The following is a 259,012-nucleotide window of genomic DNA, read 5'->3' on the forward strand; positions in this document are numbered from 1 at the left end:
TGAAAAAAGTAAGAAACATATTCTGTACCTATTGTTTAGTACCTAATTTACTATGAAAACTGTTCATTATGTATGTTAGTCAGAGAACTCTTTCCCAGAAGACATTTTGACATGCCACAGTTGGAAAAAGTTAAAGTCAATTTGAATGACAGCTGGCATACAGTACTTGCACTTTGCAGCCGTCCCTGGCTTCTAGTCTCGTCAGTTAGCTTTTAAAGCTGAATGACAAGATGGGAAATGTACATCTGCTTGGGACAGGACTCTGCTTTGTCCATGACTAGAAATGGTTCCCCTGAAGCGCCCGAGTCAGCAGGACTGATCCCTATGGATAGTGTGTAAACAGTATTGACATTGCAATCTTTTAGGTCACTGTGAGTGCGTCTCTTCATAGACTTGAGTAAGTGTCCTGCATATGCATAGTTTACTTGATCAAAAATGATACAACCTAAAACTGTATTCATCTGCAAATGTGGTTGAGTGTGTTTCAGAGCACATTCCCTGTCACCTCTCTCAGGTGAATATTCGGTGAGTACCTCTTTGACGACTGGTTCAGCGTGTGCGAGCAGCAGTCGGGTGGACTGAGCTCCATGTCAATGGTGTAGCTGAGCAGAGCTAAGCAGCCACGGGCTTCAGGACTCTGTGGCCTCTCGGAGAAAGCGTGGCCTGTCAAACCAGTGGAATGCCGACATGGCTGTCATCAGGTCCACTGAGCTGTCAGCAAACGCAGCTCCTCAGCCACCACACTGTCTTGAGAAGGAACAAATCAAACTTCTGACTTCTGATCAGGTGAAAAGAAATTTGGACCATCTGACGTTTTACAACTTAAACATAAGCATACAACATGCGTGGTGGTGATGCAGAACTCCTGACAGTTGCACTCTTCAGTTTTAGCGTACCTCTAGTCACCAGTTCACTGATTTGAACTTTGCCTGTTGCTTGCTGCCTCTATTGCCATCATGCTCTGCACAAAAGATTAACCACTTCCACATAGAAAAAGGAATGTCAGGCACCACATAAATTCCCAGCAACAAAAGGTTGTGAGTATTAATATTAAAATGATTAATAACGTGATAATTGCCATGAATTCTTATAAATAAATTACACACCAAAAATTACTGAGTCACAATTCACCAGATTTGGGTCAATGTAAGAACCAATGCTGGGTAGAGACAACCCATTGAGACTGGGTAAAGTTAATGCAGTTTTGTGTCTGAGTTGTATTATATGCACAGACACATGCCTGCTATATTATATGTTATAATTCATGTAATTATTTGTATTTTACATATGATATAGCAAAATAATAAATCAATCAAACTATCCTGTTGACTGTGTTTGTTCAGTAATGTGGGCCTCACAATACGACCAACTCTCACCAGACAAGGGTCACATTGTTCCCACTTTGGCCAAGATTCAACAAAGTAGCTTACCAGATTCTCAGACTGGGATTTTACTTATAATATTTGGGGGTTTTTTATGAAAAAATAAATTAATAAAAAAAAATGTGCTTTCAATTTTTGCACAAGAAAGTAGCTTTCAGAAAGAATCCAATATGCCATTCATATTTTATGTTTGTGTCTTTTGTAAAATCTTCAGAATTAAAAAACAAAACATAATCCATACTTACTTATATGTGATGTTTGGCTCTTTAACATGCTGCAACGCCACTTCCAGCTGGGCAGGACTCACGTCTGTCCCCACCACAGAGGCAAAGTGTTTGGCCAGCAGCAAAGTGCCCTGTCCTGAGCCACAACCCACATCCACCGCCAGCTCAAAGGGACGACCTTTCTGAAAAAACATTTCAAATATTATGTTTGACAATCCTGTAAAATTATCACATCATCCAATGACAATGAGACCCAAAAGTGAATTTCAACATCTGGTAATAAATCCTTTTTTTTTTCAGTTAATAACACAGAGGTCACCATCTTTCTCTCCCTGCACTTACCTGTTTTTCCAGGAAGTCCAGCACCTGTTGTATCAGATGATCTGATGGAGAGATCCTGTACTTCCAGTAGGAAGCAGCGTGCTCCTTGCCTTCAAACAGACGGTTAAGCCATTGCTAGCTAATGCCTCTCCAAACAGATCTATCAGAAGTTTCATAAAGAGATTACAGAAATCTATCCTCTTACGTTGTTCTACTAGATAAGAGGAACAAACATCCACATTGAAAGGACTGTGTATTCTCTCTGTCAGCAGTAAGATAAACACACATACACACACACACACACACACACACACACACACACACACAACCACAAAAGAGGGGAACAGTGGGTGCCTGGGAACTGGAGGTCCCATTACTTCCACTGGTACGTGGTGTGTTTGACAATAAGGGTGTTTAAAGGGACAGCTCCAGAACTAATTTCTTACATGATGTGTCATGTCTGTTTTTACCTTTTCCTTTTTCTATTCTCTGTGCAACCTTTTTATGTACAATATTGCTAAGGAACTCAATGTAATCCAAAATAATTATAATAAATGGAAATCCAGGTCAAGCTCAAAGGTCCGTGAGCACGGGTCAGCTTATGGGTCAGGTGATGGTATGTGTTTCTGTCAGAACCAATGAAACCCCTGGGGATGATGTGGGTGAGGTAACAGTGGTACGTGTACAATTGTAGTATTGTTAAAACATCATGTGTTTAACGCTCCTGTGTCTGAATCTGTCGCTGGTTTTCTCATATTTCATAATATCGTGGTACTCTTTAACTAAGGGCTGTTTGTTATTCATTGTCACTGTTACTGTAGAAATGTGACACGTCATGAGAAACCTCTATGTGTGCTGCTCAGCAGAACTGAATTCAGTCTGTTCCCTGGTGTAAAAGGCAGTAGACACAAAGATATATCAACACTGGCTTCACTGGTCAGCTGTATGAATATAAGCTGTCACACGCTCTGATCCCAAATCTTCACACTGAAGGATTAGTCAGTTCTTATCACTTTAAAAAAGCTTTCCAAACACATTCTTGATCAAAATCAAATCAAGCCCAAACCACTTTGGATTATAACTATCAATACATCACATATGCAAATTTTTCCCTATTGCAAGTTAACCTACTTAAAGCGTGACTGTGTAACTTTTGCTAAACAGTGGAAACAAGTGGTAGTTGCAGGATAACGGCGCAGGATTGTTTTGTGTCAGTTACTTTAAAAGACATCATCAGGAGGTGACCTGAATGTGAGTGTCAACGGCAAAAAAGGAAACAAACACAAATCTCCTGATGCTGTGTTAGATACTCCCTTTACTTTTGTGATTAAAAAAAACATTGAACTGTTTGCCTGTAACATGCTAAAATGTAGTTTAACAGTACAGGACAAGTAGGAAAAGAGATCACTGTTATCAGATAGAAAGAAGAGATAGGATTTTCCTTTTCCTGCACTTAAATGAATTAGTAATAACAGAATGTTGTGCGATAAAATCAGCTCTTGCTAGTTGCTGTTGACAATCTTTAGATAGATATTGCTCTGTAAGTGACAGTGATCTCTTTCCTACTTGTCCTGTACTGTTAAACTACATTTTAGCATGTTACAGGCAAACAGTTCAATGTTTTTTTTAATCACAAAAGTAAAGGGAGTATCTAACACAGCATCAGGAGATTTGTGTTGTTTCCTTTTTGCCGTTGCACTCACATTCAGGTCACCTCCTGATGATGTCTTTTAAAGTAACTGACACAAAACAATCCTGCGCCGTTATCCTGCAACTACCACTTGTTTCCACTGTTTAGCAAAAGTTACACAGTCACGCTTTAAGTAGGTTAACTTGCAATAGGGAAAAATTTGCATATGTGATGTATTGATAGTTATAATCCAAAGTGGTTTGGGCTTGATTTGATTTTGATCAAGAATGTGTTTGGAAAGCTTTTTTAAAGTGATAAGAACTGACTAATCCTTCAGTGTGAAGATTTGGGATCAGAGCGTGTGACAGCTTATATTCATACAGCTGACCAGTGAAGCCAGTGTTGATATATCTTTGTGTCTACTGCCTTTTACACCAGGGAACAGACTGAATTCAGTTCTGCTGAGCAGCACACATAGAGGTTTCTCATGACGTGTCACATTTCTACAGTAACAGTGACAATGAATAACAAACAGCCCTTAGTTAAAGAGTACCACGATATTATGAAATATGAGAAAACCAGCCGACAGATTCAGACACAGGAGCGTTAAACACATGATGTTTTAACAATACTACAATTGTACACGTACCACTGTTACCTCACCCACATCATCCCCAGGGGGTTTCATTGGTTCTGACAGAAACACATACCATCACCTGACCCATAAGCTGACCCGTGCTCACGGACCTTTGAGCTTGACCTGGATTTCCATTTATTATAATTATTTTGGATTACATTGAGTTCCTTAGCAATATTGTACATAAAAGAAGGTTGCACAGAGAATAGAAAAAGGAAAAGGTAAAAACAGACATGACACATCATGTAAGAAATTAGTTCTGGAGCTGTCCCTTTAAACACCCTTATTGTCAAACACACCACGTACCAGTGGAAGTAATGGGACCTCCCAGTTCCCAGGCACCCCACTGTTCCCCTCTTTTGTGTGTGTGTGTGTGTGTGTGTGTGTGTGTGTGTGTGTGTGTATGTGTGTTTATCTTACTGCTGACAGAGAGAATACACAGTCCTTTCAATGTGGATGTTTGTTCCTCTTATCTAGTAGAACACGTAAGAGGATAGATTTCTGTAATCTCTTTATGAAACTTCTGATAGATCTGTTTGGAGAGGCATTAGCTAGCAATGGCTTACCGTCTGTTTGAAGGCAAGGAGCACGCTGCTTCCTACTGGAAGTACAGGATCTCTCCATCAGATCATCTGATACAACAGGTGCTGGACTTCCTGGAAAAACAGGTAAGTGCAGGGAGAGAAAGGATGGTGACCTCTGTGTTATTAACTGAAAAAAAAAAGGATTTATTACCAGATGTTGAAATTCACTTTTGGGTCTCATTGTCATTGGATGATGTGATAATTTTACAGGATTGTCAAACATAATATTTGAAATGTTTTTTCAGAAAGGTCGTCCCTTTGAGCTGGCGGTGGATGTGGGTTGTGGCTCAGGACAGGGCACTTTGCTGCTGGCCAAACACTTTGCCTCTGTGGTGGGGACAGACGTGAGTCCTGCCCAGCTGGAAGTGGCGTTGCAGCATGTTAAAGAGCCAAACATCACATATAAGTAAGTATGGATTATGTTTTGTTTTTTAATTCTGAAGATTTTACAAAAGACACAAACATAAAATATGAATGGCATATTGGATTCTTTCTGAAAGCTACTTTCTTGTGCAAAAATTGAAAGCACATTTTTTTTTATTAATTTATTTTTTCATAAAAAAACCCCCAAATATTATAAGTACAATCCCAGCTCTGAGAATCTGGTAAGCTACTTTGTTGAATCTTGGCCAAAGTGGGAACAATGTGACCCTTGTCTGGTGAGAGTTGGTCGTATTGTGAGGCCCACATTACTGAACAAACACAGTCAACAGGATAGTTTGATGCTTATTATTTTGCTATATCATATGTAAAATACAAATAATTACAGAATTATAACATATAATATAGCAGGCATGTGTCTGTGCATATAATACAACTCAGACACAAAACTGCATTAACTTTACCCAGTCTCAATGGGTTGTCTCTACCCAGCATTGGTTCTACATTGACCCAAATCTGGTGAATTGTGACTCAGTAATTTTTGGTGTGTAATTTATTTATAAGAATTCATGGCAATTTATCACGTTATTAATCATTTTAATATTAATACTCACAACCTTTTGTTGCTGGGAATTTATGTGGTGCCTGACATTCCTTTTTCTATGTGGAGTGGTTAATCTTTTGTGCAGAGCATGATGGGAATAGAGGCAGCAAGCAACAGGCAAAGTTCAAATCAGTGAACTGTGACCTAGAGGGTACGCTAAAACTGAAGAGTGCAACTGTCAGGAGTTCTGCATCACCACCACGCATGTTGTATGCTTATGTTTAAGTTGTAAAACGTCAGATGGTCCAAATTTCTTTTCACCTGATCAGAAGTCAGAAGTTTGATTTGTTCCTTCTCAAGACAGTGTGTGGCTGAGGAGCTGCCGTTTGCTGACAGCTCAGTGGACCTGATGACAGCCATGTCGGCATTCCACTGGTTTGACAGGCCACGCTTTCTCCGAGAGGCCCACAGAGTCCTGAAGCCCCGTGGCTGCTTAGCTCTGCTCAGCTACACCATTGACATGGAGCTCAGTCACCCCGACTGCTGCTCGCACACGCTGAACCAAGTCTGCAAAGAGGTACTCACCGAATATTCACCTGAGAGAGGTGACAGGGAATGTGCTCTGAAACACACTCAACCACATTTGCAGATGAATACAGTTTTAGGTTGTATCATTTTTGATCAAGTAAACTATGCATATGCAGGACACTTACTCAAGTCTATGAAGAGACGCACTCACAGTGACCTAAAAGATTGCAATGTCAATACTGTTTACACACTATCCATAGGGATCAGTCCTGCTGACTCGGGCGCTTCAGGGGAACCATTTCTAGTCATGGACAAAGCAGAGTCCTGTCCCAAGCAGATGTACATTTCCCATCTTGTCATTCAGCTTTAAAAGCTAACTGACGAGACTAGAAGCCAGGGACGGCTGCAAGTGCAAGTACTGTATGCCAGCTGTCATTCAAATTGACTTTAACTTTTTCCCACTGTGGCATGTCAAAATGTCTTCTGGGAAAGAGTTCTCTGACTAACATACATAATGAACAGTTTTCATAGTAAATTAGGTACTAAACAATAGGTAAAGAATATGTTCTTATCTTTTTCACACTGAGGAAAATAACAGTAAATTTGTTATAAAAGTTGAAAACCAAAGAAAATTTAAAAAAAATCAACTTACAAATGAATTACAAATGACAGCAGTCTCCCTTCAAAATCAGACAGGCATTTCTGAGACGAAGATATATTCCCACGTGCACCTCTCTCCTCGTGGCCTGAGGTGGAGTGTACAAGAGTATCAGCATCATCCATCTGGTCCATTCACTTAAAGGCAGACTCTCTGTTCAGTTCTGCAGGCGTAGGGGACATATATCCTCCTCCTACTCATCATCATCATCATCATCATAATCACCATCATTATCATCATCATCATCATCATCATCATCATCATCATCATCATCATCATCATCCTCACATGGACCGTAGTGGATTCCCTGTCTAGAATGAGTCATGACCTTGAATCAAAATGAACATCACCACCATCTAGTGGATGCTGGATGGACATACCTTAACTGAGTGCATAGTACAGTTCACTCACTGTAGGTTGCATATATTTTTCAGCCAGATTTTGTGAGTAAAAATGTACCATTAAAGTGTTAAAGACTACATCTCTGAATACACCGTACCAACACACAGCTACATGTTAAAACGTCTTTAAAAGTAACTGAATAAAAACGAATGCATCACTGAGTAAAACATATCTGGTTCATGTTATAAATCATGCCACAAATGAGTTGATGGAAAGAACAATCTAATGACTCCCCTTCTTATGGTTTGATCAGTTTTACGCAGCCTTACAACCATACCGCAGTCCTCATCTGGGTCCCAGCTCCATTGAGTTATACCGGGAGGCATGTGAATCCCTCCCTTACCCTGACAAGGAGTGGTGAGTGACAGCATGTTTTTGTTTGGTAGATTATCTTTTTTTTTTTTTTCTTCTAAATTTGTGATATGCAAATGCATTTTTATGTTAAGGTATTTTATTAATACCTCATAAACTCACAGATTTCTCTCATACTTGGAAACCCAGTGCTTTCCATTTGGTCTGTGCACAATGTGGTCAAATCAAAGACACAAGTCTCTGCAGATTAAAGACTTGAGAAATGACTGAAATATCAAATAAGTCACAAGTTTGGACACACTTTCCAATTCACTAAGTGTGTCCAAAATTTTGACTGGTACTGTATTTGTCTTTTCTTTTTGTCCAGTTTAGGAAAAACTCATTAGCGTGTTTGATTTGTATGTGTGTGTTTTTATGTAGGCAAGAGTGTGTGTGGGTGAGAAGGCCCATGCCTCTGTCCAGCTACATGGGGTTGGTGGAGTCTTTCTCCAGTTATCAGGCTCTGCTGAGAGATGACCCACAGAAAGCCACCGATCTCTCCCAGGACACCTGTCAAAGGTAAATGCCTTTTATGTACAGCACAGGATACACACATATGCACATCACACCATGTAACAAAGTTGTGTAAAAATGATTATAAGCATAGCAATTTGATCATTTGTATGAGTAGTAAATACACATTTACATATGAAAAGCAAGCCTATTCACCTATGTGCTGCAAACACGTGATGAAACAATGAATCCTTAAAACGGACATGTTGGAGAGGTAAAGTGTGTAACAGCAAGGCAGCATGTTGTCACAGACTCTCTGTCTCCCATGCTCGTCTCTCCAGGTTGATGACCATAATGAAGGTGACCTCGGCAGAGACAGAGGTGGTGGTGGCTGTGAAGTATTTCTACCTGCTGGCCTGCAAACCAGAGGAAGCCTGACTCTTGCCAGCACCCACAGGAACCTGAAACCCCGTGTTTTGCCTACAAATGCCATTTATGTAAAACGAATAGCTCGACATTTTGGTGCTGGAAAGTTGTACATGGAGGATGATGAACTGTTTCTTTAACAAAAGATATGCAAAGGTATTGGTTCACTCTCCAATATCTTTATCTCGCAGTCATCCTCTTTTCATGGCGCTGACACTGTGCAGATTCACAGTATATGTTTGTATTATATGACTGTGATTTGTGATTTGTTGAAGTACACAGGATATCTTTGTGTGAAGCTAAGGTGAATGTAGTACCACACTTGAACATTGTAAATGATATCTTCTGTGTAATTGTTTTTTTTTTTTTTTTTTTCAAATGACTGAATGTCTTACCCACTGTGGGCAAGGTGAACAAGTGCAGTATTTGCAAGGATTGTTTTATAAAATACCACTAGAGGGAAGCATTTGATCAAAAGTCAAAGTCTGCATATGTTCTTTATGTGACATCTATGTTGCGTGGGATCATATTCACTGACACATGCAATATAATATTCATCATATGTAGACTGGATGATGATGCCATACTGTATATAATTTTTTTTCTATGCAAGACTCCCACTTTCTAAAATTATGCTGCAGAGTCTTTGAAGGGAAGCACGAGTCCTTTGTGTTGGTGTCAGAGCTGAGACAGCTCTTTCTTCTTCCTGCTCCAAAGACAAGCCGGGCAGAGAATGTGACTCGTCATCATCCTGAGACATCTCCAGACTTTCTTTTCGGGTTTGAAGCTGAGTTCTTTGATAGTCAGTCTTAGATTTCATTTCTTTGGATTGTCCTTCTGATTCCTCTGATCTTTTTCATTTTCGCACTTCTAAGGCAACATTTACACCAGAGGTCACAGTGTTCACCTGTATCTACTCTTTATCTCCTGGTTATAGCTACTTTTAAAAGTGTTTTGTGCTCTTTTGAAGAAGTACGAGTGAGGTACAGTATACATAAGTCTAACCCACGAGCACAGACAAATCCCCATCATCAGTGACACACAGGTTCAGGTTGGTATAAGCTGAAAAGTCAGCTGCCTGTAGCTCTGTAACCTGGCGGGGGGCCAGTACCACTAACCCCACTCTCTGTTTGCTGGAAGACACTATACAGTGGAAAACATGAAGTCACTCTCCAAATAACTTTCAATGACCTCCAATGATCTCTGTACGAAGAGCAAATTTGCAATGGATGACTCATGTCTCCTATCGGATTTATTTCCACTGATGACACTGGCCCAAATATGAAATAAGTATCTGAAAATATCAGATACCATGTGCTTTTTTTTCCTGGTTACATTATTATAGATGTGTACCACATGAGAGAGCAAAGAACTGAATTACATCTCTTTTACTAAGAGGTGTAAACGAAACCCAGGCTTTATAATTGCTCTGAATGCCTGCATATTAAAGCCCTCAGAATCTTTGTTTTAAAAGCATATCGCAGCATTTCTTGCTTGCTGACAACTTTGTAGTGAGACTATTTCACATTTCATTTGCTGCCATTTTTTTTTTCCTTTTTCAGAAACCCATCTCTATCAATAACTTTATTATAATTATGTCATTTTAGCACCTATACTCAATATTTGTATAATAACAATGTATGAAATGACATAAAATGTTAGAACAGTGTGACAATAAATATGAAAAAGGTCGGTTGTATCACATTTAAACCGTGTTTGGCCAAATGATTCTCTACAGAGTTTGTAGTTGTAGTTGTTTTAACACATAGTGCCCAAACTAAAATTAATTGGACACTTGGCCACATAATGTTTATGTTGTCTGTGGCTCAGAGTTGAAAGTTACCATTTCGATTGAGGTAGAGTTGTCTCCAAATATGAGGAGTAAAGAATTGACTGTGCATAATAATGAATCTCAAAAATCTCAAAGGTAGCGGGTTTGCCAAAATCAATAGTTGGCTATGCTCAGCTGCGATCAGAAAAACTAGAAAATGTCAAATGATCTCATAGACAGAGGGGCACAAGTCTTGTGGATGAATGGAAAATCATTTGCATGGTGAAGAAAAACCCATTTATGACTGAACAGCAAGTCAAGAATGCCAGTCAATGGACTTGGCACTCTGGCATTTAATGACGATTTCAGATGCAACAGGGTGAATGCAGAGATATACAGGAGCATTGTGTGTTCGTTCTGTGGAGAACCATCCTAAACATACAACCAAAGCAACTTTGGCTGTACCTCTTCAACCTGAACTCTTCGTTTAATGATGATTCATTGCGAATGAGAAGGGAAGCTGAAAGCAACAGCTCCAAGCTCCTTTAGGATACTATGACCTGGACAAATGAGAATATGCACAGGCTGACTCCAAGTTTTCGCTTGAAAAAAAAAAAACAAAAAACATTGGCACCGTCTGATGCAAATCTGAGCCTTTCTTTTCTGTCTGTTGCTGCAGCTGTAGCTTTGAGCTTCATCTTCAGGTTACATCTCCCGCAAACATGGTGCTATTGTCTGATGATTATTGATGGAAAACATTAGCTTTCCATCCTGTGACACCAGATCTCTCCTCTTAAAAATGTTCACAAAACTCAGTAAACACTCAGCTTCTAGTGATTTATTTTTATTGATCTGTTTTTGAAATATGTCTTGTCACAACAGGATACTCCCTATCAGTGTGTCTAATCTTTTCATCTTTATAGACTGTCGCAGACGTGCAGAAACATTTCTTTTGAAAATCAATATGGAAAATATGAATAATTCAGGAATCACACACAACCCAAATCCACCACAAAGGATTATCAAACACACTTATTTACAGCACTGTATTTGAATATACTCATATGAGTAGGACTCATTTGCGTACTCATTTGTATTAGTCACGAGAAACATCTTTCACCCTCCTACCACATTCAACTGAAGGAAGATTACATTGTTTTAACAGAAGCAGCAAGAACAGGATATTTAGGTGTGAAGTGTTTGTCTGGGGGCATGTGTACTTTGTAACAGAAGAAAATGGACAAACTCTTTACATCAGTGATGCCAAGCTCAGATAGCACCTGACACTTTGAGTGTGCTCTCTCGATTCTTTTCAAATAGTGCAGAAAGAGTTGGACCAACTTCAAACCGAGTAAGTTCTTCTATCAAACAGTGAGCTGATGTCTGGCCTGTCTGCAGCACAGATGTTTCCATCTCCTCAGTGAAAGTGGAGTGTGTAACATCGATCAGAGTATCTGCGCTACAGCTAAAAGCCCGTCCTGGTTACTGGAGACATGTTCAAAATAATTCATATTTTAACAGAATATTCCATAAGAATGTTTCATCCATGTCATATAATGTTTGCATTACATAGACTGTATATTTTAGAAATTTATGATCATATGTTTTCACAAAGTTTTATTTCTTTTTGGAGTGTAGTCCATAACAAGTTGGAAGGAAGAGCAGACATTCCTCCCATAAGTCAATGCATGAGTCACCTGGTGATATAAGCTTCTGATGAGCCTGTGACTCCTGCTGCTTGCAAACATTGCACATTACACCAACTTCCCACATGCCTGAGGACAGCGTGACAAAATATTGCTGCCAACTTTGCTTCTGTGCCCATTTATTGTAAACAGATATCTGAGCAGCATCTTGGAGATTTACACTAAATCTAATGTGAATTTGATGGAGAACGGATGTTTGGAGTCACACCGCTGTCCTGTGATGCCTCAGTAGTAACTCTATGTCTTTTTCTGACAAGACAAATGGGTGTCTGGTAGATGTTAACCTCCAGCGCTAAACTAAGAGACTTATTGTGCACATGAGTTATTCATTTTTTTTCAGTTTATTTCAAATGGACCTCAGCTCTTCTTGATTTTCTAAACACCCTCAATGGTTGTAGCAACAGCAAAGCAGCAGTAAAGCGAACGTGCAGTACAAAACAGGATTTGCATTGTTATGACATGTGCATTAGTCATGTTCTGCAGAGAAGTTTTTTCTCTTAAATTGAGTAGACACTACACACACATCTGGGTCATGTGGTCCAGCAGGGAGAGCAAAGCCCTCGATGTAAGTCTTTGTGTCTACATGATTAAGATTAGAGCCACTGGGGCTGCTGTCACTGCTGCTGCAGTCACAGTCTGATCTGAATTGACAGCCAGATGTGACTCTAATGTACTTACACTGTAATTGGTAGTCCACCTATTATTTAAGAAAATACATTTAGGAAGAGGTGAAAGATTACCATGGTATTACAAATCTTTGTGAAAGAAAAGGACCCAAATCCTTTGGTCCACATTAAAATAAAACTTTTTGCATGTCTCCAATGAATTCGGTCATCCTTTGACTTTTAATCTAAAACCATCATCAGGTCAAAAATTTGAATTTTTTCCATTACGTTATGACCAAATACCAGCAAAGCTAATGACAATCCAATCAACTTCAGCTGTACTTTGTATTGGGTGCTAATTAGCAGATGATCACCATGCTAACTCACTAAACTAACATGGTGAACATGGTAAACATTACAATCTGATATACATCACATGTTAGCGTGCTGATGATAGTATTTAGCTCAAAGCAAGGCAAAGCAAGTTTATTTGCATTGCACCTTTCACCTACAATACAGAATGCTTTACATTGGCAGAAAGGGATAAAAGAAACACACAGGCATATAAAAGACAATATAAAAAGACGAATAAATGGGATTTGAAAAGGAGCAAAACAAGATGAAAAAGAATAATAAATTCAACATTAGAAATTTTGCCACAAGCAGCAATTATCATGGTCCAAGCAGCTCATGAGCACATATGCATTAATTGCTATTGAATTAAGCTGTTGAAAAGCTGCTTTTTCAAGGACTTTATTTAAAAATGGGAGGTTTAATATTGGCCTGTAATTGTTCATTAGTGAGTCATCTAGATTATTCTTTTCTATGAGAGGTTTAAGAACTGCACTTTTCAGGGCCTGAGGGAATTACCCTGAGAAGTGTTGAGTATTTGCCAAACATCTGATGACATGCAGTTAAAGACATTTTTGAAAAAGCCGATAGGCAGAATAAAGGCAGCAGGAGGAGGATTTCAGATGTTGCACAATTTCCTCCAAGGTCATATGGTTGATAGGATCAGTCTGGGTCATACTACTTAAACTGGATGCAAGGACAATACAGACCTTATATCTGATACGGCTTTTCTAATTTCCTGAATTTTATCAGTAGAAGAATGAGGCAAATTCATTCCATGACTTAGTAGAATAAAGCTGGGAGGTTGCTGACACAGAAGGCTTTGTCAGCCTGTCAACCATAGCAAATAATGCCTGTACATTAGTATTGGTTTTGGCAATGATGTCAGAGAAGAATGACCTTGTATTTCTCAATTCTAGATCAAGAATAGAAAGTCTCTTTATAGATGGGTATTCACTTTTACATTTTTAGTGTGGCATTTCTCAATGGTCCTTTTTTTTTGAGTGAGTGTAATGATATTGAAAAGATTCAGATTTTAGAAATGAAATTAGCTACAAGATCATTGACTAAGACCAAAACAAGGTTATTTAGGCCAAGAGAAGGAAATTCAATTTAAGAGCAACATGTAAAAAAAAAAAAGAAACAAATTTTCCAAAAGCCGTCCGTTTTGTTATTTGCAGCATTAGCCAGTGCTTTCGGTTTATCAGCGAATCCCAGACAGGCTGTGGCAAGAGGAGGAGAGAGTGAGGGGAGGAGAGGTTAGGAGGCTGTTCCATGAGCTGGTTATCAACAACCCTGGCACTGAGGCTGGCGGAAGCCGCTGTGTTTCATGGTGCATCATCTTAGGCCTGGCCAACCAAAAATGGCCCATCAGCACTTTCATTCCAGATCTGCTTGGGTGGAGGCCATCTGCCCTGAAAGGATGCCTGCGCCCCCAGACTGGTGACAGCGATCATCTAATAAAAAAACTGGCCTTCCAGTTTTCACAGACAGTTAAACAGTTTAATTAAACTACTTCTGACTGCTCTATGCAAACATAATTAGCCCACACATGTAGATTAAGTCTCCTTATTTCTCTTTTAAAAACCACAGCATTTGGGAAGCGGTATGTTTTTATAGTGTCTTCCTGCTTATGTTTCTGATAACGACATCTCCCACAACCAGTTACAGGTTAAATCATCCCTTTTCAGTTTTTCTGAAAGACAGTTTTCTACCCCTTTGCTCCACATGAGACATCAACAGTCCTCTCCACTTTTGTCTCACTCAGATGTATTAATGGTTCAAACCTGTTTTCCAGTTGTAATGTCAGGGTTGGCTGCAGCCTGTGTTTATACCCCCTTTGGCTATCCGCCAGATGTCCGGTGAAGTTGCCTGAGCTGAATCTGAATTTTTTTTTTTCCTCAAAGGAAGCTAAAAGCAACACAGCGTTAAAGCACAGCCTCGCAAAGCTGCTGGCATGGCTGTAGACCCTTTAGTATTGTTTAAAGGAGCTATTTGTAAGTTTTTCTTATGCTACATAGCCATCTTTAGCATTAACAGCTACCAGTCTGGAAGAAACAGAGAAAACTTACAAATAGCCCCTTTAAATAATGTACTTTACTGCCTGGAGAATCATCATTAGGTTGTTAGCAATAAAGTAAATGTGTTATTTCCAAACAAGTGATGAAAAAGACTTTTCAGCTGATATGCATGTGTTTCAACCTCTAGAGCAAAAAGGAAGAATGTCAGAAAAACATGCAGGAGGACACTATCTTGTTTTTTTTATTCATGTCAATAAGTTGTTATAATGAATGTGCCTCAGAGGAGAGAGGTGAGTTCACAGAATAGCATATGCATTGTCAGAAGTGTTCACAAAACAGCTTCAAGATGACTTCGTCCCCCAGTGAAATAAGCAGAGTGACTGAATCCCAGTCATGGAAGGGAGAGGAAGATGACAGTGGGTAGACAGGTTTAAAGCTTCCAAGACAGCCCAGACTCTGGATTGTACATAACATAGCAGCAGGAGACAGACCCTAATATTTTTGTATCCAGCACACAGACAGCAGATGTTTTTAGACTTTAGCTGAATGTTTTCCAAGTCACTGTTAGGCTGCACATATCAAAGTTGACAGAAGCTAATTAAACATTTCTTTTTTTTTGTAAGGTTTCTGAAAAGATAAACATAAGTCTGAAATTCCTTGAGGTGCAACTTCTGTCTGTCCCTTTTGGGTAGGTAAGCTAAACAAACTTTTTTTTTTAATCCCTTCCCTCGATGCTGTTGTTGAGCCTGAAGACCCAGAAGTGACAGAAATATTTTATTTCAAAGTGAATGTCTTCATATTCAGTACTGGATTTTCTCTTTTATGAGTCATTTCAGTTGAAGATGGAAAGTTTTATTTGTTGACTTCTTTTTCAGTATGTTCACAAAATTGTCCTCCCAGTCTTGAATTCTTGATCCCATCTGGATTTCTGACCTACTGTTCTTTATCTCTTCCTTTCAACAAGAATCAGTTCATGCTGATGTTTATCTTTTCATTGTTTGGATCTTATTCTACAAAATATTTTTCAATCTTCAGATGATCAAATTTTAGTTAAGAGTTTATTCAGGTGTTCTCTTCCATTTTGTTACAACTCTACAAGCACTCAACTAAATACAGATGTACATTTTGTCCTCACTTGACATCTACTGAAAAAAAAGCAATGTGTGAAGCACACCATGTGAAGAGGAGCGAATGAACAGAACATTGTCACGGGGGCACATCCTTTGGCGTGTGAGCATCACTGAAAGCCTGATGGCCAACACCTGTCTAAACAGATGTAGATGAAAAACAATATAATAACCCGCTCCAAGATTAATACTCTCCTCTTTTTTTAAAACCTTCATCTAACTGGGCAGGTCAATCAAGAGCAAGTTTTTGTTTACAGTGACAGCCCTTGTGCCCCATGGTCCATAACAACTGGCTGAGTGAATCACAGTTTAGTCCAAATACTTCAGGGTGAATTGGGTTCGCTCCAAGAAGTGAGTGAGCTATTTTGTCAAACAGTGAGTCTCGGATTTCTGTTTTGCAGATGGTGCCCTTTTCAAGTGTGTGTGTGTTTGTGTGTGTGTGTGTGTGTGTGTGTGTGTGTGTGTGTGTGTGTATATTTCTTCCTGAGCATTATATTATTATTATTATTATTGTTATTATTATTATATTATTGTTTATTTTATTTCATTTAACTTTTTTAAACAGAACTGAAACTGATGGTGAATCTTGGAAGGCTAAATGAATAAATGAATGAATGAATACATATATAAGCCTGGAAAATTAAAGGAAGTGACTAGGAACAGAAGAGCACAAATACTGTTCTGAATGTTCTCTCATCTCATATGACTTAGGGGAATGGAAGAATGTTTTCTGAGCTTGCTTACTAATTAAGTATCAGTGAGGGTTTTTCGACGTGTAAGTCACAGTAAGTCACAGTTGGTAATAACTGAAAATAAAAAACATTAAAAGTTAAATTAATGTATACTAGAAAACGAAAATGAAACATATATACCCATAAAAAGCACTTGACTGTAATGTTAAGTTCAACATGCTAGACCTAGGCGGAATTCGGGTACTACTCTGAGGAACTGTTTATCCGCTACCATGTCTACACGGACAACAATAACCAACGGCATTCGCTGCACTTCCGTTGCCCATGACGCCGGAGCGAAGTTCTGACAGCTGATTCTCCAGTCAGTTTAAATCCATTCTGAGCCTCCAAACCCTCTGTTTTTGAAGTGATTCGCAGTCGTACGTGCCTGCTACAGTCTCCGGTTGGAGTTGCAGACGACGCCTTGAACAGAGGAGGGCAGGTTGATTATGGTGTAGCACGGAGCGCTAGCTCTTAAGACAGCAGGTAAAAACACAACGCTCAGAGAACACTCGAGCTAGCACTGGCTAGAACAGAGACTTTATAAATAACTTAGACCCGTCATTTCACCCTTCAAAACAGTGACATTTCGTCGTACGCTCATCCAAATGTCCGAGGAATAAACACTGAGCTGAGACTGGTTTTAAGCTTGGACATTGTGTCTAGCTAGCTGTGATTAGCGGTGTTAGCGGTTTGTTATTACGGGGAGTTCACGAGCCGACTAGTGCAGTGACTAGGCTCTAACTCATAAAAGTATATACATTAGCATTAATCCTACGTCCGTGTAACTCGCTTTCAATACCACAAGACGTCTTGCCGTGTGGGTTACGCACTTGCTTGTGTTTTTGTGAGTTAGTTTTAATCAGTGTGAGTTACAAGGGACATTTGCTGAGCAGCTGAACTTATCCCATATGTTATGGTAAATAAGCCTGATACATTGCACTGAGACTTGCGCATATGAGTTAGACCAGTTTTAGTGTTAGTGCTCATTAAGGTCGTGTGTTTATTGGTTGGGTAAGACGTTTATGATCCTGTGTGTTTGTATTTTCTCTGCCACCTCTGTTGTCTGTCTGTGCTGCACGGCCCTGTCCCTGCAGCTATTTGACAAACATTCAGGTAATCTGTGTCAGTGAGCAACGCCAGGCTGTAGTGAGTGACAGCTGAGGCAGGTGGGCGTTGAGTCAGACTGAGTGAGGCACATTTTACTGTTACCTGATACCTTCACTCTCTGCTTTTGCTGCCCCCAAAATCAGCTCACACACTTCTGGATAGACAGGATAGCCTGGGCATACAGTGCCAGTTAAGTGCTCACATGGAGACTGGTACATGACCTCTTGTTATGTTGATGTTTTTTTGTTTTTTATTGGTGTGTATGGTGTTTATTGCACATTGAGTTTACTTGTCATGAAATGTGCTATACAAATAAAAACAGTAAAAGAATGACACTGGGCTTGAGTAGAATACTAGGTGAAGCTGAACATTTTCAGAATAGCAGAAGTTACTGTGATTAGCAACACTGGATTTATTTACATTAACTGAGTGATTCAAGTAGTGTGTCTAGGTTAGATGTTGTGGTACAGATACTGGTGCATCAACCCAAGCTGGTCTGGGTGAGGTGAATATAGATGTTTTAAACAACTGAAATTCCCTGAAAGTTGCCATAGCAATAACTTATTGCCAATTGTAGAATACTGTATTTTGTTTATTTTTTGAATTTCACATCAGTTTTCCGAGGTACCCAGAAGGGTGGCTGGGAATCGCAATTCTAGACTTTTGGATAATTCATTATATAGAGAAACTGATCATTTATCTACACATTAATCCAATAAATTTTTTGCCAGAATTGGTGCCATCCTGTATTTTCTCATATCGTTGTCTAATTTTACAAATGCATATAGAATAAATGCCAAATTACCAACAATTACAAGGGCACAATGCACAAGAAACACTACTGTGACTGAACAAAAGCATATCTTCTCAGGCAGTTCACAGTTACAGGGCATTGATCCTTACTAGAAGACATGTTTACAAAGGGTGAAGGTATTAATCTCTGAATTTAACAATGTCATGCAATGGGTAATAGCTTCCTGCTGCACAAGCATTAAAAGGAAAGTTGGCAGGAGCATGACATTGAAATACTCTATTGTTTTCCTGCTACTTTGCCGTTGCAGGGAGTCTGTTGAATATTATTTAGCAAAAAAAAAAGCTACACAAACAGTGGACATGATGCTTTTCTCTGTGGGTTCCCCTCTTTCTGGCACACTCACTATTTCACATAATCAGAAGAGAGTGTGAGAGATAAGATGTTATTTTTAAAATCTTTTTGTTATGAACCTCTGTGTTATTTTGCCTACATAACTGAATAACTACTATTTAAAACCATATGTTAATGTATCGTTTTTCGTATCTGGATGTGAAGGCGATGCTTATGTGTCTCAATAGAAATTTTTAGAAACATGTTCTCCCTTTATTAACTCCTCTGATTTCTCTGAATGCAAACTTGAGTTCATGATTGAAAAGCAGATAGATAGATACTTTATTTATCCCCTTGGGGAAATTCATGTGTCCAGTAGCTCATTAGTCATAATAATAACAAAAGTTAATAATAAATAATAAACAGCAATAATTAAAAAACTCTACTTCCTTTGGCTGAGGTATTATATAGCCTGATGGCAGTAGGAACAAAAGATCAGAGCAGCGATGATCAGGATGCAGCTCTTTAGTTTTTACTGCAGATTGTTTCTCTGTGAATTGGCTTTTGTGTGATGGAAAGTTCCTCAATTTACTGCAGGTAATCTCATTAACAAGACTATAACTCTACACTTAGACTATTACACAATTTGTAACCCCACATGTCTTTTCTCAACAAGGAATCAATTGTAATCAATGTCAAGCACTTAAGTATTGCTGCTCCATAATTAGGTGTCATAGTAGTCAGTTTATTACTGTAGGAAGTGTGCCAAGGAGTAGACTTAAACCTCATCATCTCTCTGTGTCCCACCTATGAAACACTTGCCATTTCTGTCCTTTTTCATCTCTTTGTAGAGAGTGGGAGAACGGGAATATGTGTAGGCTAAATGTGAAAAGATCCACAGATCTTTCTTTTCTAGGCAGAACTGAGCTTGGGCCGGAGATATAATTTTTCTTGAAAGACTGTTTTTTTCTTTTCTTTTTTTTTTTCCATCCATCTGATCTTTATCGGCTTAATCAGTGTAGTGTCGCACTGAGCAAGTGGCAGCCTGGCACAGCCTGGAATTATTGCCAGTGTCTCGCATGGCTGAGACATAGACATATTCAACAATTCACATTCACACCTGCAACCAATTTTGATTTGCCAGTTGACCTTGTGTGAACATCTTTGGTCTGTGGGAGGAAACCGGAGTCATTTTTAACACAATTGTAATAAAAATAATCACATGCAGACTCCTTTTTAAAAAAATATGTCCACTGAGTAATTATTCAATATTACTGTATCTGCATTAATGAAACAATAAGATATATTGTGTGCAAGACACCTGTGATTGTTAAATGTTATAAATTTGTTTGCATGGACCGAATTTCATGTGCATTTTTCCCCCCTCTATTCTGCCGTATGATAAAACTGACTAATGTGCTCTTTGTGGTGTGTGTGATCATCAGGGTTTTGAGCAGCAGTGCAGTGCAGCGTGGGGCAGAGCGAGGCAGATCACAGCGGCGTAGCCATGCTAACCTTGGCCAGTAAGCTGAAGAGGGACGATGGAGGAAAGACGGGCCGTGCCTCTGGAGCCTCCGACTCCACCCACAGGGTCTCCATCAGGGACCGCCTCCTTACCAAAGGTATGTGGGTCAATGTTCACTTTGTCTATTTCTTCAGTTGAGCTCAAACTAGGACTGTTTCAGCAAGATTGCAGTTAGTTTCTGCCTCTATAATATAATTACATTCACGAGGCCAGTGGGGCCTCTGATTTTGGAGACTAGTGGCAACATTTAGATAAAACTGAAATAAATGTGATCAAATTTGGTGGCCACTGCCTGCGAATTCCTTTTCCTAATGTTACAGTCACAGTGCATTCGTGCTGACTTTGCGTGTTGCTTCACTGACATGGCCGTCTACACGTCTGTCTTCATTCTGCTTAGAGCTCACTTTTCTATCACCTGTATGTCAAATAAAAGTTCATTGTTGCAGTCGTCACTGTGATGTGTTGTGTTGAATTTAAAATGCAGGTGAAGATATATTTTATTTGACTTCTTTCTGACTTTGCAGCTTAAAGAAACAGAGAGCAGACAAAGCAATGTAGTCTAGTTAAGGTTAGCTGACAGTAGGCACCTAAATATTTGAAGACAGACAGTGTAGGCCAAAATACTTTTTTCCTGACTGTTGTTTTTTTAAATGTGGTTTATCTAAACACTGACCGACGGGAACTTGGAGAGATGTGTATGAATTGTGTATGAATTCTTCATGTTCCTCTTCCTCCATGGATGTTTGGACTTTTCTTTCTACTGCTGTGTCTCTCTTTCTTGCCACATTTATTTTTCTTCATCCATCTGTTTCTCTCTGTTCATGTTTTTGCCTCTGGCTCCCTGACTTTTTATTTATACGTTCCTCTTATTGCCTTGAGATGCAACTTCCACACACCTGACTCCTCTCTCCTCCTTTAAATTTCAAAGAGGTCCTTCTTACTTTTTGGTCATCTATTTCAATTTGTCTCATTCTGCCTGTCACCATTTTCCATACTGTTTTCTTCTTTCTATATTCTTTCTTTGCTGTAGTCTGTGCATTTCCTTGCACATTACCCAATTACTATGACCAGTGAAATCAAGGTAATAGTATTAGAATTATAGTGTTTCATGATTACTTTGATGTTTTATTGTGCAGGAGACAGTCTATTCTCCTAATTTGGGGTTCAGAATGTCATATTGCCTGTTAATTGTGAACAACATTATCAAGTTGGGTAATGTCATATGCAGCGAGTTTATCAGAACATTATATTGTTTATACTCAGAGTAAATTCAGCCGTGGTTTCTCCTCTGCTGGTCCACTAGTTCTGTGTGAATGTGGGTGGACAAAATCTCACAAGCACCTGTCAGTATGCCCGCCAGTACAACGTCTGAGTGACTTTCTTTCCTCTGTCTTGCATTTCTTGTGTGAGTCCTTTTTCCACAAGGCACTGGAATAGATTCACTTGGTCTGTTTGGTTTGGTGCCCACAAGGGTGATAATTACAAAGTCAAGTGAGCTGGCTTGGGAACAGCAATTTATATCGCTCAAAGTGAGGATGACAAGCTTTATTTTTGTTCTCACGCACTAATATTAGAGTTCAGTGCAGTTCATCTTGCTAAAGTAAAAAATAAGAAACCTGCTCATTAATGAGATCTTATTATTTCCCATCTTTACTGCTCTTGCCAAGGGAGTGCGGTTGTTTTATTATCTCGGTCTTTTTCACAAATCAAAGCTTTCCAACCATTAGCTTTCAGGGAACTTAAATGGCCATGTAAATTAGCAAAATGTGAAAATGTAATGCAATGTGTTGAATAAACCAGGTAGCACTTGGACAAAAGGGCAAACCTGCAGCCACAAAGGAGGAATCTATCTTAGTGTTTGGACCATAGCACACAGCTGAGAGCCACCGGAATAAATTGTACATGATCTTTAGGTAGAATTTCTCTAAATGACAATAGGGAGAGATCTGACATTTTGCACATGCTGGTCATGGAGAAGAGTATTTGCTCTGATAAAAGCCAGTTGTTGGGTCTCATTTAGCAAAACTGTAACTCCCTACTCACTCAGGGGGAGCTGTTAATTAGCTGACACTGTGCTCTGACCTCCATGTGGAAGGGGGGGGGGGGGTACTGAGTATAATTGAAGCACCCAACATCTCAAAGAATACATTTATATAAATGCCAATGGAAAGCTCTTACAACGACACTCAGATTAGATTACCTAAATAACCCAGAGAGGCACAGCATCATTTTACACTTTAGACAAGTCTTGATGAAAAGCCTAGTTTGTGCAGTTTGTGCGATTGTACCTTTTTCCCCTTGTCTTCTTTTTTTCCTCTTCTTTTGGACAGATGAGGAGATCAGAGATTTTAAACCAGCTCACACAAACCAAAAGTGAAAAGTGTGTCAGCGACGAGAAAACAAAAAACCTGAAACTTTGCCCAGGGGCAACACCAGCTAAACAACCCTCTACCCTCTCTGGTGGTTTTTAAACTTGCGTGTTAGACATGACGATGCTTTTATCTAGAGTGTGCAGGTAGCATAACAGTGCCTCATTTGAAAAGTGTGTGTCTGTGCTGCTCTGTGTTTGCCATCGTCTCTGCTCCTCTCTTACTCATTGTTCTTATTTTCTCTCAACAGAAGTTGCAGAACTTGAAGCCAATCTCCCTAGTAAGTCTGCCGAGCACCTCTATACACTGCAGAAATGGAGTTAGTTGAGTTAGACTCATTCTCTCTAATTGACTAACTTACGTTTTTATAGTGTCCTGATGTGGGTCATTTTAAACTGTATTGCTGTGCCACAAAGCGATTCGGCCAGAATCCAAATAATTATTTCACACTAAATGTGTCAGATTTTGATTCAACAGTAATGTTTAATAATGTTTTAACTGCAATTGTCTGTACACATCAAGTTATTCATTAAAGACTGGTCAGTTTAAATTATTGACTGATTCAGTTCTAAAGCCATCTCATCAAGGCTACACCTGAACAATATGCAAAAAAAATCACATTGGGATTTTTTTGGCAGATATTGTGATTCCGATATGAGTTATGGTTGCAGTTGGAATGGTTATTTTTGCATTTTATTTCACTGAAAAATTTTTTGAAGGATCATGATGTGATTTTTGCTCTGCCTTATACCAAACCAGCATGTTCCTTAACGTCTGGAGAATATGATTTGTAGGCCAGGGCGTCTCTGTAGCACCACAAAGCTTACTTAAGGTCTGTTGTGACACATTTGACCTAAATCAAAAATACTGCCGCTCCTGCAAATTGGATATTGCACTTGGCCATATTGAGATTTTGATAATATTTCATTGAAGGCCTAACGTTGTTTAGATTTCCTCTTTTAGCCTGATCACTCACCTTGACTACATGAATGTTGCTGAATGCCATGGAAATGAGCCATAGTCTTTAATGAAAACACATGCACTGTGGACCTTGATAGGTTTCATGCTTGTTATATTTCTGACCTGGGACTAATTTGTTCATACAGACTGTACCCTCAACTATTATTTCAGTATAGAGAATCTAAGAGAGGATCTAAACTACAGGTCATCATTAGTCACTTATCTGGTCATTGTTATGCTTGAGTGCAGAATTCATTATCGTTGCTTTGGCTGAACTCTGCGTGCTTGTTTTTGTTTGTGGTCTGATGTGTTTTGCCTTTGCAGCTGAGGACCATGAACGCCAGAGGAAGTGTGCGTAGCACAGAGTGTTGACTAGAAAGTAAGAAAGTGGGCTAGTTTGCACAAAAACATTTATATTTTAGAAAAGACACAGCCTAAAACAAGTAACAATCCAGCAGTGTCAGTCTGCACAATATTGGTAAAATGACTTCAGTCATGTAGGGAAGAGGTTTGACACTGCACTGACAAAGAAACTGTACAGCCAATCCTCAATTACCAACAACAATGAGGAAATATAGCCCTTTGTAAAGATTGATTTAGATTTTCATGAGGCTTCAATGCTGTGAAACATTTGGACTTGCTGTATGACATGATGGATTTTCACTAACATGAAAGAGAGCTCAGGGAAAAGGAGTAAATTACAGTGTGTAAAAAATGATATTGAACTTTTCTTTTAATTTTCTTTAAATATTTTAGCTCTCCTGAGAATTTGGCCACATACCACTATTTGTCAAACCCCACCAAACAGGCAATGTGCACTGTATGGCTATTGGTGTCTTTACAACCCCATTATTAATGCTCGGATATTTCACCATTTTTGCTGTTCGTAGAAAACTTACTACAATTTATTTGTTATGGGAGAAGAAAATGACATACTCAACATATGTTGTCGGAAACTTAGATGTCTGTCAACTCAGGTCCACTATGAGCAAAATGTGAGACTTCTATTTCCAACTTATAAAGCAGAGTCCAAAGAAAAGAAAGAAAGAAAAATGATGGTTCTGCTTCAGACTGTATTGAATGGGTAATGATCAGAAGAGGGGATGAAATGTGCAACAGCAACGACAGATATTATTTATACACAGATTATACACAGATTATCACCCTAAAAGAAAAACAGAACATACTCCAATGATGATACCCACATTATCAGAGTTCAGCTAAGCTATATGTCAGTATAGTGACATTGTGAAGCTACAAAGAATGGATATGAAAATAAGAGGCAAACTGAAGGCAAATTATACTCACAAACAAAGGATGTGTTGAAGGCAGACAGCACTTCAGGGATGTAGATTTGAAGACCAGGTGAAAGTCAGGATTCAGCAGCTAGCGGGTTACACATCAAAGCTAGTGGGTCATTTTATGAAAGGTTTTTTCCTAAGCTACAGGGAGAAGACACACACACACAGACATGGAATATAAAACATTTATACTTCCATTATCATCTTACACTTTAATTATAATTTTATTTGACATGTCTGATGATTGTTAGGGCGTGTGATGCTAAAGACATTTCTGTTGGTCTGATTGTATCTCTGCATTTGCTCATTTAATGTCTCAAACATTTCACTTCACAGTTCTCCCCAATAATTCAGTCCAAGTTGGAATAAATGATCTATGAGCTTGGTTGAGAAAGTTTTAAAAATACAAATTAACTTTCAGATATGATAAGAAGATCATCAATTATTTGTAGAGAGCTGTGTTTTACATGCAGCCCACAGTAGGTTATCTGCTCATTCTGAATAAAAAGCGTTTGTACTGTTGCTTTTGATTCAGTGTTTACTTTACATCCATAACATATTTTACAAGTCTCATAATGTGTCTTCAATTTTTTATGCAGAACGATAAAAAACCAACAAAAAAAAAACTGAAGGGTTGTTGATTGAAAAGAGCTGCTGCGATGTTTTGTTAGATGAACTCTTTGCACATGAATGAGGTCATGAAGTGCTCTCCCCCATGATGTCTTGAGTGCAGTAAATGTCCTTGGACACCAGGGGGGAATGTGGTGCCACAGGGACTCCCACAGGCCTGTTTTATGCAGACATACAGTAACTCCTGAAGTCTGTGCTGACTGTATGAACATAGTGTGACTGAGGACGGATGTAATAGGTACAAAAGCTGGCAATAGATGTAATTATAGACCTTCACACAGCTGCTTTTGGCTTTAACTTTCGACTCTACTAACTAATAATTGTTACCCCCCCCCCCATCTTTTGTTGTTCAGGTACATGCAAAGCCAGTTTCCCAGATGAGGACAAGCTGCATCATTTTCAGCTGGCAGTGTCTCCTGGTAAGAAAATAGGAGGAAACTTCTTTGTCCTTTATTCTGTTCTTACTTCAATAACAGCTGTAACACTGAATGATTACTTTGTCACACGAAATACAGAAAAACTGCTAACAGATAATGTGATTTTGTCTCCCATCCTTGCATTGCTAATATTCTTTACACTTACTGCAGAGGAGTTTTTGGTCTAATGTTGCTCTACAATTAAACCCATCTAAACTAATACATATATATACTGCAACACATTTATTAAGGATTATGTTAAACCCTTATGGAAGCCTAAGAAATGCTGGACACGAACAGTTAGAGATGCCCAAATTGCTGTGATGAGGCAGCTAAAATCATATGTCAGTGTGTATGAGAACCAGCAACAGCCCAAAAACAGAATTTTGAATCCAAAACCAGAAATCAGGACAAAAAGTCTGCATGTGTCAGAAAATGGCCAAAGCAGCCTTTCACTTCATTATACTAATATCATGTCATGTCATAATTTACAAGTGTGAAAAAAGATGTTCACTGAAAACAGCGTGCTCTGCAAAATGATTTTCTTTTAGCCATAGCCTGCAGTGAGCACACGTAACCTAATCCACTGTGTTCTCACTCTGTACCATCTTACTTCCAAACAGTATGTTGGGTTCATGTGTGTGTGTGTGTGTGTGAACATCGTGGAGACCTGCAGGTGTTGGTGTATTGTGTCTATGTTGTGTCCTATAAAGTATTCCCTTTTAAATGGCCCTCCAGTCTTCTCTGTATTTCCACATTTCTGCTGCACTGTCATTATTACCTAAGTCCTCTGTGCTGGCTCAGCAGTGTTCCAAGCTAAGTGGGCTACCTGTCCAATATTGTACAAACCAAACACACCGGTGTCGAATTACCCGAGTCTCTGGAGGCTCTCTTACCTCACACTCCCTGCTCTCTGTCTGTCATACACACACTTTCTCTCTGTCCGCGAGCCCAATGTCACCGTCTCATTTCCCTCATTTGTATAATGTGGCAATTTATCTTCATCTGTTGTTTGAGGATGCACTTCAAGGACAACTTCAGAGAGACTGAGATAAAGTTGAAACACAGCTCTGTGTGTGTGTGTGTGTGTGTGTGTGTTTAATAGAAAGGAAGGGGCAAAGGAACAAACTGGTAATTGGGTGAGGTTGAAACATGTATAGAAAAAATGTAGATGAAACCAGACGTGTTGAGAAAATTGTGCAGAATTGTAGGATAATCAAGTTTCTTAAAGGACAGTACCAGTTTATTACAACTGGGGTATTGTTTATAATATCTGTATTATTATCTGTGTTATCTCCCTGCCACCTGGATTCAGCTTGGCTTTCACAAAGGCCTTTGTCGACAAAATCTGCAGAGAAAAGCAAAGATCAGCAATTAGAGAAACGGTTTGGTGTCATGTTCTTTAAGAGGAGCTTGAGTTCTCAGAGAAAGACTTGCTCAATTATTCAAAAGCTTTGGCTCTCCCCCACTCCCCTCCCTCCCTACACACACTCCCACCCCCTCCTTTTCACTTCTACATCCTCTTCTGTCTTCTGCCATTTCTGTTTCTGTCCCTTGTTTACTTTTTTTTTTTTGTTCTCTTCTTCTCGCCTGCTCGCTCATTGTCCATTCCATTTGAAGTTGGGCAGGTGATGTCTCTTCATCACTTGTCATAGTTTGTGACCAGTACATCTGTTGGTTTAATACAAAGCCATGATACTTAATACTTTACATTATCAAAATGTGTAAGTGTATCGGTAAGCATGTGAACCTTGTGGGAGATCACATACACAGGGGAATTCTGTGAGCATCTTTTATTAAGGGCATCCATTCAATGGATGCGTTTTCTTTCTCCTGCTTTTTCTCAGCCGGTACTGAAAATTTTTTTAAAAACACAAATCAAGAATCTTCATTCCCTGATATCTTTTTCAAAAAAAGTAGTGAAAGTTGTCTCATTTTTCTGTTTTCCTCATACTGTGCTGTCAATTTCCTTTGAGAATTGCAGTGTTTTACGTAGATACTATCTACACAGACACTTCAATTTGCACCGCAGGGAAAGCAATTGTGGTCAGCCAGGAAAATGAAAAATGCAAAGGGAATTCGCCTCAGGAAGCAGGTTGTCCAATATCCCCTACACCCAAACCAGCATGTGGCAAAATCATCTTGACTTGCTGTATTGAGATTTTATAACCTAAGGCCTATGGAAGTGCTTCTTTTCTTTTCTTCTTTTTCCTCATTTCTTTTCTATTGTCTTCTGTTCTTGTTAACTTTAAAGTTAAGGCACTAAGGCACCGCAGGGCCAAGGTGCTTTTCTTAATATTTTAACAAAAGTCTGACTCAAATCGTCTCACTCACACCAGTCAAAACTAAACAGAAGAAAAACCAAATTAAAAACACACACACACACACACACACACACACACACACACACACACACACACACACACACAACAACACACACACAATTTTTTGTCAGATTGTTTGCCCAGATCTACATCACAGCAGGTGGTCTAGAGCAGATTATTTCATGTTGTGTTATTTGTTGTTCAGTTTTTGTACTCTATAGAAAGTACTCCATAGAGTGGAAAGTGGTCTCAGACTTTTGGACTCAGCTGTGTCTACTTAGCAGCATAAAGAAACCCAAAAAAACCTTTTGGCTAAGTCAGTCATCTTTCAAGTTCAAATGTGTTGGGGTTTCTCATTTAGTGTATTTTTCCCATGTAACAGCTCTGTGCTTTGAACCGCAGTGGCCCAACACCTTTGTTCGTCTGAGGAATGGGGACAGCACAGCAGCAACAGTTTGGGGTGAATGCATTCTCACATGTCATTGTTTGTATTAATAGAAATACAGTAATTAAAGAAAATTAATTGAATAACACGCTTTGTGTTTCGGATGTGTAGTTTTTCCGCTTGATTGACATGGATAATTCATGTATTGTGGTGCGCATTGCTGCAGTAAACTGCATACACAGAGGGTATAAACAAAACCCTTTATTTAAGGGGGCCCATGTTTTCGGGCCAGCAAGAGATCATAGTTTGTGTTGAACAAAGTGTATTCATAGGAAAAATAATAGTTTAGGAAGGTTTTTTTTTTTTTTTCGTTCGACACACAGTGACCGCTTGTTGACAAAATAATACCACGCTTTTACAGTTATTTATATCCTCTACCAGCACAAAGACTGTAGAGAGACCTTTTGAAGCAAAAATACATTACAGTTGTCTTTGATATGCCTGTATTAAAGTTCACCTCAGGCCGCATATTTTTATCCCGACCGAGCTTGAGAAAGTAGTAACTGGGTGACAAAGTGTTGCTACAGTGCTCAGCAACCATTGATCCCCAACATACAGTATAGTAAAACACCTGCATATAGCCAGAAGTAAATAATCTTGTCTTACATTTTTGATGAATTTGTGGGTTTCATCTTCCAAACAAACTCAATGACTTTCTCTCTTTTGTCTTTCTTTCATTTCTTCCAAGTGTGTGTGATTCTCTAACAAATGAGAATTTTTACACTCAAAACGTTTGGAGTTTAGTTAGTGTGTGTGTGTTTGTGTGTGTGCGCTAGTGTGTATTTTTTCAAGCCCAGTGTCCTGTGACAGTAAAGACTGATTGTTCCAATGTAGTGAAGACAGCCATGAATTAGTTATGACCTCTGACTGCAGCTGTTAGTCAGTAGATCTCTCTGTCTTCCGCTTTTCTCCCCCTCTTTTGATTTGTGGCTTTTTCTCCTCTTCTCATCTTGTCCCTCCTGTAATCAACCATCCTTTGGTTTTGATGCTGTAGCTGTTTTCGCTTATTCCTCCTCTTTTCTACTTGACACTTTACAAGCCATATTTACAAGCCATATCTCTCTCTCTTTCTCAAACACTGTTTCTCTCCCTCTGTCTCCGCTCATTTATAACACAGGGCAGGGTGTTTGTTCGCTCTAATTAAATTGTACCTGTCTTTGTTACGTTGAATGCAATCTGGTGAAGTTTAGATAGCTCTTATACAAAGGCCTTATCTCACATTTTTCAGTGTTTGAGCACAGAGAGAGAGTCTTACAATCAAGTTAATCCTATATTTGCGTCACAGTCACAGTAAGTCAATGTAATTTGTGTGAATATATTTTGTTTGTGTACATTTTAGTACGCGGTCCACGTCCAGTATGACTGCTGTGACAGTAGGTGCCAATCTGGCTGGAATACTGGCTGCTTAGTCAACAGAGCACATACTCCAGACATGTTCAGTAAGACTGTTACGTGGTCAGTTACCAAGTGCTCGCTTTCCTGAGTTCAGTAAGAAGAGCTCACCTGAGTGAGCTCTAATAAGCGCTACAGGCAGTCGTTTCTCTGTTCTCCAACCTCTCCTCCTCTGATCGCTGAAGACGCTGAAGCCGTTTCGTGCCTGTTCTTTTCTAACCAGGTGGACCCAGACGATCATGGCAGAAATGGGAATGTCATCTAACTAATTAAAGGCCCCCTTCAAGCAGATTCTGTCATGAACAAGCCTTTAATTTGCTTTAAAGGCTGCATGTGGGGAGAAATGGGGAGAAAGAAAGAGAGAGAGAGAGAGAGGGACTGTTAGTGATGTTTGTCACAATCTATAAGGTAGATAGATACAAAAACGGGCCAAAAACTATCACTAAAATCAACTGTGAACATTTAATTTGTGGTGTGGGCATACGAGTGAGCTTGTATGTTGCTTCTGCTTTTGTCTGCTTCCTGTGGATGTAGTGTAATACCGTATGAGTGTGTGTACGTGTTATGTTTGACCTACAGAATGTGGTTACACTGAAAGGTCACACATTATGCCTCTACCCCCTGAGGTAACTTCAGAGATTGAGATTCAATTCACCCAGTTGATCCTCTCATTTACCCTCCTGTTACAGGCTGATTGATCTTGGCTCAGCTGGTCGATGAATGGCTGACTTCTGTGTACATTGAGTTCAGATGCAACCTCCACTAGGGGATGGGCGATATGACTTCAAATCAATATCAGAATTACTTCCAAACTTTTACCCTGATTACAATTAAAGAACGAATACTTTGGAGCTTACTGGTCTCTCCTTTTTTTTTTTAAACTGTGATCTCTTCATATTCGGCAAATGGATTGTATTCCAAGTGATTAAACATGTTGGTGGTGTTACCTACCTCTTTGCATTTGACTTCTTTTTGTTCTGCTTCATCTTCACTGAAGCCAAAATGTGTCCAAACGACAGACGCAGCATTGTTTTTTTTTATAGATATAAGCTGCTTGGGTTGAAGCTCAGGGTTCGCGCTCGTGTCATCCAGCTTCACCTTGAGTGGACGCGGACCGACGCGGAAATGATAATGATGATGACTGATATTTGTCATGAAAATATTCTTGTGTAAACATTACTGAAAACCCTTTGTCCTCTGTCTTTCTTTCTCTGCTTTCCTCCAGATGAGGGTTACTACCAAAGTGGAAGGTTTCAGTTTGAAATAGACGTTCCCGAAGCCTATAACATGGTGGTGAGTTGTCTTTTATGGCTCCATTTGTGTTTCAAAAACTGAAAATGAATTTGTGCATCAGAACTTGTTTTTTCTTTTCCTCTCCCATTAATCATCTTCAATCTAGCTCCACCTCCATCAGCTACAACAGTGACATGCTGCCTCCACCCTGATGCTTCTGTATTAATAGTCTAAACATATACAGTCATTCAGAGAGTGTTCACACCCTTTCAATTTTTGTGGCTGCTAAAATAAAAAAAAATGAATTTTGTCTGTCATCAGCCTACACTCAATATTCCATAACAGCAAAGTGAAAACTGAATATTAGAATTTTTTGCAAGTTTATTAAAAAGTAAAAAAGTAAAATATCACATTCACATAAGTATTCAGACACTTTGCTATCACATTTAGAATTTACACTGCACTTGGGGATGAAAGAGTAAACGCAGCCCTAAAGTTAGTTTTTAAAACACACATTAACCGAGGCTCCAACACTTTCACAGGGGCACCAACCTGGAGATGAGATGTGACGGATCCGTTTTACTAGTTTGCACAGCGGCTAGCAGCTGGTGGCTGAGCTCCAGAGATCCTGTGTGGAGATGGGAGAAAGGTGCTACAGAGGACGACCAATTATAAGTGTTACGTCTGGTCTGGTTACACTTAGAATTGAGGCCAAACAGTTCAATCTGAGCAGAGAATCTTGTGTCTCACAGTCTGAGAGTCCTACAGGTGCTTTTTTGCAAACTTTCTCTCAGGAGAGGCTTCTGTCTTCTGGCCACTCTGCCATACAGCCCAGATCAGAAAGGTACTGCTGTGATGGTTGTCCTTTGGGAAGTTTCTCCCACCTCCACACAGGATCTCTGGAGTTCAGCCAGAGTGAACATTGGGTTTTTGGTCACCTCTCTTACCAAAGTCCTTTGGACTTATGTACTTTTACTTTAGTGGGATTTTTCATGCAGGACTTTTACTGGTAATGTAACAGACAAAACAGCATTTTAATGTAAGCACAAGGGACCTCTGTATTTGATTTTCTATTCCTCCTCCTCTTTTCTCCATTTCTGTCCTTGTGCACCTGAAGGCTTGTACCTTCTCATTACAAAATAATATGATCTAATAATATTTGAAGCGTCCCTCCAGCTGATCCAATTTAGCATTTGCCATCAGTCAGTCAGTGTTACCTCCTGGACCTGGGCAGAGTCATGCACAATTGCCTATCAAATGGTACCCATCATCCCCCACTTTCAGTGCGCAGTGTGCACAATCCAAGCGCAGTGCAGGGCAGATGAAAAATTGTAAGGAGCAGTAGCGTTTATTCCATCACGTTGTCAACTTGTCACTTGACAGTTCAGGGGGCGCAGTATGTTTAATATGATAATTAAAAGGCTGTTTTATTGATAATGTTGTCACTGTAACCATGATTAATAAAATTACGTCAGTGGCATGTCCAGCTCCTGTGGCGCTCCTCTCACACAGCGGATGGTCTTGTGTATCCTCACTCCGGAATGATTTCTATGCCAAGTGAGGATCGAGGAGCAAAGAACAACCAAGTAATGTCTTATGGCAAATTGGTTTCCAGACAAGAAGCATTTTAAAGACCCTTAGAGAGGCTGAAAAAGATTAGCTACTTAGCACAAAATGAGGCAGCTGACATCCTTAAACCAGAGGCAAGTGCTTTGTGTCTTGAGGGGGAACAGCATAAATTAACCAACATGGAGCTGGCTCATCCTTGTATTTCATCGCTTCCTTTGTTACTTACTTGCTCTTTACTTTTCTCCATCGCTGCCACAGCTTCTATGTAAATAACACAACTGAGTACCTTTTACCTCCATGATTGAAGTAATTTTTACAGCAGCCTATGTGGCTGAAGAAAAACAACAGCCACCTCTCTCTTCTCTTTCAAACCATCTCTTTTGCAAAATGCTCAGATTCACAAAAACACACATGGCTGCACAGCTGAATGATAAAAATGTGTCCACGTATTTAACTGGTCATGGCTGAAGAATCTTCAGAAAGTCAAAAACAGAAAATGCTCTATGTAATATATTTTAACCACATTACAACAAAGGAAAATGTAGCTTTTTTCCTTTTTTTGAATGGCCTTGTTGCGTTTTTATATATATATATATATATTTGTCTGCTTATGTGTGAGTCATGTGTTTCAGCTAGTAACATGTTATTTTTCAACAGCAGCAAAAGCATTGAGCAATATGCCTTTACAACTGAAGACTTGTACAGATTCTCTGACTCGTAAATATTTGTTATTGAAAGTTTTTTTGAAATTAATAAAGTAAATGTCTTTCTCTTTCTCCTTTTTTTTTTGCTTTTCTCTCTGTGTTAAACTCCAGCCTCCTAAAGTGAGATGTTTGACTAGAATATGGCATCCTAACATCACAGAGAATGGAGAGATCTGTTTGAGGTAATGCCACTTACCCTTCCTCCATGACATATTTTCACTGATATATTTTCTTATGTCTTATTTTTATTTTGTATCACATTGCTCTTCCTGCTAAGAAATTGATGAGCAAAGCAAATGAAAGCTGCAGCTTTGTAATTAAGGTATTCGTGCATTGCTACACAGCCACAAACTTCTAAATGTAGCCAGTCTCATTCATGAAAATGTTAGTTTTGTGACTGGTTTTATTAACACTGTTGTGGGAGTTAATGACCATTGTATAGAAGCCATGAGCAGCAAGTAAAAAAAAAAAAAAAATCAGGTGATCCAGTGTTTTTTAAGTCTGATCTTCTGTGTTAATGACTAAAGAACAGGTGAAAAAGTTCCAGGACTAAATTTCCTTAACTTTTTTCTATAACATTATTCATGTATTTGTACTGCACTTTATAGTATAGACATGTCTTGTTACTTTCGATGGTATATCTTACACAACAATGCAAATTGTGTTTTAGAAAATCCAATAAATAAATTTGGGAAAAAAAAAAAAAAACTGGGGTAGTGAACATCTTGTGGCTGAAGTAAGATTACAACCAACAAACAAAAATCCTCACAAAAAAAACATTTTTTATCACCTGCTCTTCAGGCATAAGGAGAGAACATTTTTTTACTTCCCCTCAGGGCTTCCGTACCTTTAGGTCTGTGTGATGGGCATAACAACAATGACTTCACAGTACATATCCAGAACCACAGTGCAATAACAAGCTATTACAAATTGTCTTAAATAACATTAAAATATTTTAAATGAATGTGTATTTTTTTTCCCCGCAGCTTATTGCGTGAACACTCTATTGACGGCACAGGCTGGGCCCCCACCAGAACATTAAAGGTATTGCATTTATTTAAGTTACCCTTTTTTTACACTGTGATGTCTTAGGGAGTTTTGGCTGTGCTCATTCTTCTCTGGAACAAGAAAATGATATATATATTATATAGCAATGTTTACTTTCACAGTGCAGGTGAAGCAGTTTTTTTTATGACACCTACAACCATTCTGCAAAAGGAACAGATCTTTGCAACATTTCATATTTCGCAAATACTTGGAAAATAAAAGTAGAAGACACTCTAACATCAAAGCACAATCCTTCACTGTTTTACTAAGTGTTTGTATTATCGTCCAAGTCAAAATACAAAAATAGCATCATGAATGCAAAAAGAAACACAAGCATAAAATTCCCCCAGCACCCACCCCAGTGTAGCAAGTCGGAAAAAAACATGCAACCAAGCAAACACAAAAACACACTCAACACACAAAAAGTACAATGACACAACCAAACTGGAGAGAGAATATCAAATATTGTATGCAAATGTTTTGATACTAGTTTGGGATAATTTAAGGACACACTGATTACTGTGACTTGTGCCAGCTTTAAACTATCACCTGTCTGGTCCGAATAAGATTTTATTTCATATGAGCAAGGTGCGCACCAGTGGAGATGATGTGCTGTCTTATTTTGCTGTGTTATTTGTATCATCACCTGCCTCATATGTTTTTCTAACACACCGCTCCATAGGTCTATATAGGTGAATAGTCTGTGAATAAGCCCCAGCCTCTGTATGGTCTTAAAGCTTTTATATACTGAATTTGCAATGAAGGAAATGTGTGACCCCTAACATTGTCAACATTAGGCTCAAATGAAGAGTTGATAGCTGTTGGATGGATGGATATTGTAAACCATGTTTTTTGTACAATGTGTAATTTAGAACACAGTAGACCTGTGTGTGATGCTCCTTGACATCAGACCTTCTCTGTGTTCATCCACTTTTTCACTACTTTAAACTGACAAAGTGCAGGTGCAGGAAATACGGCTGAGAGCTGTTGAAAACCCTGCGGCGTTCTCTCAGGACACGATGAAAAAAAAACTTTTGTGGAGTTGTGTAAGGTACACTGATGAAAGGATTTTCAGCTGCGTATAAAAGAGAGCCTTGACTACTTATATTTTACCCTTCACTCAGTTGACCACTTTGTGCGAGCTGTTCAGAAACAGTTACTGAAGTTTAAAGCAAGGACATTCTCTGCTATCCCCTTTGAAACTATATGTGGTTGCGTGGTGGAGCTCTGCCTTCCATATTAAATTTTGGCTTGAACATTCATTGGTGCTTGTCTGGAGGGACTGAAGGCGAGATCAACATTTCTCTCAATGACTGCGCTGCAATGCTCTTGTGATTATGAAAATATGCAAACGTATGCCGTTGCCCTTATAAATAGAGGGGCAGGTATTCCTGCCAAGGCTGCTCTTGAAGTTACTGTCACAATTTGTCTTATCTTTAAGACGTCCTTTCCTATTTTAAAGCTTTGATACGTTTGTGTCAATTCAGGCTGCTCTTCTCCTTTTCCCTTATTTCTGGTGTTTTCTGCACATATAAGAAGCCATTTTCTGCTCTTCTTGTACATAATCAAAAACATAGTTCACGTAATAGAAAATTGTCAAGCTAGAGAAATCCTTTTTTTATTCCGATGTCATCATGACAAGTTCAGTGTCTCCATATCACTGAACACATTATATTACGTTCTGCATGGTGTCAATCACGTGATACACCCAGGAGAAATGGAAGAGATAAAAGCTGAAAAACAAATAGTTTGTCAGTGTTGCATTGTGTCTGTGGTTACATCCAATATGTTTCTAACCAGCCAGTTACAGTGGCTGCATTTGCACACACTTGATTGATGCAGCTGAACTCTTTGCCATGTCTTCCATTGTGGTCCCCACTAATCATCTATAACTGCATTTTCAGATGTAATATTAAGCCAATAGAAAGTGATGTGGTTTGTGTGCACACATGAAAAACAGAATTGCCTGGTTGCACCTTTCATTTTAATTATTCAGTAAATGTTAGAAAGAAAATTCTAAATATATTGGTTTCTGTTTTCACTTCAAAATTAATATGTGCAGTGATGAGGTTAACAGGTTGAAAAATAATGTGCTAGTGTAAATCATTATAACTTCCGGCAACAAAGTATTGTAATGTCAGACTGGTTGATTTTACGCAACATTAACACTGCTGTAATAATTAAAACTGTGGATTAGTGGATGAACGCCTGATCACACCAGACTTTAAAAGGGCAAAATTTCACAGTACAATTAATTCATTACAATGGACTTGCCACGATCAGAGGATCTGTTTGAAGAGGCAAATTTAATCAGCGTGAATGTTCCTTATAGCAGTGGTTCTCAAAGTGGGGTCCGGGGACCCCAGGGGTCCGTCAAGGGGTTCCTGGGGATCCCCAGCAAAAAGGAGAATAGTTTCTCTTCACTATAATTCCATCCATAACACAAGGACAGAATGTGTGACTATTTTGGTCACGGGTTTCAAACACTTTCTGTACTGCAACATCTAAAAGCAAAAATCTTTTCAGGCGGTGGTCTAATTTGTGTCAGTTTAGGGGCCCTTGATGTGAAAATTTGAGAACCACTGCCTTATAGAGTTCAACTTTGGTGAACAGTGACATGCAAATTTGCTTCATAGACAAAGAGAGCACAAAATAGAGGAAGCTATAATTTCTTATTAGCTGTGTGTTGCATTCACTTCTATTTAACTCCTCTCTCAGAGTAAAAACAGTGCTTTACAGACAGGAGTCGATTTTATGCACCTTACACAGCCAATGTGGGGGATTAATGCTATCGAATCAGCTGTTCAGTTCTGTAACNTCCCAGGGGTCCGTCAAGGGGTTCCTGGGGGTCCCCAGCAAAAAGGAGAATAGTTTCTCTTCACTTACACACCTTACACAGCCAATGACGGGGATTAATGCTATCGAATCAGCTGTTCAGTTCTGTAACCAAGCTGTGATCATAATCAGTTTTTGTAGTGAGATATGGAGTGGGAAGAAGGGTGGTGTACATCAACAGAGATGCCCACACAACGTTGAATTTCATTTACCTTCTCAAGATTTCCTTCATGGACGACTGTGCTGTACGCCTGAAATAGACCTGACATTTCCTGCTGTACACAGTCTCAAGTAACCAACGTTTTCTTTTCATCACACACTGCTGTCCTTTGCTGGTATTTGCTTTCTCTTTCTTAGATCCACCACTGGAGCCTCTCCGCTACAGCAGCTACCTGAATACAGCATGAAGAAATGAAAATACTCTCGATGTTAATTCAACAGCATTTTAAAATGAAACTTAATTCATGCTGATGAGTCATTGTTTTCGAACAATACAATGCTCTGAAACCCACACAAACACAGTACTTGTGTCTTTTACAATGTACTCCCGTCTCAGTTGTGTAGTTTGTATTCTTGTTGTTTTGAATGCTTCTCTTCCCTGGCCTTGATTCTAAGAAGGCAAAGCGAGGAAAGCAGCTTTGCATACATTGTGAGTGCTTATCTTGGCGTGTGCTTGTGTTCATTATAGCAATAATAACCAGTGAGCACATAGTCAGGCTTAAGAAACACTCTCTCTGGCATTTGTGCAACGCTTCGCTGCACGCATACATGAATTAAAGCCTCTGAATCTGCTCAGTGTAAAAGCCGAGATAGGTGTCAACGTTGCACAGCTAGCTACAGAATTAGGGCTACGTCTATAGCTTCAGTGCTTGTCAAATGTACTGTATAGCTCACTTTGGAACCACAATCATATGTGATTTTGAAGCCATTCAAATGAACAAGTGTCTCAGTTTGACCAGTCAGATTTGTTTTCAAATAGTTTCTGACGTCCTTTGCAGTACATTGTTAGTGGCAGTCGCCAACTGTGACAGCACAAAATTATGGGTACATTTTAACCTCTCTGTCGCTGATTTTCTGCTGCTGCAGCACAGTTCTGTTCCTCGAACAGACGTTATGACGTGAAGCCCGCAGTTAGTTAGTAAGATTACTTAGTCAGCCATCCAGCTGTGAGTCAGTGACAAAATTCTTTTCAAAGTTAATACACAGAGACAAAATTTCAAACTAATGATCCAAAATAATTCAGATATCAGAATTAAACCAACAGTGACTTCCAGTGTTGTTTTGGCTATTTTACTTTTTTTGTGACCACCCATCTGCCTCCCCGGCTTGTGTCTGACAGCTGGTGGATGTTTTTATTTTGTGCTCCGGAGTCGAGCTGAAATGCAGTCTGTCATTGTTTACTGAAATGTAGGTGTGGACGCGGTCATAAGTGTGAGAGTGGTTGGGAGTGTGCTCCTGCGAGTGTCACTGTGAGTGCTCAAAAATATGTGAGAAAAAGTAAGTGCAAAAGCTGTGAGTCAGAGAGGATTGTGTTAGGTATGAGTGGGTGATGCTGTCCCTCTTCACTGGTCACCAGTCTTCTCTACTTCAGCCCACACACACATACACACACACACACACACACACAGAGTCTCACATGAAATACCTTCACAATAATGGCTCAGATGGAAATTTTAGCACAATGTACAGCTGCAAAAAATATAATCATGTAAAAATCACCACTTTGTTGCTCAGAGCTTCTGTTTGTTAGCAGAATCACACAGTGTATTGTGATTCTATGTTTTTTTATGTTTTCCTCACCCTCTGTTGTCTTTTCTTAGAAATATAATCCACACACTGTTTAGTAGCTCCCAGGAAATTGTAACTGCAACATTTAAGTCAGGTAGAACCCATCAGAAATGAACCACTTTTCTTCTCATGTCTTTGCTTTGGCAGAAGAAACAATCTTACTTTACTTTTTTGTGTGCATCAGAGGAATGGATAGGTGAGCCCACAGTATATTGCAAGTATATTAACCAGTTTTGGTGATCAAGTTGAAAATGTACAGAAACATTTATTTTGAAGGCAGAAAACATAAAATGCATCTTTTGAAATACTTTAAAAATGCAATCAATAAATAACACCAAAGTAATTATTTCGCAGCTTTTTATTGGATCACACAAGGCATTTGATTGCTTGTTGCACATGAGGGATGGACAGGAGAGATTTAGTGATACCCTCTCCTTCTCTGTTTCTTTTCTTGTTGCTTTAGAAATAGACCAGAGCCAGTTCTAAATAGTTTCCTTCCCTTTGTTAATATTGCTCATAATAATTAATAAAGTCAGAGCTTGTGATATATTTGTTGTGAATATGACCATTACGGATATTTGTGGGATCATTTTTTCATTCCAACTCACAAACTCTACCTCCTTTACTGTGGAAGGACGGAGCTCTTGCTGCAGTGAGGGGGCACTGTATTTGCATCATATTTAACAACATTAGAAAATAAGTCTAAAAAGTCAAAAATATTATACTGTAGCATTAATATGAAGCCTATTTAATAGCTGGTCCTTGTTTGGTTTTAGTTTAGGAATCAAGAAATATAATGTTTTATTTTTGGGTTTGGTAAACCCACACGTATCATGGTATACTGTTATTTCCTTGTTCTCTTTGATTCTCAGTAAGTGTCAATATGTGGAGGATGGAGAGGAAAGCAGTGATAGTTCTTTGTGGTTAGTTCAGCCTGGATTATTTTCATTTGCAACAGGTCTTCTGCTAGTCGTTTGCTTTTCTAAATATTCAAGATTCAAAGCTGAATCTCATTCTATAAATGGTATAAATATACAGTGGTTTCAGAAAGTATTCAGACTCTTCTCTTTTTGCACACTCTCTTGTGTTGCAGATTTAATTTTATATAAATCTGAACTCAATAAACCAAAATGACAAAGTGAAAACATGTTTTTCGAATTTTTGGTTGATTAATTAAAAATCAACAACTGAAATCTCTCATTTGCTTCAGTATTCAGACCATGTGCTGTGGCACTCGGAATTGTCATCTGATGCATCCTGTTTGCTTTAATTATCTTTGATGATTGCGTCTTGATTGAGGTGCACCTGTGGCTAACACAGTGTATATAAAGTCCCACAATTCATACTGCACGTCAGGACAAAAACCAAGCAATGAAGTCCAGGGAACTCTCTGCAGACCTCTATGATAAAATTGTGGTGATGCGTAGATCAGGGCGAGTGTATAAAACCATTTTCTAAAGCTCTGAGTGCTCCCAGGAGTACAGTGGCCTCAGTTATTGTGAAAAGTATGGAATCAGCAGGACTCTTCCTGGAGTTTGACTATCTGGCTAAACTTAGCATCATGCTGTGGGGGCTTCTCAGCAGCAGGCACAGGGAGACTGGGCAGAATTGAAGGAAGGATGAATGTAGCCAAATACAGAGAGGTCTTTGAAGAAAACCTGCTTCAGAATGACAGTGACCTGAAGCATGCAGCCAAGACAATTTTGGAGTGTCTTCAGGACAAGTCTCTGACTATCCCTCAGTGGTCCAGCCAAAGTCCAGAATTCAACCCCATAGAACATCAGAGACCTAACGATGGCAGTTCACAGATGCTTCCCATCCAATCTGACAAGTTCTGAATTAAAGGTCTGACTACTTTTGTAAACGAGAGACTTCAGTTTAGACTTTTTATAAATTAGCAAAACTATCTAAAAACATGTTTTCACTTTCAGTCATTATGGGTTATTCAGTGTAGATGGTCAAAAACGTTGCAATTGTATCAAACTATAATCAAATCTACAAAACAAAGTGTGCACAAAGTGGTGTGGTCTGAATACTGTCTGTATGTGTGTGGAATGAATGAAAGATAATTGAATGGAAGTCCTGAAAGTATGAACCCGAACTTGTCAGTAAGTGGACCAGCTGACAGTTGTTGGCAGCAGGGCACAGTGAAGTTAAGCTTGCCTTTTTAGTTGGTCCTTTGTGACATCTTTCAGTACTCTTGTTATATTCTGTCGCCATGATGCTGCTGCTGCTGCACTTAATTAGATTTCACTGAACTATTCCTGTAAGCAGATATTGGAGGATAATGAAAGTCATGAGCTTCACTGATAAAAGGTTATTCTGATGCTTCCTTTGTTTTACCATGTACTTGCGTCTTTTGTTGTACTGCTGCACTGTTGCTTTGCGCCATGGGACATGCTGAAGAAATTCAGCAGTTCTTGTGAAGCTGAGGGATCTAGTTACTGCACATAGTGGTTACCATCTTTGAGACAGAGAGTTGAAAACGCTCTCTTTTTCTTTCAGGAAATTATTTGACACTCTAGTGTAATTAAGTAAATATATAGTGCATCTTTGTGCAGTTGAACAAAATGTACATTTTGTTCGACTGCACAAAGATGTGCAGTAACCCAGATGTTTTCATTTTGTCAGAGCCATGCAGCTCTTTCATAGTTGTTATGGTGGTCAAAAGACTAAAATGAATTTAGCCAATTAAACAATAGTTAATTGACATGTGCATCCATTCCTACTGCAGACCAAATTTAAATTAGCTTCTGATGAATTGAGAGTGGAAAATTATGATTGGTGCATTGAGTTAAAGTTATATGCAGTCTTGTCAGAGATATTTGATTATGATTCAGTTTGACTATTTAATCATTAATTCTTCTATATTTGCTTTTTCTAGGACGTGGTCTGGGGATTGAACTCCTTGTTTACTGTAAGTTATGCTTTTTTTGGCTAACTAACATGACTATGTTGTTCAAAATTTAGCAGATTTTAGGAAAATTAAGGGTAAAAAGATGCCAGATGTGATCGATTGATTGATTGATTAATCGACCGAAAATGTCACCTCGGGCTTTAGGAAATTATAACAGGCATTTTCACTATTTTATACACACAAAAAAAATTTTTTAGAGAATGAGTGACACGATAACCAATGATTTAAATGACTGTTATTTGCCCTGGTAAACTTGCATTTATACACATGATTTTCCCTAAAGTCTGTAGTTTAAATAAAGAAACTCTACTGAGAGTGCTCCCTTCATTAACAGACAGTGTTGAACTACATCACAGTTCACCATTGGTTTACCTCATGAGCAAATTAATCTGCACTATTGAATTTCTTTTGCTCTCTGTATGTAGGTTACACACAATAACATTAGTCCAAACACGGATCAGATTAACATTGCCGTTGTGTATCTCTCTTTACAGCTGTAATAAGACCATCATTTTTGTCTTAGGGGAAATTATCTTTCTCATTATGAAGAGCAATTGTAGGGAAATAAAAACAAGAATATTTAATTTAAGGTAGTGTTTGTAGAAAGGTACCGCCAGCTGGACGTCCCCTGAGTTTGACAATAATCCTTTATAAATGCTTCAGAAAATGAAGAAAATTAATAATTAGTCTGATTTAGGGTGATGTTTGTGAAAAATGTACTACTACTTTTAACTACTCAGAAGCATGTTGCAATTAAAGGAGGTTAAAATGGGCTGATCCTGTGAGTATAAATACAAACATGCTTACAAACATCAAATGAATGGAGTAAAAGTTCTGAAAATAGTCAATAAAAATAATAATAAAAGGTTATTTAAACATTTTGGATGTTGAAGCAAGCAGCAAGTACGCAGCTGAAAGTAACCAGGTTATTTAGTTTAATCCAAAACATGCACATTTTGCTTGATACAAACTTGCATGAATCTATCATCGATTACATTACATTAGTATCACATTAGTATCCACACTTACCCTGAGGTCAGCAGTGTCCACAATGATAATGGTGATGATAATCTGCATTGATGCATGGTAATGCCCTAAATCTTACCCCTTAATCAGGAAACAACCTCGCAGGCCATCCTCCTTTTTATCTCTCATAACAGTCTTGTCTCACTTGTTGTTCACGACGTCTCTAAGGCAACAGTGTAATTATGCTGTTTTCTTTGCTGCAGTTCAGAATCCAGGGTGACATTGCAGTCAGTAAATACAGCTGAAGTGGGCAATAAAATGACTGAACTTTTGATATTCTGGCCAACATCCGTCGCTCGTGTTTCTTGACTCATTTCCTGTGCTTCAGCTGTTTTTACCTGTGTCCTCATGTCTCCTCTCTCTTTGCCTCTGCTGCAGGACCTGTTGAACTTTGATGACCCGCTGAACATCGATGCTGCAGAACATCATCTGAGGGACAAGGTGACTCTAACTTCATCTTTCGATTCTGTTTTATCATCAAACATAGTGTAGGTTGGGAGGAAAGAGTGACTTTAGTCATTGACATGCAGATGATTCACTCATGAAGCCTCCCCACAGCATCTCAGATGTTCTTATAGTTTGCATAATAATATTCACACCCCAGCTCCTATTGATAGCCCGCATAGAACATTTATTTGGACAAGATGTGCGGCTGCTGCAGGAACTACAATTTCTGCTGCAGCTTTCAGTGACGCTCCGTCAGTATTACTTGATTCTACTTGTGGAGTCGTGATAATCAGTTGAGAGTGCTTTTATCAAATACAGTCAGCTGAAGACAGAGAGCACAGAGCAGCTTCTCTGAGCGGAGAATGGTTATGATGTTATATTCAAGAGTTGAATGCATGGTACAGGTGTTTTTAGAAAAGGTACTGCGCAGCTGTTTAATTCAGTGCCTCTACAGTGGACAACAGGAGCTACAATTTGTAAGTCAAATCAGAGCCCTAAACCGGGTCTCAACCCTCACGACTCCCTCCCTGCTGATTGTGTACTAGTGATTATGTACAGTCGTGTCCAAAAGTCTGAGACAACAAGTGGCCTCTTATCCTGCATTTGAGTTTGTGTTTTTCTGAACTATAACTTTAGGTATGATTTATCTAGGATTTACTGATGAGGCCCAGGGTCTTACCATCCAGCCTTTCTGGCAAACACTGAGCTGGTGTGGGAGTGGTTGAATGGAAGCCTTCCTCTTACCAAAACAATTGTTGGAGGTGTCTCTAAAAGACAGGCACTCTGGCTAATTGGTTTGAAACTTACTCCCTCCGTCTCTCCCCAATTGCCCTGTTCCATTCATTTCTGCCTTGTGCATCAGCTCCCTCCCATTCAGTTATTTATCAGTACATCAGGCAGTGTCAAAGTTTTCAGAGGCTGATGTTGTTTGCTTACAGTAATTGCTTTCTCAGATTGCCAACCGAACTAATGTAACTCTGAAGGGAGCCTGCTGACCGAGGCAATCAGTGTTAGTTGAGGCGAGCTGGAAGCATTTTAAGTACAATATTTGACCTTTGGCACTTTGCACATACCCTTTCCCATGATGCATCGGTGTGGAACCAGCAATGCGTGATAATGGCTGCCATTAGATGTGAAAGAGTTTTTCTGTCTTTGTGTTTTTGTGAGAGGGAAAGAGAGGGCAACTGTGCAAGAAATGATTGCCAGGTCGTGGCAGAGGTTATGATTGTTGAAATGAGTCATTTGTCCCTGCCTTTCATACGGTAAATACAAAAAAGTCACATTTTTGTGTCTGAAAAAAAATTTAGTAGTGAGCCAAATCCCTTCAGAAAGGTATCTGAGCTCATAAGGAACAGTATGTCTTGGGTAAACAACTGCAATTGAGTTAATTTTGTGTATACATGTTATACATTATATATGTAACACATATACAACAACACGACAACAACAGCAAAACAAGCAGAAAAAAACAAAACAATTAACACGATACAATTAGTTAGAAATTGGTACTGCTCAGGCTTGCTTTTAGCCAGCACTTAACCATTGCTGTAAAAGGTTAAAGTTATTTTCGTGTAATCACAAAGCGTTGACTTTATTTCTACAATGTGATATTTCCTGCATGCACCCATTCATACATTTTTCATAGTTACCATCAGCCCATTAAATGGGTGGAAAAACAAACCAGGAGAGAGCGTTTGTTTTGGTTACCAAGAACCTCATGTGCACCTTCACCTGATGAGACCAGGTCTATCCAGGTCCTATGTTCATGCTCTTTATGCGGACTTTATTTGGACATTCATTGCACATTCATGACCTCAGAGGATCCACCACAAGATGCAAATCACTGGTTAACCTCAAAACCAGAAAGGCCAAGCTGCAGGTCACAGAAACGGATGAAACAAAAATCAACCTTGATCACAATGATCGAAAGAAGAAAGTGTGCAGAAAATAGGCAGCAGCTCGTGACCCAAAGCCACCGCCTCATCTGTCAAACATGGTGGTGGCTCTGTTATGGCTCGGGCATGTTACGCATTTATTGATGATTTCACTGCTGATGGTAGCAACGGGATGAATGCAGAGGTATACAGGAGCATTCTCTGTGTTCAGTTTCAGCCAAATGCATCACAACCCATCGGAAGATCATTTTTCAGGCTGCTGGAGCAGGATGTTAAATAGAGAAGGATTAATCTTAAGTATAAACCCACCAGCTGTGGAGAGAGAGGCAGTTCTGAGTTAACAAAATTTATATTTATATAAATTAAAGATGAATGTTTTTATTTTTGGCGTACTGCATAAAAATATTTTCTGGAAGTTTTGGGTCTGCTTCACTGTGCTGTCGCTGCTCTCTGGAGTCACAACAACTGAAAACACAGTCATCCAACCATGACCCACTCCTACTGAGTCACAGCCTCCTGTAATCAACTTCGGCAGCGAGTGGGTGGAGCTGCGGGAGTTTGTGTGTCAGCACACATGCGTGCTTATGTATACGGATGTGTGTATTTGTGTGTGTTGAGGGTTTTGAAGTAGAACTCCTCCTGTGGCTGCTCGCTGAATGCATTTGCTGGATAAAGTGGCTGAAAGGAAACATCCTCATGGGCAATTAAGTTTGTGTGTGTGTGTGTGTGTGTGTGTGTGTGTGTGTGTGTGTGTGTGTGTGTGTGTGTGTGTGTGTGTTTACAGACACCTGTGTAACAAACAGAGTTTAAGTGTGACACTAAAATAGAATATGCTGATCTGCATGTAAGAGTATAAGATCATGAGCTGTGTTTACCTGTGCATGAATATTTTGTAATACTGAACTCTGAAATATTGTAATTTTAAACTTTAAATGTCATTGACTATTTAAAGAAACCCTGAAACCTCATATTCACTTCAGGAGGAATAGAAGTAGTATAAAGTGCCTGACATTGCAGGTTGAACTTAGGGCTGCAGGACAAATCGATTGTCATTTGAATAATTTGATATCAATCCATAGAGAGATGATAGAGATCAATGGTTTTTATGCTTTTAAGCTGTAACCCTGTTAGTTTCGCGTGACCATCCTCCTTGTGTGTGCATTCAAGTTTTGGTCATGTGAGAAACAACAGCATGGCAGACGCAGTTCCACTGAAGGCAACCCAAGTCTGTAGGCAGATGTGTGGTTCAGATTTAACAACTATGAAAACAGCGAAGAGCTGGACAAAAGCAAAGCCATGTGCAAGAGGAAGCTGATAGAAGAAGCTGTGTTGGTTCACACTGTAGCCGTTGCACTAGGGTATATTAGCAACACACATCACTTAGCTATTAATTCTTGAGATGTGTGTCTAAACTGTTGGTCATGTTAAGTTAATGCACTAATTTAACCACTTTGAGGCCCATTCTTAATGTAAACATTGATATTTTTAGTAATGCACCAGCATAGATGTGCAGTTTACAGTATTAGTTCTCTGACAATCTCATTTATATCCAGGCAAAACTGGTGTTGTACCTGAAATATCTCTCTAACTGAATCAATATTGAACCAGAGACCTTGTGAATCGGAATTGAGTCGATTTGGGAAATCAGTGGCAATACCCAGCCCTAGTTAAAGTCAGAGTGCATCCTCTGACTGATGTCCAGGGATTGTTTCAAAATACCTTCTTTTTCTGTGATAACTCCCTCAGCACTGCTGATGAATACTGAGAGTCCTCAGGAGAGACATTTTATCTCTCAATAGTAAACAGGCCTCTCCATAGCATGAGAAGAATGCCTTTAAGATATTGATATTAATTCATGTTGACGAATCATGTTTTAAGAAGAGCAGCGACACCTGGGTTCCTGATTTTAATCATTTGCAGACCAGGAAGGAAGGAAGGGTGTTTGAAGCATCTTTCTTTGGTTGTGTGTGTTTCCTTTAGAATGAAAACCTCTGCTGTGTCCCATTCAATTCTACAAACTAAAAATAAGCAAGGTTTAAGAGTGTGGTATATTCACACACTGAATGTACCACAAACAGCTGTAAAACATTAAAATGTATAGCGAATTATTGTAAGACAGCTTCATGGTGATATTGGAAAATAAGCATTAATTCTTGTGAAAGGCATTTTTCTTTTAGTTCGTGGTGGTTCGTTCAAAGCAGCAGCCAAGAGTCACATTTTCACTGATGTTTGATGGTACATTTTGCATCTTGCCCATCTACCATAAAAAGGTAAAGTTCGCTGATTTCTTATGTGGTAACGACTACTAACTACTAAAAATATTATAAAAATTAAAACATTGATCTATAATGAAGTTACACAATGAGTTCTGTCAACTGTGTAATGGTGATGTGGCTCCAGCTGAAGTCTTGGTGGAGCGCTTGTCATGGTCAAATCTTTAGTTGCGTTTTTTATTTGTCATACTGTGAAGCTTGGAGCCTGATTGTTTGAACTGGGTGAACCAAAGTGCATGTTACCAGCAGCATGATGATCACCCAGCAGCATGAACACGTGCCATTATTTAAATGTCAAATGTCCATAAAGGGCTGAACTGCCAGAAAGCAGAAGAGCTCAGAGGTGTCCACAACATCACATACACCTCAGTGGTTCTACAGAAAATAAAACACTGGTGCCGGTGTATCTGAGAATCATTGCCATTTACGATAATGTGATATTGACTTCCTGTCCCACTCTGAAAGCGCTTAGACAGAATTGGACCTCAGAGGATTTGTCACTAGCTCCAGAGTACAAGTTTTCCACGGTCCCCCTCTGCATACTAAATCTCCATTTATTGATGCTCATCAATTTGACTCACAGGCTCACTCTCTTGCCTCCTCAGGTATCAAACAGTTTAGCCTCTTCAGTCAATAGGCAGTCATGTCAAATGTACACACACACAAACACACACCATTTACTGCCGCCTTATCTTGCTTCTGTTCACCTCATCAGCTTTCTGCCCATGAACAGAGACCGCTGTGACCCTGTTGGGACTCATTAGAGGACCAAAGGAAGAATTTCACATCAAGGTTGTTTGTGAGTCACACTAAACCTCACTAAACAAAAACAGCCATGTTCACTGATTGTGTTTGTAATTTCATTTTCTTATTTAGTTGTTTTTGAATTTTAGCAGCTCGAAAGCTTAATCACTCGAGCTTGCTTTTATAGTCACAGTGAATTCTTTCTATCACTTGGTGGGGTTTGAGAAGGTGTTTTTGTAAGACGTAATCAAACATGTCTCCAGTTGTAGCTGCGTCCTTACTATGGCCTTCCTAGTATATTGGAGGAATGTACTAGGTATGTACTAGGCATTATTATCACATTCCTCCTCATATTATTATCACATTCCTCATAGGAAAAGTACCAATCTGTAACAAGAAAAGACAAAATAATTCATCACATCTAGAGAGGTCAGTATATAAATCCAGTCACCTCATTACAGTGTCTACCTATTCTGTCAGTTTAGTGACAAAGTTGTGATAGCAAGGCAGTGAATGACAGTCAGGCTAACAGTGACAGTTCTTTGTCTTCACTTGCTGTTTCCCGATAAACCGGCCAATTGCATTGAGGAGTGAGTGAGCCAACCTACACCCACATACACTCATAGGTGAGGCACATCTTAACACCTTGTCACATCAACCTCCTCATATCCTCTCTCCAGCTCACTGCTGTATTTTTAAGTCAATGCAGCAGTGTTGTGTAACAAGCACACAGACTTTTCTCAAGCTTGAGGAGCCTGGTTCAAGACTCTGGTTCAGCAAGCATCCGCACAGCAGAAGTGTGCTTGAGAAAGACAGTGAATCTCTATCAGTGTCCCAGTAATTACCCTGTTCCTTCTGTGACTGCACCACACAAGTTCTATTATCTGATACTGCTGCTCTGCCTCTCATCCTGTTGCTCATATGGCTGTTGTAAGATAATGCAGCAGGCTCTGTCGCTAGTAAACATGTATCAGGGGAGATTTTATGTCTGTATTAGACCCAGCTGAGCTGCTTTTTGGCTTTACATCAGATTTTAAGTGGCTGGTCATGGCTACAGGACTGTGTGCAGTGTTTCCCCAAGGAATTTTTTCACTATGGATGCTTGCTGTTGTGTGCGTGTCCCTGACATCGTACATCACCGGCTGCATGTTTACACAAGATGGTGGAGGAATAGCTTAAAGTGACCTTAAAATTGTTGTTGACAGGGTTAGTCGTGTTCACTTTGTCATGTGTGTTAATTTACTGGCAGCTTTTGACAGTTGGAGGACTCTAAAGGGCCAGATGGCTTTAATAGTAATAAATATCGAAGAATGAAATGTCTCAACACAGAAAATTACACATCTTTTATTGAACGTAAATAGAAATAGATAATATAAACTTAATGAGCCAGTCTTTCAGATCTCATTTGAAAATTACTAACAATTATTTATACTAATTACTAACTAAGGCCCTGTTCAGACCTGGCTTTAAAATGCGTCTCCACATGCGTCTTGAGTGACCACTTGTAATTGGATCTCGCCCCATATGCAAACAAACACCTTGCATTGTTGTTTTTAGCCAATCCGACTGTGACACATGGGTCCATTGTCAATGAGAGAAAGAGAGATAGAGAGAGAGAGGGGGGGGGGGCTGAGCAAATTAATGCACTGTGCACTGCTCTACAATTAAATAGGGTTTTAGCCATTTGAAATGGTGAAATATTTTCAGTTCAATATGAAACTTGTGGGACTAATCAGACTGTGGCAGAAGACGACAGTTAAGTATGCGATCCTTCAATGTGGCCCAGGACATATTTGCGTTCACACTGCTAAAAGAAGGTGGCCGTCCTCTTGTGATTGGCTCACCCAGATCTTAAAGGGATAGTTCAGGTTTTTTGACGTGGGGTTGTGTGAGGTACTCATGAATAGTCTTCACATTACCCACAGTATATTCCGGCTGGGGAGGCCGGAGCCAATCCAAGCTGACACTGGGCAATGGCGGGATACACCCTGTGCAGGTCTCCACACAGAAAGGCCCCCGGCCCAGGGTTTGAACCCAGAACCTTCTCGCTGCGAGGCGACAGTGCTATCAGTTTATAACAGATATTGTGTGTCTAAAAGTGTCTAAAAGTGTCTAAAACACGTTTTGCAGCCTCTCCTCAGTGATCTGCCTGCCACACATGCACAGCTTTATGCTGCACTGCTAAACAGTGATATCACTGTGCCTTTGTGTGTGTATTTGGTTGTGGGTGTGTGTTAAGGACCCCTTAATTTCATGTTGGTCAGCTGCAAGCAGTGTAGAAAGCACAAGTTGCAGCGGTTACATTTCATTGTGAATATTAATTAATTAATTAATTAATTCAGCACTCATAAGGGAAACACTGGTGTGTGTGAAGGATTCTCTAGTTTGTAGTGTTGTGTAATCAACGTCAACCAAACCAAGCGAAGTGCAAGGAGCACCCACAGTGCTAAAAGACCACAGAGAATCCTAGACTCTTTCTGTAAATACTTCCCCTGTATATTCAGTTCAGTCATTCAAGTCATTCATACACATACAACAATGTAGAAACACTAAACATGACATATGACATCTGCATTAAATCTCTGTCTGTCAAACATAGTTGCTGTGTATTTGATTTGGATGACCTCAACAGTTCCTTTAGTTTCTTTGAGTAGTACTGGATGTAATTAAAAGAAGGTGATGATGTCACCTGCTTAGCCAATCACGTTATTCAACTTTATGTGATGTGTCAGGATGTTTCAACAGAATATACTGAACTCTCCAAAGATTCCTCAGTTCGCCCGTGTGAAAACACCTTCGACTGTTGTGTGTTGTCATGACCTCCACACCTCTGCATTGCCTGTCATCTCTCTTCTCTATTCCTTTCCCTCTGTTCACAGTTCACACCTCTCCTCTCCCCTTCATTTTTACTTTTGCAGTCTGTTTGCCTCACACACCCTGGGACTCTCCTTTGCTTAGTTTTCAGCTTTTAGCATATTTTAAAAGAAGCCGTTGGTACCCACAGGGATTCATTTGCATCCCTTCCCTCTGGTGGTAGTACATATTTTGAGTACCTGTCCAGATCGCTGGAGGGGAGGAGAGTTAATTGCTTTCCGCAGGTGAAACAGAGCCAAAAATAGAGTAAGCTGTTGTCTAACAAAGTTTTTAATCGACTGCACAATTTACTTGGACTGTTCAAACTAGTGCAGAGCAAAGTAATTTGCAGTGTCAGCCAGTTTTCTGCTGTAAGAGAGGAAAGGAGGGAGAAAGTAAGAAAAGAGGGAAATTTTGCCCTTTGATTTTGCAGGAGATGTCATTAATAGTTTATAGACTCATGCTTCAGATTTATGCGAGACACCTTAATTGGGTAGTATTTTTCAAAAACATATTGTTTTATTTCACTACTCGTCAAAATGTTACTGGTCTACAATTCAAATCTATGTTGGACATCTTAATTGGGGCTAGTTTCAACAGTTTTAAACTGAATTTTGTGTCAGTGTGTTTGATCTGTCCTTCAAGTTTATATGCGGTGGCTTAATTGAGGCAAGCTGGGGCTTCACATGTTTTGTTTATCTTCTCTTCCTCCGTGGTCTCTCTGCACTCTGTAAATCTTCTTCTGCCTTATTTTCGCCACTAAGCGGCCTGCATGTATGCGTGAGGTTTTGTGTTTAAGTTTTCATTTGTTTCTCCACAAAGGCTTACAGAGGCTTGTAAAAGACAGCTGGTCAGACAAGAGATGGCAGAATGACAGGCATGTGGATAAGGAGTGACAGATGGACCAATATTCCATATTTACAAGTGCTGTCAAATTTAAAGAGCAAAACCTGAGAGAGACAGATGGACAGATATTCATATTATGCTATATGGCTTTGAGGCAGACCATGTTTCAGTTGCAGTGTTGCAGTTTTTCACATATACTCATTATATGGTTTCATCCTCCTCAGCTTGGTCTAATCATGTCTTTTGTGAACATTGTGTTGTTGGAAGTGTTTGATTAGCTTTTGTGCCGTGTGTGCTTCTTTAGCCACGCTAGCAGAATGATCTTTTGGTCAGTCCATCAATTTGATCCAGACTTAAATATCCCAACAACTATTAGATTGATTGCCATGAAATTTGACGAAGACGCTCACAATCCCCAGAGGACGAATCCTAATGACCTTGGTGATCTCCTGACTTTTCCATCGAGCTTCATCGTAACTCCTGCAAAGCTGAGGAAACACTTAATTGCCCTCTAAACACAGCTGTACTTTATGTTTAGTGCTTATTAAGAAGTGTTGGCATTCTAACACGTAACACTAACATGGCGAACATAGTCAACAATTTATCTGCTTAGCATCAGCATGTTAGCATTGCCATTGTGAGAATGTTGGCATGCTGACATTAACGTGTGGCTGAAAGCACTGCTGTGCCCAAGTTCATAGCTGCTACATGGCTGCAGACTCGTCTGTGCGTGCGTGCGTGCGTGCGTGCGTGCGTGCGTGCGACAGTGTCATGGTTTTTGTATCTGATAATTCAACTGCGTTCCCCAGCTGAGCTTGCATTAGTGCGGGTCATTTTTTTCTAATTCAACCAGTTCAACAGAAATAGAGACTAGTAATGTGTTATCCAATTTATGTGATTTGTTCCTTCTTTTTAGAGATCAGAAATATGTTTGAATTTTACCTTGCTGTGTTGCACATTGCTCACAGCTCGGATTATTCACCTCCTCTCTGAGCTCAAGGTTTGAAAACATTATTGAATTATCTAAAACACTTTTCAAACTGCATCAAATCAGATTATTAGAAGCTTAACCAGGAGGAGAGCATCTCTGAGCTCCCACAGGTAGAATACTAGTCTAATTTAAAGAGGCATTGGCCATTTCCTGAGGAAGGTGTCTCTTCACTTATTAAGCCAGTGTCATAATGCTCATGCTGTGCTTGGCTCAGATGGATCAGCGCTATAAGACCAGCACTGCCAGGCTGAGTAAATGATGATTAATTACCACCCTCTGCGATCTATAATTCTCCTTCACCTGGACTTTTTTTTTTCACACAGTGCCAGGGCACCTAAATAAACTAAAATAGCAGGTTCACTTTGCAGAAACACAATCTGTGCACCCAAAACACCCCATTTGCACTTGTTGTTGGCTCTTGTACCATTAGAATAGGGTAGAGAGAGAGACAGAGACAGAAAGAGAGAGAGAGAGAGAGAGAGAGAGAGAGAGATCCCTCAGCAGAAATAGGGCTGATCCATCATCCCTCTGTGGACAGATACTCAGACTGCTGTCATCACTGCTGAAGTTTTTGTCACTGGCAGGTTTTCAGCATTCCTGTCTGTCATCCCGGTCTACACAAACACACACACACACACACACATGCACCATGTCTCTTTTTCCTGTCTCTCCTCTTATGTCTCTTCCCTCTATCTCGTGTATTCTCTCACGTTCTCCATTTCTTGCTCATACCCCAGTGGCCACACAGAAGCCCAGCAGCAATGGCGTGCGTGACTAACTGACCGCTGGAGCTGTGGCATAAATCAGTGCGCTGATGTCAATGTGGGACACTTGTATGTGAAATTTATATGTTGGACAGCAGGACCCGCGGACATGTTGGCATGTTATGGCCTAGACCCCCATGGCGACGGGTCAGTGATAGGGGGAACAAGTAAAAAACAGGACAAGAGAGTGGAGCTCAGAAGGAGGGGTGGACTGAGGAAAGTATGATATCCCCCTTGAGTACATGCAGCACATCATTGACTTAACCATAGATAAACATGTTCCATATTCCTGTGTACTTCTAGTGAAGCAAATAGTGAGGTTAGATGTACAATTAAACTTTTAAAAAGGTGTGGGTGAAGCCAAACTGCTCAAATACTTTCACTCAAATTCCATATATGTAAAAACCGTAAACCTTCATTGTTTCTCATTAAAAAGCTGAAGTGTGACTAAACTGCTATTTTGAGTCAAAGCTCCACCTCACGTTCAGAAGCTATATGAATGACTTCAGCGATCTTTGCATTGAGGCCACAGCTAATACAGTTCTCTGCATGATTATGGGTATTTTATGTGAGACACTTTACCTTGGCAGTATTTGTCAAACACATTTTGTTTTAGTTCACCCCATTTCAAAGTGTTATTGGTCTACAATTCACTTCCTCTGTGGCCTCTCTGCACTCTGTAAACCGTCTTCTCCATTATTTTCTCCACTAAGTTTCCTGTATGTATGTGTGCCTGTTTAAGTTTTTGTTTGTTGAGGCTTTTTTTCCACAAAGGCTTACAGAAGTTTGCAAAAGACATCTGGTTAGACAAGAGATGGCAGAATGACAAGCAGGTGGACCAATATTCCATGTTTACGAGTTGAATTTAAAGAGGTCAACCTGAGAGACAGATGGACAAATATGGTATTATGCTGTATGACTTTAAGGCAGTCCATTGCACTACTACTTTGAGTCAAAGCTCCAACCCATATCCAGAAGCTATATAAATAACTTCAGCAATCTTGACTGGTCACTTTAGTGACCTCTGTACAGACTTTGTCAACACGACCTCCAGGAAAGACTGTCCTCCTTACTATAATAGTGCATAATCAGTGTCCCCAGTTACAACAGTTTCTATGATTTACAATGTGGCTAACTACAGTGCAGTTTTGCTAAGCAATGCACTTTCTTGTGTGGACTGAAATCTTTTCACAAAAGAGGAAAGCTGCTGCAGCTCAAATTAATAGCAGTCTGCTCTACAGCCTTTTTAATCAAAATCCATAATATTGTGTTTTGTATTCTGCCTGATTTATCAACAAATTGTTTGAAAAATGAAGAGGATGCAGACACAGGCAAACCAAAAGAAATTGTCAAAGTGCTTCCTAAACAGCCCAAGTGGTTAAAGAGACAGAAGGCTGAAATGGTGGACACAACACAATCAGAAGAGGAAGGAGGGTGAGGTCACACTCGCAGCTCAATAAGGCCAGAGGGAACGGGTCAACGAAGCAGCAGAGGGGAGGTTACGGGACGGATGGATAGTGGGTGGGGGTGGAAAGAAGCCAAGCACAACCAGAAGGGGCATGATCAAGAAGAAGGAAAAACGTGGTAGTGGGAGGAGAGGGCATGCATGACCAGAGGAGGTATTAGCAAGGAAAGTCAACTTGAACAGATGTCGTAACATCATCAAGATGAGAAGTAGTCTCACTCTTACACTGGATATCTCCCCTGACTGATCAAAATGTAAATGTGGAAAGAATCATTAAATATATATGTAAAAACAGATGATTTTTTATTTTTTTATTTTGGATAAAGCAGATACAAATAGCACTAAGCTTTATACTTGTGTCGAGAGATGATTCTGAGTGCATGGAATAAGTTGAAGCCAGATATAATAACTAGGATCACTATGTTAACATATGAAGTGAACATGTTTGAATCGGGACAAAGTGACATGTGTCAGGCTTATAGTGTCCAACCACACCATACCATAATGTTCAACCATACCATATGACATGTCCAGTTTTCTACATTTTATGAAGTCACAAGTTATGGAAAACAACATACAAAGTAATAATAGGTCGGTTTACCAGAAGTGCAAAAATATATATACTTTCTATTTGGTTATGTGTTGATATACTTTAAATTTGTCATTTCTTACATTTCTTTCTTTCAACTGCTATAACTGTAAAATGTAATTTCTGGCTTTTCCATCTAACTCTTCTATTCTTTCTCTTTATGTTTACCTCTTTTCCATCCAGGAGGATTTCCGGAATAAGGTTCAAGATTACATCAAGCACTATGCCAGATGATAGAAGCACTTACATCAGCCTGCACCAATCAACCAAACTGCTCTACCTTGCCTCTGCTTATCATGGCCGACTCCCCGATGTGTGTGTGACTCAACAGCTGACTCTTTGACTCTTACCACTCCTCTCCTCTTGACACCACAGCCCTGCCTATGCTCTTCTCTGTTCACCCGATTGCAATAAACTTCATTTGCAGGAACGAAATGAAAAAAAATAAATAAATAAAAAATTGTACGTTTAAGAAAGGACTTGCATACAAAAGAAAAATATGCTTTAATTATCCTAAACAGTTGAGTGTTACAATGACCACAATGTCTGTTCATTGTGGCAACATCACTAAATGCCGGCGCCTCGCTGAGGTGTCCCTGAGCCAGTCGGAAACGAGCCATGGTAACTAATGGCAAGGGATCTGATGTGATGATTCATCGCCATAAAAAAAAAAAGTCACATTTAGCTGTTTTGAAATTTGATGAATCAAGAGAAAGAATATCTGTTACTATCAATTCTCTGTTCCAGTGCCTGCCATGTTTGTGTTGCTAAAGAGAAAATGCATGTGAGTTTACAAACACACACACACACACAAACACGCAAAAACACACTGTCACGTCCTGTGGTAAGAGGTGAACACATGTACACACATTTCTGTACACATGCCAGTTACACACACACACACACACAGACACTCAAACTGGAACACCCCCAGCCCCACTAGACAGCATGTGAATGACCACATTGTCGTGTTTCATTATTCTCCTTGCATGTGTACACATACACACACACACACACACACACATGCACACAGAGACCTTGTGTGTTTTCAGCCCTAGTGGGATAAAGTACTACTACTAAAACCACAGCCAAATGTATTGTACTGTTTTCAGCTTCACATGGTCTCTGCACCCCTTCTGTCCTCACTTTACTGTTTTTGTCTTTCCTCCATCTGTCTCTCTGTTTCACACAAACACAACTACGCATACCTTTTCCCATTTGAGAATACAGAGGTTTATTCAACCTTACAGTGCAGTGATACATTTTTGGTATGATAGCTCTGTACTTAAGCATATTGGGTTTAAAATGAAACAATGACTGTGAGTTTAAAGTACTGATTTAGATTTTCTATAACAAATGGACAGTGTGGGACTTATAGCTCTTTTTGTACATAGTCCACCAGGTTTAATGGACAAAATGTAATTTAACATGTAAACAAGCAGGTACAACAACTATTTTTTCTAATATCAAAGGATGAAATGACAATGTGAAAACAGTATGACAGTGTGAAAGGGGTCGGATGTACGATGTATGATTCGGGTGCTTGTACCTCCAGTCTGGTCTTCAAGTGAAGTAAGCACTCAGTTGGATTGATGTGAGGGGACTGACCACGAACGTTTGACTGTTTTGCATAATTTAATAATATAAATTCAATTTTTTGGTCGTTATGTTCAGGATCATTGTCCTAAAATTTGGTTTATTTAACTATAAAAGAACCAGTGAGTCCTACACTGTTCAGTAAATATGGACGTGAACACCACTATAACTGGAAGTCAGTGCTTTAACCTCATAGTCATTATTTCATTGTACACAATAACAAGAATTTCACTGTCCCAAGACTTTATGACTGCACTGTACATTGCCTCTTATTCTGTGTTTGGGAGCTAAGATATAGGGTATGTCTTTTAGAAAGATAATACCTCTCTGTGTGTGTGTGTATAGAGTGTATGTTTCCACTGTCTGGATGTGGTTGGAAAAGTCATCAGCATAACTTCAGAAAGACAGACAGCAAGCAAACTAACTAGCGACCAAGCTATTTACCTAAGAAACTGGCGAGTGAGCTTACTAGCTATCTAACGAGTGAGTGGTTTTCACTCAGTGCAAGTGAGGTTAGCTGACAGTTGGTTAAGATAAGCCACGGTCACAAAGCTATTTTTCATGACATCCTGTGGATTAGCTTGCTCGTGACAATGCTTGTTGGCTCACTCCTTAGCTTGTTAGCTTGATAGAAAACTTGTAAAGGCACAGCTGTGAGAGTTCGATGAGGTTTACTGCGTCGTGGGGTGGCTCTGGGGCTTCTTAGCCAACGAGATAATGTCAAACTGTCTATATAAACGTCTTTCGTTGGGGATTTTGGCCATACGGTGCATGTTCATGTTCATTGTGTGTCTGTGTGTGTGTGTGTGTGTGTGTGTGTTTGTGAGTCAGAGAGGGAGAAAGACTGTGCCACCCAGTTAGCCAGTGAGGGTGTGGTATGTGCGTGCGTGTGCACGTGCGTGTGCGTGCGTGTGTGTGTGTGTGTGTGTGTGTGTGTTCTGCTTGGCCCTGGCTAGCGTTGTGCCTCCAGTTTGAGTCGCATCTCCTATTATCGACTGTTGTCACTCCATTCAGCTTTGTCGTCACACGTCTGCATGAGGCAAAGTCTATGTAATCTGCCAGGGGTGGATTTTACTAAGGATGTCAGAAATGTAGTTGTTGAGAATTGAACTTTTATGTTGGAGGTGTGTGTAAAGATTGAAATTTTGTGTTTGTGGAGTGCGTGTGTGAGAGTGTGTGTGTGTGTGTGAGTGTATGTGTCAGTATGACGTGTTGAAACGACGTGACTTGTTAGCATGCTCTGGTTTCCTCTCGCCCCTCTTTTCTTTTTGTTATTCTGGCCCAGCGTTCAACAGCTCTAATGTTGTTGTTTTCCTCGTGAAAGTTAACAAAACAACAGACACTGTCAAAATAAAGGACCTGAGAAAATGAAAGGTCTGTTGAAAGCAGATGTGAATGTGGGCATTCCATGGCGTTTTCCTGCATGGTGAAGGCTAATGCTACTGCCTATTAATATGAAGCCATCCTGTGTAGCTGCAATGACAGTTTATTGCCTCCAGGATATGGTAGCTCAACACTCTGTACTTTATCTTAGCCTTACTAATACTCTGACGTTAGCTTCCCGTTGGACACCTTGTCGTTTGTCCTTTAGTTTGGCAGTCAGCAGTGTTTTTATTTTCCCAGGATGTTACTTGGGAATGTCTCTGCTTGGGCTAACTCCATCTTTGGGCCAGGGGAGAAGAACGACCTGTTCTTCTTCAAATCCTCAACCTTTTCTTTCTCAGATTGTATATCCATTTTTTAAGATATATTAAAGAGAATATAAATAAAACATGTCTTGTTTTATCATGTGCTTTTTTTCATTTACTTAATTCATTAAGCAGCTTTGCAAGATAAAAGCTTCAGTAAGGTATAATTATTTTAGGTCTGCCACTATGCTTATTTTATTGCTAATTAATATGCTAATTATTTTTTTATCCCATCATTTCATCTTTAAAGTTCCTGAAACCCAAAGTGATGTCTTCAAATAGCTTGTTGTGTATGACCAACAGTCCAAACTGTGTAGATGTCCTGTAGGATTATGGAGGAAGTGGGACATCATCTGTGTGTGGACAGTATGGATTCTTTCATTGACTAACACCAACTGGCAGACACTAGTCGGTTAACTCAATACCTACTTAGTATGAGCATGTAATCATGCTGAAATTAACATTTAGCTCACTGCAGTTCTTTGCCTAATCACAGCCTCACAGAGGCACTAGTGTGGCAGATGGGTCTTAATCTTCTTTCTCTGCTTTTATGTTTATTTATATCATTTAAGACACTGTGTTACAGTAATTGCTTAATTGTGATGGGAGGACTGCAATTTCCATGAATTTATAGATGAGGAAATTGAATTGAGAATCCTAAAGATATGAAGTTTGTAATTATATAAAGAAAAAGCTGAAAATTCTCACATTTGAGAAAGCACAACCAGATAATGTTCAGCATTGGGGCTTATCAATTAAATAGTGAATTGATTGTCAAATCATGAAGCATAAATCAGCTAATCATTTCAGAAATAAATATGAATTATATTATTTGCAGCATGTATTTGGAATTGTCATTTCACACACTGACATTTCCTTCAGAAAACCTTTTTCTAATTTGAAATGACCCCATTTATTGAGGAAATTACACTTTGACAAAATGTTTATCCAAGAGCGGCTTCAGATTTCCCCAGGAGCTTTTAACCGTATCTTCATCAGCTGATGGAGCATCTCAGTTATCATGTGATTATGTGTGAAGTCCATACCCGATGACAGCTGAACCATCTCCATGTGGGCAAACTCCCCCTGCTAATGGGCGCAGTGTGCTCCAGAATAAATCCAGTAAGTGGACATTTCTTTTGTCATTTAAAATGTGCTTGTATTTCCTGCCTGCTATGTTTGTAGTAAGTATTCTTCTGCTCTACACCTGCCTAGATTTGAGGTGTACATAGCCGCAAGTGAGCTTTGTGTGCATGCTCACACACTTGCACACGCATTCACGAAATGTTTAACTTCGTCCAACAACTGTCAGCCATTCATATATTTTACTTGGCTGAGGAAGACGTGCACACACACACACAGACACACAGATAATGCTGTCATCTGTCAGCCACCCACACAGCCTGTCATCATACATGTTTTTTGAGGAGACACAATCACACAGTACACTTGCCCTGTGGCTATACTACTTTATGAATGTCCTGTGTGTGTCTGTGTATCCGTGTGGTGACAGCTGACGGCCACAGCCAGGCAATGAGATGGTTGAATGCAACAAAGCATATATGTGCAATTTTCTGGACGTCCTGCTCCCAACACACCTTCCTGTAGAGCCTGTACATTCTGAGTCAAGTCCTCTTTAACCCGTCTTGATTGACTTAAAGCTCATGTTGATGAAGGGTCATTTTGTCACACAAATTGGCTGCAGCCAACAGCGCTCTAACCTGGGAGGTGTTTTTAATCAGTAATGTTGAAGCATGAATATGAACTCCTACTCTCTGATGATGTCATAGCTAGCTAACTTCACCTACAGCAGCTGTGAAATTTAAAGTATGTTTCCTGGGACTAGAGGTTGGAGAGAGGCATCTGCCTTAAAAATACAACCAGGAGAATAAATAAAGATGTAAAAGAGGAAACTTAAACTCTCATAAAAAATATCCATATTCTCTTGGCGAGACTACTGATTTACAAAAGCTGATTTAGTGGAATTAACTAGCTCAGATCAGATCTAAATGTATACACAGTACTATGCAAAAGTTTTAGGAACTTTAAATCCTTATTCCTAGGTCCAAAACTCATTCTGCAGCATGACAATGACCCAAACATACAGCTTAGACTCATAAAACACTCCAGCAACAGGAAGAACCAGGAGTCCTGCAACAGATGGTCTGGCCCCCACAGAGCCCTGATCTTAAGATCATGGAGTCAGTGTAAGATTACATGAAGAGACAGAAGTCACTGAGACAGCCTGGATCTTCTGCACAGTACTTTGTGTCTGTTTGCATTTCCATACAGACCAGTGAATAATTATAACTTTATTTATAGCACATTGAAAGGATGATGTAAACATCAGAATTAAAAGATATAAAAAATGATCCTGTTCATTCTCTATCAGAAAACTTGGTCAGCCAACATGACAACAGCTCTGGCTTTCTCTGGACTACTCTGCTTTTGTACTGCATGTTACCAAATTAACTGCCAGCCACATAAATTAAAGTAATACAACTTTTAATAGTGTTACAAACTCACAGGATGGCCGGGCCCCCTTGGTTCTGACCAGGGCATCCGAAGTTAACTTCTGTAAACTTTACTTTTACTTAACACTTTATTTACTTAAAAAATAAATGTACATATGTAGCAATAACACAATATTATCTAAGTTTATAAAAACACTTTTATAAGTTATCAGCTCAATGTAGCCTGCAGCGCATCATATTAGTACCCCTGTGGCCTGAAATACAAAAAAAAAACCCAGGAGATTCATTTAGAAGTCTGTACATGGCGTATACTGAAGGGAAAAAAACACTGGAACCTCCTGCCACTAATATAGAGTATTCCTGTTTCAAATTAAAGGCAACATAAATAGAGATTACAAACCATGATCAGCACTAATATGATTGGCTGAGTGCACATTTATAGGGTTTAATCATGGAGCAAAGGATCTTACTGTACACATATTATACCTGTAAACTGAAATCCTCAAGAGTTAAATTATATATCTTTTCAAGTTCACACAGTTTATACCTATGAAGCCAATACATAATCATATGTTTCAGCTCTTAAATATAAATGTGAAACTTTTTACTTTAAAATGTCACAAATAAATGACTTAAATTACTCCATACATCCTAAACTAAATTTTAATTTGCCCTTCTTTGAAGTGTCAATGTTATCTTGTTTGACTCGGCTACCTTGTAAATAAGCTGCACTTTTGAAGGTTTTAATGACTTGTTGCTATGACAACAGCTCCCGATAAAGGTTAAGCTGGCTATGAAGAGCTGAAAAAGCCAGACTTCTGTCATATAATTAAGTCGAGCCAACTCTTTTATCCACATATGAAGAGCGGGGACATAAATGTTTACTTTCCTTCTTCCTCCTTTTTCCTTCTTTCTTCTCATGGAAGGTCTGATTAAACTGTGCGTGCGTGCATGCGCTCGTGCATGTGTGATGTGAAGGGTTACCTCTGAGTGATTCCCTGTTTGTTTGTTTTTTAACACCACAAATTGAACAGCCTCAGCAGGATCTTCTACCTATACTCCCCCTGACACACTGATCCGGTTGTTATCTCACTACTATGGCAGCTATTATGGCAGCTCTTCCTTTACCTTCTTTTCCTTATAATAATAGTAATAATTTTAGTAACATTGTCCCTGAGTGCTTTCATTCATATTTCCTTTCTGTCATCCTCTTCTACAATTATATGTTTCCTGGCTATAGTAAAAAAAAAAAAAAAAGATCTGCAGCATACTTTATTAACATCCTCAACAGAGTAAGTGTTGTGTCTGAATATACTGTATCTACAAATGAATGGCAGGTTGATCTGTTTTTTTTTTCCATCCATCTATTCGTCCATTTCCTGCCGATGATCCAGAGCCGGGTCGTGGTGGCAGCTAGCTAAGCAGGGTATTCTAGCAGCTCTCTGTCGCCAGCAAAGTTTTCAGACCCCTCCTGGGGAATCCTGAAGCGTTCCCAGGCCAGATGGTATATGTAATCCCTCCAGCGTCTACACTAGTCTATCTCCTCTCTGTTGAACGTGCGCCGAAAACCTGCAAGGGAAGGCGCTCAGGACGCATCCTAATCAGATGACCCAACCACCTCAACTGGCTCCTTTCGATATTTAGTAATGTCAGTCAGCCCTGAAGCCACACAAGTAAGAAATGGATCAGATGTTAAAGGTTCACCTTTGATCCTTAATTCACTGTGTACTGTGTGTGTGTGTTTTTTCTCCATCTGTGTGTCTGCATGTTTGTTGTGTAGACCTGGTGGGAGTGCGGTGATGGCTGCTTCTCCTCTGCTTCTCTGTCTTTCCTCTCCCATCGCTCAGCTGTGTACACATCATCTCATCTGCCACGCTGGCTGACTCCGGCTGTTTCCAACCTGCACCTAGTCATTTCTGCAGCTTTTTACACACCTATCAGTTCTGACCAAAACATTACCACTGTGGAGCTGCAACCCAGGCAGACAATTTATGGAGAAAATGGGTTGCAGGTCAGAAATTGCAGAGGTTATACCACAGCTTCCCTCACAGGGTTGTTATGTCTAAGTGGCTGACAGCGGGTGCAGAATGCGTTTGGGATTGAGGTCCTGTAGGTTAATTGAAGAGAGAAGTCGGCTGAATATTGCTTTGAGAAATATGATACCAGCGTGAATATCAGTGATATGGTCAAATGATACTGATATCTATTGATAATACTTTTTTTTTTTCCTTATTTCATTTGTTGTCCATTTTTTCACACGCTGGCCCTTTATGTGCTTCTTTAATGGGCATACGGGCATATACACTCCACTGTCAGACAAAATCAGATGAATGATTCATCTCCCCGGGAGCGTACAGATGAGGTAGCAGTCATTTTTCCAGCACAGAGTGGTGTCTGCTGAGCTTCCTCTCAGCCTGTGTGTGAATCCAACAAGGTAAGGCAACCTGTATGAAATATCAGAGGCAAGACTCGGCTTATTGCTGCCAGTTCTTTCAGTGATGGAGTTTGAATGGTTGCTGACAGAGGGGTTAATTGGTGGTATAGATTACCAATCAGTGAAGGTAAAGTGAAATAAAAACTTACAGATTCTATATTGATTGATATGATATTGTTTTGCCCTCTTAAGGTTGAGATATTTCAATTGGCGTTCTTCCCGCCTCTGGAGACAGCGCTTCATGACTAAAGGAATGAAATTTGATGCTGAACGTTTCTTCTAGACTGGTAAGTAAACAGCTGTTAATGCTTAGATTAGCTATGTAGCGATAGCAAAACTCACAAATAGCTCTTTTAATGCAAATTTTTACTCAACAACCTGCATTCATCTGTGGAATCACACACTGTAGCTCCCGGTTAGCAAAACTATTTCCTCTGCCGGCCAAGATATCTCTCGCTCAAAAGACGATGTAGCTGCTTGGCCTGTTGAAACATCTTGCAAAGTTGTGTCTCTGTCAGTAATGATATCTGATGTTAACACTTCTCGGAAGAAATAGATTCATGGACTAAATCCATCTACAGTCCACTGAGAATTACATGAAAAGCAGCAAGAAAACAGCTGAGACGATCTACAAGAGCTATGTAGAAAAAGTAAGCTAAGGTAACTTGTTAGAAATAAAACATAAGTGTGTTTATTTTTTATTGAGGCCAGGCGCCAAAATTAACACGGCATTAAACACTTTGGTTACATATATATATATATATATATGGAAACGTGTTTATGCACCAATTTCAGTAAGATGTAAGAGTCATAAATTGAGAAAACGAGTTTTGTCTGTTTCACATGTGTTTGTTTGTGCATGTCCAGGTGTGTCTGTGTGAACACAGTGAACGAGCAGATGTATGTGGGCCTTCATGTGTCCATGCATACTCCACAGAGTGTGTGTGTGTGTGTGTCTAAGAGTAAGTGCCTCTCTCTTCCCTTTGTTCCTTTTCAAAAGCTGCCCACACACTCGTTACAGCCGTGGGAGGCATTTCATTGTGCTCTGAGATTAGCTTGGCAGGCTGCAAACAGCAATACATTTAGTCATGCCAACTTAAACAGAAGCAGAAACAATGACCGCATCACTTTAATTAAATAAAGCTCCATCTCCAGTGTTATTGCTTTGTTGAATCAGTGCAACGTCAATGTCAGATCAACATGCATATTTGAAATGATCATTTTACGGTCAGAATGCTGATCACTTACTTAAGTGCCTCACACAACAAGTCACAAAACTCATCTAGCGCAAGTTAAGTTGTTTGGCACGTTGTCACTGCTTTATATGGTGACAGAAGATTAAAACATCAAAACGGTAAATACATATGCAGATGCAGAGGAAAGCTACAGGTCTGAATAATTTTTTCAACATTCAAACATATATTTGTGCACAGAATTAGGCACATCGTACATAGTATGATGCACACCCACAACACAATTATGCACACATGAAAGAGCCCTATTGATGCCAAACAGCATTGGACACATGCAGCAGCACTATATACAATGACATCCCCACTTCTTGCTGAAAACACTGTCAGCTGTCATGTGAAATTTAAGATAATCCAAACAACACCCACATGAGGTGGACTCACATCGGAGTCCACACCAGCTCCAATGCAACGTGGATTTACGTGTAGAGTATGGCGACGCTGGCATGAGCTGTCCTCAGTCACTGATGGACACAAATATTTTTAAATCCTTTTACTGACAATTTACAATAGATTCCACAATATAAGCACATAAAGTCATCTGAAAATCAGATGTGATGGATGATGGATTGAATCTATAGTTGTCAGATCATAAAATATTTATATGAAAGATGATTTAGGTGTCTACAGTAAGACAATGCTATTATTATGTTTTCCCAAGGGGAGAACATGTCTTTACTCAAAGATAACACAAGTCTACAGCACATCATTGATTCAGCAGTGCAGGGTTATACAGCCAGGGTTGATACAAGAAAAGTATGAGCAAAAAAAAAGAAAGAAAACTCACACCAAGAAACTTGCGCACATTGTAAAACATTGCGTTTCACTTTGTGGACTATAGTTTTGCATCTAAACTTCTACAAAGACACCGGTGTACATTTTGCTGTGTGCTGCATCCTACACCCATGACCTCATAAATAATTTCTGAGGCATCAAGCATAGTTTGCTTGCTAATTAGTGTAAAAAGACAGAGTAGTCTCAATAGGTTTCTACAGAACATCCTCCTATAGTACTCATGAACCTTGCTGACGATATTGCAATTATCTCTATAACAGTAATCATAGTTATTTGTTTTTCTTACCAGGATTTCAAAACCTTATTTCAAGTGAGTTTAAACTAGTTAATTGAAAAACAAGTTATGTTTATAATGAACGCTACTCACCAAAACATATTGTCCTTGAAGCATAAAAAAATCATCATCATCATTAAAATGAATTTCAGGAGCCCACTGTTAAACACATTGCTCCATGATGTTACTAGAGCTCAAAAAGTCCATGGGGTAACTTTAATCGTTGAAAGCAGAAAAATCTGATGATATGTCAGACAATTTTTTTTTTTTTTTTACCCAACTTTTTTGATACAGATCCTTTAAATGTTTTTTTTTGTGACCAAGTTTGTGCTGAGTGAAACATTTTACAGCTGAAAATGAAAGTTGTCAGTGCTCTCTGTTGGACGGATGTGTACTGTGACACCAATATACAGAATCTGCAACTGGCCAATACAGTGGCCAGGCCGACAGATATGTTAAATATGTTGCATTTGTACTGAAGAAAAACTCGAAATATGTTGACAGTAAACAGTTTGCAGATAAATGAATTGAAGCTTAGCATTCCTCCCTCCAACCTTTTCTCTCTCGCTCTCTCTCTCTCTGTCTCTCTCTCTCTCTCCTACAGCCCCCCCCCCCTCCGTCTCTCTGGAGACAGGCCACTCTAAGGCCTCTGAGAGCAGAGCGTGAGACTGGTCGGATGAAACTGCCTAATGTGACTGAGAAGATAAATTGCATCTGACTCACACATGCAACATGGTATACACGCCTCGTAATTATTTTTTTTTTCTCATGATTTTTTTTTTTTTTTACAACATAGATGATGCTGCGATGGAAATGGTTTTAGTATTGGACTATTATGGAACAAATTGACTGATCAGATTTGAAACCACGGTGTCTGAAGCACAAGCAAGATATATTTTTTTGGTTTTATTGAGCCACAACAAAATTTAGTTAATCTACTTTTTTGGGCAGAACTTGTTAGGGTCTCATCTCCCAGGTTGACTGTTGGCAGATTGAAATGTTGCTTGAGGTTCTGTTGGGAAATTGTGAACAAGACAGAAATACACCAGAGCCACTTGGGAACAGGAGGAACTGAATACTGACACACATACAGAGCACTGAAAATAACATTTATTAATGTTAACCGCAGACATCTGTGAATGACATTATGGCGTCTGTTAGTAACCTGTGGGGACGTCAGGGGGGAGGAGAGTGGGAGCAGTCTCTGACGTCAGAGGCTGATAGTTCTCCTTCCTCTACTTCCGCCATCTTTTTCTCCCACATTCTCTTCATTTTCCTCCTCACAGCTGGTGACAGGATGAACTGCGGCTGCAGGAAACTTTTAAATCAAACGGTATCCGGATTTAGATGCAGTCATATTTATCTTCTTGTTGTCGAGGAAGGATTTTTTTTTCCCCCCTGTTGGTTCACACCAACACACATGCTTTATGGTCTGGCCTGACAGTACATGCAGTGAAAACAAGTCACTGCAGTACAATGAAAACACAGCTACAAGAACTTGATACTCAGTCAGTTAAGACCAACTTTACACTGTGTGATTTTGGGCTGTCTGAGACAAAAGTTGACAATTGTGAGAGAAACCTGGTAAAATATTTTGTTGCAGGAGGGGATTTTTTAAATTTTTTTGTTGCAATAGTGGCCACTGGGGTAAATCGGCAGCAAGGAGCTGCCATATCCAGCTCTCATATTACAGCCATGTAATGGTCACCACTATATTTCGTAGAGTGCTGCAGGAATGAGTCCTAAAACCTGGAAATTAGTTTGCATTTTAGCACTTCCATTTCTCTCATCCCAAAGTCTATGGCTTTTTTTGAATGGTTTTTAGGTTAGATGGCTAAAATAAGTCTGTGGTTTACACAAGCTCATTTTCACATTTTATTCTAACCATAAAATAAGTCAGTAAATAATACGAGTAAAATAATAAGCTTTTATGTGTCTTTAAAAGGCCAGTTGCTAACAAGTGGCTAAATGAGAATAGAGAGGTTGTCAGGGACATTGAACCTCATCCCACCAAACACAAAAACCGGTCTACTTATCAGTCTGCTTTGGCAGCCTCGTTGTGTTTATACTCGCGCTTTTGCAAACTGTGTGTAACATTGTAAGAGGAAAGGCTTTTATGGAAGAGATCGCTAAATCAAACTACAAGTTGGAAGCTTAGGAGTCGTGGCGCTGAAGTCATGCGACGGTGGTGTCAGTAGTTTATAATCTAACATTAACTTTTTACTTCAGCCGATTGTATTTAGGCACACACACACATACACACACACAAACAAGCATACACAAACCAATGTCTGATCTCATACACATCTTTCTATTTACATCGTAGGGCTGTGATTCACCCTGCATTCATCGAACAATCTGAGCTCAAATTTCCTAAAATGACAAATGATTTCCTACTCTGCACTGGTGTATGAGATCTGAGAGAGATAGAAATGTTTCTGTTGTCAGCTGCATCCTACACCAATGACCTCATGAGCAATTTCTGAGGTTTCAAGCATAGTTTGCTTGCTAATTAGTTTCAAAAGGCAGAGTAGTCTCAATTGGCTCCTGCCAACATCCTCCTCCTCCACTCATGAACCTTGTTGAGGATACTGCAATCAGCAGAGATAATGTATTTGAGAGGGAATTAAATGGGGTGGTGAAGTCACCAGCGGGAAGGCTGCGAATAATTTCTGTTGTTTACTAAACGAGCAGTTTATGCTTGATGGCGGTGTTGACAGAAAATGCAGGTGCTCACATCGTGCAGAGAAAATATGTGGAGTTTGAGATACTGGACGGTCATCCTGGCTGTGTACCACCATGCATTCAACGTAACATCACACAAACTGATATGGTAAGGTTGGACACACGCAATTGTGTTGCTCAGAGAACCAGACTGTGCGTGATTGAAACCATTTATCAGAGTAATAAGTCCCATATTGATGAAGAGTGTGTGGTATGAATGAAACCTCCAGAAAAAGCTACTAAATGGAGCTTGAGGTAAGAGTGTTGTGTCAAGTCCTATATTAATTCAATAATAAACTAAAAAAGTGCTCTCAGAGACGATAAAAACAACATACAATATTACTCACAAGATTCAAATCAGGAATGTCTTCTGATGCCAGTGTGAGTCCTCACTCACTGCAGGGGCTGGGGTTCCAGTCTGTGCTGCATGTCACCCCCCCCCTCTCCCCAACTTTACTGTCTCTATCTCACTGTGACTATAATAAAAAAAAAAACATAACTTCAAAAATAAAAAAAAAAAAGGTGAAAGACAGTGAAGGTTCATCACATCTTGACACTCTTTTGTCTTTGGGCCGCTGCCCTGTCATGAAGGTTGTATCCCTCTTCTGACTGGAGCTTCCGTTTCCTTTCTCCGTCTTGTTATAAACAAACCTGCTCTTACGCACTGCAACTGTCACTGCAACAGAGTGACTGTGAGAGGGAGAAACACATGAGGCGAGAGGTTAGAGATCTGTGGATTATACTTCAAAGATAAGACACAATCAGTCCAGATGAAAATCCCAGTGACATACGACCCTTTAGTGCGGTATCGTGGCTGAGCCAGAGCATCTGTCTGCAGTTGAATCGCTCTGCTCGGGGAGACAACAGTGAGAGGACATATGGGTCTTTATATGAGGGTGTCCTTGTTCCTATCGGGCAGTGCCATCTAATCTGCCGAGCCACAGTAAACACTTTGACCAGGTCAGTGTCACGCTCTGAGGCAGTTGCTTTTCTCTCCAGAGGGACACAGTTCTCCTGTGCTGTAGAGGTGTTAGAGAGAAAACTAGCTTGTATTTGTATTTTAAACAAGACAGCTGTAAACGTGTGTTTATATAAAATAATCCAAAACAAAAGCAGCTCTTCCTTGTAACAGGCGAGAACATTCAGCTGTAGCCCAGTCTGGCCCGTAAAGCATGAAGGTTTGGTGCTAACATTCAAATATAACCATTAAACATTAAATGTTACAATCAAGTATTAAGCACATCCAAAGTTGAAATTACCATGAAATGTGTGCATTGACAGTTTGAGTGCATACTGATAATTTTGTCCTTGTCTCTCTCCGGTCTCGATGCACTGCTCATCATCCTGCTGCATACTGTGTGATTTATCATAATTGTTTTAGATGTTATCCGTGGAAAAGCGTTTCAGAATTTGTCATGTGTGTGCATGTGATGGTAGACTAACTTATGCTTGGTGGCATCTTATAACATTACCTCTTATAGTGTCTATATGTTTGAATACATGTACGTTCATTTGAGTATAATTTGGGTCATTAAGGTATAATCGTTGCTTTAGTTTTCAGCTTAGAATGCTAGCTGCAAAAAAAGAAATACAAGGAAAGATGATACGATGCTGGTCTAGTAACAGTATGACTGACCTAGATTGACAAGGCTGATAAGATGTGTGCCTTTTTCGGGTAAAATGGGTCAACTCTGGAGATTATGCACGCTTTGAAATACATAGATTTAGCAAAATCAAAATTTCTTTCATGCAGTCATTGGATGCAAATTAATATTTGACAGGTAGGAGCTCAGATCTAATTTCAACTGAAAAAGGTACAATTTTTACCCCTGCAGTTCACCCACAGAAATGACTTTAAGGTTATCATGTGAAGAAACTCTGAATAATCCGATAATAGTGTGCAGAGATTACCTGCCTTTTCCTGATAAGGATTACCATACATCACCGCTTTTGATTCGTCTTTTCAGAAGAATTTAGGAATATGAATGTGGTGATGAAGTTTCTGTGAAAAAGCTGAAGTATAATCAGAACTGGAAGAACTGAGGATGGTGGCCGTGCACTGTGTAAAATGAATAAATAAAATGACTTATTTAAGATCAATTTTCTGATCTCTGCATGTAGTGAAGTGCTCTGCATATTCCTTTTTAACTGATACTGTTGGCTCTAGTACTTCTTTATTCATTCTCATTGTGTCACTGGGTACCACTTTCTGATAGGGTACTTGTTTATAAAATGTTATTGTGCTTTATAAGCCAATAATAAGAACAACTTCTGGGTTGCCAGGTTGTGAAAGAGCAGTTTATACATGGACTGGTCCAGATGTCCTGCAGCTGTTTTCCAGAAGATACGATTAGGTGTTTCCCTAATAAATTAAAGAGCTCATGAAAAGACAAGCAAATGCTAGAGGAGGATTTCCTACAATTTGTCAACCCTAAACTAGTTCTTATTAATAACTGAGTCATAAAGCCTTAGTGTATGATGTTTCAATCAATAATAAACCTGTTAACTACAACTTCTACAACCCTTTATACATGTTGCATTATCAGAAAGTGGTATGAAAAAACACTAACACATGTGTATATCATTTCTATTAATGAAATCTCTGTGGCTTTACAGACAAAAAGACAGTAAGACTCAGTAATATCACTTATTTAAACTTATTGATTTAAAATTTAAAATCTGAAATGTTTCAGAACCATTTCATATGAAGATTTCATGCATCTGAACCGCAAAACAAACAAAATACTTTTGGGTAAATATTTCAGACTCTCTGTGTCTTTGAGCATGACCTCTGTGACCTCAACCTACTCACTGTCCTTGGTTATCATATAATTATTAACAGCTTAGCGTATCATTGCTACTGCCACAAATTCTGCTGCCTTTGCAGTCCCGTGTGGCTTCAGCATCTGAATCTCCTCAGGTTGCCTTTCTCCTCCATAAATTATTCACCTGGGAGAATCAATGCTTTAATAAGGTGAGTTAGCGTTGGCGGAAAAGGTTAGGGCTGGCAGCAAGCCCCTGACAGTCTAAAATACACTGATTTAAGTATCTGTATTATTGTATAATTTTTTGGAGCATCATTTCTTTTGTATTAGATCCTGTAGGCTACTTGTTTTTTATTTTTGTTATTTGTGCGATGTGACTTGTAAGAAATGTCATCAAAAACTCTCTTTGTGACATGTAGAGAACTTATGTGAATTGATACATTTAGTTTTTAAATGTGATCACCTGTCCACAAGAGCCTTTGAATTATGTAAGTGTTTACTGTACGTGAACTGACTGATGACTTCACAAGCAGGTTAATCTGATGTGGTGCTGAGCAGATCTAGGATTTTTAGGAGAGCATGAATACATACAAACTATGCTAGGTGCTATGAAACATTATGTTAGTATTAGTTTTATCTCTGCAGCCTAGACGAATTAAACTGAGTTTTATTTTCAGTTTACCTTTTCTTATATCAGCTTGCTTTTGAGCATTGGCAGAGAGCAAATAGTGACAGTTTGTGCTGTTGTTCCGGCAGTGATTGAACCGTTGATCCCTGGTGACCTGAGGGCACAATACACCGTTTACCCTATGACATCAAAATAAATACAGTTATTGACAAGATTGCACAACCGATAATGAATCAGCATCAAATTGTCTTTATGAACTGCTGCCACATCTGTATTATAATCATGTAATGTATATAATCATTGGTACTTAGTGAGAAATTATGGAGCAGATGCAAATTAATATAATAAATACGAGCTTTTATAATAAATACAGGGGCAGGTAAATTAATGAGAAGCATAGAAAAATACCAAATTAGAAAGGATGACAAATACCTTTTACCTGTGGACTCACAGACGGGAGGTATGTTGGTTAAAGGCCAACATTTTATTGTATTTTCCTGATGTTTAAAGGCCCTGAAAGAAACACATAGATGTTCTAAATCATCTCGTCTGATTAGACCTTTGCCCAGTTTGAACATTGTGGAACAAGGAAAATGATAAATGTTAATTTTTCCCACCCTAATTGGTGTAGCTAAGCAGTGTAGGTTTACATTGGGAGTGCAGTACTTTAAAATGTTTCATGATGATACACTGGATTGCACCAAAGCTCTTACCCAATTATTTTTATCCTGACAGTTTTTAAGTGTGCATGAAATCTCAGCAGTTTTATAAGTAACAGAGCACAAGAAAACAAGGGCATTTAAATCTGTCACGGCAAAAGCACAGTGTTAAGCATTAAATTTCAACGCAATTTCAACGCAGCAAAGCGTTCAAAGCGACTCTCTAAAGTCCCGCTTCCTTCCAGAAGTCTAAACCGTGACGTGGACATGACTACCGTGAGACTTGACTACATAAATACTTGAATAAGTCTCGGTACTGCTGATCCCACAACAATAAACTTATTGGGACAGTTTCTGACACACCCTGCACAACCACTACCTTAAATATTTACTTATTAGGCCTGTCCACTGCAAAAATATTTAAACAGAAAAGTTAGATGTTCAAACATGGAGTCATTTCAACACTCAGAATTCAGATTTACCTGAAGATTCCACCTTAATGGACTTGACACTTAACTGGGGCTTTTCTCAAATCGCTCGACAATTGACTCGACTGGACTTTTTTTGAATGACTTGGCACTTGACCTAGAATTGTCTCAAATGACTTATGCCTTGGACACGACTCAAACGACTTTCCACTTAGCTTGCACTGGTCTTGAATGACCTGAGACTTGCACTTGTCTTGAATGTCTTGTTACCTGACTTGAATTTGTCAAAGAATCACAGACACTTCTCTCAAATGACTTGACACGTTACCTCAGGGCTCAACTTACTCACTGATTGGGATTCACACTCTCCTGTCCTCTGAGGGCACCAATACAAAGGCAAAATATAGCCCAAGATAGAACGCTGTATGCTCACTTCACTGCACCTTCATTTCTCTGCCCAGATATCGGTGCTATTCTCCAATGGTTCTATGTGAAAAGGAGAAGGTGATAATTCCTAAATTTACCCCTAACTCCCCAGGACACAAAGCGATGTGCCATATTAAAATGAGGCCTTTGTTTTATTTACACTTAACTAAATATATCTTTTACTTTCTCGTATTTTTCACACTTCAGCTAATGACACGGGGGCTTGAACCCACTGAATTCAATATGACTCAACGCTGTACACTCAGCCACGCATACATTAATGCAGGATTCATCAGTCATATTTAACAAATCGCATCTCCAGTAAGCCTTTTGTAGCATCTTCATCTCATAAGAAACATAAATAGCAATCCTGACTGTATCAGACACATTAATCAGACATTTTATTGAACTTTTCTTCATGATCATAGATTTTAAAATTCAATCATCAGAAGTCACGGCACCAAAAAACAAAACAAAAAAACAATTAGACATTTCATAGCAAATGTTGCAAATGTTCTCTTTTCCAAGCGCTTTTGGCACAAAGTACAAAGTAGGATCATGTTGGGGAAGTGTGGGTGTGTTTTAAAGTGTGTTTTGCTGACAGGCAGGTTAAAGGTCAATGAATCTATAAAGGAAAGAGAGCACTCAAAAATATCAATGAGGAAACAGTTCACACGACACACTTCACCACATGGGGAGATCATAAATCGATAGAAACCTAAGGTCTATGATACACAAACTGTGCTTTAGGCTATGGCAACATTCAGAAGTAATGTGCGTTGGCTGACTTAAGCCAGTGCTTTATGTTCTTCTCTCTCGTTTGAATTGTGGTTTTTCCACTGTGAGTTTCTTACTCTTTGTTCTCTTTTTCACTCTTTCAACATGTATCATACCCGGCTCAACTGGATGCAAATCAATATGGTAATTGTTGGTGTAGTGTCTTTCTACAACATGGATAACAGAGGAGTTTGAGGGTGAACAATTAGAAAGAAGGTAAGAATTTTTGGTTAATTAACAGTTTCTAAATGTTTAGCTATAGCCTTCAAAAGCCTTCCTTCTCAACTTGTTCCACAGTCACATGTCTTCATTTTAGTTTCCTTGGTGATGGAGGCGATAGCTGCAGAACACAACGTCATCACAGCCCATCCAAATAAGAGTCTTGACCCCTGTGCGGTGATCGTCTCCATTTGTCCGTCACCTGTACAGCACATCTGCCAGTCTGCAGTATTTTTAACATTGTTATCTCCTGCGTTTTTTTTTTTGTGAGTTTGTTTTTGGCTGGTGCAGTGTGGCATGGAAACGTACTGAATCTTCGTTTTTTCATTCAGGAGAGAGATTGAACTGCAGGTACTGCCAAGAGATGAGGCCAGGGTGTCTGGAATGAGCAGGGGAAATGAAAACTAATTTTACTCCTACTATAGCTTGACAGTGGACCTGATGATTCAAAGAATATCATTCAAATGTAGCACACATCTGTTAAAATCAGGCGTCGCTTCATTTGAATCTGAGAGAAATTAACTTAGTGTACTATGATTTGTCTTGATTGTGTTACAAAGACATTCTGACAATCTACTAGCAGAGTAATCTCAAATCGTACATACTGTGTATATTTACAGTATATTTATATACATAATCTGATATCCCTGGATTCCTTAAAAGAGGTCAGAGTAACTGTCCATTTGTATTGGTTCTGCATTTTGTTCCTGTGGAGTTTAAGCTGCTGTAGTAGGTGATGGTTTAATGGTCTCCAAAAAAAGGTGTTAAATTCTTGTATGTGTAGTAGTGTTATCGTCACATCCAAAGTTATTCGAAGCTGTTTCTCTATATTTACAATCTCTTTCCACCAGTCACTACTCTGGTCAGGATTAGATTCAGGTGAGCAGTTCAGCATGTCTTTGCTCTATGAAAAAGAAATCATTTCAATCCATGTTAGACCTGCAAAGGCTTCATATTGGTGTAGATGCGATGAAGCACTGAATTAGAATTAAATTTATCTCCAGGTCCATAATATAGAGATTCTGGTCCGATTGAAACTCTCCCTTAAACAGTAACACTCAGGAAAAGAGATCCTTTGGTCACTGAAGGTGAGAATGGTTCAACCTTAGGATAAAAAAAAAAAGTACCTCTTGCTTTGAGTCTTGTGACCCTGAGCCCCCCCTTGCTTCCCTTCACTACATGATTCCCTCGCTGCGTTTGCTCCTCCACACCACCAGGGCTGTCATGAGAAGGGTGACCAGGATGGGCACCACGATGAAGGGACCCAGGATGCGGTTGGGTGGGTCCCTGAGAAGCCGTCCAGAGAGCGAGCAGTCGCGGAAGTACTGCTTGTGGACTCTGATGAAGAACTCGTCCACCAGCCGGTTCGGCCAGAAGCACTCCATCTTCAGCGCCACCAGGTAAGTGCAGTTTGTCAGGTCACCGTAGATCCTGCATGTTGTGACACAAAAGAAAAGGAACAAGGTTACACTGTGAAGATTCACGTTTTTCCTGCTCTCTGTTGGTATGATTTTACATATTGTGTGTTGTATTGTTCTTATAAAGGCTAAATTAACATCCAGCTGAGGAAAAATAGTCAAACTGCCCATATCATGAGCTCTGGCCCGAATCTGTAAAATGGTCCTCGCATGGTGCCCTGTGGCACAATGGGCCAGTAGTGTTGCAGACCTAGTTTTCACATCTGGACAGGGACTGGGCCAGATGAGAAATGGATGTGGGTTATTTTTCTAGTTGTTCCCACGAGGCCTGCCCACATTTACTTTGATTCAGCTGACTGACCGTGAGGTCCAGTGTTCCCAGCCTGTACCCAGTGTGTGTCTGTAATGGGGCAGTAAAATGGACGCGACTGAAATGCAAATCTTCGGCTTTGGAAGTGGATTGGACCCAGAGTCATCTGCTATCTGTGTGAGGACTGGATGTGGCAATTAGCCATTTAGACTGAAAGGGTTTATTTACCAAAACAAGGAGAACCTCTAATTTATTTATGTGGTACATCTTAAAATGCACAGTATTAGTAAAATGAAAAGGGGTTTATCTTAAAAATCTAATCTTGATAAAATAAGATTTGTATGTATTATATGCTGAGGTAAGAGAAGACTCTTGTACCACGTTGTCAACAGAGCTCAAATGCAAAACACTTCTCCTTCACTGTTAGAAACCCTCCCTGAAAAAGAGACCTATCATACATGTAGTGTGTGTGTGTGTGTGTGTGTGTGTGTGTGTGTGTGTGTGTGTGTGTGTGTGTGTGTGAGTGTGTGTGTGTGTGTGTGTGTGTGTGTGTGTGTGTGTGTGTGTGTGTATATGTGTGGGTCGTCCATGGTAAATGAGGTAATGACCCATGATTATGGCTGAGCACACAACGGACTCTGCAGCTTCACAAATTAGATACATCATTACACCTATAGAAGCCAACATAAGGTCCGAGCATCAGTTCACATGTACACTGACCACACACACACACACACACACACGAATGCACACTTACACTGTGCCATTTGATTGATCCATTAATGGCATGGCCATGGCCAGATTTAAAATGATTTTCATGTGGATATTATTATTATACCCACATATTCAAAGACATCACTATTCACTACACTGCAGTTAACAGTAAGGGAAGTCTTGTATAGTGCAATCCAGAAATAGGTAAAAAAAAACTGCAAATCAGCTGATGGATATGCAAGTAAACAATAACTAAACTACAGACAGTCTGTGCTGCAGATGTTAGCTCCCAATTTTAATTCTTTATTAGAAATTTTTCTAATTGATTTTATTATTGCTGCATATTCATGGAAAATACAGGCCAGAAAAACTACAAAACAGACACTGATATAATATCATCATATACAACTGTTTTGGCTAATGTAGCAAGAAAACAGTTGCTAATTTACACATCTATGAGGTACAGAGCAACATTAGCATTTATTTGGGTCATGTTTCTTGGCCCCCAGGCTAATTTAAATCCAATATTCACTCTTCTTTTAGCTCTGTGTTTGCTCCACCAAGTCCTGAGGGAGACATATTTATCAGCTAAATGCTCCACTGTGTTCAGCAGCTAGTTGCTAACTTTTATCGCTTGCCATTTGGTGCTGTGCGATAGCATACAGTGGAGTTTTTTTTTTTTCAAGGAAAACAGCTGTCTGCTGCTGCTTGAAATTTGGTTAATGAGAGCCATGAGACTGAATCAAAACAGTGAAACCGGAACGACGCTAAAATGCTGTAAACATGAAGAGAACTGCAGAGTCTGCTGATAATTCTCTGTGGGTTTATCTCGGACCCCTTTCAAATAACAAGTAGTAAACTGACCCGATGTTTATATTTATGTATCAAGTATAAAGTTTTATGTATCAATTAACGCAGCTTTAATATCCAAACATTGTCTCTAGTGATGAGAATCTGCTGTGCTCGTTCTCTCTTGTCGGCACGGCTCAACATTTAACATGTTTGTTTAATATTCTAACGGCTTTCGATGCTGCACCCCAACACGAGGCTTGTCTTTGTGGAAGTTTCATGGATGTAAACAGCTCAGGGCTGCTTGGCATGGGACCAGTGCAGTGCTTCAGAGCTGTGTGGTTGCTTCAGGTGGCAAGTTCGCTCTGTCTTGATGTGTACCTCCTTCCTCCGCTGTTTCCTTGAAGTTTTTACAAATCACTTGTGAAAGAGTTGCGAAAAAGAGTTGTGGTCCCGCTGTTGGTCTAACGAGCACTGAGGTTTTGCTGGGGATGTTTATGAGTCACCGCCTGAAAGAAGTCGCAGCAGAGTGGAGTCATGGGTGGCGAATAGGAGGAGGCGTAGTCGGTTACCAGTTCACCTCATGTGGCTGGAGTTAGCGTCAAATCAAAGCTGACAGTGTGCAACTATGTGTCTATGTGTCTATGTAATCCCTCTTCATATCTATTTCCTTTTAGTCATCGAGCCTTATGAAACAGAGTACAGAGTGAATCAGTTTTTATTCAGCATTTATTCACCATCCTGCTTCTTTGTCCTAACCATGTACATGTGCTGTGACCAAGACATTCAGTACTGTGCTAACGTCTTTTAAACTATTCAGCTGCTATTGTATTACCCAACACTGTCTGAGGCCACAGGGCGAGCGTTTGTTTTTTTTTCTCAATTAATACAAAAGAAAGAAAAGAAAGAAAGAAAGAAAGACAGAGTTAGCGGGGAGGAATATGACGGGGAAACAAAAAATGATGCAGTCAGGAGGAGGGTGTACAGTTTAAATGGCTTAACAAGCAGGGCTTATGTATGGTTTTCTGTCACCATTTCTCCCTCTCATGTTGATGTCCAGAGCTGATCTCCTTCCACAGACAGTCAGCCTTGATTGTGTGCGTAAGGAGTGCGACTCAAGAATTAAAGCTGTTAGTGAGTACTGAGACATAGAGCTGATGGCCTATGTTGCTATTCTTCAATTACTGTACAACATAAATCTCTGACGAAACAGCTTTCATTCAGCTCAGTGTTTCATTTGACGTTCTCTCTGTTGGCATCAACAAACAGCAAGAGTGGTAGCAGGGTTGCTGTCGGCAGCTGTAGGTGCAGGGACATGCAGTGTTGCAGGGAGGGCTGATTTTTATAGGCCAACCTGGAAGTTAGCATCACCATGGTCGCCTCGACAAAAAGCCAATGGGATTTTTACATACGCCTTTTGGATTAATGCAGAAATTAAGCTCTGCGACGAACAACAGTTTATGATGATATGATATATATTATGTTCAGCATGAAGTAATAAATAAACCATTTTTATGATTTTTGAAGCCTTAATACAATTGCCAGAAGTAAAAAGCTATTGTTAGGCTATAAACGTACTACACCATGGTCACATGACTACAGCATCACCACCATAAGCTTGACTAGAAGTTAAGATTTAGCTCTTACCTCTTCTACAAAAGCCAGAAAGTTAGTGATAGTTTGCAAAAGCAAAAGTTTGAACACGACAAGGCTGTGAGGGTGATCTGGCGACCGGGTGGTTTAAATATTTGGCATGATGATGTTCACCGTCCGGACAACCTCTGTAGTCTCATTTAGCCACTCGTGAGCAAGCAGCCTTTTTTTTATGAGACGTCAAATTTGTAAAGAAATCACAACTGCAGTGTTTACAGAAGGATTTTATGTCGTAGGATAAAAGGTGAAAATGAGCTTCTGTTAACCAAAGACCTTATTTCAGTCATCTAACCAAAAACACATGACTTCAGGACGAGGGAACCAGAAATGCTAAAACGCTAACTAGTTTCCAGGATTTAGGACTCGTTCCAGCAGCGCTCTATTCCTGATGTTGGAGAAAATGATTTAAATGATTAATTCTGAAGTTTGGGTCAAAAAATGTTGGACATGCTCTGTGTTCAGTGCTCTTGTGTTAAACAACTTTCAGCAGCATTTTTGAGGCTAAAGCCTTTTGATTACATCGCTGGGCTTAACAAAGGCCAGACACCCTCAACCAAATGCACTCTGGAAACTTATGTTAGGACAAATGAAAGTTGTGATGGATCATTCTACAATTAGTTGGCTTCCTCAGATACTATTTGTTGAGTATGTCCGCCATTTGCCGTCTAAGTTTAATCCTCGGGACGGAGAAGAGAAGGTTTACAGAGACGGTTCGTCTTATTTACACAAAGCATTGGGACAGCTTCATGCAGGGTTTGCTACTCTGAGCAGCGATGCAGATTTTCTCTGACCATTATTTACAGTCACTTTAGATCTCCTGATAACCACATGCACATAGAAGACATTTCTTGTTAAAGGGTAAAGCATTCTGTAAAGTCAAAAATAGCCTGAAATGAACTTGTGAAGTTCACTGCAAGAACAGGGAGAGAGTTGTCATATTCAGTTTTGTTTTGTTGGAGAGAAGGTGTATTTCCTATTTCCCCATGTTTACACTGACAAACCAAATAACAACACTGGAGCTTTATCCAGTGGACGCTCTAGCTGTACTAGAGGGCAGAATCAACGTAGGTGAATTTAAATGAATCTATGTTAATATAGTGATTACATTTCTGTAAGACAGTATTTCAGAACACATCACATTATAATTAACATTATCATGAGCTCTGTTTGAGCACTTCACTGCTGACGTACGGTGTGTTTTTGTGAGTTCATTCAGTTTAAACTGAAGTTCTTGTTGTTCATCACTTTGTCGGATGATATATAAACAACACTAATAATGTTAGTAAGCTCGGTCAAGTCTGTGACTGTGCCCACTCTCACCTCGAGTGGTTTTTTTTTCCCCTCTATTTTAGTTTTTTAAATTGTGTGTGTGGGAGATGAAGTGTGTAATATGGGCCTGAAAAAAAGTGGCCGTTTAGCTGAAACTTTGAACTTGTGAATTGATGCTTCTGTTGTGTATTTATTACATTTCGTGTTCATGTGAAAACAAATGCGCATGATTATATCTGAACGTGTGAACATGAACGCAAAAAAATGATGGAAAAAAGATGTGTGTGCACGAAACCCTGTTGCTTGTTTGGAGTGCGTGCTTCCTCTTTAAATAAAATAGGCAGCGAGAGGCGGAAAAACAGAGCACGACACAGATATAGATGTAGAAATAAAGAGATGCAGACAGATTCATTGCCTCACTGACTATATTTATAATAAAACTAGGACAGAGGCAGTTGAATTAGGCAGGGGCATGCTGTTTAAAGTAGTTTGATCTGTTGACTGTTGAGCACAGTTTGAATAAATAAAACCTGGATAATGAATAAGTAAAAGTGACTTGGGAAATGACTCACAACTGCTCCTTAATTCCACTTAACTCGTAGAGCCGAGCGGGGAGGGTGGACAGGCATGAAGGTAGATGGATGGCGTTATTTATTCATTTGATATTGTAAAATATTTGATAGAAATAAGGATTTCATGAAGCGTGCTGTTGTCACTTCACCAAAGGCAGAAAGACAACAGTGAGTATTCACAGTAATTGGAACAAGTAAATCTGATGATCTCTGCCAAGGAAGTCATGTTGTCGGTGGAAAGTTAGGATGTGGCCAAGGAATGAGAGATGAGTTTTTTTGACTTTGGTACATTTGCCAATAATCAAAATAACAAAATTCCCATGCGCACATTACTGACAAAAGAAAACCTCCTCTCAGTCTCACAGAAGCTGGAGGTAAAGTGGTGGAGTGATACTTTAAAAAAAAAAAAAAAAAAACCTTTTACACACTTTGAAAAAATGTTTTTATTTAATATCATGCTGTCACCTTCTATTTTCTGCTGGCTTTAAATATGTCATATTTCTCTAAAAGAAAATAAACTGTCAAAGCAAAAGGATTCTTTTTCGCCTTGTATGATATTGCTCTCCTGACAATCTCTGAGTCGTATTATATTTAAGAAAAGTTTGTATTAAGTTAAACCTCTCTGTGAAATTACCATCAGGGAGGCAAACATCTTGGAGTCATGCTGTGCTGAGAAGCAGAGACTGAGGTGTTCAGACTGACTTTGTGAAAAAAAACCCCACAGCCCTCCCCTTCATTAGACTGAGGCCGGTCTGCAGCAGCACTGCAGGGGTGTTGACGCAGTTGTTGGCAAAAAAAAAAAAAAACAAAAAAAAGAAACACTTTCAGACACTACTCAGGTCATTTTCTTTGTGCCCTTTTTCTTTCTTCATTCTTTCAGTTAAGAGCAATGCATCATGGTATATCTTGCTTGATTAGTGACTAATGACTATTGGTTGTACACTCATTTTCTCATTGCACTGTGGGTATATAATAATGTGATGTGATATAATGAACTTATAAGTTCATTATATCACATCACATTATTAACAGTAGTTATAGTTACAATAATTCGTCTCATCCGGGTTCGTCACTGTTTTGCGTCCCCTGGAAACACTTGCGTTGATGTTTGTGGTACTTCCAGCGCATTTCTGCCTTTGGTTGTAGTTGTGTGTATTTGCAGTGCATGTGTTGTCAAAATGATGAAGGTGTTTTCTGAATTTGCATGTTTTTTGTGTGCGTCTGCGCCGGCGAGAGCCAGCACTCTGATGTTTTCGGGTTGTCCATCTGTCCATACGTACGTACGTCCATCTGCACCTTTCTCCTGAACACCATATCTCCATAACGCCTTGAGAGAACTTCAGTTTTTTTTGGTTATAACTCACAAATTCATCTACTAATTATGACACAAAGATAAAATGATGAAGTGACATTTTATATCCAAATGGTCAAAGGTCAACTTCACTGTGACATCATAATGTTCTGTAACTCAGGAAGGAGAAATTGTGACTATATAAATTTCCTGCAACTTGGCTGGTTGGCGGAGACATACAACTGCGAGGCGGTAATTCAAGTCTTAAGTTGCGGTGCGCTGAGCTCTCAGGGGCGCTGTAGTTTGTGCACCTAATAAACCTTCAAACTCTGATCTTAATTATCCACAGATATTGCAGAGAAGGTGAAACTCTCCTGCCACTGTGTGATGTGTCAGGTCTCATCATTCTCCCCTCGGTTATAGAAACTAATTTCCCTGATTTCAACATCCTATCAAAAACCCAAAAGGCTTCCTGTCATCGATGATCACAACAGTCAGCGACCTTTATGTGCTGCTGCTGCTTCACTAACAATAAACCATGAATACAAATATCAGGTCAGCAGTTTTTAATTGTTCATGCTCAGCCAAGGATCATCTTCCTTTTCTTCCAAGTGTCTCTGACAGCACTTCACAGAACAAGGGAAGACGGGGAAGCTAAGTAACAAAGACGCCGAAACTCTCACTGGAGATCAAACAAAAGCAGCTTTCTGGGGCAAAACGGCAAACAGTTTTGATCAACAGCGATACCGTCATTATACTTTTGTTCGTTATAACTGAGGGAACGTCTGATATGATGAGATAAGAAAAAGATTCCTTGAAGAAAGAGATTATTTTCTCCTTACACACAGATACACATCTATGCTGATTTTCTCTTGTTCTCAGTTTCTAAACATGACCAGGTCAATGACCAACCTCCTCTGTCCCGTAATGTTATACCAAGCGTCGTACCCTTAAACTGGATCTCATTAGGGCCGTCAAACAGAAGAAAAATCCTCTTCATTGCGTTTTTTGTTTCTGTCATGCTCGGAGAGATCACAGGAGAGATTTCTCTATCTGCAACCCAAGGAAGGGAAAAAAAGGGGCCAAAACTGTCACTACTGAGCACATCAGACACAATGTTCTTCTTTTTCCTTCTACTCTGTTATTCTGCTAACCTCCCGCATCCCTTTTTCTCTGGGGGACATTGAGTTTGTGAAGAAGATAAAATATTTTTGCAAAGTCTGGATGATGTACATATATTTTCCAATTGTATTTTTTGTTCTTTTCTGGCCCCCAAAATACACACACACACACACACACACACACACACACACACACCCACCCTATGGTTCTCTGTATCTGTTTCAAATCCGTCAATGCCAGGATGTGCACGGATGGGGCTTGAAGTGCGTTTTGAAGTTTGTTGACATGTGTGCTTATGTGTGTGTGTGTGTGTGTGCGTGTGCGTGTGTGTGTGCGTGTGTGTGCGTGAATGACTGCAGGTATACTTTGAGTGCTTTGTGTGTGTTTGTACTGAGGTATGGTTTTGCTTTGGGGACTCAGTGTATACAGTTTAGAGATGTTTGCGTGTGAGCAGATGAGTCAGGATTTGTGCGTGTGTCTAAATGTTTGTTCTGGCTTGATGCTGAAATATCGCTGCTATACTCAGACAGATAAACTAACTCACATATACTGTTTTATACCATTAAGCCAAAACACAGATTTAAGTCTATACAATTCCATTGGGCACAAAACCTAATCTCAGTGGCTCACAGCAAAACAATCCGGCTGAGGACTCCGGCCAAAACAGACACATACATCTTCATGACACTGATGGAGTGGGTTTATACAAGGCTTGTTCTCAAGAGGATATTTTCATAGACTCATTAGCTTTTGATAAAGGCTGCTACATTTGCACTGACCAGTAGAATATTCTGACCATTAGAAAAAATACAAATAATATAAATAAAAGAAAAAAACAATACTACAAATGTATTATCAAACACACTGCGTGTATGCATTTTTTTCCCTCGCAAAACATTAAAGTATTATGAAACCTAAATTGTAAACAGTCATGGATGACAGTGTTCCTCCTCCCCGTCTTTTGTTGCCATATTGCTGTGATTCTTGGTGCATTACAGACACCGTCACATCAGTCAGTGGAATATTCTGAAACTGGCAGCAGCAAAATGTGGTGCTGTGTGCTCAGGCATGTGTCATTGTGCCAGACAATAAGCAAATCAGTGACCCACCTACAGAAACACTGCTCCACTTTAAACATCCAGGTATATCTTTGTTTTGAATATTAATTCATTTAAAATCAATCAATCAGATTAATTAATATCAATTATTCTGTCCTCTATAATTTTGGAACTACCTTGTTTAAGTAGAATTGGGGTTAGGCAATATTACACCTGCAGGCAGAGATCTGAATATTTATTCACTGGTAATTCACTGGTGGTAATTTTTCTCAAAAACACATAGTGGAGAGAGGAGTGGTTGAGCCTCCCTAACAAGCCACTGCAATCAGATGCTCACAGCATCTATTGGGCCTTTTTAGCCTTTGAGGCAAAACTCAGGGAACAAAATGTAACAACTACAGGTAACTACTATGAATGGACCTGTCCGTTATTTCTAATCAGATCATCAGATGGCAACAAAAGAAGACATTCTTTAGAGTATGTTTAATGTGTGTGTGTTAATGTAGAATGATACAGTATGATGGTGAATGGCGGTGTAACAACACAAAGGGGCAGGGAGAGAGAGAGAGAGAGAGGAAAAGACAGGCAATGGTGCAAAACAAGAGGAGGAAAATATTCCTGGGCAAACTCATCCCAGATTCTTTTGTGCTTCAGCTGAAACCCAGTGGGACCAATGAGTCCACAAAGTGAATGTTTGCAGTATTGATGCGAAGGCTGAGAACAAGGAGACGGCTCAATTAAAGCAGGGAAACGCCTCTTGTTGTTTTCCTCTAAGGGCTCCAGTACATACATACTCAAATCAATCAGGTTTGAGGTAGGTAAAGATGGCGCTGTGTGTGAATACCAATGTACTCAAAACAAATAATATAGGAGACAGAAGATTATAAAGAATTAGGCTTCAAGCTGTTTTTACAGCAAAAAAGAAGAGAAAAAGGAAATGCAATCCATTCATATGATATGAAGATGTTTTTCCAATAGTGTTGTGGGTGCCAGGTAACTGCTGCCTGGATTATGTTCACAGGCAACATAATTTTGTTTTTTTTATTTTGGTGTGAATGAATGAAGCCCCATATTTATTAATAGCAGCAGAGTCACCACCAGGAGGTGGTTTGGGTGGGCGGTGGGTGAACAGAGCATGTGACTGTCACACACAGACTAGAGTTTGGATCCCAGACTCCTGTCTGAGGTTTACGCAACAAAGGCTCTTTGGTTATGGTTAGGGAAAGATGGTGGTTTTGGTTTAATGTAAATACACATATTGAAGTCACTGTATTCTGTATTAAACCACACCTTTACAAAGAAGGTTAATAACGCTGTAATCACAACACGTGGATATTTTGCTGTAGATATTTTGGCAGAAAACAGACCTTTGTTAACATTTTACGCACGTGTTCAGTATTGACTGGCCAAATAAACAAATTAACAACACATTCTTAGAAGTTACCGTAATAGAAAAATCTGGTCGCAATTACGTTTCCTTCAAAATGTATTTGCTGTTGCAAATTAGTTGTAAATAAATGTAATTTGTGGCTCAGGAGGCGGGAGAGCGGGTCGTTCACTAATTGTCCACTTATCAGAAGGTCAGTCGTTTGATCCTCGGCTCCGTCAGTCCACGTGTCGAAGTGTCCTTGGTGTCTTAATGTCCTAAGATACTGAACCCCAAATTGCCTCTGATGGTATGAGTGTGTAAATGGTAAAAGGGCTGCATGGATGTGTGTGTGAATGGGTGACTGTGGTTTGTAGTGTAAGGCACTTTGAGTGGTCGATAAGACTAGAAAAGTGCTGTAGAAGTGCAGTTTATTTCATAAAAAAAGCATTCACAAAACTGAATAACACTGATTTTTATGTATTCTTTATGTCTATATATGGAGAATAATAAATAAAAAAAATCAGGTCAAATGATAATTACATAATCTTATTGGAAGATGCAGTGACAGGCTGCTTTATGTCCAGCCATGACATATCATGCTAATACAAATGAAAAACCAAATATTCAAATCATTGTCCTCATGTTTTTTCACATGCATTGTATAACAGCTGTAGTTGTGGGGCAATCCAGGCACTGCTGGATGCCATCCAGTCACTGGAGCTGTAAAAACACACGTCAATCCATCTCTAATCACAGACTAATCAGCCGTTTAATCAGAGATCCACTGAAAGGGAACTTGAGCTAGCTTTCCACACTACTGAGCTGCATGGATTTTTCTGGCCCGGGTTTGCACATAACCCGATGTGAGCTCACCCACAAAAGGGTTTTTAAATTATTACAGATGGCTGACAGGCATGCATGACTGACCAACCAAAATACCCTCCAACAACCACACAAGGGGAAAAAAAGGCTCTTGTAAAACCAAGAAACGGGGCTATTTTTAAACTCGGAGCCTGCAGTATGAAAAACAGAGACAAGGTCAAACGGAGAGAATTAGATCTTAATTAGGATTAATCAGAAACACAATATTGGTCTTTGGATTTATTGGAAAACCCGTTGTACTGTATTGTGATCCTGTGTTTATGCAAGCCCAGCTGGTTGAGAACAAGCTGATTTAAAGAATTACTTGGTCACATGACAAAGTGGTTACCCTAGCAGTAAGAGCCCTGAATCAACATACATACATAGCTCACATGGAAACACAGTAAATGAGAAAAATGAGCATAGTGCACTGTAAAAGTGAGAACACAAAGACATGTAATGAGGACTCTAAAGAAATGTAGCAGGCGACAGGGATTAATAAGCAGGAGAAAAACATCTATTTTATGCCAGAAAATATTTTCTCCTCTGAGAATTCGTGTGCGATTGTTTACACATTAAATGAAAATAAAAATGAAAGAACGCTGAAGTTGTTTTTCAAGTGTTTGTCAGAGTAGTTTGTGTGTGTGTGTGTGTGTGTGCGTGCGTGCGTACGGGCGTGCCTGCGTGCATGTGTGTGTGTGTGTTAGAGGCTATGCTAAGCTACTGCCGCCAAACGCAGTAATGTAATAATGTGCCATAATTAGCCAACTAACCCAGCAGACAGAGCGGACGGATGAGCTGATACAGCCCACAGGGTCTTCTGCTGCTGAGGTTGGCAGATGGATTGACTACAGCAAAAGCATCATTAATAGACTCCATACATATTTATAAACAGCAGATTATCTCAAGTTGTTGATGTTAAAGTTTGTTTTTTTAGTGCTGTTGTGGAGCTCTTGTTTTCCATGTTTACTTTTCTTTCAGATAATAAGTAGTGTTCTTAGTTTCAGCTTGTTGTATTAATAACAAATAAGAACAAGTGTAGCTTCACAGCTTGTCAAAGTCCAAGTGATATTGATGGACACATATCTTGGGTTGCACCTCGTCCTGCAGAACGAGCTCGTAAACAAACTCTTATTCCTCCTTCTCGCTCAGCTGTCAGTCAAACACGTGGCCTCTGACTCAGAGTCTCAGAGGATAAAGGAGCATTTTTATTTATCTCAAGAACAATTAATTCAATGTACAGCACTTTGATATTAATATGGACTGCAAAGAGGAAGTGACTAATCGGTTGGACATTCAAGTTGTTCTTATGAGATATAAACAGCTATGATCAAGTTGTATTTTATAATTACTGTGGTCATTGGATTAATTTTTTTTTTGTTGTTCTTTTTTTGCTACAAGGCATTTTATGTTATAATGGCTGCAGAAAAGTTCACTGTAGAGTCTCAGACACTTGAAGCAATTAAACTGTCACTTTGTTTGTTCAGAGATGTCACTGGCACCAAGTAATTGGACGTAACAGCTGAAATCATTTTCTATTTTCCTCTCCAGCAGTTTTATAATTGCCCCATATTTGAATGTAAAAATGGTGCCAGTTATAGTTGTAGCGTAGGGGAACGAAATAGTTACTCAAAGTGTTGGGCGCCAGACAGGAGAATAATAAGAACAATCCCAATCCTGTCTTCTTTTTTTTTAAATAAACATATAATTAACTTGGCAACATAACCCAGTTGGTCTATTACCCTAACTACAAAAGTAAACAACATGAGAGAAATAAATACCATTTACCAAAGCATCTTCATCAATTAAATGCTATTGGAGCCAAAGCATGATCAAAACAATCAAAGCACTCAAATCAAAATAAGATTATAAATCTAATTCAAAGTCTTTCTTCGACACTTCCAAATCAAATCTTTTTTAGTTATTTTTTTTCTCTTTTTTTAACCAATTATATAGGTTAATCCAAACAATATATATATCCCATATCCGTATAAGAAACAGAAATAAATCACATTTAAATACAGTTCCTAAGCTAAATCTAAAAGTCCTTTAATTAGTTTCTGGTACAGTGATTGTTGTGAGTTGTGTGTTAATGAGTGTGAATGGGTTAATGGGTTTTCTTGAGATCTGAGATCCAACCCAGGCGGGGAACAGCTTCCGAACATATCCAAGGGAAGACAGACAAACCAATCACACTCCGGGGATCAGCACACTTCCTATGTCCAGGATTGTTTAGGGTGATCCAGGAAAATCAGGCCGGTTCTTTTGTACAACTGCCACTCTTGTTACTTTTATGTAGTCCCCTGTTTTTTTTAAGAGGCTCGGTAGATTGTTCAGAAACTGGATTGAGTTTCTTAAGTTATCTCCTCCTTTTAACTCTCACTCCTCTCTGCTCCCCTCCATGCTGCTTTTTGTCAGACATTTTCCGTTCCCCCGGCTCACAGGTGCGTCTCATTTATCTCCTCTCCTACCCCTCTTCCCTTTCCTTTCCTTTTGGGAGGCAAAGGCCTATGCTGCTCTTTGTTCTGTTTTTCATGCCCTTTCTGCCACACAGTGAGCACCTCTTTCTGCTTATTTTCCTCTAAATAGTTCCTTTAACATGAAACACCAACAGTACTTTCTTTGACCACACACCATCAGCTTTACAGGTGCAGAGTGAATCTCTACACATCCTCCCAGCACAGGCAGTGACCTGGGTGGCATGTGTATTATTGAGGAGACTGTGACACTCTGACCTCATGTAGCGGCTCCCAGGCCCCTGAAGCTATAAAAACTTTAGTGAGCGCTTTAACGGCTGAATGAGAAAATATCATGATGGAAATAAAAGATATAGAGTGAAATAAGGATTTATGGTTAAGACTGTGGTCAAGTGCTGGCCAGTTAGCGCTTTGTGCTGTTGGGCACGGTGTGGTGTGCTGTCAGGCTATGAATGGTCATATGATGGCCAACTGTGCTAACAGTTCAAACAGCTTGATAGCTGCTTCCTAACCACAACTCAGCTTGTTCTTGCTTCTGTTGACTAATCTGATGTAGATGGTTTGTGCAACCGGACCTCAGTTGTCATGGTTACAATAATAAACACACAGACTGTAACAACATCGCCATGTTTACTATAATAACAGTCATGGCTTGGTTAGGTTTAGGCACTCAAACTACTTGGTTAGGTTTAGGAAGAAAGATCGTGATTTGGGTTAAGATAAGTACTTCCTCAACAGATAATCTTTGTTGTCATGGTTACAGTGATAGCAACCTGGTTAACCTTGTCGGTCATGGATAATAGAAACAGCAAAAACTACTGGTTTCACATGGGAATCGATCACCAATCTCCTGTGTCTTATTCCTGTGTTTTGTTGACCCATCCATCCACTACAACCTCCTCCTGACATGAACTTTACAGCTCTTTATGCTACGTAATTTTTCTTTTGCTCCTGTCATAATTACTACGGCCACCAGATGTCGCCTAACAACAAAATGTAACTATAGGTCCTAATGAACAAATGACCTATGGACTTGTTTTTTTTACAGGAGGACAGTCTCAATAATTAACATACTGACATGTTTCCTACTTTATTTTTTATGAGTTGTAAAGTTATATGTATGAGACACAAATGTATCATATTTTATGCACCAATTTGAAGACACATGTCAGACAATGGATTAAAATGCTGAACCTGAGTGTTCAAGCAGTGCCAGCATCATGCTGGAAAATGTTCAAATTGAACTTAGATGGTGACATGTTATCATTCCCATCTCCAGCTGGATGTCCACATCTTTCCCTCTGCCTTCCATCTGCATTAGTCCACGCATCATATTTTCCATCTGCAAAGTGTCTTGTGTGTACCTGAGCGCTGGTGGAGCAAAATGATTCATTTCAACAACATTCTTCTTCTGAATTATCACACACCTAACCGCACAGATCAGATGCGCGCACCCGAAGGGTTTACTAACAAAGCCCACATGTTTTTCACAGCAGAGCCAGGACCAGAATAATTTGATTAGTCTCAATTGAAGATAGATCAGTGTCAACAGATTGACTGTGCCCTAGAAACTCCCTACAGCCACACAGTTGTGAGAGTATTAAAAATGTATTAGAGTTTCTCCCAAGCTAGGTTCCTTGTATGTATAAATATATGTCACTGTCTTTTACACTGCCAACAAGGAACTGCGGTTGTCTATTCTTTTCTGAAGTGATTGCTTTCGCTCATAATAAAACCTTTCTACTGTTGTTCAGGGTAAAATGGCTATAAATACTTTTCTAAAAGCTAGTCAGTCGTGCTGAGGTGACATTGTACCATTAGTGTTGCCGTGTCACCACCCTGGGCATTGTGGCTGGAAGTAATTAGACAAGCCTGACATTACACACTCTATTGATTCATTGAGCTGCACATTTAAACATGACTTAGTATGCACTGGGTGTATGGTAATACTGGAGTCTGTGATTGCATGTAAACAATTTTCTGCTAAGGTTCACCACCGTGGTTTTACCACAGCTGGAGTGAAATACCTAAACGCACCAGTACTTTCCACACCTTAAAAGTAATAATTTTGCATGTTTTAGTCCATTTAGTACTTTAATGTATTCTTCCTGTCTTGCGGACAGCTGTTGGTTTCCACTCCATATTAAAATCTATTGGCAGACGCTTTAAACTTGGCTGAGTGCTGTACTCCATCACCGCAAGCATCAAGTCTTTTCAATCAGCACTTAAATTGCATTAGCATGCAACATCAAGGTAAGACTTTGATGTTCACTGTGACAGATAAAACAAATGGAGAAACTTCCAAAAGTCTGTAAACTGATTATCAGACTTTTCTGAAACAAGGATGGAAGAAAGAATACATTAAAAAATCTGAAAATCTACAACATGTATTTAAAAAACTGCAGGAAAGTAAAACTTTCATAATTAGTAGTTAAGGAGATAAAAAAATTGCAAGAACACTGGTGTGGTCCTTTAAGGTTCTCTACACGCAGCACGGGGAGACATGTTGTGAAATTGATTTAGGAGGTTATATAAAGCATGTAATAAACTGAAGGATCTTTGAGTTTATCGGTGGACTTCAGCAGTTTCACTAACGATGATGGCATCATCCAACAATTTCAGATACTGTGAATATCTGACCATTATACTGTGAATGCAGACATTTTTGTTAATAGTTTCTTGTCTATATATACCTGTGAAAACATGTCAAGGTAGGAAAGCACAGGTGTAAATAGGCAAGATTTTATCTGGCACCCCCCTTGCATCGCAGTCAGTTTCACTACCAGTGTTCATACACTCACACAGAAACTGCACAGCTTTGTCTCCCAAGATTTTCTTTCCTTTTAAATAGAAAATAGCCCACAAAATAAAAACCGTATTAGAAACAAGTGACATAAAATAAATTATAAATACAATATAAATAAGGCATTGCAAAAAATAAGATATTAAAGAAACCAGTGAAGACATTAAAAATTATTGCACAAACAAAAAATATTAACTGCAAATGTAATATGCATAATGTAGCTGCATAATGTGTTCTACAGCACACATGGGCAAGTTTTGTCTGGTGCTCACAATCCGCTAGTGTCTCGCTTTCATATTGAGTCGATCCAGCCGTCTGTGTTTATGTCTGCCAAGGGGAAAGGTCTGCACAGTTTCCCTACCCAAGTGATTAGGTGATTACATGGTTACATTTTTGTCTCCATTTGGTAGGTGAATCTAGTACTGACACAGATTTACTAAACTCAGTGAAAACTGTATTCAGCTGTATTCACAGTGTGTCTATATGTATTTTATATATCAGATATGTTTGAATTTTATAATTATGTGTGTGTTTAGAACTTTTTATTTAGGGTTGGGGTGGAAAAATTTGGAGATTTCACCTAGAAATGCCTCTACTACAATCTCTCTAGTTTTGCTCTGCATCACTATATCAATATCAGTTTTGAGACATGTAATGTTCAGATGTTGTAGTATGGTATAGTAGAGGTTTTGGTCTGGCTCTGCATAATTACAAAGGGATTTTCACTCTGAAAGTGTCATTTTTGTTAGGCGAAAATAAAAGTATTCATTTATGCTGTGCGCCATCTTCATTTACTCATAGCCAGTAACATCTAGGCTGATACTTACACCTCTTGATGAATCTCACGAGTGTTACCTTTCTTTTGACAGATTAAGAAGATTGCAGATTATACATGTAGAGATCAGCCTAGATGTTACTGGCTAGGAGTAAATGAAGATGGCACGCAGCATAAATGAACAATTTCATTTCAGTTTAGTAACTGTGTGTGAAAAGCAGGGCAAACATGGCTAACCGGATGTCAATAAAAATGTATGACACAGCCAGCAGGTGAAAACAACACCTGAATAGGCATAACATTAATATTTCCAAATTTCCCTGACGAATTTAAGGTGGGAGTGGGAGGTGACGTCAACTCTAGCTATTTATTGATTAGCAAACCACGTTACTCTTGTCCAGAAGTAAGCCAACAAGTTAACACTCTGCTCCAACAACAGGTAACTACCAATGCAACAGACTATCTTAATTTCATCACGTTACTGTACCTCTGTCTTTTCCCTGTTTTTCCTCCTCTCCCTTTCTTCTTTTTCTACCCTGGGCGCCAGAGAGCTTTGGTCATCTTGGACATGATGAAAGATACAACGTCTTATCTGGGGTCATGTCAGATTATTGCCCATCCCCTTCCCACAGAGCAGGTAAAGTGTAACGAGCCTCTCCATTATTTAATAGGCTTTGGTATGTAGTCATGTTGTTGTGTGGGCTTATGTAATATTTCAAAATAATAGTTGTAAATAGTATAAGTAAATAGTAAAAGTTAAACATTTAGATTTTTTTTTTTCTTCCCTCATTTGCGGTGCCACCTATGGATGACAGCGCCCCTAGCATTCGCCTACACTGCGTATGCCACGGGCCGGAGCTATAAATAATAAGATGAATGATGTCTGAATTCCATTTAGCTGCTCCAGTTTCAGGGTCCTGGTACTGTGCATGCTGGCTCACTGTCACACTGTGATGACTTACTGGGACTCTTGAAAAGAGCAGAGCCATTGTTAATGTTTTAGTATCACTTGTACCTGTCTTATTATGACAATTCAAAATGTCTTCTGTGACAAAAAAAAAGGCTTATTCAAGTAAGGCAGGCTTTTCTCAAAAGTAGCTGTCATAGAAAATGTGTTGTTAAACTACAGAGATGTCACTGAAGTGATTCTCTGTTGATGAACTTTACAGTGACTCACTGATTAGCTCTGTCACCTGCAAGTCAGCGGGACTAATATTCATTTTCAGATTGTGTCATTCTGTCTGATTACCCATCAGCTGTGAATGGGAGTGAGAAGGCCCTGTACTGAGTGGTGAGTCACAGTGTGGTTGCCTGTCTACTGCCTACCACACACTAGAAGAGTTTGAAAAGACCTTTTTCAGACTTTTTTGCTCTTTGAAATTTTAAATCATTATCATTTTATATAAACTTTGTAACCCAACACAATAATTGTCATGGTTAGCCCCTGTTAAGCCTTTGTATTTATGATTTCCTCTTTTATTTTGAAATAATTTTCCTTGTGTCCAATTACCCATGCCGTCCTTATGTATTTCTCACAGTCTCGCCTCCATGCTCACTATCAAATGGGTTTGCTGCTTCCTGTTCGGTGCTGGAGACGTTGACAGCGTTCATGTCACTGAACGTCACTATCTGCATGAGCCAAGACTAAAAGCTATTATTAAACATGTTTGATTTTATTGTAACGTCAAGACCAATAAAAGACTGAGTTAAGACAGCTCAGACAATCACCTTCCACCAAACGAGACGTGATAATGGGAGCGTGCCATAACTCTGGCCAAACTCTCATGATTTTATCCCGGCATCGAAAATGAGTCTGTGACAGTAAAATCACTTGAAAAGTCGTTTGGTGTAAAGCTGGCATGAGGCATGCTGCTGTACCTTTCTGGTTGCATGTTGGCATTTGATATGGACACTACAACATATTGACAGCATGCCTTAACGATAACTGCTTGTGGGGTTTGGCGAGTACAGATGCATTAGACATATCACTAAATAAACATGCGATATCTTAACATGAGTACCTGAGAGACATTAGGGTATATAATACAAGAATAGGAGATGAACTAAAGCAAATAAAAAACCATGAAAGTATACAGCAGAGGGGGATTTAAGAGGAAGTGAGGGAACGAAAGATGAGGCACACGGTGGCACAGTTTCAGACAGGACAGTTGTCCCCTTTTTTGAAGAACTGTATTTAATTCAAAAATGTTTTCATGCAGAATAAAGGCAGTCGTGCACAGTCACTTCAAGCCTTTTCCTCTGTGAAAGTATAATGGGAGTAGGTACAGTGTATTCTGGTATCTGAGGGAAATACACATAAGCATTTAATAATGTATATACTGCAGTGACAATAAGCGACAGTTCAGTGTAATTGACAGGGCTTTACAGCAGCACATACAGTAGGAGGAGCGTGTACTTTGGGAACCATACGTTCATGAAAAATGTAAGCGCGCATTAAAAATGATGAGGAATGCGATCACAGGGGCATAATTCATCAATCTACTTAAGATTTGTGCTGTTTCTATTCAGTTAGAGAGATTTCATGCGTAGAGGGAGAAATTAGAACCAAGACACAGTGAAGAACAGTTGAGCTGCTGCTCGGCACAGTGTTGAGTGCTTCATGAGATGGGAGCGGCATATAAACTCAGGCTGATGTGACAGTGGTGAGTGACAGCTGAGGATAGAGGAGAGACCAGAGAGCCGAGGAAACTATAACCTCGTGGTGACAGATATACTGAGAGGTAGGAAGGCACTGTGCACAACTCTCCTGAAACACACACACACACACACACATAGAGACACGTACACAGACACCAAATGTCCTTTCAGCTAAATTAGATATCCCCAGTGGCAGCTTGGCCAGAATGCAGCTTTTCCTCAAAGGGGGAGCAACTGTCCTGATATTTGACCTTTTCTCCTCAGCTGAACCATTTTTGACATTTCAATCTTTCATTCACTAGTCTTTTCTTTTTTTTTTCTTTTCCTGCTTTTTCAGTCGTCTGTGGCGAGGTTTGACACAAACATTTGAAAATAGTTATAATGCTCTTTGCACAATTGCTGTCCAGTTACTATAGACCAAAGTCTGTGGTTTGAGAAACACTCTGCAGAAGCAAATTAGAAATCAGACAACAATATCTTTTGAATTACATTTACTGTCAGGAACCATGTTCTACCAGCTTTAACCTAAAGCAACAATATGAGGAGGAGCTTTAAAGCAATTTAGCCACCAGCTGCAGTGCTTTACTTCTGCAGTCCCTGGAGAGATAGACACAATAAAACAATACAATACAATCCATACAGAATATAATGTAATATAGAAGTGAAGTTACTCCCATGTTCAAGTTATAATGTTTCATAAAGACATCTACAAATGTAAACCTAAACATACAGGTATTTATAAAATCAAATTTAAATCTATTTTTTGAGTTCTCAGTTTATCAGGAGGAGCTTTCAATTATTTAATGGTCTGGAAAGAAAAGGCAGAACTTGACCTTTAAGCTTGGTACATTTGCTCAGAGCAGAGCTGAACAAAGCTCTTGAACAGTGGAGAAGCAGCTTGTGAGTTATTTTAAACACCAGAGAGAAATCTGATAAAAAATGAAGCTGTCAAACTTCAAGTATATAACAGTGGCAACATTGCCCTGCTTTTCTATCCAGCTTTTAGAGCCTGAATCTTAAAGAATGAGGTTGGGGCATCATTTCTCTTGATAACTGGTAACAGTCCATTCATCAAGTTAATTGCTGAGATCTGGGAAAGCTTGTTCCTGTAGAGCACTAAAGTAATACCTGTATTAGATTTTCTTTCTTAACTTAATGTAGAATTTAGATTATAGGCCGGTTTTATTTCATACTTACTGCTGTAACCAAACGTTTCCTGACAGTGTCTGACACATGAGCATAAACTAACATGTCATCTGCATATGTAAAGATCTCCAGGTAGATGGAAGATGTACACATTGAAAAACAGAGGCCTGAAAAGGCCATCTCAGGCTTCTGCTGATGAGGTCATTATTTATCCAAACACCAGCACAGTCTGTGCAGTATAATTTTATCCCCTTGAGAGTAATAATACTATTTATATTAAGACTACTTAGTTCAAAGTACAGGCTGACTGACAATCAAAGGCCTTACACAAGTCAAGAAACTATGCTCCTTTACCCAAATTAGGCTTTTCCAAACCTGGAATGACGTAGTTGGCTCAGGCCATGGATGGAATACTACAGGGGCTTAACGGGCACAGGCCCAGGGGCCGGCAGGGTCAGGGCCAGAGCATCAGTTTTAAGTAATTGGTACATTTCTTCTTGGGAAATCAATTGACTGAAAAAATAGCTTCAAAGACACATGGAACCACCACAAAGAAACACAACACAACAACTATGAGAGACAACACAACCACAAAGAGATGTCTCTTGTGTCAGTGGCTCTTGCTCTTATGCTGGAGGGATGGAGGGGCCTTTTACAAGTCTGTACCCAGATGTCCGTTATCTCATAATCTGTCCATGGCTCAGAGCCGAAGCTGTGTGAAAGTTTCAAAAGCAGCAGTTGGTGCTTCTCAGGAGCGCAGAGACAATGCTGCTCATGAGACTGGAACAACCTGCAAAGGTTGAGATTCCTCTCCAAGGTAGCTATTACTGGTGAGGAGAGTTATGAGCTCTAGCTGGTAAATGATAACCACACATTTCAGAATGAGGGTTTTATTGTTTTCAGTCAAGTAGGGGGTAGATGATTTTATGTAATTATTCAATTGTGCTAATTGATGCCAGTAGCTAACTCAAGTTGTACCGCCGATTGTGAAAACCTGTGTTGCCAGATGTCTTTTTCAGTGAGTGCAAAGATAATATTTGCGCATGAACAAGAGATCTCTGTTTATGCAAAAGTGCAGCTTTTGTTCTTGATACCGGGTCTTTGTTTCCCTCTCACCCCTCTATATTTTCTCCCTCTCTCTCTCTTTCTCTGTTGTCTCTCACTCATCACAGTCAGCTGTTGGAAGACATTATATAGACCTCCAGATAGAAACAAACAAATCTAAACTGGTCATTTGAGGCTTTTAGGGAACATATTACAATCCCATTTTAGGCATTTAATGTTCTTATCGCATTAAAACTAACAAAGAGGATGGGATTGCAATTGGAGCTAATACATGTGAATGTAAATCTGTTGGCATTTGTGTTTGGATGCCTCTCTCTCCCCCTTTGTGTGTGTGTGTGTGTGTGTGTGTGTGTGTGTGTGTGTGTGTGTGTGTGTGTGTGTGTGTGTGTGTGTGTGTGTGTGTGTGTGTGTGTATCCTACTCACTCGACTGTGTCCTCCCAGCTACACCAGTGTTTCTGATCGAGCTCTTGCATGTCCAGTTTGAATTTGGCCAGGCAGAACTCCTCGATTGCGTATTCGTAGTGGGGTCCGCATCCCAGCGCCGACACACACTGAGACGCTGCAGAGACAAGGGGGAGGAAAGAGAAAGTGAATGAGGGGCAAGAGAGGACAAGAAGAGAAGAAAGAGAAAAGGGGGAGAGAGAGGAGAGCAAAGAGCAGAGTCAGTGTCGGTGAGTAGGTTTTTCTAATCATTTTAAAATTGGTAAACAGTAGGGCAGGATATGAAAACCTGAGGACGTGCACCTTTTTTTATTTTATAGTTAAAGTTTTTGTTATTTCAAACATGGCACAGAACATGGTACAAAACAGCTAACGAAGTATAAGATGGAGAAAAATAAATCAATCAATGATTAAATCAATAAATAAATCAGATCAGACAGTGTACTGGCAAATAAGTAAAGACACAAGTTTTCCTGAACACAGGGGAATCAGTAAGTAAGTATACCAAATAAGTGCTTATATATAGTGTGTAGTGTGAAAATAAATACACCAGTTAATTTGGTCATAGCTTAGTATTGTCTCACATTAAAGCTTCTAATTATAAAGCATTAACTTATATTCACACCCACCACCATCCACCCCTTTAATGGCAGGGTTGGCTCTTATTGCTACTGCCAAAGGTTCCAAGGCTATTGTAAATAAGAGTCGGGTTCCTCTGGAAAGACTGAAAAATGAAGAGTTGACTCCATTTGTCATAACTGCAGCTTTGGGGCTGTTATACATTAGCTTAATCCATTTGACTTGCCCCATTTTTAGTTCCATTATCATCTTGCGTAAGTGTGTGTGTGTGTGTGTGTGTGTGTGTGTGTCCGTCCATGTGTGTGTGTGCATGTGCGCATGTGCGCATGTGTGCAGTACACAGCCAGTGAGTGAAGCCCACTATGAGCACAAAAAAGTACTTAGGAATGAAAGTGACCGTAAAGGTTGATGTCTCTTTTTGGGTCACTGCAAACTAAGATGTTTCCCCATCTGTTGGACATAACACTGAAACGCCATCTGCTATCACACTGTTAGCTATTTCATTACCTTACAAGATCCCCAAAACCACACACACACACACACACACACACACACTGAACAGAAGTATTTACAGTGAATTATTTTGGGATATTTTCTAGTTGTGTCTGTGAGCAGAAGAGCGCTTTAGTTGTTAAAAAGGACGCTTTGGACCATTATCTCTGGGACTGTGTGCGCTGATAATGAGACAAGGTCAAAAGACCTCCTTGTGCTTCGCCTCATTGAACAGATTTAGTTTTTACTTCAAGGTCTGCTACTGCACTGAAGCTTTAGTGATGTCCCTCACTTGTGAGTCGCTTTAGATAAAAGTAAATAAATAAAATAACAAAATGCATGTCTAATGCAGCTAACAGAGGATAAGATAAAATGACACTTTGATGTCTCATGGAGATAAAACCACAGCATTCAACTGATAATAATGTTCAATAACTACTACAGAGATTCTAGCATGCGTTCCATCTTTTCATATAACTCTCGGCAAGAGAGCAAATAAGTGTAGTTTCCAAAATGGCAAATTAAACTTTTAAATTATTACAGTCAGCAGCTTTAACCTGTTTCCAGACATCCCCATTTTTCTGCTCAAGCTCAAAAATAATGTACCCAAAAGAAAAAGGTTCCTGTTCTTCAACCCTTTTAATCACACTCATAACTCTGGTCTCAATCAGTCAAGCAATTATGAACGAAACTCAGGTTTTTGGACTTTTTCTCCACAACAACATGTCTGTTGGACTAAAATGTGGTTGCATTTTGTTCACTGGAATCTCCTGGTGAAATGTAATGTGGTAAGGAGCGACTTTTCAGTTGCATGTGCTAACCTGCTGCTAACATGTGGCAGTGATAACATGGGGATCCTGCAGTAATGTGGACATAACACATAAAACAAAGGCATAAGTTCATATCATCACAACATGCTTTTGCTGAAAGTAATTAACCAATACTGAGTTATTGTGACACAGATCTCATACTAATATACTCATCACTAGACAGTCAATCCTCTCACGCAGTCTTCCTTATCCTTCTCATCCTGATTCCCTGCAGCCTCCACTCATTTTCAACACCTTCTTTCACCTTTTATCAGGTTTATTCTTCTTTCATTCCCACAGGACTCGTCTCACTCTCGTTTTACATTGTAACCTCCTGTTTCTCCTCCCTCTTGTCTCAGAGAATCTATATATGCATCTCTATTTAGCCCCCATTTGCCAGCTTCCCCCCACCTCCCTACTCAACCTGTTTCTGCACCATGACAGTTTTGTGTGGACGGTCTAGTGTGTCTCTTTGAGTATTTCCTTCCTATTCAGAATCATTAATATCAACAGTATCATGTGATGACAAATTCCTGCATCTACGAGTATGCGTGTGTGAAATGGTGCAGAGCGAAGTTGTGATAGAAACAGAGATGCATGGGACGATCGAGTCATTGTGTCATTAAGAAGACGTGGCGGGGAAAAAAAAAATCTGAAATGGGTGATCAAAAATAAACACAAATAGCTTGTTTACATTGCTACAAAGAATCTGCCTCCTGCTGTGATCAAATCAAAGACTGAGATCAGGATCGAGTGTGTGTTTACGAGAGAGAGACACGGACATAAAGGAAGGAGCAGAAACGATAGACGGGGGGGGGGGTTTGCATATTTTTCTGCAAATCAGATTTTTGTCGTGTCCGCAGTCTCTTTTGGAACACTGAGTCTTCCAAACTAAACAACAAAACAAACAAAACATCACTTTCCAAAGTGACCCACTGGAGCGTTTTATGATCTTGGCGACCCTTTTGGCGGGTCAGCCTTGTTATTCAGTGGCTTTCAATGATCTGCCACCCCTTTGGTTTAAGTTGGGTTCAGTTTAGGCAGCCGCTTTTTAGCTAATGCTGCTTCTAACGACAGTTGTCATTATCCACATGGCCACGGGAGGTTGAATATAATGAAAACATAAACACAACCTTGCTGCTAGAAAAGAACATTAATATTGGATGATTCTGTGAAAACATTCAAAGACATTTTTAAAATCTCTTTTTCATAATATCTGCGCATGGCACCAGTACAACTAAAGGAATAGCTGGGGTTATTTGATGTGGGGTTGTGTGACGTGTGTTATACAGAGCCAGTGTATTACAGTGTGCAGCGTATGTTTGCTCATGTGTAGGAATACAGTTCACAAACTGTAGTGTCAAAGGAAAGTTAAAGATCCACCTCAACTGATATTAGCTTTTTCGGGTGGGCATTTTTTTTTTAAAGTGACTAAAAAACTTTTTTGTGCTCTTGCTGCCTGTCCAAACTGGGAGTGTGCTGATCTGAATCTACTGCAGGTAATACACTAACTATAGATAAGTACCTCACACATTCCTGTGTCACATAAGCGGAACTATCACTTTAAGGGTTAGGGTTATAAAGCTAAAACTTGGTAAAGGTTAATAAGAGAAGTTGTGACCATTGACAATAAGTTGTGTATTTGAGATTAAAATCAACACAACTCCTCTGGATACTGGGATGCGTAAATGTAAGGTACTGGAAATGTTTGAACTAACAGTTTTTCTGGTGAGGACAGTTTCATTTGTAAATATCTTTATAAGTTTATTCGTCTCAACCTGATCAGACCAGAAAATGCTTTAATGTGTCATTCAACGGCGCAGTTACACAATACAATGTATTTTCTATCTATTTCACTACTGGTTCCACCGATGAAAGTAACCGGTCAGTAGTTCTGGTTTGTGATGCTAGGTGTGTTTTTGACCCGTCTCGGTTTGAGACTGCTGCTTTGATGTTACTGTAATAGAGACGGCCACATCATCGAACCCAATCAGTCATTCCTGACAATACAACCATGTTGGAAACACACTGATGTTCTCATCTTGAACAAACCAAACTAAGCTTTTTGACTACAAATTTGCTTAAATATTAATTAGAAATGCATAAATTAGGTCTGACCACTTGCCTGCTGCTGTTTACTCTAAGATAGGAAACCACGTAACTGTTTTAGTTAGCGGTTTTTAAAATAACCTTGTAATGTTTCAATGTGCAGCAGTCGTTACAAACATTCTCTACAGTATAATGATGTTCAGAGAGTGAATGTAAAGAAAAGTAAAAAATAAAAATAACCTAAATCCCTGGTGGCTGCAGAGCCCTCAAGCTGCATGTTCACATAATAAATCCATTCAACGTGAGAGGGCTAATTGAACCGTGCTAATGATGGCTCCATTGCATGCATGTTTATTTGTCAGAAAGCCTGAAGGATGCAAGGTATTACATAATGGTGACAACAGTCACTACAATCAATGTATCAGTTCTGCACCAGGAATACAGAAGAGTGGGTGATAGTGATTTTCTTTCACCTTTTTTTTATCATTTTATCTTTCAGGCAGCAGCAGCAGCAGCATCATAGCAAAAAGCCTATCATCAGGTTGTCTACAAACAAAAATAAATTCAATAAGTGTAACAGAAAATATCTGTGGCTCCTGGTTGTGTGGCGCCTGCATTTTTTTATCTGCTCGTAGTCGAATGGAAGAACAAATTTATGTTACAAAAACACCTGTTTCCCTGATCTTTCATCCTGTAACATCACAAAATGTCACAGTGAAATATCCCCAACAGACAATGTTTTTTTTTTATCTTCAACATGAATCGCCTTGTCCCATCAATAACATGTCTCTTCTTGTCATATTAATCTTATGTTCCAGACACCAGTGAGGCCGTGAATGATGAATCCAGAGGAATGATGATGAGTGACTGAACATTTTCCCATTTTCTCCTGCAACTGTGCATCGATCTGGAGCTGAAACTAAAACTAATGCCGCGTCTCACAAGGTCTCTTCCATTTTTGTCCTTGAGTTTTTTTTTTGTTGGGAAGTTTGTCTTTGTTGTGTCGGGAACATGCTGTGCATTTCTTTAAAGCCCACTGAGACATTGTATGTGATGCTGGGCTTGTGCAATGGGCGATGAACTTGACTCATCTTGACCTGACTCGACCCATGTGTTACTGCAGCTGCTGTAAATGCAAGCAAGCTCATAGTCAACTTGTCTGGATCAATGATACATTAAATCTTACAATGTGTCCTTGCAGTCAATGTGTGCCAGGGGATGAGGAGAAGTAACAATTGAAAAAAAGTGTTCCGCGAGGAAAGGAAGATAAGGAGGCAAAGCAAAGCGTCCTCCCCATATGTCACCTCCGGACAATCAGCAAAATAGATCCACCTGTGCGCAGCTCATCCTCGTCGAGGCGCAACACCTGGAGGCAGAGAGAGAGAGCAGCACCACCAGACAACCACTCAGGTCGTAACACATACTTATTCTTGGAAGTAGTTAGTGGGTGACCTTCAACCTTGCACATGCTGCCTCCTCTCTCCTCTCTGTGGGGGCCTCTCCCAGAATGCACCGCTCCCCGTGCACGAGCCCACCCGGCAGCCAGCTTCAGGGGGCTGTGTGATTATGTATATGTGTGTGTGTGTGTTTGATGGAATTGGACTATCGATCTATTTATAGGATGTTTTGCTCTCTAATCACCATCATAAGAAACTAAACTCAGACAGGAACTAATATAAGAACCCTGCAGCAAAACAAAGGGAGCTGCGTATTAGGAGCTCATTACTGGATGAATTTCCCCATATTTGCATTTTTTTCATTTGTGCTGACAGAAAAAATAAGTCGGATGGATGAAAGAGGCAGTTACCGTGTCTTTGCATTTAGTGTCTATATGCATCCTGTGTTTGTTTATAGTGTTAGAGCTGCACAGCTGTGATGAGAATTACCTGATGCTCAGGGTCATGAAGTAGTAAACTCTAGGTGAATACAAGGTGCTTTAGAAGTTAAACTGGTCAGCTGTAGACAAAGGGAAGCCTCTGGGTTTTACTTCAGGACAATGAATGGCCTTGGAGGCTAAGCCAGCATATCACACAATGAATATACAACGTGCATATTAAAGATGTAGGGAACGACAGCCTTTTTAAAATGGAGGGTATTGATTTTGTGGAGCTGTCTATCATGAGATGATCATCTAATTTAAATGACTTCAGAGAGAGACTTATTGGATTTTTTAAATTCAGTGCTTTGGTGTATCCAGGTCTTAATGAGTTTTGAAAACTGGTTCACCCCTGTCATTGTTGCTGGTGTTATTGTGTATATTTTTAATATTGAAATTATTACTGTGACTGTTAACGTCTTTTCCACTTAGTCTCCTTACTGTATATTTATCATGTGATGTTGGATTAGCCTCTTAGACCTTTAAAGGTGTAATGCGTAAGATCATGCTACTTGATCCATCTCCATAGGGGGCTGCCCCCTATGGAGATGGATCAAGTAACATTCACCTCTTCGCCCCTGTCCAGTTAATCCTGTTGTTGTTTTCCCCATGTTCCTTATAATTTATTATTTATATGTGCATTTATTGTTGATAGTTAAAATTGTTGATAGCACTGAAACAAATGATGAGTACTTTTAATACAAACAGTATGTTTTTATTTACCTATAAAAATATGAAGGCAAGCGGATACTGCATGACACATGGGTGTCAGGCTACAGCAGCATGAGGAAGGGATGATGACATCATCACAAAGGCAGGATCAGAAAATAAGGTTTATTGCCAGCTAGGTTTTTACTTACAAGATATTTGGCTTGGTGTTTGGTGCAGTATCCAATAAACATATTAACAGGAAATAACAATAAAAAGGTAAAATACTGCAACAGTCAAAAAGATAAATATACATAAATACACATATTCAAAAAATAAAACTATGAAAAAAACTTTATGCAAAAGTGTTGACAAAACTCCTGCGGCAGGATGCACAAAAGATCACAGTATAGACAATATCTGTTCTGTGCAGGGATAATATTCCAAGGTGTTACTGTAATGTGGTTGTTGATGATTGATGAGGCCAGACACAAAAGAAAAGGCAGGTGCTGGTCCATCACTGGGGACGACTCGACTGGAATTCTGGTCCTGATACAGACAAACATGATACAGGACAATTAGTTTAGATCATACACGTTCATTATAGTTATATTCAAACATGTTAGGTCTGTTGAGTGTGTATAGTAAATAGTAAGGATAGATATGAATATGCAAAAATAAATACAGTATTAGGCAGTGGATCCTGAACCCACTGGTTCTGGATCAAACAGTCTCTTTGTCTTACTTGTAAAAGAAAAGTTACTGACGCATCTAGCTGGACAGCAGCCACAGGAACAGGCTGAATTCTGCTAAATCGCTCAAACGTCTGTCAACATCATCAATCATACATTTATGCCACTTAAAGAGTTTGTCAGTACGGTTTGTCATTTGCACTGATGATACTTTTCGCTACAGACATTAGATGTTACTCACCAGTCTAAAAGAAAAGTTGCAGCTCTGCATCAAACCACATCTCTTTACCCAGAGCTGTCTCCAGCGGTGGGAAGTCACACCAGGATTCACCCGGGATTTTCTTCTTGTCTTTGCCGTTGAATGTGGTTTCTTGTCAGAGTGGTCCTTTGGGATAGAGATAAAGATCGCTTTCTATGCACTTCAGCCATTTCTGTGTTTTCTGTGATGCAAGTCAGGAGCTTTTTTTATTTTGTTTTTTTTGTCGTGAACTGTAGTGTAACTTCAAGCTCTGGATGAAGTTGTTCTTCTTCGTGGGAGTGAGGGCAGACTAGACGCTACACTGACTCACACAGCATCTAGTGTCATATAGTGGTGTTACACCACAGTGCAGCACGTGGCTAGTTGGTTAGCATACTCATTTCAGTAGATATCTCTGAAATACAATAGATGGAGGCATTGGTCATGACATCATCATTGTGGCTCCTTCACATACTATTGATAGTGTTAGTTCATTTTTTGAACATCTTAAACTAAAATTCTGACCAGATCTTACACATTGCACCTTTAATTGTCTATGAAAGGAATCACATCATTCCACTCTGGGTTAGTCCTCTTTCTAGTCACACCATGAGGAAGACACAATGTGGGGCTGAAACCTGTTAGTGTTTTCATTTTTTTTTTTTTTTTTTAACTTAGATATGTCTGAACCAATAAAAGCTTTTAACTAGATCCTTGGCTCAGCGCGTGTGCCTGAAGTAAGCCCAGAGGCTCCCCTTTGTCTACACAGCTATGACTCCAGACCTACTTTTAAAGCCTTTACTACATTGCCCTCTTGAATGCCTCAAAACTGTATTTGCATATTTATCATTTAGGCACATGAAGGTCCATATATCCACACATTTTAAAGTCTTATTTGACAGCTGTTGATGTACTAGGAATCATATCTGGAGCAGTGACTAAAAACACACTGAAATGCTCTGAAGTGAACACAAACAAGTGCGATATGTGACAAGCTCAAGTTTTTACACAAGGAATTAGTATGGAATGAAAGCAAATAGGTTAAGATGAAAGATCAATGACAGGTTCAGCTACTACATGAGTATTTAAAGTGACTACTGAGAGAGGAATGCAGCAGGCGTGCAGCAGATGACGAGATTCAAGGCAGATGAAATGAAGGTCTAAATATAGATGAGGCAGGGGAAATGGATGACACTTCACAGCGCGTTTTGACTCGGTGGAATTCTTCAACTCAATCTTTCATTTTTTGCATTTTGAAACACTCACTCTCAATTACTACATGCAAATGGCGCCTTGGGAAAGTTGAACAAGTTCTTTTAACATTTTTACTGAAAGTTTTTTTCTCATGCAAAATGAGAAATTTTTCAATATAGGACGGTGTAACTTTCTGTCACAGCTCAATGTGTTTCAAGAAGTTAATGCAAACACACATGAATTTGAAATTTGAAGCCTAGAAGACCACCATCAGAAAAGTGGACCAATAAAGATGACTTTATTGGGGTTTTTTTTTTAAACTAAAGTTCTTTTTTTCAGCAGTTCTGGGCAAAATATGGAAGTTTCAGACACAGCTGGAACTACAGTCTGATTTTAGGTGCATTATGTATTTGCAATGGAAATAGTTCAATTACAAACCAGATTATAAATGTTACAAAACAGAAACCAACGGCAATGACACATAAGCGGATTTGTTATCTGTCTTGAGCCGTTCTGTGAAGTCTGAAGTTGTTTTTCTCATGAATTTCTAGCATGTTCCTGGGCAGAATCCCACAGTAAGACAAAGCAGCAGGGGTTGGCAGAGTGAACAAGCTCCTGAGAGAAAAATGCAAATTTTAGTGTACTGCTTGATGATGACTTGATGAAGCAGATTGGGGGTGTTGTGAAAAGTTTCAGTTGTGGCTTCTGCAGCAGACACTTTGGTCCTCTGTGAGTAAAAGAAAGCACATTCAGGAGAGTTGAGAAAAGATTTACAAAGGAGGGAAAATTTCTTCCCCTGTAGTGCTGAATAATGAATTATTTCCTCCCATCTTATCTCCATCATGTAAATTTAGTCGTTGACAACCCTGTCACTTTCACTCCAAATCACATTCAAATCCTATATTATTATTTCCCCTCATGATGATTAGAGCCTCCACCACCCAGAACTTAAGAACTTAAGCAGGTCTAATAAGACAGGCCACATGGTAAATATGTCATATAATTATACTGAGGCTTCCACAATGAACCTCAGCCCCTGTGATAATTTAGAAATAAGCCTATACATATATAACTGCAGCAAATATGATGAGTGTCAGATGCTAGTGGCATCTAATTCCTCCTGACCGCCTCCCACTCCCAAGGCTTAAATTTCCAGCTCCATCCTGTTTCCCAACAACACAGTGTAACAATACTCCCACCGGAGGTGTGTTATCAAAATCTCTTCCCAAAGCAAATGTCACTGGTCTCTGTTGGAGGGGTAACGTTTCTGTGTTTTGGATGGTAATCCCTCTACAATACAGAAGTTTTAGCACCTGTTGAATTTTCAGACATATGGTGAGGATTTGACACTATAATTCTTTGGGGGTGTTGGTTGCGAAGGTTTTGGGACTTCTTGGCTTTCAGTTTGGCTTTCAGGCATGATGGTATGTTTCTGATAAAACGCTTGTGTGATTGCAGATTGTTTTTGTTTTACAACACAGTTTTAAAATTACATTATGGTAGTATTAGTAGTAGAATTATAGTACATAGTGTGTACATATAGCCTCAGTGGAAAGACTCAGTTCTTCATTTGAAGACTTACAGCTGCAGCTACTGAAGCAATTTGCACCAGAGTCATTACAAAGACAACAGGCAAGGCTGGCTGTCGACAGTTACTCTGTTCAATTTAAACAGAGCAACTGTTTCATCGCGGTTAGCAATTTTTCATTACTATGACAATAAACCATCACATACCTCTGTGTTTATTGAAGACACACAGCAAGTTTACATCATATCTGTTTTCTTCAGAATACAAAAGAGGAGAGTCTCGAAGAGTTGTTACTCTCAAACAACGGGAGGTCTGATGTTCTGTTTTGTTTCTTTAAAATCTTCATTTAAAGAGCTGACTGAACTCAAGACCAACAACTCATGTTTATAAGTTCTAAAGTCATCTGAAAATGAAAGCTATTAAAAACTACATTTTTATTTAACTTAACTCTAAATTGACATGTTACCACTGAAGATTGTCTGCAGGGGTCCCATATGAAAACATGCTTGACATATTGTTAAGAGCTCTCCTCGGACTCAATGTGGCCATGTTATAACATTGTCAGACTCATGATGGTTAAAATAAGTCAGATAAATTGATACAGAGGACCCAGAGCATGCCTTTTTTTAATCCACGCAATCTTCTTCATCTTTGTCAAAAACTTCTCACCTCCATTACCCACAATGCAACTCATTTTTGTGTGTTATACTAGCACTGGCTAATATAGCTTTGAGCTGTTAGCCTCAAGCAGAGATGAGGAGCGGGTTACAGAGGTCTGGTAAGCTCACTTCTTTCTAACTCCACACCCTCAGAGTTTTATACTTTTCAGAGTTGTAGTCTTCAGACCCAAGTGACAAGTGACTCAAGTGACATCACTTGAGGTAGTTTATCAGACTTCACACAGCTCCCTCTGGAGTCACAAAAGACTTTATACATTTTACATCTGTAATAGCACACCCCAAGAGCTGCAGAGCCAGACTTTCAAGTGTAAAGTCGGTCCATCTGACTGCTTGTGTTCTGTGCCCTGGCTTAATTGTATAACAGGCAGAAATGATGGTTGGCTATGACTATGAAAATAAAACCCAAGAGGTTAATAAACCTAACTTAAAATGGAACTAAAAAAAGCAGTAACTGCTCCAAAGAGCCACTAAACTGCCTCATAAATAATAAACTCTCTCTGTGCAAGCTCTGCAGCAGCTGTGCTGGCATCAGATTCACTGAGAGACAGTGGAGTCCGTGTCAGAGCAGTGGCAGCCCGTTGACTCATGGGTGATAAAAGTCTCTTGAAATTGTTCACACATCGCAGCTTATGACTCCTTCCAGTTTGAAATTGACAACCAGCTAACAGAGGCAGGCAGATGTTTTCTGTCAAAGGCTAAGACTAATTAGGCAGCCAGATCTGATCTTTGCAAATTATCAGCATCCTACTCTCTGCTGCTGTTCTCGCTCCCTCTCTCTCTCATTGTCATTTTCTCACAGAGAAGGAAATCTTTATCTTTGGCCTTTGATCTAGATTGTGACCACAGCTAGCCAATTTATCTATCATCCATTCTAACATCAAAACACCCTCTTCCTTGACTTTTAAACACTTTTTACTCATGAATCATCTTAATTTATAAAGTATTAGAAAGGAAATAGAAAAGGAGAGGTCTGTCTCTTCCCACCTCTCTGACAACTCAATTTAGATTCTGTAGAGTTACACAGGTTTCCTGCATATTTTAAAAACCCACACAGTTCAGCTCTTCCAGTACAAACTTGGTCTATTTGATGTTCATGCTCTCAAAAGTCTGACTGACTCTTTCTGGCACCTTGGATGATTTAACTTTGCCATCATAGTCTTTCCATTTGGTATACCAGAAAATCAGGGCTCGCTCCCATTTTATGATGGTCATTAAATTCTGCGTGTTTAGAAAAGTGATGCGCTTCGATTTGTATTTATGTGGAGCAGCAGTTTTCTCTTTGAAGAAGAGACAGGAATCAATCAAACTTATGTTACTGTCTTTGTTCCTTTCTTTTAGGTTTGGAAAATTACATCTTGGTGGTTTTGAGTGTTTTCTGATCTGCCACCTATAAGTATAATGTATGGTTCATTTTAGGCTATTAAAATTTCTTGGGTTAAGCTAAGGGAAAGATTGTGGCAAAGGTTAAAGTTAAGCAAAGAAAAGAAACTAGTGTCATGATCAAACACTTTGTACACTTAGTCTCTCCTCTTGAGGACATTTAAGACATCAGTCTTTAACATACAGTATGTCATTTTAACCAATGGTCAGTAAATGGGAAATGCAGAAGGTCGTTGCCTTATTTTGCCTTTTTTAGTAACAGTTTTTAAAACAACTAATGAAGTATGACAATAGTTCTATCAATGGACTAATCACTTAAACAGCAATTTGCCAAGTGCTATTGCTGCTGTAGGATCAGTGGTCAAAACCCTGACCCTGTGTGATTCATTTTTTCCCCTGTTCATCCTCTAACACTTTTCCTCTCTACTAATATCTTTTTGTTCTATCTCAGTTTTCACTTGGTTCTCTCAGTTCCCCATCGTCCTCCTCACAACTCCCACAGAGTGTAATGTTGCTTTGAATGTCTATCTCTATTGTGGCATGTTCCCTCAGAATGATGTTCACTTATGCAAGAAGCACAGATATTTTTTTTCCCTCCACTTCTTGCTAAAATGTTCTACAGCTGCCTGCAGTGCAAGCTAACAACAGAACACACAGTGAGAACACAACAAATGTGTTTCTAAAAAAGTATGTTCCGTGAGTGTTTCCACATGATGTAAAGGTGATGCATGATGTGAAACTGTGTGGCCTATTGCAAAAAGTGATGTATTAATCATGATTGGATTTTCCTGCTTTAGGAAACACCTAGGGCAAAAATTTGTTGTCGTGTCCCTGTGTACCGACTACACATGGCAGCTTGCTTATTTCCCCAGACATCAACCAGTACTCCCCCAGGTTTTCTGTGTGTTAATTACCTTGAAGCATTTTTTAGGTATATAAATATATACATATGAGCCAAATAAGAACAAATATAAATAATATCGACATTTTGGGGAAATAAGTTTAAAGGTCCCATATTTTATGATTTAGATTTCCATGTGTTGTTTGATTATACAGCAGGTCTAGGTTTGGTATTAATACTGTAAAAGTATGAAAGCGCTCAGTCCACAGAGAAATGCACACAGCCTGTATTCAGACACTCAGCCTTAAAACGAGCCGTCAGGACTTCTGTAACTTCGTGATGTCACAACAAAGTAGTCACCACTCTTAGCGATGCGTCAACCCCACCCACCCAGACCCACCATTCAACCTTGCAGGATTTGGATTCTGTGAGTGTTTACCTGAAATCTGCTGTATTTCCCTTTGCTCATTCAGAAAACAGTCAGCCAATCAGAGGAGAGATTCACAGCATCCTCTCTTCTGATTGACTCACCAACTTGTTGTTACTAGAGCTCCAGAGAGAAATCTGAGAGGATGTGTAAAACTACACTGAGATGGTTTTTGGTTCTTAAAACCACAAATATATCTTGTTATGGATCAACACTTCAAATAAAACACTTTAAAAGTGTAAAATATGGGATTGTTTTCTGGTGAAGAGTCAGATGGGAAGTCTGATACCACTCTAATATATGTCAGTCAAATGTAAGACTACAGACAGCAGCTTAACACAAAGACTAGAAACAGGGGTAGAGACAGTTACTTTTGGACAGAGCCATACTATCTGTTTCCCCATTTCCAATCTTTGTGCTAAGCTATGCTAAGTGGCTGCTGGCTTTAACTTCACATTTATCTTAGAGAAACATCAGTGGTATCAATCTTCTCATGTAACTTTCCTCCAGAGCCCCGGGGCTCATATATTTTTTTGCCCAGTTGGTAATCCATCCTTTGTATTAATATCCAGGCCAACTTGATCATGATGTATGTTTAAAGAGACTCATACAGTATGTCTAAAAACACCAGTTGCAGCTTCCCCTTTGGACTTGAATCTTTACACAGTGCAAAATAGAGCAACAGCATGAACTGTACAAGAACAATAAACTATGGGTAATTAAATGATTTTGGTCTCAGTGTTCTCTGAACAGGCACGTTGATCTTTTCAACCAGTTTCTGTACTCCTTTCACATAAATTATGGGAAATTGCAAACAACGCAGAAATGTCAAACTAATTTTTTCATCCATTGGTCACAGTGGTGTGGAAATTCAAAATGCCACCCCTCAAAGGCTGTCTCTTCAAATGCTGAGGTTAGTAATTTTACCTTCCAACAGCTGGTTACCAGGTGCTACCTAACAAATAACTACAAACCCAGTGAACTACTGTTCATCACAGATGGATATAAATCAGCTGAAGTAAGTCCCTCTTACTCTGTTGAGCAAGCGGCACATGTCTGATGAATTGGAGCAGAGGAACGCCAGTGGCATTGCATCAGCTGGTGTCATTACATCTTATTACACTTTTACCTCTAGCGCTGTCACTCACGCTCACATACACAGGAATTAATGCTTTCCTCCACCTCTGCTGTCTGCGTGTGTGTGCTCTCTGTCCTAACCAGATAGCTGGAAACCCAGTGGGTGCGTTTCACTTGGAACTAACAACATCCCTGAAAGTATTCATAGAATTAAATATAGAGACAGAGAGAATGATTTCCCTCGAATCATACCTCAAAATTAGCAATTTATCCCCTTAATCTCTCAGCTTTATTGCCCACCACAACACACACACACACACACACACACACACACACAAACACACACACACACACACACACACGTTACTCGAAGCTATATCAATGACACAGCGACCTGAGATGGCTATGAAGCTTAACAAGCCCCTCTCTCCCCCACAGGTACTCTTAGTGTTGTTATTAAAGCCCAGAGCATGCTTCGGTGTAATGTGTCATCGCCTCTTGAAAGGCAGAAAATAAGCCACTGAATTTGAATAAAGCCTGGAGCTACCTGGCTGAGCTCAACATCAGAGGAGATACAAAGAAAGACACACAGCGAGGCTACAAAAAGAGGTTTGCATTCAGCTTGTGCAGTGAAAGTGTTTTCATCATTTTTCATGCAGTGCTTTTAATTTGGGAGCTTTTAATAATGGCTGTGCTTTAGCCTAAAGAGGCTGAATTGCCTTTCTGTCACTACCTCATTATGCAGTCTGACATCCGCTTCATGTTAGCTGTTGTCAGTTCAGTTTGGCTCTAACCAATCATCAGTGACCCTCTGACATCCGTGACACTCAACAATGGGGCAATGTTAGCTAGCACACAGCAAGTTCACAGTGGAAGGCTCGGAATTAGTTCTGCTTCATTACAGGTGAGGGCTGACGAGCTACAAGTTTGAGCAGCAAGTGTTGTTGTGTTCATTCACCTCACACACAAAACAAGTCTCTAGGGCAGCCTTCTTACAGTATTGCAGAAATTAGAAACATCCTGTCTGAAAAAAATGCCAAAAAAACTAGTCCATGTTATCTTGGTACCGCTATACTGGACTACTGTAAGTGACATAAGGCACCAGTCGTATCTATCACTGAACCTGGACTGTCGGCCTGAACACTACTTAAGGCCGAGATGTACTTCCACAGGCTCTGACTTCACGCAGGGAAGGAGAATAAGAGGCACACACAAAGGATGGTTCAACATGATTGTATTCAGAATGTGTGTGTGCGTAGTTTTCTGTCAATAAACAAAGAAATTAAAACAATGTTAGTTACAATGTTGTTCAAATAATGTTGCAAACACAGTACATCATGAAGCACTCCTATCATTTTCTTAACAGGAATATACAACGTACAACTTAAAGTGGTTAGCAAATATAAATAGCACACCTGTAGCTAATGCTTTACTAACAAGTCAAGGTAGGTTTAGAACCTTTTGGACAACTACTGTAATTCCTTATTATCAAAAGTGTTAGCTTCTCTGCATCGACTCCCTGTAAAATGCAGGAAATCAGAATAGAATTTTAAATCCTCCTCTTCACCTTCAAAGCCCTTAATGACCAAGCTCCATCGCATCTTAAAGAGCTCATAGTACCCTATTATCCCAACAGAACAGGTTCCTAGAGTTTCCAATGGGAGGCAGAGCCCTCAAATATCAAGCTGCTCTCTTGTGGAACCAGATCCCACGTTGGGTTCAGGAGGTAGACACACTCTCTGCATTTAACATTAGGCTTCAAACTTTACTCTTTGATAAAGTTTTAGTTAGGGCTGGCTCAGGTGAGCCCTGAACCATCCTTTAGTTATACTGCTATAGGCCTAGACTGCTGGGGGAACTCCCATGATGCACTGAGCAATTCTCTCTCTCTCCCTCCCTCCATTCACACCACTGCATGTCATTAACTTTGTCTCTTTTCTCTCCTCTAGTTTGTGCTTCTCTTCTCTGTCTCTGTCTCTCTGTCTTCATTCTACAGGTATCTCCTGACTCTGGAGCCGCAGGACCCAGATGTGACACTACTACTCCACACTTTAATTTTATTACACTTGACAGTACTTAAATACAACACAGTATATACAGTACAGCGTCATTTTTAATGGACTATTGACATATTATCACCTTATAAAGGCAAATGTGTTTGAAGATATACTGATGCAGAAAGTAACAAAACCAAGTGCTAACCATCTTCTACATGTAGCGGTTGTGTTTTTTGAGTGAAAAGTAAAAAAAAACACATCTCTATGTTATCTCAACTGCCTGCAAAAGCACTGTAGTGAGAGATACCTCAAAAACGCCAACAATTCTGGACATAGCATGAGAGGATGAAAAAAGTGATAACCCAACAGACAAAAGACATCAGCAGAGAAGAAAAGAAAAAGAGCTGGTGACAAAGTGTACTACCGATGTGGCTGCTGCTGCTGCATGTCACCTATAGATCAGAGTGAGAGCCAGTTCAAAGAAAAAGCACACCAGGTGACTAGAATTAGTTTCCACCAGAACTCTATCATGCTTTTTCTTTTATCAACCCAATCTTACCTGTATTTTACCTTGTCTAAATCAGGCAGCAAATACCTGGTACTGGCAAACAACCTGCCCCTTGTAATGTGCTACCCAGTGATGTAACTCCTCTATCAGCGTGCCCACTGCTCCAATGTCAAGGTGTAAATTACAAAGAAGGAACATTAAGTCAGAGCATTACATAACACAATCTGTCTCCCCACAACGGTGACATTCAAGACAGCTTTAATTGTTTAATGAAGTTTGTAAACATCTTTTAAGATAGCAAGATAAGCCATGTGATGGTATTAAAAGCTGGCTCCTTAGGAAGAATTGAAACTAGAGATGCTGGACTTGAAGTATTAAAAGGTAATTGTTGTTTTTGCACGTAGGTTTTTAGGTTGTTTTTTTTTGAGACTTTAGAGTTTCTGGTTTGCTGATTTTGTTACCTTTGGACAGAACTGGTCTTTGTGCTAAGCTAAGCTAACCGGCTGCTGGTTCCATCTACGTACTTAAAGAGTGGTATCAGTCTTATCATCTGATTCTTGGCAAGAATTTTCCCTAAATGCTGAACTATTTCTTTAAAGATGCTTTCTCAGCTTTTTCTGCTGCTGAATGTGATTTCTTGCCAGGAGCGTGTGGTGGTGGGGATGATGGTCACTTGCAAAGAGCTTCAGCTGTAATTGTGTTTACAAGACAAGAAGTTAGAAAACACCCTCTGAGCAGCGCTACTTCTTCATCCTCTCATGTTGGACTGAGGGCAGACTGGATGCTGAAGTGACTGGCTATCCCAAAGTATGAAATGGCGTGGATCGTGGCTAGCTGGTTAGCATGCTAACATCAGTGGAAGAAGTGATAAAAATAGAAGCAAAATAAGAGGTAACATTGCAGTTGCTTCCCACCACTGGAGATCCGCTGAACTCGCGTCTCTTCTAGACTGGTAAGTAAACAGCTGTTAATGCTAATGCAGTGATTGCTAATAACAGGACCTTTAAAGTGGTAAAACAGAAGCAGACTATCCACAAATGCTTTACAGACAACTCAGTAGAGCAAATGACTGTCAGTTTCATGCTGCATGTAGCCACATCATTGTTTCACATCATTCTTTATGTCCTTTTCTATATGAGAGGTGGTGACAAGTGTATCCTCCATAATACAGGTATGACGACAGGGGCAGCAGCTGGGAGTGTGGGTGATATAGAAAGGCAAGATAATCATGTTGACTCTGAAAAAGGCATGTGGAAACATTAATTTCTTTATGTCAAGAAACTATCTTGTATCTACATGATCCACAGTTTGTCTCCTCATACATGAGACAGAAGGGTGTGTGAGTATCCTGGCGAATCCTACTTTTATTAAATATTTTTTATGAATCATGTTTTGATCATGAGATTAAGCAGTCCTGGGAAACTCTGTGATGCCCGTGTAACATACTGTGGATTTACTTTAATATTGCAGTTTAAACTTGGCCTATTATACAACACATTCTCCAAAAGTCCCAGTATGAACTTTGTTTGTCTCTATCATTAAGCATCTCTCTGACTTTTTTGTGCTGAGAGTAGACAGGAGTCTGGCCTGAATTTCCTGCTGGAATAAATAAATAAAAATAAAATTCAAATATGATGTTACATTGCATGAATAATTGAATGTTATCTGTGTTTCTAAATGCTTTTAAAAGGTTGAGATAATGTGACACACAGGGAAAACCTGTGGAAATAAATGTGCCTTGTATGCCCTAAATAATCACAAAAAATGTGTTGATTACCATCGTATCTGATATATATGTATATATATAAATATATATATATATATATACATATATAGAGGTGTAGATGGCTAAAGAGGTGCTCTATGATTGGCACTATGAAGTGGTTTCAGCTTAGAGTTCGACATCACTGGTTTGAAAAGTGTTGAAGAAATTAGAGTTTTATTTGTTGTAATTCAAATCTGACTCTGTCTCCCTTACTGGAACCAACAGGCCCTCCTGGACTTATCAAACCATATCAAATGCCCCGCATTAGACCAGGCAAGAAGGCACAATAATAAATGACTGCATGGTTTCTATCATATCAACATGACCTGTGGAAGTAAATGAGATTTTTATCACAGGGATTAGGCTCGAGGGATGGTTAGCTATCCAACGTAAAACCATTTTAATGACATTTATAATTGATTTGGTTTTTAATAAAAGTAGAGAGAGAGGGAGAGAGTGAGAGATTCCTGCAGTGTAATTGGTTTGACAAAAATCTTTCCGGAATGGGACGTCCCTCTAGAACAACAGTATGCCAGAGACAGACGTATAAAGAACATTACCAGCAAGACTAGCTGAAACTAGCCCAATTAAGCACGTAATCCTCTCTGTCTCTGTTTATATCTCTTGTTTGCTCTGCCTGCAGTGAAACAGTGAAGATACACCACAGAGACGGTTCGTTATCATATCATTATTATATTTATCATATATTATTATCATCATTACAGAGAAAGAGCATTGCCCCATGTGTAAAAATTTAAAAATAGAATATAGAGGCAGTGTGTTACGTTTTTAATCAAAACAACTCATGAGTATATTTCTTGCAATGTCACCATTTGAATAAACGAAGGCCAGGCTGGTTAAAATCAGACACATAAACTTAAGAGTGAAGCTTCAAACAGTGTGTTGGAGAGCACAGGGTGTTTCTCCTCTCTTTCAACCACAAATGATTAAAGTTGGACGTATGAATCCTGTTTTCTTTAATTAGTGCATTTTAATGTAATGTCCACTCAGCCCAAGCGGCTGATGATATTGATTCTGGCACATTTACTACACTTGTCAGCTCTGCATCTTTCGTGGTTTTCTGGAGCTACATGCAAATCAGGGTCCAGAAGGCGGTGGTACATGCACATGAAGCTTTTTGGTAACTGCCAAAAATACCAGAAGAAGATGATCTTATGCACTTTAGCAGTTTAGTGACAACAATAACAGTTTAGCTAGTGTTAGTTTACGACCATCCATGAACGAATGAGTGAGGGCTACTAAAGTTAGATTATCTACTCAGGCTCTCACACCACTCCCTCACACACACACTGCACTGATTAGGGATCATAACACTACAACAACTTGGTGCAACTTCTAATCGCATTAATTTAAATATCTGGAGCAACTTTTTTCAGTCACTTTAATGAGACAGGGAGAACAACAGCTAACTTCAGGGTAATTTAGGTAGGTAGCAGTCAAACTTATGTGTGTATCTTGGAGAGATGGGTGCATTTAGACCTTTTCAACATTTGGTTTGAATGTGTCTTAAATTACCAGCAGAGCAATCTGATTTCAATCCCTTCTGAATGATTCATGGCCACTTTGTGACGTCTGCTGGAAAAATACATTTTACTTGCTTCTTTACAGCCACCCTCATTAGTTCTTCTTTCACACTGCCAGTTTCAGACAGGCTCTGTAATAAATGTTTTTTTATAGACATATTGTATCGGCTCAATGTCCATTCCCTCCCTTTGATAAGAGCATCATGTACACACACACACACACACACACACACACACAAACACACACACAGGTTTGAAAACATGTTTCTCATGCTCCTTAACTGATAGAATAATGACTGAAGTCAGTTTGTGTCTCCTCTCCATCACATTTATTGCATACTGCAAACAGATGCACCTTGCCAACCCTGACACATACACACACAACACATGCCTTTCCACCCCCACACACAAACACTGTACATTGTGACAATTACTGAATAGAGGGTGCGTGTGTGTGTATGTGTGTGTACCCGCAACATTTATCTCTGTCAAGTTGAGTCCCATCCATCACCAGCTAATCATTATAGCAGGCAGTGCTTTCAGCACAGATAGAGGTCTGCCCTGACTGGCTCTCTGTGGTAATAGCATACAATTAATGTAGATAGAAAGACACACGACCATAAGATGAGCTGCAAGATCACTGTAGCACGTTATCTACAAAGACCAGAGGGAACAAGATAACGAGAGTTAACATGCTATGATATGTGAGTCTATTTTTCCGATCAATTAAGACATGGGCCTATTCTATTTCAATTGTCTGTGTTCATTATGAGCATTTTACATGACCTCTATTTACATCCAGCCAATTTTCATTTACAGCCCAGTTATATATAGTGATTAAATTAAATTGCATATAACCAAATAAAGATAAGTTAGAGAAAACATACAGACTGAGAGAGGCATTGTTATTGTGTTGATGAAAGTTAAAGTCATTTTCCTGGAATCTGGCACACAAGCATTATAATACTAAGAGACCACTTGAACTCGGGGTCATAGCTCTCCAAAGGAAAGGTGTTCTTTTGCACCATAATGAACCCTAAGCACAAACAGACAGGTAACAAAGGAAAGGTATGAAAGGTACAGCTTGATGTGTATGAAAATGATATGAAACATTTGATGTGGCGTTCACAAAACGAAGTATTGCCATCATCATAACAGCCAGATGAAGAGCTATCTTTCTGAAGGAGTGCCGGAGCCGTACTCCAGAGACTAAGATCTGTGCCTAGGAGCGTTGGTTTAGCCCATGTTAGCCCAAAACCATATTAAGCTTCTTGGCTAGCAGCATGGCTCTGTTGATGACAATGTCAATGTCTATCTGAATTTGGTGATCCAAGCGTCTCTCCAAGCGTTATATGAGAAATTTGTGGTTTTGATTTATGCCATGATCATGTTTTTTTGCCGCCAATACTGTTCATCTGTGAGTAAGATCAGCTGATCCTCAGTGGATCCTCAGCCAATAATTTTTGGCAAGCATTGTAGATGGTGTATGTTATATCATTCTCACACACATCATTCTCTCGCACGCCAGTGCATTACACTACACAGAACACAGTGCTTCTCACAGCCGCAGACACAAGAGTATTAACTACAGGTGATTGGTTATAACGTGATGGTGAATAGAAGTATTATATGACAATACATTTTCACAAGGTTAAACCTACTGGAAAAACTCATAGTGGAAGAAGTAAATCTGTGACTGTGACGCTTGTCAACAGATATCTAACAGCCTACACCTAAAAGAAAGATTGATGCATTCACTCCAAAGCAAAACAAAGGCCAACAGTTGGAGCCATTTTTGGCTTGGAGCTTTGAGAGAGTATTAAACGATAAGTTCAACATTTTTCAAGTCTGTCTAAACACAACAGTCCAATAACTACATGTATATTGGAACAGGTTTTTCTTATTCTTCCTAATCCACATAATCTTTGTTTTGTGCTCGGACAGAAATGGACTTTCACTTTGCATCATTTGCACAAATTTGACTTCTGGGCTGCACCGACTGCTCAGACGCTGGCTGTAGGTTACACACTGACACACTGTGTGTGTGAAAAACTCATCAGGAACTAAGGATTTTGGTTATGTTCCTGCAGGTGAATTTGCATCTAATCGCGCCCATTGACTTTTTGTGCTTTTACTTGTCATTCTGCTTGAACCCACCTTCAAGCATCATCCAGCTGAAGTCCAAATAATGCCATGAGTCAAATTTAAATCATTTTTTGATTGTTTAAAAGTCAAATCTGAAGTCTTAAACTGACTCTGACATGTTACTCGACTGCACACCTTTGATTCAAACAGATGGTGTGTTGGTTTGAAAAAGAAGAAGACTGCACAGGGCAGCTGTCCTCATCCTCTTGGCAGCAGACTGTAAGAGAGCCAAAACTTTCAGTCAAACAACTGAAACTTGGCAACAGCATCAACAACTCCAACATGAACTGAACTGAGTCCAAATCCAAGTCTAAGTCCGCCATCAACATTTTAGAATCGTAATGTTTGCATGCTGGCGTTAGCATCTAGCTCAAAGTACTGCTGTGCTTAAGTACTTCCTCACACAGCCGCTAGCATGTACGTGAACTCTTAATTTTGTTAATTTGCCACCCATGTACTCTCCACACTCAGATATTCAGGAATAAAAGACAAAAAATTTACAGATCTAAAAATTGCTTCAGACTAGTGCATGAGGAAAACCAATGCTGCGTTTAAAAGACGCAGTTTGGTCATAGTAATAGGCAGCTTCAGGGAAGTACAGCAGTCTAAAAGACACACAATTCAAATATTGTCAATTAGGACAGAGGACAAGCAGAAGTGATGGACGTTCATTAAAGACAAAACATTTCAGCAAGCACATAACAGCCACACAGGGACAGATTTATATACACCGAACAAAGTCTGAGACCGAGTGAGGACAGGATCGTGAGTGTCGATCGATGTTTTGAGCCTCTGGAGGAATCGTGCCACTGGATTTGAGTGAGCAGTAAGGCTTCCTTCGAGTGCTCACAGTCTGAGACAACAGCTGGAGGAAATAGTAGTATTACAAATCCATCCTTGTGTGACGAAACATCTTCAGTTACAGACTGAAGAACATCTTAAATTGGTTACCTTCTCACTTTTATCTTTGGTTTAAAACTTTTCAATGGAGAAATGCCTGTGCGCAGTTCAGTATACCTGGACAGTATGTGTGTGGGTGTATGTGTGCATGTGTATGTGCATGTGCATGTTAGCGAGTGAGAGAAACTGGCAGAAAGAGAGGAAGAAAGAATCACAAAGAGACAGAGACAGCCAAAATAACAGAACATGTCAGGAAGGCTTTAGATAGAAAGGAAAAGGGCATGACACTACACAGACACACACACACATACACATAAACACAGAAAATGTATGGCACAGGCACACATGCATCTCGCTTGATTGGCTGTAATGAGCAGATGCATGCACAGCACAGGCAGTGAAACACCCGTCCACGAGGAGAGTGAGCGTCAGAGCAGGTTTGATTAGAGACGAGCAGAGGGCTGGTGAAGCCACCGAGGTGAAGCGAAAGGCTATAGCCCTGTCAGGATAATTTAGAGAGCAAGAGAGAAAGGAAGAAATTAGCTCCTTCCTGGGTCAGGGAAGCTGTCAACACACACATACATACTCTATACCATGTCTCAACGCAACATCAAGCTGTTGACATGTGACAATCCTGCCTTTGGGAACATTAGCCTGCTCAGAATTTGGATTTTAGTCATTTTTGTTTCTCCTGCTTTTTTAATATTCCATGTTTTAGGGGTTACAGCCAGGGTGAATTCAGGTCTTGGACAGAGTCAGAGTTTAGAGCCGTGAGAAGCTGCTTTTCTCTGCTGGAAATACAGGGAGGCTGGGGGAGCTGTGACCGTCAAGCACATTTATGTCCCGGAACATGTGTTGTAACAGAGCAACTCTCCTCTAAGAGGGTGTCCAGTGTGTGTGTGTGTGTGTGTGTGTGTGTGTGTTTGTGGGTTATCACAGTTAACTTTGCTGTTTGTCAGCCCTAAATGACTTGAATACAGCACAGTTCTCTGTGGGCCCATGTGTTATGACTGATACCTCTAGGAATAAATAGCGTTCACATACAACATCATTTTTCAGCTCCTGGCTTGCTAACGCTGTCATCAGCAGCAGCAGCCAAGCATGAGAGACACAAACTGAAAATGGTTAGCCAGTGTTCTGCTTTTTATAATTGGCACAGCAGCTGATATCACAGTTGGGGGGTCACATAGACCAGAGTCTTACCAATTATGTCTCGGTCAGGGATGGGCCACTGGACTCAGCTGAACCAAAAAATTTGACCAGAAATAGACATTTTTACACACAATATGAATTTTGTTGGAAAAATTGCCTGTATCAGCATCAGATACCAACAAAACTGTATTTTGTGTACATTATATGTACACACACACACACACACACACACACACACACACAAAACAAAAAAACGTAACTTTTATCAAAATGTCAACTGGATTTCTTGAAAATGAGAAACCTTGAAATGTTTATTTACACTGCCACTCACTAACATGACAAGCTAAAAGGTGACTTCATATTTGACCTTTGACCTTTATCCACAATTTTTCCATCCATGGTGTCAAAATCCATAATGCTTCCTCACATTATCTCTCAAACGGGCTCGGCTGGCTGACTCTCCATCTCATGTTACCTAAGAGAACAACACTTTCCAGGGACAACAGCGGGCGCTATACAGAACCAAAGTGAAACCAGAACTTAAAGTTTCTGTTCCAGAAGTAAGAAAACATTGCACATTTGTAACGTTGCATGGTTCACTCCATGTGTCTTGATAAGGATGGTAAGTAAAATGCCCTTAGACCACTGCGTTTGCCTTAGAGTATGGAAAGTAGACCCCAGGAACACGCTTCATTTTTCAGACAGACAGATGAAAGTAACGCTGAATGAGAGATTGTACTAAGTTGCAGAAGCTAGTGGAACAGCGAATAGCCCAGAGCCGACATCGGGACCTCAGCTCTCTGGATCAAAGTGACAGTTCAGTTTACAAATGCTCCCCGCTGGAGGAGGATCAGCCCGTTCCCTTTAGACTGAATTTTTATTAAAAAAAACTGTGATCTCAAAATACTTTGAATTTTGAGATGGGTCAGATCAATACAGCTCAAATCTTTTACGTAACAAGCAGCAAGCCTAGTGCAACATATGCAATCACACACAGAGACATTTTGACGCTGGTGTGTGTGTGTGTGTGTGTGAGGACACGGACACAAAAAGAAAAATCGTCCTCAGCATGATCAACACATGTAAAATGTTTCTGTTTTATTTTTTTCTACTGTTCAAGATTTCTATTTGGAATTTGGACTTCATTGCATTATTTTGCAAACATGTAGTAAGGCGATGGGCGCTTGGCAATGCTGATACCTGGTCGACACACAGCATGCACGATTACACTTCCAGACACACTACATCCACGCTCTAGTCTCTCGTGAAGTGAAGTAAAATGTTCATTTAAAATGAAAATCTGCCAGAGTGAAAACAGTCATAAAAAGGCTCAAGGTCACTGAGCATATCCCCATCTTTTCATGTCTTTGGGATAATGCAGTGTGCTTTTGGCTGCACTCTGAAGCAGCAGTAGTTTGGGGGATTAGAGAGCTCAAACTTGCTGATGGAAAACTGCCATGTTTAGTTCAGGGGCTGATTAAAAATGTTTTGGGTGGGAGTGAGTTTGGGGGGGGGGGGCTGATGGTTGTCTCACCCCCCTGTCACAGCACCGCCTGCAGCTGCTAAAACCGAACCACTCATCCACTCCAGTGCTGCAGTGGAGGACTTATTAAGTGGCCAGCAGTATGAGTGGAATCGCAGAGCTGCTGCTGCTGTATGTCTATCATTTCATTATTTTTATCTTGTTTTCCCTGTGACTGAATTAATTTCTCACATAATTTAACTGATTGTTAAAGCTTTGAAAATATAGAGTTTGATCCCGACACCCACTCCACACTGCAAAAAAATGTTTCCACCATCAGGGTGATTTATTATTAGTTTGAGTTTAGTTTTGTTTTTAAAATATGTAGACTATTATACAAATTGTGTCATTTTCTTTTCGTTTATTTTTCAAATATATATATTTACATATTTTCGTTGCTGTTTAAACACTAAACAAACATTTCGATTTACGTCTGTGTGACCTCCCTGCTGCGTGCTTTACGTGCCGACACAGGCAGTAAAACGGACAGCTATACATTATGTTGACATGAGGACGCAGAAACCTCTCAGCTGAATTCTCTGTTCTCCTGTTCTGCCCTAAAACCAAACGGAGGCATAAATCCTCCGCCTTTTGTTGTTTTGTCCGAGTATCTGGTTCGACACCGGAGACCCAGAGGACATTAAAGAGGTTCTATGGGGTCACATTCCTGCCAAGGGGGCCTCAGTTTCAACCTCCGTCTCTCTCTCTGTTTGTTTTGAGCTTTGAATTAAGTTTATTTTAACCTCCAGTTTCATTTCAAACAGTCCATCTCATCGAATATCTCCACTATGACGGTTGAGATTTTCAAATTTTTTTTTCATACGAGTGGAAATCCTCAAATCTTTTAATTCCTCAGCGAAAACACATCATGTCAAGTGAAAAAAAACAGCCAAGTTGTCTCTCTCTCTCTCTCTCTCTCTCTCTCTCTCTCTCTATCTCTCTCGCTCTCTTTTTTTTTTTTTTATCCCATCAGAGAAATGATACTAAGCCAGCTCCGCTGTTATGCCAGCAGCACTTTGGAGCCAGTGAAGGGCACAGTCACTGCCACAAACAGCTGAGATCTCTGTCTGTTTCGGTGGACATTATCTGTGACCAAACTTAGAAAGAACAGAAGGATGAGAGAGACGGAGACAGAGACTTGTGTGTGTCTGCATGGCATTAACAATGTCTAATTCAGGCTCAGTAACAACACTGGCATACTTGCAGAAGCCGTATGATACTAGTTGGCTGAAAAGGAAGAGGGGCAGAAGGAGAGACGGACAGTAAAACAGTGGTGGGCTATTAAATTAGTGGAAAGTGTAATTTCATGGAACAGTGCAGTGTGTAGAGAGCATGAAAGAGGAGAGATAACACGGCACACTATAAATTACCATGGTGCTATGGCTGCTGTATGGTAGCAGGGGCCAGGGCTCATCTGTGAAATGCACAATAGCTCAAATAAAGACCTGTCATGTATAACCTACAATAACTCTCTCTGCTTTGAAACACCATAACTGATGTCGTACGCCGCTTGCCCATTCTTATTCTGCCTTCGTCTCTCCCCACCCAGCACTCCGGATGTCGTCGGCTGAATCTTTCTCTTCCTCCTCGCACCACCCGTCCGCAAAAGGTCGAGTTTTAAAATTTTCATCAGATGTTCAGATTACACCTGTAATCTGTTCATACAGGGCTGACGAGCTTCCAGTTACATGCTTGTGAAACGGTCGATTAAATTTTTAGGAGTTCCAGCTGACTGGCACTGACTGAGAAGGTAGAACTGAACAGAGCGAGAGTTCAATACACAAGATGATCCTGTTTAGCAGCTCTGCAGTGACTCTGCCCATTAACAGGAAACATTACTCTATCTGGGAGATCATGAAGGATTTTTCCATGCCTGTAATTGTCTAAGCTTTAATGGCAAATATAAACAACAGTTTTGATATGTCAGACATGAGACTCATCAACTGGGTAATGTTCTTATCTTGGGATACAGGTATACTTATGTCAAAGTCAAAACATCAATTATGCTTAATGGTAGTGTTTTCAAAATAGGAGACGTAAAAAGAAAAAGTGATTTTATTACCTGAGCTCAATCTAAAGACAGATAGTGTTTCACAAGCTCACAAGCTTCCACAATACAAGACTATCACAAGGTTTAACTTACTGGAAAAACTCATAGTGGAAGAAGTAAATCTGCGACTGTGATGCTTGTCAACAGATATCTAACAGCCTACACCTAAAAGAAAGATTGATGCATTCACTCCAAAGCAAAACAAAGGCCAACAGTTTGAGCCACTTTTGGCTTGGAGCTTTGAGAGAGTATTAAACGATAAGTTCAACATTTTTCAAGTCTGTCATCAGGAACTAAGGATTTTGGTTATGTTCCTGCAGGTGAATTTGCATCTAATCGCACCCATTGACTTTTTGTGCTTTTACTCCTCATTCTGCTTGAACCCACCTTCAAGCATCATCCAGCTGAAGTCCAAATAATGCCATGAGTCAAATTTAAATCATTTTTTGATTGTTTAAAAGTCAAATCTGAAGTCTTAAACTGACTCTGACATGTTACTCGACTGCACACCTTTGATTCAAACAGATGGTGTGTTGGTTTGAAAAAGAAGAAGACTGCACAGGGCAGCTGTCCTCATCCTCTTGGCAGCAGACTGTAAGAGAGCCAAAACTTTCAGTCAAACAACTGAAACTTGGCAACAGCATCAACAACTCCAACATGAACTGAACTGAGTCCAAATCCAAGTCTAAGTCCAAGTAAACCAATTGACAAAACTGAGTGAAATAGAGCCATGAATTCAGACAACCACTCAACTCGATTTCAGTGCTTAAATTATAGATGTCGCACTTGTACATATATTTATATATATATAGCAGAATATTCTGTTTTTTATGATAACACTGTGGAACTTATCAGTAGGTACCAAGATAAATAAATCCTCTTCAAATGCTCTTATCAGCTCTTAAAATGTAGAATTAATGTTCCATCAGGCTTTAGCCAAACATGAACTTGGGTAGGGGAGGGGATCTGTATCTAGACATGTCTGGATGAGGAGAACTGCATGTTAATGCAAGGTGTAAACAAACTGCAGAAGTCTGTGATCAAATGCACTTTTCCAGCTAACAGATCCACATCATATGTTAATACCAGACATGAATATGGTAAATGGGTTTTGCAGCAGCAGAGTAATAATATTTTTTCTGCAACACAAGCAGAAATCTTTGTCTGTGAAGTCTGTGCATATACTGTATGTATTTTCGGATGTGCATAAGAGTGCTGTTTAAAGACATTTATCGTACGACGTGTGTCTCCACTCGATTGTGCACTCATGAATATATTTATGCACATATGGTCGGAGCAGGTAACAGTTTATGGGTGTGTTTGAATGTTGGCACTGAATGTATTTGAAGTTTAAGATCAGTTTAAACTTTTATTGGAACAACTTACACGTGTTTCCTGGGGGTCTTACTGTTTATAGTTTATTCATGGGAAGAGGCGTGGCAGCACCATCAGGATTAGGAGCTTGAGTCCAACCGGGATCCCACATTCTTAATAATATATGAACTTATATGCTACAATACTGCAGCTGAGTAAAAGTGTCCATCACTTGACATATGGCAGTACAGTTTCAGTCAGCTTACAGCTGTCTGGGGCAGTGGGAGAGGCAGGTATACGCTCTTTGTTAAGATTATATTTTTTAATCATTAGAATAAAAAACAGTAATAAATAAAAAAGAGTATTAAGCGGAGGTCAATAGCATTGACCACTGATGTGCTCCTGAGCCACAGGATTAGTTTTTATTTAGCCATATACCTCCTCTATAGGTAATTAAATATAATTTATGCCACCCAGATCACTACCTTCACTTACAGCATGTGTCGATACACAACCGCAGCTTCCCTTGTTAACACTTGACATCAACTGAGCATTGGGTATCTTGCTCAAGGACACTGCTGTGACATGGGAGAACGCCTGACTCACTTGAATGCGTCACATGAACGTGTTCACACATACAGTATATGACATGCGTGAGACTGTGTGTACTAATTCTTTTGTGTTTTGTGTATGTGAGTGTGTGTGAGACTGTCTCCCAATGTTTGAGAGTGTGTGCCAAGTATGACAGCATATGATAATGTGTGTGGATGTGTGTGTGTGTGTGTGTGTGTGTGTGTGTGTGTGTGTGTGTGTGTGTGTGTGTGTGTGTGCATGGCACATCCGGTGGTTTCTGCTACCAAGGTGCTGGAATACTTGTCGGCTCTGCGGTGCCTGGATAATTGCTAATGGCCATTCCACTATGGACAGAGCATGCACACACACATACACACACCAGCCTCTCTCTCTGTCACACACACGGTATACATATGCATTTTCAGACATGCTTCACTAACTACCAGAGCCTGAACGCTGCTCATTAGCTGCTGAGGCGTGACAGCAAAAAAAAAAAAAAAAAAAAAACTGGGTTAAAGCTTTGCAAGTGCACACACATGTACACACAAGCATAAACAAACACACACACAAATCCATAAGCAACACACCAGTCATGGCAAGCTGCAAAACAGGTTAATGTGGAGGGAGGAGGAGGCAGAGGAGAGCCTTGACAACGATAAAGAGGTCCTCTCTCTTGGCTTGAACACTGCTGGATTTTACTTCTTATTGCACCTTATGATTGATGTGCTGATATGATACACAGCTTGACTGAGCTAAATGAGCCACAAAGACACCCATACAGTGTATAACCAACAGTCATCTTGACATATGAATGGCGTATTAAGGATTTTTCTGCTTCCTCAAAGATTTTTGTGTATAAATTCATGACTGGCAAAATTACATGTTCTAAATGATATGTCAATGTACAAAAATCAACTGCTTTCATTTGTTCCAATTTGGGATTTTCTGCACTGCTTTCCTCAATTTGATACTTAGTCCCCTCCAGTAAATTGGTATGTTATGCATCACAAGCACTGGAGAGAGGGATAATCACAAGACCGCTGGTGGAAGGCAATTCATTGGAGCTCCAGCGTGTAATTCAAGCTGTAGCAGACCTTTTTCTTCATTTGAAACCTATACAGAGGATCCTACATACATTTCCTACATGCCTTGTTCCTAAATGTGACTTATAAGAGAGGATTTCCTTAGATAAATAGGCTGTGAAATCAGATCTGTAGAGTTCACTGTAGCAGCACATGGCATAATGGTGCTGAGTCTTGGGAATCTGAAGTTACTCTCATAAAACGGATCGGAGGAATTAAAGGTCACAAGTTCAAATCCCTGACCTCACACAATCTGTGTGGAGACTAAATGCCACCAGAAATCCTTAGCCTAAAATGCCATATCTATTATTTAAAACCTATTACGATAGGGGAAGATTGACTGAGCATGCTCTTTTCATTACTGTACCTGCTCTTTTCAGCTGCTTGTATATTGTATATGTACCCCAGTGCATATAAACATAGCTGTCATTAAAAACTTATAGTACCACAGATAAGGCCTTCATATTAGACACAGCGCAAGATCTCAGATCAGCAAACACTTTCAAGAAATGTCAAACACCTACCTTATTTAAGTAGTGTAGATCAGTACAATGCATTCTGTATTCACAAAATACAATCTCTAGCTTTCTCAGAAATTAAATGACTTTTCATTTATTTTCCTTTCAGTCTCTGTAAATGGATGATAGCAAACATACTTATCAGATGAAAAGAAGCTGTTCCAGAAACTCAATTTAATTTAATTTATGTTGACTTTAAATCAAGATTAATAAGATTAATAAGATTATGAGTCTACAGCCATGCTAGTGGCTCTGTGACGCCTCGACACAGCAGTGCTTTGAGCTTAATATTAAAATCAGCACGCTTACATGCTCACAATGAATGCTAACATGCTGATGTTGAGAAGATACAATGTTTACTATGCTCACCATCTTGCATATTCATATTTGCTTATTAGCACTAAACACAAATTAAAGCTGAGGCTGATGGGAATAACATTAGTTTATAATTGTTAGGCTCTTGTTTATCCCCTAACATTATTTATCCATGTCCCCTAATTATGTCTAATTACTGCTGTTTAAATAATGTAATACATTGCATCATAAAGATCCCTTTTTACATGCAACTTACAGTATAATATTCTAAATATGAAAAAATAATAAGTTGGTTTCTCAGAGAAAATATATCAATGCTCTTTGGACAAAATCCACACTTTATGATCCAACGCTAATGTCCAATGCTAACATTCAGCAAAATCGTACAATATCAAAGATCTTGTCCGGCAATACAGTTGGATTTAAAAGGCTGGAATAAGATCTCTCTCTTCACGTTTGTGTTCCCAGCAGGTCATGGGATTCAAACTGCTCACCCTACCGTTATATACAGTCCAGCATCATAAGTTAGTTTGACTCCTGCTGCACTGTACTGTAGCCCAGAAGCCACACACTGCTCCTGGCTGAGCAGCTCAGCCTCAGCGGTCAGGAGCACAGGACTGTGCCTGTAAAAGACAGCTCCTGACTACAAGAAGTATGTCTCTATGCCTCATTCACTCCTCCCTCAGGTCTTTGCTATAAATACCAGTGTGTTACTATTTGACCAGTCTGGTTAGATAAATGTTTGGAGAAATCCCTTTCAGGCTTTTTGGTGGTTTTTACATGACTTGTGTGCCATGCCTTGATGTTGTGGGCTCGGATCCTGCACACAACCACTTTGACGTGTCATCATGTACTTTCCGCACAACAAAAATGCCATGACAAAAAAAAAAAAAAAAAAATTCTTCAAAAGAAAATTCCAGTCTGATGCACTGGTTGAATGAACCACTGCGACAGGCTCACTATGTCGCTGTTATGTAAGGTTAAATGTAATGTGTGAGAGCAGCGGCCCAGATAAATGGGCTGTATAATCTACTCTCCGTTTCTCAGTAAGAGAGCTGATGTCTTGGATTTGGAGCAGGGGAAGTTCTGTTCATAGTTTCTGATTCTATTCTTAAAATGGATAATTGTAATGAAAATCACATATATTCATATATGGGCAGATATAACTGACGTACATGATATTAATGACACACTCACTCACTAAAATGATCTTGTGATGCTTATTAATCTGGAAACACAAATGCAAATAAGCATAAATAGATGTATCCACAGTCAGAGACACAAAGCATAAGCATAAGCCTAATGGTGTAATTCATAAATTACTGCTGACACTGTTGGTTAAAGTGTGTCAACAAAGCAAAGGATGATAATGAGTGTATGTTCATCAGTTTATGAAGTAACATTCAAAAGCTTAGCTTGCTCCTGTTTCAATATGAAATAAATATTTTCGGTCTTTTAGTGCTAATCACACAAGGAAATCTGTGAGTTGTTGAAATGGTGATGGTTGTTTTTAATCATTATTTGCAATAGACTGAGTATCACTAAAAATAACAATTAATAGATTCATTTAAAGAAAATAATTGTTTGTTTTAGGCCTAGTGTGTGCAGTGCGGGGTTGACGATGAATGTTTTTAAAGCTGTATTTATCTTTATGTTTATTTTAACAACTTTGCAGGGGTCCAAGTGGTCCAAAAAGCAGGTCCTGTAATGCCACTTTAATCATGACAGCATCATTTCTTTAACCACATGTTGCAACGTTACCTAAAAAACTATGGTTGCCATGTTTGGATAGTGAAGGAATAATCAATAATCAGAAATGTTGGTATTGGATATTCAGAGTCTGTCATCACTGGAAGTATTCCAGGGTTATGCAAAATTGTTCAGGATCAACATTCTGTTTGGTGAGTGGGTTACAGAAATTCAGCTGAGTGGATTGTGAACAAACACACACAAAACAAAACAAAAAACACACACACACACATACACATACACATACACGCACACATACAATGGGTGGTTTGTTCATGAAAAAAAAGTAATTGTGAGACAAGAGTGACAGTTGATGTCCCCCAGCATTACCACTGATCTACAACTAATTAGGACAAGTTGCTCACAGTCTGAGTTAGCACGGGTGATGCCAGACACTCTCTGCACCCCTTACATTCCTCTCTCCTTACAACTGTAGACAGACACAAAACAGTTTCCATTGTTGGCCAATTATGGCTGGGCCTTTGGGCTCGCTAATCCTCTCAAAAGAGTATGAAAATGCATCTTTAAAACAAAGTTAGAATTAATTCTTCCCTAGGTGAGCACATATATTGATTGGAGTGCAGTAAACTGTTTTTGCTGCAGCTAACTGCGCTACGGTCAGATTTCAAAAGCTGAATACTGAAGACCCTCACTGCAGCGTATAAGCAAAACCCTGGGTTAGAATTTGAATTTCCTGTCTTTTGTAGGCTTGGCTTGGAGAAAACATGTCACTTAAGCATGAAACTGTTTTTTGTCACTTGCTGCGAATCTGTGTTTACGTCCCCCATGAGGAACTCTCAGTGGGAAAGGAGGGAGAGAGACTCACTGGGGAGAGGAAGTGTAAGAGGGAAGTTATCTAATATTACACATGAAAAACAGCTCAATCAAAAGAGGGCATGGCTACTTGTGTTAGCTTTCTTCTCATCCTTTCATCCCTCGTTCACCATCTATCTAATTAGCCAAAGTCCAGTGGGCGGGTCTGTCACAAAGGATGTGCATAAACACACACACACACACACACACACACACACACGTACACACACGCACACACAAAACAGACACAGATATATATCTGCACTATTAAAACTTTCACTATCCAGCCCCACCTACCTCATTTATCTCTCTCTGTCTTGTTAGTGTGATTACAGTTCTCATTGCCTCCCCCCCATGATTTATAGAGATTCTTAAAAACATCCCCTTGAGTCCTTCACACCAGAAATATGTGCTGCTCTGTCCCAGCTGAACACAGAAAACGGGAGCCCAGTACTTTCAGAGAGTCCATGTATCCAGATTATCTAGAGAGATGGGACTGGGGACTGGAGCTAAATCCTGACAGAAATGATCATTATTGTCTCTGTTGGCAACATCACAAAATGTACCTGTAGCAGTAGGGGGTCAAAAACTTTCCCTGTCTCCCTCCCTGCTGCTTCCCTCCCACTCTCATTCACATTGTTGCCTTAAAAAGAAATCACGCCAGCTGGTGCCGCAGGATGTCAGCCAACCAACCACAACATCTCACTTGCTGGGAAAGAAGTTTTTGATAAACAGTCAGATCTTTCAACCCTGATGCAACAAACACTTATATATTCAAGAAATATGTAGTAGTTCATCATCAAGAAGTGTGTATCTTGTCCCCTGCCTGAGACTTTTCAATGCTGAGAAAAACTCTGGAAATACAAACACTGAAGGACAGATTCTCTGTCTTAATACTTTCTTGTCATAAGCACGTTGAACAGCCAACAAAGTGATCACTTCATAGAGACTTCCCCTCGGCTCAGATTAACGTAGATTGCTTCGTCAAACTGGAATGATGATCGCTAAATGGAGGAGGTGGTAAATGAAACCACTTATCAGCCACTTACCATCTTGAGATCCCTCTCCAGACAGTTTAAGACCGATTCAAATAATGATTCACGTGACCCTAGCGACCCACATGTGACCTCGACAACTCTCAAGGTGTTAACGACCCCAAAAGTGGTTAAATGCCTGGGGCTACTTATAGCACTTACTTCACCACTCAATCAGACTAACTTCGGAGACTTCGGCTACAGATCACTTCATGGTCAGTATAGACAGGAGGAATATTACAGCAGCTGGTAACTCTCGATGTATACAAGGCACGTAAGAATTTTATCATGTCAGACATGAAAGAATCTGAAACTATCCTTTAAATCAGCTGGAATGCCTGGTTGATTCCGAATGAAGCCGCCCCACCAAAGTTAATTAACTTGAGCTTTTCTTTTAATAACTTTTTTTTTGTCAGACTGGAAGAGGAATTGATTAAAACCTTGCCCAAGACCCAGACTCATTACAACAATGTAACAGCCCACCCACTTTTGCTATGTAGGGGCCTAGCAAACATTGTCCCATGGCCCACTGAGTCTCACACTTTAGTTGGAGTACGTTACGACAACCGTTTCGATTGCTTACAGGATATTCAGTCATTCCAGTCAAACTGTCAGAGTTGCCAGATGTTGTCGCCTGATGTCCCCTGAGTCATTCCTCAAAGTGTTTCCCTTTTGTCATTTCACTACTCTCTGGTGAGTTGCTTATGTGCGTGAAATATTTCAAATGAATTCAAACTGGATCCTGAGCCGTCAAATGAAAGATGATCATGTCAGGGGAAGAGGATTAAAATGCCTCTGTGCCAATCCCTTCATATCCATGGGAAAGCGTGAGGGGGGTTCCTTCCTCCTTTATCCATTCGGTACTCATTGACCAAAAAATTAACAGAGAAAATTACAGTGCCTGTATGAACGGCGGACTAAAAGTTTCCTAGATGGATAAATGAACTGTCTGAATGGGAATAATTATTCAGGGAGCTTGGGAAGTAGAATTCTTTTGAAAAGTGATTTTTTTTTAGGAACAAAACTTTCAAAATTGCTGCTTTAGATGGCGATGTGGTGTAACAGTAATGAGGCAACCTGGTGCTGCTGTGGTGAGTCATAACTTCCTCTTCCTGTAAATATAGAACACCTACATGGAGCCAAAGGGCAAAAACTAGAGGAAGCTTGCCTGAACACCTTTGTCGGAGAGCATCACATCGTGCATGTGTGCATTTCCATTACTTCAGTTGTTCAGATGTGTATTCATTTTCTTTTTTTCAGAAACACTGAGAAGTTCATAATAAGTTTAACTACAAAAAGAGCCAAAAGTGAGGACACGGAGTACATTTTTGCAGGTCTCCATGACATTAAATGCTTACTTTGGGGTTAGCCGATGGGGTTCGCATTACAGTTCAGCTAAGGGTAAAACATGGTCAGAGGCTGGGAAATGAAACCAAGTTAACTGAATTTTTTCCTAAGTCTGAAATCAAAAGTGCTGTGATGTGCACACAGGAGACAGAAGGCCTCCAACATGTGGCAACCGGCGTGCAATCTCCTCTGTGGGTACACGCGCACGGTCTGCAGCAAGAAATGTGTACTCGCACAAGCTGCACTTTTGTCCATATTAGCACTGTTTTTGCTCTCCGACAATGTAGGAGCCACTGAGGATCAGCCTATACCAAGCACACAGGAAGGCTGATGTAGAAGAAGGTGGAAAAAGCTGAATGTGATCGTTCTTTGTTAAAACTTTTAGTTTCTCGATGTCAACACTGTACACCATGTGTGCGGGAGTCAATTTGTTTTTGTGCTCTCCTGGTTTAAATGCGACGGTTAATTGAACATTAATGCATTTTGGAATTAGGTGGAAAAGAAGGTGGTTGGGTTAGGGGCCCCACAGATCAATGAGCCAATCAACAACACACTCCATGTGGAGTCAGCGCAGATGCAAACATTGATGGAGGGTTGTGCTGGGTCTGTAGACCAGCAGCAGAAAAGTGATTGCAGAGCCCACAGCAAGAAGCCTGTTTAGTTGCAAGTTCAAGCATACGATGACTAGACATCCCAGTTTTTCCAATATTGTGTTTCTGCTAGAACCTGTCATTATGCTAACAGTTAGCTGTCCTGCTGAAGAGACAGTCTGTCTTTTCTAAAGAGCTCCAGGAGGCTTACTCCTCCCTTCACAAGGCACCCGTCAATGAAAATGCTGCGCTCATGGCATCTAGGGTGTTGAAAGGTGCGCCCAGTAGGTGTGCTAAGAACTGAAATAATTGTCTCCCGTACTGAAAATGCATATGGTGCGTGCATAAGCATGTACATGTGCGTGTGCATGAACATATGGTACACTTGGTACACAAAAGGCCCACACAGGCACTGCAGGTTAATTCCTCAGCAGTCACCTACTGTCAACAGAGGAGGAAGGAAGTAACATGTTGTGTATTAAAGCTGAACTGACATTACTCTCAGTCACTGGTGAGAGAAGCCCCACTGCAAAAGCTAGTGATTCGGTCAGAGACGTAATGTTTTCAGCAACTGACTGCTATCTAAAAAAGAACAATGGATGGACCTCAACAAGCAAATTCATCAATTATATTTGATATTTTCCTATAGAAATAAATAATAATAACATTTTGATTATGCCTGGTAATAAGCATAAAAGCTTTTTATGACATTGTATGCCATAGACACATGACAGTATATGGTGCCCTAACACATTATGCCAGCCAAAACGTCTGTGTTGACAACTGCAAACAGACATACACTATATCCATTTTTTTTTTTAAATTAATTTTTCTGTTGTTTTTGTTTTCTACATTAAATGACTCTAATGAATGAATCTAATACATTTGCTATTTTCACAATGCTTCCAAATGAATACACCTGCCCTAGCTCAGCTAGAATGAATGAATGAATTGAATCAAATCCTTTAATAGTAAGCATATGATTGTGATATGACCTCATATTTAATGATTGCACAAAAGTTACAGAAACTACACCCCAATGCCTGAATCTAAGCAATTTAAGGAGGCTACACCTATCAAACTGATTTACTAAAATACACTTAATACTGCGGGACCTGGTTAACTATAGGACATGAATGTCAGAGCATTTTATACAGCAATAATTGGAGGTGCTGTTACGTGATCTTCATAACAAATGTGTATTGTGTTGTTTTCATCCTCCCCACGATTAGGGAAATAAAACTTCAAGGTGAGTGTGAATTTTGTGTTTTCAAGCAGATATTTATCTTTGTTGTACTTTTTAGATAAAGCATATTTTCAGTATAGCCACAAAAAGGTTTACCTCCAATCTGAGCTTATGTTCTTTTTGGGGTCAGCATGTTTACACAAGTTTAATAGATCACTTAAAGCAGATTTCCTATCTGTGACCAAAAATCATTCTAATAAAAGAGTTGACTTGTAAGATTAGTGATGCAGTGAGTTGTACTAGTGTTATTTCACAGATTTTGCGGGATAATAAATTCAGTCTTTTGCAAATTAGATCATTTATCTCAAATATGGAAATAAAGAGCAACCCAAAATAAAAGTAAAAAAACAATAGTTATTGAGATAATAAGACAAACAAAAGGTGTTAGTTCTGCACACAGGGTCACACACTTCCTGTTAGCAGTACCATTCACCTACTGCCTATTCCAAACCATTAATCCACATACAGCTGTATGTATCCCTGTCTTTGTTGCAGTGATGAAAGAGGTATCAGGGACTTTAAGCTTCCTCCATATAGATTTATAGATTTTGAAGCAAGTGTCCCAGTCAGTTGCTTCTCCCTCACACCTTTCCCTGGCTGTCAACACTCCCACCCTGAAAATCAATCACTTCCCAAATACACTGCTACTCTTTAGTTTAAACAAAGATCATTTCGTATACACTTCACCACACAGGGGGGCAACGGCCACCACTGATCCTATAATAAATCTAATGTCATATCATAACAAGCCCAAAGGTTAGGTCTTAAACATTAAACTGAGAGTGAGTAAAGTATTTCATGGGGCCACTCGACGAAAAACAATTAAGAAAATACATTTTAATCTGATTGCTGAGTAGCACAAGCACAGGAGTCCCTTATAGTCCACTTCTTTCGTTGTGTGGAACAACAAACTTGCCTTTACACCTGCCGAAATTCACACACCTGGGATTAAAAAAAAGAAAAAAAAGACTATTGTAGGGATTTCCCTTTCTTTTGCTCTCGCTTAATTCACCTTATTAAGCTTCCATGCACATATGACTCTGATATAGCATGGGGCATCTATTTTAGTCTTATGATTTGTCTTAACAAACGGAGGGTATTACCCACGCAAATGTGTAAGACTCACCTACAATGAACCACAGAAGCGTGTGTTTGTGCAGAGCTGCTCCGGTCTGCGATCCCATCCTGTCGCTCTCAAAATGATCCACCGACTCAAGTTTTGGGAGAGATGTGAAGGGGGAGAAATCAACTTACTAGAGCTCAAAGAGTAATAGGTAACACCACAAATGAGAGCTGGGGAAGAAATCCATCTAATGCGGTCGTCCGGTCAATGAGCCTCTGCTGTATCACCTTGCGCAAAACTGCTGGGGGGTGGAGGGGTGGAGGGGGGGAGCCAAGACTCGTCCTTGTTCCTGCTGAACCTCAACTCCCCCGAGTCCTCCTGTCACCGACCCTCTGTCATCCGGACATGAAACATATTGAGTCGTAAAGTTGGAGCTGTCTTCCCAAGCAGCCGTCCTGAGGTTTGGAGAAATCCAGAGCGCGCTTGGTGAATTGTGCAGTGTTGGAAACTGTGCTGTGCTGTGCTGTGCGCAACTGGAGGCTCCAGCCTGGGACCGGCGGAACTGAGAGACTGAGAGGGTTCAGTGCTTCTCTCAGGGACGACACGGCTGTGGGTGAGCGGAGGGGACACGGGACAGACCCAAACATAGCAAATACAGCGTGGGGAGGGGAAGAGAGGGTGATTTGGACGAGGGAGGAGGCACTGGACTCTGTATGGTACTTTTCCATTGGTTAATCGGACACATTCCAGCGACCTAAGCAGCAAAGTTCAAAATGCAGATTGTTGATGCCTTTTATAAAAATAAAAGAAAATTGGCGGTTACCATGGGAGAAAAAGCACATACGGTGTACAGAAATATCACTTCCTGAATTTACACAACACTGAGCTTAGTATGCATAACAGTAGTGAGATCCACCTGCGCTGTGTATATGCAAACAGGTGCAGTGTGGATACAGTGCGTGGATGTGTTCTGCTGGTTCAGGAATAGAGGGTTCACAGTTGTACGACACCGCCATCTAGTTGTTATGAGGAGCTTTACAGTGCGACCTCACTCAGATGAGTGGAGTTACATGGGCTTTAAGGAGTTCATGAGTCAGATTTAATTCATGCCATGATGCTGTGATTAAAGACCCTATCACTTTGTTCAATTTGTCAGCTTCTGTGTTTCTGTCTTTTTTATATTTAGAAGGAGAGATAAAAGAAGATATTTTGTGATTTTAATCATGACACACTTTCTTTTTTTTTTAATTATAAAAGGATGGGTTGTCTTGAACGTAACACTGAAATTCTTTAACAGCTCAAAGTGGTTTTAGCTTTAGCAGCAATGAACAAAAAAAAACTGTTCAGCATTTCTGCATCCACCCAGTGTGAGGATAGTAGAAAAACATCAGTGGAATATTTCACATTTCACTGCAGCGTACCGGTAGTATATATTTGGATCTGCATTGTACATGTGTTCTCATACACTTGTAATTGTACAATGCACTGTGCTGTTTCAGTGGAAAAATGCATGAGATTTTATTTTTCTGTGGATTGTCACAGGAATCATCTAGACAGGTCCAACAAACAGAGACCTGAGTAAAACTATTTTTGTCAGACACATATAGCCTACACACACACACACACACACACACACACACACACACACGAAATAATGTTCGAAATACTGTATGTGTGTAATGTATGCGGGACAAACAGTTTTAATGGTAATAAAAGCATCATTCTCTATGTAGTGCCCTTTTAAAATACATTTGGGTTTATTTTTATCTTTTATTTCAAAGATAAAACTTGTTTGTCGTGTCTTTTGAAGTGTATAAAAGGTATAAAAGGTGTCTTTTTTTTTTTGCTGCAGTTCGCTTTGAACCCAGTGTGAAAAGGCACATTCATTTGTATCGAGAGGCCTGAAGATGACTCATCTATGTGGGTTGGTAAGGTCTGTAGTTTTAGCAAAACCTTTGCTTTTTTTTTTGCACTTCACTGCCAGATACTTTTGTGTGGCTTTATGTTACATCATAGAAACAGAGGAAGCTCACAGGCAACAAAAAAAAAAAAAAAGTGAAATGGTTGGATGGAAAACTCAGCATGTCAAATAATTTCCGAGCATCACAAATATCTGTCCTCAAGAGTATTTCCAGGTGGGATAACACCGAGTGGATTCACTAAGACTAAGCACAACGTCCTAATTTAATGGTCCACTCAGGACAAAATAGTAAAACATTATGGAAGAAACACCAAAGAGTACGGGGGAGAATTTTAGTAGGGCAAGAAGAAAGTTAAGAGGAAAAGAAGATTTTATTATCTCTGTTGAACAGAGTGGGGATGAAGAAAATATGAAATCCAGACCACAACAAATTCTAGGAAGAAAAAAAAAAAAGAAAACAGTTGGCAAAACATTGATGTTCTCACTTTGTCTTAAAGTGTCAGGCAACACACAGCCTGCTGGCATTTAAAACCACTGTCTGCCTGCCTGCCTGTCTGTCTGACCGTCTCCAAGGCAACCAAGTGTAAACGACAGCAGGAGGCGTGCAGCAAAAACGGAGAAAGGAGAGGAAACACAAGAGTGGAGAGTCTGTTGAAAAGCATCAAAGGTTTGCTGGTCAAAGAAGGTTAGAGAAGACATACGGGCGGGATGTGAAGAAGGGGAAAGACTCAGATGAGATGGCATCACCACTGTAAGTACACTTTAGTTCATTTCAACAATTTAATGCAATTAATGGGTGTGACGATCATTACGAGGAGTGAAATTAACAATAATATCCAGAAAGGTCCTTTACATCGTCTAAAATACACTTTTGTAATATATTTATAGCTGATATTGTTGTTAACATGTTGATATATGAGACGCTTCAGCCATATTGTCTGTTGCTGTGTTAGTGCTGTCAAACATTAAACCAGACAGAGCTCAGCCCTCAAAGAGTCATTTCTCTTGTGCATGCATGTACGCACACACACACACACACACACACACACACACACACACAGAAGTACACACGCTGCACATACACATGTGAACTGTCATTATTGGAGAAGCTCATTTAGAGCATATGTATGGTGAATCAGTTGTAGGAAAAACATGAGTAATTCCTATCACACCCCCTGTGCAGTTTCTGCAGGGACCATTGGGTCATTAGAGAATTACATCACAGTGATAACATCACAGTAATGGTCACACAAACACACAGACTGCAGCAGACACTGAGCTGAAAGCATTCAGTCAGATATATCAGTGCAGTGTTTGCAATAATTTGCTTCTTTTTTTCTTTTTTTTTTTCCATAAGTCTGGTCTGACCTCCTGCTCTGACTCTGAACTTTTCTCCGGCTTCAGCTCACGCAGATCTGACTGGAAAGCTGTGAACTATGGAGAGAAGTGAGAAGACAGAGAAGAAGTGGCGTGGTGTGGATGAGATGCTGAAAAGGGAGCAGGAGGAGGGAAATAAAGAAGAGGATTTAGTTGTGAGCCGTGGACAAGAGGTGGATGGACAGGTGGTCTCTGACGCTGAGGATGAGGAAGAGCGAGGATGCACTCCCCTTATCAGTGCCTGTCGTAAAGGCATGACTGAGGTAAGTTGTGTGTATGTGTGTGTGTGTGTGTAAAAGACTCTATTTGGCACGGGGACGTCTATTGTTGTGTAATCATGGTTCAGCTATTACTTGGCTGATCCGACATCAGTCCATTGTTCAATGGAAAATTCCTACAAGTGAGCATGTCAGAGGTTGAGGGATTTGGGTGTGGGTTGGGTGACATGTTGTATTTTTCCTTCCACTGACAATAACATGTGTTTACATGCATGTGATATCCGTGTGACTTGAATCTTTCTCTTTACATAACATCTCTGCGTTCTCTTGGGGAGCCATGTTCAAAACAAGCTCATGACTTAACTGTAACACAGGAGACACACTCCCCCTGTGATCCCCATGTGAAGTGACATAAGCCACTGAAATAAAAGCAGATATTTTGCAGAATTTTATGTTTGCAAATACTCTCACCTCACATGGTATCTCAGAAACACTGTAATACTTGTATAACAGTTTACTGATACAAAATATGAAAAGCAACAGTCGTTTTATTACAAAATCTTTCATTTGAACCAGTCTACTGTTTTTTCCTTTTGGTTTCATTTACTGTTTTTCTGTGTGATGTTGTTAAAAGGTGGTGCAGCGGTTGCTGAACACCGGGGCTGATATGACCTTGTGTGACTGCAGCCAGAAGACAGCGCTCCATGTAAGCCCTCCTGAGCTCCAGGGAAAAGTGTTGGGGTGGATGTCGAGGCCTCATCTGCCTCCCCAGGCACAGCTGCTGCAGGCTTCCTGGCAGGGAGACTTACACTCCTTACAGCAGCTGCTGGTAAAGCTCCCACACACACACACATACACAAACACTCCCACTCAGGTGTTAGAGGATTTCCCAGATGAGCAAAGACAACAGAGGGAAACAACAAAGTTTTCCTATGGCAAAAACACAACTGGGTATTCTGTTTATATTTAGTCGAAGAATTCAGAGTCATTACATTTATGGATGGATAGCTTGTCTACCAGCAAATCTATCATTTTTGAGAAATGTGGTTTCTCTTAATGCCTACCAGTGAGAACAGTAGGAGGATGCGTTCATGGTGGTTGGACCAAAAACTGATTTTTATTTACAAACCTCTAAAACAAATTTAAAAAAAATGTAATAATGTAATGTCATAATAAACTCCATGAGGTGGCTAGACATGAAAACACATTCCCGAATCATAATCAGCCCAGGTCAAGAAACAGGCTGACCTATTTCACTGTGTCCTCGTGTGACTTTGTGTAATTGGAAATTATTATGACAAGCTTTAGATTAAAAAACACTTCACTGGGGTTTTACCAGAGAAATTATTTCTACTTCCAGAGCGATTCTGTCTCCAAGCTGCTACATTTCGAGTTGAATGTGTGTAAAGAGTTTTTAGAAATGAGATAAACTTGTTAATTTCTAAATTTGAATAGACCACAAACCACAGCGTCTATGCATCAAGCTACGAGGGATTGAAGATGACTTGTGAGTGCATATGTGTGTTTGTGATTTCAGCACTTTGTACGTGACTCCATACTCAGTGCTATAGTGTGCCATGTATTATTCATGTGTTTGTGTATGTCTGTATCTTTCAGGCTCAGGCAGACAGGATGGACGTGAACCTTCCTAACAGCGACAGTGTGACAGCTGTGATGCTCGCTGTCAGGGACATTGACCTGTTTGAGAGCATAGCGACACCTTTGCCATGGGACCACAGACCTGTGGAGGTGGTCAAGGAACTGCTTGGACTCTCAGCGTAAGAAAACATTCATTTCTGCATGCATTGACGTGTAGGATACATACAGAGAAGCTAATGCACACACACAAACTTTTCTTTAGTCACACCTGCAGCAGTTGCCGGCTGTCTATTTGTTTTTTCTTTGTCAGAGGAACTTGAATCTTGAATTGAAATACTCCAGTTCTACTTAGTGCCCCAAAGAGGTTTGAGGTGGCCTCGGCATCAAGTAATAAATTTTTGCTTTGACTGACACAACAACAAGGAAATGTACTGTATATCCAAACGAAACCCAAAAAGCAACCTGTCTACATCTGTCTTTAAACTTCTTGATCAGTGATCTGCAGGTACGAGACCACAGTGGCTGCTCTGCGCTCCACTACGCTGCTAACATCAACAGCCCTCTGAAGGAGGAGATCATTCCTATGATGGTTGAGGCCCTAAGTCACACAGGTACACACACACACACACTCTCACACACACACACACACACGCCCACACACACACACACACACACACACACACACACACACACACACACACACACACACACACACATCACGTTATTCACAATTTAAAGCTGCACTACTAAATACTTTAATATTAGCAATGGATGAAATGTTTGTGTAATGTGAAAGGTGTCACCTGTAGAGATGAACCCATAGAGAATTATCACCTAACTGTGCACTTCCTCTATGAAGCATTGACGTGTTGTACAGCTCATTGTTTTGGTTTTATGCTGCTTTAATGTTATTATTCAGCTTCACCACTGTCATAGTGCTGTTTGTAGCCTCCCTGATTGAATAATGGTCTCATACTCACAAACTGATGGTTCACAGTCCTTTTAGACTGTAAAATAATACCATCTTTTCATGTGATAACATACAATTTTACATTTGCTCCAAAAATGAAATACTATTTATTACAAGTTATTCCCAGCAGTGAAATGCTGAATTTTTAGCTCAATGACAATCTCTGAGTGTTCAAAGTAATCTTATTTAATCAAATGAAATGTTTTGGTGCTCAGAGTTTTCCCGTTCCCTGCCATCAATATAAACAAAGCATACACATCTCCAGCCAAACAATAGCAATTTAGCTAGTTTACATAGCCTACTTTACAACTTTACTGCAAAACTATAAAACACATAAAAAAATTAAATGAAGTTAAAGACACACCAACCCTAGTGCCTGTATCAACCAGGTGCTAACTGAACAAAAGATATCAAAAAGTACTTTTAGAAATCACTGTGTTACCATGTCGACAGTCTTCCTTTATTTTCTCTTGCTACCATCTTTTTTTCAAAATAAAAGCATGGCCTTCGCGATAAAACTAGCTGAACAAGCAAAAACCATGTGCTTCAGTTGATATTTATAAAACAATTAAACATAAGGCTAACACATTATGTTTAACCATACATGAGGTCTTTTACACCATTTTCTGTGAAAAAGCTGCACTTTTTCACTACCTGCTCAGCACCAAACAGCAGGGAGACAAAGTTAGCAGCTAGCTGGCGAACATTTAGCTGCTGAAGAGCTAATACTCAAATGGATGCTAATGTTGCTCCATGTGTCCTGAATGTGTGAGAAGGTAACTGTTTCACATAGTTATAAAATGTTAATGTCATGTTCACAGCTTTTTCTGTTGCATCGATCTATGGCCAAAAAAAATCTACTTATGCTGCTTTAAAGTTGTGGGAAAATTCTGACCTAAATTCCAACAGTGCATGTGATCGGCCATGGACAAATGAGGATTATACGAGTGTTTGTACATTCTCATGTTCAATAATGAGCCTACACAGCAGCATTGCACTTAACTCTTCCACACAGAATCACATACAACATAAGACCTGAAAAAATAAAACACAGAAAGTGTCGAAGAGAATGTAATACTAATTAATGTATGCATTACATACATTAATTGATAGCTAGATATGCAACTTTACTTAAAAAGTTAGATTCCCTGTCGATTGTTCTTTGTATCATTGCCTGTTCATTACATTGACTTAACAAATGGAGGTTCATTGATCAGCTACTTACATAACTGCGAGTTTACTGCAAAGTATGCATGACACACGCACATGTTCACACGTCTAAATAAAAACCCACCTCCTATTTATAATCCTCCTATTTATGATTATGTGCACACACATTCTTTGTTTGTCTCTCACATACACATACACATACACATAAACAGCATACCAAGTTCATTCATAATCCTGTTTTTCAGAGTAAAACCTCTGCAGTTGCACTCAAAGCCTGCACTTATGTGGGAAAGTGTAAGAAAGGCTTGTTTGTGCATGTGTGAGCGACCAGGCTGCTAAGAGCCTTCATGAGTGTGTGAATCAGTTTGTATCTAGGATGGCGACACGGAAACAAGGGGACACAGAGAGGATGGATGAATAGAGATGGAAAAAAAAAGAAGTTAACGGGTAAAACAAGTTGTTTTCAGACTTTTTACTGCTTCTAATCCCCCATCTTGTGTAAACAGGACAAGGTGCAGGGGTGTGGACCCAAACATGGATTCTGAGTTTTTCTGCTCTGCCTGTCTGACTGTCTCACTAGAGAGAAACACTGTTTGATTTCTCCTAGCCAGAAAGTTTAAAAATGATTTCTGTTCTTACTCAGATGCTGCCCCTGTGTCACCCCTGTCCACTGACAAACACTCGTGCCAGGGTTTGGACTCAGAGTTTGAAGATTCTGACATAGAGCTGGACATTGAGAGCCTTTATCCTCATCAGTCGACAGCAACCTCCCCTACGCAGACACACACCCATCAACACTGCTTTCTACTATACAGCCACACCGGGGTAAGTGATGAATGTCAAACCACTCTAGAGGCAAATGCTGAAAAATGTCACTTTACATCAACAAATCAAGGCTCCTATCATTCTTGGTCTGAGCTTTGTGAGAGAGGTTGTTTGTGTTCAGTACCTGATTGAATATGCAATATGTTTTTTGTAATTTACTTTGTCCTTGCTTATCAAATTACACAATATATTCAACTCTACCAATTTGAATATCGATTTATTTATTTCTTTATTGCAATGTTCAACCAACATCCGCAGAACATGACCAACAGGGTCTGTGTTGTGTTTAAGCACATGTGTCTGAGTGAACATTGTGACTGTGGCTCTCAAGTAGCCACAGTTAACAAACACACACTGGCAGTGGAGTGGTCACCCAAAAGACAAATATGTGGAAGCAGTAATTGGCTGTTTAGATGAGTGTGTGTGCATATGTGTATGTGTGGAGGAGGGGCGCTCTGTGTGGCTGAGGAGGAAACAAGCAGGGCAGATGGTGAGCAGGAAGGGAAGAGCAGGTGGTTAACAGGGAAAAGCTACAGTATAGCTCAGAGACCCACAGACTGACACTGACACTACTCAGCTGTAGTGTATGTGTACATGCACAGTGGTAAAACTATTAACAATAAACCTTATAGCAATATATTATAAATAAATCAAAACCGGATCGGTAAAATTATGTTAAAACTTACTTCCAAACCACCAAGAGAGATAGATCTAAACCTCAAGCTCCATCACAGGAGCTGTGACTGAGCCATTTGCTGCTCGTAACATTATCAATGAAATGTAACAACTGAATCAATGAAATATATGTCTGTGGTTTAGTAACAGTGCTGGGTTTTTCATAATGTCTCCTTGCCCTGCAGCTTTTAGAAAGCATTCACAGAGGAATTTAAAATATTCAATACAAGATGAAATAAGGATATGATTTCCTCCAACTTGGAAATTTAAAAAAAAAATGATTTGTTCATTTTTGTTTCTTGATTAAAAAAAATAAATCACGCTGAAATTTCTTTTAGACACTGAGCCCTTCTCAGCTTGCATCAGTACGACTGCAGTGCTCCTACCAACTTCTGTCTTTTAAGACTGGGACACGTATAATTAAACTCAGTTTTGTTCTTTCCAGGAAGTGCTGGAGTCTCCAGGGTGCCCTCCTCTATCTGACCACCATAAAGATCTCAGTCAAGGTAAGGGCTCCTCCACTGACTCCTGCGGTTTTAGTGGTTTTAATGGACTAAGATGTGAGCTATTATTGTTTGAAACTGGAGTGAACTTTTTTTTTCTTTGCGGGCTTGTTAGAGGAGGGCACTTGTGTTCTTAGTCCTCGGGGATAAAAAGGGCTAAACAGAATACACAACAGGGGGATATGGGTGTCTTGGATGTCAGTTTACTTTACTAAGAGATCAAATTTTGAATTGCTTTTGGCCTTTTAAAGTGACAAAGGGGAGGGGGGTCAGCATCATCCCAAATAGGCCTTCAGATCGAATCACCCACTGAAAGGAGGGCAGTGAGGGAGGCGTGACAGCATGGGAGGGGTCTCACACACAAAACGCCCTCTCAGCTGAGCTTGCTTGCTTGTCTTTTACCTCAGCCACAGCAGCATGGTTGAGACACAGAGAGGATAAAAGGTCCACTAAAAGAGTTACACAAAGAGGAACAAACGTGTAGAGAATACAGACAGCAAAGACAGAATACAGATGTGATCATAAGGTCTTGCCCAGCTGTGGAGGAATAAAGAGATAAACAGAGACAGGAGTTTTCTGATTCAGTCTTTAAACGTGATCTCAAAATGGGGGCAGAGGCGACCAACGGGCTCAGAGACAGGTAATGCTGGTGTTTTCTTTATGATGAGTATGAATGTGTTGTATATGAACACTGTATTTTTGTACAGTAAATTCTACGTGAGCAGGAGCTGGCGTATGAGAAAGGCTGGATGTAAGTTCGCTCTCACTCATGTGTGAGGTCATCAAGGTTCCGTGTTATGTCGTAGCTTTGAAATCTAGAGAAACACCATGTGTGCTACCTGATATACGAACTGGAAAAACCTCAGAGTAACATTGTTCTCTAAGCATTCATGAAGCTGCAGCTTATAAAACTGTCTGTATGTATCTGAGTTTCACACTGTGAAGCACATACAATGGACTTAGGATTGTTGCGTGTAACTGTGCGGGTCTGTGTGTGCCTGCAGCAGATAAGGGGATCCCCCTCTGTTTCCAAAACGCCATGGAAACACTGAGAGACATCAGACAAGCCTACCAGGAGGCAGGGAGAGGAAGCAGGTGGGCTGGATAATATCTCACAATCTTTCTTTCTCTCTCTCTCTCACATACACACACACACACACACACAAACACACACACACACACACACACACACACACTGGTGCACTCTTTTTAAATGTATATAAGCTGTAAGGAAACAATAGATGGTACTGAGCTGATAGTATTAACAGTGCTGACACATGTAAACACAACCATCTGTTCATACGTAACCACAAACACAAACAAACATTCAAATGCGCGTGCAGGTAACACTCCATCCCCCCAACACACAGTCTCATGTATACACAGTACACTCTCCCTGGGCTGTAGTCAACAACAGCCTCTTACTTTTACACCAGCAGTAGAAGAGTGTCCTCTCCGGTTACACTCACAGACCTGTACGCAGGCACCTGTCACTGTGTCCAGAGGACAACCTGTTCTACCCAAACAGGTTCGAAACACAGAGACAGGGGGGGAAAGAGGGCTGCGGTGAATCAGCCCATTGTCTGTAATGTTGAGCTCTCAGCACTGAAACAAGTCCAAGCTCTACAAGAAGAATAAAGGTCTTTGAGCTGCTCTCTAATTTCATAGCAACAGCTTCCAGAAATAAAGAGATATGGGAAGAAAATGAGGCTTTTTTTTGTTGCACTATGTTCAGTTCAGCACAAAGAAACAAAACTCAGAGGCATCTGCAATTCTCTTAAAATAATAATGTTAATGATAATTTCTCATTTGACCCCCAACAAATACTGATGAGTATCTCTATGGTAAGATTAACTACGTAACTCTTCTGTGTTTTCCCCAACAGAGGAGGTTTGTCTCTGCCAAGCCTGAGCGACAACAGCAGACGCTGGGGCCACGTAGATCCAGCCCCCTCATGTGGCCCGCTGAGTACCAGGACCCCCTGTGTCCCCGTAACCCCTAGACACAGGTACACACTGTAGCTGGACTCATTATAAGACACTTGCCATTAAATAAGACAAATCAATAGCAGATATGTTTAAGTCGTATAAGGGGAGTGAAGCAGCGAAAAATGACTGAATGACTGAAATAAAAAGAAAAAGAAATTGTACTTTTTGAATTTGACCTATGACCCACCCTGACATTGTGTGTACAGAAAATACATCTTAAGCCTTGATTCTGGTACTTTTCCCTCACAGGCCGCAGACAAGAAGCGTGGTTGCTGCGTGCCCACCCTCCCCTGGCCTGCTGTCCGTCACTGAGCCCAGCCAGCTCAGCCAATCAGCCCCCAGCATCATGGAACCACTACTGTGTTCAAACACTATGATGCAGGCCAGGGCACACATCCAGACCCGTATGTACTGTATATATACAGATAATCATAGTTATCACAACTTTGACTTAATTATTTTCACGAATTACAAAGCAGTATTACTTTTGAATAGAGGATCAGAGGAGGAGTTATAATTGAATTCCATCGTATATGTCATGAATATTCAAAAGGACACAATGTTTTATATTATGTATAAATAAGAATACTTGGGTATTAATATTCAGTAGTAGTTCAATGTATTTTAAATCAGATGAGCCAAAGTATTTGAGTTTGCCAGATATTTGTGTGCATGTCGTTTTAATTTATAATTTCTTCCTCTTTGTAGGACTCGGTTCTCAAGATGCTGTAAATGAACAAAAGGTGAGTTTCAACAACAAAAAAAAAATCTTACTGACAATACATAATGCATTTTACCTTGACAGTCACTTCCACTGAATAACTGTCAATGTCCTTACTCTCTGCAGTTCACACAGGGTCTCTTGCCGGCTCTGCATCCCCGAACACCCAAGCTGTTGGCACCGCTGACCAGCCGGCCCAGAGGCAGTGCAGCTTTGCCAGCACTTAAGCACCATGTTCCCCTGAAGCCCATCAGCCGGAGCCCCCTTTGCTCCAGGACCCGGCTGAGGAGAGAGAGGCTGTCCTGGGGCAGCCCCCACACTGGCCCTCTGACTACCAAGGGCGGCAGTGAGGAGAGCGGGTCCAGCAGCAGCAGCAGCAGCAGCAGCCAGAGTTCCATCGATCTGGAGGATGATGAGAGAGATACAGAGGAGAGAGCCTCAGAGGACAGCGATCTGAAGTTCGTTGAAGACAGGCTGTTGCAGCATTCAAAGGATGTGGCATCCGCTGAGGCTGATTTGGTTGAGGAGACAAGGCGGAATTTTAAAGTTCAGTCGAGGATCAGTCCAATTCCACCAATCCACAGATCAGCACATAACCTGCATGGAGAGCCTATCAAACATGAGGGTGATCTTCTCAGCACTGAAACAGCTATAAACTCTCACTGTGAAGGCAAAGCCACCAATATGAGTTATACAAAAGAGTCTCTTGACAATCATTCCTTTACAAAATGTAACTATGCAAAACAAGGTGAGCATGTTAAAGAGACTGTGAACAGTGACATGCCTGTCACATCAGACTGTAAGGACAAGAACCGTGAGGGCTGCACTACAGACCCTGAGACTGATATTACACATGTCATTATATTTGATATGAATGATGACCAAGGGGATGCTATTGCATGCTCTGATGGGAACAGCAATGAACTACATGTACAGCAGACAGCGGAGACAATGAAGGGTTCCTGTGAAAACCCAATCCTTCACAGTGCTGAGGATGCAAAATTAAATCCCAGCACTGCTTTGGGGAAAATTCAGCTCTTTACTGTGGCAGTAAACCTTCCACCGTCAGATGTGGATCCCATGACAGATAAGAAGATGTTGAAAGCCTTAAACCCTGCCCGGAGCAAGGAAAGAAGAACCCGCATGAACTGTGAACTAAGAGCAAATAATCAAACTAACAAACCAAACTCCTTCAACCCACTAACACATAAAGACCATAGTATCCTAAGTCGGAACAAGTCCAAAAACAATCTGAAGTACTCCTCACTTTCCTCACAAGTCAAGGATAAAACCAGGAAAAGCCCTGAGCTAATTATTAGTGGAGAGGCCACGGTGTGTAAAGCAAAATCAAAGCTTAAATCTGCAAAGAATTGTCATCGTAGCACTGACACCCCATCGCCACGAAAGGTTATTGATCACCCACAGAGCAAAAGACCAAATATGAACAAGTCTAACAACAACAGAGCTCAACCACCAGTCAGGGAGCTGAAGAGCGCCCGGCAGTTGAAGAGACTCAGTGTAACAGGGACACCAAGGTCTAAATCTGCTCTGGACTTCATCACCTACAAAGACATGTTTCAGCAGATACAAAGCACGGATGAAGGACCAGCCATCTATGAGATGTTTGCTGGCCCTATCTATGATAACCTTAGGGTTTCCAGCTCCTGTGAGAAGACAAAGGACAGACAAGTGCAGTCTGCGCCATCCAGGAAGACGCAACAACCCCATAAAGTCAAACACAGACCCCTGAAACAACCTCAGTGTAAGGCGAGGAGAAGCCCAGGGGAGAGCATGGTGGTTTCAGCTAAAAGCAAAGCAAGACTTGGGTCCTCTAGGGTGAAACCTCACCTCACACCTGTATCAAAGAAAGGTACTTATACAGTGGTCAGTATGCCTAAACAGGAGACCAAGTTAGATCGCTCTAAGCATGGTCAAAATAGTGCACAAGAAAAGGCTGAAGATCATACGTTATATACCATAGAGGAGGCTCTGTCTAAATATGGGTCTGAACTATTCAAATCTGATGACAAAACACTGACCATTAATGTGCAAGAAGTAGTTGGGAATTCATCAACAGGAAACCTAAACAGATCAGTTCCTGAGCCTGTGTTACCTCAAAGCTCCCAACAGCCAAAGATCAACACATGGACATCCTCTCACAGCAGCAGCAACACCGTTATGTCACCAGTTTACCAGAAGTTTCTGGATGAAGTGGGAGATGGGCCGCTTACGGATGACCTTCTGCAGTGTCTGGCTGAGGAGCTGATCTCACTGGATGAGAGGGATGTATCCATAGGCCCATGTCCCGAAAACCTGGAATCAAGCAAAAAGGAGCTCAACAAAGAGGATCCTGTATCAGGAACAAATATGTTTCCTGAGGTAAACTTGATGGTTAATATTAAGGCTGAAAGTTCACTGTCACGATTAAGAGATAATTGTGACTGCGCATATAAAGACACCTTGAATCTCGACTCATTCAGTCATGTTCTTTCGTAACGCCACATATTTAGGGACTGTACCAAAATTATACAAAATACCAAAATAAAGGATATGGAGTATCTGTTGTGGTTGGTGATAAATCATCCTTTAATAATTTATTAAAAATGGACTAAACTTTTCAATAAACTAATTCAACACCTTAAAGGAATACTTCGGGAATTTGCAATGCAGTTGAATAAAAATAATTGGGTGTTTGAGGCTATAGTGCGAACTGTCCCTTTAACGCTAAGAAACCCACTATAGCCCTTGCATTGCAAAATTATTAGTGATTTTTAGTTTATAATCCAGTTCACCCTACATGCTAACAATCATTGCTCAGTTTCATTCTGTGTATTTTACTGCAGGTTATTTCAACAGTCAGTGCAGGTCTGCTTGGCTCTGGGCTGGCTGTAGATGACACCATCACATGGACAAAGGGTGAAGTGCTCGGCAGGGGGGCCTATGGGACAGTAAGTCTGCTAGCAACATAAATAACACATTCAAGATTAAGAAAAAAAGGTCTCAGTATATTCTATATGCTGCCCTCTCACCAGGTGTACTGTGGCCTGACCAGCCAGGGCCAGCTGATAGCTGTGAAGCAGGTCAGTCTGGATACCTCTGACCCTGACACTGCAAAGAGGGAGTACAGTCGTCTGCAAGGGGAAGTGGAACTGCTTAAAACCCTTAGACACACCAACATTGTGGGCTTCCTGGGGACCTCACTTTATCAGCATATCGTTTCCATCTTTATGGAGTACATCCCTGGAGGATCCATTGCTAGCATCCTGCACAGGTTAGGTTGATTCGAAATACCTTAACCCATTTGTCAAGCTTTAGGAATGACCTGTTTTTGACAAAACATCACAGCAGGATCTTAAAATAAATTATCTTTACTAATACCTTCAATACAAATTGTCCCCTCTACTGCCCCCAGGTTTGGTCCTCTGCCAGAGCGAGTGCTGGCTCTGTACACCCATCAGATCCTGGAGGGGGTGGCCTACCTTCATCTGAACAGGGTGATTCATCGTGACTTGAAGGGAAACAATGTCATGCTGATGCCCACTGGAATCATCAAGCTCATAGACTTTGGCTGTGCACGACGTCTCAGCTGCCTGAACCACACTGCAAGCAACAATGGAGACCTGCTCAAGTCTGTCCATGGAACACCTTACTGGATGGCACCAGAGGTAGATATGGAGCTCTTTTAGGTGGTCGTGTGTCAGAAGGACTTTTTGAATTGCTTAAGCTCTACTTGTTTAAGTGTAACTTTGACTTTTAACTATTCTGACCTTTTGTCATCTCTTCTACCTTTTAGGTCATCAATGAGACAGGATATGGCAGGAAGTCAGATATATGGAGTGTAGGCTGCACAGTGTTTGAGATGGCCACAGGGAAACCACCACTTGCACACATGGACAAAATGGCTGCCTTGTTCTACATTGGAGCTCAGAGAGGATTGATGCCCTCCTTACCAAACGGGTTCTCGGATAATGCCAAGGACTTTGTAAAAATCTGCTTGACAGGGTGAGACAATGTTTCATCTCTTGTTGAACGCATGGAAAATTCCTTTTGTAAGATCACTTCCCCTTCATCTGATTTATTTTAGCAAAAATTGATTTGTTAAGTGTCAAACTCATCTAATTGGAAAAAAAATGAATTGCAAATCTTATCTGTTTAGACATGTTTGTGAATGAATTCCCTATTATTCTATTGTTCTCTCTCCACTCCAGTGACCAGAGACTACGGCCATCTGCAGACCAGCTCCTGAAGCATTCATTCATCCCCAAAATTGAGACTGGAGTGAACTCTTGGGAAACACAGAAAAAGAACTGCTGTGGTCATCCACAAGGACAGTGTGGTTAACAAGGAGTTGCACTAAAACAATATTTCTTCATGGGGACATTTATTGATTCAAATTAGATTGGTGAACCAAAACACAAAGTATTCTTTTGAGACACTTTGAGGACCTGCCACCTACCCCCCCCATGTTTGGGAACATGAGGCACTGGCCATGTGTCCCACACCTTTTTGGACACTAGAATACTGAGTATATCAAGGGTTAAGAAAATGTAGTCATTACATTCTTGAGCTGAATTTTAAATGGAACTACAGAAGAAGCACTTTCACTTGGTACATTAATAGAAGCTATAAAATGTAACAAGGTAGATGCCACACTTTTGTTACTGACTTTGTGGATTTTCTATAGCAATCTTAAAAATGTGCCAAACTTATAAATACCATAATTTCACATTTCTACAGTTTAACTCTAGGTCTGTCGGGTACGTAATATTTAGTTTCTGATAAAGTGTCAAATTCATATTGCTGCATATATTATCAGCTAATTCCCATAACCTTCGTTTCAGAGCTTCCTGTTAGCTTTCCTCTGAGGAGATATTGAGGAATCAGTGTGTAAAAGGAGACATGCCACAGATAAGAACTTTTCATTACTATAAGCTACTGTACAGACATGTCTTCTCAAATTCAATCCACAAATCAGTAGGTTATTTTTTTACTCCTAGAGTCTAGCAACATGCATATACAGTATGTGTAATAAATCGACAGCAACAACCAGAATTTATACTGTGTCAGGATAGTGGCAACTTTGAAGTTTATTTGTAATACTGAAATGAAAAGAAAAAAAGGTTGTAAAGTGGCTTATGCTCATTTGTCCATAACTGCTGTTGTTCTGTGCACCCAACTGTAAAATCCCTAATGAGGGTACAAACAATCCAGCCTCAGGCTTATTGGGTATTTTGCACACTCTAGAAATACACGAGTAACCCAGTCAAGAACAGAGGGGACTGGGTAATATCAAGATTTTAGAACAATAGAGTTTAATGTATGAAACTAATGTATAGACGTGTCCGGACAGTTACATGGCTGTAAATAAATTCAACCAATTGGATGAGGATGTCGGTGACAAAAACTATCAAGCTCGTCCACATTACAGATACTAAAGCTTTCCAACATATGCAGCAGGTCATCTTGCATATGGCCAGTTAGTCACTGTTCTGACAACTGTTGCTGGAATGGAAAGAGCCAACAAGTGTTTGTTTTTTTTTGTCTCCTGAATAGTACCCTGTTAATGATTGATTGAATAATATTTGTATCCCTTTCATGGGCTGACATCTAAAAGGGCTACAGCTTCATGTCATGAAATTATGCCTGACGCACTTCAAAATAAAAAGGGTTATGTAAACTTTAATAGCAAACTATTACTGTCCTTGTCATTTTTTTTCTTGTTGAGGCAAAACCTTTGGCATCCAGCTTAAGGTCTACTTAGAGGTCCAAAAAATAATTTTTGGTACAAATTGCATCGCTCTGATGTGATTAGTAGGTGTTGAATGTGCCTGTGTTGAGGGCATCAACTGACATTTCCTGTGATGGAAAAGCACAGTACAGCACCCTCTGTAGGAAGGCTGTAAGAAGCACACACCACTGGAATGCTGCAGTCATTCACCCGATGATGCCCAAACGGTAGATCCACAAAATAAAAGTCTTTTATAGGTATTATAGTTATCTTGTTATACTTACAAGCAGCTCCAAACCTGAGTAGTCATGGTATAGCTTTTTTTTTCTTTAAACATACAAAAACGTATGTACATTTATCTCCACTTCCTGTAAACAGTAAGTAAGTGCTCTCCTTTTAAATCCCTTTGATGATTGAAACATGCAAATCATACGCACAGTACTTAAGTATAAAAAGAAATCAAGACAAGAAAAGTAATTGAGGAGATGAAACTTTACACCTAAAAAAAATTGCATCCATCAACAGTACTAAATGGAATGCCAGCAAACATAACTTGAACTCATCTCCAGCTGGCCACTGGCTTCCTCCATACAACTGCAGAAATGTGATTCAATTAATTTATAGTACTTGTAATACTTTTGTTTCTCCATATGGGGATCTTAGATGTAGGGAAGGACTTCCCTCCCGATGGAAACACACTCAAACCCTCCCCACCACAATCACACCCGCCCAACCTTTGCACATTCCCAGACCCATTTGAGGAGGAAGGAGAACCAAGCAGCAATTCAACACTAACAGAAAAACAGGACCGAGCATCACAGCCCAGAGATGTGACAGTCAGGAAGCATAATTTTTCATCTGTCTAGTCTCTCAGAAACTGAGAAGTCCAACAATACTTTTCATGTTTTTGGAGATAATTTTTTCTGCCTTTCAGTAAAGGGTTTATCATCACATAAAGAGTTATTTTTCTAGGGCACTTGACAAGGAGGTGAGCATAGTCTTCAAAGTCTCAACTGTGGGTTGTTTGATGCCATTTCCATGTGGTGGCCATAGCTGCAGAGTGGTGGACTCAGTGTCTCTGCTCTCCCACTTCATGTGGCGATTCACTAGGAGGGTACTGCTGAGAGGTCCGCAGCCCACCTGGGTGTGACAGGAGGGAGGAGGAGAAACAAGAATAAGGAAGAGGAGGGGGAGGGGGGGAGGGAGGGAGGGAAGGAAGGAGGTTAGCCAAAGAGCTGCAAGCCAGATGAGACACACTGCAGTACAGGAGAGGAGCAAAGGGGAGAAAAGGGGGAAGAAAAAGATGAAGTACCTGCAGCACCAGTGCCACCCTTGGAGATTTTGCTCACTTTGGAGCAAGAAGTGGAGGATGAGGAAGGAGGGTGGTGGTTGTGGCTGACCTCTGGGTACGCCCTCTTGCGTGATGTGGATGAAGAGAAAGAGGTGGATCCGGGAGGAGCAAGCGTCATCCCTTCCATGCTGACCAGCCCCGGGGGACCCCGTAGCAGGCCTCCCCCACCACCTGGGCCCTCGGGACCTCCTCGCCCATTGCCGCTGTGTGTGTGAGCGTGACTGTGCTTGTGATGGCGATGGAGGTTGTGCTCCGCTCCACGATGTTTCTCTTTGTTCACCATCGGGCTGGAATGTTTACTCTTGTTGTTGGTGGTCGCCATGCCTTCATCTGATGAGCTGTGGCACTCTGATGATGAAACTTTTATCTTCATCTTAAGCTCGTCTTTGCTGGGTTGCCCACTTTTATCCAGCTGGGAGCTGCCGCCAGACACAGGAACAGCCAGGCGGAGTTTCAGCGAGCTTTTGTCCCGTTTGTCACTGTGATGACGTCTGTCTTGCCCTGAAGTTGAGGAGGAAGGGACTTTAATTTTCATTGGGGAGGCGGTGGGGCCACCACCTCCACCATGGGACGTTTGGTGGGGCTGTGAATGTTTTCTATGGTCTACTTGGCTCATAGATGATGGTGCATAGGTAGAAGAGGAGGAAGACGACATTTCGCAATCCATTACACCTCCATGCTGCTCCTGCCGGCGTTTCTGTCCAGAGACAGCCAGCTCTGCAGCATGTTTCTCTCTGTATTTGTCCAGAGACAGCTTCTGAGCTGGAGAAGGTTGTGGTGGTGGAGGAGGCTGAGCTGGTGGAGGGTATGCAGGCTGAGGTGGTGGCTGATGCTTGCCCACTCCACCCCCACCAGCTCCTTTTTGTTCCTGTTTGACAGGGTTGAAGTCTATTGTTTTCTCTGTCCTGTATATCGGTGGATGCTGAAGCAAAGAGGACGTGGAGGTCTGCAAGGACAGTGCCTGCTCTTGGAGAGGGATGTTGAGGGGTTCCTGTTTTAAACAGGTGGAAGGGTACCCTGCTTGGTTCTGTTTGCCCTGGGGCCACTCACTGTGGCTAGCAGGATTGTATGTACCAGCCATGGTGTCCAGAGTCAGGGGTGCACCTCCAGACTGGCCAGGCATGGACATGGTGAAGGTGTTGCCTGCTTTGGAAAAGCTTGGGTTGGAGGAGACTCCAGCAAGCGACGCATCACCTTGGTCTTGGAGCATGGACGGCCCAGGAAAGGAGTTATCCATCAACTGGGTGCTCTCAGTCTTGGGCTTTTTGGCAGCTTGTGTCGCCTAGGTGGGATAGAGAGATTTGTTAGACTGTTTAGTCAGCAGTAGTACAAATACTCAATGTAGTGGGATTTCTCTTGTAACTCCTAATCCTTCGCTAGTTAAAATTTTAAATTGCCAATCAGTTCTTTGCCAAACGGGGCTGAGCGGTAAACCGCTGGGCAGCCTTTTTGGCATGTAAGCTTTTCCCTGATTTTTAAAGACCATGCATGCAAGTGTACAGTAGTATGTCCTACCCTCCAGTTGCGTATCCTCTTTAACCGGCTGGGCGTCTTCTCCAGAATCTGCAGAAACTCATGGGTCAACTCTGCAAGTACAAGACATGAATGTTGTTTGATGCCTAACTTAGACAATGAAACTGTCTTATTCAGACACTTTTACAATATCTGCATTATATGAACTTTGGGTAAATGCTTACAAAACACCACCACATGCTGTAGAAAACCTTACTATACTAAACATAGCAAGATATAATACATTGCTGTAAGTGACATTAATTCACTTTCATAAATTATGGCAAACAAAAACAGATGTATTGCATCTCACCATCAAGCAGCTCGAGAGTGACAGAGCTGTCCACGTACTCCCACCAGTGTTTCCCATCAGTGGAAACCGGGATCTCCCAGTTGGACCACTTACATGCCAGGTGGATGCACACACAGGCGATCACCGTGGGCTTGTACTGGAGGCAGAAGGTAGTGAGGTGTAGACTGTATAATGTGTGAGGGTATGCGCAAGTGATGAGTGTGTGCAGTGTGTGTAAACAGTGGATATTTCACATATGTGAAGGTGTAGGTATGGGAGTGAGTCAGTTCAGGCCAGGTGAGGTCAGGATTGGTCCCACATGTGGAGAAAAAAGAAAAAAACACAAGAGGGAGCAGACAACTTTAATTTACTGGTGGCATTGGTTGCAAAAGACAGGCCATAATTTGATTGTGTTGATACATTAAACTTGATCTGATAATGTAACAGCTTCTCACTTCAAACTGGTAACAACACAGGTAACATCAACTTTTCAATCCATGTAATGTAAAAGGACACAATTTTCCAGTGCTTAAAAGTAAGAAGTTAAAAGTGTCATGAGACAATGATTTATGTTTTAAGGAACTCAGCTGGTTAAAATGTTGGGACATCAAAACAAAAGTGAGGGAAGTGAGTGGGGGGCCATGTGTAGTAGCTAAGTGTAGTCTGCCCATTGTGAAACACACAACCCTGAGGCCACCCATGTGACAGATGCATAATTGTACAATGAACTGACAGGTGGCTGCTCCTACAGCCCTCTCTGTAGGGTCTCTCTTTCTTTGAACTGTGTTAAAAAGGGATAAATCTAGTGGGTCCTCCAACTCAACAAATATAATGTAGCAGCAGTGCTGCCAGTGTGCTGCATACACTAAGGTCTATGCTCTCAATACTGCTAAGCCTTTCTAAATTAAATATCTTAGCTTACTGACCTATTACTCAACCCTACTCTTCTACAACAATGGAATTGAAGAGTGTAATGCAAGTATAGATCATAATCAGACAGTACAACATATTCATATCACAGTCAAAATAACAAATAGAAATAGACAAGTGGCTACCATCCAAGTATTGAAAACTAAAATATAGACACAAGCTGCGACTAAACATTTTTAAACTCCCCAAGGTTTTGGTTCTTTGTTATCAAGTTCACTTTTGGTGAACCAGATAAATCAGTTAATCAACTTCAGCACTGACGCTGTTTTTTTAAGTTGAAAATTGGTTCTCCGCAATTATTTCAGACACTTAAGCCATGAATATGATATTGCAGCCATGACGAACAAAAGATTCTCAAGGAAAAGTTAATCCATGTTATAGCTAGATTCAACAGTATGAACAGCCTTAACTTCACAATGCTGTATTTTGGTCAAAGCTGGATGGTAACCTTGTGCAGTGAGACAAGTACAATGTCTGGAGTCTGGTCTGCCAGATTACAGTGGCCTTAAACAAAGCTATCAGTCACAGCTGACATTTACAAGCATCTGTCTGATAACTCCTCTCAAAACACCTCTCTCCCATTAATTTATACATTGAAAATAATTTCAAACATTAAGCATGTGAGTCTTCAAAACTAAATTAAAATCATCAATTTGTAAGAATATTGAGAGATTCTAACAACAATCAGTAGGTTACAGGTTTCACTCTTAAAAAGCACCAAAACCTCTAACACCATTCACAGCGTCCAGACATTGTCTACTGATTTGGAGTAGTTGAAAACAAAGGTAATTCCATTAATACCATACCATTTCCACCACTGCCTACTTTGAACAAACCCTTTAAGGACCCAGTTTTTCTACTAAAAGACGTGTCAAGAAAGACATTTTGTCCTGACTTAATTCATATTCACCAAATGCATTTTGATATATACGAGAAATACTATATGTTATACGCATTAGATATTTTGCAGGTCCTTAATGGGTCACGATTAGGTTTTTCTTGACACATATTTTACATAAGCTACATGTAGATAAGAATGTGATAGAGCAAGGAAAAAAAGACAAGCAAATATTGAAAAAGTTGAGAATATCTGAGGAGATAATGCATTTTGAACAAATGGATGTGAAAAAGAAAATTTTAAAAATGAATTTGCGGTACTTACCGGAAGGACCTCTACGAGAAATGTTTACATCTGTGAAATCTTTAGCTGCTATTCAGGCTACCAAAGTGTCTTTCTCTTTTAGAATTATGCACTTTTTCGCAACCGAACAAACATGTGGGTTTCAAGCGCACCACTACACTTCACATCTTGCATTCAACCCATCTGTGCCAACACATGGTCCCTTGTACAATACACCGCACTGCGACTGGGGCCGGTAACGCTACAAGCCTGTCCCACTTCCTTTGAACAAGGGAGGGGAGCTGAGGGGGAGGAGGCAAGCGTCCCAACAACCACCAGCGCAAGTAGGGCCCGTTGGACACTGAAAGGGTACCCTGCATTACTGGAAGCTATGGTGTGCAGTCAAAGTGCAACAAAGGAGGGGCAGGATAACAACCTGTTGGTAGCCATGAAATAGGAAGTCTGTGCCAGATCCTTGCTTGCTGTAAGAGACAAACAGAAGAAGAGAAAAACAAGGAAGGGCAGAATGATTACCATTTATGCAAAGCAAAGCATTTTGTTATCATTAGGATAGAACTGAATGTTTGCCTTTTTTTAAGATCATTTTCATTGCACTGATTAAGCCAAGACCAAGACTGAAAACAACAATTGGCACCAACTGTTGCCACATTTTGGAAATTTTCAGTATGCTAGATGATTTTTCTAAATTAAATCTGGAGGGAAAGTTAGGCGATCCAATCTAATCCAATATTATCAATAAATTGCTTTCAGTGTTATTGCATCATGATTAAATTATGTTCTCATTTTACAAAAATACAGTTGCAGTAGCAAATTAATCACTCCAAGCAATTTTAAAGACAAGTAATTGAATGCTTTGTTGAACAGTGGAACTGAGTTCAAGGCACTAGTTTGATCGATTTACATGTGATTTTGCATGTATATCTACAATATGTAAAGAATAAACTATTGCTACTTATTCTTTTCCAGTTACTGCTAATCTCATAGGGGGAATGAATTTGCAAACCCCTATAACAAATTATTAAAATCCAGTCTTCGACTTGGCCCAACAAGCACCAGTCAATGTTGCGGTTTATGTGCTGTGTCATATAATGAACTCAAAAGGTCATCAAAAGAAAAAAAGAACAAGGCGTGTGGTTATGTAACCATTAAATCAGCAAGGTTTTTCACCCCCCTCCCCACCCATATCTGGAGGTGGGAAAAACAAGACCAGAGGGCACAAAGAGCAAAGAAGGAAGCCTCTACCTCGCACTAGCTGGGAACATTTCACCACATCAGTGTGTGGGTGATCAATAGTAATTTCAAAGCCTGGAACAAAATACATGACAGGTGAGTTTAACACAAACACAGTTGGGAGGTGACATGTCATTTTAAGATTCAACAAACCAATGTAGCGCTTGTTTTAAAGGATATTGATTCAGACAGAAATGTGAATAGTGGAGCTTGATGGCCAATTCATTCAAGTGTGTTACAAGATATTCCAGATTAAGTGCAGTCAACTCATCTCCGACCACTTTCACTTAGAATGACATCTCTCAGTTTCAAATGTAGTCAATAAGTGAGCAAGAATTGTTGTAGCTGTAAAATAAAATGTTGCAAAGCAGCGAAATGATGATATAATTAGTCAAAAATGACCGTAAAAATTCCCTAAAGCCTTATCAATAGCAGAGTTTACGACTAATGTCAGCATTGACAAGAATGACATGTCACCTTTACACGATTTATTGAAAATACATATTTGACATGATACCCATACAGTAGCTGATAAAACATTTCACTTAACAGGCTGTGATGAATAAAATCAGTGATCAATAGCACTACTCCCTTATTGATAATGTAAGCCAATGATAATGATTATGAAAAACAAAAGTGCTCTCTCTCGCTCAAGTCATCCACTCCAGTCACCACTACTTACCCAGGGTCTGCAGCACTATGGATTCAAGTATCACCAGCTCTTGAGCTTGCTGGAGGTATGCCTGAAGTTTGATAGACAGTCATTACAACACAATTGTAATGAGTCTATTAATCTATCCCTCTAACAACTGATTTCAAATGGCCAAAACTCCAAACAGAGAGGCTCATTTTACTATTAATGTTAATCTTGGTAAGATGCAGGTGTTTGTTGCACACCAACAGCAGGCCAGATGTGTAAAAATAAGACCCTTTGTACAGGGCGAAGGAATGCAGCACAGCCAGTTATACTGTACACAGGGAAACCATGACCACTGAGAGAACTCGAAAGCCAGATGTGGAGGGGGAAAAAAACATTCAACCATTCAACATGCAGAGCTTCCCGAACTTACATTACTTTTTGTGTCTAGAGGTGGTTCTTGGGGATTTAGGCAAGCATGTGCAACTTTGATCACATGTTCGAGTTTCCGAGGTTGCTCTTCCACTTTTGCAGCCAAGAATAAGGTGGTTGGAGATATTATCTGTATAAAAGCATCAAGACATTTAAATCCAAACCCAAACTACCTAAAGGATGTCACAGTCTATCTAACGTGTAATAAGTTACAGGTCAAGAGTAGTATTAAGAAACATAATACTTACATTTCTATGGAATTTGGTGAAGGAATGGTGCATATAAAATCTATGCATGTAAACAATGGCTGTATTTATTGTTAATTGAGAGCTGGAAGTGGGGGTCAAGGACAATTCTGGGAAATAATTAAGTTAATCCATGAACAATACAGCTATACACTATTCTGTCAAGCCAAGACACACTAATGGGCGACTTATGAGCGCTAAATTTTAAGTATTATTTTATTTTAACCGGGTAAAGAAAAGTTAAGAGCTGAGTCGACGATACTGTGTAGCAGGTGACTTAGCTTTATGCTAATTATACTAGTGTAACATCAATATCACAAGAAAATGACACATAAAAACTTCATACGTCAGCTTACTGGTCTATTGAAGGACGCGGTTATTTGTTAAACCAAGCTATACCGCGTGGAAGAGGCAAGAACCGTCAGATTTTTGTGGGCAAGTGATTAGCAGCAGCTGCAAACTAGCCTAACGGCCTATCAGACGTCAACCCTCAGCTAGCTAGTTAACGTTCTACATTAGCGTAGAGCTAAACGTACAATCACAACATCGAGATTTCACATGAAGATTTCTTAGTAAAACAAGATTTTAACCAACGCAAAAACAAAACATACAAGTCGAAAAAACCTCGAAACTTGTTCCCTAATCCCAGCGGTCTCTTCAAAATGAGTAACGTAATGGGCCCGCTCCAACCGTTAGCGCCATGTCTGCTTCCAGTCTGGTCGAGGGATAAGTTTGTTTACAAAAGGATACACATTGAGTCTCTGGCCCATATCTTGGATCAGATTCGCCGCTTGCTGTCTGTAGGAGAGCTCCCGATCTGGTTCTACTCCACATCGGCGGGACGGCGTGGTTTCGAGCTGCTCCCGGGTGAAAAACCACTTCGACGAAGACCCCCGGCACGCCGCCATTGCTCTCCAACGTTCACTCGGGCATCTGTAAAGCGGATGTGAGGGCGATGTCGCACAGGAAACAACGACTTTTTCGTTGGTGAGAACCATGGATGTACGACCATGGTGCATGTCTCGTATCCACACACTGGGGCTGCGGTGTGCACATTTGTAAATATTCTTGTGCCGATATAACAGGAAATGACATTGTCTGTGATCATTTAAAATGAATTAATTCACATTTGAACGACAGTGCGTTCAATTAGGTCAATTCCTTTCAATGAATTTGTATAACCCATTAACCAACAATAATAATTGACTTCGTTAAAGACCACACAACTTGAATTATACCTACTATCATAACTGTGTATATTTAGGAGATGGGGGAAAATTCGTCAACTGGGTGCATGATTTTTTATTTATGAGCTGAGTTAATGTTAGCCAAAGATGAGCATTAAGAGGACGCATAATAAGCCATCAGATGGCATTGTGACTGGCAGCCTCAGAAGAATTTATAGATTATAAAATGTCTCTAGGCCAGTGACTGACACATGACCTCTAACAGAGAAGACAGATGGAAAGATGGAAAAAACATTATATTTACCACATTTAATATAAGAGCTGATTTTAAAACACAATTGTAATGTAATTGTAATTATTCCCTTCATGCACGTCAATCAGTCTCCATTTCCGTTCTCAGGGACACTTGTGTTTTATATTGAGCTCAATACAAATAACAATGCTGACAGTAAAATACTTTATTATAACAAACCGTATTACAATTGGTTATCACTATACAAGCTTCAGGATATTTTGTATCATCAAAATATGTATATCTGAATAAAGCTGTTACACTGAATCACTTGGTATAGCAATTGTATTTGAGATTTTTATGTTACTCAAATTGCTCACGTTTCAGTCCCAAAAATTCCAGTGCATTTCCAGCAAGCAATTTATCCTGCAATGAAAGGAATACGCATCAGACTGCACTGTGTTCCTGACAAGCCTTTTATACCTGTGTACATGTGTTATAGAGTCAATTCATGACAGCAACACTGATGTGCACTTTCTAAATGAAGGAGAGGGAAATATTGTTACCTTTAGTGTCTCATCAAACTCATCCATTGACTCAATCAGTGATCCCGGCTGTAGCTCACCCAGTGGAAATGGATAATCTGTTCCCAGCATCACTTTATCCTTAAAAGAGGAATACACATGTGTGAATTTAGAAAACAACGTTGAGCTCATCGACAGTATTTCTGTCAAAGTGCTGAAGGCAGGAATAGTTACTGTCATCAGCAGAATTACTGTAAAGAATCAGAATGCCTCCACACACAGAGGAGCAGTGTGCGACCTTAATGAGCCCTGGTACACAGTTTTTGTATCTAAGGTTAAAGTGGTATGACAGGAATAACTGCTGATGTGCTCAATCTACCCGCTCACTCTCCATGCTCGACACTGCAACACTCCCTCGGAGTCTTTACAGAAATGAATGAATGAAGCTCACTTTTCCAATAACATCAATGAGCAGCTTCAGGGAGGTGGGATCATGAACTAGGGAGTCAGTGTAGAACGAGCCAAGGTATTTCCGTGGACTGATCTGGTTGTCGACTGCACACAGGTCAGGGCGGACTGTGTGGCCGTGTTCAATTCTGCCGACGGTGAATGGGAAAGAGCCACCTGTAACCAGATGAACAAAATACATTTAAGGTCAAACGACAACACACAGAGTCTCATTACACCTTAAACTGTGCAGGAAGTGAGAATGCTTTGAAGGCTACGTTTAAAATACTTCTCTACCTCCATGAGCAAAGCAGACTTTCAGTTTAGGAAATCTCTCGAAGACACCTCCAAATATCATCGAGCAAATAGCCATGGTTGTCTCTGAGGGCATGCCTTTGTGATGGAAAAGACAACAAAATATAATCTCTCTTTTCAAACTGTAATGGAATGTCTTGGTATTGTATGGCAGTGTAAGTGGGTTAGTATACTAAGTGACAAACAAAATGGAGCATGATTGATCACCATTAACCATGATCACAATTCATCAAATACGATATGAAAGCTAAAATACTAAAAGCTAAAATTTTGGCGATTTTAAACATGCGGGGGACTGCAATGATTTGGTTTTGATGGTTTCATCAATTATTATAGGAAACATTATGGGCAATAATAATAGTAGGCATAATCTACTGCTGTGTTTTTGCTCTTAGTTTGGTTTGTTACGCAGAGATATTTATGGCTCAGTTTCAGTCATTTCAGACAAACAGATTGCAAGAAAAGTTATTTTCTTGGGAGGGAGACATTTAATATCTACTCTTCCTACTCTATCTCCCTCACCCACCAGCCAGGGCAGCCAATACTTAGCCATCCTCCCATCTGTCTGCATGTCCCACGGGTGGACAAAAACAGAGCAGCCCAGCTCCTCAGCTGCCTGTGGGGTGGACACACTGCAAGATCAGTATTTCTCCATGAAAGAGAAACTGACCTATGAATACAAAGGAATGTCACTGCAGTCATTAAGTCTAACCAGTGAATTGTAAACATCGGACACATTGGCACATTTGCAACTACTATCACCAGGAATATTATGATATAAGCGTATACTATAGTATGAAATGTCTCACAGCGTAGAAGGGATAGAGTTCAGAGGCATTGAGGTCCCAGTTGTTGATATGTGAGCCAATCTGCACCCCAGGGAATCCCAGCTCCTTCACGCAGCGCCTCATCTCCAGGACGGCCAAGTCAGGAGCTTGCATGGGCAGCGTTCCCAGGCCCACAAACCTCTTGGGGTGGCTACGCACTGTCTGGGCCAAATTGTCGTTTAAAATGGTGCAGAGATCCAGCGTGTCATGAGGCTTGGCCTGCAATCCAAAAATAAAATGAAAACAGGTAAATATATGTGTGAGATGAACAAAAAGACAGTTTAGCAGCTTTGCAGGCAAGTATATAATCCACCATGGTACTGCTCAAAAGAAGTTAAATTTAATTTGCTTTTTTTCAGCATGAGTGGGAAGACGGAGCTCGCAATAAGTGAGGGCGCAGTAAACAATACTCCGTAGTTTCAGGCACTCAGCAATAAAACATGATACTGTAGCTGCATTGTTTTTGATCTCATTTGCTCTGACTTCACGTGCACTCACCCAGTAACTGAACATCACGGGGACAGTAGAAAGGGCTTGAACCGTCACACCTGAATATTATACAGAAACATTGTTTTTAGTCATCCGTAAGATGACAAGCTGTAACACTTGTTTACGTCTTTCATGTCTGTGCACGTACCATGTTGATCCATGTCTTGTATGCGTGTGCTTGCATCCCAGCAGTTCTCTTGAATCACTCGGAACAGCTTCCCATCCTTCATCATCTTAGCTTCACCCTGGAACACAGCATTAACACCAGTCACATCCCCAACTGATATGACTACTCTTAAGATGTTCACTGTCTCTCCATTGTAGAGTCTGGATACTTTGGCAGATTTATTGTCCTTGCTATTTGTCATTTCACTCATTATCATTCACAATTTTTCAAGCTCATGTGACTTTTGGGTTTTATAATGTTTCAAAATACAACCACATGATGGCAGCAGGCAGCTGAGTCATACTTTCATGGTACACATAGTACTTGTTTTTCATATGAATTTAATTACAGACCTAAATACACAAACAACATCTGGCTAGTTTATCCTTCCTTTTAATTGCTGTAATTAACAATCTCTTATCTTGGATGTTACAATTTGGCTCTGAGTCCTGTCAGATCTTGCTTTTAACATTGGCATCTGTACTTAAACAGATGTTCATCAACAGACACAGCTTTTGTTTGTATGCATCAGTGTGACACATTCCACTATTAGTCCGCATGTTCAATTAGCTGGTGGCAAAAGTTCAACCAACGTCTTCTGCAAAAAGTTGCATCGGCCACACAGCTGCCAGTCTGCTCTGCGTTCTGTTGTGTTGCCGCTGTGTTTGAAGTGAATGTCTCTGCTGACGCAGTGGCAACGTGCTGAGTTCTGCAGCTGCTCACAGAGCCAGGGCCAGCCTGACAGGTCCACAGGGTGGGGTGCAGCCGGGAAGAACCTGCTGTGTGCCCAGCATAGTGCGCAGTACAATTGCGTAAGTGCTCCTGTACCTGTGCCCTTTCTGTCTGCATAGAAATATATATATATATATATATAATATATATATATATATATCTAGATGTATGTTGACTCACCTTGCAGTGATGGTGCAGCTGGACAAACCCATCATATCCATACCTCTGAAACACATGCAAAACACAATTAATAAATGTACAGTTTTTAAATATCACATTATACAAAATAGATGCATTAGATTACATTTATTATTATTATTATTATTATTTTTTGTTTTAAAATCTGTAAAGATAAAGAAGAGCATGGTTTATTATTCTCCATGCACTTTGGTAAAAAGCCTTTATAAATTGTGTTATCCCATTTGCAAGGGTTCAATTTTCTTCCTAGAAGACTATCCACTCCAACGCCCTGGATCAACAGTGAATGCCATCTGAGGCTGTTGATTCTTTTGCATACAAATGAAGCCGCAGACGATCTATGTGAGCAATACAGCCAGTAAAGCCCCACTTCATATCCCTCCAGATCAGCAGAACGGTGTACTTAGTAAATAGATAGAGGTAGAGAAGCTTCAGCTTTTCAAAATGCAAAGTGGGTTTTACACCCTTTAACTTTTAAAGGTGTGATGTCTTGCAGTGGCTATTTCAATGACAGCCTGCTTTTAGTGAAATAAATACATAACAGTTCAATGGTAGAAATGTTAAGAAATTAATTCTCTGTTTAAAGTCCTGCGACACCAGGCCGTCTACCAGCTCAAAAAACACTGTCCACTACTGAGAAAGATGCATTAGCTCTGTTTGGGCTTTTAGAGACGCCAGTTGTAAAACATGGTTAATACTTGGATTTTGTTGATCTTTCCAGGACTTCTTAGGCAACCAATACAAATCCCAAATACATGTATTTGGATTTCAGTTTGTCCTCTAATGGTGTAATAACAATGTTTTATAATTGCTGTGCTTTGTTGAACTGTATTACATTATACAGTGGGTTTTTTTCTGTTATTTAGCCCACCCTCATTGAAATAAGAGGAGTGGAAATAACAAAAACACCAGTTGTTATGATGCAATAAAACTCAACAGCACCACAAACTACAGCCTCCAAAATGACCATAAAGTTGAATCAGCACCTCTCTAAAACAATTTCAAAACAAACTCAACATGTGTTGAACATAGGGGTTAAATAATCTTTGTGTGCACTGATTTCTTTCTTTTCTTTTTTTTCTTTCTTTTCTTTTCTTTTTTTTTTACTTCTTTGTACCAAAAAGACATTTCCAAGTTTTCCTCACCTGGTCACTCGGTCAGGTTATCAAGTCCCATGGCTGCTTATGTTGGTATGGTTGGTATGGATATACAGTGTTATGTAAATTAATTACACTAAATGTTTGTGCTTGCATGCATTCAAAGACAAATGTTTACATAAGTGAAACTGTAGGCTACTGTACCACTGAAAATACAGTAATAAGAAAAGAAAGAAAGAAAGAAAGAAAGAGTAATAGAAAGCTTGTGGGAGCATTTGCAGGCAATGTTTCCTGTCCAGCAATAAATGTGGGAAATGATTAGCTAAAGCCAGGCCTCCACAGTGACAAAGACATAAGAGCAGGATCAGACAGCGCAAGGCCGGAGCCTCCTATTGATTAAAGTTTAACCATCCATAGAGAAGACAGACTTTTGGAGTGAGCTGTTAAACTCCTTGCAGACACTCCAATGGGAAATGCCTCTACATTTTATTTCAGGCTGCTGGTATTTAATAGCATTGGATTCAAGGAGAACCTCTGCCTGACACAGAACTGATACAAAGATGTGTGTGTGTGTGTGTGTGTTTTTTTTTGTAAACCCACTGAACCACACAAAATTAGATCTAGCCCATAAATTGTGTGTGTCAAGGCTCAAGGTTAAGGCACCAGGCTGTGACAAACGGCGCGCAGATCCTTCATGTACTTGTGCCTACCTGCTTCAGATCGGGCCAGTCCTTTGGTAAAATATGATTATGAATATCAACCTTCATCCTGGTTGGATAACCCGCGGGAAAAGTTGAGAGTTCTGCTTCAGAGAGATTTCTAGCAATAACTGCGCACACGACTAGTGAATCCACTCCCTGCCCTCAGCCTGAAGCCAATGACCAACAGGTGAATGCCTGCTGGGAAAGCCTTGTCATTTATTACCTAATCTGTACAACAAACAGACAGTAACCAGAGGTCTGACCAGACTGGTTAACACTGTTAGCAGCTGATATTCTGAACCATGAAGAGATATTGTCTCTAACTTCATTATTCACTCTTACCACCACCACCAACACACACACACACACGCGCGCGCGGTTTAAAGCAGCACTTCTGTGCAGCTCAGTTGAAATTCACTAACTTTTGGAACAAGTTAATGTGGCATGTGATACTTGTCAGGGTTTCTTCTCACCTGCTCACGGCCCTGTGTTGTGGCGCCCCCTGATGGTTAATATTGAAGCCTGGTGATGAAGGTATTACGAGTCAAGGCAGCAGGCAGGTAAAAATGCCTAAGGTGTGAAAATAGTTGATTTCTCTGAATTTGATAGTTGATCATCAACGAGGCAATTCTGAGATTCGAAGGAGAACGCACCATCAATAAAGATGTTTACCTGATTATGAGATAAATAAACTGATAAAAGTGTCATGTGACATTATTATGGAGTCATCAGCAGAGACAATCTGTTGTTCTTGACTTTACATGTTGCTTGATGCATAACGGCTCCATTAAAGTTTCGTCTCATGCATAAATCAAAGCTAATTTGTAGAAAATCCCTGAGTAATTCCGGACAGATGTCACTGAGTGTTTCGTGCAGTGGTCTGTAGAAGCGCTGAGATCTGAGAGGAGGAGAGAAGGAGGAAGGGGAGGAGGAAAAAAAACTTGCTGGCACCGCCTGCAAGATTCACAGCGGATCTCAGCGATTTATCGCATCGCCGCATCTAACCCTAAAGTCTCTGTAAGTGAGTGAGCCGGACAGGGTGTTTACATCCAGTCTGTAGAGCTGTTCCTCGCAGTGTGGACTTCACACACACACACACACACACACACACAGGGAGTGGTTTCGCTGCTGATGCCGGGGAGATAAATCCTTTATCCCCCATCTCCTCCTCCTCTTCTCTCGCCATCTCTTATCTCCCTCCCCTGCGCAACTGAGTCGACACCGGTGGCATATTGGACGCGCTGGATGGCTGCTGCACTTATCGAACCGGTGTGAATCTTTTCTTTTTCTTTTTTTTTTCCCCCCTTTCTTTATCTTCATCATCCTCTGCCTCTGAGTCTGACAACAAAACAACAACTGCAGAAACAATGTCAGACCCGGCGACCCAAGAGTCCTACCCTGTCCCAGACCCGACTATTGTGGATCCCTGCCCCGCCACGGTGCGGAACGGCCAGTGCGCCCCGGATGGCTTCACTAACAACCATCACCAGCAAGACAAACCCCCCGGCCAGCCAGAGCCGTTCACCACGGGCCAGGAGATGAGAATCACAGACAGTGTGGAGGGAGAAGGTAACTTCATCCGTCTCTGTCATGTTTGGATGTGTTTTTTTTTTGTTGTTGTTTTTTTTAACTTATGGATGTGGATTTGTGAGTGTTGGGGTGTTTGTGTGTGTGTGGTTGGGGGCGGGGGCACCCTGGGGAGATGGAAGGGGTATTTTTACCCATGAGAGATATTTTTAGTTCAGCTCTTACCTGAATAATTTATGATAGTCCTACATCAGCAGGATTCAGATGTTCAGAAGTTGAATTCAAAGCTTATAGCATTGTTAAATTGCTTCTAGTCCCCAAAGGCATTCATTCATTCATTCATTCATTCATTCATTCATTCATTCATTCAGTCATTCCTCTCAGTTTTAGACATTGCATTGCCTCAGGGGACAAAGTTGCCTGAGGGAATTAAATTGTTCCTCAGAACAGGCTGAACTCTAATACCAATCACATGTATGTCCTATGAACCCTTAAGTGTGCATTTACCTTTGCTTAACCACATGTGTGTGTGTGTGTGTGTGTGTGTGTGTGTGTGATTTTTCTACTAGTATAGTCCCATTCATCATTCATCATCTAATATGCATAAAACCTGTGAAACAAAACATTCCACAGTGGATAACAAGAGGGCCTCAGTTATACAATAGATCCTGAGCCTGTTGCTCAGTTTATATAGGCTTTCAGTAGGTTTATTAAATGTAATGTATGTTCACTAGATCTGGCTTCAAGGGATATCTGTCATGTAAATCAAAATGGTGTAGATTTCCCTGCTATATTCTACAAATGTTTGAGCATGTTATAGGAAACATGGTTATTGCAGTCAGTGTTATGGATTTGGATAATTTCTAATAGCTGGAATCATCTATCCACCTTGTGCCTACTCAAGAAAAGATAAATATAAGGTCAGAATGAAGGATTTTAGAAGAACAACATCTTTTTCGTCTTTAAAAAACAAAAAAACAAAGATCTTCTGGTTCCTTCAATGGCTTTAAGACACTGATCAGTTGAAAGATTTGAACTCAGATTGATTCTTGAGGACGATTGATCCCTTTAAGGAGTGCTCCAGTGATTCAGTGTCACACTTCCGCAGAGCTTGTGAGAGACAGATGGTGGAAACGGTTGAAATCAAAGCAGCAGAGATATAGCTACCAGCTTTTATCCCTCATATGGGTCAAGTTCCAAAAACATTTGATCCACTGCAACTCAAGAGCGTCTTTCATTCTGCCTGGTGAACATCTTTCCGACTTCACACTTTCAGTTTGTGAGGCTTTCCGTTGAACAGCGCTCGTTATGACATGACAGAATTCTTTTCTCAGATTTGACAAAACTCCTCGAGAACCATAGGCGTCGTTGTTCAATGGTTTTAACAAGCTGAAGCATTACTAATCCTGACTGTTGTGGTGATTCTTAAGTGTAAAATTGGTGGAATGTCCCTTTAATTGCACGTAGTCCATTGTGTTACTTTGCTTGTGATGTTGGGTGAGGTACTGTAAATAAAGGTTGTTAGCTTCTATATAGATCACAGAGATATTAAAAGCGATGTGAGCAGGCACCAAGGGGAAAACTTTCCTTTAAACGTCAAGCAATTTGAATATTTCACGCAAAAGCGAGGTTTGAACCAACGTGCAATCATGCAAACACACATTTCAACACAATATATTGCAGACATTCATACGCTCCCTCCTCCCTCCCTCCCTCCCTCCCCCGGTTTCCTCATCTCTCTCCTATTTACATAAATGTCCCTGCCGATGCTGTAAGAAACCCTCTGCAGGTTTCTGATCATGGTTAATCCAAGCCAGAGAGTTTTTCCTTTCCTGATTTAATGATGTCTGATGGCATTGCAGTAAGGATGATAGGGAAAGTTAAGAGAAGACTTTAAAATTATTTAAAAAAAGTAATTATTTATCTCTTTTGGGTCATTCCTCTCCCACGGGTTTTAGGCCTATATTCAGTCACGTGTCTCCTCTTGCGAACGTGTACGAGAGGTGTGTAATCAGCCTTTTGAGCAAGATGCCTGATGTTAATTATTTTTAGAAAAGAGAGGTGCGACAGAGACAAGTGTCAAGAGAGAGGCACACACTCACAACCAGCCACCCACCCACCCACACAAGACTGTGTGTGTGTGTCACGGAGCGCTGTATGAGGAGATGTTGAGCACATGCCTCTTGTCTGAACCCCCAGCCAGGGATCATGTGAGCAGAGTGATTTAACCATGCTGTGTCACTTCCCCCTCTGCCAGACACACACACACACACACACACACACACACACACACACACACACACACACACACACACATACACACACACACACACACACACAGACAAACACAAGCTGGTTAGCCAGTTTAGCTAATATGGTTTTACACTAAAAAGTTTAGTTCAGTTTTATTTAACATTTGAATTTGTCTTCAGTTTGTAGTTGAGGAAATGAGTGTTTGATGTGTTTGGAAAATTCCACTCACTCAAGCTTCACTGATTAGTGATCCTGCATTTACTGGAAATAATATCCATAGAAAACTCATTCAGTGTTAACAGAGCATGTCCAGTCACTGGTTATAAAACCTGTGTTTTGCAATCAAGAAAAAATGTCAAATATACCGTTTGACTTATAACATAATTATTGATGTTTATAGATCAAACTGCAGACAGAGTTGATCAGTAGTTTGCATGATTTAAGTTAATGTAAATATATATATATATTTTGTTACATGTTGCTCCATATGAATCCCTCCCTGTACAAAGCACACATGCACATGTACAACATGTTTCTTAGAGGGATGTTTACACAGACCAACACACTGGGACATTTTTTTTTTTTTTGTTTTTTTTTTTATTTTTTTTTTTTTTTTTTTTTTTTTTTTTTTTTTTGTTTTTTTTTTTTTTTTTTTTTTTTTTTTGTTTTTTTTTCTTTTTTTTTTTTTTTTTTTTTTTGTTAGCATTACTTAACCCCCCCCCCCCCACACACACACACACACACACACACACAAACACACACACACACACACACACACTCAGCTGGACAGTGTGACAGTTGACTTAATTTGCCAATAATGCGGCAAATTGATCCTGCCCCTGCCCCAGCTGAGGCCTTCCAGATGATTTTTAACCCCCTTTCGGCAAAAAGCCTTGTGTTAATTTTCTTTGAAGTTTTGTCTTCAAAGAAATAAATTACAACCCGATGAATTGATTTCACATCATGAAATGTAATAAAATATGGATGTAAAAATGCTAAATATCAACAAAACTGAAGATGTCAGGTTGAAGTTAAAGCTACCAGATTTCTCAACTAGTTAAATGCATACTGGCTGTTTTTGCCTCAGATTACAGGAGCTGTACATTTTTGTATCAAAAAGTATATATTTCTTTACAGATGCATCATAACAGACTTGGATATAAAAAGTGTCTGACAGTTACAGATAATTAGCTGAACTAAACCAAAGTCAGCTGAAGTAGTGTACAGCTTGGAGTGCAAAGGTCTGGCTGTCTTTAAAAAAAAAAAACAGTTGGTGGGAAGCTGGTGAGGGATTGTATTCTAGTAGCAGCACCATCTCCCTCTGGATGCTCTGTCTACACTCTCCTTCTGTCTACACCCACACTAGACAGTTGGAGTTAGCAACATGAAGACCTGCAGGCAGAGTGAACTGACTACTCCAGATTGGGAAGAAAAAAAAAAGATAAAAAAGAAGGAAGAGTCAAATAAATGTGACATTCTTGGTACGATTACAGTATTGGATTGTAGGAGTATAAAATGGACAAAGGGTACTGTAATGTACTGCCCCAGCAACAAGCTTTTGGATGGAAATTGGGGAACCTCTGTTAGGACCAAATTCCTAATAAAACACCTGCAATACAAACTGTACATGCAGAATTTGAAACAATTTAACAGGCAGAGAGGACATACCTAAATATGTGCCATGGGTTGCATTATGGGAAATGTATGATCTAACATTTTTGGAGCTTGACCCAGATGAGCGATTAAGGAGTGCACTGATTTGTACCATTCTTTAAAATCTTTCCTGAGTCTTTTGCAGATCCCCAACATGTATGGAAGTGCAACACTAAAACACTGTAGTTCTACTTTAACTCTTAAAACTGTTTGATTACTCACTTCTGAAAACTGACGCGGTCATCAGTTGTGTCCCGTTAGAAGCTGTATAGAGGTCCTCTTACTCTATAAAACAATCACATGACTTTATCAGCTCTCTATCAGCTGTTGCTTCTGGAAGGAGTCCCTCTCTGTGACGCACAGACAGTGAGAGAAAATTCCCCCAAAGCAGTTTTATACACAAAAAAAAAAAAGTTTTTCTTTGGTAAACTGTCCCCCTTTCAAATATAAAAAAGCCGAGGCCTAAATTAAAACATTCAAGTAATTTCCAAATATGATTATTAAATTACATCCAGAACATTTGGTTTAGTATGTTCAAAGCTTAAAGGAGCCTTGTTTTTCCTTTCATTAGCTCCCATTTACTGCCTATTTATGTAGCCGCACTATAGCAGTCCAAGAAGAAAACACAGAGACAAATTTCTGGATAGAATGACAACTAGTAGCATCAAAAGCCCTTTTGGATGCAAAAGTTGAGGCTTCTAAATATTACATGAATCTGCAGAGCCAGCCTCACATTTCATGGTAATGGAGCAGCTTCGGGCACTTCAGAGTCTGGGCTGTTTTGTCTGTGACTTCAGGCAGAGACTTCTCCCACAGAAACAGGGTTTGGAGCCATCAGGGGATGTATTGTATGACTTTGTCTATTTAGTCTAGAGGTTAGAAGTGAATTGTGCCTTAAAAAGCAGACAGAGTCTAATGGTCCTCACAAGGAATTGTAATGTGCTTGATTGACTTTTATTGACTTTGCTGGGGTTTTTTTTTCTGAATGGTTTATTTCTTAATGTCTTTGAATTATTCTGAGGGACTACTTTATCCTGTTCATGTATTCTGGAGCTGTGAGTGGTCTGCGTGGTGGAGTCTGTAGGTCTGTGATGGTCAGTAAAGACAGTTAAACCTGAGAAGCTGTCCCTGTGTTATGCTTCACCTATGAACTCTAATCTGCAGTATAACAAGGGTCCCCAGGCGTCTCACAGGGTTTTATGCCCCTCAGTGTAAATCCCCTGTGGCCCCTGTGCTCTCTTTGAAGGTGATGAGGATTATGTAAGAGGAAGGATTCATGTAGGGTGGTGGAAAAAAACAGTTCCCTCATTGTTCAAAGCAGTAATAATTATGCATTGATAAGCCTATGGGCCTCTTGTAGTGGATTCGTCACAAGTGCCTCACACAATGACAAAACTTTTCTATGAACAACCAGTTCAAGGAACGTGTATTGAGCAGAACCTGACCTCTGACCTTCCTGTGGCCTGGGGAAAACTGAGAAAATTTTCCTTGAAGGGTAAATAGACCGGAAAAGTTGACACAATTGTTAGTTTAACAAAAAAAAAAAAAAAAAACATTTGGAAAATGTACTTTTGACCTAAATGTTGTAGCATGCACAAACATGGCCGCTGTAGTGTGCTCTTGTGGTCAGCTTTATATGCTGTTAGTTGATTTGAAAGCCACTATAGCTGTGTCCCAATTCAAGGGCCACATCCTCCGGAGGCTGCATTTATAAAGAAACAGGCTCCAACAGGTGGATCCTTCGTGGCCTGACCTATCCCAAGATTCATTGCACACCAGCAATGAAAATAATATGGCAGCAAACAATGCTGAGTATTGGGTTTCAGCTCAGTTTAACAGCTAACATTACAACTGTTAACACCAAGGGCTTTAAAACCTTGTGTTTTTTGTGAAAAAAAGTTACGTGTTGTTAAGGTTGCTATAGGCGACAGGAGCGTAAGGGTGGGCACAGCTGGTGATGCAAAGTGAAAACTCTCCATAGGCCAGACCGTCTCATTTCGGGTTGGCCTTCGCGGTCTACGATGGCTATGAAGGGCCACACCTTCGTAGACAGTGTTCTCCTGGGGAAGCAGCCCCTGAATTGGGACACTTATATTACACTAGACATTAACCTCATTGGTGTGTCTAGCATATTAGAGGCTTTATCCTTATAGTCAGGAACAAAACACCTTCTATTTTATGGAATTGATCAAGAAGTCAGAATGTAATTACTCATTCAAATAACTTCTGGAGTGAATGAATTGAAAGTGTAAATTTTTTTTTTTTACCTCAGTATTTGTTACAGCAATGCTCCAGTGGACTCCAAGATGAAGACACACGCCAACCTTTTTTCAGTGAACCAAACACTGATTATTCAACACTGAAGAGCGTCTTGTTCTCAGCCTAGCTCACATCACCACTTATCCCACCCCAAGCTGACAAAGCATTACATAAAATGAGCTTTATAATACACAAAGAAAACACAAAGAAAAAGACAGAAGGAGTTGTCCTTGTAACAGAGCTTATGTGTCTCACTGCAGGTCTCCTCGAGAGCAGCATGCGCCTGAAGCCCCATGAGGCCCAGAGCTACAGGAAGAAGGCGCTCTGGGTCTCCTGGATCTCCATCGTGGTCACACTCATACTGGCTGTGGCAGCTTTCAGTAAGCATTTAAAACACATTTATACACATGCAACATGTACCACAGTGCCGTGAAGTAACTTTGTTGGAATATTGTGCCATTCACTCATGAGTAGACCGACTGAGTTGTTGTCATTTAAACGTCTGTGTTTGTGCAAACCTGTAGTAAGTTGTTGATCTTTTACAACGAGGGACAGGAAAAGATGCAGAAGCCTTGAGTTACATTGTTCAACACTGGTCAAAAGCAGTTGCTAGTTTGTATTTAAATGAGGTTAAATGTGACAAATGCTAATTTCAGATTTAAACAAAACAAACCATAAATAACCGTGAAATTAAATGAAACGTTCAGCTTATACGTCTGCAGGAATTTGCTTTATATTGAAGGTTTTACCACAAGAGTTGTTTATTTTAAAAGCTGAGAATGATTTGAAGCTAGTGATATTTATTTGAGGAGGAAGGAATTGGCAGGATGTCAATAACAACTGTGTGTGTAACTATTAAAATGCCACATGAAAAAACACTGAGGAAAAAACTGAGGTAATTGATTCGTGTTTAATAGTTCACTGAGGACGCATTTTCAAAGGAATCTTTAGTGTGTCCAAGTATTTTTAGTATTTTAAAAGAAGCCTTTTTTATTTAGTTGTGAAAGCAAGAACAATGTCATGTCATCCTTGCACATACAATGTGCCACTAATTTGAAATCAGCATATTATTAATAGATCAGACACATTTTTTGAGCATTATGACGACAAAGAGCATGTGCCTTTTACCCGCACTGCCATGTTGAAGGTCAACTGTCCACAGTGCAACTGAATGAATCATGGAAAATAATGTTGATAAGCTGAGAAGTCTCGGCAGGGAAACCAACAGCTCTGTTGTTAACTGCAAGTGAAACAGTGGAAGAGTGTTGAAGACACACTTGTAGTTGAAAATGTGGCTGAAAAAAAGAAACTACTTTCAATTAGAGGCTTTATTCGCCTATGAGCATTAACAGACTCTTCAGCCTCACCGTAATATGAGATCATGTAGTTTGAGCTAATTAACAGCTGATGATTCAACACCCAGGTCTATGAATATTGTTCCTGCTCTGAAATGTTTTATGATTAATCCAAATTTGATATTTTCATACCTCTCGAACAAGCTGAAACTTTCACGGGTCTCAGCCATTTATGTGGCAAGGACATACTGTAGTCTGAGAATTCATCTGTCTAAGATAAATTTGTCAATGTCCCTGTAAGAGTGCAGAATACAGATTCCCATTCTTTATTCAGATTCACCCTGAGTTGTGATCACAGAACTCGTGTCCTAGCTGGAAGTGACCGATATGTCCAATCTGATGTCTTTCCTGTGTGATAAACTTGCATTTATTCTGCTTAGCAACCCAACAACCTCAGGTCTGGAGCGAAAAATAATTAGTTTGTCTTTTGGACTCTGCCTAGCGATGCGTTGTTCAGGTCACAATATGCTGTATCTTAGTGATGGCTCTGATGCTGTGAAAGGATGTGGCAACTGTTTCAACACACGTTTTGTTGTCTTATGATATGCGGGTGGTCCGACACACAGCCTACTGTTTGCAGAAAGGGGATGTGGTTTTGTCATCCTGGTTAAGCGTGAGTTTCAAGTCATGATGTCATAAGTACAAACTTTTTGTCTTATCCTTGATGAAGCGCAACCTAGTTTTTTTTAGGCGATACAGCTGGAAACTACATGAGGGAGTTATGAGCATCTGTAAAAGATCTTGTGCATAGCATCTGGTTAAAAACACCCTTCTGTAATATAAACAAAACCTAGTTTAATTGAAAGGAATGTGCACAAAACATAATGGATGGTATACGGTGTCTGCAAATAATCAGTAGACAAATAATAAGCCACAATAAGTTATAAAGCAAACTTTCACTTCATTCGTTTTTTCAGTCGCCCACACGCCATCCAACATTTGAATACGAAATGTTTGCTTTAAAGCTGCTCTAATAAGTGATTTCATGTTAACAATGGATTACTACTTGCATGTGAAATGTGTCACAGTGATGAGCTCACAGAAAATAATCACCCAACTCTCAAGGTCACGTTAGCATCTTCTAGGTCACTGTTTTGGTTCACTCTTTTAGCAATTTTTTTCTTGGGCGATATCAAGCAGCTGCTTTCAGCGAAAAAGCTCCGTACTCGGCCAGACAGACAAAGTTGAGAAGAACATGGTGGAGCATTTAGCAGCCAAACAGCCATTTTTATTAGAAACAAGTGGAGACCCAAACTGAGCTGAAAGCAGAGGGGATATCAGACTTACATTTGTCTGGCAGCCAGAAACATGACTCCAGATGAATAATAATGTTCCTCCATATCTATCTGATGTGTAAATGATCAACTGACAACTTCACCGTATCAAAATAAAAGGTGAAAGAAAATGTCAGTGTTCTTCAAAATGGTCAAAAATCACACACTGTAGCTTTAAAATGACCTTGAACAAGGTGACAAATAGTTATGATAATGATGCTAAATTGACATGTTTATGGGGGGAATATCAGAGGTGTTGTCGCGTACTCGCAAGTTCTTCATATGAAACTGCAGAAACCGTAATAGAAATGCTGGTGGGAATGAATGGGGCTCCTATGAGACCTTTGGTGTGTGAATGACATTTCTGTTGTTGATTCATATTTGTTTGTTTTCTACAACTGAAAACCAGTGCACGGAAAACACGAAAATGTACCGCAGAGAGTGGATGTATGGGGGCTGTGTGTCTGTGTGTTTGTGAACGTAGTTCGACAGAGAACAGAGAGACTTGAACAGAAGAACATGATGACCCACAAAAATATGTACCACTGAAACAGGAGGGGAGACAGCCTGGCTACTGGGAGACAGGCAGGGAGGAACAAAAGAAAGGAGGGATGAGTGCAGGGAAGTGTAGACAAGCTCCCCTCCACCAGACATAACGGCAGCCTCAAGAGGACGGGTCAGGGGCACTGGGTTAGGAAATGAATAAATGAATGCAAGGCGTCCCTCCTCTGTCGCCACACACACAGAGAGAGAGAGAGAGAGAGAGAGAGAGAGAGAGAGAGAGAGAGAGAGGCTGTGCGCTGGAGAGGACACAACTTAGTGAAAGAGGAGAGGGACCAGAGAGACTGAGAGACAGATGGATGTGGAGGTGTGGAGTGAAGCTCTGAAAGGTGCGCTGGTACCAGGGGACGAGGCAGGATGAGTCCTGGCACGCAGCGTCAGGGATTTAGTGGTTGCGATGGCTCAACTTTAAACAACACCAGCGTGCTGTCTCCTCCTGCCTGTGGCCTAGTTTCTCTCTTTCTTTCTCTCTCTCTCTCTCTCAACATCTTCCATCTTTTATCTTTTACGTCTTGTCAGCTTGTTTCCTTACCCTCTACTTTCTTCATCTCTTCTTTATATGCTGTCTCACCATGACTCTCCCTAATAGTCCCCTTCATTATTTTCTGTTTTAATACATGATTTGTAGGCAAAGTCAGAAAATGATTTGATTCTGTGAAGCTGTCCAGTGTCTTGTACATGGATATTACGAGTTTTTCTCTAGTGGGCATGTTTTAATAAAGCACAGTAAAAGTCCCCTTTATACTTTTGATTTTTCATTCAATTGCTTTACTAGCTTTCTCTCTTTCTCTTTTCTCCCCTTTCTTCTGCCATCTCCCTTTTTCCTCTCTCTAAGGAGAAGTGCAGATCCGCTGCCCTTCTGAGACCTTTAGCAGTATTTTAACATTTAGAAGGGATGAAGGTTCAAGGCCGATCCTCTTCTGCTCTATTTTCAATTGAATTGAATCTTGAAAGTCTCGGGCATGAATGGCTGCTCTGAGTCACCTCACAACCTTTCTTGAGAAGCTGTGTTTTTGTGTCGCTATTCACCTGTGAAAGTGGTACACGTCTTTGAGGCTTTATCAGACAGATCAGGCTCAGAGAGTTAGCAGAGACCGCATTTTGAGAGGCGGGAGTAGGTCGGTTATTGTGCCGTACAGCCAGATAGACTTTGACAGGCGTGATGGACAAACAGGAAACCACAAGATAACATCAGATTTCCTTGAGGAAGTGGTCAGTAAGGCATGCGCGGTGATCTTGATCTTGATCTTCCTTCAGAAATAAATTACTCATTTATTGTTGTAAACATTGATTCTCTGAATAAAAACCAACTTGATTCCCACCTACGTTTTTTTCTGTTGTTTTGTGTAAACAAGGGTGTGACACAATAAATGTCTCGAGAGAATATTTTATTCAGCTGGTAATTGACTGGTTGATAATTGGTGATTTGCACTTTTTAAAGAAATATTTTACTTGACTTTTTTTGTTCCCTTTCCTGTTAAAAATCCCAGTGAAGCATTAACACACAACAAGTTATATTACCGTTTTTTTGTTGTTGTTTTTTTCTGAATTTCCATACTTACATCAGCACTTAGCAAAGACATATAAGGCTGTGGTCCATTTGGTTAAAGATGCCTTGCAGATTTTTCTTGTAAACAAAGAGTCTGTTTACATTCAGTGTTTCTCACCAAAGCACACTGAGTGTATTGTTAAGGCTTAATGAATGTGTAGACTGCATTTATATTTATCTTAAAACATTGTTTAGATCAACGTTTATTTGCAACAAGTCCTCCAACCTGAACAATCATACAGGTCGTGTGTGTCCCTACAGTGGCAGGCAAACCGGACCTTTGTTGTCATGGTTACATTAATAAACACTTGGAGCGTACCAACAGCGGTGTACCAGATCTTTGGCACCATCGTTACAATGATAAACAGTCACAGTTTGGTTAGGTTAAGGCACAAAAACTACTTGGGCCTTACTACGTATGCTGAATGATTGTAGCAGACACCTGCCAGCCAATCAGAGAAGAGGATTAGGGTATAAAATACAAAGAAAAGGTGTTATTTCTTTCTTCTTCTTCTTCTTCTTCTTCTTCTTCTTCTTCTTCTTCTTCTTCTTCTTCTTCTTCTTCTTCTTCTTCTTCTTCTTCAGTGAAAAGCAGAAGCTCAGATAAATGAAATAGAAGAAATACATATTTCCTTTCATTTACAATGTTTTTCATAGGGGTCTGTTTGCACATGATTACTTTCCCTCTGGCTGTGCTGAACCATTAGAAGAATTTTACATTTGTGTTTTGTCAACCTTTTAATGTTTCTCATGAGAGATCCCAGCACAGGTGAATAGATCTCCTCTCATTATCAGGTATAAGGGGAATACTGCATTGTGTTCATGTGATGCATTTGTATTATGCTCACTAAGCAGCCACAGAAAGAGCTGTTCCATATTCAGAGTGGGCAATGGACTGCACAACAACAAGGATGATTTTCAGATTGCCTTGTAAGCCCTTGAGAAGCAGGCTATTGGAGCTGGCCTGTGGACTAATAGGCTACCACATGATCAATCAGTGGCACTGCCAACAACCATTTAATGTTTGAGCAAGGAGAAGGGAAGATTGTGCTGGGAGGGAATAACAGAGGGAGGGAGCAGGAGAGATAGAATAAAGCTGAGATTGCTGAGAGAGACAGAAAGTGTCAGGGAAAAATAGGAAGGAAGGGATGAAGAAGAAGCATAGTAAAGGCAGGACAGATACTATGGGAGCATAGAAGAGAAGGAAAGTAATGAAAAGGCCAAAAGTGTGAAAAGAAGAAGATGAAGAAAGTTAGAGTGAGACAGCTGGAAATGGAAAGATAGAAAGTTGAAATAAGTCCAATTATGGAAAAGAAAGAAAGAAAGAAAAAAAAGAAAGAAAGACTCAATCATCCTTTTTTCTCTTTTCCTTTTCTTTCTGTCACTTGTTTGCTCTCTCGTTCTTTCTGTCTGCAGCGGAGCCGTAATTACGGTGATTTAACCCAGATACATAAAGTAAAAGCCCAACATAGTTATAAATAAACCATCACTTTATCTATTTGAGCCACAACTTTGTAGCTGTAGGTAGGAGGAGCTGAGTCGGCGAATGGATAAAAAAACTTTGCTGTGTGATGCAACTTTCACACAGAAACCGCATATGTGACACGTGGTGAGGAGGACACAATTAAACCCTTGTTTGACTTGAACCAGACTGCTGTCACAGGTTTAAACTCTGGTCGTCTTCATTCAAACATGACCCAGTTCAGTGACTGACGCTGTATACGCATCACCATGGCACCATCAAATAATGCCAGACCTAATAATCAAACTAAGAAGTGAACTTTCAGGTCATTAAATGTGGTTGTTGGAACATTTACAGAGGAGATTTATATTTAGATCTTCTAAAATCACAGTGCTACCAGAGTGCTTTGTTTGGGAATGTTTAGAAATGGATATTTTAGCATTGTAGTGTTTCTGTCCAGGGCTGGAGGCTTGATGATTGTTTTCAGGATGTTCTTCTGTCCATTCATGCGTCCATCCACCCACGTTCTCGTGAACATGATATCTCAGTAAAGCATTGAGAGAATTTCTTCAAATTCACTTTGACTGAAGGATAATGTGATTAGATTTTGGTGGTCAAAGGTCAAAGGTCAAGGTCACTGTGACTTTACAAAACACGATTTTGGCCTTGTGAATTCAATATCTCGGGAATCCCTTCAAATTCTAATTCTACTTTAAAAGAAGACATGGCTTTACTTGATATTGATTTTGTTTTCGTTGTTGTCTTGCATTTGGTATTCAAATGTGTACTAATTTTTATGTGTAATTAATTGTGACTGAAAATAATCCCTAGCACATGCGCTATTTCCTCCTGTTTGAGAGACATTTGGTAAACACCGCAGTGTCCAGCTGTTTTAGAAAATCACCTTTAACCTTTCAAAGGAGCGAACAAACTGGAGGCTATGGAAAATACTGAGAGACCATATAATGCATCGCTGGGTTTGGTCTTTTCAGGGGATTTATTGACGACAAGAAAAACATGATATAACAACACCAGTCTTTAAATCAAATGTGACTTGAAGTCGTTTCAGAGTGAGGTGAATTCACACCATGAATAAGGGAATACTACGCTAGACAAGAATGGACATGTTTGTATCTAAGACAGAGGACGACAAGTCACAGGATAATCATGTTTTATGACTTGCCTTTCAAGCCCGTGGTAAAGTGCTGTAACATTATGAGGATTCACTGGTGGTCGTTAAGAGATGCATTTGCTGACTCCTGCTGCTTTCACTGTCTCATTTGCTCGATCTGAAAGAATAACACAGCCAGGGCAAAAACAAATGATGAATCACAGAAGGCAGAGTGTACACACTGGAGGTGTTTGCATTGAGCCGTACAGTGGTATCTGCAGGCCATTCATCATATTGGGCCTGTCGCTGCAGAAACACAGTCGTACCAATAAATGCCCCCCCACCCACCCCCACCCCTCGCACCCCCTCCATCTCTTGCTCCAGTTCTACCTCACTCTGCGCCTTACTCCCCCAATCCCTCCTCCTCACCTGCTTTCCCTCCTTTCTTCTTCTCCATCCAAGCCTCCTCCTTCTTCAGCTTCCACCCGCCATCTTCTTTTTCCTCCCTCATCCTTACTCGTACACCCAACCCCACCCACCCCACACCCACCCCCACCTTCCGTCTGTCTCAGAGTAGAAAACACAATCATTTATTCATTTGTTTTTCCTTCCCTCTGTGTACAGTCTATTTTTACTGGTAAAATACCAAGTCTCCAGCAGGGAAGAAGTGCCAGGCTATATAGTGTCAGATTTTGAAATCCAAATAATCTACTTCCTGTTGTTTCTCTCTTTAGCCGCAGAAGTAGCCTTTTTTATTTTGGTCTGTTGGTTATTCCTCAAAATATTACTAAACATGAGCCCCTGTCTGACAAGTCTATACAGTCTCATCTATATGAGCCATGGCTGCTGTTACTTTGAGGTCAGCTTGGTTGTTAAAGCACTAGTTTGCCTTGTTTGTGATCCCAGCTTTCAATCCCAAGTGAATTACTGTGGCATTTTTACTTTTTTCATGCATGAAGTACATGCAGATCTGCCACCGTTCTTCAACCTTCTGTTACAACACAAATGTACATGTAGGTGGACATAGAGAAACATACAGGAAAGACACGCCAATGTATGAACTTAGCAGCTATTTTTGGCCATTTATCATCAGGATTTATAATACCTATATTCACTAGACTGAGCACCAAGAAATGTTTGTGTATAGTGCACCTGTGGGCATGCGAATGACATGTGAGTGTGTGTGTGTGAGCGAGACAAACAGTCTGAGTGAGTGTTTGTATGTATACGTGTGTCTTGGCAGATTACAAGCAAAAACACAGAGTTTCCCCTTCAGACATCATTTTCTCCAAAACTATGATGCTTGTTTACTTCATTATTCTGGCTCTATTTCAATTGCTGCCCGACTGCTGAGGTACAGAAATGAGCAACAGTACATTAGTGGTGTATATTTCCACCTTGCCACTGTCAACATATAACCATTTCAGCTCTCAGGAGAAGCAGGTATAGTTTCTTGCCTCTTGTTAGCCTCCCATGCAGAGTGTTGTCATGACGCTTCTCGTGACACCATTTGTTCAGTCATTTCTCGTGTATTTAATCAGTGTCTGCTGGAGCTGCTGATAATTCTTTACCACGACAGTTGGTTTTAGAAAGACTGGCAGGGTCCTTATTCCCATGTGCCTGCATGTTGACTTGAGCCATACTGGAGCATCTGCTTATGTCTGCTGATGTCAGGGTTGTAAACCATGGGCTGTATTATTTGAATAAGAGCAGATAATGCACTTTGAACTGTAATATTGCAGTAACATTCGTAGCCAAAGCAGCATGACTTTCCATGATGCAGATTTGCCAAAAACAAATTTGATATTCAGACATTCAATGAGAATCATCTTCATTTAAGTTTTAGTAGTTTTTTTTTTTACATAGAAAATTCATACCAACTTTACATTTATCTCTGTATCCAATTATACACACAATGTCCAATGTAATTTTGAATGTTAAGACTTCCATTTTTATCTCTCCCATTAATTTTCAGCCAGACCATTAACAGTTAGACATCTTCTATTTAGACTCAGTACATGTGAATACATACAAATACAGACACTTTTGTGGCACAAACATGTAGCTTTGGGTTATACCACTAGTTCATAGGATCATAGAAGTTGACGGTATTACTTGAAGGTGTTATATGCCGTTTAACTAGACAGCAAGTTTCTGTGCATTCATATATTTATATATATTATATTTATATTAAAAGACAGACTAAAGGAATTGGACTGAATACATCATATATCATTACATATATTTTACATTGCAAGTGCTCCAGAAGCAGTTTGTCCTATCCTAAGCCTGTGAGTACAAATACACCTTTGTTAGAGTTATGGCTAGGTTATTAGCAGTTAACCTAGCACAGCAAACTCACAATGGATGGCAGCTTCTTATAAGTAAATGCTCATGTATGCATGTAATTCCAAGAGAACCATGTCAAGGACCGTGGTGTTTTCCCTCAATTACTGTTTTTAAGCCCAGATGTAAAATGTCATGAGCTTCCCCTCCACTTATCTACCATCTGCCACAAGAGGAACCCATTATTATGTTAAAAGATGTGTATTCAGACTGGATTGCTACAGTCAGATGAGCTGGGAATTTGCACTGGATAATTTGCCCTGAATCCCCACGTCCTGCACACAAGTCGCAGACACACAAATTATAAATACGGCAGATCAAATCACAGATAACTCTTCAGAATGCATTCTGATAGTTTCCCCCACATAACCTGCCCAGTGTTTAGTGACCGCCGCTGTCATTCCTCAGATAGTTTTGGTTAATTTCGAATAGAAGACAATGTAGAATAGTGAGGCATAATGGGGTCACACACTAGCTGTTTACTGGTATGTTAATCTTCAGTGGTTGAATGTCCCATTCTGCTGTATCTGTAGGTATTGTGTGGTGAAGAGGAGTCTTTTATTACCCATGATTTGATGGCATGTGCTGAGACTGTATTTGCCATTTACTAACAATTATATAACGAATGGCAGCTAGTTTGTGTAAGACTCAGTGGCTTCAGCAGCATGAGGCATAACCATGTAGTATCTTACTGTTGGCAGAATGGGGACAAGGGTACTTTGACCTGTCAGGGATAGAGTGAGGTTACTGAGGTGTTGGCTGCTATGCGTAGCTACCACTCTCTGCAATACATCTCCCCATGACTCCTACTCTCTTTCCTGAAGAGTAGATAGATTGTATAGATTCTATATGTTAAAAAACTCTCATTAAAACCGTGAAACCTCCAGATCATGAAGGGTGCCTTCACATATAAACAGTTTAGTGTGGCTCACACAAACTCTGGTATTTGTGCAGTGATTCAGTACATGAAGGCTGTTGTTCAAAGAACAGGCTGAAACAGCTTGAAAAAGAGGGTCTTATTACATTTTCAAGCAAACTCTGCTGCAGCCACATCCACAGTATTTTTGTGATAGAAAAGATGTGATTTTTGCATGAATTCAAAAGCTGACCAACTATTTAATCCACCTGCTGATGGAATCTGTTGAAAGTCTTTGTAATAAGACACATTTTTTCACCTTGAGTCTGTTTCACAATCTTTATTTATCACAGGTTCAGTTGCAGTCTTGACTTAATTTGTTCATAATCAATTATTTCTTTGTGAGCACTTTGTGACATCAGAGAGGATGCATGATAGACACCAAGATTGTCCAATGAATGAGATACAGGGCAGGGCGTGGCTGTGGCGGCACGGCAATGATTTCAATCCACCATGAAACAAGCCGTTCCAACAAGTTGTTCTGAATCAAATATACATTGTCCAACCTTTATCCAACTTGTCATGTTAAATGACAGTCACACACTTAAGACATCTGCATACTAACATGATGTCATCGTCATAGCCACCTACTGAAAATAGAAAGTAGCCCTTGAGTGACAATCATCATTTGATTTTGATTTGAAATTTTCATGGGTTTGTCTGAACTTGATATACAGGAACATAATGCATGTTTGATGCGTGTTCTCCAGCGCCACATAGCGGGCGCAAGTAGTAATACAAAACATGCAATACATCATGTCCACCACAACACAGCGCATGCAGGAAACAACATCTTCCTCAAAAGTGGTCGCGATGATGCACGCCTATACGTTAACCGGCCTCCTAGCAGCGGCCGTGATGTGCACGACCTTGAGAGGGCTCGCTCTGCTTGCAGCTTTAATTTACTGTTTACTCCTCTTGGTTCAAAATAGGTTATGTCAAATACAAAATGGTCCAGAGCTTAAAGGTACCGACGTATTATTCTTTCCACCTGAACCAAACTCAGTGTGCGAAAGCTACGTTAATCACTGTTTGGCCGCAGCTGTACATGTGTTCCAGTGCTTGTTGTGCTCTTTATTCTCTGAAACATCTGATAAATCCACTGTGGAAGTTATACTCTTACCAGAAATCCACTCCTAATTACTCATGTTGTCTTTGTAACCAATATCTGCTGTTCAAGAATGAGAATGAGCGGCTATTTATTTTTATTTTTTATTTCATTTTTGATATGTTTTATTCATCTATTCTTCTTTATTATGAAACTTTTTGTGGAAACATAATTACCGTACAGTTGGGATTAACTGTTGTAGATTTGAATGCATTAAAACGTTTGAGTCAGCTGCACTTGGAAGTTGCAGTGCGCCTCTGTAATCTAAACTATCATCGTACACATACAGCGCAGTGATGCTGCATTATAACTGCACGGTTTTCTGTAGAAGCACAACACTGTCACAATAAACAGATCCCCTGCTATTTACACTCTCTGAAGCGCCTGTGAGCGCAGCAGCGAGGTTGTCTTCGGCGTTCTCGGTTTCTCACACCAGATGCTTCAGTCACATTTCCCCTCCTCCTGCACCGAGAGGACACAGACAAATCTCACACACGCAGACTCGCAATCATAGGCGCACACATACAGACGTGCCATCCCCGCATGTCAGCGAGTGACGTAGGTTGAGGATATGAATACACTTCTTAAAGCAGTAGAGTCAGAAGTGTTTGCAAACATTTGGATTGAGAGCTAATAATTTCCTGAATTTAATAACAAATATCGGAGTAATCTCTTACATTTGTAACAGCTCTCGTCCTGCTCCTGTTGCGAGGATTTTATTAATTTAAGATATGAGCCACCGTCTAATTTTACTCATTAGTGACTGAAGTGTCCACTGGGTGTTTGCTTGGTTGCGTGTGTGTGCATGAATCTGTGTGTATGTGTGTGTGTGTGTGTGTGTGTGTGTGTGTGTACTCGAGCCCTTGTCCTGTAGTTATGAAATCTTTATAAGGCAGAGGATAATGTCAGAGTTATAAATCACAGTCTTAACGTTTCCCCTTTAACTAGAACACCCATTTTTCTTCTTCTCTAAGAGGCTTGGTCATTCCTCTGCATCCAATAGTGGATCATGGCCAAGCCAGGGTGAGCAGTTATGTAGATTTCTGTTTTTTATTATTATTTACTTCCAATACTATGCATACATTTAGATCGCTTATGTTGGGGTATAAAAATGTGTTTTTTGGTTTTTGTTCAACAGAGGAACCTTTGAACCAAACATGTCAAAGCTTGAATGCTGAATAAAAACACAAGCTGCTGCACAGAAGTAGAAGCACAGTAAAGTAGCCAGACTGCAGATATGAACAGATATTCAGTCCCTTCAGCTCTATTGTAGTTTGAGACAAGTCTATGAAGTTTCCATAGATGAAGCATATGTGTATGAATTTTGTGGAAATAGACAAAGTGGATGATTTGAAAGAGTTGGCTTATGAGCGTGTATATATTACGTAAGATGAACATTTTTTTTCCAGTAATATGTTTGAGCTGATGCAATAATGGGAAATTAGACATCTTAAATATACATTACAGTAAATATATTTTTGATTTTACTTATAATACTCTCTCTATATATAATGCTATAAATAGCCTCCTTCATGCTCACCTGTGCCACCAGACACTTCCAGGTGGTTATATAATGGAAATTTAGTTTCACTCTACTGAAGCGAAATGACTCAGTTTCCACAAATGCACCATGTGGATATATCTGTAAGTGGTATGATATGGTGTGAATGGTATGGTATGATGAAAGAATAATGTTGGGTTGCATCTGTCAAACTACAAAGCCTTTGAACGTGTTTGTTTGTGTGTGTGTGTGTGTGTGTGTGTGTGTGTGTGTGTGTGTGTGTGTGTGTACACCTGTGCTGTGCTGAAAACCCTTGATGTTTAGAGGATACCATGTGGTCACACAAGGTTTGTTGCACAGCCTCAGTCATCAGTGGGATCTTGTGATTAAGCAAAATAAATTATGAATGCTGAAACAGACATACACAGGAACACACATGTAGGTTGTCTAACATACCGTAGTCTTAGCTGATGTAGCTAACAGCATGAATTTCACACTGAGGATTTCTCCTCTCTGAAAGTGGAAATGTCTTTGAGCTGTGTTTTTCCTCATGGGTAGAACTTGTTTAGAGAAACTGAGGATAAAAATAAACTCAAACTGAAAAACATTTTGTAATTTCACTAAACCTTTTTGTTTACTTTAGGATTCAGGCTTTGCCAGTGTTTCCATCTCAGCATCGCTGCTCGGCCTTGTTTTGAATTTCCAAGTGTATGACAGGCGGTCGGATGTTAAAGCAGTGCTTCCTCCTGGGTTTGACGTAGTTAATGGGCCAAAGTTATTCTGCAGCAGCCATTCAAATCATCCATTTCTCCCACTCTGAGTTCCAGTGTGGGCTTTATTTGCGTACGTGATGTTGATGCAAACAGAATGTAATATTGGCTCAAATCAGGAAATAGCTGAAACAGACAAGCTCATCCGTGTTACAGATTTAGCATGTGCACACTAATTTCTTGTATAAGTACTTAAAAGTTTTCCAGCACACGGGAAGATAAAAATCGTAACCTATGAGTGAAAAACAAGCTCTACAAACAAACTAAAATTAGCTCAATAACGGCTAAAGCTGTTGTAAAGATCTCTTTCTATTCATCTTCATCCCCCCATTTTGCCCTCATGGGACATTTGGGTTTATATTTGTTTGCACAGTGCATATGATGTTATTTATGGGTATTGTTTATAGGTTACTTATAGCTACCAGTTGGTACTGCCAACACACAATGTCAGCCAGTGAACACATCCTACCTCTCTGCAGTAATGCTATACTATTGATCCCTTTTCCACGAAAGGTTGTTTTGAAAACCCTGCAGGACAGATGCCGGACAGATGCAGGGTAAGAGATGCTTTATTGTCAAAACAAAGTACAAGGCACATAGTTATTTAAAATTTGAAATCTGTTTGATTCCAGCTCTAGACATTTGCTGTCCATCATCTCTGTCTCTCTGCGCATTTTACTTTGAAATACTATGAAGATAAAAGACAAATAATATCAATAAATCTGTTGGATGGGAGGCATGAAAGCACGGCAGCACTGAATATTCTCAGAGACAATGCTGACTGGTATTTTTCAATGCAAGTATGGATTCACACACTTATTTTAGAAGTACTTCTCTCACACACTCTTTACCTTGCTGTTCAGATGTCAGGGAGTCTGGGTAGGCATTTTTTATCAGAAGTTATGGAGTGTTTTATGTGTTTATTTGCTTGGCTGTCAAAAACTCCATCTGCAGCATAATTATAGGACAGCCTCTCCAGGCAGCCTCACACCATCTTTTATCAGTCAGCACCACTTGACTATTTTTACTCCTCACTGATGAGCCAAAGAAGAGAGGTGGTGCAGTGTGATCAGATATAAATGTCAGAAGAGAATGTCTGCGTCTGAATGCCTGTGAATGTGCGTGTGTATGTGTGTCACAGAGCGGTTGTAATATCGAGCCTATTCTGTGTTGAGGTCTTAAGATCCTGACAGTCTCAAACTGAACGACTACCGTGTCTGCAAATTTATATTGTTTGCTACCGTTGCTGTTGCTGGCTGTAGTCACCAAGTGCAAATGCAGCTCAAGCAGTGTGAAGGATTTTGACTGGGAGACATGATGAATTTTGCTTACTAATTGGTGTGAGGGTGTGTGTTGGGACCCCTCGGTTTTTTTGTAGTCACCTCCCGGTCTTTGCATCTTCTATCATCACTCTGGTGCTGTTGCATGTGATCTATACATGAGAGGAACAGTCTTGTGAATGTCATTAAATATTTATAGCAGCTCAATTAATCGTGCTGTACCACAGAAGTCAGCAGTGTTGTAGTCAAGCCCATGTGGGGTAGTTAATAGCTCAGAGGAGTCCATTTTAAAACTGCAACCGTGTTAGTGTGCTACTGTTGTAAATGTTCAAAATTATTATGTTGTTTTCTCTGCAAATGGTTTAAAACAAAAAGCAAACATTTCATTAAAATGCACTTGAAAACATAATAAAGTAGAAAGGAGCACATCAGTCTTTTTGTATTGTACTTTGGGGAATTGTGAGAGAACCCAAGGTACAAAACCACAGTCTGGTCAAAATCAAAGCAGCAAAGGCCAAGATATCCTTTCTTTCACTCTTTTCTATGGGCAAGAGTAGCTCTAAGACCTACAGTTCCCATAATCCAACTTAATAGAGCTGTTTGTTAGACCCTCCAAGCCTTGTGCATGCCAGCATCTTTCAAACACCTCCTCGCTGGTTTGTAATGCAAGTTCTCTGTTAGCAAGAGTAAGAGTCTATGCTATGCTATACTAGAGCGCTGCTCTGAACTAAATGCTAACATCAGCATGCTACAATTACAATACTACCATGCTGATGTTCAGTGAATTAAGTTTAAAATGGTAACCAGCTCAGTTTCATGTGTTAGCATGCATTGCTAATTGCCATTAAGCCCAAACCGGAGCTCCGACTGATGGGAATGTCATTGGTGTTGCAGGTATTAGCTCATAAACTAAAGTACTGGACATGGATGGAGGAAAAGTCAGAGGAACTCTATTCAATACTTGTTGGAACATAGATTAAAAAGTTTAAAAAAATTTAACGTCATGGTTGCACTAGAGGAAACCAGAGTCATCAGGTACATCCTCTGGGGACCATGGATATTTGCACAATTTCACAGCAATTCTTTCAATAGTTGTTGATCTTGGTGTGAACCAAAGTTCAGACACACCAACCGACTGACCAATTAACACTGCTGTCCCTTGACATATGCCGCTGGCCTGGCCATACATGTTGACGTCTTTGAGTTCAAACTGATGACATCATCGTCAGGGTTATTTTCTCAACTTGACAAAGCTCCTCCACATCCAGAGAAGATGACTGTGTTCACAGTCTGAGTAGTATCCCCCCTTGACTAGCAAACTAATCCTGGTGTGTAAAATCAGTATAATTCCCTTTGATCACAGACAAGAAAATATCGTAAGAGGACCAGTCAAGAGTTATCACGAGTACTGCAATATGACAAATGATCTTTTCAGGATGTTAACCTGAACAGGACTGCCTCTTAAATCCATATTCTGCTATTTCCGCTTTACCATCACAGCAGCAGTCACTCCATTCCAGTCACCAGCAAATCGGAGAGTTCACTGCAAATAACAATCACATTTAACTTCATGGCCGCGTTCTACTGTTCCCATATAAGACCATCCTTTTATTTTACAAATGTTTCGAGACTCATATCTTTATAATGGAGTCTTATTGAAGGACTGGCCTTTCTTGCCTCGTGCAGTTAGGGAACACAAAAGACCAGGCAATGAAACTCCCAGAGCAGCCAACAGCTAGTTCCTCTGTGATCAATGGTAAACTGATGCTTGCAATGGATCCATTACCAAGAGACCTGGGCTTCCTTGTGCTGCAATTTGTTACTTGGGAACAGATTATATTCTGGCCAGGGTGGCCTCAGGGAGAAGGGACTGGGAAAGTCTAATTTTCCCCCTTAATGCGTGAATGTTTTATTGAGCCCTATACTGTTAAGCTGATGGAGCACCTAAATAATATTGGGGAGGGCTATAAGGCGGCGAGGAGCTGAAAGCACACAAGAATGGGTATGTCATTTGTCTTCATTGCACAGGGTAATTTCCATCTCTTCTTTCATCTTTTTGGAGAGCAACAAGTTATAATTGTTGAAACCTATGTCAGCATCTCTTGCTTTCTCTGTGCGCTTACAAACAGGGTTACACCTTTCAAGGTTTCATTATCGGACACTAAACAAAGACAGAGATGAGGCAGACGTGGGCGCAGGGAGGGAGGCTAAAGCAGAGAGGGGAGGGTGAGAGAATGGCCGGGTGGTGGAGTCAAGTGGAGAATAAGAAGAGTAATGAGTGACAGCAGACAATGAGGGGGAGATGTGAAGGAGCGATAAGAGTTCAAAATGGGAAAGAACAAGACTGAGAAAAAAAAGGTTGCTCATCTTGTCACCCAGCAGAGCAGCTGAACCAGAGCTGGTGAAGGGCTGCAGAACCCTGTTCAACATTTCTAACATTTATACAGAAATGAAGGTAAGAGTTTGGCACTTTTGTTGTTTCTGTTGGAAAAATCCAGTTATCTGTACACATATTCAACTAGACAATGAGGGTTCAATAGGTCAGTGATTCAATCAGTGGACAATAGAAACACCTACCTTCAGTTGAGTCAGGCTGACCTTCAATTTGACCTTCACTTTTAGATTGCACGCTCTGTATTCGTTCCTTGACAATAAAACACATTTAAAACAGGAATAAAAAAAGGGATGATGAAAACGAAGGGTAAATTCTGCATGCACATGCTACCCCTAAAAGAACACTCCCTGTGATCGTCCACATTTTACGCAAGTTACATTTGTCAGCTGTGGGATCATTTGTTTTCTCCATCACTGAGTCATAGTATCCTCCTGTGAGCACTGAGCAGACAGAAACCCAGCACCCACTCATGCTAGGTTGGTATAAAAACAAACAAACCCTCCTCTGCGCTCAACCCAGTCAGACGAAGTCAGACGGAGGAAGCATTATGAAAAGACAGAGGGAGTGTGGTTGTTAGACAAGTAAGCGACAATTAGGCTAAATTTGGATTAATAGCAAAATCCATGCAGTCTGTGACACGAGTGACAGTTTACCCGCTCTAAATGAACCAGTGCAGCTCAGGTGAAATCGTATTGACTTCCTCCTGGATTGCATCTTTGCTGCAATTTGAACCTGAGAGGTTACAAGTGTTTTGTCTTGATCTGTCTGAATCCCCCTAGCAGCAGCGGCCATGTTCATGACCATGGCAGGACCACACACACACACACACGTGCACGCACACGCATGCGCACACACACACACACACACACACACACACACACACACACACACACACACACACTTGAGACAAACTAATTTGCACTCAATTTTCAGCCACCTCTCTGCACCTCCCTGTGTGCGTGTGTGCGTGTGTGCTTGTGTGCGTGCATGTGTGCTTGTGTGTGTGCATGTGTTAGTCCATGATCCTAGCTGATAAAAAATAGATTTTCTCAAGAGTCTCAGTGTCTTTTATAACAGTGACTCAGGATGTTTTACTGAATGATCAGCCTGAAGAGAAGATGCTACAGATCATGCTGTACTAAGATACTGATCATGTACTGCAGGATCATGTGTGAAGGCAGAGATCTGGTACGAATGGGCTGACGGACACTGGCGAGGCATTTACTGGAAGTTAATGACCAATAACCATTCGACCTCGGCCCTCTGGCTTATCTTCACTCCATGTCACTGCTTTATAAGAGGTCTCTCATGGTCCTGCATGTTGACAGCACGCCTATCCTGGATAGCCTGGTCACAGTTTTCTATCGTTAACCGGTTGTGAACTAATATAAGATACACCGTGTTGTAGGTTGTCAGCTCACCTAAACAAAACAGTAAAACAATCTCAGATGAAATTCAGTCTGTCAGTTGTCCCCATCTGGTGCTCAGCTCCACTGTCTGCACCACTGTATCTCTGAAAGCACATACTGTATATACGCTAGCCCCCTCTCATTCAGCACAGGCACACACCATGTGATACCAGAGCCAACCTCCAATTTTCAAGATCAGAGTAACAAAAGCACGTTGCCAGTGTCACTGGAAGTGTTATTGGTGTGAGAAGCTCAGCACACCTCGATAATTACTAACCTGTTGATACATGTGAGCTCCTCGTCCTGTGCCGATCACGTTCAGTCACGATTTTTATTGTATTTGCTCCCGCAGTGTGGTTGGTACTGACACACAATGATAGGTTACCAGTCCTTGACGCACACACCATCCTGGTGAACAAAGTGTAAATGGTGTAAATGATAACCGGCAGCTGATAACTAACATTCCCATCTGTCTCTTATAACTCAGTTTATGTATGTGTGTGTTTGTAGTGGCAGAAAGGAAGAGATCAATATCATTGTTGTAAAACTGGAGCAAAATCTTTTTTTACAAATGCTGCTACTTGGACATCCTTCCTCTCAAGTATCCCAATGACATCTCTGATCAATACATCTCTGATCATCTCTGTAATATCTTTTATACATTATCACAAAAAAGAAATATATACAAACAAATATAATCAAATTCAATTCAAACATACCTCAAATAAACAGTATGATGTAGAAGTCAGCGCTCCCATTAATGATCAACCAATCCAGGCACTGCTTTCAGCAATGAAAACAATGGTATCATTATGGTGCCAAAATGAAAAGAAAAAAAAATGCAGGATGGCACCATTGAGCTTTTCACTGGCACATCCAGTTATTGTTTTCAGCAATAAAAAGCAATACTTGCGTGTGTGAGTTACAGTGGGCCTTATGTGCCAAACTCCATCAACATCACCTACAACCAGAAATCAGTAGAAAGTGGTGAGAATTTAAGAACATTTTTGCTATAGATATAAGCTACTCATCACTAGCTATATAAGTGCTAACACTGACTCACTTATTTTGTTTTTTTTTTTATAGATGGATAGATTTTGATTTGTTGGATGACAGCTAATGCTGATGCAACAAAAAATGGCATAATCTTCTGTTCAAAGGTGCATAAATTAGCGTCAGTGTTCACAGCCAGGCGGACCACTCTTGTGTGTTGCCTGTCCTTGGCTGTCTACTCTAACAGAAAGTGACAGGACAGAACCTAAATAGATGGAAACAGTTGCTGGTCATGACTCAAACCTCATTCATTTTTAAGCAAGATGAAACTGTGTATCGGGTGCAGAGCTGTTTGAATGAGTGAAACTGGGGCTGCAGCAGTTCTGCATGAATGTGGGTTAGCTGGCAGTAAACATGATTCCTCAAAGATTCGGTTTTGTCTTCTCGAAAAGAGTTAAAATCTTTTCTTAAGGCATAACGTGACATACAGTATCTTTCATAGTTTGATGTCAAATTTTATCCTGTTTTCACTTCCAACTGCTTCAAGGACTTTCCTCAGCTACCAATCACCAGAGTCCAATACGTCACAGAATTTTTTCAACTGAGAAGCGTATCAGCGCCTTCTGTGCTGTTGTTACCACGGTGAATGATGATGAAACAGGAGGCCCGCTGCCATGACTCGACTGCTTTGTCATAGTGTGCGTTCATGAACTCCTAATCTCCCTCTTTTTGTAGGATGTATAACCAGAAAAAACGTACACACAAGCCACAAGTTAAAATGACTGATTTGGAGAGGTACTTCATCTAAAAACATTGTTACCCACTGACTTAATACATACATAATATGTTTGAAGACCAGGAGGAGAGTGTTTGCACCATAGTCAGCTGGTTCTCTGTGAACCATGATGTCCTATGGATGTGTTGATTAAGTGTAATGCTTGGATAATCTTTGCAGCCACATAACATCCTTGATGGCACATTTCCAACACTGATTAAATAAACCAAAAAGCGTTTCCTCCAGACTTGTTATATTTATTACACTCTTGTGAGTGATCCACTGAGGTGTGTTCTTGTCCCCTCTACAAACCGTTGCCTGCTCACTAGTCTGGAAAGATTTAATTAGGAAGCAGAAAAGGTGGATGCTGTGATTTATGAATCGCTGTGACTCTGATGTCACCAATTAGGAGCTTGTCTTGTTTGGTTTTCAGGTTTGTGTATGTTGCAGAGCGACATAATGAGAGCGCAGCGTGGAGGCTGAGAACGAAAAAGAAAGACCATTAAATATTCCCCTGTTCACAAAAGTCACAGGGGTTACTGAGTATTTACCTGACTGACCTGATTATCAGACAATGCACTGCTGGGCACTTAAATATAAAAGGCCACCCACCCCTCCTATACAGGAGCAAGACACCCAGACTGAAAGAGACGCTGCCATGTTGTATGTAGTTGTTTTGTGTCTATGTTGTTTCTCGTGGTGGTGGCTTTGTGTCTCTTTGTAGTCATTTTGTAGTTGTTTTGTGTCTGTCTGTAATCATTTTGCATCTCTTTGTGGACGTGTTTCTTTTCTTTGTAGTTGATTTGTGTCTCTTTGGGATAATTTTGCTTCTCTTTGATGTCATTTTGTGTCTCTCTCAAGTAGGGATGTCATGATACCAGAATTTACATAGTCGGTACGAATACCAATGAAATTCCAAGATTCTCAATACAAAGCTCCACAGCAAAAACAGCGTGCTAACACACATGCACATGCACACACCTCCATATAGTCACTGTGCAATCAGTAGTTTAAATGGACTAACACGGTGACAGACCCATGGTGTAAAATACTCATTTAAAAAATGAGCGTTAAAGTTAAGTGTAAATGTCAGTATTCATATAATTGCTGAAGTCTCAGGTTTTACATAATTAAATCTCATCACATAAATTTAAAAGAGTGAAGGGTTAAAGGGAGGCGGGTGTGAGTGCATCTGGGTTCAGTTATGAGTTCAGTTTTGTAGCTTTTTATACTGTCATTTTAGTAAAGAGTCGAATTGTCTTTGACTTGAATTCAATTTCAAATTTTCTTTCTTCTCTGTTTTTGGGTGACCACAATTGCATGGCGTCATCACAGAGACGCAGACACTTACAGTAGTTGACAGCTATACAGAAAGAAGTCTCCCACAAAGCGTGTGTATATGTGTGTGTATGGATTATTACGTGCCCACTTGTGTAAGTGTTTCAGGCATCTCTGTCTGCATGTGCATCTCAATTTGATTATGCAGAACAGTCTCCACAGAGCTCATTATTAAACTGTGGGGGGAATGTTTTGTGGTCAGAGCTGCACAGGAGACCTGCTCCGCTCTGAATGTGTTTAGAGTGATGCATGCATAAACACAAACACTCTCTGCCTCTTGTCTTTTTATACTTTACACACGTGCATGCAAAGCCACATTTATGCATACCAGGATGTACAGGTTAAAAAGAAATCAGATACAGAAAAAACACGCCGACACACACATATCACTCTGTTGTCAATCCACCACATATTCTATCACTTCCCCTTTTTTTCATTCTCGAGTTGTCTGTGTGCTGAAATCCGCTGCTGAATCCTCACCTGAGTTATGTCTGAATCAGCACCTCCTCAAGGTCACACAGACAGAGACCTACAGCACATACTGAATACTGAGACAATGAGACACAAGAGGAGTAGATGGAATTTCTTTATGGCCACTGAAATAACTAAGCTGTAGAAATCGAAGCTGAATAAACAGACAATTTTTCTAAATGACTTAAATCGATGAGTTCAGTAAACAATCCTTTGCACATTTCTGGTCTGAGAGTGATAATTGAACAATTTCAACTCGAATCCGACAAACACAAGTTCGCAGATCTTTCTCTATTTGTAATGAATCAGAAGAGTGAGAGTCTAAGTTAACATCCACACCACTACGTTTTAGTTTAGTTAAGTTTAGACACATAACTCCCGGCCCCAAAAACAGAGACTTTTGGAAATGCTGCTGGCCCTGTTTGGTTTGAAACAGTCACGTAGACACCAACAGTCACTCCCAGATTTGGTCTTATCAGTCTCGACTACCGGTGGTGAAAGTGACCTGGATAATGAATTACAAGTATTACTGACCTTGTTGTCTTTGTTAGCAGCTGTTGTGCAGTTAAATTCAGTTTTTTAACGTTTCAATTGTCTTCGGTGTTCCTCGTTTGTAGTATTTTGTGCAACTAACCAATCTGCTTCCTGTTTACACTGGCATGCACATGCACAGTGTACATGGATGGTCATGTGATATGTGATATTATTTCTGATATGAAGCTAATATGGTCGACTGCTCAGAGATTGTTTCGTGTGGAGGTTTATGCCAGAGAATAACTTTCACTTTTTCTTTTGGGGATAATAATACACTTAAAGTTGAAGTTGCAAACTTTCAGAGTTTGTGTCAGAGTATTTCAGACTATTAAATAACTGGCAAAGTCATGCTCCCACAACATGGTTGACTGCCTGTTTATGAGTCAACGCATAAATGCGGGCTATTATTTTGCTTAAGTTCTCAAAATAACAGCAGGAAAAGAGAAAGAGAAAGAATCTGGAATTGAAATATAACCTGCCAGACAACGCCTAAACATAAATCAGCACATTTCATATAGCCATTAAGATTTGGCTGAAATGAAAGTTAAAATAAAGCTCTCTTTTGCTTGATTTTAATAACTAAAGTTTTGTCATATTAGTGCGACCACAGGTGACAAGTATCACCGTAAAGGCTAAGATGTGAGAACTTGTAGCGATTTAAAAGCTAAAAACGAGACAAACATATTCGCTGTATTTCTGCAATATTAATGAGTGATGTGGAAATGCTGTTTGCCTCTTTCTTGAGCTGCAAATCTCACAGTTCAACCATTTTCATTTTAACAAAGAAACATTTATGTTTCTGAGTGTAGCTCATTTTATTCCTGTAGCATAGAGGAAAAATCCTCTCAGGCTGAGGTGTCGTGGGAAACTGACAGATAGTGGAGGCTGCTGAATTACCTTGGCTCTCAAGTGTGTGTTCATTAGGTTTCCTCTCACCTGTGTGGACTTCTATTGGTGTGGATTGTGTATCTGATGTTGTGCCTCGGCAGCCGGTCTGGTCAGAGCGGCCATGCCGTTGTTGGGTACCACCCACACCACAGTGTCAAACAGCTGCTTAAACACTCTTTACTGGTCTAAGTGAACCACAGCAGCTGTCTGGTTTGGCCTCATGAAGTGGCATGATTTCTGCTAATTACTGCCCACTGCGTTCCTGCCAGGGGCTGCTGGAAGTCTTGGAACATATCAAAGCAAATAAATTAGTTAGGTAAACAGTAAACAGAGATTATGTTATGCTTCTGGCAGCCGGAGCACTGACAGACCCAGAGGAAGTACTCACAACACCATACTTGAGTTTGTTTGTTATAATTAAATGGGGAAGTGTAAGGGCCAATGAGTACACATATTCAAATGAAGCACAAACAACAGAGTTATGTAACTTTGAATGTTGAGAAAAATATTTGATGTGTTTCTAAGGAATAAAAAAAAAAAAGAGACATATAAATAAAGCCAAATAAAGGTGCCTAATGATGCGACTAATGTCAGCAGAAGAGATGTGCTTCAGATTGTCTGACCCAGCAAAGTTACAGCTCTTACATCACTCACGCATTACGCTCCTAACTGTGACTGTAAATCTGTTTTCAGATCAAGCTCATTGAGTGCACAATACAGTGATTGCTTTATTGGGGTGTAGCCACTGCAGACACTGATGGAGGGCAGCTGCTGCTGCTGCTGCTGCTAATGTGCTGCTATAGATACTGTACATCCACAGGGTGTGAACTATGGGGTGCTTGGCTCCTAATGCATGACATTTTGGTATGGTCTCAATATTGACAATGTGCTATTTATGCCAGGACATTGTATTCTTGTGTATCTTGACCATTGTGGATCATGCAGAAAATTAGGCTGTTATTGTCACTCGTGACTTGGTTTTCCTTCTGGCCTTTGTACTAATGTATGAACCGTAGCACTCAGGAATACGAAGGTGTACTTACTCCACACAGGAGAGTGGATCAGTTAAATGGCCTCTTTGTCTCTATCATAAAGTGCAGTACTGTTATTACTGAAATAAACAACATCTCTCAGCACTTTTCATCAGTTTTCCTCTTATTATTCATATTCTTCTTTATAGAAATAATGATAGATAAAGGCTACATCAAATGCTTTACAGAAAATGTTGTATCTGTCGTTTCTGACCATGTTCTCACACTGTGCCTCCCGTGCAGATGAGGTGAGAGTTGAGTCGGTCTGAGTGTGGCTGAGCTGGTGTGTGTCCTGCTGGGATTATCCTCCCTATCCAGTAGCTGCTGAAAATGTTACACTGCTCTGTCTTGTTTACTGTTTCTGAAGACTCCTGCTCTGCGGGCTAAAAAAACAGTGAGACAAATGAACAAACTCTAAGGCAAACAACTTCGTCTGGAGCTTTCGACAGCATCACACTGTCTTCATCAGCAGAGGTTGCTCAGTTGCCATGGAAGTGTAGATGTTTAAACTGTCTGTGGTTTTGAGCAGCTCTAGGGCTTCTCATCCTTGGTGACTTGAAAAGCTGAACATCACAGTTCAGCCTTGACTTTAGAAAGAGACGTTTAAAAATCACTTTCAACTCAAGGCCCATTTATACATTTATTTTGGAGCTGCACACAGCTGCTCCTTGTTTTTTCCATAGCTAGATTTTTACCATACATTGTGTGCGGGCAGGGTCATTTTCTAAACACCACAAACCTAACCCTGAATCCAGCACAATATAATGCATAGAGCAAACGTACCATAACAGATGTGGGTGATTCCTAGTTGTCGCACAACGCTTTGTACAAGCACCAGCTGGTAAGATTCAAGTGGTGGAATTTGTACCATTTCTATTATTTTGGTTCGTTGTCAACTATTATTCTGTTGCTCGATTGGTCCAGCACTGGCAACGAATGTTCAGGTTGGCAACAAAATCACAAACAATAAGGAAAGAAAATAAAAGACCGTTCTGAGAAGGGCAGTTCTGCCAGTTGGAAACTTGCTCAGTGTTGGCAAAGCTTTGGGCTCTAACAAGTGCATTTTAATGTGGGATTGTATCTTTGAGGATTCGTAGCCAGAACAGTAACATTCATTTGGAAGCTACAGAAAAGAAAAAAAGTGTTTGAAAGTCCATTCATTCTTTAGTTCATGTGGCCATTTAAGGATGGTATTTTTTACCTCAAAAAAGAAAATACATCAAATGGGAAGTTACTTTGTGTGATTTTTGAACAAATTCTTACCTCTTATGTCATTTATAATGAGCTCCTTTGATGTAGATGTTTGAGAGTTGAGCTGTCCTCTGATGTGTCAGCTGAGTCTCAATTTCAGCTTCATTCAATTCTCAGTTTAGTTCTATGTTTTTATTGTAATGACTCCCATAGAAAGAAAAATACAGCAGCTTGTTAGCCTAGAATACTGAATGTAACCGAAGCCGTAACAGCACAGTGCACGAGCACATGGAGTAATATCCACAGGGATTCAATTAGATGTTGTTTATGTCATATTGTAATGAGGAAAATTATAATTCACTTTTAGGGAACAGGACACAGGCAGGCTGGAGAGTGTTATCGTTTTATATTTTGAGATTATTTAGATTGATAATCTTTATCTGTATGCTCTTGTTACACGGAGCCACTGACTCTCATTATGTAGCCTTTCTTTGTCCCTGCACTGAATCCAGTTACTGACTCACAGCTTGTAAATTACCATAGAAAACAGAGTAAAGTTACAAGTCACAGTCACAGTTTTTTTAGATCCTTAAGACAAATCATTCTGTCACACACCCCGTCTATCAAAACGAACCTCAGCTGAACGACAGCACTGACTGTCACTGTTGTGCAGCTGAAACACAACATCAGCAGCCAGAGACCTTGAGAAGATATTTTGTCTGCTGCTAATGAATTTCCTGATCGCACTGTCACATTGGTTGCCACAAGATATTTTTTAACTAACTGCATCGCAGTAATTTTCCAAGCTGTGAGCGCATTAGGAGAAAATGAATAATCAGTAGAGATGTCGTTGACACCAACACAACCCATTTATGACTCTGCTGGGTTTTGCTGAACTATTATTCCTGCCTAATTCTTAAGCTTTATGTTTAGAGCTGTGATTAATAATGAACCCTGTGTATGCGCTTGTATCTTGTTGCTTCACCAAACACATTAGTGTCTTAGTCAACCGATGACACGTCGCTCTCTTGATATTAGCGCAGAATGAAAATCCCTGAAGTAAATGCTTTTTCTGGAAAAACCATGACCTCCACAGAAAGTTTCCTAAACGTTTCCAGGATGAAGCTCTTTAAAACCTGCGGGTGTGTATGAAGCATTAGTCCAGTCAGCCGTGTGTGTGTCCTGGCTTAATCTCCGCATTGAACCCCACTGAGTCCCCAGTGGGCAAACCGCTCACAGATGGCACCTCACTCTATGTGTCTATCCATCGACTGCAGTTCAGCCCAAATACAGATCAATACTGCCGGGCTACTGTGAGGGGAGAGGGCTGGTGGAGAGAGGAGGTGAGGGACCCTTACTACCCTTACTGGTAGTAAGGGTCAGGAATATAGGGGTGTTAATGTAGGAAAGAAGAAACATAAAGGTGATTGAGATGGAGGGAGGAGACAGAGGAGAAAAATTAAGGAGCAAAGTGAATGGGATGGAAATAGATAGGGAGTGATAGGAGAGGGCGAAGAGACAAAGGGAGGGAGTGTGGAAGGATGATTAACGGTCAAACTAAAGTGGGATGAAGGAGGGAGATGAATGGGAGGATGAAGACAACTGCAGCAAAGAGGACAAGAGAGAGACAGAGCACGACGGGCCGAAAGATAAGCAAAGATTTCTCTCCTAGATGACAAGCAAGGACAGAGGGGACCAACTGAGCCACCCACAGGGGCCAGGCAAAGAGGGAAAGGACAGAAAAAGGTGGGGGGGGGGGTTAAAAAAGAAGGAGACAGGAGGGAACAAGGGGAGAGGAAAGGGAGGGACAGAGGAAGAATCCCAGTAGGGTTTTTCCGCAGGGTGAACTCAGCCAGCGTGCAAGGCGAGGTGCAGAGCTGAGCCGAGCCAAGCAGTAGGTCCTGAATTATTAAACACAATATTTTGCAGCTGAGCAAGCGGCCGCAGCCATGTCGGATGTGTCTGCTGAGGAGGCAAAGGTTGTGTGTGTGTGTGTGTGTGTGTGTGTGTGTGTGTGATGCTTTTACACGTGCACAGACGTGTGTTTCTGTGCTTGCAATATAGCTTGTGCTTTTTGCTTAATGGTCTTATTTTATGAATTTCATGTGTAATTGCTTGTTGTTTATATATACTGTGTGTGTGTGTGTGTGTGTGTGTGTGTGTGTGTGTGTGTGTGTGTGTGTGAGAGTGTGTGTGTGTGTGTGTGGTCAACCAGAGGGAGTGTATGCCCATTTAGAGCTGCTAATTAATGAGGAAGGAGCATCCTGAGGGCTTTTGTTTTAACTCCCTGCCCCAGTGGAGAGCAACCAGCAATTTAAGACACATACATACAGAAAAATACACACACACAACACACACAACACACACACATTTGGTAATGGGCTTATGTACACAAATACTACTACTTTTTTTCTTCATTTACGTTGTGATTGGAAAAGTAATCTCAGATGAATTATGTTCTAACCCAAAAAGATTTTGAGGGAATGAAGTGAGATGTTTACGTGCTGGCTGTGGTCAGTGTAGAAGGCAGCTCAAACAAAATGCAGAACTGAGACCAGGGTTTGCATCTTGAATCCTGTCTGCACTTTGGTTAAGGCTAACAAAGATCATTACAGTTAAATGTTAATCATCACATCACAATTCTTTATTCAAATCCCTGTGGTATTTCCTTGTGCGTGTGTTAAACCTATCCATGATCTTTCCCTAACGTAAACCATCCAGCCAGAATGCATCTGAAAGAAGATATTTGTAAGTTTTGCCATTGCTACGTAGCTAACGTTAGCATCAACAGCTGTTTATTTACCAGTCTATAAGAAACATTGCGAGTTCAGCATCGAACTTCATTCCTCTTAGCATGCTAACCAGCGTCTCGTCACTTTCCGATAGCGACTCACTGTAGCCTCCAATCCACCCTGAATACATAGTGCTGTATTATAACCTCTTGTCTTGTAAACACAGCGACGGCTGAAGCTGTTGTCAAGCGACAATCACCACCACCTGCTCCCGTCAAGGAACCAAATTTGGCGACAGAGAAAACTTACAAATAGCCCCTTTAAACCACGTCCTTACGTTCATCTTGAATGCTTCTTGCAGGCATTTACATTTGGTAATTATTATTATTAGTAGTAGTATTTTAGTTTTTTGTGTAGGTCTGATAGTTGTTCAATCCTTAGTGTGAATGCGGTCTTATACTCACTCACACATTTGCATATTTCAATTCACATGCAGTGTATTGAGTTTTGCATAGATTTTTCATTTGAATGCCAACATGTTTAAAAGCCTCACTGGCTCAACTTTTTCATTTTCAGATAAAAATGAGTCAGTGAGTGAAAACTGAAGTTTGGCTGGAGCTGACATTTCTCATGCACAAGATTTTAAACCTATAAAATCAACAGCACCTCTAACAGTGGGACCCTGCTGCACAGTTTCAGCCCAGACAGGTGTATTTGCATAAAAATCTTGTTTAGTCCAGTTTTAATGATGCATAATTCCTCCTCATTGTCTGCCCTCCCTCTCCCATGCCCCCTCCTCTTCCTCCTCTCTGTTCAGCTCTCCTCTCCCTCCTCTCTCTGGCCTTTTACTTATACCTGCCTTTGTTTACCATTCCCCTCGCGTCATTACTTTCTGCAAACAGCAGATCTACTGTCGCCACACAGCCCAGTTATAAAATGAGCTGCTTGTGAACTACACAACTGTACTTCAAACACTTTGAATCCCTTTCCTCATCTTGGGAGCGTTAAGTGGTTTTCCTTGGCTTCAATAAATGTGTCTATTGGGAGTCTTTTTTTTTTTCAGAGCACTAACACATATGAGTCACCTCGATTAGATTGGAAGCTCAGAGAGTCGCTGATTGGCAGCTTAAGAGTGGCTCAGTATTTCTCTTTCTCTCTCTCTATCTTTCTGTCGTTCTTTCTCTCACCTTTGTGTTTCTGCTGCTCTCTCCCCCACACTGCCTCTCTGTCTCCCTCTGTTTGTCCGTCCATCTGCTGCCCTGTCTGCCTCTTTCTTCATCTGCCCCCTCCTTGTTCCCTGTCTCCCAGATTATTCCTTTGCTCCTTGTGGTGTAATTGAGTTTCACGTCCCTGAATTGAGCCCTTGCCCTTGAGGAACAGAGAGGAGGACGCAATTACATTTTTGTTTGGCTGCAAATGATTCTACTAATTCGATATGGACCATTTTCATAGAGTCAGCAGCAGAGGTGGGTTGATGGATGATGGAACAGGAGGCAGTCTGTGCAGAAACTATCTGTCTGCACCTGTCAGCACACAAAGACTCAAGCAGTGTGGATTGTGACATCTGTCCTCGGTGAGATTAAACACATTTCTATCTTCAGTAACATCTCAGTTATTAGTTTATGTTGTAGTTATTGATAATAATGGAATATTGTGTCAATGAAAACTGTATTTTATTATTTGGTGTTCGGGAGGAGCGCACACTGTTTAGTGGTTGAGTTTTTGGTACACTATCCCTTTTCTCCCTAAAGTTAGTTAGTTAAGCTTCAGCACATAGCTTTAAAAACTACATACATACAGAATGAATGAATCAGTAAAATAAAATGGGAGAGGATTTTTGTGAACGCACAGGTAAAAACAGTGGGTGAGCAGCAGAGCCAGGCCTTGTTAGTTTACATGCACCAGGGCTGTAATGATCTCCTCTCGTGGCCTGATTGTCCTGTAATTTGAAACTTTATTTTGTAGTTTAGTAACACCCCAGAGTGCATTTCCCCATTAGACAGGAGGTTCTAAACGTTCTGTCTAGAGATGCTAGTAAACCAGGTGAAGATGGTCGGGCATTTTGTGTCGTTATCTCTGATTCCAGCCTTGACTGTTCAAAATTACGTTCTACTAAACTTTTATCCCAGTGATGTTATTGTGACAATATCAAATCAAAGTATTAACGGCAGTGGAGTCACCAGGAGGTGGTTGGCTGAGGTGGATGGTTGGTGTACAAAGTGGCCGTCACACCACAAAAGCCAGGGTTCACATCCACAAAAGCACTTCGGCTAAGGTCAGGTTAAACATTGTAGTTTTGATTAAATGTAAACAAACACCTTGTGTATGAAGTCATTGTATTTTGTATTAAACCAGACCTTGATTTAATAACCCTGTCTTTTTAAATAAAAATGTTTAATAATGCTGTAGTCACTACAAGTAGATGTTCACTGCAAGACCAGTTGTTTTGGCAGAAAACAATTAATTGTCCGTGAACATATTAGTGATACGACTTATTTGCGACTTGCCAAATATGTAAACTAACATTTCCTAGGTCAATAGAATATGTAAATCATATATTTTTATATATACAGTAGGTCACAGACAGACCAATTGTCTGCCAGATAATAAATGACTAGAACCTTTACAGAGGATCAGTGGAATACATTTTAGCAGCTCACCCATGCAGAAAAATCCAACAACTTCATGAACTCTTTGAATGAATTTACAGTGCTTGTGTATTTTCTCTCACGATTTCATACAGATTCCTTTAGTGTGTGTGCTGTAAGTTTGGATGACATATGTATTTTATGTCAGATGCATGGGGTTTACACTGAAAGCGCTTGTCTCAAACATAAGAATTCATGTATATTTTCATTCAGAACATAATTAATTCAAGAAATATTAATACTTATAGGAGAATTATAGATGCTCATGTGTTTTTGCACACAGGTTCCCAGCATCCTCAGAGTCTGCTCTGGAATTGAAGTCCAAACAGATACGGCTTCATCTGTCCCTCTATCTTCTGCTCATAATCAGTGCCAAAAGAACATGGGGGAGAGAGACAGAGAGTGAGAGAGAGGGAGAGAGAGAGAGAGAGAGGGAGGGAGAGAGAAAGAGAGAGAGAGAGAAAGAGGGTATGGGTGTTTAGTGTTGGCACTGGCCCCAGTTTTTGCATAACTCACTGATAATTAGGGTTTTACTGCTGCCAAGTCGCAACCATTGCTACAGCTATGATGAGCTATCTGACTGGACTGCAGGGAACATAGAATAGAATAGAATAGAATAGAATAGAATAGAATAGAATAGAATAGAAAAAAGACTTAATGGCCAAATGTTGCAATCGTCTGATCAGGGTTAGGATTACAATTTCTCATAACACACACACACATACACACACAGCACAGCACACTGTATCTGAGTGTTTCCCCTTTCTTGTGCTTTTGCTTCTTCTTTCACCTTCTTATCTTTTTACATTTTAGTCTCCTTCTTCTCCTCCTCCTTGATCATCACATCCACTTCTGTCCTCCTCCATTCCTCGTCAGCGTCAGCCTCTCCTGATCCTCCTGTTTTTTGTTTTTTTTACATGTCTCCCTCTTCCTCCTCCTCCTCCTCCTCCTCCTCCTCCTTTGCCTTCCGCTGTCCTCTCCTTGTTAGCACTGGACATGGATACTTGCCTTCCTGATTAACTAACAACCCAAAGGTTGTTACACAGAATAGTGTCTGCTCTCCCCGTGGGAGGCATTGACTTGCTGAGGAAAATGAATAACTGGGAGAAACTGTTTTCAACTTAGTATGATATTAAAACCAGTGTGGCTTGAAGACCTTGTGTACAAAAACCGTCCTACATTTTTTTTTAAATTACTGCATGTGTAAATTAAGAAAAAATAAGACAGACATGAGGTAAATGAAAGTAGAAATACGCCCAAGGTGGTGATGAAGCTGAGGAGTCGTAACTGCTCCCCAAATGAGTTTCTAGACAGATGACACAGACACAGAGAGAAGACAGCTGTTCTCTCTGGAGCTGAATACATTTTAAACACAGCAGAAACAAAAAAAAAGACTGTGTGTGGATGTATGTGTATCCGTGCACGTGTACGTGTGCACAAACTGCTTCTCCGGTGAAAGTGTTGATTAACATTCTGGCTGACTCACTGCATTGCTTTTGAAGACAGAGGGTCAGATAAACGATTTATTATACAGTGAGAACAGTCAGGCTCACGTGGACAGAGTTTGTCCACAGAATTAATTTGAGATTTTCAGCTAATTTATTCTGTCTCTTTCCTTATGCAGTAAATCATTAGTTCTACGTGCTTCAATACTTTGTTGTGATTGTAAAATGAGAATTACAAAGTTTCGTTAAATCTGAACAGGCAGTAGTTTCAGTCTATGAGCTGCCACAAAACCCGACAACTAATCACCACAAGTCATTTCTTAGTAATGTGGAGTCTGTGCGGTAATGTGATACACTATACATTATCCACAGCATTAGGAGAAAATGTTGCATGTGGCCTTGAAGTTGCAAGACGATGACATGGTTTTCCCTGATCACTGACACAATGTAGTCACAAGATTTAAATCGGTCACATTTGAACAACAAATGTCTTACATAAATATACACCTAAAACTAAAAAAAACAAAAATTATTTTATTTTTCCTCTTTATATTAATCTTATTATATGTTATTAATTATTATATATATATATATAACTACACTTTATGTTACATAATCACTCTATTTAGCCCTATTTGCTATTTAGCCAATACCCTGAATCGTATGTGCTCTTTAGCACAGTATAACAGATGAAACCGACAAAACTAGGCTAAACACATGACTGTTTATGGGTCAGTGCTTCTCAGCCAGCAGGTTCCAGCTCTGAACTCTTTTATCAGAGGGTCTCTTGGAATGTAGACAGTCACACATAGAGGCTTTTGCATCCATGAGCCAATTATCGCAGGTCACAGCCTACCACATCACTGGATGTACACCCAACAGCGTGAAATCGCAGTGAAGATAACACAGAGTACCTATGGGCTTGAAGAACAAAAGAAAAGAGAGGAAGAAAGACCTTTCATCTTACTTTTCCGCCAAAGATTATGTCGTCATTTTCCAGACAGCACCGGCTTGACTCCTCTAAGAACTGGGAAATCCTGGACAAGGGTTCCCCTGAGTAAAGCACTGAGCATTAAACACTACCCAGTAGGTTGGGATGATGGTTGTCCAGGGCAGATCCCTAGAGAACGGGTGGCCAAGTAGTGAGACTCTAAGGGCCAAAACACTTGTCACTACAACTTTTATATATGACACCATGCATATACTTGTTTATAAGTGCACATATAATCATGCACGCAAACACCCTAACACCATCTGTTTACATGTATGAGTTGTCTGTTTGGTCTTTTTCTAAATGGGTCAATGCACATCATCTGTCCAGGGGGCCGCTACGCCAGTCGCTCTGTATGTATTGATTGAAACCTGAATCCGAATAGAAGATGTCCCGGTCTGGTTTGTTTGCCCCTGATCCTGATCCAAGACAGCCGGAGACTGTCATGTAACTGCTGTGTCATACTGTGTGAATGGGTCCACTGCATGTTAAATGTGCACTCAGTAGACCCAGATGATGCTGCATGCACTTTCTACAGTTATGATGAAAGTCAGAATACTGTATGCCCTCATTAAAAACACAACCTGTGCTCAACGTGGATTTCTCCACACAGGGCTGACCTGTCACGGACTCTTTTTTTTTTTTTTTTTACACCAAATGACCTGCAAACAAGTCGAGGGCACGGGATGAGAGTTGCGCATTGGGCTGTGTCTGTGTTTTTCAGTGAGAGGCCAGTGTTGCGTGCACACACCAACAAGTCTGATCATGAAGTAAAAAGTCGCTGGATGTGAGACACATTATAGAAAGCGCACTCAGCTGCAGATTAACCAAATGTGATTAGCTCAAATCAGAATAACAAAAATCCAGATTATTTTTCTATTACGGTATTAGTTGGATTATGAGTAATATTCTCCCTTGATACTTGACTCTGTATTAATATAGTGATTGGCTTTAAATTCCACATCAACCCAGCAAAACACACATGATCCCAGATTATCTCCCTTTACAAAACCAGATGAATTTTGCTAGACTGGAACTGAAAGATGGTTTCAAATGTAATGCATTTCTTATAAACATGAAATACTTAAGACTATACGCAACAGTCAAAGCTAATGTTCTTTAAAAAAACACATTTAGGTTTTACTTTTTAAAAGTTTGACACTCAAAAAGGTCATTCACATCATCTTCTTCCAACTGAAGCCTGCAGATCACAGGCTGAACAGCAGAGACAGAAATCTCTCGAAGCAGCTGAAACACGGCAGAATATTTTTGTGTTCATACGTGACACTTTTTCAGGGTTTTTCTGTAACAGTCTAATGACATTAAAGTGAATTTATTTTCACAACTCACACAAAGCGTTTTCTCTTAATAGATCGCAAATCATAATTTATATCTTTAAAAATGATGCTTTTTCAATCATATTATTCCTCCACATTATTTAATGTAACACTTCATATCTGACTATGTGTTCTCCATGGGATATGTATATGTGATGTATCTCACATCATATAAAAAAAACTATATAGAAACAGGAGATCTTGACTGTTCAGACTCAGACAGTTCACCTCAAAACTGAGCTTTATTCAGTTTTTACCAAACCTCTTATGAAGACAAGCACTGGCTTTTGGTTTTGTTGTGGAGTTTTTTTTTTGTCAGGAACCAAGACACAACGAAGAACAACAGCAAAAAGTGCAGACTGTCTATAGTCTCACAGAGATTTCGTGGTATTGACCTATAACTGTTAACAGGATGTTTGTTGGCATGTGTTTTCAGTCTTAATTTATTCCACACAAAAACAAAACTATGTGTCACCAGATTGCTCATTATTAAATGTTTGCATATCAGATAAGCTAGCAAGCTGCTTACTCATTGCTCAAACTGAAAAAAGAAAATATGCTAAAGCATCATGACAATGGTACAGAAGAGTGAGAAGTCGCCCCCTATCTGATTTTTCTGTATTTGGTTCTTGAATCCATGCGAAAGCCGGCACACTCTCTGTTTGGCTCAGTTTCTGGACCGTGCAGATGGGTCAGAGGCTCCAGAGATTTCAGCACAAACTCCCTGTGCGCAAAAAGACTGTGAGAGAGTTTGTACGTGAGAGAGAAGACAATCGAGAAAGAGGATGTGTGAATAAGAAAAAGAGGGAGACTGTGGGTGACGGTCTCCAGGACAGAGCGAGACACACACACACACACACACACACACCATATGTGTGTGTGCGAGTGCGTGTGGGCAGTCATGTGTTACACGGCCAGCCTGACTAGCACCAGCTGTCTTGTATCAGGGGGTCTATCTGGGACTGCCCTCTCTTTTCACCTCCTCTCCATTTTCTCTTTTTTTCCCCTCTTTCTACTGCCCACCATGCTTCCCTATTGATATAACTAACTATATAACTGTAGTTCAGGTGGAAGTGATGCTGCAAGCATTAAAAGAAATGATGATATATGTAACTTACGTTTAAGTATTTATCAGTGGTTGGCAAAATGCAGCGTCACACAGTTTCTGGCGCTGTCACACAGTCAAGTGAAGCTTCAATCAATAAAAGACAAAGCAGCCAAAACGGCCACCTCTCAGAGATGTGGCAAGAAAGAAAGAAAGAAAGAAAGAAAGAAAGAAAGAGACGTGTCGAATGAAATCAGAATCTGAGAGTGTGAAAGAAAAAGGGACGCCAGGAGAAAAGATTGGGAAGATGACAAAGACAAAGCACGAGTGAGAGGAAAAGGATGAAAGCTCTGTTGACTTCAAACCAACTCCCAGCTTGCCCTCAAATCTCCTGTTACCATGGTGATTTAACTGACGATATGGTGTCCCCTGAGACCCTGTCCTGAAAACAAAAAGGAGAGAAAGGGAGAAGCACAAGGACAGGCAGAGGGGCAAAATAGCCTAGGTAGGCTAGACTGGGCTCTGCAAACCAATGTACAATCCCCTCTACCCCATTAATGAGACCTGCATTCATCCAGGATCTCTGGAGCCTTCAGAAGGTTGTTACTAAACACCAGACTTTCAGAAAATGCCATGTTTATGTTACTAAATGTCAGGGCTTTAGATCAAGTTATGAACGGAGCTGAGACATCCTGTCTGGAATATGACCCAGACTGACACACGTGTACTGTGTGACAATGTTTATTGATAGCAGCGTCTAAAACACAAACATATGCAGAATTTAAAGCAGCACGGATCCATATTTTCATATAAACAATGGATCAAAATGTCATGTGCAAGGTGTCGCTCCTATAACCCAACTTGCAACCTTTAGCTCATTGTTTTGGTTTTACTGCCCACAGCTTTAGTGTTTTGGTTCACCACTGTCATCAGCCTTGTTCACAGACACAGTAGGCAGCTGTTTTCCACTAGAAAAGAACTCTGATAAAGTCAATAGCCCAGCGCCAAACAGCAGACAGCAGGTGAACATAGTGGAGCATGTCGCAGCTAAAGAGCCAGATATTTTCCTCATTAGTTGGCGGAGACAAGATTAGAGCTAAAACGTGAGTGAATATTGGACTTTCATTCATCGGGTGGCCAGAGGCACAACTTCAAATGAATGCTAACACATTAGCCATATCAACTTAAGATGATTACATGTCAGTGGTTTGTTTATGGGTTGTTTTGTGGCCTCCTCTTTCCCAAAAGCATCAGATTTAAAGGACTGCATGCAAAAAAAAGGAATTTTGGCCTATAAATAATAATTTAGATATTTGAACACTGATGAATGAAGGGGAAGAGTTTCCTATAGTATTTCACCTGCACACAGTACTTTGCACTACTTTCTAAGCATGTGTTGTTACATACTGTGAGCTCCTGGTATGAATCATCCACCACAGAAAAAGCAGATGTTGCTATTTTCATCTGTTAAAAAAATACACATTCAACAGTTTTACACTTCAAAATCTAGACACTATTTCTCTTGATTTCCTCTGTATATATTTCATGTTGTCATTTGGTCCATCAGAGTGGTATTTCACTTATCACTTTGTCGTCACATTCAATAACAATAACGAACTCAAAGTGAAACACCCCATTATCCTGTAACGAGTCATCGTGTAATTATTCTTCATTCTGCATTGTGAGCATATGATACGGATGCAGCAGGTTTATTATACATGATGACTCACATGTGCAGATAAGCATATGAAAATATAATTGTAACGTAGCATCAAAACGAAGAGTATCTTGTTGTCAACTAATGTTATAGAAATCACTGACGTCACTGCTCTCTCTCTCGTTCTCTCTCTCTCCCTCTCTCTCTCCCCCTCTCTCTCTCCACAGCTGTATCATTCATGAGACACAGCGCGTCAGCCTTTGGATTTGCTGTGAGTTCCACTTTCCTTCTTCCCTCCATTTCCATTGATTAATTAGTCATAACTTAGGTCTCAGTGATTTATTAATGAATGCTGTTTCCAAAGTGCCTGTGGTCCCTTTGTCTCCAAGGTAACAGGGCAGAGAGGAGCACACGTTGAGTGTCAAAATGCTATCTGTGTTTGCTAAACAGATCTGCAGGCTTTTACCAAAATGAAGCTTCTTATTGCTTGTAATTATTTAGAGGAAATGACTGAGAGTCTGGTTTGTTTAAAAAAAAAATAAGCCTTAATAAGAATGAAATCATCTAGGCCACTGAGGGGAAATGTGATTAGCATAATGTGATAGAAATATTATAAACCATTATCTTCAGTGCTAGCTATCTCCTTATTAAAGATTCGATTTTAATTAGCAAGTGCTTGGCTGTCAATGGCAGTTTTAATAAAGCGGTAAGAAGACAATGCAAAGGGGTTAGATCACAGCAACTGATCTTTGGTAGCTTTAGCTGCTACGATGTTGAAAGTTGACATTTTTTACAGGTACATTATGTGTCTTGAAAATGAAATGATAACAATCATGCCATATTTTATGATCCAGCTTCAGGGCAGACAAGATCTTCTTTCATCTTCCTTTTGAAAGGTTAATTGAAAAATGAAGCACAAAGTCATATATAGTCATATATTATGTTTGTAATAATGCTTATCACCTTGATTTCCCTCTGGCAGTCAACACCAGTCTCTTGGTTATGCAGTACAATGTAAAGCACTTATACATGTATATATTTCGTATATATTTCACTCTATAGCAAGCTAACTGGTGCTTTAAAACCACTGAGACATCTTAAATGATAACTGAATATGTGCCCAAAAGATCTGTGTCTATTTTTATTCCACTCTATTCAAGTAAATATATTATTAAGTGCACTTTTTAAGTTACATTATTCTTTTTTTAAGAGGATTTTCACAGTACTGCTAAAATATATGAAGTAATTTTATTTCAAACACCACAGGCAAGATGTTGTCCTATACAAGGACAAGCAAGCACACAAAACATGTCAAAAATACAAATGAATGAAAATAAGTAAATTTGGTGACCTTATTAGGTTGACCTTAAAAGAGACAGGAGAGATAAGAACTGTATATACTGGCTGATCAGCCTATTAGTAACAGAAAGGGGAAAACAATACAAACTTGCTAAATACTCGATACAAAGAAACAACATTCCCCCCTATGCTGTTACAGCTCTTGGTCTGGTCCATTTCTTGGGCCTCTGTATTTAAGCAGGCTCCAACCTCAGCTACCTCTTTTGGCCAAACCAGGAGGACTGACACAGCAGACACAGTAACTCAAACACAAAGAGAAATCAATTAATTCAGCTTGTCCAAACTCGTAATGACAGAACAAACCAAATGTGTGCACCTCATTTAGAGTGCAGTGGCATCCAAATGTAACAATAAACTAAATTCTAAACCCAAGAAACTGATGGTGTTTTATGAAACCTAAAGTGACTGCAACGAATATGAACATTGTGGTAATGCTGTGGGAAAGTATGTGAATTTGTACCTTGACTTTGGTGAGACTGGATGAGTATTGCCATCTTATGGAGTTTTCAGCTGTTGATATTATAATCAGGTGTGAACTAATTCAGCTGCTATTTGAATCTTTCTTAAGACCAAACAATGTATTATTCCACTGCTGCAGCTTTCTCTCTTTGTCTCTCTCCTTGATTAAATGGTTTCTCTTTCTGCTGTAGTTTGATGCCACGCTGGACGTCCTATCATCAGTCATTGTCCTCTGGCGCTACAGCAATGCAGCAGCAGTGCACTCTGCGCACAGAGAGTATATGTGAGTACAGAACACAGTGCTAATTTAATTAACGATAAATCTGCACCAAGGCAAGAGCTACAATGTATGTACATGTATCCATCTATTCACCCATCTATCTATATTTATCTCTCCTTTCTTGTTTCTTTTATTTATCAATCCCCATCATCCCGATTTAAGATGCAAATTCAACAACCGAACACAGTTTTCTATGTTTTCTGATGCTGTTAAAAGATTGTTTCCATGTGTGATTGTATTACTGTCAATATTTCTCATGATTGATTTCACTGGCAAAGACTATGACGCAACAAAAGCTGATTAAAATGTTAATGATGTGAATGTAGCATCGACTGTAGTTGTTGAAGATAAAGAGATGTACAGTAGGAGGGAGGATGAATGGAAACAGGGGAGTGTGGAGATCTTTCTCCGGTGTTGTTATCCTGAAGCCCCAGATGCTACCTGAAGAAGTAGAGACAAACACATAGATGATAAAAGGAAAAACCGACATATATTCTGTAGGTGTTGGGCCACTGTGAGCCCACAGAACAGCTTGAATGTTCCCATGTCTCTGACCTCTGCTGGAGGGGTGGAACGCCATGCTTCTGAAAGTGGTGTTTTGATGATGCTGGTGAAGAGTGCGGACTAACACATCATTGCACGGTATGAATCTCAAGAGCATGCTGGATTTATGAATGACTCAAAACATGCAGCTAATGGGTTTGGGGGTTTGAGGATTCAAAGCCATGTCTGCATTCTTTCTTTTTTAGGCTTTTATGTGAAATGTTCCCAGAAAACTGTACAGCTCAGAAAAAAATACAGAAACGAAAAAGATTGATTGAAGCCTGATTTGTTCATTTGAGGTTTAGAGGTACATCCCTAATTGAACAAAGTGCTGGATTGTCCGTCACTGTACATCACCGCTAAACACAAGCCTGTTAATCCGTCAGCTTTCAGGGCTGCTGTAGCTCAGCTGAGTTCATCAAGTGGCTGTCAGTTTGCACGGAGCCTTGTTCATCTTAAAACAGCACCTCTGCTTGGCTCTGAGGTGTCGCAGATGATGAAAGACCGAGCTGCCACTCCACCATCCATTAACACACACCGACCCACACATACACACTCTCAAACACTCACCTGTACTGTATCTACAAGGGAAAAAAAATAGCACACACTAATCTGCCTTTTCTACACTTTGCTGCTAGGTTGCTACACACACAGAGGAATCAAAAGACAGAACCATTATTTTTATCCTCAGTTTCTCTAAACAAGTTCTACCCATGAGGAAAAACACAGCTCAAAGACATTTCCACTTTCAGAGAGGAGAAATCCTCAGTGTGAAATTCATGCTGTTAGCTACATCAGCTAAGACTACGGTATGTTAGACAACCTACATGTGTGTTCCTGTGTATGTCTGTTTCAGCATTCATAATTTATTTTGCTTAATCACAAGATCCCACTGATGACTGAGGCTGTGCAACAAACCTTGTGTGACCACATGGTATCCTCTAAACATCAAGGGTTTTCAGCACAGCACAGGTGTACACACACACACACACACACACACACACACACACACACACACACACACACACACACACACATAGCCATAGAAATGAATCACATACATGTACACTAGGATTGAGGCTATGTTTCACCCATACATGACCAATTAGTTGAAAACAGAAAGAAATCAGAGCATTCAAGGTTGACCAATGCATTGTGTGCAGGTGTGGGTGCAGAGGAGGGCAGAGTCAATGAGTTTCTTGAGGTTGGTACACATGACCGATGGAGACTTCAATGTTAAAGTACATAGCAGGACAAATAACTGAGAAAAAAACAATGCAGATGCAGATGCAGAAGAGACAGAGAGATGGGGATATTTCCCCCCATGTTTAACAAGTTTAGGGCAAATGGATGAAGAGATATGATGGTGTTGTTGGATGGAGACTGAATTGATCCCTGTTTTCCCCCATTGTATTTTTAGCTATGTTGTCTGCAGGTAATTGGGAGTCTTGTTGTTGTCACAGTTACTTTTTTTAATGCATGTGTGCTTTAACATTTTCCTTTGTCTTTCTGGAACTCCAAAATTAAAGTGATTTCTCGAGTGAAGCATCTCTCTCTTTAAAAGTTGCGTTTTCTCTGTGAAGTATGGGAGTTTTATTATGACCAAGCACTGCCAAAGTCAGTAAAGCAGAAACACCACACCGCCGCACCTGTCAAAATACTGTGTCTCTGTTCTGAGGTGAGATAGATGGCAGACACATATTGTAATTTGGGCCCATCAGATGTGTCAGAGGAAGAGAGACTGTAAAGGACCCAGCGATGGAGATGTATTGAATCACCATAACTTCTTCCATTGCTGCCAGAGCGAGGGAGTGTGCAAGCATCTTGTTGCCCCACCCCCCCAAAACATTCACATCATTATCCCCTTCATTCTTTAAACAAACATCACAAATTGCCTCCCTCATATGCTCTGACAAAGGCTGGAAAACTGTTTATTCTTTATAGCCTGCAAAATGAACTCCAAATAATTGAAAGGAATTGATTCATCAGTACCACTTTCATATCACTGATGACGTCATTACTTAGATTTACATGTCAAGTTATACTGATGCCTTGGCTAAAATTCAAACCAATGGGGCCGGGGTAACTGTGCAACTGTTATTTTAGATATTATAATATGATAATATGGAAGTGGAGAAAAAAAAAATTTCTCTAGTCTGCCAAACTGCCAAAGGCACTGCCACTGCCACTATCACTCTTTATGTCAACTCTCTGTGAACATTTATTTCAGTCTTCACTGCAGCAGGAAAAAGGAAAAGTGATTATGATTCAAATGCAGGAGAAAAAAAAACAAGAACTGGGAGAAAGTGTGGCTGCTCGTGTGTTAACCCCCGTAGGTTGCTGCTTCTGCTCCATTTGACGTAACAACCTTAACACCTAACACTCTCGCTCTCTGTCTGTCTGTCTGTTACAGAGCATGTGTGGTCCTTGGGATTGTGTTTGTTCTCTCCTCCATATGCATCCTTGGAAAGGCCATCCATGATCTGGCGACCAAGATGCCGCCAGAAGTGGTAAGACAACACACACACACATACGCACACACTCAAACACATCAAGTCTACGCCCTGGAAGATTTATGTTCATATTAGAAAATACTCAAGTACACAAATATGTTCAATGCTCTCAAATTGAACCTTCCCTGAATGAATCATCAGTGATTTTGCATCATTGCTAACAGTACACTGGTTGGTGGTTAGTAGAACGTATGCATATGCCAAGGACACTTGTTATTTTCTATTGTGGGACTTTTTTACAGCCACTACATAATCCACAAAGTTCTTACTCAGAATTCAAAGACTTGTATGAATTGCTGCAAATATTAAATAGCCCATTTAGTAAACTAGTTTTCAGAAAGAGACCAAGGTTTGTAAAGTGTCCAGATATTCATTCATTCAAGGTTGCATCCTACATTTCCTGTAATGCAACTGAACAGGGTGAGCCTTTCATTAGACCCACCCTTCGCTCTTTAATGCCCCTGATGATGTCATCGGGTTATTACCAGCCACAGTAGTGTGTGGCTGGTATTGTTTCACCTTGTGAGTCTGCGTGTGTGTGTGTGTGTGTGGGTGTGTGTGTGTGTGTGTGGGTGTGTGTGTGTGTGTGTGGGTGTGTGTGTGTGTGTGTGGGTGTGTGTGTGTGTGTGTGGGTGTGTGTGTGTGTGTGTGGGTGTGTGTGTGTGTGTGTGGGTGTGTGTGTGTGTGTGTGGGTGTGTGTGTGTGTGTGTGTATGTATGTGTATGTGTGTGTGTGTGCCATCATGGCAAAATGTGGTCCTGCAGGCATCTATTAGGGAGGAACTACCACAGAGACATGTTTTCAGACATGTCTGTCTGTGGACAGATTTTTGTCACCGTGATAGCATCACAACCGAACAAGACACCATTATGAAACTTTACAGGTGTGTAGTTGAGAGGGCAGGTGATGGCATAACAGCATTGAAAAGGGGTGAAAACTGACACGTTCGCCCGGGTGCTGTGTTTAGATCACTGCCGATTGGAGCCGATAAATACCTGCGTCGATTTGACCTGGGAATGAATGCTGATTGGTTTTCCATTGGTGATAAAAGCCTGATATTAGCAGGTCTTAGTGGGTTTTTTGTCTAGTGTAAAAGGGGTTTTACATGATAACCGGTGTCTTTAGGTAATATAGCTGTCAATTAAATGTCATGCTGTGAAAGCTCTTCCTACATTTATTTCCTACATGGAGGGCTCTGGCCTGGAACGCACAAATACATCGCGCATATCCTGGATGGCGAGTGGGAAAACACGTGTTTATTTGTCCTTCACATGACCATTCACACATACCAGCAAAGTGAATATGAAGATGATACCAAAACTAGTTGCCTATAAAACATACCTCAAAAAGTAACAAAGTGTTGCTTTAAAACGTTTGACCTGAAATCAGATTATATGTTATGAAAGGGTTTCACATTTAGCAGTTTTGATCCTGCTCAGCGATGTTCTCATTTATTCCTTAAGTGCTGTATAATTCAAGGTTAAAACTTCACCTTTTCAAGGATTACCAATGCCATGACATGCAGCTGTTCAAACTTAACCTTGGGTCTTACGATTTCCCACAGTGCTATATGAAAACGACACAACTCATTAGCTACTGTATTTCCCCAACAACAGTGTGACTGTGAGGCACGGCTGCAGGTGTGTCTGAGCTCATGGCAGCATGCACACCACACACACACACCTTTATACAAACATCCATAATAGATGAATATAAACAAGAGCCTAGAGATCCGTATGAGCTTAATTTGAATCAGTGCATACACATACAGTACACGTGCACACACGAGCACACACACAGCATTTATCATCGTGAGGTAGGAATCTTTTTTTAGCGCTCCGCTGTCGCTCTATTGACATCAGAGTTTTTGTATCCCTCCTCCTGACTTTTGTTCCTTTTTCCTCGCCGACACTGACGCGCTCACATTCTTTCTTTTTAATGTCAACACCCCCCCCCCCCCCCCCCCCCAGCAGGAATAATTCGCGGGCGGCTTCACACGACAACAGAACACCGACACCCACCCCACCCTTCCACCTCTCTACCTCTCTCTGGAGGTGTTAAGAATATGAATAAGTTCCCGAAATAGTCTCATCTTCCTACAGCTCCTCCATCATCACACACTGTTTAGGGAGTGCCCATCTTATCCTTTCCAGTTCTCTGCTTTGAAACCTGCTATTAGGCTTGTAAATGATTTAACCCTCACCATCTGTCTGTTTCACTGACCAGTGAAGCCAAGGCACAGAGGGAAGCCAGATTTTTACACTCCAAAAACACATAGTTCTCTTAAGTTTCCTCTTATGTAGTTTCAAACCTTGAAGATGCACTTCTTGATGTTGTTATATAGCCAGCAGCGCTCCCAAACCCCAAAATATCTTCACATTTCACTGTTCATGTTTTTAAGCTCAGCACGGTTCACACACTTGAATTTTAAAACAGCATTAGCTGAGAGTAAAACTGAGACTTGGGGCACTATTGGGCCCTTTAACAAAATCAGAGTGTATCTTAAAAGCTCCCCTATGGAGCTGCCTTGTAAACAAACCAAAAAGTTTTGTCTATATACTTGAGGCCTGACGTATTTGTTGAATTAATTTCCTTTCTTCATAATCCATTTACAAAGCGGATTGTTTTCTAATATATTCAAACCTGCATTGTTTATATCAATGTTTACATCAGCTCTCAGTCTTCTTCCTCCTTCTCCTTCTTCCTCTCTGGTGTACTCCGTACCTTACTTGGTGTATTACCATCAACCGTTGATCAGTGGGATATTTTGAAATGATATTATATATGTATAATATCGTTACTTTAAATGTTCTTTTATTTCATTATGATATATGCAGTAAATAGCACAGTTAAAGCAATTCAAACTAAATTCAACAACCCCCCTATAAATGTTCCTGTTGTGTCATTAAACTGCATTATGTGTGCCATATGACTTTTATTTTTATATTGAGGCTCCAGTTCTGTCCTTATTGTGAAAATCTTCTCTTGAATCAAAGCTAATGGTCTGTGTGTCCTTAGATATAAATCTAGCTATCTTATTGGTGATGGCCTTTTTGCAAGTTCCGGGTGACGAGGTTCTACAGTTGACATTGCTCCACTCATTCACAGTGGAGTCCTCGGGTTCGTTGTTATTGTAGAGTAGGACAGCTACTTTTTACGCTGTTGGCAAACAGCCTTGTCTTTGTTGGCAATCTTGCCAACTAAGGTGTAGAACCCAAAATACTTCCGCGGCCCGCTTTCAGATGCTTCAGAGTCAGCATGGCCCAGCCTGCCACTTTCCTCCTCCATTTTTATTTACAACCTTAGTTTACTGGTAGGTCAATAGAACATGCTGATGGTAAATTTTAAGAGTGCCCTCTGCTGGACCACAAGATCAACTACTTTAAATGGTCTGTTTTGCTTATAGATGTATGTAGATTTTGAATTACATGACATCTAATCATCTATCATTCAAATTCCAAATAAATTGATACCCCAAGTAGTGAATGCAGAATATAGTGTTTCTGAACAAGACCGTTTTAATAGATGCTATAAAATATCCCCTTATTTGTTCATATTTTAATTGTGCAGTCAGACGTGTATAGATAGTCTCTCTCCTTTTGCCTCTTGTAGCTGTACGTTGTTGAATTTTTCCCTCAAGTTGAAACAATTTCACCTCTCGGCATTTCACACCCTGTGCCACATCTACACACACACACACGCACGCACGCACACGCACACACACGCACACACACACAAACACACACACACACACACATACGCCTAAGACAAAAGGATTTAATAAGATTCAAGGGAATGGTCAATATACAGAGATCTAATATGAGTTTGTATAAATATCCGTACTAGACAAAACGTGTGCGTGTGTGTGTGCATGCGTGCATGTGTGCATGTTTTCATTTTCATTGAAGCCCCTTTAACCACACATCCAAAGACATAAAGCTGGGACACAGAGGCCATCAGCAAGTTGAGGGCAGCAGCAAGACTGTGTTTGATGCTCCAGCACCATTATGTTAATAGAAGATGTGGGTGTTAGGTCTCAGAGGAGCTTCCTGACACCAGCAAGAGCCTATTACCACTGTCTGTCCCTGACATTCTCTCTCTGTCTTTCTCTATCTCTCCCTCAGCATTTCGCTCGCCTTCTTTGCACTTTCTTCTTTAAATCCAGTCTTGTTTCCTGCCAACGCTCTCTGTCTTACCTAGCTCTGCTTCTTTTGTATTTCTAAATAAAATAGATATCTATGTTTTTATGTGTAGTAACACAATCCAAACCTTTTTAGGAATCTCTTTGGTCTCCACTCAAGGTTGTGAGAGAGGATGACTCATCCTGGTCCAATCCTATGGTGGATCATTTTTAGCATATAACCTACTGCATGTAAATGATTATCTGTGTGTTTAAGAGAGATCTCAGCCATCTGGCTCTGTCTTTTTATGTAAGGTACTGTCACCGGCTGCTAGCCTTGGCTGGATTTGTGGACGCACTTCATCTTAGTCTCTGCCTCATTTATCCAGTCTCTCTCTCTCTCTCCCTCTTTCTCTCTCTCTCTCTCCACTGCTCTCTCTCTCTCTCTCTACTTTCTTCCCTTGCAACCTCATTCATTATTTTTTTCCACTCTCTGTCTCTCTGCCCCCTCCCTCCATATCCCATCTTTTTCATTGTTTCCCTCGGCCCTCTTTCATCACTATACCCATGCTCTTTCTCTAACCTCGCTCACCCAGCCCATCTCCCTCCATTATCATGTCTATCTTTACTGCTTTGTCATTCTCAGATTTTCATTTTTGTCATTCACGATCTTTCTTTCCATCCTTGGGCTTTTTTTTTTTGTTATAAAAGAGACTTCTTCACTGAGGTTTTCATCAGACAGCAGTCAGAGGTGATTTTTCATATCAGCAGTGATTTGTGTATGTGCTGAGTTTATATGTGTTTACAGGGCAGCGTGCGTGACAGAAAGAGACAGATGGAAATTACTAAAAGAGAAAGAAAATGGAACGTTTAAGAGGAGCAGCAGAATGTGCAGTCTGAACACGACGTTTCGGACTAAATTTGCTTCTCTAGTTTCGTCTTCTAGGAGATCTCACTGTTCACAAGTGAATTTAACATCCTGAATAACATTGCATTAAAGTGTGAATACTGTAAAAGTATCGGGCTGTAAAATCCGAATTAGAGGACAGAGGGCGCAGGAAATCAGGGATCCTGATTCGCGTCACGTCCTGGTTTGCTGCTCTCATGGCAGGCTGTCTCTGTCTAGTGCCTGATTAAACACAGAGAACTGAGATTGGCTCTCGCTGCCCGCTGGAGAAAGAGAGGGCAACACATTACATGTTTGCCGCAACACACAGATGACATTCAGATCTCGATGAGATTTCCTCAACAAATAACACCCGTAAAGGACTTTAAGCCTACTGGAAACATGTAGTACATACACTAAATATCAGAGAAGAGAGGGTGTAATTACATTAAATAAAAGGCAAATTATGAACTATATCAGGTTCTCTAATGTTTCCTAACTGTAAAATACAACAACACAACACAAGCTCTTCATCATTTGTCTCTATGTAATTCAGGTAAATGGGAGTAAAAAGGGGAAAACTGCCCATGTAATCAAGGGCTAATGCTGTGTGTGTGTGTGTGTGTGTGTGTGTGTATGTGTGTGTGTGTGTGTGTGTGTGTGTGTGTATGTGTGTGTGTGTGTGTGTGTGCGTGTGCGTGTGTGTGTGTATCATAGTGGGCAGTACACTGTATTTACCTTATGCTCTTTTATTTTAGTGTCTAAATTCTGACTTTGTAAATGTGTCTATAGACTATAAGAACTTCTTACAGTGTAATGCAAAAGTTCCATGGCACGTACACCACTTTCTGCTAACAATCCCACAATGTAACGTATCATGCTTTAGGAATGTAAAATGTACCAATGTCAAACTCTACTCTGTTAGTGAAGACACAAAATGATGATGATGATGGTCAAAGGAGAAGACGTCTCATTTCTCCAAAAATGTGTTTCCTTGAAATTACACGAGGTCACCAAACATAATGAGCCAATAGGAAACGTATTACAAAACATATTAACATACAAGCTAAAACAATCTGTCAGTTAATGGATTAGTTGATTGACAGATAATTCATTGGCAATAATCATTTATCATATCAGTCATATTTAAGGGGAAAATAAATCACCAATTCCAATGTGAATATTTATTGGTCTTCTTCATCAGAGACTGTTCATCAAAGAAAACAAGATATTTGAAGTTTTTTCTGACAATGACAACTTAAAAAACATGCAGATCATGCTTATATATTTGTAGTCACACCAACCCAGGAGAGACAACATTACATGTATTTGTATAAGCAGAGGCCCACACTAGTCATTGCTGCTACATGCTGGTCGGCAGGATGGAAGTCTAATTTTTTGTTATAGTCAGTATATACCAATTTCTCTCTTTCTTCTGATCTCCTTCCTGTCTCTGTTCCCCTGTTGGGCCAATTAAATCTGATAGGGAGATACTCCTGGGTCAAGTGTTGGTTTTTGCTGAGTCTTTTTGAGACTGAAGTTGAAAACACCAGACTCTCACTGCACTTAGAGGCATCATCTATATGACCTTTGGCTGACCAAGTCAAGCCTGTATATTTTATTATTGGTGGGTCATTCTGTCTCTTCCTTCACAGCCATACTGTAGCCTTCTTTCTCTTAGTTTGTTATGCATTGTGTTTTGCTTTGCCTCCTTGTATCATCTGTAATTTATTTAATACAACACTTGTGTTTTTCCTGTCTTCTCTCCCGCTGTCTTTCTTCAGGATGACTTCCTCTTCAGTGTGTCCATAGTGAGCGGATTCACGTGTGCTGTGCTGGCTGTGGCCAAGTTCATGTTGGGAAGAGTGCTGACTAGTCGGGCACTTATCACTGATGGTAGGACACACACACACACACACACACACACACACACACACACACACACACACACAGATATGTGTATACACGACTTATATGACTTATTAGTCATTTCTTTAAACTTTCTGTGTTAACATTTATTATCTGGGTTTCCTTTCAATATAGAGGAAAATATAACCCTTATAAGTAAGTAATGTTAATACTCTTTTATGAACAGTGGCAAATGTATGTTATGTATCAAAAGTAAATGTGCTCATTATGTAGAAAAATGGTCCCTGACAGGTTTTATAATTATTAGATAATTATTAATGAAGCATTTACTTTTCAGAGGCATTTTAGTGTTTTAGCCTGTCCAAAGGGAGCTAATTTAATAATTTATCTATTATATACTGTTGGGTAGTTTAATTTACTGTACACCAATACAGAATATTTCGTATGCTCGTCATAAATGCTCACTCTAACTAGAAGGTATAACTGTCAGTTATAAAACTGTGTATTTCCATCTGAAATGTTGTGGAGTAGAAGTGTAGACAATTATAAAATCAAAAATGAAGTGAAACAGACCAGGTTGGGATTAGAGTATGTGTCTGTGTGTTTCAGTGTGTGTGTTGCTTGCAGAACTGAATTGAAAAAAGTGATTATGAGACACTAGCTGCTTATAGACACATGCATAAGCACTTCTTTGGATGTGTGGTCAAAGGGGCTTCAATGACAATGAAAACATGCACACACACACACACACACACACACACATTTACAGACACACACTGCTATCCCCGGGTCTCAGAGCGCACAGAGCATCAATCCAGTAAACCTGAGGTTGCTGTTCTCAGAGCCTGGATTTATTTCCCACAAGACTATACACTTACTGCAGGCGAGACAATAACCCACTGTGCAAGCTTTCACACAAGGAGAAATGTAATTATAAAAGAACATCAGAGTATATAGAGTATATACAGAGTAACTCAAGTGCAGTCACCAATTTTGTCGTCTACAGCCATTAATGTTTTAAACCAAATATAACTCAAAACACATTTCTCACATACATGCAAAAGGTCTGTTTAAAAGAATACTGCCACATTTTGGAAAATACCCTTTTTTTTCTCGCGAAGACTTCCATGAGAGTATTAATACCACTCTCATGTTTGTAAGGAAGCCTATTAGTTTGCAAACAGGGGCAAACAGTTAGCCTAGCTTTGTCCAAAGGTGACAAAATCCACCCACTAGCACCTCTGAAACCGGATACCTGGCAACCTCGCTGTGACAGCTGACTTCCAGAAAGTCCCTACTCCCAGCCAAGAAACAGTCTGGGACATAGAGTGGTGTCAATCTCCTAATCTACTACTTACCAAAATGTCATCAATAGACTTTGTCTCCAGGTGAAAGAATTATTGTCTATGTGCATTTCTTTGTACCACTTATGAAAGAGAAGATATAATATTTGCCACATTTTGTGCTTCTCAGGGTTTAATTCTATGGTTGGAGCTATCATGGGATTTTCCATTCTGATCAGTGCTGAAGTCTTCAAGCACCACGCTGATGTCTGGTTTCTGGATGGCACCATCGGAGTTCTCATTGGACTCATCATTATGGCATATGGGATCAAGTAAGAAATAAACCAACAGCAGTCCTCAATCTATATTTCTTTAACCTATTGATGTTAAATATTTCATCATTTCTGCTTGGTCGATTTATCCACATTCAATTATTGCCAGATTCTAATGTCAGCTTGACAGCTCTGTACTAGCTGAGGTGATAAGTGCCAAAACAGTCTGAGGAGACGGGTTAGTTTCTGCACATTTACACTTTTACTTTCTGTCTGTCTCCACAGACTCCTGAGGGACATGGTGCCCCGTGTGAGGCAGACAAGGAACTACGAACGCTTTGAGTGAGATGTGTGTGTGTTGAGCAGACGAGCAGGTTCACACATACACACACACACACACACACACACACACACCTTGATGCCTCCTTCCCTTCTTCCCTCTTCTCTCTGTCTTTCATAAACACACTTTAGCTGCACATACATTCAGACGTTACACACTCCTGTTCTCAAACACATGCATATATACACGATATGATGTATATACTGTATATAGCACATTCGTACATGCAGACAATAACATCAATGCGAACGCACACACACACACACACACACACACACACACACACACACACACACACACACACACACACACACACAATGTCTGAGGGACTTTGCTGGAAAAGGACAAGATTGAAGACCTCCTCCTGGAACGACAGTATTTCAGTTCAATTCTTCTTCTTCCGCTCTTCTTCACTTTTTGTCCATGAAACCACAAGTTTAACCAGCAAGCATTTTACATTTGTTCAAACTGGACATACAGTAGCTGCTGCTAAGATGACACCGTTCACATATCTCAATTGTCACCCTGCAGGAAACTACAGTATATTGATTTGTCCTTGTGGGTTCAGCTGTTGTCTCGGTCAACATCAAAATCAAAACTGATCAAATCATGTAGAAAACATATAAAAAGAAATTAACTCCACGTTGAGCCAAACTCTCCACCAATGTAGTATAGCTGTGTAGCTCTTCCTTTCCTAAAACACAAAGCAGAACCAGTCAACACATCACCAGCCTCCTCCCTTCAGCCACTATACATCCTAATTTGTTCCTGAAAGAAAGAAGAGAGGAAGTGGAAAGCAGAGAGGAAGAGACTCAGACAGAGAGCATGTAAGCAGTGCCAAGTCAGCAAACACTGCTTTCTCTGAAAGGTGAACAGCATCAGTGAACACGGTGAGGTCGGCCTTGATCTATAACCTCTTCAACTAAAATCAAGCAGAAAAGACACTAAGGACAAATATTTGCCAGACAATGGCTATAAACCTAAGTGCACAAAGCTTATGTTATTTGACCTACTGCATTCGTATTACATTGTGTAGTCCGTTGCACTGTATGTGATGTGTCCGAGCACAAATTAGCAAACTTTTCTTGCTGCTTCAGTGTTTGTTGCTGACAGTTTAGCACAGTGCCCATACTGGGTGATTAAAAATGAACCAGTAAATGATTTCAGGGTATTTAACCTGCTTTGCTGCTTTGTCATAACTGCTGTATCTGACTTTACATCCTGTGTGTTTCCTTGCCATATATTGTACATACAGAATTTTGTTTGATTTGTTTACAAATCAGTTATTTACTGAACTCCATTCTGATCCTTTTTTTTTACTTGAAACGTACATCGACAAAATAAAGTTTTACCAGGCAATAGCTAAGTTTTTATAAGGGTAAGATGGAAAAAGCACATCAATATTTATCTTTGGTTTTGCTATATCACGCTTTCAGGCTTAGATAATTAATAAATGTAAAAGCACTGCATAACTCTGCAGGAAAGTTTGCTATAATCCTGTTATTTATCCTTTCCTCTGTGGCACTTTGTATTGAATCCAGTCGGGGTATTAATTACTCTTATTATTTTATTCTTCTTTTTCCCCCCATTTTGACTGCAATGTTCATATGGGAAAGATGAAACCTAAGATGAAGCTAAGCACAATGACAAAGATAAAGAAGTCTGTGGGAATATAATTTACACTGCATATGATTTGTTTTTTCCTGTGTCTGCTTACCTGCTGATTCCCATTTGTTCTGCATGTTCCCATTGTTATCATTCATTATTATGTGCAATGAACAGAATGTAAATAGAAACCACACAGTCTGTAAATATGTTTATTACACTGTTTGGGTGCGTCAGTAACAGCAGTCACAAATAGTCATAGCGCTTTAAGGCCAACATAACAGGCTTTTTTGGAGTAGACAGCTCATAGTTAAAGTACAGGATGATCAGTGTTGCATATACTTAAAAAATGTTTACTCTAGTGCGCATATACTGTAAATGTTGCTTAATATATTTACCGTAGATTATTGGTGAAATGAAATGACAAGTCTTACTGTAGGTTTTTGCACTGTAAATGGAAATCTCAGATTGACTGTAGGTGTGATCCGACAACACTGTCCAAGGCTCAGCTGTGCTTTACAATTTTCCTTTATATCACTTATTAGAAGCTATGAAAAAAAGAAAACAGAGAATTGATGTGTGGATTGTTGTCTTCTTGGAGGATACTTTTGTCTAACCAAAGCATCTCTAAATGTTCAATTAGATTCATGAATTTTAATTCAATTCAAACATTGATTTTATACAAATTCAGCTAGTCTAATCAAATTATAAATAAACTGATATAAATAATTCATAGGTACTGTCCTATGTGTAAACAGATAAACTGTTGGAGGCCTAAGGTTTCCTTCTGTAAATGTGAATCCATAATGCTTGTGAGCCCCCTCGTGGTTGCAAGCCACATGACAAGAGAATTCATTAGTATTCAGTGCACTGGATCCAGGGGAGAGAGTCTAAATTTATCCCAGGCTGAAGACAGTTACAAAGCCTTGGACAGTGACTGTGAAGGGGCCTACATCCTCTCTGCACTGTAATTATCAACTCTGAGTTCACATATACTGGACAAGGTGCAAAGTTATTGGTATTATCTTTAGTTCCATTGTGTGAAGAATAAGGATTAGCTAGAAACTGAGGGTGTGAAGCTCACACCACTTCAACTCACCAACAGCACACTGATTTGTAATGTTTTCCCCTGTCTCTGATGCATAGAAGACAATCTCTACAATGACTTTTACAAGCAAAGCACAGTGTTTACATGCGGACACCACCACACAAGGCACAGAACAAAGCCATTCTAACTCAGTCACAGTAACAGTATGTTTTACTAGCTCTATTGCTCATATGATAAACTAATGTGTTTGGATAAACTGGAGACTATTTTGATCTTGGCAACAAAGTCCGTTCTACCTCTCTTCTTTGCTGTTTGTTTTATTTTCATGCCACTTCTCTTGTGCACATTCATGCTACAGAAACCTTAGCTGAGTGCTGTGATTGTGGCCCTGGCCCCCTTATATTACTTAGTGGTGGGGGGTCTTTGAAGCTGTTGCATTCACTGTAAATCATTGGGTAAGTGCAAGAGTAAACTCTCCCAATCACCACAGTAATATTTGCATCTGATTCACTTAAAAAAAAAAAAAATTTCCCCTGCCCTTTGAAGTGTTTTGACTTTCATGCTCCATCTCAATAGAAAAAACTTTAGATGTGTGAAAAATGCTCCCTGAACATACATTTCTTGTTTGCACAAACACAAAACCTCAAACCTCAAATCATCATCTGACACAAAATATCAATTCATGTAATTGTTTCATAAACATCTCAGAAACATGTCAAATTCTGCAGCTTGATGAACTGTGCCAAATCACTGAGACCATATGTCCGCTCTTTTTTGTGTATCTTAATTGTACTTGTATTGATGAATGGACTTATTAACATTATTGCCCCAGAAAAGGCATCAGACCATTCAATTTACTTAATTTTACAAAATTATGATAGCAATACTAACCACTCTGTTACTATAGGCTTTGCATGGGCTCATAAAAACCCTTACAGCTTCAGTGGTTACGAATGCATTGCAGCCACACACATACACGCACACATACACACACACACACACACACACACACACACACACAGATAGAAATGTGTAACTGAAATGACAGTAAAGCTGACTATGTAACAGAATTATTATTTGTCTGTTTGTACAGTAATGATATCAGTGGTATTACAGATGATGTAAACACCATTTATTTATGTAAAAGAACAATGATATCTCTTTGTCATAGAGCAAAGTTTTATTGATTAATAAAGTTTTATCCTGCTTATTCATCAACATAGTTGACTCGTGCTCTGTTTTTTATACAATTATGGAAGGCCCCCCTCCAAACTGGGTAGCAAATAGGGACATAGATAACTTACAACCAATACCAGTACCAATAGTTAAAAAAGGCACTAAGATAAAAGAGATTTGAAGGAAGACACTGAGTTTGTTTGCCAGCAGGGAGTTCCACAGCTGAGGGAACCGGACAGAAAAGGCCCAGTAACCTGTGGTGACAAGTCAGTATTTAGGAACCATGAGTATGGGCTCATAGGGAGTTAGCAGATAACAGATGTAGACAGGAGTCAGACCATTCAAAGCTTTAAGAACAAGCAGAACAATCTTAAACTCAGTCTAAAACTCCCAGGAAGCCATTGAAGGGCAGCAAGGATTGTTGTGACATGGTTGTTTCTCTTAGTTTGTGTTGACAGCCTGGCAGCAGCATTTTGTATCAGCTGCAGTCTTTGGATGTTGATGCTGACACCATGATAGAATGCAATGCAATAGTCGAGTCTGGAAGAGATAAAAGCTTGGTGACCTTTTCTAAGACTGCAGAGGAAAGAAATGACCTGCTCTGGGTTAGCTGTTTCAGTTGGGCAAAGCAGGACTCGCCTGAGCATCAAAAGACAATTTGGAGTTAACACCTTTAGGGTGTACGCTTCTTTCCAAACATTAATGGATAAGGCACCCAGATTAGAAGAGATATTATTAATGCTGCCAGTGCTTGGGTACAGGGTGTAGCTATAATTACCTCTGATTTGGGGTCGTTCAGCTGCAGGAAGTTTTTGGACATCCAATTTTAAATTTCATTGAAGCAAGACAATACAGAATGCATTGGTAGTACCAGGCTTTACCGGGACTTATAATGGAGTGTCATCTGCATATCAATGGAAATCAATGGCATGGCCACACATGATTTGCCCCAGGGGTAGGATGTACCTATATGGTAAATAAGAATGGGCCTATAATAGACCCTTGGGGCACCCAGTAAAATAGAGGAGCACAAGAGGAGGAGGCATCTCCAAGTGTTATAGAGAAAGACCTGTTCCACAAGAAAAGACAGTAGTCAATTCACAGCCACATCCCTGATGCCCACATAGTTCTTCAGACAGCTTAAGATAGTATGGTTCACTGTATTAAAGTCTAAACGGAGCTTAAGGAGAATCAAAATCAAGTACAAGCCTGTGACGGCTGCTAGCAGTAGGTTGTTGGTGACCTTTGCTAGGGAAGGAAAAAATACCACCAGATGAGAGCAGTTAATGGCTAAAATGTCTGGAGCAACTGGCTGAAATACAGCTTTTAAAAACCAAGTGGGAATACAACCCGAAGAACAGATGGAACATTTAGAAAGTGCAACAATGCATTTTAGGGTTGACAGAGAGATTTTACTGAAATGGTTTAGTGTTGATGGTAGGCAGGGGACAACATCAAGCTCTATGTGTTCAGTGTTAGTGTTAGTGCTGTCAGATCTGCACTATATTTATTATAAAAGTAATTAAGAAATTCATTCACATCTCTCTAGGGTGGATTCAACTGGCTGACCAATCACAGAATTTATGGTTTTAGAGAGGATTCTGGGATTTTGGCTGTCTTAAGAAATGGATGATAAATGAACATTAGACCTTTTAGGGAGGCAAAAGAGACACTGTGATTATCCTTTGTCCATCTCTGCTCTGCCTTCCTGCATTGTCTCTTAATTCTTCATTCAATCATGGCAGAAAAGAAGGTTGTAGTTTTTTATATCTGGCTGGAGCTACAGAATCTAAAATGTTGCAGAATGGTGCAATAGCTATTAAAAACACAAACAAGCTCATCTACAGTGAGGCCATTTTGTTCACTGGTATTAAAAGGTTTGTTAGGGGCAGTAAAAGCCTGACAGAAGTTCGAACAGAGAGCGAATTTAGGGGGCAGGAGTGGATCATTTCTTGGGGTGTGAGTGGAACCTGGAAGAGTATCTGTTTTGTGATCAAGGATGGTGAAAATGCAGAAACTGTGGCTGAGCACATGGCTTGACTGTTTCACATATTGGGGTAAATTAAAAGAATCTAAGAGTTTGATAAATCTGAGGTAAATGAGGAGGAAGAGGGGCAGCAAACATTAAAAATCACCAAGAATAAGATAAATTAAAAAACATAAAATGGGCAGTTTATTCTTTAAAATAAAGCTACGACTCTCAAAGGAGGAGAAACAGCCAAACGAGACAAGGGAAGACCAAAATCATTTCTGTGTATTACTGGAAGGGCCCTCCCTCGGCCTGTCATTCATGGCTGGTGGAAAAATAAATATTCCGGTGGAGAGGACTGAATGAGAGTGGTACATTCATCAGGAGTAATCCAAGACTCTGAGATGATAAAAAAAAAAAAATGGGAAAAAAAATCAATATTGTTAGATGTGATAAAATCCTGGCAGATAAAATACTTATTGGAAAGAGATCTTACACTGAGTAAGCAGTATTGAGCTGATTCAGTGGCAGGGATTAAAGAAGTGGTTTTAACTGTGACAAGATTGTTTCTGTGCGGTCTGTGTTGCTAATTCACACTGCCGTTCAGTGATCCTAACAGGAATGAATGAATTAGTGGGAGAAACAGTGGGGAAAACGGAAGCAAAACCAGCACCAGGACCTGCAGTGTCTGAGACAGGGCTATGAAGTAAAGAGCCAGAATGCTGGGCAGGGTCTTGCTCTTTCCAGGGAAACCATCAATTAAAGCTAATTAAATTAATTAAATTCCAAATCAATTTTCCTGTTCCTTTCCAGTTTCCTTTCCAATGCAACCCATTGTGTTTGACCAGGTCAAGAAGCAATTAAGATAACTTATAAAGCCAAGTCTGTGTGCATTAGTAAAATTTTGCATTCACAGGTGCAGACTAAAAAGATGGCTAAAACTTTCAGAGCTCTTCTGGAAGAAGAAATTCCATACTGTTCGTTTAAGATGTTCTCTCACCTGCTCTTCAGATTCACACTTTTGCATCATCATCTCAGGCCTGCACTCATGCTCCTCTGGCAAGACTGTTCATTAAGTACACCTCTAGGAAATGACTGGAAAATGGGAATTCATTTGTTTTATAAGCCCCTGACTGCTTCCCGGGTTCACAGCAAACTGAGAAACTCCCTGGACAGCTCACATCATTATCAGTCAGCCAGCGGCTGAATTCTTCTGTCTGAATCAGGCCTTCACAGACTAATGCTCACTCCCACTAGTTGGCAAATGAAATGCCTAAGAAGAAAAAATGAGTGCCTAAAGGCTTTGCATTTAGCAAGTACAGTTGAACGTGGCACACTGTGGACACTTAAAGTCAGCTTCTCAGCTCAGTGAGAAAGCCATCTCATATTGAGCAGGGTAGTCCCCAGCAGTACCAGAGTTAATTGTAATCTGTGCACAAATCACAACATACTAGATGAATAAAACATACCATTGAATAAATGATAAAGTGGAATAGAAACACAATCTGAAATGTGCAATCATAAGGAAATTGTACTTATTGGATCATTTACTCCCCTTGTTGTCAGTAGCCAACATTCACATGGCTGCAAATAAACACACTACCTGAAGGAAACACTTTAATAACATCGTGATATGCCAACCATGACAGGTGTTAAATGCATCTGTTAATAAAGTCACTGTATCGAATCAACAACACACCCTGAAGCAGTTTTTTTAACACTATTTCAAGTCTTCATTCACTTTCATGTGGTATAGTAAGAATGTCAGAAGTCTATAATGTGCAAACTCCATGTGGAAAAGGCCAAGAATCAGACCTGTCGACTTCCTGCTGTGAGCAACTGAGCCCGCTGCACATGGCCATGTTGACATGAGGTAGTGCTGTACTTTGATCCAAGAATTGACCTTTATAGTATGTGCAGAGTGTGACAACCCTCTCCACCTGTGTACATGGTGCTTCCTGTGTGCGGCTGCTTCCTTTACAGGTACTAGAGGTGGGTGTGGCAAAGGGTTGTCAGTACCTGGGCTCATCAGCAGACTTGGCACACCTGGGCCCTGTGTGCTAGTGCTTTTAAAACCATGTTGGAGCTCAGTTCTGGTTCTCTCTCCTCCTTGAGGCACCTGTTTGGTTTGGTTGGCATTTGGTTTGTGTTGTTTCTGTTGCTGCACCATACAACATTGCATTCACACACTTCTTCACTCATGCACTCACTTACACTGCTGATCCTACAGATTACACATGCCATTGTTAGTTTAGGTTCTTCTTCTAGATTTATTGTCTGTTTTTTGTTTTCTTTTAATGAAACCTTTGTTTGTTGGCTTGTTTGTGTGCATCCCCCTCTTTTTTTCATGGCTGTGCGGCCCAGTTTGTGACATGAGTGACATACACATATATACGTTTTCATTGCCTGTACAGCAGTTAGATACATGCCTTGCATAAGGCTATCTGGTCCTTAATGTAGTCTCTGCAGGGACAGATGCGAATCAGGGACTGGTTTGATCTCACACAGCTGAAGAGCAGGGGATCAGACTGGAGCAGACAGTGTTTACTAGTGTTGTTGAGGGCTGGGAGAACCAGATCACTGTCAGAAACCTCTGATGTTTGACAGTCTACACTGTAGCTGGAAAAACATGAAGAAATCATCAGCAGCTTTGCATTAAGCCATAAAGTCAAACAAACCTTTAATTCAAATAGTGATGGATGATTGCAGATATGTGATTGGATTCATGTGTGTGCACAGTAACATGTGTGCGCTTACTTGGCAAGATTCTTGGTGCTGTTGAGATGTGGGAAGAAGGCAGGTTCACAGATCAGCCCCATCTTCTGGCATGCCTGTTTACAGGAAGTGCCTGCCTCTGCCTGCACAACCTGGAGCGCACTCAGTGGGGGCCAGCTCGCTGTGCTCGAGCAGAGGTCCTAAAGCGAAAATGAGAAGTTAAGAGAAAAGAAGAAATCTCATCTCACTATTGTTTTCCCACACCCTCAACCCCACCCATACTCCTCCAACCTGTTTTTCAATCAGGACATTGACCCTCTGGAGCATTCCTTCACAGGTAAACTCATAGGGAAGGTAGGGCTCAATCTGAAATGTATAAACAAAAAGAATTATTGAAATGCAAATAGACTAGGAAAGGCAAAACTGCAGAGTGGTAGAATGTGATATCGTGAAATATTGCGAGGTACGATGCAGCCGAGCCGCTTCTGTTTTTCCACTGTGGGAAATAAGAAGATCTGACACCAAATTTAAAAGGCACTTACACTTTGATTGAGTATAGCAGTGAGAGCTTTCTCCACTTCTGTTTTGTTGTACATATCTATCGTCCATACATAGGGTTCTCCTATGGCCTCAGCATAAGGATGCTGCGATGTCACCTACAACACAAACAGATCACCAGTTAAGAACCTGGATAGTAACCATTTATGCCTATCTTCCAAAATACATACATTTTTCTGTTTGAACCAATGGCTCATCATTTGATTCATTGTTATTTGATAGAGGTTAAAAATGATTTCTGTACAGTGTGTTTGGTTCAACAGAGGTTAAACTATGTAATATATTCAGATATTATGTCATAGCAAGTGTCTCAGTTTTGAGCATAATCCCTGACCTCTCTGATGTTGGGCTTTCCTTTGAAGAACTGTGAGTTCAAGCTGCTCTGCGGGGGGAATAACCTTGGGTTCAGGAAAGCACAGCCATTGGCTATGGCCTCCAGAGGGGCGGGGCCTTCATATGGGAACGACAACCCCACAAAAACCTGCAACAGACCACAGATAAAAACACAGTTTAAAATCTTCTAACACAGGACAACCACATGATATATTAATATATATGTATACATAGGTAATATGATATATGTGATAAACTCATGCACTTCTTTACTGTCACCACACGGTGCCAGCCAACACCAATACATTAAACGATGACTTAACACTCAGCTCTATTCCTAATGTCACTGCTTTTAGAGCACACGCAGGGAGGACTTGGTGGGTTTTCATTTCTTAAACGATGCACAATACCTCCATAATTTTGTTATTGACTAATGTTGACATAAAAAGTTAAATGCGATGCTCTTTGCTGTACACAGTGTTTGACGCACATAAAGAATCTGTGTGAAGGTTGGGCTGCTGGAGACCCTGGTTTCTATTTAACAGCTCAAAACAAATACATGACATTGTTTAATCAACTTGATACTTTAACTTTTCCCTAATTTTATGGAAATGTTTCATAAATGTGATTTTGATACATGAGACATCTCTGAGAAACCAGCACTAAAACGTGGTTAAATACAATGGATTTTAATATGATCTATATACAGTATGTGATTGTTGTTGACAGAAGTTTTTGAGCACTACCACCTCCCCCAAACTCCAAGTAAGTATGTTTGGGTGTTTTGTTTATTGTAAATTAATGATTTTATTTGGATCCCAATTATTTATAACCAATGCAACTCCTACTCTTCTCGTGGTCCTTGGGGAAAAAATGTTAATCTATGAATTGTAAATTAAACAAAAGTGTAAGTCATATAACACACTCATACACATACATGCATTAGTTTCAGGCACTTTAGTTGCTTAGATTCTTAATCTTCATGCAGTGCCATCCGATTGAAAGACCGCAAACATACAACCAGAGCTGTCAAGAACTTTCCTCAATGGCAAGAAGAGAAAAAAGTCCTTCAACAGACTGTGCTCTACCGCTCACAGAGCTCAAACTATTTCATGAAGGAATTCCTTGTACACAACAGTTACCATTAAGTGTTAGTTCTGTGTTGTGGGAGAGAGCTGCCCCATCAATTGTCACTTGTCTAGTTTTGTTTACAGTCCTTGGTAAAGGTTATTATCCTTGTGACAGGACAAGAAGGCTCCAGAAGAATGATAAAAGGCTATACGGCCTCTTCACTACCACCTTCAGACAGAACACACAGGCACAAATTCCCTATCTGAATGAAAAGTTCAGGACCAGATGTACCGCTCAACTCTGAACTATCTGAGGCTTCAGCAGATCCTTTTTTTACTAGGTAGCAGTCCAGATGCTGTCAAAAGCAAGTATACAACCTACTGTCATATCCTTGAGGAAAGAAAAGACTTTCTTTTAGTAGCAGATGTCACTCTGTGTACTTTAGGTACAATATGTTTACACAGTTGGACGAAGACGTTCTCTTATCAGTGTTGCTTTTTTAAGTCTAGTTTGTGGCAAAGAGAAAAGTTACCACTTCAGTGTTTTTCTACACATTGGATTTTAATGAGGTCAGAAGAAAAGAAATATTAAAAAGAAAAAATGATTTGTTTTGTAATTATTATCATTCATTTTACACATGCAGCACTGGGCTTTACGATAAGGAAATGAAGCCAAAGTCAACAAAACACCAGGGTAAATATAAGAGATATGCAAAACATGAGTATTTATGTGAATGATTGATTGATTCCCTTTCACCTCACACTTACCTTGCTCTGTCTCAACAGGGCCTGCACCTCAGTCCCTCTGATAATGCCATGGTTTTTCACATAGTTTGGAATGCGAGAACTGACGTCAACCGTCCCATGGACGTCCAGGTACTTGTGGATAATGTCCAGATAAGACTCTTTACCCTGCGAGTTAACAGCAGAAGAAGCAACGGATGAATTGTTGGAAAATCAATGGACAAGCCACAAATTACACCTTTCCCTTGTCAAGTGTGTATTTCATGGGGGAGTCTGAATGAAATACCTACTAGTAAACAATTAGTGAAAACACCCACACACTACACAAGGTTTTATACTTGGCCACTTTACAATTTCCTGCAGTAAACATGATAACTTTTTCTCTATATCCTCTGCTAACTAAAGCCTGTACGCGTCCTCTGCATTTTCTTGAATCAATATTGGTGCCTGAAGAAATAAGTCTTTCATAGCATACTTCCAAGAAGTATAGTAAACTGACTTTTTGGGCTATTACAATGTCTGATTATTGTTACCTCCCAAAACTCGGCGCGCTTGCCATACACGAGAGCCTGGTTTTGTCTCCTGGTCTGCTCACTTTCTTTAGCGTTCAGCTGGTGTGGCACCACAAAGCCCAGGAAAGTGTTGTCTGGTGTATGTGCTGCTCACAATAAGAGAAGACACATCTAAGAGAGATGCATGACAATAATACTAATAATACTAATACTAATAATAATACAAAATTTAAGTTCAAGCAGCATACAGTATATAAACCACAAAATTAGCTGTTGTAAAATACAGAGCAAGAGATGGACACATACGGAACATGGTGTAGAACTGCGCTGGGATCAGATTGAGGCCACCAAATGGACTCCCAAGGTTGTGTTTTTGAGCCCAAACTGCATGATTGAAGTCTGGCTCAGTGCCAAAAGTATCCAACACACGAATCATACATCTGATTGATAGATACAAACACATACACGCACATCACACATAAAAACAGATACTGACAGCAATTTCAAAACCAAGCTCAAAACCCGAATAGAAGAATGTGGGAAGAATGTGCACATGGACACCCAATCCAAGTATGTGGATACCGGAACATTACATCCTGTAATTGTTGGACATATTATTACAAATCCATGGGCATTAATCTGCTGCTTTAACAACCTCCACACATGTGAAGGCTTTAAACAAGCTTTTACAATAAGACTGCAGGGATTTGCACCTACCCATAAGAGCATCAGTGAAGTTTGGCACTGATGTTGGGTCATAAGGTTTGGCTTATAGTCAGGGGTCTGATTCATCCCAAAGAAGTGGGATGGGGTTGTGGTCAGAGCAGCTGGACTCCACCACACTAAACTCAGAAAACATCTTTATGGACTTTACCTATTCGTTTACCTTGACTGAAACTACCATGAAAAAAAAAAACAGTTCCTTACAGACCGTAGCAATTATCTATTCACTTTAATTGCAGTCAAAATGCAGCTAAATGTACAGGTGAAGAGCTAATAAACAAGTTCAGGTCAATATTTGCATCAATATCAATATGCTGGAGTATGCCTTCAGTTCCCCTCACTGCACATGTTCTCAAAGGTAAAAAAAGAAAAAAGACATTCGCACTAGAAAGGCATACATTCCCACATCAAAGATGAGGGTATATATAAGGGTGCAACTGCGTGCTGTTCCTCACCCACACAGATTTCCATTCATTTTACATAAATATTCATACATGAGATTTAAGATTACATTTTTGTGATACATTACATCATTTGATTGAAGGTTGAGTAAAATTAGCAGAACAACATATAGGAATCTACAATGTACTTTCTGTTAGTCTTTATAATGTGATGTACAGCACACATGGATTTTGTCATTTTAAATTGTTAGATGCAATATATCGAAACTAAACTATTTCATTTAAAATGTTCAGAGTCCTTCCTCATTACCTCTGTCCTTTCTGTATTCCTTTTTCCTTAAATATGAACCTGCCCTCTGACCCTTTCCTTCTTTCAGTCTATTCTTACCTCCCATTTCCTCTCCCTTTTGTTGTCTTTGACACCTGTTTTCATCTCTGCAACTATCTCCAGCCGACTTGTTAAGGAAACATAGAGTAATTTCACCCAGCAGGTTTTCATTCAGACCCATCAAACCACCATGTTACCTGAAAATCTTACCTGAACTGCAACACTTTCCGTGTGCTCTGTGTAGTGTTGGGAAGTTGTCTGTGAATGTTCTCATTCATCCAGGTCATTGTTATCTCTCTCTCAAATTAAATCGAAGGCAACTAGACTTGTATTTGTCTGTGGAAGACGTTTCGCCTCTTATCCAAGTGGCTTCATCAGTTCTTATGTATTGGTCTCTCTAGCCTGCACTAGTCTGACCAAGAAAGTGGAGTAGGACCCAGGTATTTAACCTCTTGTGGGTGGGTCCACCAAAGTACCTGTGAAAGTACTGGTGTTGGGAAGGTTACTTTTGAAATGTAATAGGTTACAGATTACTACCCTGCAAAAAATGTAATAATGTAACTGTTTGTAATGTAATTACTTCATCAAAGTGATGCAACATATTTCATTGCATTACTTCTTGATTACTTTTCTGTCTGTTGGTGCCCTGCAGAAATTTCATAACCTAATGACCTCTCCAAGTTAATGTTTAATGTTAATGTTAGTGAGTGTTATTAGACCTCACCCCAATTTTTTTTCAGTAACTGTCAGAGATTCCGTTTATTTTGTAATTTCATTATGTAATTTCATTATGTAATCCTGTTGTATGTAAATAGTTACTCCTCAACACTGGCTCTGTGCCTCCTGACCTTCTCCTTTGAACCCCTCTCTACTGAAACACATGGGGACAACTTTATATTCCTCTCCTGAACTCATGTTTAATTTTCTATGATGAATTCTCTCTTGGTCTTGAATTGTGTTCAGAAGTCCATAAAATGACCAAAAGGGGGCAATATTGTTTGTTCATTGCTTCTTTTTTTTTGACATGTCAACACCATTCTGTCCCATCACATAGATGTGCCATTTGCAACATATTGTACCCCAGGAATGGATTTAGACTGCAAATTACACATCTCTGCATTCTCTTAATAATGGTATTTCAAAATTAATAGATACTCAAATGAAAGCACCATGATTATGCAAATCACTAAAACACTCTGGTCCAAAAACACGTTGCCATAGAGCGGCATCATCTTTTTCAAATGGGACCTTAATGAATTGCAGCAGTAAAGGAGAGTTTAATCATGTAATGTTTCCTTTTTTGTCATCTCCTCTTGAGTCATCAAAATCTATTATTAATGCTGTATGTTTCATATACATTAAAATATTGTCTGGACCAGGATCCTGATACTCACTTGTATTTGATCCAGGATGTCTTGAGTACATTCTGAAACTGTTTAAGGCCAACAATGTCTGTATAGATCAGGTTTACTTCCACTTTTGAATGAGGTGGGCAACCGCTTGTCTTAATCCCTAGCAAACTAGAGAGACAGAAAGACAACCACAAGAATGGATACACATAAACAGAAACAATGTACTTATGTAAATAGGTGAACACATTAATTAACATGATTATAGCTTCAAAATTGTCCATGTGTAAAAAGAGCATGGGTCTATGATTTACTGTATATGTTGCTGATTTTTCAGCTAAAATCACCAGTTAAAAGTGGCAAATCATTTTCATACACCAGTCTGCAACAAAAGGCTCTTGTTGTGTGCACAGGTACTCACCTCTTGAGATCAGGTATGGAGGCAGAAAGGTGAAGATGGTGACCTAAGATTTGAAGTGTGGAGATGAGGTCACTCCACTGGACTAGTTCTCCAAGAGGGCCACCACTGAAGGCAGCCTCTGCTATTCTAAAACCTGACTCATCTGTCACCGCACCGGGATGCACCAAGATCTGGGGGGGGGGGACAAGGGGAAATCTTGAATGTTCTGTCTCCTTTGTCAGAATTCAGACAATAATTTTTTATTTAAAAAAATAAATATAAGGAGTTTTGAGTGTAATGTCTTTTTTATATTGCCAATCATGAGCAAAATCACAGCAGCAAGGCTCTAACAAATGGTTTAAACTGCATTTTTATCTGCTCATGTGTAAGCCGCAAATGTTATCCTGCCTGGCTAACTGCCTACTATGTACCAATAGCAATTTAGCCAGGCATACTGGCTTGCATTATTTACGAAGGCCAAGGGCACCTAATTATGTATTTAACTTTACTACATAATAATATGGTTTACAGATTGTATTAGAAAAAATACTGAGAATGCTGACTTTTTGCATGGGACAAGTAGGCCACCTTTAGCTCAAAGTGATTCAGAGCCATTATGTGCATATTAAAGACACTAAACTGCAGGCAGAGCTTTCAAATAAAGTTTTAGCATTAGCATTAGCACAGACTAGCTAGCTGACTAAATCTGCTAGCAACAGCTGTCATTCCAGCTAATAAAATCAACAGTTGTTGGCTAGAAATGAGAAGTGTGCTTTTTTTTCCTTCTGTGTGCAAGGATGGAAAATTTTACAAGTGTAGCAACAGTGATTAAGGAGGGTGAGAACAATGGGGAGGGATACATTACGTGTTTGGCTTTCCGATCTGTGAGGTTGTATTTGGCTGAGAGAGAGCGTCCAGCCTTGACCCAAACCTCTCCCATACTTTGAATTCTTTGATGAATCCAGCGGAACTGGACTCTGTTTTCCAGAGATGGATACAGGTCATCTAAACTGTCCCGTATCACTGCTTGGTCAGAACCCGCCTAAAAAATGAAGATAATAAAGATTACTGTTTTGTTGATTTGTTTTGCACTTCCAAATCCCTTCCAAACGCTGTAACTTCTTACCCTTTTAGTACAGTGAAATGAATTATCAGCACTTTTCAAATGAGCTGAACAGGACCACAAATCATTGCCAGTCTGTTTGGCATTCAACATGCAATAAAAAAATATATATATATAATATATATATTTTTTTTTTTTTTTTTTTTTTTTTTTACAGTACCATTTACGATAAAGTACTGGCATTTTACACATTTATTGAGTTAACTAATGTAGAAAATAAGTTCAAGGGGACAAAAAAAATGTGTGAGTTTTACAGGTATAAACAGAAAAAAAAACTCTGGTAAAGCGATTCTGCAGAGCAGTGGCGATTGCTCTAAGACTGCAAGGGAAGCTCAGCTTCCCCTAAAATGTCAACAAAATAAGTGGCAAAATATGTACTGTTGTGTGTACATTTCATTGACTAAATATGCGCTAGAACACGTTCATCTTTTGTTCAGAATCAGCTACTTATCACAGGCAACCGACACGACTTCCTTCTCATTCATCCCCGCAGCGCCACAGTGCTTTACACAGTGTAGACGTCGAGGTCTACTGACTTCAATGGGGAAGCATAGAGTGGGTTGTTCCACTGCAGCGAAACTAGACAGTCATTGGATAAATGCTGGGCTTTGTCCCGCCCATCGGACGCTCAGCGTCTCTGGGGGTCTTTGGGGCAATGTGCTGGCCCGGACGCTCGGCTTCTGCATGATGATTGGATGATCTGTCTGAGGCTGAGTCCCTTTTTGATTGACAGCGAAATGAGCGAATCAGCGATCTTGAAGTATAAGCATCCACCGGAGCATTTTTAAAGTTTTTCATTCCGTTGTCGGAGTTGATCTGGAGACGTTACTGGTCCTCAGCGACTTTGTCTTTGTTTAAAACGACTAGCGTTGTGTTTGGCGACTCTCTTCTGTCACTCTGCGAATTTACATATAAATAAACGGACACATTTTATGATGTAGGCCGAAAATGAGCTTCCCCTCCTTATAAGACCAGCAGCCGCCACTGCTGCAGAGGTTATACAGAAAATAAAAACACATAGCCTACGCACAAATTAAATGCGGTCTCAGATTCTTTGGCCTTGTCTGTACCTCAGAGTTTTCTGCTTGAGGTGAGGGGGCTGCTCGGCCTGGAAGCACAGGGCACCAGGACTCTATCTTAAAACAACACAGATAGGAAGAAAGGGCAGGTACAATGACACAAACACACAAACTTCTTCATCTTAGTGCTTTTCCAATATTAAGTTATTGACTGAAATGAGGTCTTCACAGGGCAGTATTACTGAGCAAGTGATATTTGAGTTTGAAGCCACTTGGGTACCTCACTGAGGTAGATGAGGATGGAGCACAGAGACCCATTCACCCCATAACGGCTATAACAAGGATCAGTCTTCCACATCTCCTTCATCCACTGGGGCAACAGCGAACCAGAAAGAGAACAAAGAAAAAAGTATATAATGATGATCTATGCAATACTTGAGATGGACAAAAAGAAACAAGTTATTGGAGAGCAAGAAAGGGCTGTACCTCTTTACATTTTTTACCTCATTGAATTTCATTGCATTCAAAATATCATGAGAAACTCAAGTTGTTTCGAAGTACGTTGACAGTATAAATAATGCTATTCATAGGAATATACCACTGAGATTCCAATGATACAGTGGCCATTACAAAATGGTAAAGAAAAACTATTACCTTCAATTTCCCCTTACAGTCTGGGTATCCATCCATGAGGGGCAGTGGGCAATTTTCATCCTCTTTGATTTGATCTTCTAAGCAACACACAAACAACACCTTGCATGAATGGAAGAAGATCACTTCCCTGCAGACAGACACCTGAACACACCTGTATGTATGTTATTCAGTTAGTCATTTCATCCTGAATCAAATTAGTTGAAGGATATTCTAAAATTTCTTTCTGCATATAATATGACTGAAGTGTGAATTAATGTCACTGATGTAAATGTAATAATAAACGCATTAGTTCATTAGTCTTGACTAACATTGAAGGCATGTTGAGAGAGACAACTTGTGTTTCACCACCTGTTTAAGGGAGTGTGTTTTTCTAGTTCTCAACTAGTTCTCTACATGGTTGTGTCCTAAGGAATTCTTTAAAATCCCCTGAAGGCACACTGGTTGAAAATTGAGCAGTTTCTTCCAGTAAGTCAGCAGCTAAGCTGTGATGCAATCTGTTTCTGTGTCTGTATAAGAAACTGTTGTTGCTGTGTGAGCTGGCTGAAGTCCAAATGATCCATTCTTAGTGTAGAACAACTGAGTGTTTACTAGATTGCACTGGAAATCATAGCATCTGTGCAGCGTGGTGGAATACAAATTTTTATTAAATTTTTTTTGAACTGCTATCACCATGTTCTGGAACCTACAGTCTAACAAACTACAGGTTTATATTATTAAAGTATACCGCTTGCTGCTGTTGTCAATGCTTATTGTAGCAGGCACTGGATGACATGACATGGGCACTGTAGTTTGTTTTGTCTCACTTTCTTTTTACTGTAAACTCACTACAACATGAAATGTTAATCCACAGCTGAAAATAGTACCCGACAAATGCATCATTTACCACTCTCTTGGTAATAGCATTACTTTGAGAAACTACTTTTTTAAAACTCAAATGATACATTTTTCACAAGTTTTTTTTTTTTTTTAAGATATACTTAGTAGAATGAGATATATAGCTTGCCTTGATGTGCCACAGATGCAATAGGGAAGTCATTAGTATTAGTCATAAGTAGTTTTGTGTAGTTTTTCAGTTGTTTTGTGTAATCTTTTTGGTCATTTTGTGTCTCTGTGTAGTAAGTAAAAGTTTTAGTCAGTAAAGTACTTTCTGTTCTATACATTTTTCATATCAACTCATGCCTCTTGGCCCCTCTGAATTCATCACTTGTGTGCTGATAAAATGTAATTGCATTACTCTCTATCTGCTTGTTCCGGTAGAGTTTTTCGCTGTTAAAAGAAGACACCAAGTGAATACAGTTAGTATCCCGCTCTTAATTTTATCGTGAGAGATTTTACCAGATTTTGCTTGCTGGATGGTTTTCTCTCTGTTCTCTGCCTGCAGCTTTAGGAGTTCCTCCAAATAAGCCACTTGTTGTTGCAGATGGACTTTATCAGAACGCAGCTCCTTGATCATCTCATTCCTCATTTTCCCTTTTTCTGTCTCTGTCTCCATTTCAATCTGGAGTGTCTTTAATTCTGCCTTGTGGTCCCTCAAAGGCAGAGGGGGAGCGACTGAGACAGAGAGAGTTTGGAGTGTTGACAAATTATTCCTCTGCTTTGAACATACTGTATTTTTAGAGGAGCGTTGAGGCAATCAGCCATTGTACAATAATTATTCATGGAATATTCAGTTGATAAATATTACCTGGGAACATTCCTATTAAAATAAGCAATAGTGCTACTTCACTGAAAATGCATGATATTAACTATGTCTTAAAAAAAAATTGCTGGAGAGAGTTTGCTCACAATCATCAGCGGCTTCCACGATGTTCAGGAGATCATCCACAACCTTGACAATACTTTTCATTATGTCTAAGAGAGGGGAGTGGAGAGGTGTGAAGCGGAGTTCAAGGAGAGAGACGAGAAAGTTGAGCAGGAAAGTTGGGGAGAATTAAGAGAAAAAAAAGCAGAGGTTGTAAAGTCTACTGAGAAGATATCCCTTAAAAAAAAACAAAATAGATTCTTCTGACATGGTTGAGAAGATGATTTTACACAAAACAGAATGATACCAGATGTTACCACCATGTCACCAAACTAAAATCACAGCATTTTTACCCACTATTAACCTCTATCATCTGCTATCCTCTCAAAAGAATAGGGTCTTTTTGGGATTTCCTGTGACTGACTCAGATGTTTTTAGCGCAACCTGTTTACCTGGAGCTTAATCATTCTCCATTCAAATGAGCAGTGAATGGCTCTAACTTATCTAAGTAGGGGATCAAGAACTGCACAGGATGAATAACATGCAGCACATTAGCTTCACTGTGTATATTTGAGATGGCGGTCTAGTATGGTTTGATTGCTCGATTGCTGTGTCTCAAATCACATACTTCCATATTCAAACTTGCTGCTTTGAGTGAATAAATGCGTTCACATTGATAAGTACGGTAACATGCAGTGTACCCACATGGTGCACTCAAAATGGTCAAAAAGTTGAGTGTAAAACGGTGGACACTTCTCACCCTGAGCGGTCGCCATCTTGGCTACGTAGCAGAAGGGGAGGGATTGTGGCTACCTGATCTGGGATCACCAGTGTATTTTCTAGTGATGGGAATTCCGGCTCTTTGTGGAGAGCCGGCTCTTTTGGCTCGGCTCACTAAAAAGAGCCGGCTCTTTCGGCTCCCAAGTGGCTCCTCAGATTTTTTGTTACTTAAATTAATTTATTACCAAATTATGTGTAAAATGAATAACTAATGTAAAAAAACATAAAATATAACATATGTATAGTATGTATATGGCTTTATTAATAAAGTTAACATAACTTAACATATACATACATAAATTTTAAATAAAAAAGACCCATTTTAATTTGATAAAACACAAAATCAACTAAACATAACTCAACAAAATATAAATTTAAATGTGCAACCATGTACAGTGAAAAACAAAACACAAAATGCGAGTGTCTGTAACCCCTCCCCTCCCCCCTCCTGCTCAGTGTAGTCACACAGACGCTGCCACAGCCACACATGTTGACCAATGCGGCTTTAAAAGACAATTAAAAAAAATCGGGAGCCGGCTCTCTCGATCACCCATCTCTAGTATTTTCAAACTTGTGAAAATGGCAATTGACGAAGGAGGTCACGCCTTCAGTGGCATAATTTCCATGTTGCGTCAAGTGAACAAAGCACTTGGCAGATACCCAGGCAACAACTGCAGTCACTGTTGAGACACAATATATATTTCTACTGACTCCTTCTGTTTCATCATCATGACCCCTCTTTTTTTTCTTTTTTTTTCTCCCATCTGACTCCTCTTGTTATCTCTGTGCTCTTTTCTCACCTTTAGCCTTACCTTCTTTCTTTTCTTTCCAACCTTTATCAGGCCTACTCAGTCTGTCGTTACCGGTCACATCTGTGTCCTCCTGTTCAGCATTGCTCTACAACAACATTAGATGGACAAGACACAACATAACACATAAACAAACAGCTGGTAACAAAAAGGATGTTTGAGCATTATGAATGTAAGCAGATATTTAAGACATAAGGAATCAATGCAAACGAGCAACGGCTTGGTTTCTCAATGTTATCCATTATATCAGTGAGTTTCAGAGGCTGTACATTACAAAGAGTTAAGAAGAGGGTTATTCATCCGTCGCACCACTTAAGAGTAGCTCAGGATCACGTAAGTGCTTTAATACGCTGTATGTTGGCTTTGAGACCACATGAGGTGAACGGATGAATGAAGATACAGACCAGGATGAAATATGGCAAACTCAGACACCAGATGAAACCAAAGGCCAGCAGCACACACACGATCCTCCGCAGGGTGCGCGTCGTTTTTTTCATGATTCAGAGGCAGCTAGATGTCGGGGTGACGTGCGACTTTAAACCAATGAAGAAAAAAAAAGTTTCCTTAACACAAATTACAATGCTGCATGTTCAGTGGTGCGACGTTAGTGAATATGTGTGACGTGTCAGAGAGTGAGTGAGAGAGGCAAGACAAATGTAGCACCATAGATGATGATTGATGTTGTCGATGCTGCTTCTTTTTTTTTTGTTTAAAATCCCATATCAGCTTATGATATGAAGATATGATAAACATAAAACTATGGGGGTGTGTGATGATGATGAATAACGCAACACTAGCAGACTTTTCTCCTGACTCTACTCTTCAATTAGCATATCACACAGATACATTATTTATAAACATCTGAAGTTTAACTGCAATAAATGAATTTGCTTATTTCTTTTTCTCATTTTCCAGGTAATTTTGCTTAGTGCTCTTCCTATTCGTTGTGACATACTGACTTTGTTTTAGGTCTAATCTCCACAGTAACAAATGACAAAAAAAAAAAAACTCTTACCTTAAACTAATTAAAGCCAGTCCTTCCAACATCGCCGAATGAACGCACTTAAGTAAAATCCAGTTTCGTTTAGACCAAAACCACTGCCTATGGACTGTGCTCTTGCAACAGCCTGCTCATAGGTAATTACTGTAGCATACTAACAGGTCTGCCTGATTCAACCAGTTTGCCAGCCTGTTTGCCTGCATAACTGCATGAAATGCTTTGCATATTGCAAAGAAGGATGGTTTGTTTTACATATCTTCACTGTAACAGGTGGATGTTTTATTTGCCTTTTACTGTCAGATGTGTGCACACAAAACAGCTAATTTCTTTTGTAATGAAATAACTAAACCAAAACTGAAAGAGCTTTATTGCTATGACTGACTGATGACAAATGCACTGACCTGGCATCACGGCAGGCTGTAAACGCCCTCCTAATTGAAACTGTCTGTCAACTATGATTACTCACTCAATAAGTCCTTGCTCCAGTCCTGCCAAAAATCCACATAGTGAAACAAAATGCACTTCAGGGCATACACTTCCTCTGCTCCTCTTGTTATCGTTGTCTCTGTGTATGGTAGCTCTTCATGCACTTTACTAAACCAGCTCAGATTAATAATAGATTAACTCATCATATAAACATGACAACTTCCCTGTGACAAAAAATGTAGTATAAATAATAAATGACATTACACACAATGATGTTACATGTGGGATTTAGAGCAATAAGCTTTGAGTGTTATTTGTCAGTTCTGTGACATTGGCAACGTGATTCACACCTTCTGCTACTGCCCAGCTGCAGCTGGTTAACAATGTGTAACACAATTTGAAGTTGAGGTTTGACAGATCATAATTGAGTGTCTCACGTGTCAATCTTTCATTCTTTATCATAATAACCAACATTTTGCAGAATAAATGCATATCTGGCCAATATTACCGGTAAAATGCAAAGATTGTTTGACATGGGTAAACTTATTGGTAGAGACAATACAGGAACACCTTAACACAGTAGGGACATGTCCATACCCAAATCTATGTCCAAGTAAACTCTACTTCTAAAAGTAACTTCTTATTTTCTTATATAAGAGCTCTTATTTTTACTTCTCTTTTTTCCATTGTGCCTCTTGGATCGAAAAGCATCAACAGCATTGTAAAAATGGCTGAAGACTGGAGCCATTAGCAAGGGATTCTTGGCCATTTGGTTGAATTCAGACATGCTGTGCAATCAATGGCAGTCAAACCAGTGCATCACTGCTTTTAGTGCACCAATTGATCCAAATAAGTTTTACACTGGAGAAACTGCTGGAAATATTTTTAAGGAAATAATTCTCTTTAACTTGTCTTACACAGCACGTCAGGAAAACCCTGCGTCACAGATAGCAGATAGAGGATAGAGGATTTTCTTTATTTGGCAAAGGCCCTTTGTGCAGTACGCAGGGTGAAATTTCAAACTGAGCGTTGTGTGGTGTGACTGAGATGTGAGTCATCTACAGTATGCTGTACATTTAGCCAAGTGCAATGTAACAGCACAGATGTAGAAAAATACTTGTATGTTGAAGGAGTTTTTTGCTGTTTGGAGGAAAAAACTCTCAGAGGCTGACATATCATATTAGAAATAATTCTTTTCATTTTGCTTGTTTTTTGGTTCTTTCATGTATTTATGCACTGTAATAGAAAAATCATATTCTGCACTTTGTATAACCCGGTTTGAACTTTGTGTGACCTGGCTTTGTATATCCATGAATGTGAATCTGTTCCCACATGTATGCTCCTTATCTGGTACTGTACGGTACAAACTAAGGAGTAGTTTATCTTTGAACACACACCTGCTTCTTCCAGCAGTTAGACAGTCAGGATGGAACCCAGAATTGTTCACACACACACATCCTGACCATGCCTCCTTCTTTCTTTGTTTCTATAAAGTTCATGTACACTCTTTGATTGATATCAATCTGCAATTGCACGCTGTGTGACTGTACACTGATCCTTTGCAAACCTCTTATTAAAATATACAAAGACAACTTGATCCTTTTGTCAACTGTTTATTTTCAGATTTCCATCACAGCACTTTTAATGAAACAAAATTATCAATATATTAACCCTGATTATGGGAACTTTTTTTTTAGGACTGTTAACTATAAAGTCATGCTGGGTGGGATGTCTAGGACTGTCATATATTACACAGTCATAAATGATTAGCAAAAAATTCCCTATTTCCACATCCATCAGATATTGAGAAAAATATGTATGTGGCGTCATGTTTCAGGCCACCTGATGAATTTTGATTGAATTAAGTTCCTGTTGTGTCTCGAGAAGAAAATCATGAAAATGGATGAAGAAGAAGTCAAGCTGCAGCTGGATAAACAATGAGCTGGAAGATGTTTAAAATGCTCCATAGAGTTGAGGAGAACTGCACAGTTTGATAATAATTTTTTGTGGGATGATCTTTGCGAACAACCCCTTGGACATACACATAGTCATGATTCGTCTGTTAAATATATTGATTATAGCCACTTTAAAACTTGACATCTGTGTAATTTGGAACCACTATATCTACTGCTATCTATTGTATTATTTTAATTTCACTGAGAACCTTTTTTTTTATGTGTTGCATTTCAACGTGTATTTGAAATCCTCTTTGTACCTGTGGTTAAATAAAATGCAACTTTTATGTTTTATCTGATAAAAGAGTGACCTTGGGATCCTTTTTCCTTCGTTGATGAGTCATCATTTGGCATAGTGTGACCCAGCAATTTTTCACAACAAAAAGAAAAGTACAGGTAGACTATTTGTCATGATGTAAAGAATTGGTAACCTCATGTACCTTGCCATCTGTTTGAAACTCCTCTTGCTTTTGTTGCAGCTCCGGCACAAAGGCAGTGCATTCATTGGTTTTCCGGAAAGCCTGGCTGTTAAGTAAACAGTGTTCCACTGAATGCAGAAAGGTGTGTGACAAAGGCAGTCAGACCCATTTAAAAACAGGGTGTCACCAGGGTGTGTATGTGAGAGCATTAGACGAGAGGGCAAAACAATATTATTTTGAAAGCATCAAGAAATTGAAAAGAGACATGAGAGTAACATTTTGTTTTTAAAGTGAAAACAGAAAAGATGTGCTGGACATTTCTGCAGCTGCTGATCCTGGTGACACTCAGCTGTCCATCATGTGCTGAAGATAAGACGGAGGGTACTGCTTCCTGCCCAGGAGATCAAAAGGCCTTTGGAGGCTCCTGCTATGAGTTCGTGGGTCATCGGCATTCTTTTTTCAGTGCTCAAGCTTGGTGTGAGGAGAGTGGAGGACACCTTGCATTTATCCCAGATGAAGACACTCAACATTTCCTTCAGAGACATCTGGACCCTGAGAAAGACACATGGCTTGGGTTAGCACCTCCTTCCTCTCCAAAACCGTCATATTCTGCAACTGTGGACGGTAAGAAGGGAGAACTGTGAAATACAGACAACTGCTACTGTGTGCTCAATCATAAACTGCTATGTCTGAAGGTGCATGAAGTCTCTGATTAAATCACACACTTCACAAAAAGACAGGAAATCACAAAAAATATGAGAACTTTTTGTTTTTTGTCTTTAATTTTACCTCCCTTATGCATTTGAATTAACCTGTCAAACGATTGAGAAGAATATAGTTAAGCATTAGTGATTAACAAAATTATTAAATAAAAATATTACATTATGGTAACATCTGTACAATTGTGTCCAATTTCAATTTTATTTACAATTTATTTTCAAAGTTGTTCCATGTCTTGAAAAATAAGATAGCCCTAGTGGGATATTTTCTCACTGTCCTCTGTTCATTATTCCATCCATCCATTCCATTACAGGGTTTTAAATGGTGTAAAGTCTTTTTCCTTCCATCAGTGGAGTGAGAAATGAATTCCCACACCCACACCCTATGATATAATTTGCAATTACAAGATTAAGAAAAAAAAAGTCTCTACCAAGTATCTCTATCTTTTTTACATTTACAATGTCCAATATCAGACAGAATCACCCTCTTATACAGTAAATGGAATATTCCTCCAATCTCAAAGTGTGGTAGTTAAAGAACATGAACTAGAAATTATTGATGACACAGTATAGTTTGGAGTAGGGATATATTGTATTACCTTTGATACTTCCATTAACTGAAATACCGTTTGGAATAATATTAAACTTTTCTCTAGAGATAGAGATCATTGGGTTGGTGCATTATGGATGTATTCATTGATCTTATTCAACTGTACTTCATACCAGAAGAATTTGGTAGCAACCTCACCTTAATTCACATCCACATCTAAATTTATACAGATTCTATTTAGCAGCAGAATGGCATATTAGGTCCCATGGTGAAGGAACATTTATATTATTACAATTATAAATTCATCTATCTATATTTTGAGTTAACTGATCAGATTTGTTCAAGAAATGTGTAGAACATACCCAGCCTCATTATTTTGCACAGTGCATCCAATTTAATTTTATAAGTTACCAATTTTGAGTATATGTGAAAGAAAATGAAATAGCGTTACTGTGGACCTTTAGGATCAGGGTATATTTGTGTTATCCTTGAACACAATGACATTGTAACATTGTGAATCTTACTCACTACAGATAAATGTAACATCTGAAAAAGTATGAAATCTTTCTTACCACAAAGAGCTCAAACATTTCATCATTTCAGCAGTAGTTTGTTCCATCCTCAGGTGGTCTCTCTTGGCTGGATGGTTCACATGTCACCTATTCAAACTGGGTGAGCAGCCTGCAGCCAGGAGCAGCTTGTGGACATGTCTTAAAAGACTCAGGCTTCCAATGGGACGCCACAACAGACTGCTACAAAAAACTGCATTTTATCTGCCAGTTTGGTACGTACTGACCCATGTACTGATTCTGAACAGAACAGCTCACTGAATCACTCCATGATGAGTTACCACTTTGTTTTTGTATTCTCCCCAGAGTCTGGGAGATCCATTGTGTGTGCGGATCATAACCTCACTTTGCAGTGTGGTCCTGGTCATGTGTTAATCATAGACAGTGGCTTCTACGGGCGTAAAACCATTCATTATTGTCGATCCACGCTCTCCCGACCATCAACATCCACACAACATCAGTGTGGCTGGGTGGATGTTGGAGCGTCAATTAGAGGTAAAACATGGTCAAATCGTTTTCTCTGTGTAATAAAAACATACATTAATTCATGATTATTTACTTGAATGTATGAGTGAAATTATGTATACTAGTCATAATATTACCTAAGATGTATACTAGTCATAATATTACCTAATAAACAGCAATTAACTGACCTGATCTGCACAATATTCACTTTTAGCTTCATAATAGTCCCTCTCATTTAATCAGCTGAACTCAACAGAAAAAAAAAATCTGAATAGGATGACAAACATGCATGCCTCACTGCATGGATCAAAACTGTGATGAAATTGAATCCACTTTTACAGGACAAAGTACATATTGTCTCACTGCAGGCTATTATTTGAAAAGGACAATTGCCCTTCAGGACAGAAGAAAAGCCACACAATAAAAGCTTAACAGCTTAATAGCCTGAGAGATATATAAATGATATCCATCTATTTTTCAGTAAATGTTGATTCATGCATTTAACTTACGGCAGGGGCAAATTACCCATCCATTCATTTTCCAAACTTGCTCATCCTGTTCAAGGTCTCAGGGCATTGGAGCCTTTCCCAGCATGCAAGATATAGTTAAACACAGATTAAACTAATTTAGGAAACATTTAGATAGCAAGTCAAGCCAATAATAAAAAAATAATAATAGAAGTTATCCCAAGACACTTTCCAT

The 259,012-nt window shown here is 40.0% G+C and overlaps 9 protein-coding genes across 12 annotated transcripts in view; 4 read left to right on the forward strand and 5 right to left on the reverse strand.

The window, feature by feature from the left end:
- Nucleotides 1-484: 484 nt before the first annotated feature.
- On the reverse strand, nucleotides 485-4,245 carry LOC111218825 (putative methyltransferase DDB_G0268948). Its single transcript, XM_022741300.1, is given in 5 exon segments — nucleotides 485-641; nucleotides 643-747; nucleotides 1,628-1,788; nucleotides 1,949-2,062; nucleotides 4,216-4,245. Coding segments are annotated over 5 exon segments (567 nt in total).
- A 400-nt stretch (nucleotides 4,246-4,645) lies between these two features.
- Nucleotides 4,646-10,209, forward strand: LOC111218526 (putative methyltransferase DDB_G0268948). The gene is made up of 6 exons (XM_022740864.1): nucleotides 4,646-4,862; nucleotides 5,024-5,184; nucleotides 6,064-6,280; nucleotides 7,545-7,648; nucleotides 8,024-8,161; nucleotides 8,437-10,209. Exons 1-6 carry the CDS (start codon nucleotides 4,752-4,754, stop codon nucleotides 8,531-8,533), a joined length of 828 nt encoding a protein of 275 aa, XP_022596585.1. The 5' UTR covers nucleotides 4,646-4,751; the 3' UTR covers nucleotides 8,534-10,209.
- A 6,904-nt stretch (nucleotides 10,210-17,113) lies between these two features.
- ube2f (ubiquitin conjugating enzyme E2 F (putative)) lies at nucleotides 17,114-59,756 on the forward strand. Of its 2 annotated transcripts, XM_022741072.1 has the most exons (10): nucleotides 17,114-17,319; nucleotides 20,473-20,649; nucleotides 23,172-23,201; nucleotides 26,166-26,231; nucleotides 31,615-31,682; nucleotides 34,007-34,077; nucleotides 34,882-34,939; nucleotides 42,450-42,482; nucleotides 43,887-43,949; nucleotides 56,559-59,756. In XM_022741072.1, exons 2-10 carry the CDS (start codon nucleotides 20,535-20,537, stop codon nucleotides 56,607-56,609), a joined length of 555 nt encoding a protein of 184 aa, XP_022596793.1. In that variant the 5' UTR covers nucleotides 17,114-17,319; nucleotides 20,473-20,534; the 3' UTR covers nucleotides 56,610-59,756. The 2 variants fall into 2 exon arrangements, with proteins under 2 accessions (XP_022596793.1, XP_022596795.1); XM_022741074.1 differs by lacking the exons at nucleotides 42,450-42,482; nucleotides 43,887-43,949; nucleotides 56,559-59,756 and adding an exon at nucleotides 38,135-38,421.
- Nucleotides 59,757-76,687: 16,931 nt separating this feature from the next.
- Nucleotides 76,688-139,313, reverse strand: ramp1 (receptor activity modifying protein 1). Its single transcript, XM_022741071.1, has 3 exons — nucleotides 139,105-139,313; nucleotides 99,287-99,422; nucleotides 76,688-76,943 (listed from the first exon to the last, which is right to left on the reverse strand). The coding sequence occupies exons 1-3, from the start codon at nucleotides 139,160-139,162 to the stop codon at nucleotides 76,688-76,690; spliced, it is 450 nt and encodes a 149-aa protein (XP_022596792.1). The 5' UTR covers nucleotides 139,163-139,313.
- Nucleotides 139,314-156,501: 17,188 nt separating this feature from the next.
- Nucleotides 156,502-165,431, reverse strand: LOC111218225 (cyclin-T2-like). 3 transcript variants are annotated; one of them, XM_022740417.1, is made up of 10 exons: nucleotides 165,257-165,431; nucleotides 164,510-164,591; nucleotides 164,263-164,391; nucleotides 163,875-163,935; nucleotides 163,205-163,267; nucleotides 162,378-162,423; nucleotides 159,913-160,076; nucleotides 159,603-159,673; nucleotides 158,049-159,369; nucleotides 156,502-157,876 (listed from the first exon to the last, which is right to left on the reverse strand). In XM_022740417.1, exons 1-10 carry the CDS (start codon nucleotides 165,412-165,414, stop codon nucleotides 157,806-157,808), a joined length of 2,166 nt encoding a protein of 721 aa, XP_022596138.1. In that variant the 5' UTR covers nucleotides 165,415-165,431; the 3' UTR covers nucleotides 156,502-157,805. The 3 variants fall into 3 exon arrangements, 2 of the variants coding, with proteins under 2 accessions (XP_022596138.1, XP_022596137.1); XM_022740416.1 differs by lacking the exon at nucleotides 156,502-157,876 and having other exon boundaries at nucleotides 157,944-159,369; XR_002664975.1 differs by lacking the exons at nucleotides 156,502-157,876; nucleotides 158,049-159,369; nucleotides 159,603-159,673 and having other exon boundaries at nucleotides 159,995-160,076; nucleotides 161,984-162,423.
- A 647-nt stretch (nucleotides 165,432-166,078) lies between these two features.
- acmsd (aminocarboxymuconate semialdehyde decarboxylase) lies at nucleotides 166,079-171,598 on the reverse strand. Its single transcript, XM_022740919.1, has 10 exons — nucleotides 171,431-171,598; nucleotides 169,606-169,650; nucleotides 168,676-168,772; nucleotides 168,537-168,586; nucleotides 168,021-168,257; nucleotides 167,734-167,827; nucleotides 167,194-167,289; nucleotides 166,901-167,073; nucleotides 166,492-166,590; nucleotides 166,079-166,351 (listed from the first exon to the last, which is right to left on the reverse strand). The coding sequence occupies exons 1-10, from the start codon at nucleotides 171,485-171,487 to the stop codon at nucleotides 166,289-166,291; spliced, it is 1,011 nt and encodes a 336-aa protein (XP_022596640.1). The 5' UTR covers nucleotides 171,488-171,598; the 3' UTR covers nucleotides 166,079-166,288.
- Nucleotides 171,599-172,788: 1,190 nt separating this feature from the next.
- Nucleotides 172,789-231,316, forward strand: LOC111218470 (transmembrane protein 163-like). The gene is made up of 8 exons (XM_022740797.1): nucleotides 172,789-172,990; nucleotides 179,374-179,493; nucleotides 217,454-217,497; nucleotides 219,236-219,327; nucleotides 222,281-222,377; nucleotides 229,171-229,282; nucleotides 230,729-230,870; nucleotides 231,096-231,316. Exons 1-8 carry the CDS (start codon nucleotides 172,789-172,791, stop codon nucleotides 231,154-231,156), a joined length of 870 nt encoding a protein of 289 aa, XP_022596518.1. The 3' UTR covers nucleotides 231,157-231,316.
- Nucleotides 231,317-239,293: 7,977 nt separating this feature from the next.
- Nucleotides 239,294-250,342, reverse strand: LOC111218827 (alpha-1,6-mannosylglycoprotein 6-beta-N-acetylglucosaminyltransferase A-like). Its single transcript, XM_022741302.1, is given in 15 exon segments — nucleotides 239,294-239,567; nucleotides 239,706-239,863; nucleotides 239,955-240,029; nucleotides 240,206-240,319; nucleotides 240,556-240,702; nucleotides 242,393-242,536; nucleotides 242,902-243,026; nucleotides 243,187-243,320; nucleotides 245,727-245,852; nucleotides 246,091-246,272; nucleotides 246,947-247,123; nucleotides 248,275-248,340; nucleotides 248,504-248,593; nucleotides 248,878-248,954; nucleotides 250,213-250,342. Coding segments are annotated over 15 exon segments (1,947 nt in total). The 3' UTR covers nucleotides 239,294-239,365.
- A 5,970-nt stretch (nucleotides 250,343-256,312) lies between these two features.
- LOC111218828 (polycystic kidney disease protein 1-like 2) overlaps nucleotides 256,313-259,012 on the forward strand; it is a 43,691-nt gene continuing 40,991 nt past the window's right edge. Inside the window, exons 1-3 of the mRNA XM_022741304.1 lie at nucleotides 256,313-256,631; nucleotides 257,902-258,060; nucleotides 258,152-258,340. Coding sequence (XP_022597025.1) covers nucleotides 256,313-256,631; nucleotides 257,902-258,060; nucleotides 258,152-258,340 — 667 coding nt within the window. The remainder of the gene's footprint in view (nucleotides 256,632-257,901; nucleotides 258,061-258,151; nucleotides 258,341-259,012) is intronic.

The sequence above is a fragment of the Seriola dumerili genome, unplaced genomic scaffold (assembly GCF_002260705.1).
Source record: "Seriola dumerili isolate Sdu_G_001 unplaced genomic scaffold, Sdu_1.0 BDQW01000052.1, whole genome shotgun sequence".
NCBI lineage: Eukaryota > Metazoa > Chordata > Actinopteri > Carangiformes > Carangidae > Seriola > Seriola dumerili.

Excerpts from the sequence above, each read along its gene's own strand:
- acmsd (XM_022740919.1), bottom strand. The coding sequence starts at position 171,487 with ATGAAGGTTGATATTCATAATCATATTTTACCAAAGGACTGGCCCGAT. Across the intron at positions 169,651-171,430 it reads ACTGGCCCGATCTGAAGCAG|AGGTATGGATATGATGGGTT; the intron begins GTAGGCACAAGT and ends CATGTGTTTCAG. Across the intron at positions 166,591-166,900 it reads TCATTGATGTTATTGGAAAA|GATAAAGTGATGCTGGGAAC; the intron begins GTGAGCTTCATT and ends TCCTCTTTTAAG.
- ube2f (XM_022741072.1), top strand. The coding sequence starts at position 20,535 with ATGCTAACCTTGGCCAGTAAGCTGAAGAGGGACGATGGAGGAAAGACG. Across the intron at positions 23,202-26,165 it reads ACTTGAAGCCAATCTCCCTA|GTACATGCAAAGCCAGTTTC; the intron begins GTAAGTCTGCCG and ends TTTGTTGTTCAG. Across the intron at positions 43,950-56,558 it reads AACATCATCTGAGGGACAAG|GAGGATTTCCGGAATAAGGT; the intron begins GTGACTCTAACT and ends TTTTCCATCCAG.
- LOC111218225 (XM_022740416.1), bottom strand. The coding sequence starts at position 165,414 with ATGGCGGCGTGCCGGGGGTCTTCGTCGAAGTGGTTTTTCACCCGGGAG. Across the intron at positions 164,592-165,256 it reads ATGGGCCAGAGACTCAATGT|CTCTCAATTAACAATAAATA; the intron begins GTATCCTTTTGT and ends CCCCACTTCCAG. Across the intron at positions 163,268-163,874 it reads CATAGTGCTGCAGACCCTGG|GCTTTGAAATTACTATTGAT; the intron begins GTAAGTAGTGGT and ends ATTTTGTTCCAG.
- LOC111218470 (XM_022740797.1), top strand. The coding sequence starts at position 172,789 with ATGTCAGACCCGGCGACCCAAGAGTCCTACCCTGTCCCAGACCCGACT. Across the intron at positions 179,494-217,453 it reads ACTGGCTGTGGCAGCTTTCA|CTGTATCATTCATGAGACAC; the intron begins GTAAGCATTTAA and ends CTCTCTCCACAG. Across the intron at positions 230,871-231,095 it reads ATTATGGCATATGGGATCAA|ACTCCTGAGGGACATGGTGC; the intron begins GTAAGAAATAAA and ends CTGTCTCCACAG.
- LOC111218526 (XM_022740864.1), top strand. The coding sequence starts at position 4,752 with ATGGCTTACCGTCTGTTTGAAGGCAAGGAGCACGCTGCTTCCTACTGG. Across the intron at positions 4,863-5,023 it reads TGGACTTCCTGGAAAAACAG|AAAGGTCGTCCCTTTGAGCT; the intron begins GTAAGTGCAGGG and ends ATGTTTTTTCAG. Across the intron at positions 7,649-8,023 it reads CCTTACCCTGACAAGGAGTG|GCAAGAGTGTGTGTGGGTGA; the intron begins GTGAGTGACAGC and ends GTTTTTATGTAG.
- ramp1 (XM_022741071.1), bottom strand. The coding sequence starts at position 139,162 with ATGGGATCGCAGACCGGAGCAGCTCTGCACAAACACACGCTTCTGTGG. Across the intron at positions 99,423-139,104 it reads GCTTCTGTGGTTCATTGTAG|CGTCTCAGTGTGTGTCGGCG; the intron begins GTGAGTCTTACA and ends TTGTCTCTGCAG. Across the intron at positions 76,944-99,286 it reads AGCTGGGAGGACACAGTCGA|GATCTACGGTGACCTGACAA; the intron begins GTGAGTAGGATA and ends CACAACATGCAG.